This window comes from Crinia signifera, chromosome 1 (genome assembly GCF_055691185.1).
Source record: "Crinia signifera chromosome 1, ASM5569118v1, whole genome shotgun sequence".
Lineage (NCBI taxonomy): Eukaryota > Metazoa > Chordata > Amphibia > Anura > Myobatrachidae > Crinia > Crinia signifera.
Window position 1 is genome coordinate 387441535 of NC_139217.1, and position 256041 is coordinate 387697575.

The 256041-nt window shown below is 44.5% G+C and overlaps 2 protein-coding genes across 4 annotated transcripts; both read right to left on the reverse strand.

The window, feature by feature from the left end:
* Window positions 1-72080: 72080 nt before the first annotated feature.
* PRRC1 (proline rich coiled-coil 1) lies at window positions 72081-86638 on the reverse strand. 2 transcript variants are annotated; one of them, XM_083151559.1, is made up of 9 exons: window positions 86327-86636; window positions 84406-84530; window positions 82772-83173; window positions 79419-79558; window positions 78174-78276; window positions 77072-77235; window positions 76106-76209; window positions 74699-74801; window positions 72081-73237 (listed from the first exon to the last, which is right to left on the reverse strand). In XM_083151559.1, the coding sequence occupies exons 1-9, from the start codon at window positions 86539-86541 to the stop codon at window positions 73028-73030; spliced, it is 1566 nt and encodes a 521-aa protein (XP_083007685.1). In that variant the 5' UTR covers window positions 86542-86636; the 3' UTR covers window positions 72081-73027. The 2 variants fall into 2 exon arrangements, with proteins under 2 accessions (XP_083007685.1, XP_083007686.1); XM_083151560.1 differs by lacking the exon at window positions 82772-83173 and having other exon boundaries at window positions 86327-86638.
* A 24436-nt stretch (window positions 86639-111074) lies between these two features.
* On the reverse strand, window positions 111075-241961 carry MEGF10 (multiple EGF like domains 10). Of its 2 annotated transcripts, XM_083151563.1 has the most exons (25): window positions 241739-241961; window positions 209084-209203; window positions 205832-205933; window positions 203428-203528; window positions 200138-200230; window positions 176645-176891; window positions 174535-174655; window positions 173651-173787; window positions 172338-172550; window positions 158374-158548; window positions 155364-155484; window positions 154887-155050; window positions 153594-153696; window positions 148016-148162; window positions 147800-147934; window positions 138071-138199; window positions 136544-136672; window positions 135205-135333; window positions 134950-135078; window positions 128565-128801; window positions 127179-127306; window positions 126508-126631; window positions 124488-124694; window positions 121310-121338; window positions 115629-115754 (listed from the first exon to the last, which is right to left on the reverse strand). In XM_083151563.1, the coding sequence occupies exons 2-24, from the start codon at window positions 209194-209196 to the stop codon at window positions 121331-121333; spliced, it is 3192 nt and encodes a 1063-aa protein (XP_083007689.1). In that variant the 5' UTR covers window positions 209197-209203; window positions 241739-241961; the 3' UTR covers window positions 115629-115754; window positions 121310-121330. The 2 variants fall into 2 exon arrangements, with proteins under 2 accessions (XP_083007688.1, XP_083007689.1); XM_083151562.1 differs by lacking the exon at window positions 121310-121338 and having other exon boundaries at window positions 111075-115754.
* Window positions 241962-256041: the final 14080 nt, after the last annotated feature.

Consider the following 256041-nt stretch of genomic DNA (forward strand, 5'->3'; position numbering starts at 1 on the left):
AGGGCTATCCTAATTCCTTGATGCTATTATGCGCCATATGTGAATCATAATCCCCTTTAAGCAGCCCTTTAGACCCTTGACAACATGTTGGCCTGGAAACATATTCCATGTGCTGTCACCCACAATTTTTGTAAGTAAAAAAGAGCTGGGTACTTGTGTAGTATCACGGCGCCCATCGCATCGCAGACCATAAGGCATGCGATGGTATGCGATGCGATATCGCGCGATGTTCCCCAATGTCATACAATTTTAAAATTGTATGACATTGTATATGGCATACAATGCCATACAATGCAATGGGATGCAATTATAACTTGTATAAGCACCCTAATGGGTGCTTACAATGTTAAATGCACCCCCACGCCACCCCCAGTATAAATGTGAACCCGAAGCGTGGCGAGTGCAGCGAGCGGTACGCGTCCTCCGACCTTTTCATACCCCCACTATCCACGTCAGCGTGGAGTTGATATATATCCACCGCGCATAACTTCACAGGTATACGCGTCCCCTCGTGGGGCTCGCTGCGCTCGCCACGCTTCGGGAACGGTGGCTCGTTGCGCTCACCACACTTTATAAAATCAACTCCACGCCGACGTGGATAGTGGGGGTATAAAAAGGTTGGAGGACACATACCGCCACCCCTCGTGGGCTCGCTGCGCTCGCCACGCTTCGGGTTCAAGTTTATACTGGGGGGTGGCGTGGGGGTGCATTTAACATTGTAAGCACCCATTAGTGGGGGCCATTAACAATGTGGGGGCATTTTACATATTTATTACCCATCAGGGTGGGTATACAATTAAAAATCGGGTCTGGGGGTGCCATTTAACATGGGACTCAATGGCAAATCGCGTCGCATCGCATCGCATGCCATTGTAATGGCATGCAATGTGACCCGATTTTAAAATTGTATACTCAGACCGGGAAAAGGCTGAAATCGGGTCCATCGCATGCTATCGCAATTAGTGGTATGCGATGCGATGGGCGCCGTGATAATACACAAGTTCCGAAACTGTAAATAAATAAATAGCCCGATACTCACCATTAGGCTAATATTACAATATCAGCCCATTTTGCTGGCCGAAAAATGATGGAGGCTAATAGGATACCAGCCTAAGTACAGGTAAAATACACTACAGTAGAATTTCCAGTTTGAGATTAAGGGTGAGATTTAATAGGATGAGAGATTCAGAAAGTGAGAGATTTTGGAAGAAATCTCCAGGTTTTTTTAAAGCGGCAATCATTTACACTTCAATACCAGTTTGATTTTGAAATGTAAATGATTGCCGCTTTAAAAATAAATGGAGATTTCTTCTCAAATCTCTCACTTTCTAAATCTCTCCTCCTATTAAATCTCACCCTTAAGGTCTAAATTTAGGGAATATAATCTAAAAAATCGCTCCGACTTTATTGGCTGCTGAGTTCAATTGGGTAATTATTTTCAAAACAAAACTTACATTGAATGTATTTACCCTTTTAAATTCAGTGGTCAATGTGGCTGATGACGAGGCATGTTTGAAAAACAGAAATAAGTAGGATTGGATGGAACTGGTTCCATACCAACCTTAATCCCCAGCACTGTAACATCAACAATAATTTAGTATAGTACCTTATAAGGTTAGACAATTACTCAATTAAGCCCAGCTGCTGCTTATGTAACTGGGCCTGCCAAAGCCCAATAGTATACAAAAAAATCAAAATATCAAAACAAGCAAAATGCACTGTGCTGGTGGGTTTAATAATTGTTGCATCTCATGCAGTTTATATATACACAAAACACATTGTTTCAATATTAAAAATCTTTATATAGAAATAAACACATAACATTTACATAACAAAAGCCACACAAAAAATATAGAGGTACTTGTTTGCTAGCAGGGCGCCCAGATCTCCTATGTACGCTCAGTAGTTAATTTAGTTACAGTAATTTATACACTGCACCCTGAGTGACATCGCATCGCATGGCCCTTTTTTGTGGCATGAGATGTGAGATGAGATGAGATCTCAGTAGTTCATATGGTAAAACACCTAAAACAGCACCACTCTCCACGTCACCCCGAAGCGTGGCGAGCCCCGCAAGGGGCGGCGGAACGCATCCTCCGACCTTTTCATACCCCCACTATCCACGTCGGCGTGGAGCTGACTTTATATAGTGTGGCGAGCGCAGCGAGCCACCGAGCCCAAAGCGTGGCGAGCGCAGTGAGCCCCGCGAGGGGACATAGAATACATGTAAAGTAATCCGTGTGCCCTCGCTGCGCTCGCCACACTATATAATATCAACTCCACGCCGACGTCGATAGTGGGGGTATGGAAAGGTTATAGGATGCGTTCCGCTGCGCTCGCCACGCTTCGGGGTGACGTGGAGAGTAATGCTGTTTTAGGTGTTTTAGCATATGAAATACTGAGATCTCATCTGATCTCATCTCATCTTATCTGATCTCATCTCATCTTATCTGATCTCATCTGCGATGCGATTTCACTCAGGGTGCAGTAAATAAATTAACTAAATTAACTACTGAGATCATACTTAAGGTGCCCACACACGCACCGATCCTGGCGGTGCGATGCTATACGATTGGGTGCGCGCTCCCGTGGCACCCCATCGCACAGTACAAAAAGTATGTGCTGCACATACTTTTTGTACTAGCTTTTTCTAGCATAGCATCGCATCGCATGCACATCGTATGCACAAGGCATACGATGCGATGCTATGTGTGCTAGTTAAGCCCACAACGCACGCCGGGATCGGTGCGTGTGTGGGCACCTTTAGAAGCTTGTACCTGGCTGATCTCTGCAGGCTTCTGTCAAATAGGGCTTTTACAGACGTATTTTCGGGCCAATTACCGGCCATATGATCAAGGGCGTAACTGCAGGAGTGCAACTGCTATGGGGCCCAGAGTTGAAAGGGGCCCGTCTTTACTGTCTAAGTAATATTTTTTACATACATGTATCACCATCAGCTGCTAACTAGGGGGCCTTTAAAAACCTTTGCTATGGGGCCTGCGACTATCTAGTTACGCCCCTGCGTGTGATTCCTATTCGTATTCTCTCTATTTCATATGCATTAATATTCCTGAATATGAATATGCCTGTCACAAGAATACGAATGGCCGTGTATTGCCCTTTGTAAATTCGGAAATACTAATTTACAGGAAGTAATGGCTACGAATGGCTAGGAATACGTCTAATCGCAGCCATTCGGCTGTAAATAAATTTTCCCTACTATAGGGGTGCTCGGCATGCGGCTCTCCAGCTGTTGTGGAACTCCATGTCCAGGTATGTCCTGCCATAGTGGCAGGGTGTACTGGGATGTATACTTCCACAACAGACAGAAGGCCACATGTTGAGCACCACTGCAAAAGAGTTTTCCTGAAATTATGTCATATCTTGGTCTTTTATGTAATTAAAGAATAATTCATCACTCCAATTGTAATATGAAAGAGACTTTGATTGTACTGTGGCAAACATTTCCCTTATATTGTGTTTGATAATGTTGTCACAAGGGCTGTGTTGTTTTTGTTGTCTATTGTTAAGTTACCTTGTTAAAATGTAATTTCTAAATTATTAAACACTAGTAAGCCCACTCGAAGCAAATGCTTCGGAACCTAGTCTGCTACCTAGTGATTGTCTCTGTGTTTGTGAAGGAAAAGGGGTGTGCCGGCGCTGGCTGCTTCAATAAATATACTCAACGGTTTGAAAAAGTATAAATTTTTATTTTAACATAATATTCTAACAATACTTTTTAATACAAAACAACTGTGTATGCATACATCAATATTAAAATTTAAAGATAATAAAATAATTCACTTGGTGCTGTAGAATTACAGTGCTGTAGAATTTTGTTAAGAGCAAATTGCGCAATAAAAAGTCTAGGACTCCATAATAAGATGTAATATTACCATCCTTGTTTGTGTCACCTGGATAAGGGGCTGATCCAGGGAAGGTGACTCCAGATTGTCCTTGCCTTGAATTGAAAAGGCTCCCTATTTGGCGAATGTCCTCCTGTTTTTTGCTGGATTAGGAATATGGCGTGTATCCCAGAAGAAGGTCCAGTTTTGGAATGAGGCTCTTATCGTCGTCGGGAGTAAGGACTAGTCACTCTTAGGGTGAATGGGGTCTCCAGACACAAGAAATAAGCAGGCTCACAAACCCCCTCCCCCCCCCCCCCCCCCCCCCCTTATCGGCCTCCTTTATTATAAGTTGTTCGTCTTTTTGTAAATCCTTCAGAGCCTCTTTCTCCATTCTGGTTAGATTGGATGGTTTGAAGGATTTCTTTTGTATTTTCATGCAGGGTACTTTAAAGTCTTCTAATGTAATCTTATAAAAAGACTCTATGCTCGAGCTTTTTGCTGGAAAAAATTCCGATTTATTACTAAAATGTGTAGTGCGGGGTCCCTCTAAATTAAAAATTGGTTTTTCAGAGCTAAAGGAGTCAGTATGGTTTTGGGCCCATAATGTTTCCAAATCGGACAGAAGAATATCATCACTCTGGTCAAGAATAATAGGTATTGCGTCATCCCCCTTTTGGTTAAGATGTTTAGTGGCAAAATATCGTTTGCGGCACAGGGTTCGCACAAAGCGATTTAACTCAACAAAGAGGTCAAAAATGTTGGGCTCATTTGTAGGACTAAATTTGAGACCCTTCTGAAGTACAGAAAGGTGATTGTCATTTAGTTTTTTATCTGATAAATTGAATACACATGGAATTTTTGGGGATTTTATTGTACTCTTAGGTTTCTTTTTGAGGCATTTGCCTCCTCTGCTTCCCCGATGCTTCCTTCTCTTCTTCTCTTGGGGGAACCCACGTTGTTTTGTGAGTAATTCAAGTCCCATCTGGAGGTTTTGGGACGGGCCCCCAAAAAAGAAGAAGAGGAGGAGGAGGGGGGGGGGGGGAATATTGATCTCGTTGTTCAGGATTTATTTGTCTGTGGTCATAATGTCGACCCTGATCTATGTTATAAGAATTTTTCCTATGGTAGGAAGTATCCCTCTGTGTTGTTTTATCTGGATAAGATTTGGAGAAGTTAGATTTATTATGATGTGTATTACGAGGAGAATATTGGTTTCTGTCATTGGACCTAAACTGTTCTCTTCTATTGGTATGATGTTTAAATTCTGGCTCTTTGTTAGTGTTATCTACCCGATTTTTAAAAGATCTTACTCTATCGTTTTGGTAGTCATATAAGTCACGTTTGAATTTCTTTTGTTTTGTGAAAGCCAAGTCTTTCTCAAATTTTAGTACTCTGTCATTGATTGATCTATCTTTCTCAATAAAAGGCTCTTCCGCTTTAAATTTATCAAGGGATTTCTTTAGAGACTCAATGTCCTTTTCTAGTTGGTCAACTTTATTCATCCTATACTTGACTATTAGTTTCATGAGAGAAAAGGAGCATGAGTCCAAAATTTTGTCCCATTCTGCCTGGAGGTCCGAATCGTTTTGGAAGATGGAATTTTTAAAAATTCTAAGACCCCTAGGGATCATTTTTTCTCTAAATAGTGCTCTAAGTTAGTGGCATCTAGCCAATTTCTGGATTCAGCTTTAAGTAGATCCTCCATTTTATACAGGTCTTTGTGCCAATCATTTTTCTCAATCAGAGGGGTATTAGTATCACAATTAGACCACTGAGATATATATGTCTGCCTCCTATCTCTGCGATCTGAGTAGTTAGAGAAGCAGCTCATGATTGCTGCACCACTCTTGACTGATCAAAAAGAGGAAAGAGGATTTTGAGTGGTGCGCTATCACTAAGCAGCCGGCACTGGGTTGTCAAGCCCAACAAAAATCGTTATAGAAGGAAAAGGGGTGTGCCGGCGCTGGCTGCTTCAATAAATATACTCAGATCATCCTTGCCTTGAATTGAAAAGGCTCCCTATTTGGCGAATGTCCTCCTGTTTTTTGCTGGATTAGGAATATGGCGTGTATCCCAGAAGAAGGTCCAGTTTTGGAATGAGGCTCTTATCGTCGTCGGGAGTAAGGAATGGTCACTCTTAGGGTGGATGGGGGGTCCAGACACAAGAAATAAGCAGGCTCACAAACCCCCCCCCCCCCCCTTATCGGCCTCCTTTATTATAAGGCCGATAAGGGGGGGGGGTTGTGAGCCTGCTTATTTCTTGTGTCTGGACCCTCCATCCACCCTAAGAGTGACCAGTCCTTACTCCCGACGACGATAAGAGCCTCATTCCAAAACTGGACCTTCTTCTGGGATACACGCCATATTCCTAATCCAGCAAAAAACAGGAGGACATTCACCAAATAGGGAGCCTTTTCAATTCAAGGCAAGGACGATCTGGAGTCACCTTCCCTGGATCAGCCCCTTATCCAGGTGACACAAACAAGGATGGTAATATTACATCTTATTATGGAGTCCTAGACTTTTTATTGCGCAATTTGCCCTTAACAAAATTCTACAGCACTGTAATTCTACAGCACCAAGTGAATTATTTTATTATCTTTAAATTTTAATATTGATACATGCATACACAGTTGTTTTTTATTAAAAAGTATTGTTAGAATATTATGTTAAAATAAAAATGTATACTTTTTCAAACCGTTGAGTATATTTATTGAAGCAGCCAGCGCTGGCACACCCCTTTTCCTTCTATAACGATTTTTGTTGGGCTTGACAACCCAGTGCCGGCTGCTTAGTGATAGCGCACCACTCAAAATCCTCTTTCGTCTCTGTGTTTGTGCATGTGTGTGTGAGAGAGATGTAGTTCCAATCACTGCCAACAGATGGCAGTGTTTTGGAGACACACAAACGGACACTAGACATATATCTAGATGATACCATTTTTCTAGTGGTAAAACTTTAATAAAAAACACTTACACAAGATTATAGGGCATACTGTATTTATCAAAATAAATGTTACTGTAATAATGTGAAAAGGGGTGTTTCCACACTGTTTTCACATTATTTTAGCATCACATGAATGTAAAAAGGTACAAGAATTCACAAAATTCCCCTTCAAGCCCATTTTTCTAGTTCCCATACTTGTAAAGAGAAATGCGATCTCAACAAGGAAAAAATGTGTGACTGAAAATGTGTGCTTTAGCTGCCTCTAGGTACACTTCTGAAACAAATGTATCATCTTACACCACAATATACATTACCACCAAAGAAATCAGTGTGTTCCTGGGCGCTGGTCTAGTATGGAAGAAATCTGATTCATGGGAGTTTTCCCCATAGGACGTAAACAAAAAGAAAGAAAATACAGCACAATAGTGAAGTAATATTACAGCAATCTTAATAGAAAATAACTCTAGATTATTTCAGGGCGTGAGGACCCATACAATTAAAGGTGGTCAATTATTACTGTAGACCAGTGGTTCCCAACCTTTTTTGTACCCCTTGATTAGGCTTTTCATTTATGAGTACCCCCTCGTGAAATTGTTAGGGGGCGTGGCCTAAAAAGGGGTGTGGCTTAACAGGGGCAAGTCATACTGGCAATGACGAGAAAAAAAAAAAGTGCAACCACTTGACCACAATATAAGCTCAGCCCATTCTGCGGACAGCTTATAAAATAACAGAACCTTGTCAAATCTCTATTACTGAAGGAACAGACATTCCAACGGATCACGTTAGCCTTCCAATAGTGACAGATACACATATGCCCCCAAAAGTGCCAGATACACATATGCTCCAATGGTGCCAGGTATGCCCGCACAGTGCCAGAAACGGGAATGCCACCACGGTGCCAGGTATGACCCCATGGTACTGGGTATGTGCCCACAGTGCCAACAATGCCCCTACAGTGCCAGCAACAAGTATGCCCCCATAATGCCAGCAACAAGTATGCCCCACAGTGCCAGCAATGCCCCACTCTGCTTCAGGGAGACAGCAGGGCCGGCGCCACCACTAGGCAGCCTTAGGCATTTGCCTAGGGCGCCGGCCACTGGAGGGCGGCATTCTGGAGCAGCTCCCCCCACTTACCACTCCAGGTAAGCATCGCCTCAAAAGCCCCCCCTCCCCCGGGATTCGGCGGCCGCATCACCCCCTCCCCCCCGGGACCCGGCGGTGGCGGCTCCCCCGGGATGCAGTGGCCGCATTCCTCCGTCTCCCCCCCTGGACTCGGCGGAGACCGCAGTACCCCCGCAGACTCGGCGCATCACCCCCCCCCCCGGATTTGCCGGCAGCGCTAGCCACTTCAAGCACCCCACACACTCGGCGGTGGCCGCTTGACCTCCCAAGCCATCACTCACCCCCCGCATCACTCACCCCCCCCTCCGTGCGCAGGTGAGCGGGCGGGCAGGGGGGGGCGCGCGCATCCCCCCACGCCTGGGGCGCTGCTGTGCGTTGCACCGGCCCTGGGAGACAGACAGGGTTGGGGGGGAGCAGTGAGTTGGGGACGGCGTCGGGAACCGGGGATGAGGCGGCAGGGACCCGGGGAGAGTTGCGTTAGATGGGTATGCATGTGTGTCTCATGCGCGCCCATCCCCTTCTGACAGCTGGCGGTTGGCGATCCGACCGCCAGCCCCTGCAAGGATGGAGCGTGCTCCATCTGTACATCTATCTTGGTGATACCTTATCTATTGATAAACATGTATACTATACTATACATGCAACCTGTGCTTAGGGTAATTCCCCATCCACTTTTTCCCTTATATTGATTGGCTAGTGGTCATAAACCCAACCCACTTGATTTTCTACTCACTGCCTACTCAAGTCTGTGCAGCACGGCTTTTATCGTCTATAGATCAGAGACTCTCATTGCTCTCATAAAAGTCATTAACAATCTTCTGACAGGGATAAATTAAATTTCACCTACCCTTTCAGCTCTCTGTGACATCTGATACAGTTACTCATCTTCTTTCTTGGACACTCTATACGTTATTGCAGCACTGTTCTCTGCTTCTTCATCTAAAGCTGGAATCACATACACTAGATAAAGATTTCTGGTCTTTATTTTGTAGCAGGTACACAGCTTACCAGGTAATCAGCATAAGCAAGAATGGTTACAGCATTGCAGCATACAGATGTCACAGCATAGTACAAATCCTTCAGAAAGCTCCATGGTCCCTACTATAGCCCACACTCCAGCCTATCACTTGGGCAGCTATTCCACCATCAGGAGCAATTTATTATTTATTTATTTACAGTTTCTTATATAGCGCAGCAGATTCCATTGCACTTTACAATTGTAAAAGGCAATGAGCCTCTGCCCTGGACACCCTTATATCAGGAGAACACAGGTGCTGCTGATCAGTCCAATCCTGATCACATCAGTTAGGAAACATGGACTGGATCTAATTTTCCTGCTGCTGCTGATATAAAACCTGGTCTGGAAATATGCTGCATCTGCCACAATCCTCCTTACCTTAGCTTCAACCACCCTGGTGAAGCTACAAAATTTTCAGGTGAGCTCTCTGCCTCGCCCACCTCTAGTTGTATCATCCACCCAGGTACACAACCCCGCACCACTTTCAATAGTTCACCCACCTTACCCTCTTCTTGCTCCACTAGCTTCACCATAGGGTTGCTTGGAGGATTGGGCCTACAAACCTCCTGGAGAGGGCAACTGCATTGAGGTGCTGTCTCCCCGGATGATGCCACACCTCAACCTTAAATGGCTGGGAGGCCAAAAACCAACACCAGTTTGTGAAAGTAAGGTGCTTGCAAGGCAGGCTCTTTACATAAGCTCATCTTAAATCCTGCCAAGCAGTTTCCAATGGTCAAGACCACATTATCTAGTTGTGACTTACATTTGGGTTTAGTCCAACTGAGGACTGCTTTTACCTTACTTGGCTGAGGTTTAACCTCTATTCTGCCCACAATATACCCCAAATACTTGCCTTCCACCATCCTAATGGCACATTTCTCATGGTTGGCGGTAAACCCTTGTGCCAGTAGAGACTTTAAACAGGCCTCTACCTTTGGTAGGTGTGACTCCAGCTTAGAGCTGAAAATAACAATGTTGTCTAAATATGCCGCTGCATATTCCCTGTGGAGTAACTTATTCATAGCCCTCTGGAAGGTCACTACGGCACAATTAAAATCAAATGGCAACCCTTTGTGCTGAAATAAGCCCTCTGGAGGCTGTTTTTGCCGTAGCAAATTTTACACCAACTCATCAACTCGGGGAATAGGGTACGAATTAAATCAGAATCCTTCTGGGCTGTCTCCCATAGAGTAGCTCAAATTGACTAAACCCTGTAAAGGAATGGGAATCCTCTCTGACCGTGAACTTTAAATAAGGTAGGAGCATATCCCAGTCTCGTTTTACCTGAGACACTGCCCTCTTTATCATTTGTTTAATGGTTTGCCCCATAAATGGATAGTGGTCTGACAAGGAAGGAGTGTAGTCACACAATAGTAACTCCAATTAACATTATACCACATAATAGCACTATCATATACACATTACACCGCATGTAGTGCCCTTGGTTCATATTACATCACATAGTGGTACCCCTTATTCCCACAGTAGTGCCCCTTATACACATCATTTCCACAGTAATGCTACTTATACACATATCTGTCTCTGTCACTCGAGCAGCTCATGGTCCATGTCTCTCAGCAGTTACATGCCCTGTGTCCCTCCAGCAGCTTCCCCTCCTCTTTGTGTATCTCCATCCCTCTCTCACCCTACCTTCGGCTTGCACAGAGCCTGCTCCTTTTATTGGCCCTTCTTCACTTCAGCAGCGGTGACAGAAAAAGAAGCCACTGGGACAGACTTTTCTGTTGGAATTACTGTCCTTGACTGTGGTGGAGGTGGAACTCTGTTTCCCCTTCCATTACAGGTGGTGGAACTCAGTTCCACCCTGTTCCCCCCCACTTTAACCCATGAATAACATGTAACAAACTATAGTGTGCACCAAACTGCAGTTAATGTAATACAGCACTTCATATGTATGCAGGCCAATGATCAAGGTAATACACTCACCAGAGTGAGGAAAATTTACTAAGATGGGGGTTCTACTGAGGATGGGATGTTGCCCATAGCAACCATCAGATACTATCTATTTTATTCTAGATGGTGATAAATAAATAAGAAGTGGAATCTGATTGGTTGCCATGGGCAACTTCCCATTTTCTATAGAACTCCCATCTTAGTAAATGTGCCCCTGTGTCTGGTACAATGATTGGCACTTATATCTGCAGAAACACAGCAGACTTGTTGGATAATCTGCTGCCCCTGGGCATTGCAGAAGCTGATTTCTGCCCTTTATATTTCATGTAGTGGCTGCTGGTCAGTCTATGGCAAAGGGGTGCTTTCGGGTGACTGGACCATTAATCTTTGCAGTCTGATTGAGGAAGAGAACTGTGCTATTATCCTTCTATTTATTTGTATTGTGTACGTCAAAAACATATATCCTGTGTTGCTTTGTAAACTTATAGTGTGTACACATGGGTACAATCAGCATGACATTTTGTACACAGCATAAGAATTCCAAAAATACAATGTAGCTAAAAATAAATGGGAATATTATACATTTAAAGGAAGCTCTCTTATTGTACAACATAATGTAAGTATTTATTATAGTGCGCACTGTCATTAACGGTAAAAAGATCTCATGTCCAATGAAAAGCTGTCATTAAACTCGAGGGGATATAAATGTTGTTTATCCAGCAGATGAGTGGCAAAGGGAAGCTTTCCGCTGATGTCTCCTTCATTTCTAAGCGCTATTGTTGTTTCCCTCGCCTGGATTTACAGTAAGGTCAGGATAACCTTCAGACAATAAAGCAATCACTATTTATATAATATCATCAAAATAGCGCTTCATGTCAGAATCTATTACAATGTTGCTTAACCTCATATCAGTAGAGAAATAAGCCAATGCCCAAACATTCCGTCTCAAATATGAAGGAAATGAAATAAGACAAGAAATCAGTTTTACATCTACAAAACGTTTTCTCTCTAGAAATATTTAACCTAAATAATTACTAATCTGTAATAAACAGATGATGACAGGAAGGCTCATAGTGTTATGCCATTAACACTTCAACTCCTGGCTCCTAATGCATTGATTGTACTTCCAATGGCAAATCTATGCCCTCTCAGAGGGTGTGGATCATAAGGTCGACACTTAGCAGGTCGACATACATTAGATTGACCATTACAGGGCTTATGCCAACACATGAAATAGGTCAACATGTCTAAGGTCGACAGGGTCGAAAGGTCAACACAAACATTAGGTCGACAATGGGAAGGTGGACAGTCAAAAGGTCCAAATTTCCCAAATTTCAACATCAGTCGACAAAGGTCCCAAATTTCAACATCAGTCGACATGGACATTGTATCAGTGTGCTGCGTCCCCTGGCGCGGCTCGCTGCGCTCGCAATGCTTCGGGCACTCCTTCATGTCCTAGTGGATGCTAGGGTATAAAATACCACCTGTTTTGGAAAAACTTATGACCACTTTTTTGACTGACGACCTTCCCATTGTCTACCTAATACACCCACCCGCCGACCCTGTCAAATGTAGGCATGTTGACCCATTTCATGTGTCAACTTAAGCCCTGTCGACCTTCAGCGATCGACCTAATGTATGTCGACCATTCTAGTGTCGACCGAGCGACCATATCCCCTCTCAGAAATGATTGTATATTCTGCAGGGATCCACACAGCCTGCAGTGATAGGATCTACAGTATAAACAATATAGATCTCGGAGCACAGCAGGCCGCCATAGTGATACTCTTAGTAATGTTGTAGAAATTGCTTCTTACAATGCTAGAAATCAATCACACTTATTTTTCCTTCATGGGACCAGCCAAGAAGAGAGGCTCCTAAAGTCACTTGCTTTGCCATGTATTCCAGTTGAAATATGTGTGTAACTTGTGATGGGTTGGGATTGTTTGGTCTACAGCATGTTGGTTGACAGTCATTAGGTCGACACCATTAGGTCAACATGGGGAAATGTCGACATGGTTCTACGTCGACATGGGTCACGGTCGATGTGGGCCTAGGTCGACATGGGTTTAGGTCGACAGGACATAAGGTCGACACAAGCATTATGTTGACAGTGTCTAGGTCGACAGTCAAAATGTCGACATGGGGTTTTCACAGTTCTTTGACCCGAATGTTGACACAGTCGACATGGACACAGTTTAAAGGGTACTTAAATGCTAGTTACTTAGTTACTTATATACTGTAGTTACTACGCTCATACCCCCAATATTCATGTTGGCACGGAGTTGATATTATATAGTGTGGCGAGCGCAGCGAGCCACCGAGCCCAAAGCGTGGTGAGCGTAGAGAGTGCCGCAAGGGGACGCGGAAAACTAAGCAAATAGCTTAGTGGGCGCCCAACTAACATATAAGTACCGTTTAAAGTGCACTGCATCCCCTCGCATCACTTTCTTCACTCGCAATGCTTCGGGCACACTATTTTATTCTCCCACCACGCCCTAGTGAATGGTAGGGCATGAAATACCGCCTGTTGGCACATGTCGGCTCAAAAAACAGTGGAAAACCCCAAGTCGACCTTTTGACTGTCGACCTAATGCTTGTGTCGACCTAAAGCCATGTCGATCTTGACCCATGTCGACCTAGAACCATGTCGACCTATCCCCATCTCGACCTAATGGTGTCGACCCAATGCTTGTTGACCAACATACTTTAGACCAAATGACCGAATCCCCTTGTGAGACAGGCGCTGATATTTTACTAGTATTACACTGTGTACACCTTCTTGTCATCTTTTGGATAAGTTGTTTTATTATTAATAATCCATTTTAAGGTGCCCATACACTAGTAAGATTTATCTGCAGATCTGGCTGATTGGAACAAAAACATGGTTATGGATGAGTGACAGTTTGTCAGTTTTCCTGCATTTCCTAGCAAATGGTCAACTGTCATTTGCTCTCATCCATAACCAGGTTTTTGTTCCAACCAGACAGATCTGCAGATAAATCTGCGTGTGTATGGCCACCTTAACACTTTTTTCTTTAACTGAATTACTAATACATACATACTGTATATGTGTGCCTTTGTGGTGTTCTAGCGCTCATTTCTCCAAAAGAGGGCTCTGGAACATGGGGCAGGCAGTGCATGAACACATTTCTTACTTACTAACTTACTGTAGCTGGCTAATGGAAAGTGTGAATTTTATTGCATCTAGTATGAAGCTGATGTGGGTGAGGTTTATGTCTGAGTCCTTTTCCAATCTCTGTCTGACATTCGTACACCCATTTTCATGTCTGATGCTGGTGTATAGGGCCTTGATGTCACATGTTGCCAATATACATCCTTCTTTCCATTCCACTTCTTTCAGGATGTCCAGAACATGCGTTGTGTCCTTAATATAGCCTTTTTGTTTGGTCACGATTGGTTGGAGAAAGTAGTCTATATAGCCGGATAGGTTCGAGGTTAGTGAGACTATGCCGGCTATGATCGGGCGTCCCGGTGGATGTTCTGCACTCTTGTGCACCTTGGGGAGGTGGTAGTAGACTGGGATGACCGGGTTTTTTGGTTGTAGGTATGAAATCGGTATGTGTCTGGGTCATCTGTGTCTCTGTAGGGTCCTCGTTATTTTGGTCTTTGTCTTGTTTTTTCATTCTTCCAAAGTATTTCTTTAATGTGAGCTTCCTTATAAATTTCTGAAGGTCTATGTAGGTTTCAAATTTCTTAATGTTGTTGGTGGGGGCAAATTTCAATCCTTTTTGGAGGACCATTTTCTCTGTTTCTGTTAGCACGTGGTTACTCAGGTTGAAGATGCCTTCATCGTTCCTCTTTTCCCGTTCCCCTTTTTCCTGTTGTTGTTTTTCTTTTTTCTTGGCTTTTGTTCCTCCTCGCTTTCCTCGCTTGTACTCCTTTTTCTTCGTCTTCCTTTCTTGGGGATTGCTCCCTGTTTTGTGTGTTTGTATTGATCTCCTTTGGCCATAGCTAAAAAATGGTCCATATTGTCATCTGCTGAATCTTCATCTATTATCAGGATTGGGTGTTTTTGATCCAATCTTTTCAGAAGTGTGTGAGCTGAGGTGTTATATTCCTCTTCTTCCTGATCTTTTCTTCCTTGGTTGAAGCTGTTGATTAGGGTCTGTTCGCTTGGGTATACCTTGTGGTGCTCATGTGGTTCTATGTCATGTTCTGTTCTTCTTCTGTGGTATGTGTCATGGTGTCTTCCCTGCGTTTCCTCATTCCTTTGGTACTTGTTATACCGATTGTATCTCCCTTGTTCTCTCTGGTAGTTTTCTCTGTTATCTCTCTTTTCGGTACTTGTTTCCTAGCACGGCCACACCGATTTACATCGGGGTGGTCGTGTCGGAAAAATCGGGTCGATCGCATCGCATGCGATTTGGTCGCATGCGATGCGATCGTCGCGACCGACCGATTTTGGACCCGATTTTTTTTTTTTAATTAAATGTAAATCGGGTCCCTGGGACCCGATTTTACATTGGATTCATGTAAAATATTCCCAACCCCCCCAAATGTCACGGCGTACACCCCACCCCACGATAGACGCCAACCCGAAGCGTGGCGAGCGCAGCGAGCCCGCGAGGGGCGGCGGTGCGCGTCCTCCGACCTTTTCATTCCCCTACTATCCACGTCGGCGTGGAGTTGAGAATAGAATAGTGTGGCGAGCGCAGCGAGCCACAGAGCCCGAAGCGTGGCGAGCGCAGCGAGCCCCGCGAGGGGACGCAGATACCTTCACAGGTAAACGCGTCCCTTCGCGGACTTCACAGGTGTCCGCGTCGCCACGGACACCTGTGAAGCCCGCGAGGGGACGCGTATAACTGTGAAGGTATCCGCATCCCCTCGCGGGGCTCGCTGCGCTCGCCACGCTTCGGGCTCGGTGGCTCGCTGCGCTCGCCACACTATTCTATTCTCAACTCCACGCCGACGTGGATAGTAGGGGAATGAAAAGGTCGGAGGACGCGCACCGCCGTCGTGGGGTGACGACGGGGACATCTAAAATGTGAAATGGGTCATATTGGCCCATTTCACATTTTTCACAATTTTTTAAGGATTTCAATGTTAAAAAATCTTTTAACATTGAAGCCTATGTAAAAATCGGGGGCATCGCGTCGGGACCTATGTTAATGGTCCCGACCGACGCGATGCCCCCGATATTTTACCTTTCCCGACACGATTTCAATGTTAAAATATTTTTTAACATTGAAGCCTATGGGGAAATCGCGGGCATCGCGTCGGTCGCGTCGGGACCATTGTTAACGGTCCCGACCGACGCGATGCCCCCGATATTTTGTCCTAGCCGGCCAAATGGACCTGATTTCAAAGGAAATCGGGTCCATCTTATGGATCGTGTACCTTAACTAAAGGTACACGATCCATAAGATATGTGGCCGTGCTAGGAAACAAGTACCCTCTTTTCATAATGATAATTTCTGTTATAGTATTTATCTGATGGTTGTTGGTTTTCTCTATTGTTTCTGAATTCTTGTCGGTATGGTGGGTTGATTTTGTTCGGTGCGTTCCTTCTGTAGTATTGTCTCTGTGGGTTATTTTCATTTGCTCTATGTTCCTTTCTATTGGTCCACCAATTTCTGTAATCTAATTTGTAGTCCTCTATGTCCCGCGTGAACTTCTTCTTTTTTTGTTCTATGATTTCTGTTTCTATCCTTCTTAATTTATTATTCGTCAGTTCTTCCAGTCTTTTGAAATCTTCATGTCTTCTAAGGGGTTCTATCTTTTTATTGATACTTTCCATTTCTTTCGTGATGTCTCTGATGGATTCTTCTCTATCTTTTATGATCAATTTCATTAGTTTGTTCGAGCAGTCATATAGTGTGTTGTTCCATCTTTTCAGGAATTCATTGTTGTTCGAATGGAAGGTGAGTTTCTTAAGGATTCTTAGGCCTCTCGGTATCATTTTCTGTTCCAGGTAGCGACTCAATGTTGTGCTCTCCCACCATTGTTTTATCTCTATGGTTTCCAGTTTCTCCAATTTTAGGTAGAGAGAGCAGAAGTTGTCTTCTTGTGTTTGTGGTTCTTCTTGTATCTTTGGGTGTGTTGTACATGTGAACATTTCCAATTGTCGATATCTTTCCTCCCTGTTCAGGGTCATGTTCTTTTTTTGGGGGGTGAGTTCTTGGCCTTGGTTTAAGTGCCTCTGAGTAGTAGATTAAGCAGTAGGACAGAAGATGGGGTAGAGGTATGCGCTAAAACCCAATGTGTGTTGTTGCTGCTGAGTACAGGTATACTACCAATACCTTAGGGAAAGTTGTATGTCTGGTCAATGGGGTCTACTCTGCGACACAATACACATGTGCCAATAAATACAATGTACTACTTGATAATTTCAAAGTAAATCTGCTTTATTTGGTAAAAATAGTATGATTTAAAAATCTATAATGGGGGGGCATTTACAGTATGGTTAGTACGGTGTGCTCAATAAAAGACAATATGCTAATACCGGTATACACACTGGGGTGGGTTTAGACAAAACGAGACAAACAAACAGGGAACATAAATGTAAACAGTCCAAAGTTGCTCCTCCTTTATAGGTAGTGGGTGATAAAGTCTTTTTAAGGGATTGCTTTTCCCCTTTAAATGTCAGTAATAGCTGGTATTTCCTGTATTGTGATGGGAATTCACCCGAATGTTGGTAGCTTACCAGGGTGCTATGGGTGGCTTGAGGGTCTGCCGGCAGACTTCCCAGGTGGGCTGCGTGGTACTACACAGTTCCAGTGGGATCCAAACCTCTTCCAGGTCATCAACTAGTTTCACCTTGAGGCTTCTTCAGGATGCTGAATGGTCTGGTGCCTCTGCCACTTCTCTTTATATACGTGAATGCTGGGGCTTAGATTAGGGAAAGTTGTATGCCGGTATAAGCATATTGTCTTTTATTGAGCACACCGTACTAACCATACTGTAAATGCCCCCCATTATAGATTTTTAAATTATACTATTTTTACCAAATAAAGCAGATTTACTTTGAAATTATCAAGTAGTACATTGTATTTATTGGCACATGTGTATTGTGGCGCAGAGTACACCCCATTGACAGACATACAACTTTCCCTAAGGTATTGGTAATATACCTGTACTCAGCATCAACAACACACATTGGGTTTTAGCGCATGCCTCTACCCCATCTTCTGTCCTGTGTGCCATGTCACCCTGGGGTGCCTCGGGCAACTTGCAGGTGTAATCTGGGTTGGTGTGCAGGACCAATTCAAATTATTTATTGTCAATGGAATAGGCAAAACCAGTGGCTTACAAACAAAATAAATGTGTACACAAGTGAATAACTGAACCTAATGATGACATATTAAAACAATATACTTAATTTAATTTTTTTTTTGTAAAAATGTTTTCAAAATTTCTCAATCAGAAACTTTTGGCCTAGTAGTGCTGTGAAAAAAATTCTGATACTCTAGGGCACCGTGATTTCAAAAAGTTTGGGAACCACTGTTCTAGTCAGTCATTTGAAATACATGGAATAGTTTATCTCGTAATAAATGTATAGTAGATGGTTCCTTATGGATCCATAGATGTAAAATACATTTGCAAGCAACAGCATTTATTATTAACATTCATTTGTTTTACTACCCCCTAAGATTTTTAGGAATAATCATCTCTATACCTGAGACGATTGTTGTTAGAACTTCTTTAATTGAGAATAGTACAATTTATTTACCTCTATAAATGAGATGACCGCCTCTTAGAACCTCTGTATTAGTACAGGATTTGACAAGTCTCTACTTCCAATCAGTGATGTGAGAAGGGATGTGGAAACCAAGCATATACGTAAAATTCATATTTTTATTTAGTATATTTAGGCACCACTATGAAACATCTGTTCAAACTTGTGTAAGTGAGAACCTCTATCAGGGCCAGATGTACTTATCTTGAAAAGTGATCAAATGGAGAGTGATAAACAACCAGCTAATCAGCTCTTAACTGCTATGTCCCAGGATGTGTTTGAAAAATGACAGTTAGGAGCTGGTTGGTCTCACTCTCCGTTTTATCACTTTTCAAGTCTTAGTATATCTCGCCCTCAGTGAGACTAAACCTGTCTTCCCTTGAGATCCCACTAAACCAGTTTAAACTCACTTACAATTAAATTGTACAGATTACATGTACATTTCCTTCACAATTTTACTTATTTCTAATTTATCATTCCATTCCCTTACTTAAATCTCCTTTTAATTATTCTCACTCATTTATTTCCAAGTTTAATTACTTCTGCATATAGTTACACTCGGGCAGTGAAGCTATAAATGACTGAAATAATGCTAAAGCTGCCTTCATGCTCTCTGCACAATATGACACGGGCAGCCGGTGTACAGCACACTTGCTAAATATTACAGTTTACAGTTTATTAGTGTGAAGGGAGCCATGTTGACCACATAAAGCATTCAAAATCCTTCATTGAACCATGTCCTTTACCAAAGTTTTATATTGCTTTAAGCGCCACTGTTTTTCCTCAATCTGTTGAAAATGATTGCTTCCCATTAATTGTGATATTTACTAATTATATTTTTGTATTACCACAATGGGAAAAGGATTGTTGGACTTTAGTTATCCGACTAATTGCGATGTCTAATTGATATTTGGACATCATACAGTACCTCATCTTACAGGTCTTTGCTTAGTGTATGTCAGGAATAACTGATAGTGGTAATCGCACTGTCTGTGCACGTCATTTACCGGCCCGCTGGTGCACTCTGCGCTGAAGAATGTCCCCTGGCATTGTTTAGCATGATATTCCTGTGTCTTCTTCTCACGTAGTTACATGTCACCCAGCGTTGTTTATAAACATGACAGGACATGGGCGTTGCCATGACACCTGCTCACCTATCCAGCAATCCCAGTGACTCCAGGTGTGATCAAATGACACAGGTAGAAACTGGTAATCTCCCTTCCTGGTTCTGTCCTAATTGCTGCTATGACCAGCAGCCAATCAACAGACATCTTGGGGGATATAAGCAGGCCTCCCACAATCCTCCTGCACCTTGAACAATTTTCTTCATCCTGTGTTTGTTCCAGAGAAGTACTTCCAAGGCTCCAGGCTCTTCCAGTGTTACCAGCTATCTGGACTCTGCTGCTGCTTTGCTCCTGGTTATTTACCTGTTGCCAGAATGACTCCAACTATACTATCTACAGCTTCCATCTGCAAGTCTTTGTGCACAGTTGAGGATACCACAGTGCCATCCCGATTCCAGCCTGTACCATTGGTTCTCAGACCGACCATTGGTAACCAGTCTGATATCAACTTGTGACATTGGTACCCAGCTTGATTGCCACCCAGTACCATCAGTACCCAGCCCAATACCACCCAGTGTCACTGGTACCCAGCCCGATACCACCCAGTGCCATCAGTACCTAGCCCAATAACACCTTGTGCCATCGCTTCCCAGACCAACCATCGGTTCCCAGAGTACCATTGATATCAGTATACTGTATACCATTCCAAATACATCCTCTGTGCCCACAGCTTGAACAATGGAGACTCCGTCAGAAGGCCGTGGCGTGCCCATTGGGTTCAGCAAATTACTTGCGGGCCTTCCAGTGCCAGAGAAATCACCAATTCCCCGGTCATTTGTGCCCTCTGTGTATAAGTTCTCCATCCAGCATATGCACCACTATATCAAGACCCCACAGTTCCATTACCCATCTGCCTCTATTGATCCACTTTGGTCACAGCTGGAAACAAAGCGTACACCTTGAATTTATTGGATATATCTTTTGTAAGAAATACACTATACAGAATGACTTAGAAGGTATAGGGATGGGAAACATAATTAATTTAGTGAATTTATTGCTTTTATGTACAATGAAAATTATGTGCTAAATAACATAAATCACATATTCAATATGATATAGGCCCGCAGGCTGCACCATACTTGCCTACCCTCCCAATGGGCGGGAGGATCCCAAAAATCAGGTTGCCCTCTTGCGGCAAGGGGCGGGGCTAAAATTACTTGAATTGCATAATTTTTCTTCATTTTAGCCCCTCTCCAATCAGCGGACCCGCAAATTGCCACATTTGACTGCTAAGAGGGGGGCTAGGGGACATCTGACTCGTCCCGCCCCCCCCCTGACAAGTACTTTCTGGTCTCTCGGAGAGGAGAGAACAAAAGTAGGCAAGTATGGGCTACACTCAACGCTGATTTCTGTTCAAACCTGAGATAGGCAGCCAGTGGAGATCTAAGAATCAGGAAAACAGCATAATCAAACATTGGTCTAGGTCGGTGATGGCTAACCTTGACACTCGAGCTGTTGTTGAACAATACATCCCAGCATGACCTGCAACACTTTTAGCATGGCCATATAGTAAAACTGTAGCAGGGCATACTGGGATGTGTAGTTCAACAACAGCTGGAGTGTCAAGGTTAGCCATCACTGGTCTAGGTTCTGGTAAATTAATCACCTAAAATAAAAGTGTATATTTAATATAAAATTACTAAAGTGTTAATATTTTATAAACTAAAAAAAATGTATGCTTTAAATAAACTCACATTCACCCAGGGTTGCCAACCCTCTCGGAATGGCCGGGAGGATCCCTAAAATCAGGTCCCCCTCCCAGCCCCCGGAAAGGTGGGCAACCCTCCCGGATTCCAACGGTCCCCTGACACCGGGTTCTCCCAGAGAGGAGACTGTAAAAGTCGGCAACCCTGCATTTACCACATACTAAATATATAATTTAGTGCTACCAAACAAGAGTCTTGTTTTTATCCAGTATACCTGTAGTTTACATTCTCTTAGGAATTTTGTGTGTATTCTGTACTCTGTTCATTGCAATTACCATCATTTTATGTTTACTGTACATCAAAAACCTTCTATAGGATCAGACAACAAACCAACAAAGCAGCCAAGCTCATCTGTCCTTGCAACGGACTCCGGTGAACACTTTTGCCATACCTCTCAACATCTGGGTATCCCTAAACGAGACACTCATTCGACGGAGCTGTGACCGCCTCTGAAAAAGGGGTGCAGGCTATGGAATGGGGCGTGGCCTCATGGGATGCTGTGGCCTGTGACATTTTTCAAACACAGTCTGTGACATGGCAGTTAGGAGCTGAATGGCTGGCTGTTTATCACTCTCCATTTTATTGCTTTTGAAGCTTAGTGCATCTGGCCAAAAGCACGGTGACAGTGAAATGGTAGAAAAATACACGGTCTGTCCATTGGGAGAAGTCCAGGTACAGCAATCCCAATGTGTTTTGTATTTAACTGCAAGACTTCATCAGCTACAATAAACTCCATGTAAGTAGAATTGTTTTTACCTACTTAATAGTCAACAACAGTACCACACTGTTTATATATATATATTATTTTCTAATATGGCATGATGAATTGATGTATCCTTATGGAGAAAGGATCAATATATACCAACTTTAATATCATTTCATTTAGTTTTTTTCTGTAAGCAAATGCTTTTATTTGGACTTCTTCCATACTTTATATGCATTAGGTTTATTTATACCCCCAAATTGTTTCATCCTATGTTGTGTTATTTTCTTTTATATTTGTGTCAAATGCCTTTTGAAGAAGCATCTTCTAATGTGTACAGCACTCGACCAGCCTACAGATATTTTCGGGTTTTTTCCAACAAAACAAAATGAACCTACAGTACAATTAAGCGATCTCAGTGCTAATGACTAGAAAAATGTATCTTTCTTTTATCAATGGCATCTATTTGGCCTTTACCAGAATTAGGGCCTCATTAAGACCTGTATGCTCACAGCCTAGCAAACAGGTTTGCCTTTGATAAAGCCACCAGGAGTGGCGAAACGCGTCAGGGAGCTACTGGGGACCCCCCCTTTCATTGACCACACACATCTGGATTGAAGTCCGAACCAACGCCTGGATTTACAAATTTGTCCTTTCCATTAAGGACATCACCTACATGTGCCTCCGTTTCAAGGACAGCCCCTTGGTAACACACCATCTACAATTTACCCATTTGGGAGCATCCGAGCACTCGAGACAAAACCACTAACTGTCGATGATTTGAGCCAACCTTGGGCCAACCAGTGGACACTCGGAGGAGGACATCCATACCCTACTAAGGGTGGTAAATATTCTGTATCATCAGATTTGTCTAGGGGTAACATGGGAACGGACTCTCCAGTATCATTTTAACCCCATCTGGGGGCCCCCCCAATTATTTTATATGCCAATAATTGTGCTAATTCTTTTTAGCCCTATTATGTTTTTAATATCCATGCATGTACATTAATCGTATTTTTATACGTTGATTTTTCATTGTTTAATAAATTTTTATTCATCGATTCTCATCACATGTGCGCTGTTCATATTTGTTTTATCTTTTGTCCTTCCATACGGGACTAACTACCCCGTTTACCGAACAGCTGCTGGTTAAGCCACTCTTGACAAGTGCCCCCAAGTTCCGACCCTTAGGGGACAATCCTATTTCCATTTTAACAGGTCAGCAAAGCCCATCATTAGTATGCGAGGGCATGTGTTCCCTATCAAATCCGCTCGCAAGCAGCTGAATGGGAAAAAAACATTCCACAGTCGTAGACCATGGAATGATTTCTCTCCCCTTTGGGAATAAAAGTCAGTCTAAACTTTTATTCAGGCCAAAGATCGCCAAAATGGGGACGGGCACTGACATCTTGTGGCATCCGCCCCACACAGGCATCAGGGGGATGCCCATAAAACGCTGGGCATTTCCCTGCAGCTGCCCCCTATATTCTCCGAGACCTACCTGACAGGAGCGAATGGTTCGGCAACTGTAAAACTCGCCGAAGCCGTTCGCTCCCAGGTTTTGCACATGCGCATATTCATGTATGTACATTAGGGCGGAGTGAAAAAACTGAAATTGAGAAATTCAAAATCGGCTAGTGTGGAAAAGTTGTGACTTGACTTGAATAAGAAACGTGCAAAAGCTTTTTGATCTGAGTCAACATCTTCTGTTCTGGCAAGAGGCCTGAAGTTTCACTTTTTTGGTGAAAATGACGAAAACTATGAAGATGCTCCGATCTAGTTAAAATTATGTCAGGATGTCTTAGAGTGGTTCATTAATATACTTTAGCATAGTAAAAGAGAGTACGAGCTTGTCCTAGTGCAAAGTGAATGACTTTGGTGGGAGAAAAAATCCCTAATAATTGACCCATTTTCATGGTCACAATTGTGAATATTGTGTGTTTTCTCCTGAACGTGTTTATAATAGAAGAAGCACAAATACTCTAAATGGAATTTCGGTGACACTGTGTGAAATATAACACTGCATAATAGCCCTTAATCAGACCTGATCCCAGTACAAATTTGTTCTCAAAATGGGCAAAACAAATGCTGCATTGCAGGTGGGGCAGATGTAACGTGCTGAGAGAGTTAAATTTGGGTGGGGTGTGTTGAAACTGAAATCTAAATTACAGTGTAAAAATAATGCAGCCGGTATTTACCTTGCACAGAAACAAAATAACTCACACAAATCTAAAGGTGGCCATACATCTACAGATCGATTGTCAGATTGGGCCGGTTGGAACAAACAGCTGGTAATATCTGAATGACAGTTTTTCAGCATTTCAAAGCAAATGGTCAACTGTCATTTGCTCTCATCTTTTACCAGGATTTTGTTCCAACCAGACAGATCGGACAATAAATCTGTAGATGTATGGCCACCTTAAATCTCTCTGCACATGTTACATCTGCCCCACCTGCAGTCCAGCATTTTTTTGCCCATTTTGAGAACAAATTTGTACTGTGATCAGGTCTGATTAAGGGCCATTATGCAGTGTTATATTTCACACAGTGTCACTGAAATACATGAAATTGGATTTATGCTGCTCTCTTTGCAGTGCATATATAAAGATAGACAATCCTGTGTATATAAATAAGAAATAACTGTTGCAGTCTGTTATTGAAAAACAGTAACTGTTACAATAAGTATTACAAGTAAGTGTAAACTGGCTAATGTATCATTTTACATATCACTTCTGTTTATTGACAGAAAAACAGTGTTGCATCCCCTATACTGGGAACATGATTGGGCTGCATTACAGCATATAATTATGCCAAAGATAAGCCAATATATTAACTGTTAAATACATTGAAGTGTATTATGATGTAATAAATTGTAAGCTTGCAGCAGGGCCCTCTAACCCCCAAGTCTGTCTGTTACCCAGTTTGTTTTATCACTGTCTACTATTGTAAAGCGTAAAGGAATCTGCTGAGCTATATAAGACGGTGTAACGGAATCTGCTGCGCTATATAAGACACTGTAACGGAATCTGCTGCGCTATATAAGACACTGTAACGGAATCTGCTGCGCTATATAAGAAACTGTAAATAAATAAATAAACAAATACATCTAATGTTTAGGGGAAAAAAAACAAGAACATTGATTCAAAAAATAACAGGGAAATCATTCTATGAGTGGTGTCCAGCAGTACATATATGCCAATCACTGTGTTCATTTCTAGGCAGCAGGGCCGTCTTAACAGCAGTGTGGGCCCCTGGGCAAAGCAGTGCACTGGGGCCCTTACCTATTCTCCCCTCCTAGGGGTGGGGGGTGGTATCAGGAGCAGCTTTGATGTCCCACGGGTGGCAGGGGGTGCTCTATCCTACACTCAACATGTAGGACCTGGAGCAGTAACTTCTGCTAATTACTCCTTTACTGCACAGGTGGTGGGAGGGAGAACACTAACGTGTGGAAGGGGGCACTGAGCTGTATGAAGGGTCCCTTGTAAATGACTTCCAGGGAGGTAGGGGGTGTTTTATACGCAGGGGAGGGTTGGATAATGGAGTGGGCTTAATATTCGTCATTTTCCGGTGGAAGGGCAGCTTGTTTGACTGCAGATATCGCCATTATCTGGAAATAGATTTCTTAGCCTAGTACAGTAGTTCCCAAACTGTGTGCCATGGCACCCTGGGGTTCCTTGGGAGACTTACAGGGGTGCCTTGGGTTGGAGGTCCTGGACCAATTCAAGTCCTTTATGTCCAATATAATAGTCAAATTGTTGACAAACAGAAGTTCTGTCTATTACAACATAACTGATCCTAAGGATGAGATATAAAACACAATTTGTTTAACTTTAATATTTGTTTCTGACTTTCTTAATCATAAACCTTTAGCCTAGGGGTGCCGCGAAAAAAATTCTGGTGCTTCGGGGTGCCGTCATTCAAAAAGTTTGGGAACCCCTGGCCTAGTATAAAAACCTAGAGTCCCAACTTTCAGGAGGTGCTGGGAACTTGAGGATCAGAGATCAGGAGCCAGAGCAATCCATTGACAAAAATATAAAACTACACCAGACGTTTGGAGCTGGAGCAGGGACCGGCTGCTGGAAGGCTGATCTCTCTGGTTCTGGGCATGATAGAGACAAGCCGCTAGTGTCAGAGAGAACCTGAGAAATATGACTGGAAATTGTATTCAACAGGTCGAATGTGGACTGCTGCTTTGAAGTTAGATATCTGCAGTTCCCCAGGGCCGATTTTCAAAATTCTGGTATCACTGGAAAAAGGGGATCCTCAGCTATCAACATAGAGCCCTTATACGCCTGGGGCCCCTGGGCAAGTGCCCATTAAGCCCATACAAAAAGACAGCCCTGCTAGGCAGGATTGATCAGCAATACTTATTACAGCATAATGCACTTTAATGTATTTAACTGTTAATATATTGGCTTATCTTTGGCATAATTATATGCTGTAATGCAGCTGCAGGTGGGGCAGATGTAACATGTGCAGAGGGAGTTAATGTGGCCATACATCTACAGATTTATTGTCTGATCTGTCTGTTTGGAACAAAATACTGGTAATGGATGAGAGCACTTTGCTTTGAAATGCTGGAAAACTGCCAAAAACTGTCATTCAGATATTACCAGGTATTTGTTCCAACCAGCCAGATCTGACAATCGATCTGTAGATGTATGGCCACCTTTAGATTTGTGTTGAGTTATTTTGTTTCTGTGCAGGGTAAATACCTGCTGCATTATTTTTACACTGCAATTTAGATTTCAGTTTCAACACACCCCACCCAAATTTAACTCTCTCAGCACGTTACATCTGCCCCACCTGCAATGCAGCATTTGTTTTGCCCATTTTGAGAACAAATTTGTACTGCGATCAGGTCTGATTAAGTGTCAATGAAATTCCATTTAGAGTATTTGTGCTTCTTCTATTATAAACACGTTCAGGAGAAAACACACAATATTCACAATTGTGACCATGAAAATGGGTCAATTATTAGGGATTTTTTCTCCCACCAAAGTCATTCACTTTGCACTAGGACAAGCTCGTACTCTCTTTTACTATGCTAAAGTATATTAATGAACCACTCTAAGACATCCTGACATAATATAACTAGATTGGAGCATCTTCATAGGTTTCATCATTTTCACCTAAAAAGTGAAACTTCAGGCCTCTTGCCAGAACAGAAGATGTTGACTCAGATCAAAATGCTTTTGCACGTTTCTTATTCAGGTCAAGTCACAACTTTCCCACACTAGCCGATTTTGAATTTCTCAATTTCAGTTTTTTCACTCCGCCCTAATGTACATGGACAAACACCCCCCACCATTGGGCAAGGGGGATGAATTCGGACCCGGACGAACAGGTCTTAATCACCCCTTAATGCATTTCGCGTTGACCTTCATTGGTGAGTTGAAAGGATGCAAGGCATTGTATAAATCACTGGTGCAATGGTCCTGAGATAATATCTAATACAGCTGTAGTACCTGAACCAGGGTTTACAAATTTTAATAAAACCCTTAGATGAACCCTGTGGGATACTCGTTATGTCCTCTGTGGAGTGAATAACCAGATTTTTGCTATGATCTCTCCACTGGTAGGTACCACAGTTTTTTTGATGCTGAAACAATATAGCATCTGGCTGCCTGCATCATAATTATTTATACTGGTGATGATCAGCATGGAAGGAGAAGTGTTTGGGACTGAAGGAGAAAGTGTTTGGGATTGAAGGGAACAGGAATGCCTAGAATAGAGCTAGTGAGGGCAAACATCTCTATCCATAAAGGAATCCGTTTTGGGCAACTACACTATGGGCCTTATTCTGCTTGGTGCGGTCCGTTCCGAATTATTTCGGAGGGCGCTTTTTAGCCGTCTGCGCATGCGTTGGCAACGCAATGCGCATGTGCAACGTAGTGTCTCCGCACTCGTTCTCACCAATACCGTCCAGAAATGTGCACCGAAGTGGCTCGGGAAAAATGGGCGTAACATGGGCGTCATGTGGGCGTACACAAGGGCGCGGTTTAAAAATGGGCAAAAGTGGGCGTAAATCTGGGCGTACACGTGGGAGCGCACGAACTGTGGTAGGCGTGCATTCGGACAGGACACTGACTGCAAGCGAACCAACACGCCTGAAATATGCGGTGTCCATAAGCAAGTTTCAGTTTGCGGAGAGCACTTGTTCATGCGCTAGGCATTCAGTTCGCCAAATTAGTACGCCCGCGCCTGAAGCACTCTCAGCTGACCACAATACAATCCACTCCTCTACTCATTACTGATTAATTACACTCTTTTCAAAGGTTCAATTGGAAGCATTGCTGCCTAAATGGCCCTTTACAATATTTAACATGATGTAAGGGTTAATCTAAAGTGCAAGTAATGTGTTTAATTATCAATTAGGAATTAATTGATTACATTTAAAAATAATCAATTTGTTATGAGGTTGGCTAATTGCATAAGTGTGTCATGTTGCAGAAGCAGGAGTTCCGAATAGAGTAGTGAGGTTTGCGGAAATACACTAACTCGGTGCGTACTGCCAGCTTCCCATCCGTTCGGACGCTGTAAGACCGTGCAGAATCTTTGTGCTCCTACCGCACACGCACGTTTGGATGTAGTCCGAAGACTCTTCTTAGAGACTCCATCCGAAGGGATGCGGACGACCTGTGGGCGTGTGTTCTTATAATGTCCACACGGTGTGGCGTTCGGTCAGTTCTGAAAGAATTTGGAACGGACCGCAATAACCAGAATAAGGCCCTATATGTGTAGAAATGTTCTGGTATCTGTCCCATAATTCCAACATAGAGAGGAAATATTGGGCTGCTTTTTGCTTAATCTAGTGAGGACATACTGTAGTACCATCTGTAGAACAGTTTATAAGAATTTTCTTCCAAGTGAACACAGATAGAACCAGAGACCACATTAAGAGAATATGTCTTTGTTTTCCAAGGTTCCCCTAAATCAGACACATAAGCCCTCTCGTAAGAACTCTTTACTCAGAACATGGGGCAAGAGTACCGCATACAGCGTAAAGATAATCCCTCTGTTTGCCCCCCAAGTTAGATACTCCTCTGTACTGTAGTGAGAGATCTATTTTTAAGTTGAATTGTCATTGTGGAATGAAAATGCACAAAAGGATTTGTGAAGAATAGAGAATTTGGTCCGAATATCTGAGAATGTGGGGAAGGATGAATCTTGTATAATATCATTCAGCAAACTGATTCCGCTATGTTGCCAGCATGCAAAGGCAGCTACACTACAATCTGTTTGGCAAACAGGATTGAGGAACAATGGGATCAAGGGGCTGGGATCTGGAACAATGCTATATCTGCGATCAACAGTCACAGATGTCTAGTGTGGGAGACCATATGGATTGTGATGTATTGTAGGGAGATAACCGCATCGGTAGATTAAGAAATAAGTATAAAAGTCCTGGTAATAGGTTAATTTTGCTGGCATCATTTTGGTTGAAATATAGCAGCCTCCCCTGCTTTCAAGGTCTTTGTTATCGTGTGTTAGTAATTTTGGGATAGTTAGCGTGGCAGAGATGACAATAATTCCTGGTAATGGAGATTCCTAGATGTGCTTAGTATCATCTATTCTAGGTTTGTTTGTTTTTTAATACTTTTGTAACCAGAGAGTATGCCATATGCCTCTATTTCTTGAAAAAGATAGGGAAGTGAATGAGCTTGGTCAGAGAAGGTAAAGCACTATTTTATGTTCATCTGACCTAACCCTAATACCCTTTAAATAGGTGTAAGCATGTACCCTCATCACAAGTGGCTATATCTACCATCAGGGTAAATATAAGGAGGAACAAAGGATATCCCTCACATCCTATTGGAGATTGGAAGCAAGAGGAGGTAAACCCATTGGCCAACACAGATGCCATAGTGCTGCCATACAAAGCAGCCACACCTTGGTGGAACTAACCCTGAAGACCCAGCAAATGTAATTTCTAAACATAAAAGTCATTGTATCTAGTCGAGTGCTTTTTCTACATCCAACATCAAAACCATGGCCGGGCAATTTCTTATTGTGAATCAGGTGCTTCATGAATAGCTATGAAGCCAAGCTGATTGGTCTGAATCAAGGTGGGACGCAAAGGGCCCAATCAGTTTGCCAAGAGCTTTGCATATATTTTGATATCCACATTTAATACAGAAATTGCCCGATAATTGGCAACCACCTCCAAATCAGGGCATGGCTTTGGTATGATGAATATGTTGGCCAAGAAGCTCAATGAATCAAACAATGCACAATCTAGGACTCGGCGTAAATTAATTTCTGGAAACTGTGTAAGAACGGCAGCAAATTTCTTATAATATTGTGGAGTGAACCCATCTGGGCCCGGTGCAATAAATGATTTGAGTCCATTGATGACAACAAGAATCTCCTAACATAGTAACTTAGTAGTTTAGGTTGAAAGCAGATTTATGTCCATCAAGTTCAACCTTTTAGAGGAACCATTAGAGGGTGTTGTCTAGATGTTAAATCTCCTCTTCCATACCATACCCATTGTGCTCCAACAATTTTTGTGAAGTGATATGTGGGGGTAAATTGTCAAATAAAATACTGGTAAAGAAGAAAATCCTTGATGCATCTAAGTGGGTGAGAATGTGGACAGGGCGTAGAGGTCTTTTTATAGTAGTTAGAGGTTATCTTCTCAGGGTCATAAGTGATCTCCCCTGATTGGCATATCATTAGTTTATGAATAAAACCTGATGCCTTTTTGCTCACTACAACAGAGTCTGCTTTCATCAGCTTTATCATAGCACTTTTGCTGTAATTTCTTCAAAATATGAGCACATCTACACAAGAGTGTAGTATTAAGTATGCCCTTACAGTATGTTGAGAGAAAAAGCTGAGAATTATTTTTTTTTTTTTTTTCATTTTGGGCTTGTCTCCTAAGGTGCTGCTTTGCTAATGATCCTGCCCCTTATTGTGGCGTTATAGGTCTCCCAATTCACTCCCTGTTAGGTGTCTGTTAAATAATAATCACTATCAATGGACAATGTTGTTGTGCTCTAAAATGAATAGTACTTTTCCTTTAGAACTACTTTAGGATTTGATGAAGCTAGTATATTGTCAATCATATAGTTTTTTTCTATGCAAGCAGTACTTCAGAGCACCTTTATTACGCCAAGGCTAATTTATTCCTTATACCGTAGACTTAGTTGACTTATACTATGTGCTTTTTTGAAAGAACACGGACAATGTACTTATAATGAGAACTTAATAGGCAGGCTATTATAAGTCTATAAACATATGTCATGCTGTTTACAGTAAATGAAACAGCATAGTGTGTTCTACGTTTGACCTTTTAATGTTAAGGATAAATGCTGTATTAATACAACTATTAAAGTTATAAAGTATGTTATACATTAAACCATGCTCATTCTATGTATGCTCTATATTAATGGGGTTGTGTTTTTAAGGTCATAATTAGCTTCATATAATAATCAGTGTTTTGTATAGAAAGTCAATGTAACAGAAACATTTTTGTTGAGATTGTAAATTACTTGTTTAGCATCTTCTTAGCTGTGACTGTGGTGAATTCTTATACACAGCCCAGTGTGCAGCACCAATTCTGCTTACCAAGTTACTTATTTGGTGTCCTCATTCCAAGCTATATCAGCAGTATGTGTTAAATGGGTGCTGGTTATTTAGTGCATAAGGTCTATGAGTGAAGGAGGCTCTATCAGATGGACAAACTGTAAGGCTGGTGCAAGTGTCAATGGTGCAACTAAAGATTGTTGAAGATGGAAATGCAAGGACCCTGAATCAGGTTGGCTCAGTAAGCTGCAAACATTGCAGCAAAGCAAGCGTCTGAGAAGCTGGATTCAGGGGAGCCTAAACTACACACCCTGTACCCACTTAATGAATACCAGAGTTCGATGTAGATAGCAACAGCACAAATCACTGAGAACTTGGCGCAACAGCAGGAAACTTGCCAGTGAAATGCCTGCTGCACCATTTGTGTACATGTGGACACTGGGAGAGTGCTTATGCTCACAGTTCCAGTGCAATGCCAGTTAGAGAGGACAGGGCCCAAACAGAGGGGTCAGTCCAATTCCACGTAATGATCTCTTGGGTGTGACTCGGGGGGTTATTCTAGTTTTTAGAAACTGCCATGGACTTGCAATCTATTCGCTCCATTGTTAAATCATCGGTGACTAAAAAGTTTTAAAAGGTTTTCTTATCCTTTAAGTACAAATCTTCTAGGTAATTTAACCATGTCCCACACAATGTTAACACACAATACTGCTTCTTTGGTTCTATAAAATTCAAAGTTATAATAAAGATCTGCACAAGGATGCCAGCTTACCCATCCGTTCATAAGATCATTCAGAGATGGCAAGTGCAATTGAAGCCACTGTTCCTTAAAGTTTACCTTGGAACCATTAAGATTAGCACTTGTTCCCTGAATGGGAACACACAGACAGAACTATAAAATATTTTTACTTGCCCTTTCCTTAATAGCTTTGTGGAAGTTCACCTGATTCGAAATAAATATCCAGTAAGGTTCAGGATGTTTTGTTTCAATGAATTAAACTTGTATAATTTTAGAAAGTCATTGCTTAAGATGGATAATGTTACACATAATGATGTTAATGCAGCAGGTCCCTGGCACTCTGACAGGAAACATTTCAGAAGGATGAACTATTTTTTTACAAACTACATTATTGTTACTTTGGAGATTTTCCCAAAGCATCAAACTGTCATCTATGGGATATATATATATATACATATATATATATATATATATATATATATATATGTACCAAGTAGATTTAGTATGAAGTGCGCCAAGGTGTGTCGTACAGGTATTAGTAAAAAAGATTCAGTCCTATGCACGGCACTCCCCTAAATTTGTGGGGTGTCAGCTAAGTCCAGAAAACAGTGGTTGGCTGTTTGCAAGGTAGCTTTGTTGAGAGATGTGGTGTGGACTTGGATAGCGACTGGTGTGCATGAATTAGATTATCATGGAACAGTATTTGTAAATAATAAATTCACAATTTATTATACACAGTGGAAAGAAAACATAAAAAAGGAGTGTATATATACATACATAAGGGGGATGTACCAATAAAAGAGATATCAAAAAGAAAAAAAAAAGAGAAAGATATATATATATTTCAATACAGCCTTTTAAATTGCATGAAAACTGCGTGGAGTGCCTTCTTTTGGATTGAGTATATATATATATATATATATATATATATATATATATATATATATATATATATATATATATATATATATATATATATATATTTTAGAGCTGTGCAATGGTAACTTTTCGGATTCTGGTTGTGGATCTGGATCACCATTTGTGTTTTGGATCTGGATTGGTTTTGCCAAACCCACCCTTCTGGGTTTTGTATCTGTAGCGTGGGGGGAGCATAAAATTTAGAGATGAGCGGGTTTGGTGCCTAGAGAACCCCCTAACTTACCTGATCCGAGGCCCGCTCGACGAGGGTTCGATCTTCTTCGCCATTTTTCGGATACAGAATGATCTTACCGCTGTCTTAACTTCATTCCTGGAGTTGATTTCAGACAGCACAGATGTGTCTGTGCTCAGCGGCGTAGCTTTGTTTGGGGCGCCCCCCCGCCGTTAATGGGGGTGGGCGCCGCCCGTCCGGCCGCCCCCCCCCCCCCCCCCGTGCCCCCTCCCCCCATTGCAGCATGCTTACCTGTCCACGCATCCCGGCTCCCCTCCTGGCTTCAATAAATTCTATGCAGACGGACCACGATAAAATGGCCGCCCCCATACCGCAGACAGTTTTAGAGAACAGTCTGCTTTATGGGGCGGCCATTTTATCGTGGTCCGTCTCCATAGCATTGATTGAAGCCAGGAGGGGAGCCGGGACGCGCGGACAGGTAAGCATGCGGGGCATGAGGGGCGGGGGGATTACTATAGCACCGCAGCCCCCCCGGCACCCCCATATGCACAGCACACCCCCCCCCCCACGACCGCGGGGGCTGCGGTGCTATAGTTACGCCACTGTCTGTGCTGTCTGCTGAGAGGGGGCTGGTATATGGACACTACGAAGGGGGACACTATGAAGGGGGCATTACTAAGGGGCTACTACGATGGGGGCACTACTCAGCATTCTGGCATCACCCCTGGAATGTGCTGTATAATTCCAGGGGTGATGCCATGTGCCGTGTATAATTACAGGGGTCCTTCCATGTGTCATGTATAATTCCAGCGGTGTCCCAAGTGCTGTATCAGTCCAGGGGTGATGCCATGTGCCGTGTATAATTACAGGGGTCCTTCCATGTGTCATGTATAATTACAGGGGTGTCCCAAGTGCCATATCAGTCCAGGGGTGAACCATTTGTACCATATAAGCCCAGGGGTGCTGACATGTGTGCCATTCAAGGGGTGTCACTTTGTGTACCATATAATTCCAGGGGTGGCATCATGTGTGCTGTATAATTTCAGGGGTGCTCTATAATTCCAGGGGTCCTGCCATGTGTTATGTATAATTCCAGGGGTGCCCTATGTGTGCCGTACAATTCCAGGGGTGTTGTCATGTGTGTCGTATAATTCTAGCGGTGCTGCTATGTGTGCTGTATAATTCCAGGGGTGTCCCATGTGTGCCATATCAGTCCAGCGGTGCTGCCCAGTCTCCCGTATCAGAACAGGGGTGCAGTAATGTGTGCCATATCAGTCCAGGGGTGCTGACATGTGTGCTTTATAATTCTAGGGGTGCTGCCATGTGTCATGTAGAATTCCAGGGTTTTGCCATTTGTGCTGTATAATGTCAGGGGTACATCATGTGTGCCGAATCAGTTCAGGGCTGCTGCCATGTGTCATGTATAATTCCAGGGGTCCTGCCATGTGTCATGTACAATTCCAGAGGTACTGGCATGTGTCATGTATAATTCCAGAGGTGCTGCCATGTGTGCCGTATCAGTCCAGGGCTGCTTCAATGTATGCTTTATAATTCCAGGAGTGCTGCCATGTTTGCTGTATAATTCCGGGGGTGCTGTCATGTGTGCCATATAATTCCAGGAGCAGTGGCGTATCTACGTTTTGGGCGCCCCCCCGCCGTTAGGGGGGGGAGCGCCCCCCCCGTCGCCACCCGCCCCGCCAAGCACCCCTACCCCGCCACCCATGCAAACCCCCCCTCAATCCCCCACAGCCTTACCTATCGCGCTGGTCCCGGCGGCTCAGTTTTTCTGCTGAGGACCACCAGAAAATGGCCGCCCCCATACAGCAGACAGTTTCAGAGAACAGTGTGCTATATGGGGGCGGCCATATTGTGGTGGTCCTCAGCAGAAGAACGGAGCCGGCGGGACCAGCGCGATAGGTAAGTTCTGCGGGGGATTGAGGGGGGTTTAACTATAGCACCGCAGCCCCCGGTGCCCCCATATGCACAGCGCCCCCCCGCGGTGGCGGGGGCTGCGGTGCTATAGTTACGCCGCTGTCCAGGAGTGCTGTCAGGTCAGGCGTATCATTTTTGGAGGTGCCGTCATGTATGCCATATCAGTCGAGGGGTGCTGCCCTCATTTTTTTTCTTTTACTGCAAGGGTGCTTTTAAGTGTGCCATATCAGTCCAGGGGTGCTGCTAAGATGTTCAGTTATCCAGTTACCTCGGTGCAACCTTTTGGCCTAAATATTGTGAGGTGTTCAGAAAAGACTGAAAATTAGTGGAGATGAATGTAATTGAGGTTAATAATACTGTATGAATAAAAAATAGCTGTTTTTATGATTTAAAAAAAAATACAGATCCAAAACTAGGGATCAGCAAGTTCTGATTTGGGGAATTTGGACACCCCCAGACACCCCCAATCCAAATGAGCTCTCTGACCCTGTTCGGGATTTCCCGTCCAGGCTTGTACCATGGGCCTCGGGACCTCATGAGCTCTGGGTGTGCTGTGCTGTGCTGCTGTGTTGTGGCTTTGTGACTCGTCTAGTCCAGTGATACTGCTGCCGTTAATGTCCAGTCCAGTCCAGTGATCCTGCTGTATATAGGTGCACTCCACAGATACTTCCTTTAAAGTCCAGTGATACTGCTGCAATTCCAGTCAATTGATAGTGCTGTGTCCAGTCTAGTGATACTGCTGCAGTTCCAGTCTAGTAATAGTGCTATATATAAGTCCAGTCCAGAGATACTGCTGCCATTAATGTCCAGTCCAGTGATACTGCTGCATACGTCCAGTCCATTGGTACTGCCATTAAAGTCCAGTGATACTGCTGCATAAGCCCAGTACAGTGTGGGGTTCTGCACCCCCGATTCAAACTTAGTATTAGGGATCCACCAGAAATGAGGTCACCATGAAGCTGGTTGGTGGGCAAATATTTCTTGGCCAATTAATACAATAAGAACCTATACTATTGATTAATAATATGGAGTGTGCATCTGCACCATGTGTTTTTCTTTGCAGAACTACAAGCACCAGCATGAAAGCACCTCATGTATATAGTGTGTGCATTATAAGATCTCCCCCCCCCCCCCCCCCCACAGTCCAGTGATACTGCTGCATACGTCCAGTCCATTGGTACTACCATTAAAGTCCAGTGATACTGCCGTTAAAGTCCAGTGATACTGCGGCATAAGTCCAGTCCAGTGGTACTGCCTTTAAAGTCCAGTGATACTGCCATTAAAGTCCTGTCCAATGATACTCAGGGCTGGATTTGTCACTAGGCCCTTGTTATTTCCTCCTGATGAAACCGATGAATGCATTTATAACGGAGAAATGCGTTGAGGTTTGAGGTCTGCATATACTCCCTTACATGCAAAAATTATTTGATGGTACTTGCTTGACTACCTGGGCCCAGCTGAAATCTAATTTGCTGGATATTCTGCTAACGATCATCAGAGCTATTTGAGCGGCTTTTCCACCCACACCTATTGCCGGTTCCAGGCAAATACAAACGGACAACTTGGGTGAGTTTATCTACGATGCTCACAAGTCCAGCCCTTTCCGACAGTGCAGCGTGTTCCATCTGCGATGACGGCAAATCACAGCATCAGTCAAGACTTCCATTAAGATCTATTGATTACCCAGATACCCTATATCAATTTTTTAGGGAATGTATGTATGCATATGTTTATGTTTATTTTTATGTCTATTTTAAAAGATTTTTTTTAACATATGCATTATTGATATAGACTTATACTGTCTATGTGAATTTATTAATTCAATTTAATAAAGTAAATTTGATCACAATAATAACCTTCCCAATTGTGTGGCGCTGTCTGTGTTATATACAGAAGAGCCAACTTTTGTACATATTCTTTACCGTGAGGCATGGGCCTAGGGGCGGCACCTATTGCAGGCGGTAGGCAGTGGCGTAAATATAAAGGTTGCAGCCTCTTGTTTTCTTTGCACCTTTTTTATTTTTATATAGTGCTGCGCGGTCCCCTGCAACTTCAGCAGTATCAGGAGACCGGCAAGTGCAGGAGACCAGCAGCGGAGATGGGAGCCAGAGACCTGTGGCGTCAGGTGCAGGAGACTGGCCGTGGACACAGGAGTTGCTCTGCTACCCAGCTGAAGTGCACTGTCTGCAGCTGCTGATGTGATCTGTAGCTTCCGCTGCCTGTGCCTGTTACACTTACATTATCACTGGCAGGGGAGCGTCAGAAGCATGAGGAGCATGAATAGACACAACCCCGGGGCTGCCGATTTCCCTTAACCTTGTCAGCCACAACCCGGACCCCCTACCTTGATGTTGCGACCAGTAACAGCCGACCCCCTGTACTATGCCAAGGTAAGCAATCCTCAACCAACCTCCATACCCCCTCCACTGTAGTATTCTACCTTGCAGCCAGCCCCATACCCCCCTCCCCGTTGTGTGCTCCCATGTACCAGCTTCCACCCCTTCCCATAGTGTGCACCCCTGTATTCATGCCTCCCTACCCATTGTATGCTCCCCTGTAGTCAGCTTTCACCCCCTGTAGTATGCGCCCCTGTAATTATCCCCATACTCCCCTCCCCATAGTGAGCTCCCATATAGTCAGCCCCATATGGTGTGTACACATGGGTACAATCAGCATGAGATTTTGACTATATAGTCAAAATCACATGCAAATCGCATACAGATCGCATGCAGATCGGCAAGGTTTTTTACATTGTGATCCCGATGTGATCCCGATGCGCGCTCCCGTGGCAGCACAAATCAAAACTCGGTACTTATGAGTTATCTGGGCGCCCGATTTTTTGATTGTATGCCTTAAGTTAAGGCATACAATCAGATGCGATGCGATATCGCATCGCATCGCATCGCATGCGACCATCGGATGCGATGACCCGATTTTTTCATAGGAATCAATGTTAAAATTGACGGAGTCCATTTTAACATGGAATTCAATGGGAAAAAGGGGTCCTCTTCATACCCCTACTATCCAAGTGGGCATGGAGTTGGATATAAACCTGTGGCGAGCGTAGCGAGCCACCGCGCCCGAAGCGTGGCGAGCGAAGCGAGCCCCGCGAGGGGACGGTATTCTATGGCCCCTCGCGGGGCTCGCTACGCTCGCCACGCTTCGGGCTCGGTGGCTCGCTACGCTCGCCACAGGTTTATATCCAACTCCATGCCCACTTGGATAGTAGGGGTATGAAAAGGACCCCTTTTTCCCATTGAATTCCATGTTAAAATGGACTCAGTCCATTTTAACATTGATTCCTATGGAAAAATCGGGTCATCGCATCGCATCGCATCCGATGGTCGCATGCGATGCGATGTGCCCGATCCGACCCGATTTAGAAATCGGGCACCCGGATAACTTATAAGTACCCAAAACTCAGATAGACAGGGCAGCAATGACTATATAGTGCAAATCTGCACTATGGCCCTTATTCTGATCGGTGCGGATATTCCCGCATTCTTACGGAGCGGTCCGCACGCCACGGTGTTCTGCCGCGTGCGGCCATCGTCCGTAGAAACGCCCACGGGTCCTCCGCATTCGGACGGACTCACTCTTTAAGAACAGGGCGTGTTTACGGACGACATACAAACCATGCGTGTGCGGGGGAAACAGTCAAATTCTGCACGGTATAACAGAGTATTACAGAGTATGCTCGGGAATACCGCATCCGAACGGGAGCCAAGCGGTGCTACCGCACGTAAGCGGTGTATTTACGCCAAACAACCCACTATTATGTCAATTCTGCAATACATCACATGACCCACTTATTCAATTACCTCTCCTCATAAAAAAATGCTTATTTGGAATTGGAATCAATTAGATGCCAATATATCCTTACAAGCATGCCTAACACATGCATTGCACACATTAACCCTTACAGCAATTGAAGTGCAATGGTTTCAATTAAAGCACTGACAAGCGTCCTATTAGTGAGTAATGAGTAAAGGAGTCGATTTTATTGGGTTCAGGTGTTAATGCTTGTAGTCATTAGGCGGTCCGTTCGCCTCCCGCAGGAACGAGTGGTGTCCGCAAAGCAATAGTGGCCTTTTGGACACCGCACATTTCTTCCCTTTTTGTTCGCGTGCATTCGGAGTGCTATCCGAATGTACGCCCCCCAACATAAGTGTACTCCCCCGTGTCCGCCCATGTTTCCGCCCCGTTTTGCCCACTTTGAAACTACGCCCATGTGTCATTCCGCATGACGCCCATAATACGCCCATATTTCCCGAATGATTGCGGTGACCAGTTTTGTACGGGATTTGCCCGAACAGGTACGGAGTCAAGGCGTGGCACATGCGCGTAGCGTTCTCCACGCATGCGCAGACGCCGTAAAGACGCGATCCGAAAGTATGCGGAAAAGTACGCGTCAATCAGAATAAGGGCCTATATCGTCCAAATCGCATGCATGTCGGGTGGCTTGCTGTGCGATTCTATCCCCCTCCCCAATGTATTGTATTATGCACCACTACGCAGCACCTTTGGTTTGAATACACATTTAAAATTGTAAAAAACAAGCTGCTGATAAAAATTGTGATTGTATCTAAATGCAGATACTTTTTTGTGATTGTGACATTAATAGATACATTGTAGCATGATAGATTCCCTTAACTGTACTATTTAAGAATCTATTATTTGTACAGTATGTTTTCGCTTTGCTTGCTGCCTGTGGTTATATATTTATACTAGGTGATTCATCGCGCCCTACGGGCGCTCTTCACATCGTCGTAAGGGGCTGCGCCCCCTTAATTTGTGAACGTTTGTATATGAGAAATATGGTTAGAATTGTATGAAAGATGCCCTGTATTGCAACTTAGGAGTCCGCGAATCGCGGGAGGGGGGGTCGCGGAGGGTGCCGCGAACTGCAGGAGGGGGGGTCGCGGGGGGTGCCGCGAATTGCAGGAGGGGGGGTTGTGGGGGGGTGGATGCTGCGAATCGCGGGAGGGGAGGGATTGCAGAGAATCGCGGGAGGGGGGTCGCGGGGTGGGTTGCCGCAAATCGCGGGAGGGGGGTTACGGGGGCGGGGGTTGCGGCGAATCATGGTAGGGGGGGTCGCGGGGGGTGTGCCGTGAATCACGGGAGGGGGGGTCACGGGGTGGGGTGCCGAGAATCGCGGGGGTGTGTGTGTGTGCCGTGAATCGCGGGAGTGGGGGTTGCGGGGGGGTGGGAGGGGGTGACGCGAATCGCCACAAGAAAAAATCAACACAGAAAGGTCAACACATGTAAATGTTGACATAAGTGTGGCACTTCATTGGTGTCCATGTCGACACATGAGAATGAATATGAAAACATTCAAAAAATGAAAAAAAAAACTTCAAAAACTCATGTCAACCTTTTTCATTGTCGACCATAGCCATGTCAGTGTTTTCCATGTGCAATTTAATTCTGGAGCTGCCGCGAATCACGGGGGGGTGCCGCGAATTGCGGGAGGGGGGGTCGCGGGGGTGGGTGCCGCGAATCGCGGGAGGGGGGGTTACGGGGCGGGGGTTGCGGCGAATCATGGGAGGGGGGGTCGCGGGGGTGTGCTGTGAATCACGGGAGGGGGGGTCACGGGATGGGGTGCCGAAAATCGCGGGGGAGGTGTGTGTGTGTGTGCCGTGGATCGCGGTTGTGGGGGTTGTGGGGGGGGGGGTGGGGGGGGTGTGACGCAAATCGCCACAAGAAAAAATCAACACAGAAAGGTCAACACATGTAAATGTTGACATAAGTGTGGCACTTCATTGGTGTCCATGTCGACACATGAGAATGAATATGAAAATATTCAAAAAATGAAAAAAAACTTCAAAAACTCATGTCAACCTTTTTCATTGTCGACCATAGCCATGTCAGTGTTTTCCATGTGCAATTTAATTCTGGAGCTGCCGCGAATCAGGGGGGGTGCCGCGAATTGCGGGAGGGGGGGGTCGCGGGGTTGGGTGCCGCAAATCGCGGGAGGGCGGGGTTCACCGGGGTTCTGGTGGGGGGTTGCCGCGAATTGCGGGAGGTGGGGGGTCACGGGGGGTGCCGCGAATCGCGGGGGGGGGTTGCGGGGGGGTGTGACGCGAATCGCCACAAGAAAAAATCAACACAGAAAGGTCAACACATGTAAATGTTGACATAAGTGTGCCACTTCATTGGTGTCCATGTTGACACATGACAATGAATATGAAAACATTCAAAAAATGAAATAAATCTTCAAAAACTCATGTCAACCTTTTTCATTGTCGACCATAGCCGTGCCAGTGTTTTGCATGTGCCATTTAATACTGGGGCTGCCGCGAATCGCGGGGGGTGCCGCGATTTGCGGGAGGGGGGGTTGCGGGGGGTGGGTGCCGCGAATCGCGGGAGAGCGGGGTTCATGGGGGTTCCGGTGGGGGGTTGCCGCGAATTGCGGGAGGGGGGGGGGGTCGCAGGGGGGTGCCGCGAATCGCCGGAGGGGGGTTGCGGGGGGTGTGACGCGAATCGCCACAAGAAAAAAATCAACACAGAAAGGTCAACACATGTAAATGTTGACATAAGTGTGGCACTTCATTGGTGTCCATGTCGACACATGAGAATGAATATGAAAATTTTCAAAAAATGACAAAAAAACTTCAAAAACTCATGTCAACCTTTTTCATTGTCGACCATAGCCATGTCAGTGTTCTCCATGTGCAATTTAATTCTGGAGCTGCCGCGAATCACGGGGGGGTGCCGCGAATTGCGGGAGGGGGGGTCGCGGGGGTGGGTGCCGCGAATCGCGGGAGGGCGGGGTTCACAGGGGTTCCGGTGGGGGGTTGCCGCGAATTGCGGGAGGTGGGGGGTCACGGGGGGTGCCGCGAATCGCGGGAGGGGGGGTTGCGGGGGGGTGTGACGCGAATCGCCACAAGAAAAAATCAACACAGAAAGGTCAACACATGTAAATGTTGACATAAGTGTGCCACTTCATTGGTGTCCATGTCGACACATGACAATGAATATGAAAAAATTAAAAAAATTAAAAATAAATCTTCAAAAACTCATGTCAACCTTTTTCATTGTCGACCATAGCCATGTCAGTGTTTTGCATGTGCCATTTAATCCTGGGGCTGCTGCGAATTGCGGGGGGGGGGTGCCGCGAATCGCGGGAGGGGGGTCGCAGGGGGGGTGCCGCCAATCGTGCAAGGGGGGGTCGCGGGGGGGTTCTTTTTGCCGCGAATCGCGGGAGGGAGGTCGCGGGGGTGTGTGTTTTTTCCGCGAATCGGGGGGGGGGGGGGTGTGTGTCACGGGGGAGGGTTTGCCGCGATTCGCGGGAGGGGGGGGGCGCGGGGGGGTTCTTTTTGCAGCGAATCGCGGGAGGGGGGGTCGCAGGGGTGTTTTTGCTGCGAATCGCGGTAGGGGGGGTCGCGGGCGAGCGGGTGATTTTGCCGCGAATCGCGGGAGGGGGGGGCGCGCGGGGGGGGGAAGTTTTGCCGCAAATCGCGGGAGGGGGGCGCTCACCTGGTGGCTGTGGAGTAGCAGTGCTGGGCAACATGGGAAGGCAGTGGGTGTCTGGCACTGTCTGTGGGCTCACTGGGCTGGTTCTCTGTCACATACCTCCCAACATGACCCTCTCCAGGAGGGACACAATGCTCTGTTTCTAGACTTCCCCTTAATGTATGATTGCCATCACCTGTTTTAAACAGGTTGATTTCTCAGAAAGGTGTTCAGCACAGATGAAGGCAATCACACATTAAGAGGAAAGTCCAGGAACAGAGCGTTATAGACACAGACACCCACTTTGAGTGACAGATGTAGCCAAATATATAGGAGATTATAATACATATATAATAATGAATATGCCAAAATGGGGGATGGGGGGGGGAACAAAAATGTTGTGCCTAGGGGCGGCCTGATCCCTAAATTCGCCCCTGGTGATACTGCTGTATAATTCCAGTCCAGTGATACTATTGTATAATTCCAGTCCAAGCTGCCAATGACACAAAGTGCAAAGAAAGGCACCAGCATTTTACACCAGTGGACCCTTAACAGTGCACGTTTTCCAGGTCACCTGGCAGGTGCACTCATTATTCACTGACACATTTTAAAATATCATAGGTGGAGCTAATTAATTCACCTATGATTCTGTGTGCAGACCTGAAAAACGTGAACTGTTGGGGGTACTTGAGGACCAAGGTTGTGAACCACTGTTTTACACCATATTTTCCATGATCTCCAATGTCTGAATATCTAATGAAATTGGACAAGTGCCGTGAAACCTGTTCAGTTAACCTGTCAGCAGAGGAATTTATTTCTGCCATTTAGCTAAGGATACTTTGCATTGATGATCTTTTTTAAAGAATCTTGTATAATGTGTACAGTTTCTTGCGCAATGTTTCCTTCTTCAGATATTATCAATATTCATTTGCATAGCAATCTATGCAGACCTACACTGCTTTATAGATTTGTGGAAAAATGCATCTGCCTGCAAAGTCAATTTCAAAGTACACACCCACTTCCTGGTCCTTAGAACTGCGAAAGGAAAATTAGAATGCCTCCACTGTAGCAGTGCACCCAATCAAATTAGCAAAAATGTCACTTCAAAGCCCAAGTTGCTACCACTTTTGGACTACAATCTTCAATAACTTTAACTTTGCTAGTTTCTCAGAAGTCCCGTGTTTTGAAATCCCTTCTGTTGAAAGTTGAGTAGTGAAACGCGTTGACATCAGAACATTGGTGAGCATTGGTTCCGGACATTGACTACGACGGTCCCGAATTCACAAGATACCATGTTCTGTCTCGCCAGGGGCCACATTATCTAAGCTTCAAAAGAAAGTGATAAAATAGAGAGTGATAAACAGCCAGCCAATCAGCTCCTACCTGCTATGTCACAGACTGTGTTTAAAAAATATCAGACAGGAGCTGATTGGCTGGCTGTTTATCACTCTCCTTTGTATCACTTTTGAAGCTTAGAGAATCTGGCCCTACATTCCTTACTCTCTGAACTATTCCGTAAATCCACCATCAGAATTCTGAGATTCTCATTACGTGAAAGGACGTATAACCTCAAATACTAGATGTACTTTGTGTGTCATTGAAAAATCTGTCCAGTGAATTTTTATGTTTAACTATTCTTGTTTTATATTGTATTACATTTGAATATTTAATTATAAAAGTTTCTGAATATTAGAAACTTTATGGACTAGAGTGACGTCCAAATTTGTCTATATGTATTATTGGGACTTAACACTATCCCTTCATAGTTGAAGAAATCATTTTAATCAAATGCATCTGACACCCGGTTCCTTTTTCCTTTCCTCAATATTTTTTTTTCCTTTTTAAGACAGCATGTTTTATTGTTATAGCCTACTGTAATTTACAAGGTTACTTATCCAGGACACAGAGATGTCTCAGGGTATGAACGCTTTGCATGCTAATTTTGAGACTGAATAATGTTGAAATATCTTTTGCAATATACAGTAAAGATGTCCCAATGCGTTCTAGGTAAGCAATGACAGTGGTGTCATTTATATGGCCACAACCAGGGCATAAAGTGGTCATGCAGAGGGGGGGGAAATCATTTCTCTATGCCACCTAGTTACTCCCCCCCTCTCCCCCCATTAGGCAGAGACAGGGCCAGTCAGAGGGTTATTGGCATCCCCCTGTAAACTAGAATGCTTTTCTGTGAGAATTACTGTGCAGGGACAATGTGGAGGTTAAAATATTCCACCTCACCAATAGAGGTGGTGGAACTCAGTTCCACCCCGTTCCCCCTCACTTTAACCCCTGGCCACACCCATCATTAGAAAAACTTGTCTTCTATAGGTTCTTGTACCTGACATGCTCTCACATCCCAGTACACACACACATCTCTGCTTCTGTCATACTGGAGCATTCAGTATCAAGTACATTAGCAAAGAGTGTTAGAGATTCTAGCTGAGATTAAAAAATAAAAATATTATAAAACAGGTCAAGTAAAAGTAGTTGCAAACAGGATAATTGTACTCATTTAGGAGTTGTACATTTCCAGGTATATATTCAAATGTTCTTTCTACGTTGCACAGTAATGTCAAACATTTATGCTTAATAATGTCTAGCATAAGAGATTGCATATGCAAGACCTGGGCCCTTATTCAGATCTGTGCGGATATTCCCGCATTCTTACGGAGCGGTCCGCACGCCACGGTGTTTTGCCGCATGCGGCCATCGTCCGTAGAAACGCCCACGTGTCCTCCGCATTCGGACGGACTCACTCTTTAAGAACAGGGCGTGTTTACGGACGACATACAAACCATGCGTGTGCGGGAGAAACACTCCGATTCGGCACGGTATTACAGAGTATTACAGAGTATGCTCGGGAATACCGCATCCGAACGGGAGCCAAGCGGTGCTACCGCACGTAAGCGGAGGATTTACGCCAAACAACCCACTATGAAGTATCTTCTGCAAGACATCACATGACCCACTTATTCAATTACCTATCCTCATAAAAAACTGCTTATTTGGAATTGGAATCAATTAGATTCCAATATATCCTTACAAGCATGCCTAACACATGCATAGCACACATTAACCCTTACAGCAATTGAAGTGCAATGGTTTCAATTAAAGCACTGACAAGCGTCCTATTAGTGAGTAATGAGTAAAGGAGTAGATTGTATTGGGTTCAGGTGTTAATGGTTGTAGTCATTAGGCGTACGTTCGCCTACCGCATGAACGAGTGGTGTCCGCAAAGCAATAGTACACTTGTGGACACCGCACATTTCAGCCCTTTTTGCTCGCGTGCATTCGGAGTGGTTTCCGAATGTACGCCCCCCAACATAAGTGTACTCCCCCGTGTCCGCCCATGTTTCCGCCCCGTTTTGCCCACTTTGAAACTACGCCCATGTGTCATTCCGCATGACGCCCATAATACGCCCCTATTTCCCGACTGATTGCGGTGACCAGTTTTGGACGGGCTTTGTCCGAACTGGTACCGAGTCAAGGCGTGGCACATGCGCGTAGCGTTCTCCACGCATGCGCAGACGCCGTAAAGACGCGATCCGTAAGAACGCGGTAAAGTCCGCATCAATCAGAATAAGGGCCATGGACTGCACAAGGAAATATCATAAGACTATGAGCCAAGTCAGGAGTCTGTCCCTTTCTGTTCTCCAAGGGCATAACTATAGCTATAGCAAGACTACGTGACTTCTATGGGGCCGAATGGCAACAGTCATCATCCTGGAGGAAGAAAAGTGCCATAAACTATAAAATTTATATATATATATATATATATATATATATATATATATGGAAAAAGAGAATACCCTTTCAATGCGCTGTTTCAAGACGTGTTTGTTGGCTGCAACTCTGTTTGACCCCTCTGTTAGTAGGGGAAGAGTGGGAATGGATAGAAGCAAAAGGACAGAGTGCGCCAATATTTTAACTCTCCACCACCAATAAAAAACTGTAATGACACTTATCACAATTTTACACAATTTAATACATAATAAAAATTGAATATATTAAAACTTTGTTTGCAGTTTGTGTCATATTCGTATGGTACATTAAAAACTCATTTATGCTTAATAATGTCTAGCAAAAGAGATTGCATATGCAAGACATGGACTGCACAAGGAAATATCAGGAGTCAGGAGTCTGTCCCTTTCTGTTCTCCAAGGGCATAACTATAGCTATAGTAAGACTACGTGACTTCTATGGGGCCGAATGGCAACAGTCATCATCCTGGAGGAAGAAAAGTGCCATAAACTATAAAATTAATATATATAAAATGAATTTACTGCATTAGTTTTATGATATGTAAAATTGGATTTACTCGGTTCTCAATGCGAAACTATTGCAAGATCTGATTTATCCAGATGTTCCTTATTGGCTCTACAAAACAGGTGACCATCAGATACCCAATAAGTAAAATGTAGTAAATCAGAGAACTAAAAGGTCTGAGTATAAAAAGGCTTGGTGAGTATATATATATATATATAGATAGATAGATAGATAGATAGATAGATAGATAGATAGATAGATAGATAGATAGATAGATAGATATGTGTGTGTGCAAAAAAAGGCAATGGCACTCTGGAGTCTGAACAAATTGGCTTTAGTAACTCTTGCTCTAGCTGAGGAGGCGAAGCCTGGGATCGAGATTGGCAGGATCATGGAATTAAGGACCAAATTTGCCAGGATTTCAATCCCAAAATTGGAGCTTACAATCCCACAATTCCACATGCGCAATTTACTTATTTATATTGGGCAGCACTGAGCATCAGTAAATCCCAATTCCTCATCCTGTGATTGAGAAAATGGCACAGAATTGGCTTGCCTAGCTCCAGCCCCATTCTAGGTGCAAGAGTTTTTTCCTGAAGCAGGCTTACTCTCCCATATGCACATCTCAGATCACATGAAGCTTAAGCGATACATCCACAATACACCCATAACATACCAACAAGACTCCATGACACACCCACAACACTCCCTGACACGCCCACAACACTCCATGACATGCTAACAACACACACATGACACTCTCACAACACTTACATGACACGCTCTCAACACTCCATGACACGCCCACAACACTCCATGACACACCCACAACACTCCATGACACGCTCACAACACTCACATGACACGCTCACAACACTCCATGACACACCCACAACACTCAAATGACACGCTCACAATACTCCATGACAGGCCCACAACACTCCATGACACGCCCACAACACTCACATGACATGCTCACAACACTCCCATGACACACTCACAACACTCCCATGTCACGCTCAAAACACTCCATGACACGATCACAACACTCCATGACAGGCTCATAACACTCCATGACACACTCACAACACTCCCATGACATGCCCACAACACTCCATGACACGCTCACAACACTCACGTGACACGCTCACAACACTCACATGACACGCTCACAACACTGCATGACACGCCCACAACACTCCATGACACACTCACAACACTCCCATGACACACTCACAACACTCCCATGACACGTTAACAACACTCCATGACATGCTCACAACACTCCATGACACGCCCACAACAATCCATGACACTCTCACAACACTCCCATGACAAACTCACAACACTCCCATGACATGCCCACAATACGCAATGACACGCTCACAACACTCCATGACACGCCCACAACACTCCATGACACGCTCTCAACACCCCAAAATGCCCAATTTCATAATTGGGGATGCAGAAGAGGGGATGCTGTCAGGATCCTGGCAGTCGGGATATCAACAGTCAGAACAGCATCAAAGGGATCCCAGTGGTCGGAACCCTGATGGATCCCAAAGGTACAGTAAGTACAAAGATTAGGGTTAGGCACTAGGGAGCAGATTTGTTAAGCTCAGTGAAGTGATACAGTAGTTGGGAGTTTATCACCTGCCAATCGACCCCTAACTGTCAATTTACATGCTGGCTTTGAAAAATGAAAGTTAGGGGCTGATTGACTGTTGATAAAATACCAGCCACTTTATCACTCCTCTGGGTTTAATAAATCTGCCTCTATGCTATGACCTGGGAGGGTTAGGGTTCGGGAGGGGATGATTAGGGTTAGAATGTGGGAGGGGTGGGTCAGGGGTAGGATTAAAATACTAACCATCATCATTCGGGATTTTCCCCATCAAGATGCGATTGTCGGCATCCTGGCTCAGGATAGTGAGCGCCTGGGATTTTGTACTCAGCCCCAGAACAGGATAAAAACATATGCAAACATGTGTAACCCGGCATCTGTACATGAGCTGTATGCGAGCACTCACCATTTGTACCTGTGCACAGAGATCTGTCATTGGGACGACCTATATTAGGGCAACGTGCATTGGGTCAACCACTGAAGGTTGACATGGCTTAGGTCGACACATGAAATAGGTCAACATGGTTTGGAAGGTCGACACAAGCATTAAGTCAACAATGGGAAGGACGACAGTCAAAATGTTGACATAAGTTTTTCACTGTTTTTGTCCCGAATGTCGACATGGACACCGTCATAGTGTACCGGCACATGTTGGCTAAAAAACAGTAACAAAACTCATGTCGACCTTCCAACTATGTCAACCTCAGGCATGTTGACCTATTTCATGTGTCGTCCTAAGCCATGTTGACCTTCATTGGTCGACCCAATGCCAGTCGACCGAAAGAAGGTTGACCTAGTGACCATGTCCTAAGCAGAGCGAGTATATGATACGCGCAGCCTGAAACACTGGCGCAGAATTGTATATTTACCTTTGTTATTTTATGATTCAGTTTAAATGAAGCCCATATTGATTTACAGAGATTACAGGAATATGGTAGAATGGGGAGAGGGGGAAGCTAGGGGAGAACCCACGCACAAGTTACACCTTACAGTAATATAATTTATGTGGTATCAATTAATCAGTCAATATGTCAGTCCACAATACGAGAAGATTTATTTATTTAAATTGTTTGGTCACTCATGTGGAGGTGCACCCCTGAGAGTAAAAAATGTAGTATAGGAAAAAGGGGGAGAAAAAGTACTCTCCTTTGTTTGGGGGCACGCTTTTGTAGAAAAAGAAATTTCTTTTTTTTTTTGTATTAAACTTTTTTATTGGTTCAATGCATAAAATAAAATAACATGCAGCAACATTTACAATGATTCGGGCTGTTACATCGCATTTAAATAATATTATACAGTAATAGTAATATGGCTATGTTTGCACATACAGTTCGCAGCAAATTACAATGCAAGTGCGAGTGGAAGTTTGTTTACCTATGTTCCAAGTCCCCTAAGACCATTCTCTCAGAAAGGAAGTGTGCCATTTGCTACCATTTCGAGGTCATACCAGTTCGTTGACTCAAGACTACTTCTCAGATTGCTTTTTAAAATTGGGCTCACTGTAAGTATGTAAGGCAGCCATGTGTCAACAAATTTATTTGCAAGCTTATCTTTATTTGTTGACATCTCCGTCCAATCCATCGTGAATAGGTATTGGATTCTAGGATAAAATAGTGCGATTGGTATTGGCGTCTTTTCTATCCACTGTGAGAGGATGGTCTTTTTCCCCGCGGCTGCTATCTTATTAAGCAAACATCTCGTGTGTTTAGGTATCCTAGGTGTTTCCGTTCTAGGGTATATATTCCAGAAAACCCATTCTTTTGTTACCTGAAATTGGATATTTAGTTGTGTATTAATGTAGGTTTGTAGTGTCTCCCAAAAATTTGCTACAATCGAGCAGCCCCACAAGCAGTGGATTAAATCTGCATCTTGGGCTTGGCACTTGAAGCAGTTTGAGTCTTGCGATTCACCTATTATGTATTTCAATTTAGGAGTATAGTAGGATCTGTGAAGTATCTTTTGATGCATTTCTAAAAAGGTAGTAGCCACCAACTGTTTATTCATATTTACATGGGCTGATAGTATTGTTTCCATGGATATATGGGGAAAATCCGTTTGCCACTTTAAAAGACCCACCTGTGGGGAAGTTAGCTTAAGCAATCTTCGGGCTATCGAATAAATATGTGATGTTGTCATTGTTGCAGATATATTCCTGGTTGTGGAGTCAAGCACATTGTTTTTGCCAGTGGGTGTTAGTTCCCGTAGGAACTTAGTGATAAAACTATGTAATTGTACGTATTGAAAGTTTGGAAAATGCATACTTGGGAATTTCTCTTGTAGTTGTGTTCTGGTGAAAGGAATCCACTGGTTACAGTCTATGTATTGATATATATATCGAAGTCCTTGATTATACCAGTCATGAAAACACGGATGTGTTGAATGTGGTGTAAACTGAGGGTTGCTCCACAAGGGCATGAATATAGACGGGTATGTTTTAAGGCCTTGGCTGGATCGTATGGTCCGCCAAGCCACGCATGTGGTATTTATTAAGATATTGTCTCTTAGGTCCTTTTCAACCAGCTTTGGATGAGTGTGTAATATCATCATGAGGTCTTTCTTTGGACTGAATGCTTGTTCCCTAGATCGTCTGGTATATACATCTCCTCTCTTTATCCAGTCTATGGCTATTCTATAATTGGCCGCCATGGCATAACTTTTGATACATGGTAGGTTTATCCCTCCCAATTCTTTTTGTTGCTGAAGTTTAAAGAGGGAGATTCTAGGTTTCTTCCCTTCCCAGATGAATTGTGAGAGGGCCTTATTAAAAAGTTTTAAGTCCTGTTTTGTAGGCATCAATGGCAACATTTGAACTAAGTATAATATTCTAGGGAAAGTAATCATTTTATAAAGATGACATCGGCCTATGTATGACAGGGGTAATTTCTTCCATTTCTGGAAGTCTTGATATGATTTTTTGAACACTGGACCATAATTAAGTTCGTATAATTTCTTGATATCTGGGTGTATGTTAATGCCTAAATATTTCATTGAATTGGATACCCAAGTAAATGGGAAGTTGCCCCCCCAGCCCTGCCGGGCTCGGGGACCCAAAGCCATCGCCATCGTCTTGGAGTAGTTTAACTTAAAGCCTGTTGTGGCTTCCAGTCTTTCTAATGCCGTTACCAATTCAGGTATGGCCTGTTTTGGGTTGGAGACGTATAGAAGTAAGTCATCTGCAAATGCCGAAAACTTGAGCACCTCTCCACCAACATTGATGCCCCTCCAATCTGTGAGCAAGTCAAAATAGCGTAGCATGGGATCCAAGGCCAAGTCGAACAGGAGGGGGGAAAGAGGGCAACCCTGTCTTGTCCCTCTGTGTAGGGGGAAGCGTGGGGAGTTCCGGGAATTTATGGTAAGAGTCGCTTCTGGGTTTTTGTACAACATGTTGAAAATGTGTATAAATTTAGGCCCGAAATCTTGATGTGTGAATACCCGATTCAAGTGGGACCATGATATTCTATCAAATGCTTTGTCAGCATCACAGCTGAGAACCAAACTATCTTGGTCTTTTGTTAAGTGGGTGTGTGTTATAGCTGCAATAAGTGCTCTAATATTATGGACTGATTGCCTATTCTTAACAAAGCCTGTTTGTGCTGGGTGGAGTATGTCTGGGAGAATTAATTGTAGTCTTTGTGCTATTATTTTAGAGAATATTTTAAAATCTTGGTTTAATAATGAAATAGGCCTGTAGGAAGAGACCTCTGTGGGGTCTTTGTTAGGTTTGGGGATTAGGGTGATTCTAGCTTCATTGAAATGAGTCGGGGACATATTACCTTCTAGTATGGAGTTGAATAGAGTATGTAAGTGTGGTGTTAACTGTGTGGAAAACATTTTATAATACGCTGCTGTGTACCCATCTGGACCGGGAGATTTTCCGGTAGGTAGAGATGAGATGACCATATTAATAGCCGTTTCTGATATTGGGGCTGTTAGTTGTTCTCTGTCTGAGGGTATTAGTTTTTTAAGGCTAACCTGGTTCAATAATAATTCCCCATCTTGTGTATCTTCTGGTGGTTTTGTGTATAAGGATTTGAAATAGTCCAGGAATATCTGTTCAATTTCTTCAGGATCGGCTGTGCACGTACTATTTGGAGTTTTCACTGAGGTGATATGTTTAAAATCTTTGGCCGTTCTTGACATTGTTGCTAATAATTTGCCGGGTTTATTACCCCATCGGAAATATTTATTCTTTTGGAAATTAATGTCTGTCTGGGCCTTTTCTGTACATAAAATATCATAATGAGCTTTGGCTTCTTTGTATGAGTTCCTATTGTGATCACTGGGCATGTCGGTTAGTTTAGAGAATGCGGTTTTAACCTTTTCGCTGGCTATTGTAAGTTTCTCTAGGAACTTTTTTTTTCGGTGTGTGATATAGGATATGATATGACCTCTTATGACCGGTTTCGATGCCATCCATAATAAGTTGATGTCCTGGCTGTGCTCCTTGTTATCAGTGAAATAATTAATGATAGACTGGTTCATGTACCTTTTAAAATCAGCTGAGTTTATCATGTAGTCTGGGAACCTCCAGTTGTAGGATACCTGTTTGGGAGTGTGTATTTTAATGGTAAACCAAGTTGGGGCATGGTCTGAGACTAAGATGTCTCCGACTGCGGAAGAGGATACCCTGTGTAACAGTGATCTTGGAATAAGCCAGTAGTCCAGCCTAGAGGATGAATTATGGGGGTGGGAATAAAACGTATACTCCCTAGATGTAGGGTGGTGGAATCTCCACGGATCGATTAGCTGAAATGTGTCTGTGATTAATGTTAGACTAGGAGGGGTTCCCCTTGTACCGCCACCCGACCTTCCGCTTGTCGTGTCTAGTGCCGCGTCCATTGCTGTGTTAAGGTCACCGCCAATCAATACTGGCCCCTCTGCCCAGTCCTGTAATTTTGTGAATACGTCAGCAAAGAAAGAGTCGGCTGAGCTGTTGGGGGCGTATAAACATGCTAGGGTAAGCTTTTCACCTTCCAGGTTAACTTTGAGAAATAAAAATCTGCCCTCTGGGTCAGCCCATTCCTGATTAATCTCGTATGTGAGGTGTTTACTAAACAATATTATCACGCCCCTGGCTTTGGATTTAAAGGATGCATATTTAAACTCTTTAAGCCAGTTGTCCCTTAGGACATTGGGGTCCCCTGTTTTCCAGTGGGATTCCTGGAGGAACACCACATCTGGTTTGTACGTTCTGAGATGTCTTAAGACTTTCTTTCTTTTCAATGGTGTATTAAGACCTTCCACATTCCAAGATAGGAACTTAACACTCGTCTTAGATTTAAGTGTATTAACTGCGTTAAGAGTGGCAGCCATATTTATCCAATACCAGCTCTATTTGCCCTAACTCCTGCCAGGTTTATAAGACATGTGAAAAGTTCCCCCCTGTCCCAGCCATCAAGGGAGAAGCATGTGCTTTCCGTTACCGTGACATAAAATACTGTATAATGAGTTATTAACCATTCAAAAACATTGCATGCATATATGAAAAAGATAATTATCAAAATTTGCACTTCAACCAGATTTTTTGGTTTCTGTACCCGTATTGGAGCACCGAGAGGTACCTTTCTATTCTTATAACAATAATACCAATATACTTGGGAGTATAAGCACCGATATAGACAAAATATCATAACTGTAAAGGCTTCAAAAATCAACTCAAGCTCTAACTGTAGGGCAACTGACCACCACAACCGTAGAGGTGGTAGAACATAGTGGTAAGCAGTTGAAGTCACAACATTATAAATGAGTTCCAACTGCTTCCCCATTACCAACTATTAAAAAGGATAAAGTAGTTACGGCTTCCGCAAGTAGCATCATGCTTAACTCATCCTGTCTCCCGCGGCATTCGTTTCGGGTGATTTCAGTGATTGTAGAAAGTTTCTTGCCGGTTGGGTTTCATCAAAGTACACCGGTTTTTCATTGTGGATAACTCTCAATTTTGCCGGGTAGAGAAGGGCAAATTTTACCCCGCGGGCAAAGAGTTCCTTGCATATCGGCGTAAATTCCCTGCGCCTAGCCGAGACTTGGAAAGAGAAGTCTTGGAATAAGAGTAGTCTTGAATCCTCATATAGTAATTCTCTTTGCTTTCTATATGCTTCCAGGATTCTCAGCTTGTCTTGGTAATTTAGCAACTTGAATATAACAGGTCTTGGTCGTCTTTGCTGCTGCGTAGATCTGTTCTCTGGGCCTATTCTGTGGGCCCTTTCGACAATGATGGGATTCCCCTGTGTGCATATTTTAAGGGATTCGGGTAGCCAGACCGTCACGAAGCGTAGGAGATCTTTGGGTCTAACTGTCTCGGGGACCCCGATCAGTCGTAAGTTGTTGCGTCGATTTCTGTTCTCCATTTCCTCCAGTCTGTCTTGCATTGCCAGACCCGCTGAGATTTGATCGTCAAGAAGATTTTTATTTTCTCTTAATTCATCTTCCAGATTGGAGATTCTTTCCTCCGCCTCATCAAGTCTTGTAGCATGCTGCTTCAATTGATTCACTGCGGAGTTGATTGCCTCTGTTAGTGGAGCCAGTTTAGTATCCAATAAGGGTGAGATTATGTCTGAGATCTCTCTCGCTTTCTGGATGGATGTGGCACTATACGCTTGCGACGCTTCCAGATCTGCCAGCGGGTCAGGTGGGCTAGGGGAGTGAGGTGACGCTGGGGATTGCTTTTCTTTTGTTTTGCTTTGTTGTATGCCCCTCTGGCTTCTCTGTGACTTAGCCACATATTTCTCCATAATGGCACGTTAGCTGTGACCATACAGGAGTCCCAAGCGAAGTTGATATTCCTCTGTGGGTTTGTCGTTTATATAGGTAGTGGGTTGGTGGGGCGTGTAAGTCCCAAAGCAATGGCTCTGCAGGGAGCAAGAATGCACTTGTTTGCAGCGGGCCTGATATATATTGAAGCACCTCTTTTTTTTTTTTTTTTTTTTTACTTTATGTCCCTATTCAATCAGGTGGAGCAGGGGTAAATATCTGTGTGCCTCTGTCTGTTGGCCGTTGGTGGGGGCAGTGTGTCTGGGCTGTAGTTCCGTCTGCTATCAGCCGTGATGTGAGACGCTGTGGTAGTCAGTAGCAGTCGTTTACCTGTGTGTTGGAGTCTGCAGGGCCCCGCAGCGTATCTCCGCTGTCAGTCACTGCAGGTGCTGTGCTTCACCCGTGCTGCCGTCGTCTACTCCTTACCGACGCGTGCAGGCACCGTGCGATGGCGCCGGAGCTTGTATGTTTCACTCCTTTTCTCCCGCACCAAGATGGCGGCGGTGCTCCGTCGCGCTTAATCAAGCGCTGGACTCCGGGGTTATTGGGTTCGGTGAGAAGCCGGGACCCGCGTCCTCTTCCTCACCTGTATCTCCGGCACCTTCGGATGGGGTAAGTGTGTTTTTTCCCCCTCGATATCCCCTCCGGGAGTATCCTTTTTATATTGGGCACGGAGAGCTCTTCTAAAACGCGGCCATCTCTCAGGTCCGCCCACCGGAAGCCCCCGAAAAAGAAATTTCTGTGTAGTATGATAGAATTTAAAACATAACTTTTAATCTAGGTACTAATAAAAGATTGTTGAAAGACAAGGACACAGACAAACTACACAAAACATATATGATTGGTTGGTGTAACCAATAGTGACTCACTCGAGTCTCGTCAAAAATGTCTGACGTTAAGGCAATAGGTTACCAGGTTTGTATACTAAATATACTAATATAACAATTTAATCCCAGTGGATAAGTCTATTGTATACTGCTGGTATTTTTGTAGCGAAATGAAAAAGACGTATTATAGATATGGTCAACACCACTGATTGTATGGTGTGGTACCCACATGCAATTTTCAGATTTTACAATTTGATCAACACCAATAATTGTATGGTGTGTACCCACATACAATTTTCAAATTTTACAATTTATCTCAGAGTGCAGTAATTCTCTGGGTACAGTTTTTATCTGAAATTTAAGCATACAGGAAAGCGATGGTAGCCACAGAGTCTAGTGATTGTTGTATCAGCTTATGCCAAGGTATAATAAGGTAAATTTTTACCGTCACTGATGTTGTCCCGACCAATTAGTAATGGTTCTGGGTCGAGGCAATATTTCAGTGCTATGAAGCCAGAATTGTAGAGTTTAGAGAGTGAAAAAATGAACAAGCATCTGCTGTCTCTTGCCCCTGGATAAGGTGCCCTGTTGATAGTATATCAGAGCAGGGTCTAGCCGAAATCCTTTCGGTAGAGATGAGAGTGCTAATGATATGGAAATGTGACAAGAGTGCCCAGATAGGGTGTATAGAGACGACTTATATCAGGTAGATTGGTAGGCTGCTGCTTCCCATATGCTACAGCATTGGTGGGAAGTGAGCGGTACACACCACAAGATAGCGTTAAATAACAGAAAGGGATGTCTCCTTCCCTTCATGCAAATATATGGTGCCCTGTTGCGCAGTGGACAGTGCAGGGTCTTGCCAAATTTCACATGAGGTGGGTAGGGAATCTCTTGAATAAAAGATGTGGAGAAGGGAAAAATAAATAGGGAAAAATGCACTGATATACTAATAATAATTGTACTAATTATATAGTATTGCAAACAAAATTGTTTCAGTGCATAGAAAAGGTCTGGCGTTCGAGTGAAAGCATAAGTATTTATATTCTGCCCACAATCAAGATTGGTGTTGGGGGTTTGCGTCTACAAATAGAGAATAATTACCAACAATCAGCAGAAAAGGTGATCAAAGTGACCGTCAGGCGGCGGTAGATATAATTGTGCAGGTCGGTGTGGCTAACACCGCTTACCTGTTTGCGGGAGAGCTCCGTGTTATTCCTGAGCTCCCAGCATGTGTCCTGCCGGCGCTAGGTATCGGCGTTACTGTCAGCCGGCGCCGCAGGCGATGCGTGTGTGCAGACAGCTGTTTCGCTATGAGCTTCCTCAGTGCACTGAGGAAGCTCATAGCGAAACAGCTGTCTGCACACACGCATCGCCTGCGGCGCCGGCTGACAGTAACGCCGATACCTAGCGCCGGCAGGACACATGCTGGGAGCTCAGGAATAACACGGAGCTCTCCCGCAAACAGGTAAGCGGTGTTAGCCACACCGACCTGCACAATTATATCTACCGCCGCCTGACGGTCACTTTGATCACCTTTTCTGCTGATTGTTGGTAATTATTCTCTATTTGTAGACGCAAACCCCCAACACCAATCTTGATTGTGGGCAGTATATAAATACTTATGCTTTCACTCGAACGCCAGACCTTTTCTATGCACTGAAACAATTTTGTTTGCAATACTATATAATTAGTACAATTATTATTAGTATATCAGTGCATTTTTCCCTATTTATTTTTCCCTTCTCCACATCTTTTATTCAAGAGATTCCCTACCCACCTCATGTGAAATTTGGCAAGACCCTGCACTGTCCACTGCGCAACAGGGCACCATATATTTGCATGAAGGGAAGGAGACATCCCTTTCTGTTATTTAACGCTATCTTGTGGTGTGTACCGCTCACTTCCCACCAATGCTGTAGCATATGGGAAGCAGCAGCCTACCAATCTACCTGATATAAGTCGTCTCTATACACCCTATCTGGGCACTCTTGTCACATTTCCATATCATTAGCACTCTCATCTCTACCGAAAGGATTTCGGCTAGACCCTGCTCTGATATACTATCAACAGGGCACCTTATCCAGGGGCAAGAGACAGCAGATGCTTGTTCATTTTTTCACTCTCTAAACTCTACAATTCTGGCTTCATAGCACTGAAATATTGCCTCGACCCAGAACCATTACTAATTGGTCGGGACAACATCAGTGACGGTAAAAATTTACCTTATTATACCTTGGCATAAGCTGATACAACAATCACTAGACTCTGTGGCTACCATCGCTTTCCTGTATGCTTAAATTTCAGATAAAAACTGTACCCAGAGAATTACTGCACTCTGAGATAAATTGTAAAATTTGAAAATTGTATGTGGGTACACACCATACAATTATTGGTGTTGATCAAATTGTAAAATCTGAAAATTGCATGTGGGTACCACACCATACAATCAGTGGTGTTGACCATATCTATAATACGTCTTTTTCATTTCGCTACAAAAATACCAGCAGTATACAATAGTCTTATCCACTGGGATTAAATTGTTATATTAGTATATTTAGTATACAAACCTGGTAACCTATTGCCTTAACGTCAGACATTTTTGACGAGACTCGAGTGAGTCACTATTGGTTACACCAACCAATCATATATGTTTTGTGTAGTTTGTCTGTGTCCTTGTCTTTCAACAATCTTTTATTAGTACCTAGATTAAAAGTTATGTTTTAAATTCTATCATACTACACAGAAATTTCTTTTTCTACAAAAGCGTGCCCCCAAACAAAGGAGAGTACTTTTTCTCCCCCTTTTTCCTAGAGATTACAGGAAAACAGATGTATCTCCTATATATTTGGCTACATCTGTCACTCAAAGTGGGTGTCTGTGTCTATAACGCTCTGTTCCTGGACTTTCCTCTTAATGTGTGATTGCCTTCATCTGTGCTGAACACCTTTCTGAGAAATCAACCTGTTTAAAACAGGTGATGGCAATCATACATTAAGGGGAAGTCTAGAAACAGAGCATTGTGTCCCTCCTGGAGAGGGTCATGTTGGGAGGTATGTGACAGAGAACCAGCCCAGTGAGCCCACAGACAGTGCCAGACACCCACTGCCTTCCCATGTTGCCCAGCACTGCTACTCCACAGCCACCAGGTGAGCGCCCCCCTCCCGCGATTTGCGGCAAAACTTCCCCCCCCCGCGCGCCCCCCCCTCCCGCGATTCGCGGCAAAATCACCCGCTCGCCCGCGACCCCCCCTACCGCGATTCGCAGCAAAAACACCCCTGCGACCCCCCCTCCCGCGATTCGCTGCAAAAAGAACCCCCCCGCGCCCCCCCCCTCCCGCGAATCGCGGCAAACCCTCCCCCGTGACACACCCCCCCCCCCCCCGATTCGCGGAAAAAACACACACCCCCGCGACCTCCCTCCCGCGATTCGCGGCAAAAAGAACCCCCCCGCGACCCCCCCTTGCACGATTGGCGGCACCCCCCCTGCGACCCCCCTCCCGCGATTCGCGGCACCCCCCCCCCGCAATTCGCAGCAGCCCCAGGATTAAATGGCACATGCAAAACACTGACATGGCTATGGTCGACAATGAAAAAGGTTGACATGAGTTTTTGAAGATTTATTTTTAATTTTTTTAATTTTTTCATATTCATTGTCATGTGTCGACATGGACACCAATGAAGTGGCACACTTATGTCAACATTTACATGTGTTGACCTTTCTGTGTTGATTTTTTCTTGTGGCGATTCGCGTCACACCCCCCCCGCAACCCCCCCTCCCGCGATTCGCGGCACCCCCCGTGACCCCCCACCTCCCGCAATTCGCGGCAACCCCCCACCAGAACCCCTGTGAACCCCGCCCTCCCGCGATTCGCGGCACCCACCCCCGCGACCCCCCCTCCCGCAATTCGCGGCACCCCCCCGTGATTCGCGGCAGCTCCAGAATTAAATTGCACATGGAGAACACTGACATGGCTATGGTCGACAATGAAAAAGGTTGACATGAGTTTTTGAAGTTTTTTTGTCATTTTTTGAAAATTTTCATATTCATTCTCATGTGTCGACATGGACACCAATGAAGTGCCACACTTATGTCAACATTTACATGTGTTGACCTTTCTGTGTTGATTTTTTTCTTGTGGCGATTCGCGTCACACCCCCCGCAACCCCCCTCCGGCGATTCGCGGCACCCCCCTGCGACCCCCCCCCCCTCCCGCAATTCGCGGCAACCCCCCACCGGAACCCCCATGAACCCCGCTCTCCCGCGATTCGCGGCACCCACCCCCCGCAACCCCCCCTCCCGCAAATCGCGGCACCCCCCGCGATTCGCGGCAGCCCCAGTATTAAATGGCACATGCAAAACACTGGCACGGCTATGGTCGACAATGAAAAAGGTTGACATGAGTTTTTGAAGATTTATTTCATTTTTTGAATGTTTTCATATTCATTGTCATGTGTCAACATGGACACCAATGAAGTGGCACACTTATGTCAACATTTACATGTGTTGACCTTTCTGTGTTGATTTTTTCTTGTGGCGATTCGCGTCACACCCCCCCGCAACCCCCCCCCGCGATTCGCGGCACCCCCCGTGACCCCCCACCTCCCGCAATTCGCGGCAACCCCCCACCAGAACCCCGGTGAACCCCGCCCTCCCGCGATTTGCGGCACCCAACCCCGCGACCCCCCCCCTCCCGCAATTCGCGGCACCCCCCCTGATTCGCGGCAGCTCCAGAATTAAATTGCACATGGAAAACACTGACATGGCTATGGTCGACAATGAAAAAGGTTGACATGAGTTTTTGAAGTTTTTTTTCATTTTTTGAATATTTTCATATTCATTCTCATGTGTCGACATGGACACCAATGAAGTGCCACACTTATGTCAACATTTACATGTGTTGACCTTTCTGTGTTGATTTTTTCTTGTGGCGATTTGCGTCACACCCCCCCCACCCCCCCCCCACAACCCCCACAACCGCGATCCACGGCACACACACACACACACCTCCCCCGCGATTTTCGGCACCCCATCCCGTGACCCCCCCTCCCGTGATTCACAGCACACCCCCGCGACCCCCCCTCCCATGATTCGCCGCAACCCCCGCCCCGTAACCCCCCCTCCCGCGATTCGCGGCACCCACCCCCGCGACCCCCCCTCCCGCAATTCGCGGCACCCCCCCGTGATTCGCGGCAGCTCCAGAATTAAATTGCACATGGAAAACACTGACATGGCTATGGTCGACAATGAAAAAGGTTGACATGAGTTTTTGAAGTTTTTTTTTTCATTTTTTGAATGTTTTCATATTCATTCTCATGTGTCGACATGGACACCAATGAAGTGCCACACTTATGTCAACATTTACATGTGTTGACCTTTCTGTGTTGATTTTTTCTTGTGGCGATTCGCGTCACCCCCTCCCACCCCCCCGCAACCCCCACTCCCGCGATTCACGGCACACACACACACCCCCGCGATTCTCGGCACCCCACCCCGTGACCCCCCCTCCTGTGATTCACGGCACACCCCCCGCGACCCCCCCTACCATGATTCGCCGCAACCCCTGCCCCCGTAACCCCCCTCCCGCGATTTGCGGCAACCCACCCCGCGACCCCCCTCCCGCGATTCTCTGCAATCCCTCCCCTCCCGCGATTCGCAGCATCCACCCCCCCACAACCCCCCCTCCTGCAATTCGCGGCACCCCCCGCGACCCCCCCTCCTGCAGTTCGCGGCACCCTCCGCGACCCCCCCTCCCGCGATTCGCGGACTCCTAAGTTGCAATACAGGGCATCTTTCATACAATTCTAACCATATTTCTCATATACAAACGTTCACAAATTAAGGGGGCGCAGCCCCTTACGACGATGTGAAGAGCGCCCGTAGGGCGCGATGAATCACCTAGTTAATCTATAATCGGAAATACAATATCAGATTGTGGAAGAGCTAAATGTAACAGTAAATACAAGTGTCTGGTACATGAATAGCATGCGCAAATAAGAATATTAGGGCTTAGTCCTCCTAAACTGCTCTAATGGACAAAACCATATGCACTGCAGGTGGGGCTGATATAACATGTGCAGAGAGAGAGAAAAGGCCCCCATACATTAGGCCGACTTGCCGGGAGCTGAGCAGAGCGGGGCGGCTGCAAGCGCAGAGCCAGGCAGGGGACGCAGAGGCAGTTTACTCACTGGGTGGTGAGGGGACCAGATTGCCGGGTAGCGTAGGGGAAGCTGGGCAGCAGCGGGCGCACATAGAAAAAACACACAGAAATGAATGGCCAGCCAGTGATTGGCTGAGAGCTCTCTGAGTGAGAGAGCTCTCAGCCAATTACTGACTGTCCATTCATTTCTATGCATGCCCGCTGCTGTCCGGCTTCCCCCACGCTACAGGGTCTCTGGTACCCATCGCTGCATTCACCGCCCCGGACCACCGGCTCCCTGCTTGCGGCGATCACCGCAATTTGGGCCGATTTCACTGCCCGATCCATCCAAATCGGGTGAAATCGGGCCCAAATCGCACAGTGTCAATCTCAAATCTATATTGCAGTGTAAAAATAAAGCAGTGAGTATTAACCCTGCACAAAAACAATAAAACACCCAAATCTAACTCTCTCGACACATGTTACATCTGCCCCACCTGCAGTGCATATGGTTTTGTCTATTAGAGAGTGATTGTGCCTTTCTGAGTGAACCATAATAACCCCCATAGTGTATTGACAACGGCTAATCCTCAAGGAAAAGTCATATAAGGTGTAGCAAATAATGGATGAGTGTAATTACTATGATTTGATACTATGATCTAAAGATGGAGCACCTTTAATCTTTGCAGGGGCTGGCGGTCGGATAGCCAGCCGCCAGCACCCGCAAGGGGTTGCGCGCGCACAAAACGCACATGCATCCCCTTCAACCGGAGCTCCCCCCGGGTCCCCGATGCCAGTTCCCAACCCAGCCCCCAACGCCGGACCCCACCTCCCCACTCCCACCCTAACCCTACCCATCTCCCTGAACTCGGTCCTCGGGACCCCACACAGTTCACGTTTTCCAGGTCACCCGACAGGTGCACTCATTACTAACTGACACATTTTAAAAGATCCACGGGTAGAACTAATTAATAGCTCTTTGCTTATCTCAAAATATATCCCCACCCGACCTCTCTGCTCTGCACAAGATCTGCGTCTCTCATCCACACTCATTACTTGCTCCCACTTGCAGGATTTTTGTCGGGCAGCACCCACCTTATGGAATACCCTTCAACGCACACTAGGAGTCTCATCTAGCCTCCAAACTTTCAAGCGTTCCCTGAAAACTCACCTCTTCAGGCAAGGTTGTCTTATTCAGGACCCCCACACAACCTCCAGTAGCATTCTTATCTAATTGCTTCCCATCAGGACTGTCTGTAATCTGGTGGGACTGCCATGCTATGGAATTCTATCCTTATGTATCTCTCCTATTATCCCTATAGATTGTAAGCTTGCGAGCAGGGCCCTCCTACCTCTATGTCCGTTTGTTACTACCCAGTTTGTTTAATCACTGTTGTCTCCAATTGTCTGCTGCGCACGATCAGGTCTCCAGGAACATGACGCCTGAACCACATTCATAAGGACACCTCTATTATGCATGCACAAATCATCAGAAAATGACCACTGTGGCTATTTTCCCAGTGATTTGACACTGTGCTGCCGACGAAGGACTGAATGAGAGTATAATTAATGGGTGCAGATACGATTTTGGTCTGAGTTTGTGAAATAAGCAATTTTTACAAAAGCAGCTAATGTAATAGCGTCTCTATTCTTTAAAAATGATACAGTATGCTGTCGGCTCTGAATAAGAGCAGCCTGAGAAAAGTCGGATCCATATGTTTTGCCGAATGTTAAAGCTACAGCCCACTTAGTTTAACGCTCTCTGCACATGTTACATTTGCCCCACCTGCAGTGCAAAAGGGGGATTTATCAAAATTATCATAAGAAGGAAGGACCTAGACCTCCTGCTGTGTCCCACCCTTCCTGCTTCCAGACACTTGGCCTTGGGGGGAGGGGGCTGTCACTGGTAATGCACAGCTGCTGCACATTTTTCATAATGTATTATACAGTAAAAAGGATTCTTTAAATAATGTACAAATGGCCTTCCCAACACAAAACAAGCGGTTGGTGCGTTCAAATCTGCACACCAGGACGAGGTGGAGATGCTGGACAGTCCGTGTCCACTACATGCACTTCTGGGAGCACCTCTGAAGGAATCATCTGTTGCAACTCCTCCTAGAACTCTATGTAGTGGACCAGAGCAGCTTGTCCTCCTCCTGGCCTGAAACTCTCGCGGTGCTCTTTAGCTACCTTGGCCTTCAGGACATGTTTGATTCGCCTTTCCTTCTTCTTAACATTCCTGAGGTCTCAACAGCAGGAGCTAAGCGCATTTTCTGTATTCAGGACCATCGTCCACATGGCCTGCTTCCAGGAGGCAGTAGTATCCTCATCAGTATCCTCCACAATACTCTCTAGCACTTCCCTCCTCACATTCTTCTGGCTCTGTGTCAGACACAAGCTGCTGCTGGTAATAGGCCTGGTGACAGCAGGAGTCAAAGGGAACAGCTGTGGTGATCTGAGGGGCCCTAAATCCAGTCGCTCAGCCTCCACCCTAATGCACAGCTTACTCGCTTGGCAAATAATTTCCCAAGAGGGTGTAATAAAGGGGTAGGTACTCTCTATTTCCAATGGGCAGGGGTTGTAATGAAGAAGGTACTCCCATTAAAAATAAAAATTGTCTATACAGTAGTTGTCATTTCGGAGGTGAAGTCTCCTGTTCTGGAGGGTAGCCAATTGATAGTACTTCTTATGGGACTTCTTGCCAATAATATAGATAGACTGAGAGCACATCTTGCAGTAACCATTTCACCTTACAGCATGGCTCTAGCTTCCTCCACAACCACCTCTCTTCACTCCAATATGCCCTCAATGCTTCTGCCTGACTCTCTTCCTCTCCAAACATATTACATCTGCCATGTCTCTCTCACAAGCTCTACAATGGCTTTCAATTCCCTTCAAAATCGAATTATAGCTTCTCATACTTACACCTCTTTCACACCAGGCAAAATTCTTAGGTTGGCCCCGGAAACAACCCACGACTAGCAAGGTATGCAAGGTTCCCGGGCCAAATTCCTGGGAAAATTTGCCAATTTCAACCCTGCTAGCTAGCAGGGTTGCTCCCGTGGCCAGGGTTACTAGTTGGTGTGAAAGGTACTTACCTGGGTCCGGGCAGCAGGCAGTGGGGTCCGGGCAGTGGGTGGCGGTGTCCGGGCAGCGGGGTCCAGACTGCGGGATATTATATTCTTTAATATGGTGTTTTTAAAAAGCTAAGATACTGGAAAATGATGCATGCTTTTATTCATAATGATGACTTATGAAGCAGCAGTTATAAATCCTGCTCAGACAATAGACTGCATATCTACAGATGGAGCCGGGCTCCCTCTTGCTGGCGAATCGCCAGAACGTCACCGCAGCCCGGCGTCCATCTGACTGAGACGCGCGTGCATCTCACGCGCGCGTGCGTCTCAGTTTCCGGGCAGCGGGGCGACGGGAACCCTGTCCATCTCCGCTTCAGGGAGACAGACAGGGTTGGGGGGGGGTGCGGGGAGGCAGTGGGGACCCCGGGTAGCCGCCGACAAGCCGGCGGGGACCCAGGGGAACCGTGCGAAAGGGGACACGCACGCATCTCGTGCACGCGCGTCCCCTTTCGCAGATACAGATGGTGCGAGACCCGCTCCATCTGTATATAGTAGATGATCATATTAAACCAATTAAGAAATAGTACAATAGCTTTTTCATAGAGACTTTCAGTTTAATTGATACTGAAATAGCGGCATTTGTGTGATGACGCATAATATTGTTGAGTTCCTGTAGTCACGATGAATGGACCATATAGTCAGTTATATAACTCTTCATGTTGTATCAATGAGTACATTATTTTTGGATTATATACAAAGTTACCCTGTAAATGTAGTTTCTATTTAGTAATGAATGAGTCCATGTGGTGAATAGAAAATGGCTAATTGCAGTTTTTTGGGGTTAAGGGGGACAACTACTGCTGAGATATATGTGCCGACCACTAGAGGGAGTTGACTATGCAAATCACAGAAACAAATGAACACAGCCCCCGCAAATTTATTTCATTTAATATTTTTTTCTAAGTTTCTGAATAAGAAACTTTTGGCCTAGGGGTGCCTTGAAAAAAATTCTGATACTCTACGGTGCCGAGATTCAAAAAAGTTTGGGAACCACTGGCTTAGGGTGTTTAGAGGACTGCATTTGGGATGAGGTTTGGGTCCATGGGGAGAGTGACTGTAGAAATGGCACCTATATAGTGTAGACTGGGGTGCCAAGTTTAGTGCAAGCAGGTGATCGTAGACGTTGTCTAACATGGTCTGTCTGTGCTGCTTACTTATGCTATTTATGTTGATAAATACTAGTAATACCTGCCAAGTTACGGTAGCTGGTTCCTCCCCCAGGACTAGCCAGCAATGTGCTGTAACTTTGTCTGCCCATTCTGTGTTTTCATTGCTCCATTTCCCAATTTTCTGCATATCCTCTTTGACACCAAATGTAGCATGTGAAACTGGTCTCCTCCAAACATATAGGCCTGTATATAATAGCGTCCGAGTTCAGTGGTTTTGCAGGTTGCCAGACGAACTGTAGCATTTTTTTTATAGGAGCAATCATTTATAAGGCCCTTTAACAAATTGTCCAAGTTAAGCCGGCAAGCCACCCTGCTGCTGACTTCAGATCACCTATTATATCCAGCCCACAGAGTGTGGAAAATCTGTATAATTTGTTGTGAAAGCAAAGAGGTTTACACGTATCCCTTACCCTGGCCATGCCTATTGTTTCAGGACGGTCTTGCCATTGTGGGAGGGGGACTAAATTAAGCACTGACTTATCGGGGCTAATTTGTTTTGCCCCCAGGGATACAGTTACTGAAGATGGTGGGGGGGGGGGGTAACTATCTTAGGTAGGAGAAATAAAATCCCCAAAAGCAGACCCGCTTTTGTCTGAAAACAGGACTGTGGCCACGAAAATAAACAGGTTTCACTGAACCTTCATGTTTTCACCAAAATGGATACCCCTTTTAATGTCAAGATTCTGGCAATATTTTCCTTCAGCGTAAATAATTACAATGTCTGTGGTTTAGATTGATCATCAAGTGATTCTTTAAGATTCAAGCACCCCAAGTTCCATGGAGCCAGAATTACCATTCAAGCCAGTACATTTTCAATTTCTTAGTTGGAAGGAGGGTACTCTTTACCTAGAAGGGCGCCAGCGATTGAAATCGCGGGCGTCGGGGGTAAAAATCGCGGTCATCGCGGGTAAATCGGGATGCCCGCGATGACCGCGATTTTCCCATAGGGAACAATGTTAAAAAGGCTAATTGACCGCGATTTTACTGTTAAATGCCTCAATGGACCCGATTTGGCCCTAGGAATCAATGTTAAATGGGCCACAGAGCCCAAATAGGCACAATTAACCCTTAAATGTCCCCCCCAATTTTTAACGCCACCCCACGATCCACGCCAACCCGAAGCGTGGCGAGCGCAGCGAGCCCGCGAGGGGCGGCGGTACGCGTCCTCCGACCTTTTCATGCCCTACTATCCACTAAGGCGTGGAGTGAGAATAGAATAGTGTGGCGAGCGCAGCGAGCCACCGAGCCCGAAGCGTGGCGAGCGCAGCGAGCCCCGCGAGGGGACGCGGATACCTTCACAGGTAGACGCGTCCCCTCGCGGGCTTCACAGGTGTCGGCGTCGCCACGGACACCTGTGAAGCCCGCGAGGGGACGCGTATAACTGTGAAGGTATATGCGTGCGCTCGCCACGCTTCGGGCTCGGTGGCTCGCTGCGCTCGCCACACTATTATATTCTCACTCCACGCCCTAGTGGATAGTAGGGCATGAAAAGGTCGGAGGACGCGTACCGCCGCCGCTCGCCACGCTTCGGGTTGGCGTGGATCGTGGGGTGGCGTTAAAAATTTGGGGGGACATTTAAGGGTTAATGGGCTCTGTGGCCCATTTAACATTGATTCCTATGGCCAAATCGGGTCCATTGAGCCATTTAACAGTAAAATCGGGTCCATCGCGACTTTTAACATTGATTCCTATGGGAAATCGGGAGCATCGCGTCGCGGGCATCGCGGGTACATTTATGGCCGGCCGCGACGCGACTGACACGATTTCCATGTTTAACATGGGTTTCAATGGGAAATCGCGGGCATCGCGTCGGTCGCGTCGCGGCCAGACATAAATGTACCCGCGATGACCGCGACGGGCGCCCAACTAGGTAAAGAGTACTGGAAGGAGTCTCTTGATTGCTTTTGCCTTTCCAAGACTGGTGTCTGAATTAGCTGTCCAATCTTGAAGATGTTTGTTTATAAAGACAGCTGCCCTGCACACCAACCAATAGTGGTTTCCAAATTTCATCTAAACCTGCATATTGTAATCTGTTCTAGGATCAGATCAAGCTGCTGCTGCTGCATCATCTTTCTAATGAAAGAAAGTCTCCATGTCCTTTTGTGATGCATAGAAGAGGATGACTAGCAACAAAACACTAGCCACATGGGCTAACACAGGAAATTCAGCAAAGGATGTTCCAATTCTTGATCGCTGCAGCTCAGTCTACCAGACCTCTTTAGCAATGCAGTTTGGTACAAAAGTCGACCAGTTGTACTGGGCAACCAACAATTTCATACCAAGAATTACTGGTCTTGCAGGAATGTTGAAACTTGCTGAATCAATATATTAATATTTATTAATCAGAAATGAGTAATGAGGCATAATAAGTGGAGAGTGTACGATTAGAAAATATACTTTTTTTGCTACTAAATCTTTTTAAGAATTTAGGGCCTAATTTAAAAACAATGGGACTGATGTTTTGGCTCTGCGCATGCGTATATGCTAATATTCACAAGTGCCTTGTACCTTTGGTGTCTTGCACAGTTAGCGAGGCCTCTGCTCAGGGGTGGTGGGGGGTGGATACGGTCAGGGGTGGCGGCTGAAGTTACAGCCCCATCTTCCTCCAGGCGCATGCAAATAAAAGTTAGTCTTCAATGAATTCTATTTGCAAAGGCAGAAGAAATCATGATTTCTCCTGCTAGCGGAGGCATGCTCTCCTACACATCTCCTCGCTTGGTTTGGTGGCGGTGGGCACGGGTATTAAGCAGCGTCGTAGACGCTCGGTAAACCGCAATGCTGCTTACCGATCCAACCCGAGTGAAGACCATAGTTTAGAAGCAGATATGTAAAACAAAACACAACAAAACAACAAATGTACTTGTAAAACATTTATTGTATTCTGATCCATATAATCACTAACCGCAAATGTATTAGTAAAATGCTTCCAAATGGAGTATAAAAAGTCTGGAAATTTTTTTTTTTATAAAAATGTAAGCATCTAAGTATGAGATAAAGCAATGCGATGTAGTATTAAGGCAAAGTGGGGATGTGCATTAAAACAAATGTACATTTAAAAAAGAATATTTTCTGCACTAAAAATTGTCCATGATAAAAATAAATTAAAAAAGCAACGTACGCAAGTCTTCTAGACTTCATGGGCACAGTAAAGTAGTGTCTGAGTTCAGCGGCTGTGCAGGATGCCAGCCGAATTCGGAGCAATCATTTGCATGACATGATCTTGCCTTATAAATGATTGCCCCTTTCAAGAAACATTCGAGTTCAGCCGGCATACCTAACAGCTGCTGAACTCCGACGCTATTACATCCCAGCCCAGGTTGCAGAATTCATGAGCAGTTATTCCACCTGCCTTAGCAAATAACTAGCATTCTACATACAATATTTAATCATCTGTGCATATTGTTTTCTTAAGAAAACCCTTAGGCGGGTATCCAATTACAGGCCTTAACTTAGCACAAATGGTCAAATAGCCCCAATTTTATTGTGCAGTAAATAACCCTTATTTTGGATAAAAATTCCCAGACCCATGTGTTATCACACAATATGGGGTCTCCAAGGGCTGCTTAATGCAGATTATGCTTCGGATACTTGAGGCACCTGAAACATAATTCCCAATTAATGCTGTGTATAGGGGCATACCGGATATCCTCCGCCAAATCTATTGGCTGCAGTAAATTACAGCAAATAATTGGGTACCGGCATTAAAATCCTTACCATGAGCTCAAACATTCTCATTACTCTCAAAAAAGCATGTCTTGGCCTTTCTATTTAACCCCTTCAGTGGTGGGGGTTCAGTGATTGAACTCAGCAGCGCTGCCCAACTCTAAACAGTGGCAATCCCGAGGATTTTCCGGGCTTGCCAGACTGGGCACTGAGGCACAGCCCTAAAAATTCTCAGGATTGCCACTAAAGGGGTTAATCCTTTAAAACATACCATTGAAATATTTAAATTTGACATACTACACAAAAAGGACTGTAATCCATTGATTATATTCTGTCTATTCTTTAGTAAAAAGGAGTAAAAAAAGTATCGTTAAGTGGATAGGAGCTGCCCATTTTCTTTTGCAAGGACTACCAAAAAATTATGCAATTTTTTAAAATTTGCCAGCAGACATGACTTAAAGCTACATTTAAATGGTAAAGGACAGAGGTGTTAAAACACTTCCACTTTGGAGATACTCCTCTGATAGAAGGCGACATCCAAATCAGTGACTTCATACATATTCAGCCTTGACCAAACCAGAATCATTGTACACATATTAATGATTTGTTTATGTGCAATACTAATGCATCTTTTAGTTAACACAATTTCTATTTTTATTATATCAGTTATTGAGTTCGGGTAAGGGATCTATTATCCAGAATGCTTTGGTTTTAGGAATATATTTACTAAGCTGATGCTTTCAAAGCAGATGCTGGTTTGCAGTTTCCCAGCAGTGTTTTGCATTCGATGTTATTGCCCTTTTAAAATCCTGCAGCCAGGACTGCGGACATACATCAGACTTAAAAAGCTGACACTGAATAAATATACCCTTAGTGCTAGGTTTTTAGGTAACAATTGCTATGTGCATGCTTTGAAAGCAGCTGCACACATTTGTGTGGTTCTGGCTCTTAACGCCCAGTGGGATGGGGGTGGGCAATGGTAGCAACAGAAGCAGACTGGCACAGAGACCCATATATGCATGCCAAAGCCATATAAATTGTTAGTGAGTGAGAGCGGATGCAAATAAACAATGATGGTCACCATCATTGGGGAACTGCTTCCAATTGGCAAACTGAAAATGAACCACTGGTGCTGGTACACAAGATAGAGAGCGGTTACTTATGAATATGAGCCTTATGGAAGCCCAACAGAAAATTAATATTTCACCAGCAAACAAATTACTACAGATTTGTATAAATGTTATATATGCATGGAGTAAATCAGGTGCCTGGAGTAAACCAGGTACAATCAGTATATGCCTGGAGTAAATCTGGTGCATGTGTTTCTGGTGCTGACCTGCGTGTCATATATGATAGTTGCATCTCTGCATAAAGGCATGCAATTATGGATTACTTATTGAATGCATCTTATGGCAATTTGGCCCATGCTGTATAAATTGTGTTCAGTCTGCAGCACGTCCAGTGACTGTAGATAGAGGATTAGGCCTATTGCAGCAGTAACGTTACACTTTACCCTTCGGGTTTCCTTGGTACCCAGACAATGAGATCTCATCCCTGTACTCAGATATTTACATTCCCATACACGGTTTCTTTGCATTTCTGGGAGAGTGCCAAGCCAATGCTGAGCGCTATTCCAGTAGAAACCATATAGATGTAAATCTCGCTTCTCTAAGAGCAGAAGCTTTATTTCTGATAATGTAGTTTTAAGCGTCAGTCCTCAGATAATGCGTTTGTTTGGGAATATCTGAAATCCTTCAGTTTGAAAGGACAGATGATTGTGAGCTGCTAGACCGGTGTTCCACACGTGGCTGAGGTCCACTACAGACTGTAGAAACTGAAAGGATCAGTTAGCGAAAATGTATAAGTTTAAGTTATTAAATAAAAGGAGATAGAAGTGGAATGGCCTTATTTCCAGGTCAATAAAGAATAGTGGGGTAGATGTATGAAGTAGTGAAAAGGGAGGAGAAGTGACCCATGGCAACCAATCAGCACTGAAGTAACATCTATAATTTACATAATATAAAATTATACATAGCAGATGATTGGTTGCTATTGGCTCACTTCTCCCTGATCACCGCTCCTCCATACATCTACCCCAGTGTATCAAAGTCTACCAAAAAATAAACAATTAAGGTGCAATCATAATATATATTTCTGGTTGGAAGAATCTTTGTTATCTATGAAAAGTTATGGACATATTGTATCGTACATTGAAAAATACAGAAATTAAGGCTACTGCTACTGAATTTTCAGACATTTTCCACCCACTTCATCAGATTATCTATTTAAGAAAGCATCGGTATGGCAGTCTGCCCTCCTGTGATGTGGCTACCATTAATACAAATCCCCTTCTACAGCGGCTAGACATGCATTAGCATCACAGGTGGATGGGAAGGACATCTTCAAATATTTTGCATATATTTAAAAATTGATATAACCTCTGGATTATACAACAAAGGAGATATTTCCGTGGAAGGCATTTTTTTGCTGGGTTGCTTGTTGTTCTTTAATATTAGAAAACTACAGTTTCTTCCAGGTCAGTTGGTCTACTTCCTTTCAGATCTAACAAAGCACAATCAAAAAAGCGTAATGTTCTAGTAGCTGTTTTCAAAGGATTCTTGGTGGGAGTCTCTGCTTGTACATCCCTGCCAGAGCTTTGGCTGCACTGTAAATCATCTGCCTACGGGACATGCCTGTGAATGCGACATGCCAATCTGTCCTGCTGACATGTGCTAAGGTTCTCTCCAGTACTTCACCCACCGTCACTGACAGCCCAGACCACCGGAGATTGTAGTCTTGTGGGGTGAGGTTTTGAGCCTACAAACAAAACAATAAGTAAAGGTAAGCATATCAAGACTTCACAAGAGACTGGGTCATACACACAACTCCGTGTTATGTCTGAATTGTGCTTTGTACTTTATGGAAGGGGTGGGCAATATGAGCAAAGCAAGACTAGCTATTGACTGAGCTTACCCCAACTTCTATGTTTCTTAGATTTTTAAACCTGATTTTCATTCTGGTGTTGCTACAAAGGACACAGTGGTTTCATCAAGGCAATATGTACTAGGACTATTATTTATTAACCAATAAGCTTGAGCTGCCTCAGGCTAGTACAGGAAGCTGCGGAGCAGGAGGTCACTGTGTAGGAACATGTATGATCATGTGATAAGGGTCAAATGCACTAGATCCAGCACAATTTGTTACTTGCATCTATATGTTCTTTGGTTTTCTTTTTATTTTATAGAATTGAGGGGCAGATTTATTAAGCTTAGTGAAGTGATAAAGTGGCTGATAAAGTATCACCAGCCAATCAGCTCCTACCTGTCATTTTTCAAACCAAGCCTGTAACTACACAGTTGAGAGCTGATTGGCTGGTGATAAAGTACCAGCCACATTATCACTTCACCAAGCTTAATAAATCTGCCCCATAATGCCTTCTTGGGCCAAAAATACCAAAATGGTTTCACAGTTTTTCTTTTTTCACATACGGAAACCCAAAAGGGGTTTATTTACTAAGATGGGAGTTCTATTGAAGATGGGATGTTGCTATGGGCTACCAATGAGATTGTATTATCTTCGAGAAGGTGCTAAATAAATAAGTAGATTCTGACCCCCCACAACCAAGTGACCGCTATAATACCATAACTATTGTCATCCCTCTAAATCTTCCCATTAGAAACTGGGCCTTTGACCATTGAGAGATCAAAGGGGTCCAGATACCGGGGTCACTGTGTCCACTTCCCTTCTCAAGCCTCCCACTATTAGATAATATGGTGACACAAAACGGTTATTTGTCCCCCTCAGGCTCTGATCAGTAGATGTCAGTGGTCCCCAAACCCTTGCCTTGCTAAAGTTTTAATAAATATTCAATGAAGTCTATTGTGCTTACCCATCATCCTTTGGGTCAGTTAGGTGGTAGTGCACACTTGTGCTTCTAATTGTCCTTGTTTAATGAGTGGTAGCCACTAGCACTGACTAAATGACTTGGTCCTGTATTACCAACACCTTGCATCCCTGCAGAGCATTGCGACACACCACAGTGCCTAGGTACACAGTTTGGAAACCACTGGTATATGGTATTCACCAGAGTCCACAAATAGACAACCAAATGGTTTTTGATGGCCTAAAGCATCATTACAAGATAAAGGAATTCTGTACATATGAAAGCATTCTTTGCCCCTCGCAATTCCACATCTGAAGTGAGGGGATCTAAAAAAAAGAAACTGTACAAAAGCTGCAAGCTGTAAACTATCTGATGTAAAACAAATTCAGACTAACCTGTTGAACATATTCCAGAGGCACTGGGGTGGCTTGTGTGAAGTTTTCTAAACGAATTCCATGCATCGGGTCATCAATAATTACACAGCCAATGTCAAACCACCTAAAAAACAAGGTCATATGATTAGATGAACTGCACTCAACTGATTTACAAGACATCCTCCCCACATTGCCCACAGCTGGGAGTTTTGACCTTCCTAAGACTCAGTCGGTCCTGTAAAAGGAACAAAGCTGCATGTAACAGCTCCTGTATATCCACCTCCATGGAATAGATCAGTGGTTCCCAACCCTGGTCCTCAAGTACCCCCAACAGTGCATGTTTTCCAGGTCTCCACACAGAATCACAAGTAACATAATTAGCTCCACCTGTGGTTCTTTTAAAATGTGCCTGAATAATGAGTGGACCTGCTGGGTGACCTGGAAAACGTGCACTGTTGGGGGTACTTGAGGACCAGGGTTGGGAACCACTGGAATAGATGAAGTTGTAAGGGAGTCCAATTAGTAAAGTACAGTATAATTTACCCCAAAATGTAATTTTAGGAAGAATATCCAAAGTGAAAGCATATCCTCATAAATTGGGAAGCCAATCCCGGGACATTTTTTCAATCCCGGGATTCGGGATTGAAAAAATGCTCAATCCCGGGATTCCCGGGATCCCGGGATTGGCTTTGGTAATAAAAAAACTGCCCTGGATGTCCCTTATTTACTTACATTTGCAGTTGCAGGGTTGCCGGGTGCGCAGTCATCTTCATACTGCCGGGTTGCTGGGTGTGGGGACAGCACATTACCCTGGGTGGGCTGGCGAGCTGGCTAGTTGGGTGGGCGGCGCGGCTTCATACTGTCGGTGTGAGTGATCTCTGCCTGCGCAGCATGACCTCTGATCTAGTTACGCTGCACGCTGCGCAGCACTGCTCTGCCAGGTCCAGGAGAAGCTGGGCAGCGTCTGAGCGCGTGCTCAGACGCTGCCCGGCATTAGACTGTGCATGCTCAGTCTAATCCCAAAATCCCGGGAGTGGAAATTCCAATCCCGGGATTGAAATCCCGGCGTTTTGGGGGCCAAAACGGGATTGGCCACCCTACTCATAAGGTTACTTGCCAGAGGCTCATTGTCCAAGCACTGCAACATCACCAGCAGGAGACATAGTGGTTTCAGATATCTCCCGCCAACACAGACAAGAATCAGGAGGTACCCACGTGGCAAACACACATTCACTGATTTAAGGAAACTGGTCTTCAATCCGAATATTTCACCCAAATCTAAGTTTTCCATTTTATGTGTTTCTAGTGTTCCACCTGCTAACATGGCATTGTTTATTTATTTTTAAATTAGATTCGACAGAAGCACATAGCAGCAGGTTTCATTGCAGAATCACCTCTGCATGGTGCTGCAGTTATAGCAAACCTTACTTGTCAGGGAGAAGCTCAGCAATGAAGTTTTCCACTGATACAGCGGGCTGCTTCTCATGGATCGCACCACTCCGCCGTAAGCCATCTATTCTCTCTTGGGCTCCCTGTAAAAGAGTAAGCGAGACACTGGAGGTGAGGTTATATGCCTTTTTACACAATGCATGTGCTTATATTAACAGGAAGATACAATGATTAAGATCATATACAAATATATCAATTAGTTCTAAGGTGCCCACGCACGGTGCGATGGTTGGATACGTTTGAACTTTTAAAATCAAAACGCATCGCATGCAGTTCACATCGCACCAGGTTTCTTTTGGCTTGTGATGTGCATGCAGTACTTTTTGCACTAGTTTGCATCTAGTGCAAATCGCACACTTTTTTAGAGTACCGCATGCGAACAAAACATACTGTGAGTGGGCACCTTAGGTACTCACCACCTCCAGCGGACACTTAGAAAAACCCAGGCAACCAAGCTTTTTAAAATGAGTGTAAAGAGCCCAAGCTCCTGCATGCGCCGTCCCCTTACCCGGGCATATCCGCCGGTGGTATTGAAATGTTTCTGCCGATGGGCACGCAACATCATTTTAGCTCGCGAACCCCAGGGGTGTGCAAAGCCGCTAAACCCAACCAAACTAATGGGCGTGACGCGAAAAGTCCCATTTGCACACCCAAACCGGTGATATTTTGACTTTCAGATCGCCACCTCTGGGGCAGCAAGCTGAAACGATGGTGCCGGCAGCCATACACACCCGAACGGAGCTACATTTGAATAACATTGTTGGGCACCCTAGTGTGGATGCTGGTGCAAATTTTTTTTTTAAATCTGGCCCTTAGTGTTTTAAAACAGCAAAATAATTCTAGGCCTTGGCGCTGCATACAATTAAAGAATATATTGTGACCTAGCTTAGGATACATTTTATATAACTATGTCTATTGTGTTTATATAAAAATCAGAGTTATTACCTTTAGCCCAGCAGCGTATCCTACAGGTTGTGGAGCAATGTTAGATTGCCCATCTTCCCCAGTTACAAGGGCCATGCCAAAGACTTCCTGGAACGCATCTCGCACAGCTGCCACCTTCACCTCTTTATTAGATGTTACCACTATGTCAAGTTCGCCTCCGGATCCTATATAAATGAGATCATAATCAGAATAGAAAGAGTAAGTAAGATGTGTAGAAATATGAAAAAAATCTACATTAACACTACAATATTTTTGTTGATGCCAGAAGCCAATCATCTGGTAACGCAGCTAGGCACGCTAGCAAAATACCATCATCTTGTACAGCTCATATCACCAGAATATAATATCAGCCTGTGTTCCACACTGACATATAGTAGAATTATATTTTATGGTACTAAGGGACGGATTCAAATGTTGTATCGTGCCTGATCTCCCATCTAAAAGTGATAGGAGATCATGGGCGGTATTCAATTTATGATTTTTATCGCACACATTATGGTCGGATTTAGATGCGCAAGACGGCTAAACCCAAACCAAACGGGTGCAACGAGAAAAGCCTCGGTAGATTGCCCAAACAGGTGAGTTTTCTCAACTTTTAGCTCGCCTCCTACGGGTAGCAAGCTAAAATGATGTTTGCCCGCCCATCTGCAAAAACATTTCAATACTGCCGGCGGGCGCGCATTTTAATTCCCCCCTTTATGTTTCAGCCCCTATTCCAATGTATTGAGGGGAAACGGTTTTATATTAAGGATGGGTAGGTTCCTGGAAGTACAAAATTTCCCTGCTACCCTGCACATAAACTGAAAGAGGATAATCGGCTCAGCATTCCATCATCAGCACAAGCTGCTGTGTTACCTGAGCCTATAGGGTCCTTTTTTTTTTTTTATTTACCCCTTCTATCACCACGTGGCTTGCCAATCAGTTAATAAGTGTAGTGTAGTGTAGATTCACATTGGTGGTTTTGAACATTCTTTCTTGCGCCTAATAAACGCTGCACCAGAATAACAATTACACTTAACATTCAACAAGAAAATGGTTTCCTGTCACACAGGAGAGAAGAATTATGTAATGTATCAGAAAGTCATGGTATCAAGCTACTTACTGATATAGGGAGCCATGCCGGGGTCTAAGGTTGTGATCACACTCTCCACTGAGTGTTTGGTTTTGTCCAGCACAGATTTCACCATAGGATTTCCAGCAACTCCCTATAAAAAGTGCATTGTGATCATTTTGTGAATGTGTGATCAAATAAACAGAACTGCAAGACACAAATGTTTAAGCCAGAGGTTCCCAAAAGTCCTCAAGGCACCCCAATGGTCCAGGTTTAAGTGTATCTATTAGCACAGATGGTTAAATCAAATTTACTGAATACGAATTAAGTCATCTGAGGCCAAATATGGATGTACTTTAAACCTGGATCATTGGGATGCCTTAAGGACCACATTTGGAAACCTCTGGACTAAGCAAAACAAACCAAAATACATACAGATGTAGCCATGTTCATTGCAGTTGTGGCTTAATACCCTAGGCTTTTGACTAGCTTGCAGCACCAAGCTTTCCTATGGCAATGCGTGCAAGCATGCGCGTCATAGTCCGCTGGCACATTTGCCACGATTAGTGCAATCCAAAGCAAAGCTTTCAGATGTACGCAACTCAGCCATACCTCCACTTGTGCCTTAACGGGTACACCAGCCTGGTGGCGGGGTACTCACGTGCAGGTGATGTTAACTCATGGTGCGGTTTAAAGGGACATTTGCACCAAGGGCAGGACTGGTTCATGCTAGCAATGATGACAGTGATCATAGTAAACATATGGTCGCAGTATGAGATGATTGCAACTCTGCATAAATCTGAACACCCAATTTTTCTTTCTTTTTCCCATTTGGAGCTATTGCACCCACCTTGTGTTTAACTCTGTATTAGCCCCCAAGTGTTTATATGAAACAAGGTCTATTCAGTCAGCTGTATCTCAGTCTTTAAAATGAATGTAAATCTCAGCCGCATATAGGTAATGGCTTTGATTATAAACATTATAGTATCCATTTCCCTTCTGGCATTTTAACTCTAGATCACCATCTATAGAATAGAGGAATAGAGTCAGGTAGCATGTCTTTAGCTGTTTGGTAAAGTGGGTTAGTGAGCACATTGTTACACCTTACTTTAAGCAGAGCTGACATGTCATGTTTGGTATTTTACAGCAGTGCTTTATGTAGGAATAAGCAACTTTTGAGTAAAGTAGCTATTAAGTTATAGGTAATATGCTGATCCCCTATTTAGTACAGTAAGACAAATATAAGATGAATGCCATATACACACACCTTTTGCCTCTTACTCTGTGTGCACTCACCTTAAAGAAACCCCAGATTCCACTGGCAGATCCTTCTGGTTGCACCACGTGGTGAACCCTAGGGTCTTCAGGTTCCTCTGGAAAGGTTATAGAGGAACCGGCTGTACCAGAAGCATGTTGGACAACGGGATTGGGTAGCACTAGAAGAAAACATTACAACATTACCTTCAGGTCAAATGTCTATTTCCAAAGTTGAGCTAAAAGTGAAGATTAAATGTCTATACACAATAGCGGATATGCTCCATGAACAATATCGGCAGTGTTTTCCTTTGAACTCCAAGCAATATTGAGCGTACACACTGAACAATATCATTAACAATATTGTTCAGGGTCGCCACACGGTCCCCCGCTGCTAGCATGCCTCGCTTAAGATATAGTCAACATTGGCCATACAGCACAGGCGACCGGGGTTGGTAACGATGTGTAGTAGTGTGCATCATTAACGATACACTAAGTGATTTTTAAAAGATATCACAGAGTAGAGCCAAAGTGACATGTTTTAAAAAGTTGTCTAATATGTATGGTGCTTTAATCCCCATAACCCTAAAGGTCTCTACTATAAATTGCTCTTATTTGGGCAAAACTCTCCCTAAAGCTGGTTACACTTCTTCATGATCACAACTGATCAGGTCACACACACCCAATCAGCAGAGTAGTGTGAGCCCAGCTTGACCCCATACACACTAAGATAGATATAAAGCAGTATATATGACTTCTATGGTATCGGGAGGTCAGCGTCTGAAATATTAAAATTCACATAAGATGCAACCTCCCAAATCTGCAGGAGCATTTTAATTCTCCTACACACACACTTTGCTTGCAAACATGAAATCAGGACAATATTTGTAGGCTACATGCAAAAGCAGCAAGTAATTAGCCTGCACAGAAAAAATCTAACCAACCGAAATCTAAACCTCTCTGTACATTACATCTGGGCCACTTGTAGTACAACAATTTGCTTGGTAATTCCCTAAACATGATTTAGATCCCATGTCCTTTCAGGGTGTGGCCATGTTCCTAGTGGCACTCTAGGTGGTGTAACTCGCAGAGGCAACGGAAGCATGTGCCTCTGGTTGCCAGCAGCTGCAATACACCCCGATTATAGTCTGAGTTGCAAATTCCAATAGAGCTCCTATGTTGGAAGTACCCCAATCATGCAGCGCTTGCTTTGGAGGAGAGTTTGGGGGAAAAGTAATAAATATAACTAATGCTGTGTACACACGGGGGAGATATATTGCTCAGCCATATATTGCTGAGCAATATATTGCTCAGTTTCTCCTGTTCATCAGCGACCAGAGATGGTCGCTGATGAAAAAGAAACTGCCGGGGGAGCCGCAGAGGTAATCAGCTGGTCGCAGGAGCATGTTCCTGCGACCAGCGATCACCACAGGGGCAAAAACGGGAGCGCGCACCCGGCGATATATCGCCGGTGCACACTCCCATTGCGGGCAATATGGTCGCTCAGCGACCATATTTCCCGCGATTTTGGACAAAATCGCCCCCGTGTGTACGCACCTTAAGAGTCATCCTGTTCATACACTCCTGAGGTGCTTCCAGGGCTAGTTACAGCAGTAATTGCCTAGCCAAGGCTATTACACTCTGCCTGCCGAGTCTTAGCCATGGGCTTACCGACATAAATAAATGAGCAGCTCTGGGCAGCACACGGTAAATCATTGAGATAATTAAATCTGCTTTTAGATTAAATTGTGATTTTACCATTTCACGGTGATTGCTCATGGATATCTGCAAACATTGTAATGGAGAATTGTATATATTTCCATGGCCAGAATGCTGTTAAGGTTTCCTTTGTTCACATATATTGTTTGGTAAAACAATTTGTGCGAGAGATACGATCAGTATAAATTGATTTGTATTTTTCCTATGTTTTACAGTACGTTGGGTGTTGCTGATGTCTGACAGCACCTGATCCCCTGACATCTGGGAATAAGCCTATTATCAGACAGGTTACTCAATAACACCAAAGCACTTGTAGGAGAGATGGATACAAAACAACCAGATTACAGTATGTAAGCATTTCCCTTGTGCAGGTAATCCCGCAATATATGTGATCTGGGTACGTGGGGTAATACAATGGAAGACCTATCCATAAAGCAGTATTGGCAGTCTCACTCTATGGGATAATTCAGACCTGATCGCACAACCGCAAATTTGCAGAGGCCAGCGTTCAGTTAAGCCGCTGCCCCACTATAGTGAAATCCCAATTTGAGAATGAATGGCTCGCTGTACAAATGGATGTTTACGGCTACAAATCTATCCGCAGCCAAAGGAATATCCACAAAATCCATGGTAACAGGCTCACCATTGACTGATTTTCACACTGGGCACAAGTCATGGCAGGCTCAGAGTAGCCACAGACTTACTTAGAGTTGCAATGGAAAAAGGCATATCCGGCCTGGGGCTGACGTCACACACCCCACCACCTCTAAAACTCTCAGGCACGCCTTTCGTTTCCCAGGACACTGCCAGCGTTTTCCTAGGCGCACCTGCGTTTTTCTTAGCATTCCCATTAAACGGCCGGTTTCCACCTTTTGCCGCCTACTTCCTGTCATCACGTTGTGAAAGGCTTGCGAATCTAAAAAAGCAGCAGGATTTCCTCTCAGGACAGCCTTGCGCATGTACAGTGGATCCATAATCGTGTGATCAGGTCTGAATTACTGCATTAGATACAGTATTATTCTTCCATTTTATGATCCTACTTTTAAAAGCTTACATTAAGATTTAAATAAAACAAGAAAGTGTTCAGAGATTATAAAGAGATATAAAGCAACGAATGTTGAATTTTTTATAATCCCAGACAAAGGTAAGCGCATCACACAGAAGATAATGGCACACAAACTTAAGCTCCGTGAATAAAATGGAATAGTTCAATAAAAGGCTAAGGGGGAAAATTTACTAAGATGTGTATTCTACTTCACATGTGATGTTGCTATGGGTAACCAATCAGAATCTACTTCTTATTTATTTAGCACCCTCTAGAACAGGCATGTCCAACGTTGGCCCTCCAGATGTTGTGAAACTACACATCCCAGCATGCTTTGCAATAGTTTTAGCATTCTCTAATAGCAAAACTGTGGCAAAGCATGCTGGGATGTGTAGTTTCACAACATCTGGAGGGCCAACGTTGGACATGCCTGCTCTAGAAGATAGTAGACAGGATCTGATTGGTTGCCCATAGCAACATCACATGTGAAGTAGAATATACATCTTAGTAAATTTCCCCCTAAATGTGCTTGCAAATGTTGATCAAAGCATGTAATATGGGCCAACACTAAAAAAAGGTTATTAAAATGTGACTATAGAAACAAACTAAGTAAGAGACATATGAGTACAACCTGTAACAGGGGGTGCAGAAAATGACGGCATCAATGGTGTCTGTGGTGCTCGCCCAGCATGACCCTTTGTGATATCATAGGTGGAGGTTACGGAAAATCCAGTGACAGGAGGACCCATAGGTGGTGCCGAAATGACAGGACCAGGGGTGGAGCTAAAGGGAGGAGGACCAGGGGTAAAAGAAGCAGAAGAGAAGGATGGCAGTGGACTGCTGAAAGTTCCAGGTGCTGAGGTGTGGAGTGGAGGTAATATAACCCCTGAAGCAGGAGGTGGAGACGTGTATGGGAGAGGAGCAGAGGTTCTCATGGGAGGAACAGTAGAAGGTGGCAGAGGAGATGAGAAAGTAGGGGGAGGGAAAGACTGGACAGATGGGAAGGTTGGACCAGCCAGAGGACTTGATAAAACTGTAAAAGGAAAAAAACAAAGTACATGTTATATCAGAGATTGCAGTCTTCCAAATTAGTAGTAACTCATCATCCCTACACTGCTATGTGGTACCAAATAGAAAACGCAGCATTTAGTTTAGGTGCAGTACTATTTAAACATATTATTTGATTGTGATTAAATTTGTCACAAAAAAAGCAAAAATCTCATGCATTATAATGAGGTTTATACAGTACATCAGATTTTTATTTTCTGGTGCACCGGTGCCTGTGCTGCCGCTGGACAGTTAGGAGGGGAGAGGGGGGGAGCACCACTGCCTGTGCTGCTGTTGACTAGCCCACGACCATATTCTGCATCCTCCCTCCCTGCAAAAAAAATCTGGTCGCCGGGAAGCCGAATCTGGTCACCATGGTGACTTGGCACCCGGTATATGTCGAGCCCTGCATTACCACTTAAAAAACACATTCTTAAATTGCAATATGGCAAACTGAAATGACAAACAATATATGTGAACAGACATAATATTGCTGTAATAATGATCAACATGCTTATCAGAAGAGACTACACAGTGCAACTTGAGCCATCATTATCATTTGCACCGCCTAATGGAGGGCACACACCAGAATGATCATGAGCAGATCGTATGATGGTCGTACGATCTGTTGAAGTACACGATCCGATCACGATCTGTACCCAGTTGAAGGGATCTTTTACAAATCCTGACTGCAGCAGGTAGGATCTCCAAAACGACCAGCAGGGACGCGCATCGGATCTGAACTCAAACATGCCCAATTTACACACCATCGGTCGAGATTGCATCGAAATTGGGGGAATTGAGGCCAAATCGTTCTGGTGTGTACCCAGCATTAGCAGGAAATCTGCTACTCTAGTGCATCTTCAGGAAAACGATTTACCCATGTGTTCAAAATGATGCCCACACCTGTCCACGTCTCTAAAAGTACTGGGCTGTATATTGGCAAATCTAAATTACAAAAACATTTTTGGTGTGTACACACAACGTGTGTGGCCCACAAATTTACATATCTAAATCTAACATTATTGTAGTGTTTCTGTACTGAATGTATGCAGTGGGTTGGGTCTTAGTACATTCACATTACTATAAGCATGTCCACGTTATGGGAAATATACATATGCTCCACTAATGATTTAAGTGAATTCAGTAAATTGCACAGTATACAGTGCCTGAACATTGTGAACACATATTGAAACTATCTGGAGGATAAACATCTACCTGGTGGAATTGGTGTGGCAATAGCTGTAGCAGCTGCAGTTGATGTCCCCAAGGTGCTGGGAGGAGGGGTGCCAGGAGGAGTCGTCTCAATGCCACTCTCTTCCATCATTTTCTGCAATGGGTCACTGGAACGGAAACATTTCACTATTGTCACATACATATATATATCACATATACACAAACACATTTCTTCTCGATAAAAAGCAGCAACATTAAATAGAAACAAAAATATTCATTGTTAAAAATTATTTTATACATGCAACCTAAATGTAATTAAGTCAATCTCGCTCTTTTAATATTAAGAAAAGAATTGGTTTTATGAAAAAAGTTAATAGTCAATATAGTTAATATTATTTTTCAATGAATGCTTATTCGAGCGTACAGGCATTACTGGACTACTATTCCGTTAATAAAGTGCTACAGTACAAATGGTCTGTAATGGACCAATTATGCTAAAACATGGTGTAGATTACTTGTTTGGTATTGCTGTAGTATTTTGATTAGATTATTTATCTAAAAGTATTTACCCTTATGTCCTCATTAACCTAGCGTTAACGAGCACAACTTCGATGCTCCACCGGAGGTAGCGATTCCCATGCTATGTACCCTGCATCTTATCTGCATCATAGCCACATACCAAGTCGCTCACGGTATACTAGTCACATTAGATTAGTACTTTCGTACTGGTATAAAGTCAAATTAAGCAAAATGCAATATGGCACAAACACTTACATTACACCTCTGCCTTGAGTTTTTACACAAATTAGCGACTAAGGCAGTGGTTCCCAAACTGTGTGCCTAGGCTAAACTGTATGGACAATTAGAACCACAGCTATGTTCCTCACCACATAACTGAACCAGAGGGTGACAGTTAGGCACAATTTACTTTATGTATCCATAAGAAACATTTTGACTAGGGGTGCCTTGAACAACTGTTGATTTTCTAGGGCGCCCTGGCAGAGGCGGATTGGCCCACCGGGAAACCGGGCCACATTTCCCTATGTGGGGATGGATATATGCAAGCGGCCGCATGGCCCAAAACCAATATGGGCGCCGCATATATGCATATATTATATGCACATATGCAGCGGCCATATTTGTTTAGGGCTATGCTGCACTTTGTGACCAGGCTGCGGCCGCTGGTCGCTTTTGGATGAGGTCACCCGCGAGCAGTTGGAAGCGTGGTGGTGCGGCGGATGAACGAACCTGGAGCATGGCGAGCCTGCGTGGGGACAATGGTGAAAATCCTTACGTAGCTGGTAAGTTAGCAGCTAACGTAACTGGCGTAGCAGTGGCCGCAAAGATGAGGAGGTACCGTTAGGAGTTAATTGCCTGGCACTTTAACTCTCTCCAAGGTTTAGTACATAGACCCCTAAATCGCAATGTCATGGCACCATTTAAAGGGGTTGAATCATAAAGCAGAGGCAATACTAGGATGCCCTCTGCTCCTGGGCAACAGCCACTGTTACTGGCAGCTCTAGTTTTTATTGAGCTACAGCTTTCACTGTATCCTCTATTGTGTATGGGGCTTAACAGGCTGCTGTTATTATTAAGTTCCTGCTGACAATAATAAACAGAACTCAGACAGTAACAGGACTGGTGTGTAGCATGCAAACTGTACTCCATCCTCCCAGCATCACCATCCTAGCATCATGTCAGTGTGCAGGACTACATTTCCCAGGATACATTGCAATGTGAATGCACCCATACAACATGCCCGTAAGAAGCCAGCTGCCACGTCAGTCCCCGTCCCCACAATGGGAGACTCAGACTATACAGGACAGCTGAGTGCATAGTTCCCGGCGGCAGAGCCTGGGGGGCATTATTACCATCATTACACACAGTGTGACCGTCACCTGCTCTACAGGGTGCAATACCCACCACTGTGCACGCTGTGTCCCACATACCGCCCACCACTCACCCAGACACCGGTAGCGCAGAGTTGGGCAGCAGCTCGGACACCGGGCAGACGAGGCTGCTACAGGCAGCGGCTGGAAATCTCAGCGATTTGTTCCGTTGGGACTGTCGCCCGTGCCGGCATGTAATATGTCCGCCGCTGTGGTGCTGGTGACGGCAGCGCTGCCACGTAACCCGGACTGGGCGGAGGAAGGAGACGGACTGAGGGCGTGCCTGCATGCAGACACAGAGGCCGGGATCCCGGGGGGACCGGGCGGGGAGGAGAGTTGCCGGCCCGGGTGATGCTATGTGCTGCCGCCCTGCTGGCTTGTGCAGGGAGGGGAGCGGGACCCGTGGGTCCTGTAATGGCGCCGTGTTCGTGTTACTCGCAGGCCAGTGTGACTCCCCGTGATACCAGCATTGTGTTTCACAACCTTTGCTTTCCCTAGCTGACCGTAATTACAGTGAATAGTTCCATCAGTACTTTATGAAAGTAGGGTTTATGGGTACTTATGAGTTATCTGGGCGCCCGATTTCTAAATCGGGTCGGATCGGGCGCATCGCATCGCATGCGACCATCGGATGCGATGCGATGACCCGATTTTTCCATAGGAATCAATGTTAAAATGGACTGAGTCCATTTTAACATGGAATTCAATGGGAAAAAGGGGTCCTTTTCATACCCCTACTATCAAAGTGGGCATGGAGTTGGATATAAACCTGTGGCGAGCGTAGCGAGCCACCGAGCCCGAAGCGTGGCGAGCGTAGCGAGCCCCGCGAGGGGACACGGAATACCGTCCCCTCGCGGGGCTCGCTTCGCTCGCCACGCTTCGGGCTCGGTGGCTCGCTACGCTCGCCACAGGTTTATATCCAACTCCATGCCCACTTGGATAGTAGGGGTATGAAAAGGACCCCTTTTTCCCATTGAATTCCATGTTAAAATGGACTCAGTCCATTTTAACATTGATTCCTATGGAAAAATCGGGTCATCGCATCCGATGGTCGGATGCGATGCGATATCGCATCGCATCTGATTGTATGCCTTAACTTAAGGCATACAATCAAAAAATCGGCAGCCCAGATAACTCACAAGTACCGGTTTATGAGCTAGAACATTCCAGGCAATGCTAATGAAAAACTTGTCCTTAACATAACGTAATGTCTCTGTTGCCGCCTAACGAAACGCGGTGTAGGGGCCCCATTATCAACAATCCATAACACCTAGCACTCCCTGCGCATGTTACTGTTAGGGATGGCCATCGTTGCCTTTGCCATCGATGGCAAAAGTGCAACTGGCCATTGATGGTGCATAACTATGCAATGGATGACCATCCATTGATGATTTTACATTGTCTTTGACTGATTGGCCTGTGGGTCAATCAGAATATGGGGGTGGGGCTTCATGGGTGTCCTGGGCGGAGCTATGCTTGTGTGGCAAAACGAAACTATTCCTTTAAGCTTGACATCGATAGTGGGAAACCATCTGGTTCTCCCCATCAATGTCAAAACTATTGAACATCGGCCATAAACCATCAATGTTTTCTAAACATGGTCGATGGCCATCCCTAGTTACTGTATATCACCCTTTCAGTATTCGGTAAACAGCAGTTGACTATGTTTTGGGTATGGCCATCAGTGGCAGTAGTGCAAACGGTCCTCAATTGTTGCGTATCGTAGGGATGGCCAGGGCTGACTTTTCGCATGGGTTTAATGGGCACTTGCCCATGGGGCCCCATATAAGGGCCCTATGCTGTTAGCTGAGGATCCCCTTTTTCCAGGGATACCAGAATTTTGAAAATCGGCCGTGGGGAACTGGAGATATCCAACTTCAAAGCAGCAGTCCACATCTGACCTGTTAATTGCAATTCCCAGTCATATTTCTCAGGTTCCCTCTGTCTTAGAGTTTTTCTGAGAGTATATTCCAAAAGCTGTGACTCTCCCCTTTATGTCAACTATCATGCCCAGAACCAGAGATATCAGCCGGTCCCTGCTCCAGCTCCAAACATCTGGTGTACAGTTTTATATATTTGTCAATGGATTGCTCTGGCTCCTGATCTCTGATCCCCAAGTTCCCAGCACCTCCTGAAAGTTTGGACTCTATTGAAATCTATTTCCAGATAATGGCGATATCTGCAGTCAAACAAGCTGCACTTGCACCAGAAAATGACGAATATTAAGCCCACTCCATTATCCAACCGTCCCCTGCATATAAAACACCCCCTACCTCCCTGGAAGTCATTTACAAGGGACCCTTCATTCAGCTCAGTGCCCCCTTCCACACGTTAGTGTTCACCCTCCCACCACCTGTGCAGTAAAGGAGTAATTAGCAGAAGTTACTGCTCAAGGTCCTACATGTTGACTGTAAGATAGAGCACCCCCTGCCACCCGCGGGACATCAAAGCTGCTGCTGGTAGCACCCCCCACCCCTAGGAGGGGAGAATGGTAAGGGCCCCAGTGCATTGCTTTGCCCAGGGGCCCACACTGCTGTTAAGACGGCCCTGGGGATGGCCATGGAATATTTGAAATCATTGATGATATATGGACGATCTTTATAACGTTTGCCATCGATGGGGAGAACCTGATGGTTTTCCTCCATCGATGGCAGAGCAGATTATCATCTTTTTATTTATATATAACAAACCCCAAATCTCTGGTCGCTGATAACACTCAATCCGCTACTAGTGGGATCTTTAAACTCAAGCACCACCCCAATGTAACAATTGTTTGATAATTTCTGTCTTTCCACACCTTATATAAACATCAAATAATTTTGCATGTATAGAACATATATCAAAATCTGCCTTCAACAAATAAAAAGCATTTTTCTCATCAGTTCTTTGTTATAGGAGTTTATTTATTTATTTACAGTTTCTTATATAGTGCAGCATATTCCATAACGCTTTACAATTGGAAACAACAGTGATTAAACAAACTGGGTAGATACAAACCGACATGGAGGTAGAAGGGCGATGCTGGCAAGTTTACAATCTATAGGGATATTAGCAGGGATACATAAGGATAGAATTCCATAGCATGGCAATCCCATCAGATTACTAGACGGTCCTGATGGGATGCAATTACATATGAATGCTACTGGAGCTTGTGTGGGGGTCCTGAATATGATAGGCTTCACTGAAGAGGTGAGTTTTCAGGGAACGCTTGAAATTTTGCAGGCTAGAGGAGAGTCTTAGTGTGAGTGGAAGGGCATTCCATAAGGTGGGTTCTGCCCGACAAAAATCCTGCAAGTGTAAGTGGGAGCGAGTAATGAGTGTGGATGAGAGACGCAGATCTTGTGCAGAGCAGAGAGGTCGGGTGGGGATATATTTTGAGATAAGCAAAGAGATATATGTCAGTGTAGTCAGTGATGGCTTTGTATGTAAGTAGAAGTATTGGTACTTATGTAGTATCTGGGCGTCCGATTTTGTGATTGTATGCCTTACCTTAAGGCATACAATTCGATGCGATTCGATGCGATTTTGCATAGGATTCAATGTTAAGAAGGTCCTGTTCATTTCCCCACTATCCAAGTGGGCATAGAGTTGATTTTATATAGCGTGGCGAGCCACCGAGCCCGAAGCGTGGCGAGCGGACGCATATTTCTTAAAAAGTATTCTGTGTCCCCTCGCGGGGCTCGCTACGCTCGCCACGCTTCGGGCTCGGTGGCTCGCTACGCTCGCCATAGGTTTATATCCAACTCCATGCCCACTTGGATAGTGGGGAAAGGAAAAGGACCCCTTTTTCCCATTGAATTCTATGTTAAAATGGACTCAGACCATTTTAACATTGAATCCTATGGAAAAATCTTGACCATCGCATACGATTTGGTCGCATGCGATGCGATCCGATCCGATTTCTAAATCGGACGCCCAGATACTACATAAGTACCGAAGTATTTTATATTGAATGCAGTAATTTACAGGTAACCAATGGATGGACTGGCAGAGCGGATCAGCAGACAATGAATGTCTAGCCAGGAAGACCAGCCTCAGCTGCATTCAAAAGGGATTGTAGTGGTGAGAGTCTTTTCTTATGAAGACCGGTAAGGAAACCCACACCTGGTAATGCCATGGCCTTAGATAACCTAGCCAAAGGTGCATCTACTAAGGGAATCTTTTCCCATAATTTGACATGTTCCCCAGGCATAGGGTGCATATTTGCATATCTCTTTAACATAAGCAATTTCTTGTCAGGAGCCTTCCATCCTGCCCCAAGCAAGGATACCATGCCCCCATCCGAGGGAAAAGTCACAGAATCTCTGCAAACTTTCTTAAACACACAATGTGCAGGCACCCTGTCTTCCTCAGTAAGTATCAGATCCGCAATACCCGGGACAGAAGCATCCACTTTATCATTCTGGCCCCAGGGCACATCCTCTTCACACACACCCTCCTCCTCAGAATCCAAATTCAACAGGGGGGGGGGGGGGGGGGGGGGTAGAAAATAGGTGTCTAGGAGAAATGCTCCCAGATGATTTGAAAAACTGTTCTATAAAAACATTCAACTTATGAACACCCTGTGCAGTATCCTGCATGACCTACAATAATGCTGGATCCCCCTGGGATGGTGTAATGAAGCCCACCGAAGTCTGGGAGGATGAAAAATGGCCAGGAGACTTCACTAAGTCCTCTCTTTGCCTGTTCAAAGCCTTCACCAAGGCATCCATGGACCTCCCCAACGCAGCTTCCCACCCAGGTTCAGATTGCTCAGACCTCTGGGCTTGTGCATCGCTGACTCACATGAGGGGCACAAATCCCCTTTATCCATCTGTTCACATGTGAATTTAACCCCACAAAACCTGCAGTTAACTAACATGGCCGGCTCTCCCTCCCATAAGGCAGCAGCAGTACACCCTTCAGTCATAACAAAAGACACAGTGCACAATGTCAGGCAAATGTACAGAATCGTGTAACAGTGTACTAATCTGTCTGCATATGCTGCCAGAGATCCTCTGTGATATAGGTGGCAAACACAAGGACAGACACCAGTAATAGCATAGCAGTCCAAACAATTTTCAAGTCCAGAAGGAAAGCTATATCCATTTTCTTTCAGAAAAGAGTTGCTCTGTTACCTGAAGTTCAGACCTTTTTACAGGGCGTGACAAGACTTAAACCCCCTTATAGGCAGCCTGTGGCGCCTTGGGATTTGTCTTTGGTGTTGTCAGTTTTACAAAATCATCCTTTTGAACTATTAAGGTCGGCTGACCTTAAATTTGTTTCGTGGAAACTTGCTTTTTTGTTAGCCATTGCTTCGGCTAGGTGTGTTTCGGAGTTGGGAGCCTTGTCCTGTAGGTCTCTGTTTTTGATTTTTCATGAAGATAGGGCTGTGCTTTGAACAGTACCTAAGTTTCTACCCAAGGTAGTATCTTCTTTTCATTTGAACCAGGAGATTGTGTTCCCGGTGTTTTCCCCACCTGAAGGGGCTAATACAAATTTAAAAAATTGGACGTTGTTCGTGCCTTGCGGATATAGGTGGAAAGAGTAAAGGACATACGCAAAACTGATTTTCTTTTGGTGCTGTATGATGTCCATAAGATAGGGTGGCCTGCTTCAAGACCATTGCCAGATGGTTAAGGTTAGTGATTGCCCTTGCCTCCACCAAGGTAGGTAGACCTATTCCTTCACGGATCAATGCTCATACCACCAGATCAGTTGCTTCCTCTTGGGCTGTGCATCATGGGGCTACAGCAGAGCAGTTGTGTAGGGCTGCCACCTGGTCCTCTGTTCATACCTTTACCAAATTTTACAGATTTCATGAGTTTGCGTCGGAGGATGCCTCATTTGGGCAAGCAGTGATGAGAACTGTAAGCCTGAGTGTACCCTCCCAAAGGACTGGCTCGTGAACGTCCCAAGGTTAGCTGTCTCACCAGGATGGACGAAAGAGAAAAGGGGATTTTTGTAAGAACTTACCGTTCTAACCCCTTTCTCTGAGTCCATCCTGGTGACACAGCGATCCCTCCCTTACACTCAGTAACTATACCATTCATATACTGTCATGTTATGGTCATATTAATTGTGCATATAAGATGTTCAGGCATTGTACTGAGTTATGTATCCTAGTGTGCTTTTGAAAGTTGAACTGAAGTATCCTGGGATGCAGAGGGGAGGAGCCTGCTTCCAAAGAAGTCAGCATAGCTGCCTTTGCTCCTGCGGATCCTCCTACATCCCAAGGTTAGCTGTGTCACCAGGATGGACTCAGAGAAAGGGGTTCGAACGGTAAGTTCTTACAAAAATCCCCTTTTGATATATCACATTAAATCAAAGAATAATTTTATCCATTTTCCAGCGTTTGGGAGCAAATGATTGATTGTCATTTTCTGCAATCACCCAATAATGCTTATTGCTATAGCTGGGTCAATATCTGAGAGAAAGAGATGGCACATTGGGCAGGTCTTTGAAACTCCTGGATGTAAGATAATACTATTTTATAAAGTTAAAACTGAATGCCTGTTTAGAAGTTTTACACACTTCATAATTCTCCTGTACAGCCCAGTGTGAGGGGTACAGGTAAGACAGAGGTACCCTGACAGCTACTTGTGATCTGATGTGAAGGCGCATATATACTTATACGATATGGTTCTTTTTTACTGACCCTTCCATAACTCTGACCCTTCCATTACTCTGCAACAGAGACAGGCTGATCAAGGCCAGAGCTTTCACACACCTTCCCTTAAAATATTTGGGCATTCCTGCATTTTCCCGACACTCCGGACCAAAAAAACAGCCGGTTACCACCCCCAAACGATGGCTTCCTGTCAGTCGGATTGTGATCCGATCCATATTGGGTCATGCATACAGGGGAGCAAGACTGATGAAAAAGGAAGCAGGAGAGGATGAGCTTCCAGCCTGAACTGAACTGGGTGAGTAAAGTGTGAGCGTACTACTCTGTCAGCAACTGGTGCGGGCATACAGATGGTGTGTCCCTTGCCTGGCGCCCGCCAGAACGCCCCCTCTGATGAGCGCTGGCAGACAGGGACTCCATGAAACTGATATGCACATGCAGGTGCATCCCAGTTTCTCTCAGCGGCTGGGCACCGGGACCCTGCACGTCTCCACTTGAGGGAAACGGGCAGGGTTTGGGGGGGGATTAGCATTGGAACGGGGTGGCAGAGACCCGGGGGGAGCGCTACTATTGTCGGCAACTGATGTGGGCATATGTATAGGCAGCTCTACTGCTGTCAGTAACTGGTGCGGGCATGTGTATAGGCAGTGCTACTAATGTCAGCAACTGGTGTGGGCAAATGTATAGGCAGCTCTACTGCTGTCAGCAACTGGTGTGGGCATATGTATAGGCAGCGCTACTACTGTCGGCAACTGATGTGGGCATATGTATAGGCAGCTCTACTGCTGTCGGCAACTGGTGTGGGCATATGTATAGGCAGCGCTACTACTGTTGGCAACTGATGTGGGCATACTGTATGTATAGGCAGCTCTACTGCTGTCAGCAACTGGTGCGGGCATATATATAGGCAGTGCAACTAATGTCAGAAACTGGTGTGGGCATATGTATAGGCAGCTCTACTGCTGTTCGCAAGTGGTGTGGGCATATATATAGGCAGCGCTACTACTGTCGGCAACTGAGGTGGGCATATGTATAGGCAGCTCTACTGTTGTCAGCAACTGGTGCGGGCATATGTATAGGCAGCGCTACTGCTGTTGGCAACTGGTGTGGGCATATGTATAGGCAGCTCTACTACTGTCAGCAACTTGTGTGGGCATATGTATAGGCAGCTGTTGGCAACTGGTGTGGACATGTGTATAGGTAGCACTACTACTACTGTCCGCAACTGGTGTGGGCATATGTACAGGCAGCGCTTCTACTGTTGGCAACTGTGGGCATTATGAATAAGCAACGCTACAACTGTGGGTATATGCAGGTGTACTCGGGACATTACGTGTAGCATAATATGTGTCATAATGTCATATGGGCATTACGGTGTACGGCATATTGTGTAAGGGGCATTACAGTGTGGTATATAATGTTATGTTTTAAGTGTTCAACGCCAGATGCAGAGATTACCCACTGTCTTTGGTCCTGTGCAATTGTACAGCTTTTTTGGGATGAAGTGCAGTCGTATATTAACAATACTTTAAATATTTTGTTTAAGATTACTATGCCTTGGGCCTTGTGGAATTACTATCCCCCATCCCTCAACCCCAAACTAACGTCTGGGACGCGCCTCCTTTTAGCCAGGATAGCCACTGCGGCAAAGAAAACCATATTGTCAAAATGGATACAATCAGATCATTTATCAATAACACTGTTTATGCCCAGATTGATTTATATGTATCAGATGGATTGGGTAGAATGTGTTCTGGATGTGGAATCCCGGGCATCCAAGTTTTTTTATATCTGGTTGCCTTATGTACTTACGCTATCTGCCACAGAACGAGACATTATCAGAAAGATTGTATACTTGTCCACCTGGTACAATATGACTGTCTTGGAGACCGGGAAGCCTCCCTTTTAAACTCTAACGTCATTGAGAAATACTTTACATTCTATATTGTCTTCAGATCTCTGTCTGTAATCTTGTATTGTGGTCCGTGTAAACCCAAGTGCCCATGTTTTCTATGTGAAATGTACCCGTGATGAGAGGTTTATTGAACCTGTTATGCCATGGGTCCTCAAACTGCGGCCCTCCAGATGTTGTGAAACTACAAATCCCAGCATGCCTTGCCAGTTTTAACACTCCCTTATAGCAAAACTGTGGCAAGGCATGCTGGGATTTGTAGTTTCACAACATCTGGAGGGCCGCAGTTTGAGGACCCATGTGTTATGCAATGTCAACATTTTTGTGCTTCAATAAAAATTATATTTAAAATAATTAAAAATGTTCACAAGTTACAGGGATCATTATCCCAATAACTATTGCACTCCACAGCATATAGACTACAATGGTTACTGCCAATTTAACATGGCTTTTTTGTAGCTTCTGTGCACAAGTATTCTGAAGTGTGGCTTAGTTGCTATTTAAACAGCTCCCAAAACTTATGGGGGATGTTTTTGCAATTGAAAATGTGTTATTGTAGCAGGTATCTCAGATATAATATATACCCTTAATATTTGTGGGTACTCCCCCCCAAATTTTTTTGATAGCCTTCAAATATTTTTTTTAATTATGCCCCATTGTTCAGTTCCTACTGGTTGCTGATATCTGTTATGACCCTTGTGATTTTGTTTCTGTTATGACTTTGGTCCTGGATCTGTTTGATCCTTGTGGGGCTTCAGCTGTTTGCTAATCCTGTCCTACTCTGATGTCTTGTACCTTGTCTGCCTGGATGTCTGTTCTTTTTGCCAGGTCACTTGTCTTTATTTTGTCACCCTCTCTTGCCCTTGTGGTGTTTCTGGCAATTGTTTATTAACACTTGAGAGCATCTGGGAACTTAAGATCTCAACCCAAAGATAAAGGCTGCCAAAGAATCTAAAACATTTGAAACAGATATTTTTAGACCTTTTATCAGACATATATTTCTTTACAGTTCCTATGAGTCTTGCATTTGTTTTTGTTTTTCACTATGCTATTTAGTTGTTACCAGTGGTGGCTCTTACATCTGTGGAGAAGGGGGGCTGCCACGGTGCCCCCCTCTCCGCCGCTGCTGGTCCCTGCCACTGCTGACAGTGCCTGCTGGTCCCTGCTGACGTTCCCGACCCCCGGCACGGTCGCGGGACCGGCACATGTGCAGTATTGTCTTTGGTACTGCACATGCGCTGGCCCCCAGCCTCTGTGGGCTGCTTCAGCAGCAGTCCATAGAGCATATTCACGGTCCCGGGTCCGGCGCATGCACAGTATCATCCTCCGTACTGCACATGCACAGAACCCATTTTCTGGCCGTCTTGGAAACTGCCTTGGGTGACTGGCAGGTCATACTTCCAATAGGAAGTGAAGCCAGTGCAGTCTCATAGACTGCATCTGGCTTCACACAGTAGCGGGTTTTACCCGGGGGGCTGCAGCCCATAGGTAAAAACCACCACTGGTTCTTACCACTCTGGGGTATATTTATCATACAAAAAAAACCCCAGTTCTCTTAAAATGGCTGTTTTAAGTATCTGGGACATTTAATAAGTGGGTACTGCAGCTTTTACTGGATATATCTGCTACATTACCACTGTTCAGTATCACAAAATCAGTCAACTTAGTTGCCTATGGCAACTATGAAAAAGTTTCACTTTTGGATAGGGATCCAAAGCATATCCAGGGGCAGATTTAGGGGTCATTCTGTTCCTAGGCACAACGATCCCTATTTTCCCCTCTTGGACCTTTTGCCTGAGAGGGCTTAGGGGAGTTATGTGGCCCTTCTCCTTTGGGAGAGGGTCCACAAGTTCGTACCCATTTGCACAATTTAGTTCACTGCACTGGGTGTTTGGAGCACCACCTTAGGCTCCAAGAAAAGAGAACGAGAATACAAAATAAAAAAACATATCACCTGGTATATATTTCCAAGAAAATAAAATTGTCTATAAATGTTACTAGAACATAACTACCAATTAAACAGTGATCCCTGTGGCCAAGGGCGTAACTACCATAGGTGCAAGGGGTGCAGCTGCTATGGGGCCCAGAGCTGAAGGAGGCCCATCTTTGTTGACTAAGGAATATGTTTTACATGCAATAATCACCACCAGTTGCTAAATAGGGAGCCCTTATAAACTTTTGCTATAGGCAGTGGTGTAGTTTGGTTCCACGGTGCCCGGAGCAAGGGCATGTTTCGCGCGACCCCATTGCGCGGCAAAAAGGGGGACTGACCTTGCTCGTTGCCAAAGGGGACTGACCTTGCTCGTTGCTAAGAGGACTGACCTTGCTCGTTTATAATAATAACAGGACCCCACAGGCTGCTCCCCCTGTATAATCACAACATGACCCCACAGGCTGCTCCCCTGTATAATAACAGGACACCACAGGCTGCTCACCCTGTATAATAAAAGGACACCACAGGCTGCTCCCCCTGTATAATAAAATGACACCACAGGCTGCTCCCCCTGTATAATAGAAGGACACCACAGGCTGCTCCCCCTGTATAATAAAAGGACACCACAGGCTGCTCCCCTGTATAATAATAATAATAGGACCCCACAGCGCTCACCCCTTGACCCCTGGATAGGGTCTCCGGTGCCAGGGATGCGGCACCATTGTGTTGATGCCCGCTGTGCCCGGCATCAGTCAGTGGGGAAAGTTAAAACACGCAGAGCGCTCTCACATCGTGCATACGTCGGTTTGGGATGCCTGAGGCAGGGATGCGGCGCCATGACGTTGATGACCTTGTGACATCATGGCGCTGCATCTCTGCCTCCGGTGTCCCAAACCGGCGCATGTGCAGTGAGAGCACTCGCCAGGTTTTAACTGTCCCCAGTGCAGAGTGACTGATGCCGGGCACAGCGGACGAGCAGGGCGGGGGAGCCGGCGGCAGAGCTCCGGCGCCAGGTGACATGTCGGTGCCCGGAGCTGGTGCTCCGCCCTAGCTACACCTCTGGCTATGGGGCCTAAGAATATCTAGTTCCGCCTCACAATTTTGTATTTATTTATAGATGAAGAAGCAGGAAACACAACTCCTAGGTTTGTCTTGATTGCATCAATAGGAAGTATTTGCTCTTTCTTAAAATCGAACTTAAAGCAAGGTTGCCGACCCTCCCGGAATTTCCGGGAGTCTCCCGAAAATCGGGTCCCACTCCCGCCCCCCCGGAAGGGTGGCCAACCCTCCCGGATTCAGGGGGGACCCCCGCTGTCCCCCGGAGCGCGGCATTAAAATGCCGCAATCCTCGGGTCTCAGAGGGGGGCGGAGCTAAAATGACACAATCGCGTCATTTTAGCCCCGCCCCCTCCACAGAGATCCGTGAATTCGCTGGTTTACCACCATGGGGACGGGGCTTAGTGATGTCACGCTTAAGCCCCGCCCCCTGAGCGGCTGCTGAAACTCTCCTCTCTGGGCTTCTCCCGGAGAGGAGAATAATGAAGTCGGCAACCCTGACTTAAAGTCTTCTATGAAATTGAAAAAATAAAACCATCATACATTTTTGATGCAGGCAAAGTGAATTGTTTTAACAAATTTAAAGGCAGGGGATATGTCAAGAACCACTTACTTAGCAGAGGGGATGAATTTATAAACATATAACCATTTCGGACAGTTATTCCTCATATATTTCTCTGTCAACTCCACAGACCTCTCTTTGGGTACTGAAGTGAATTAATGTTCTCTGTATATGGTGTGTCTATTTAAAATAACTGATAACAAATAAAATCAATCGTTATTACACTAAAGGGCCCCATACATCAGCAATCACAATTTATGGATTTCCAGATACAGGTATTTTTTGGCCAGATAAATGGATTTTACAATCTATCTGACTTTGCCCACACATTACAGATTTATTTCAGTGATCTGCAGATTTTTCCATCTAAAGATTGCATCTTCATATCTGGAAATTGCCCAATCGATTGTCATTTCAGCTGTTCATAATGTAAATAGATGAAGAAGACGAATTGGGAATGCCCACACATATAAAAAAGATCTGCAGATAATACCAGATTATTAAACATGTTTAAAAACCTGATTAAGCAATCGATTGGCGATTTTGTTTGGGATTGCCAAAAGGGGGAGCCCACACATCTAAAATTAATTGTGGCAATCATCTCCATATCTGAAAATTGTCACAATTAATTGCTGATGTATGGGGCCCTTAAGAAAAACAAGTCTCTGATAGTGCTGTGCTATGCAGTTTTCTCTTTTGACCAGCAGAGGGCGCTAACTGCAAGTATTATAGGCAACCGTTCAACATTACAATATTACAACATATGCCATAAGTAGTAGGACCTACCTAATCATTATGTTAATCATATGAAATTTCTGCTGTGTATATTGCATGTTTATAAAATCAAGCTATTTAAGAAAGTTAGAATTATTTCGATATTATTTATCTGGAATTGTTTTAATAATTACAACTTTAAATAATTTCTTAGCCAAGATTTGACCCTCTTTGTTGCAAAATAAAATAAATATCTATTATTTACATTGAGGGTGATTCAGATCTGATCATAGCGGGTCGAATTTTGCCCCTTTCCTGATGTTTTGTGTTTGCGCATGTGCAAACCCCGGGAGCGAACGGCTTTGGCGAGTTTTACACTCGCCAAGCTGTTCACCCCTGAGGGAGCGGACACCGGGCCAGGGCACTGGAACACTGGGCCCACTGACATCAGCGCCCACCTACTTTTTGCCCATGTCCGGCTGAAATAAAAGTCCATTTCCACGACCTTTATTTCCAAAGGGGAGAGAAATCATTCGATGGTCGGCGAATGCGAGGGGAGGTGTTCTCGGGATGTCGCTTACCCGCTGGACAATCTACAATTTTGGGAACATTTATTAAAGGGATCCCGACAGTCATTTACCCAACGTCGGGGTCCTGACTGTGAAAACACCGACAGCTGGGTGCCTGACGGCCACCGGCTAGTCTCCCTCATGGGGGTCATTGACCCCCATAGAGGGAGAATAGAATAGGTGGCGAGTGCAGGGAGCCCGCAAGGGGCTTTGATGCGCTCACCATGCTGTCTGAGTCTGGCCAGTCGGGATCCCAACGTCAGGCTAATGACTGTTGGACCCCTATACCACACCCCAGAACGATAGCAGAGTGCAAGCCAGACAATGCAGAGGGTGTGATGGAGGCGGAGCAGAGTGGGAGCCAAAGACTAAGGGGTCCAATAACAGTTGGCCTTTCTTTCCATCCAATGCTACCACGCCAAGTTAACTATTTTGGAACACAAAAACAGCAACACATAATATAAATATTAAAACGCAATTTAATTAGCATTCATACTTTATGAAATTGTTAACCAGTAAATATACTTACAAGGAAAGTAGGGCTGCAGGCCTCATTCCAGTTCTGTCCATTGCAAATATGGTTATAGAAATATTACCCTTTGTTAAGCCATGTACACGGAGCAATTCAGCCAGGCGAATTTGACAAGATAATCAAAATTGCCTAGTAGGTTAGGCAGAATCGCCTGGCATGTACACTGTGTGTGATAGCGATGCGTGGCCCCACTGCCACGCTTATGCCAGCCCAAATAGACTGTGCAGGCAAGTCATTTTTGACTAGACGCCGCACAGTGAATCTGGCTGTACACATGGGCTGGGGATGACAGCCGGCTATCTTCGGCGACTACATCTTCATTTTGACTAAAGCCCCATACACACTAGGCGATATTATTCACAATATCACTCAGAAGGGGCTTTTTATCAATATTGTGAACAATATCGCCTAGTGTGTACGAGTTCGGTTCCTAGATAACTCAAACCCCCCAAATTTACCTGATCCAAGGAGGCTCACAAGTTGCTTCATCCTTGGTGCCATTTTCCTGATCCAAATCTAAGCCAAAGTCATTATCCCTCTGTCGGATTATTGCGACTCCTAAGGCTAGTTCAGGGAGGACAGAAACCACCTGTTCAGAGGAGAGAAGTCCTCGTTAATGACAGCCATGCTGCGGCTGCAGCATGACCATCGCGCCCCCACCGTCAGTTGCCCGACATTGGCAAGTGTGTGTGTATGCACTTGCTGATGACAGCCCCCCTGCCGGTTCGGGTAATGTGTACGGGGCTTAAGCCAGATCTCTTTCTTAAAATCTCTGAGCCCGTGTATACACCCCTTAGTTGACGCAAAGAAAATCGTCTGCACTTTGAATTTGGAATTAAATAAAATTACTTTTACTCCAGAGGCAACAATAACATGTAGAATGGGGGATAGAGGCATGTTTCTAGACTCGTATTCAGAGATTTTAGAATGTACTGCAGATTTTGACTGCAGCCATTTAGTTTGCAGATATTTGAAGTGGCTGTGTAGAAACCAGCATCTAATTATCTCTGACTGCATGTATATGATTAATGGGAGAAATAACGAGGACCTCTTCATTAACCAAATATACTTACTAGAATATGATCACATAGTGGTATAAAACTATACCACTGTGTGATCATATTCTAGCAAGTATATTTGTTCAATATTTTCAACTCTTATAGAACCAAAAATAAATACACTGCCAGGGGTGTAACTAGAACTTTGTGGGCCCCATAGCAAAAGAGGGGAGAAACAGGGTTACATATTCAGGGCTAGAATGGGGGTACGAAGTGTCACAAACACAAAGGGGTATGGGGGGATAGGGTGTCACACACACACAGGGGTACCAGTTGTGACACATGGGTAGGGGTGTACACTGTGTCACACATGGGGGGTACATGATGTCACATACACATAGTAGTAGAGAGGAACAGGGTGTCACACACACAGGGTGTCACAAAAAGGAATAGGACGGTATGGGGCTCTCCGGGCTACACCTCTCTGTGCTCCAATTGACTGCGGGTTAGTTGCAGAGTGTCAAAAAGGGATACCACAAACCCAGGTACAGGCCCGCATGGCTCTCCTCAACACCTGATGGCTGGTTTGACAAGAGCCACAGTGACTAAGGACACTCTCCTCACTGAAATATATGGCTCAGAATGTGGACCCCACTCACAGGACTTTTACCCTGGGGTCAGAAACTCCATCACCTCTAATTCCCCCTGGGAGTCCCATCCTGCAGCACACAACCTCCCCCCTTTTACCACACAAAACAGAAATAAAGTGACCTCTAATGTGATTTCTTACACAATTGCAGGGACGATCTCCTTTCCGAGTCCCTGTCGTGAATGAGTTTTTTTCCTGTGAATTTTAAAACTTATACCTGCTATGAAGTATTTTGGGATGGCAGGGAGGCAGTGGATGACAGGAGGAGGCAGGAAATGTTGATGGGAGAGAAGCAACAGGAAGCCTGCTGTGTACCCCCTATCGCAGGGCCGGATTTGTCGCTAGGCCTGTGTCAGCTCTGGGGTTTTTTGGGCTGAGACCATGGTGGACCAGTAGAGGACGCTGTGTAGCAGAATGCTACACAGAATGCAGAATGCTGGGGGCTTGATGTATGACATGCCTGAGGGGACAGGAGCACAGCGAACCAGAGTGTTGGCGGAGACCAGGAATAGGGGCGCGGAGTCTAACTTGCCAGTGGTGTTCACCACGGAGTCCCGCAAGGGACTTTGGACTTAGCTGCGTCTGACAAGCAGGTCACGGCCCCCTGCCCTGGTCCTCTGGACGCAGGCTGGGACTCGGGAGACTGGACCCTGGAACGGTCTTGAGAGACCAGGGTAACTGGTGGGCAGTCTGGGAACTGCGGGACTGACGACTTGGGATGTCGACGGAGATGTTGACGTGATATGCACTCAGGTATACTGGCTGGATAGGACTGAGATGTAATAGTCTCTATGTAGCACAATAACTGTGAGTCAACCCAGGTGTTGACGGGTACTGTCGACAGGATCACAACAAGGTGTTGAAAGTCACTGATAGTGGTAACTGGCTTAAGAGCCAGAGAGGTGCTCAGCGAGAACCCTGATACTCGGCTGCAGGGATGGTATCGCATGAGTCTTCTGGAGATGGAATGAACCAGGTAAGTAACAGCAGCTGGGAGAAACGTTGGAGACAGAGACACAGGTGAACCTGGATATCCCGGAGCCTTGGGAACTTCCTCTGAACACAGGAGAACTCTGGAACAGGTAAAGCAATTGTTCAAGGCAAGGATCTTGGGCCAGAGGCCTGAACTATATCCCCCTTGCTGGATCCTGATTGGCTGCCAGCCGCAGCACCAATCAACACTGGAGGAAGGCTGAACACACCTTGATTGTGGAGCAGGTGTGCGGGTCAGAGTTCACCCTAATGGTCAGTGGGATTGGACAGACTGGTCAGATGAGCAGAAATGTCATGGCGGCGCCCATGACGCCCGGCGCCGGCATGTCAGCGTGTCGGCGACAAGAGACAACACTGGTCACCAGCGGGCACACAGAGGACATCGCGCCGCCAAGCAGCAGCGCCGACCAGAGACCTTAACAGCAGTGCGGACCATCAGGAAGGTAGAGACCACGGTCTCAAACGGGGATGTTTGCTGAGGTTTGTGACAGTCTGTGAGGAATCAGCCTAGGGGTGGCACCTATTATGGGCAGAAGCTGTCAGTTTGTGCATGGCCGAGCGGGCAGTTGTGAGTGATGTGTGGTGCCACCGCCAATTCATTTAGCTTGTGGTGGCATTCATCACTTACCACTGCTCACTCAGCCATGCACATAATAAAAGAGTCATACGAATCATGGGCCCACATCCCAGAGGCTCACTGGCTCAGGCTGACCTGAGCCACTGCTGCCTGATCGATATATACACACATCCTATTGGGTGCTATGTATAGAATGGGCATGCAGGGGCAGGGACAGCTGAGCCAAACCTCCCACCCTACCTCCATCCGAGTCCTGTCCAGAGTAATGTGTGTGATGTCCTCACGACACATGCCTAATAGGGGGGCAGCCAAAAATGTTGTGCCTAGGGGTGGCCTGACCCCTAAATGGCTGCCGGACGGGATCCTGACAGTCATTAACCCGACGTCGGGATTCCGACTGTTAAAACACTGACGGTCAGGTTCCCGACGGCCGTCGGCTATTTTCCCTCGTGGGGGTCCACGACCCCCATAGAGGGAGAAAAGAATAGGTGGTGAGCGTAGCTCGCCACCGTGCCCGCAGCGTGGCGAGCGCAGCAAGCCCGCAAGGGGCTTTGTTGCGCTGGCCACGCTGTCTGAGACCAGGCAGTCGGGATCCCGACGTCGGGATAATGACTGTTGGGATCCAGACTGTCGGTGAATCATACCACACACCCCCTAAATCCGGCCATCTGCATGTAGATGAGGAAGCCAGGAATGCAGCCTGCTGGTGGCAGCAGCAGCAGAAGCCGCTGGGTGGAACACTAGAGCACTTGGGTGGAGGCACATCTGCCTGGTGTGACCATCTCAGCATGGGGTCGCGACTACATATTGCTGACTATCAGGCTGATGACTTTTCTGATCCCTCTCCTCGAGATGTGAGGAGTCTGAAGTAACATACAATTCAACTGATCTTTTAGACTCATTGGATCACTGACTGGGAAATCAGAAAATTCATCAGCCTGATGATCAGCAACATTAAGTCATGACCCCATGATGAGATGGTCACGACCCACTTTGGGGTCAGGACCCACAGTTTTAGAACTGCTGATCAGGAGGAAGGGTCTATAAACCCTTTATAAACAAAAGCGATTTTGGACCACCCATCGTCTATGAGTGCTGCATCACATGAGTAGTCACAAATCAGCTTTAAGTCCAAGGATTGTATAGATTGTATAAACAAATATTGTGCAAATGTAAAGTTTTCAAAATAGCCCTCCTTAAAATGTGATACAGAATCAGAATGCCAAGCAATTCTATTACGGACTGAAAAAGCCTTTTCCAGTAATGCTGCTATACTAAAGAAAAAAGTCATTGAGAAATCCACAGTCCACCTTTATGTTTCATAGTCCAATCACCTATTATGTGTTAGCCCGACCCTGTAAGAAGAGAATGGCAACATGTACTGGTATCAACATCCAGACAGCTGAAAGAAGTGTGCCTCAATGTCTTCACCAACCAACCCCCTCCCCCCATCAAAAATATAATAACACATTACAATCCATCTTCATTTTTTTTCATGGTGCTTTCAGCAAGATGTAAGCTGAATACACATTTAACATAAATCTTATTTTTAGGACTGAAATCCTTCTCTGCCCCCAGCATGTTAATGCCTGGCTTGACCTTTTGGCAGTAACTTTTTATATGGATCTGTGCCTTTTATTATTGTATTTAAGATATTCTATACCTTACAGAACAAATGTATAGCTAGAAACAAAACATTTGCCAGCAGGAATCTGTCAACAAATGTAGACAGACAAAGGAAGATAAAACTCTCATGTTTCAGCTGTAAAATTAGGCTACTATGATTCCCAATTACTTCACACAGTTATCGTTGGCTTAGAAGATTGTGTTACAAAAGTTAAATGTTTATTTGAAAATTCATGTAGCCATAGGAATCATTGCGCCTCATATACAATGGCTGGAAATTGTCCCATTTGAATGTTTATATCTCTGATTATCTTTTTTGTATGTAACAGCTACATAGTAGGGTTGCCAATCCCGGGATCGGGATCAGCAGGATCCCGGGATTTGGCCCCAACATTGCTGGAATTTCAATCCCAGGATTGAGGTTTCCAATCCCTGGATTTCGGATTTAGACTGTGCATGTGCAATCGAATGCCGGGCAGCGTCTGAGCACCTGCTCGTGGGCTGTCAATCACCAGCAGTTCCTGCAGCGGCTGTTCAGGCGATCAGCGGACGATGCACCGATATATCTTTAGCCGACGCAATATATCTGAATGATATATCGATGGTACACACTGGCTGATGGTCCATTGATATATTGGTGATTCCATCGAATAGCCAATACATTAACCAGTGTGTATGCACCTTCTACTGAAGTTGAGATGTTGCCCATAGCAACCAATGAGATTCTACTTCTTATTTATTTAGCACCCTTTGGAAGATTATAGATATAATCTGATTGGTTGCTATATCAGATCTTAGTAAAGATATGTAAGTAACTGTTGCATACTTGCCTACTTTCAGGGAGATTGGAAGTAGAAGTTTGCTCATCCGTGACGTTGATGCACCAAAAAGGCGTGTCTATATGTGCTTATATGTCCATATATGGGCGTATATGTCCTTAAATGATTGTTGCAAGATATTTCTTAATAACATTATTAACTAGGTTGAACAATTAGAGGCAAGCATACCAATTATGATGAAAAATAGAAAAATCTTTATAAGAAAAGTTCAATGCATGAGTCCAGCTTGCAGTCAAACCATCTATGAAGCATATTGTATGAAAAAGCGGAGATCCGTACTTAACAATAAACAAGAAACTGCAGGGATGCCATATTCATGCTCTAAACATTATTAACATTAGTAACTATATATTTTGATACATTTAGCAAGTATTGATAATAAAATTGCTGCCTGCAATATTGGATTTGATTGCAACTGTTTGCTATTTATTTCTCTTTTAACTCAGCATAATATACATGATAAAAAATGTAATGTCCGTGCAATAAATTCCAAATGCAATTTAACCATACTTGCCTACTTTTGAAAAAGCATTTCAGAGAGATTGTGAAGGTGGCACCTAGAAGTGCAGACATGTTCCGCTACATCTAAGAGGAGCATAATAAAATAACTTGCATCCAAATGTAGATGAGTTCCAACGCAGTTAGTAAGATCTCCTGTACTTGTTGGAGAAAGACACTGATATGTGTCAGGGCTGGCTCATGTATTGTGTTGTACAAGTGGTTCCATATAGTGGCCAGAACCCTTATTTAAAATGCATATAACCATGGGAATCATTGTCCTTTATAACCAATGCAGGAAATTGCACTGATGCATTTGACTGTATATATAACTCCGATTTCTTTTTTCCTTAAACAATGTAACAAATGCATAATGTGGGGGGTGTGGATCATATTGTCGACAGTCATTAGGTCGACACCGTTGGGTCGACAGGCAATAAGGTTGACAGGGTTCTAGGTCGACATGGGTGAAAGTCAACAGGTGTCTAGGTCGACATGGGACGAGGTCGACATGGGTTAGGTCGTGAGGTCGACATGGGTTTTGTCACTTTTTTTTCTTTTTACCCGAATGTCGACACAGTCGACATGGACACAATTGGAAGTCAACTGCAGCCCCTTGCATCGCTCGCTTCGCTCGCGATGCTTCGGGCACGGTGCCTCACTGCACTCAGCACACTATTTTATTCTCCCATCACGCCCTAGTGGATGGTAGGGCATGAAATACTGACTGTCAGCACATGTCGGCTCATAAAACAGTGACAAAACCCATGTCGACCTCGTGACCTGTCAACCTAACCCATGTCGACTTAACGCATTTGTCGACCTAAAACCATGTCGACCTTGTCCCATGTCGAACTACACACCTGTCCACCTTCATCCATGTCGACCTAGAACCCTTTCGACCTTGTTGCCTGTCAACCCAACGATGTCGACCTAATGACTGTCGACCTAAGTCGGGTCGACAATACGACCGTATCACAATGTGCTTCTATTTCTGGGAGTCCCCCTCAGAATGCAGGAGTTTAGGCAAATATGTACATAGTTGATGATGTTTTTCTGGTAAATTTGAGTTACCTTCCTGGTTATAAACTTCACCTTCTAGCAGTGTCTTCACATACTAGCAGTGTCGGACTGACCCACCTCAGTGGGTCTTGCTGTTGCTCTGAATCCCCTCAAGGCTGCGAATGGATGATTATCCATTCGCAGCCGTGCTGGGGAGTGAGGAGGGGGTGGGCAGCCATGCAGGCGCCGTCTGGGGGACTCGCAAGCACAAAGCTTGCGAAATTCGCATCCTTGTGAGTCAACCAGAATAAGGTCCATACTACATACATCATAACATGCATGTTCATAAGTTCTCAAGCCATCCCCTTCCCTTTGCACTATCTGGTCAGTACCAGTGACGGATCTCTTATGAAACTAATTAAGTTTAAGCACTAGGGCCCCCTAGGTGTAGGATGTGCTGGGCTCATGGGCCCCATAGTCCAGATTCTAGCACCCCACACACCCTGCACCCATTTAACCAGAAGCGTACCTAGATATTCGTAGGCCCCATAGCAAAAGTTTGTAAGGGCCCCCTATTTAGCAACTGATGATGATAAATCAGGGTTGCCGACCCTCCCGGAATTCCCGGGAGTCTCCCGAAAATCGGGTCCCCCTCCCGGCCCCCCGGAAGGGTGGGCAACCCTCCCGGAATCTGGGGGACCCCCCTGAACCCACCGAATCGCGGCATGTAAATGCCGCAATCCGCGGGTCTCAGAGGAGGGGGCGGAGCTAAAATGGCACAATTGCGTCATTTTAGCCCCGCCCCCTCCATGGATATCAGTAATTTCTTCTATTTCCCGTAGAGGGGGCGGGGCTTAATGACGTCACCGTCAAGCCCCGATCGGGTAAGCAAAGTCTCCTCTCCGGGCTTCTCCCGGAGAGGAGCATTAAAAAGTCGGCAACCCTGTGATAAATGTACGTAAAACATATTAGTTAGACAGCAAAGATGGGCCCCCTTCAGCTCTGGGCCCATAGCAGCTGCACCTCTTGTACCTATGGTAGTTACGTCCTTGCATTTAACTATACTCACATCTCCATTGGCCCAACTGTGGCAGCTCAGCTGCAAATATCACTGGGGAAATAGTTCTTGTGATCCCATTTGTATATTCAGCGATTGCATCCACCATTCTTTCTGTATGTTATTCAGTTCACTGATACACGGTTTATATTTGACAAAAAAATACCAGTTTCATATATATCCTTTTCATGTATTCAAGACTACTGCTTTCAGTTGTCTTAAAAAGACAAATAGGCAGTTCCACAGAGAATATACTCAATCACATTATATGTAAAATGAAAAAGGTCACTTAGCAAAATTCTCTGAAGAATGGCACTTTCTTACTGCTGCCTAATTTCCTCTAAGCATTGATTGATTGTGACGGCATGCATAATCTGTAATTATGTCTCTAATAGATTCATGCCTTCCTGTCTGGAAGTATTGTATCATTTATGATTTGTATTATGTTGTTTCCTACTTTGCTTCACTTTCACACATAGGACTACATTTATTAAAGTGGTATTTTTATTGCAGGGGAAACAAATAGTGAAATCTCTAAAACAGATTTTTTTTTATATCATTGAATATTTCACAGCAATTTTTAGGTATATCTTAAAAGTATTCAGATGATTCATTAAACTACACCAACTTGTTAAAAATTACAATCAAATATGTAATACATTCCGTAAACCAGTCTGAATTTAAAATTCAAAATACGGGATTATTCTTTAACACCTTATTTAAAGATGTGATTTCTATTGAAGATGGGATGTTGCCCATAGCAACCAATTAGAATGTACTTATTTATTTAGCACCTTCTAGAAGATAATAGATAAAATCTGATTGGTTGTCCATAGCAACATCCCATCTTTAATAGAAATCTCTTTTGTAGTAAATAAACCCCCCAGACTGAGGATATAGAATACATGTTCAAGACAGGTTTGCAATACTTACCCCGTTCATGACCCTTTACACTGAACCTGGGTTTTCCAGGGACCCAGCTCTTCCGTCTACCAATGGGTGCTTAGAGTTGATATAATTTCCAAGCACCCATGTTGGCCGCCATTGAACTCCTGTTAGGCATGCAATGGGTCATTCCTTTCACACACAATCTGAGGCACTTAACCAGTTGCAAGTCCTGGGAATAACCCTGGTTGATTGCTGGGTCAGGGACGTGAAACTGTAAACCTTGGTCTGACCCTTTCAGACATAAGCAGGGCCCGGGTTGACAATCAATGCCCCAGCAAAATCCTGGATTTTTGCTTATGAAAGGGGTACATTTTATCGTTATAAAATTTAATGCTATGTTTATAAAAATGTGTTTTTGTTTTTTTTAATTTTCAAATGGTTTGAGGTGTGTACACACGGCACGATTTTGGCTATAGATTTAGACTATCTGCACAAAACTCCATCCCATTTACCTGGAATGTATTATAACATGTTAAAATTCCCCCTCACTCCCACTGTATACTAGCCATTTATTAAAAAAAAAAAACCCTGTGTACAAATATCTCTCCTCCCCTACCTACCTCTATTTTTTATGTAAAATAATTATTTATTTACTTTTCCTTTAATTACCACGGGGTGGGCCAGGATGGCCAGATGCTGATCCCAGGCTGGGCTGCAGACGCTGCAGTTGCTGGGCTGCAGACGTTGATCCCCAGGCTCATGATAGAGAGGCAGTGTGGAGGGCTTCCTGTGGGGACATCTGGCTTCCTGGACCCTGCTGCACTGCCTGTATCAACATCACGCCGCGCTCTGGCCACGGGGCTCCATATGTGCGGTGAATGAGGGGGGATGGCGCCTGCCGCTGACCAGAAGACCCGCAGGCGTGGCAGCTGTGGCCTGCTGTGTAATAAAGTGAAGGGGGGTTGCTGGTGCTGGACGTGCAGGGATAGAGCTGCCCGGGCCATACCCTCTGTCAGAGCGGCCTAGCCCGGGATAATTGTCCCCATAGCACCCCCTGATGGTGGCCCTGATAAAATCTATCAGGCAGAGGTACGACACTCAAGGCTTGAAATGACTCATAACAATTTGCTTGCTTCCTCAAAATAAACTTAATTCAGGGGCATTGATATCAGAAAATTAAGTGAATGGAAAGCCACTTTAAAATACACCCATGAGGAAGTCAAATGCATTGGGTGGACAGGGCTACTGTGAGCCAAAGGTTCATGACTTAGGTGTCCATGAGCTCATAACCCCAATGGGTGGACAATAACAAGTCTGTAACATCCAACCTCAGAAGGCCACATATGCATTTATAGGCCAATTTATGGATTGTATTGAGGTTTTAAAACAATAAAATGTTTAAATTAATTATATAGTGATTGTGTAATTGGGTGAACTCTGGTATAAAGTTCACTGTAAAATCAAGAAGACAATCACAAATCTCCTCCATTGGGTATATTACCAAAAGGAATATTATAAAGAGGTATTATTGACAGCATAGGACCTATATAATGGTATTTGGCCCACCCAATAACCCCCTAGCATCTTGTGTATTGGTCCCTAGCTGTTAATGGACCATCTTTTTAGGGATGCAGTCAGTTGGAAAGAGAATTATTTGAACTATGCATTTTAAAACCAATTTAGTGTATTATAGGTAAGTATTTTAGGAGCGTCAAGAATGTATAATATATATTAACCAGAAATTACAAATGACATTATTATTTCCAATAACCAATGTTACATTATTAAAGCCACATTTATGGTTTAACAATATAGATTTTATTGTGGTAAAGAAATACAAAAATATCTTAATAAAGAGTTTAAAAAGTTTTTTTGTTTTTGACAAGAGCATCAAAAGAGCATACTGTATCACACTTCCTCAAACCGGCTGAAGCACAACAGTGTCCTCCATTTTGTAACATAATAAGTGTTGTATGTACACGCAATGAGCTACGCTAGGCTAACACAGAGAAACACTCATACAAAAAGTTTTTATTAACATTTACTGTACAACAAAATCACAGGTATGGCTTCACTGTAACGTAATAATGAAAGCAATCGGCTGTGTAAAGAATTATGCATATTGCTTAAGGCTAGAAGAGAAATGTTACATCCCGATTGCTGTGTAACAGACCACTGCCTCAATGTGTGCTTAGCACAGGACTAGCATGCGGCAAATAACCCATTATGGATAGTGTCATGTATTTATGGAACAAGAAACAAATTTGTTTGTCGTCTATTTTATCCTATATTCGTTTGAAATGGTTTTTTTTTATAACAAAACTGCTGATAAAAAAGTATACCAAATACAACTGTCAAATTACAGTACAACCAAACAGAACCATGGTGATAGGAAAGCAACATCATAGAGAAAAAGCAAATGAAATGTTATGATTAAAGTGCATTAGTTACCTACACTTTAAGCCTCATTTACAACACGCAAAAGGGTGCAGCACTGTACAGATGATTGAGTTTTACTAAAGCCTGTATTGGCGGAGCATTTGCAGAGGTGCAGAACTACTTTGCATTGCTGTATAGCATGGCCGTCTTAACAGCACTGGGGCATCTGCACACTCATTCACAGAAACCAATAAAACAAAAAAAAGTAATATGCCCCTCCTGCAGTCCCCGCCTTTTCTCCAAATGCTACAGCAAATGCCTGTCAGCACCCTGATTGGTGGATACCTCCAGTCATCCACCAATCAGCATGCTGACAACCATTCACTGTTTGAGTGCAGGCTGGAAGGCATGTATCAGATCCCTCCTTGAAGGCCCCTAGAATTGTGGGACCCTGGGCAGCTGCCTACTGTACCTATATGTTAAGATGGTCCTGACCTATAGGAGAAGAGTTAAAACAGGGAATTATTTGATAGAACATTGTATATGCACGGGTGCTTCTAATTTTGCAGATCAGTGTCAGAATGAGAGCTGGTGAGCAGCATTATTGTTGCCCAGAACCCCCCACTTACTGCAGGGGGGGCACACACTACCACAATGCCAGCATGGGGTGCACTGTGACATAATGTAAACAGGGGGTGCTTCGTGGCATAATATGAATAGCGGGATTACAGCGTGTGTAGCACATTTATACACTAAACTTACTAGCAACATTGTCATTGTATAATTTTGACAATTTCATTGGTAGAGACGTAACAAATAAGTTATCCTAGGGCCTTCGCAAACCTTACACCAGCCCTGCTGGAGCTTCACATAATTGGTCCACCGTTAAAGTGGGCATGGCTAATTCATCTTGGTGGCATGGCGGTGTCCCTGTTCACCTCTATATATTTTTATTTTGCAAGTCCTGAGAGCAGAAAGTAAGTTTGCAGTAAGAAGACTATCCAGACACCCTGAAGCAAACCGAGATTGTGCTAAGCTCCAATGCATGTTGTAAATAAGGTGCAGTGGAGGTGGCAGCCATTTTGTGGACTAAATCAGTATTTATTACAGTACTGATCATCAGTTCATTGGGAATCATTAAGTGGTTACTGTAGTAGTGAATTGGTTCCTTGTGAAATCACAGACTACTATAAGGAGCATATTGGTTCAGCCCACAAACTCATTGCCCCCAATCCGTGTAGGTTACTTGCACATTTACATCTAAATAATATACAGTGTAGTGACATGGAAATTACACTCATTCATCAGCACCTTTAAAATGTGGAACAGGCACAAGGTTTTCAAAAGCAGTTATAAATGTATTGTAATCACTTTCCTCCATTTTATATGTTTGTACATATTCTGCAGAACCACAACATAAACAGAATTACCGTTGTCCTTAGCAACTACTGTATTACCAAAGCTAGGTATCCACACTATACAATTATTGTCCCGATTTGGCAATACTTGTGTGACCGGCCTATTTTACTGTGTATACACATTGGACAAATTACGATAAAACTGTCAAAACAATGTCCAGAAACGCTTAGTTTTGATTATTCAATCCATCAGCCTTGACAGAAAATATCAGCCAATACTGTAGGTACCAATAGCATGCTGTGTGTGTGTGCGCATTCATGATAACCGTGCTATATTTCCTATTGTTTATCCTGACTGCCTCATCCTGTATATGCAGATTCTATATCATGTGACAGGAAATCTAAACTTACAAAAAATATTTTATATCCAGTAGCAGAAAATGGCATAGTGCGTACCTAGCTTAAAAAGTAAAACGTGTGCATATGCATAAACACACATTAGCCAGGCATTAGCTTTCACTGTTTAACATGAACAATCAAAGCTAAACTGACTGAGCAAACACATACAACATAATAAATGTAATATTCTTATCAAAGAAAATAGTTAAAAGTATAATAATATTTTAAAAGCTATGCAAAAGACCTGCTTAAGCATAAAGCATAAAGTCTCTAACTTCACTATAAAAGAAAATAACAAAACAAAAAGGTGCCTTTTTAGCATATATGCACAGAAATTATTCGGTTCCATAGTATAAAACATTGTCTACATAGGTGGCTTATATTTTGCCTATATTACAACATGTACGCTCACCTGGCTATGAAAAAAAAAACTCCTAATATTATTAACACTGGTAATTAACAGCACTCGTCAATTTCACTACACAACCACTGAAGAAATAGTGAAAAAAAAGAAAAAAAAAAACAATAACCAGAAATAGTTGCTGATATGCATCTTGCATAACACATAATACATCATTCAAACATATGCAGAGAAATTTGGCATTCAAAAAACAAAAACAAAATAAAAAAAAACTTTAAATAATACTGAAAGTTAAAAGAAACCCCCATTTTATTACAAGTGACTCCCTGTTTATTTAGGTCATATTATCAGTACCATAAAAATTGTTTGACTAATATTAATATTATGTAAAAAAAAAAAAGAAAATATGAATTTCCATCCACGCCAGAATGCCCCTTCTGTTCATTTTGGGGACGTGCTGCTTACTACTACAAAATGTTTATTGACAAAGCTGTGTGAACAATTGATATTGTCATCATTATATAGTACACTTTGTTTGCTGTAGTTCAATTTAGGAGGAAAGCCTTGGCTGATACTACAACAGTCCCCTCTACAATCTGACCATCTTATCTAGATAGATAAAGTTTATCTGTCATCTACTCACAGTAGTGCCAGCCATTTTGTGGCTGAACCATTATTAGAATGTATTGTGAAGCTAAATACGGGTTCAGTCAAAAAAATGACTGCCTCGTTGGCGAGTGTGTGTATGCAGGTATACCAGAAGTAGGAGTGAAGGTAAATGAACAAATGTGTATTTAAAACTACTTACAAATAATTCAATAGACACATACATGCCTTTTGAGAGGATGTGGCATGAACTCATCAATTTACAATAACACCTCATGGTAAATGTATCATCTTCCCTGTGAAAATGTAAAAGGCCTTGTAGCTTATATAAAGTGTATTAAAAAATAAAGCTGTAGAATTCATGCTTGTGTACAATGGTGTTTTAAGAAAGAGGTTATCACTGTAATTGTGTTAATCTGTCTACAACATGGCTACCCACATGCCAGCTCCAAGTTTGATGGGAAAGGACAACTATAATATAATTCTCTTAACAAGTGTAAATTTTTCTTCCGTTGCGAAAAGCTGTCTATCGTCCACCGTCAATATTACCAGAAAATAAAATACATCAAAATATTGGTGATGATTAACTGAAGTTACCACTGATGTGAAAACCCCAAACTAAAAATATGTAAAAAATAACCCATACTGGAAGTCCATTATTTAGAAATAATTCTGGTTTTAGAATTACACACACGCAGACACAGATCCACACGCAGTCTCAACACAGGTTAACACTTCACAGAATGCAGTGGTTTTCCAGTTTTCTTATTTAGTGGCCTTTCATCATTCCAACCCTTCTACATGCTGTCATATAAGCACTGACAGACCAGCTGGAGGACACATCGATGACCGTTTTTGGAAAAAGACATTTACATTTGTAGTCATAAAAACTGGACAAGAGCCCTTGGAATGAAAGATCTCCAGATTGCGTCTGTATATTACGGTTAGTGGTACAGTATATGTTTCTATGACTTGAAATAGTCTCCCTATTGTTTTACAGCAGAGAGGGGAGTTTAATTCTTGTTTGGCAGCTGCTCTTCTATCGCTACAGCATATAGTCTTCTTATTAAGTCCTTGTCTGTTGCTTGCCAAACAAAGTTTCCAGATTTGCTGGTAGAGTCATTTACTGCCGAGAACAGTAGTCACACTGGACATCAGTCTAGAGATTTGAAGCGTCCAATTCAGTAGGAGATATCCTCAGTATATTGCTGTTTGATTAATTGCTGCTGTCATTCACTGGTTCCCTCATTCTTGTCTGGTGTGCTCTCCCGAACAGGAAGCAGGTCATAATGGCATGGAATGTGACTGTTCTTCGGAAGGTCATAGAGATCTTGGCTGGATTTACAGTTGTTGTTGAATCCAACCTGGGCAATATTCATGGTGGGTTCTGTTAAAAAACAAAAATGCATTTCTGCAATTAAAATAAATGTAAAAATATTCACACTATGGCTGTCCTTACCATTTCTAAAAGTCACTTATCTACCCAATTTCCATGATTATTAAATATTTTTATCTTACTTAAACTTCTTTTAAAAAAACATGTTGCAGTTGCTAGCAGCATAGGTACTCAGGGCCATCACACAACTGTTTCCTGAAATGGTAATCATCATTGCCCCTTCCCCGCCCTCATACAGACGGCGCATGATTGGCATGAGTAAATACCCCATGCAAGTACATAAAACATTGGGTTTGGGTACTTCTCTAAATAAAGGTGCATACACACTGTACAATTTTTTTGACCAATTTCATTGAAAGACATTTCCCTTGAACCCAATGTCCTGAACAAGAGATGTTGACGAAAGATATTGACGACATACGAAGGATGAAAGATCTAGCTACAGTTTATAGACTCTTTTTGAAAGATATCCAAATTGAGCTGCACGCACAGTTGACGAACAATCTTGATGAACAACTGGCGGGTATGCGCATTATTATTCGTCTTTTGTCGCAAACAACTGAAAGATATTTTGACCAATTTCGTTCAGAATGGCTGAAATGAATGAACTTGGTCAAAAACGTTGGTCAATAAAATTGTACAGTGTGTATGCACCTTAAGGCCGGGAATGCTGTGAAACAAGAATTCTTAAGGTGCATACACACTGTACAATTTTTTTTTACCAATTTCGTTCATTTCGGCCATTCTGAACGAAATTGGTCAAAATATCTTTCAGTATGACTGTGACGAACACTGAATGATGATGCGCATACCCGCCAGTTGTTCATCAAGATTGTTCGTCAACTGTGCAGGCAGCTCAATTTGGATATCTATAAAAAATAGCCTATAAACTGTAGCTAGATCTTTCGTCTTTCGTCTGTCGTCGATATCTTTTATCAACATCTTTCCTCCAGGACACTGGGTTCAAGGGAAATGTCTTTCAACTAAATTGGTCAAAAAAATTGTATAGTGTGTATGCACCTTTAGACATTTCACTAGGATCCTGCTTGTGACTACTGTATTTAACTCTAGAAAGAATCATTCGCAGACCAGAGCACATCTAGAAGTTTTTCAGAAAACACTGTCCTTACATAACTCAGATACATAGAAGAAGATTTTGACTGGACCCTGACCTCATATCTTTAGTTCAGTAGGTGGGCAAATCAAAATCAGATTTCTCATAAAGCACGCACAGCACTGTGGCCCCTCATATGAGATGGCTTAAATAATGGATTCATACTTTGAAATTCTTCATTCCCACAATACAATTAAATACAATTAATGGAATCAAGCGGCGTCGCATGCAGCATTTAGATAAATGCCATTAGATTTCATATTTATGGTGGACAGGTATTAATGTTATTCAATATGCCAATCGATTACTTCTCATTGCCACCTTAAGCTTTAGGAAAGTTCTTAATGTAGAAATAAGCACGATTGCCTTTTTCACTGACAATGTTGGGTTACATTTACTAAAGAGCAATTTTCTAAAACAAAAAAAACAGTGAATTGTATATAAAACAAAATATTGATTATATATTAAAAAAATATTGATTTTACTTTTAGTTCCACAACAAGAGGACTTGCAAGGTTTCCAAATTAAATGTGCTCCATTAAAATCTGACTTTTCTCATGCGGCCTCCATATACAGAATTTATCACATTTTCACACATAACCACCTAAAATGAATGCATTTACACACAGATGGAGATGAGAATATATACACTATCCAGTGCAATTACTTCAGTAAGTATATAGGTGCACAAACAGCAACACACACAGCAGCTTATACTAACTCGCCTCTTCTCTGTGTATTGATAATCTACTTTCCTGTATACATTGGTTTTAGAATACTACAGTTACGTATGTGATGTTTGTTGCTTTGAAAGTTTATATTTGGGCACACCATGAGATGAGCATGTTTACCATTTAAAAACAGGAGGCCAGATGCACAAACCTTCAAAAGTGATAACATGGAGAGTGATAAACAGCCAGCCAATCAGCTCTTACCTGCCATGTCACAGACTGTGTTTGAAAAATGTCAGTCAGGAGCTGATTGGTTCATTGTTTATCACTCTCCATTGTATCACATTTGAAGTTTAGTGCATCTGGCCCATGGTGTGCTTAGCATAACAGTACATGGGAATAGCTAGCAGCAGTGAAGGCCATGCAGTATTTATGGGGTCCAGCAGAACTGGGAAGTCCTCAAACATGTAAGTCTTCTGCAGGAGCCCTCATTTTATGGCTGCTGTTGAGGAGTCTGGTAAGATTCTCAGTGATGGTTGAAATTTGGTAAAGAAGCTCAGTATAAGTATACCTTTCTGTCAGTCTACTGTTGTTTTCTCCATGGAGTGGTTAGTAAACGGTCACAATAAATTTATAAGCAAGGCCTGGTTCACACAAGTGCTGGCAAGAGAAAGGCTGGTGTCACACAGGCATTTTGGAGCATTCCATTATTCTGCATTATTCTGTTTGGCTGTAACAGGCCGTGTTGGCTGTTAGGCAGCTACATGCAGTGTTTTACCAGCTGAATCGCTCTGAAGCTCATATGCAACTCGAGCCATTGGTTTAGCAAGTGATTTGAACAGAGAAGTCTCTGTAAACCATAACTAGATAAGATTCAGCGCACCCAGAGTGTTTCTTCATACTGTAAAAAGGTAGTGTGACACCAGCCTAAATGCATTATCATACAAGTCCACATTAATCATACAAGTCCGTCTAAGCCTTTAATGAGGTAGCATAACATTGTACACCGGAGAGATCAGTCACTTGGACTACAAATGCTGTGAGTTATTTCTGTAATAACACTAGGCCTGATTCAGATGTGGTTGGAGGTACGCCCTAATGCGCAGTACCTACAGTATGCTCAGTACTTTGCCCATGAACAGGAACCGTTTCGTGTATGGGCGCTGTGACACAGGACTCAGGGAGAGCATTAGACTGTCACGTAAATTTCAAAATAGGGAAGGGGGTATTGGGACTGTTAACCTGTGCACTAGTACCACATATAGTTTAGAGTACAATATATGTAATGTATGTGATGATCCACGATTTTGATATATCACGTGCCTCTGCACTAATAAATGTTGTGGAGGTGCTCCCCTGAGAGTAATATATGATGCAAACAAGAGAAAAGAGAAAGTACTCTCTTTTTTGGGGGGCAGGCTTTGAATTTAAAACTTAACGTTTAATCATGTATTCATTAAAAAAGTTTTTTTCTCAATGACATAACAGGATGAACACACATAAAACATACCAAAAAATTTTTTTGTTGAAAACTTTTGAGAGTTCTGAAATTATTGTGAATTGGTCTTAATCAATACGGGGCTTATCAATCTGAGAAAGGTTCTGATTGGGAGCTGCCAATCACGCAAAAAAGGGGGGGGGGAGGTACCACAGTGTATGGAGTGGACCGTGAATATTTAATTATACTTATTTTACACCAATAATAATTATTTATCAAATGCTTATCAGGCCTAATCTCTTATCATTATCTTTGAAAAGATAAGAGCGGGGATCCCTTCTACAAAAGTAGGTTTCAAAAAGTAGAAAAGTAAATGCGTTTTTCTTGAGAGAGTGATTTCTATGTAAACAATATTTGGTATGTGAAACACAAAAATTTGGAGGAGAAAGGTAGAACAAACTCGTGTCAGTACACCCCTGCAGTTTGTTTGTTACCACGGTGACTGCTGCTGATTGCTCTCACCAGGCTGGCTCTACCAGTCCTTACAATTGAGCGGGTCTGTCTGTGTGACAGTTGCAGATTTGGGTGTGAAGAAAGTTAGGATATTCAATCTCTCAGTGTTAGAGTGGGTGACTCCCTGATTGGGTGACTCCTGTTATGTCATTGAGAAAAAAACTTTTTTAATGAATACATGATTAAACGTTAAGTTTTAAATTCAAAGCGTGCCCCCCAAAAAAGAGAGTACTTTCTCTTTTCTCTTGTTTGTGTCACGTAAATTTACCAAGACGGGAAGTAGATTCTGATTGGTTGCCCATAGCAACATCCCATGTGAAAGAGAACTCCCATCTTAGTAAATTTCCCCCTCAGTGACTGACAGTGTGATGCAATGTGGGAGTGGATGGCAATTGGCTCTGTTTGTGAAAATGTAGGTGTGTTGCTGCCATTTAGGGGTAGGGAAGAGCGCTGGGGTAAAATGTAATAGGATGAGAGATTCAGAAAGTGAGAGCTTTGGTAAGAAATCTCCAGGTTTTTTAAAGCGGCAATCATTTACACTGCAAAACCAGTTGGATTGTGAAGTGTAAATGATTGCCGCTTAAAAAAAACCTGGAGATATCGGTACTTGTGTATTATCATGGCGCCCCTGATATTGATAGCGCAATGTTTTCATCGCATCGCATGCCATACACCTGATGGCATGCATTGCGATGCGATTTTAGCCCCCTATTCAATAAAAAATCGTATAACCACCCAAATGGGTCCTTTTAAGCACCGTAATGGGTGCTTACAATGTTAAATGCACCCCCACGCCACCCCCCACTATAAACGTGAACCCAAAGCGTGGCGAGCGCAGCCAGCCCGCGAGGGGCGGCGGTACGCGTCCTACGACCTTTTCATACCCCCACTATCCACGTCGGCGTGGAGTTGATTTTATAAAGTGTGGCGAGCGCAGCGAGGCGAGCGTAGCGAGCCCCGCGAGGGGAAGCGGATACCTTCACAGGTATCCGCATCCCCTCGCGGGCTTCACAGGTATCCGCGTGCGCTCGCCACGCTTCGGGCTCGGTGGCTCGCTGCGCTCGCCACACTTTATAAAATCAACTCCACACCGACATGGATAGTGGGGGTATGAAAAGGTCATAGGACCTGCGCTCGCCATGCTTCGGGTTCACGTTTATAGTGGGGGGGGGGGGGTGGCGTGGGGGTGCATTTAAGATTGTAAGCACCCATTAGGGTGCATTTAAGATTGTAAGCTCCCATTAGGGTGCGTATACAATTTTTAATCGCATCGCATTGTATGGCATTGTATGCCATATACAATGTCATACAATTTAAAAATTGTATGACATTGTACAACATCGCGCGATATCGCATCGCATACCATCGCATGCCTTTTGGTATGCGATGCGATGGGTGCCGTGATAATACACAAGTACCGAGATATCTTACCATATCTCTCACTTTCTGAATCTCTCATCTTATTACATTTCACCCCAGGGATCTCTATGGTTGTACTGAGATTCCCTGGCTTCTGCGACAGGCGGCTTGCGGGTCTCCACGAGTGCTGCAAGCCATCCAGTAATGCTGGGGAAGATTCAGTACTGCAATTCACATTAGTGCATGAAGCCTCCAGTTGCATTACCATATTACTGCTATACCTGATGCCCCAACCACATCAGAATCAGGCCCACTTAGCAGATACATTGACCAGAGTCAAGCATGATCTGAAAAAAGCAGCCCAATACTCACATACGATACACACACACACACACACACACACACACACACACACACACACTAAAAGAAGTGTTATCTGAAATTGCCTTACCATTTGGGGAACACTTGAAATCTAACATGCTGCAACAAAAAGCAATAACAATGTAACTATCTAAAATAATCACTGTCCCTTATAACATGCATCTACTGTATAGAACAGAAAGATCTAGCTGAATAATCTAAAGATGCCATTTATTTGTTTATATATAAATCTAAAATGTGTATAATTCGCTGTAATATAAATAGCATGAGAACTTTGCCAAGGTATATAAAAATTCCATACACACTGGGACCATTATGCCCAGCATGTATGGACAGCGATGACCGCTGTCAGCAGGTGGGGGGGGGGGGGGTGAGCTGCGGCCGGCAACGATGATGCGGTAGCGCGCAGCAGAGCTCACTGCTCATGGCTGCCCTGGGTGGCTTAAATGCTGAAAGCTGCTCAGACGAGAAAACTGAGCATCTTTCACATGAAAGTCGCCCAGTGTGTACGAGCCTTTAGTTACTGCAAGTCCCAGCTTTGCTCTGGCACCTCAGTAATGGTCCAATCTCCTGCTATGGCAGATGGGACCATTTTATTGTGGTTCTGCCAAAAGTAGTGTGTTGGGAAAAAAGGGTACCAGATGTGGAACCCACACAGTTGTGAAACAAAAATATTCCATATATGAATAATACATGGCCAATTAGAGTAGTCCTTGGTACTTTTGTAGTTTCACAGCGCCACCGCGCGCACAGTCTGTAACAGAAACTTGGCAGCCTGCCAGAGGCTCTGTTTCACTGTGCGCGTGCCGCTCTAGCTCTGTCTGACTGAGCTTGTGCCGCTCTAGCTGTACGTAAACAGCGTAGCGACCGGCCAGGAGCAGCAGCAGCGCTGCCCAGGCGCTGACAGGTCAATGTCACTGTGGCACTTGTAGTTCCACAGTGAAATAGGCAGCGCCTGGGCACCACTGACAACGGGAGTATGTTAAAGTGGACACCCCGGCACAGCGATGCCGGGGCTTCTAAACTGTACGCAACTGCGTCTGAATCTCGAGTCACATAGATAGCCGCTAAGAAGCCGGAAAGCCTGGATTCAGACGCTAAAGCGTTAGAATACAGGCGCCTTGCAAGCCGCAAAGGTGTTGGGGCTTGTAAACCCAGACGCAAATGAGTCTGGATTTACTTAGGTGAAGGGGTACATCTAAATTTAGACGCAAAAGCATCTAAATTTAGGTGGCCCTAGGGAAACACTATTGAAACCCACCCTCAGTGCCACTAGTGGACGCCACAGCTGTGGACCGTGTAAATCCCGGTGGTACGCGTCCTACGACCTTTTCATACCCCCACTATCAACGTCGGCGTGGGTTTGAGAATAGAAAGTGTGGCGAGCGCAGCGAGCCACCGAGCCCGAAGCATGGCGAGCGCAGCGAGCCCCGCGAGGGGACGCGGATACCTTCACAGCTATCCGCGTCCCCTCGTGGGCTTCACAGGTGTCAGCATCCGCTCGCCATGCTTCGAACTGCATAGCTCTTTGACTGACTACGTAACGCTGTCCGCGCGCGTCTAAGCCGAAGTGCCGGGAGTGTGAATTGAGACGCTAAAAGCGTCTCAAACCGCAATATAAGTTAGCGTCTACATTCGGGACACCCCCTGTGGTAGTGGTGTGCCGGGGTGTGCGATTTATAAGCCCCGTTTAGCCCTGTTTGTCTCCTTTTTACACTTCATTACATTTCAACTAGAGTGGCACGCGCAGCGCTACGCTACGTTACACTATAACACTTTAGCTAGAGCGGCACGCGAGCCTCTGGCAGGCTGCCAAGTTTCTGTTACTTCCGGCGCCGTGAAACTACAGAAGTACCTAGTCCTTTTTATGGGAAAGCCCAATCTTTCAAAGCCTCATATTATCACACCAGTTCACAGCATTAAGAGTGAGGACTAGCCACCATGAGCTCACAGCATGATAAGCCACCATGAGCTCACAGCATGATAGGCCACCTTGAGCTCACTGCATGATAGGCCACCATGAGCTTACAGCATGATAGGCCACCATGAGCTCACTGCATGATAGGCCACCATGAGCTCACAGCATGATAGGCCACCATGAGCTCACAGCATGATAGGCCACCATGAGCTCACTGCATGATAGGCTCTTGGCTTTGCTTAGCAGTGGGAGTTTTCTAAATTAAATATCTCCTTTCATTTTACAGCTTAATAGTAATGGTATCAATGTGTTTTTAATGGATAGTTTTATTTTAAATGTAAGACAATATGGCATAAATCTGAAGGATATAATATATATCAGTACTTCAACCCATCCATGCAAACAACACGTTTTGTTTAAAAGGTACTAAGAAATAATCATTTGAATAATACAACTGATAGAAAGTGAAACCATTTGAACGGAAGTGTTTCGGTGTATTTCTAGCACATGTTCTATTTAGGTGCAAAAAGGAGAAAAAGGGAATTTTTGTGGTTTTGCAGAGGATATTTATGATAACACCTACTTATCACCTACTTATCAGTAACGGTTATCTGGAAACAACAATTATGCTTAATATGGATATAATCAGATATCATAGTCTCATGTGTTACGGTGCACCCAAAGTCAGTATAATGTAAACTACAATTGTGGAGGAGGAAAATTTGGTAATTTTTTCCTAGCACGGCGCCCATCGCATACCGTATTTAGTGGTGTGCGATGCGATCTTCCCGTTAAATTAACAGGAGTGCTTGTACAATGAAATATCACATAGCATCGCATGCTAGCAAATGGCATGCAATGCGATGCGATTTTTAAATGTACAAGCACCCTGATGGGTGCTTACAATGTTAAATGCACCCCCATTGTCAACGCCACCCCCACTATCAACACCAACCCGAACCCGACCTTTTCATACCCCCACTATCCACGTTGGCGTGGAGTTGATTTTAGATAGTGTAGCGAGCGGACGCGGAATACGAGCCCGAAGTGTGTCGACCTAGAACAATGTTGACCTAATGGTGTCGACCTAATGCTTGTCGATCAACATGCTGTAGACCAAATGATCCCAACTAGAACTCCCATCTTAGTAAGCTTAGAGATGCTGCAGAAGGTCTGTTATATAGCGCTACTATCATTTCTTGGGCTGTACGCAGCTGCACAACCCTTGGAATTGAATTGGCCCCTGATGTTCCTACTTTTTGGATCAAACATTGCTAATTCTTGCAAATGAATCAGACAGAATTATAGTATATAGGTAAGTAACACGTACCAACTTCATAAACATTCTTATTGGTCAGGCTGGAATTACTTATCTCTGCATAAGCAGAGTCCCTGCGCGCTGGAGACTTCATCTCCACGTATCCACATTCGGTGTGCTTTGGTAGGAGAACTGGCGGGTCCTTGATGGTTGCATAAGGGTTCTCCGAGCTGCTCAGGGAGCAGTTGCTTACGCTGAATGCAGAACTTTTCAGCAGACCTGAGAGAAACAGAAACAATTAGTCATAAACCTTGGGAGTCACTGCTAAGGCAGCCTGTGTAATAGATAATGTGTGATACTGTAAAAGTACCTTGTTATTCTAATAGATGGCTGCTCTGGAAATGGATTTCCTAAGTATACTATGTCACTAATATAAACTCATATTGCTACATTTTGGAAGCACAAAACCATGTTTCAGCAAAAATGATCAAGGGCCTTACAGGGCTAAAGAAACAGAACTTTTCCTGACAATAAGTACAATTGCTTTAATACTATATCACTTGTTCTTATTAAAACAGCTGTACTAACAGATGTGTCCTTATTCATCATTGCACGGTACAGACACACGGGATGCAGTTTAAATCCCGGCGGTCGGGATCCCGGCGTTCAGAATCCCGACCGCCGAAATCCCGACACTTTCTCCCTCCGTGGGTTTCCACGACACCCCTGGAGGGAGAATAAAGTAGCGTGCCGAGCGTAGCGAGGCACCGGGCCCGCTGCATGGCAAGCGCAGCGAGCCTGCAAAGGGGGGGGGGGGCGATCCACGTCCCCCCCTTGTCGGGATTTCAGCGGTCGGGATTTCATACTGAATCCCAGACACACAGGCACACATATCTTGGCAACAGTAACCTCCACTAGGCTGCATACACTCCTAGCCGTGGTCTTCCTATGCAAAGCGTATGGGTCACAGGCACGAGCATGTGCATGCTGCATAGAAAGAATGTCTGCCCCAATCTGTACGCATTGCTGTAAGGCTGAACAAGGACACGTGTATTTTCAAAGCAATTTTCACTTGTTTGTCCTGAATGTCAACACAGTCGCTATGGACACTAAAACAGTGCACTCGCCATGCTTTGGGAACAATTTTATTCTCCCACCACACCCTAGTGGGTGGTAGGGCATGAAATACCCTCTGTCGGCACATGTCGGCAAAAAAAAAAAAGGTGCAAACCCCATGTCAACCTTTTGTCTGTCGACCTTCCTTATGTTGACCTAATGACCCTGTCAACCTAATGACCCTGTCAACCTAACCCCATGTTGACCTTCAGTCATGCCAACCTTCGTACATGCCGACCTAGTTGTTGTAGACCTAGTGACCTTCCTTGCAGCAGTGCGATCTCATACAGACATGTATCAGGCCCATAGTGTACAGTGCATGTCCAGGGGGTCTTGCTCATTTTGTTTTCTTCCTAATACCATTGGATGTCTACTTGGAGTGAAGAGGAGGCCATACATGGCTTTGTTAAGTATTGTTTTGGTAGTTTTTTTTACAATAAAAAGTAAAATAAAATAATGAAACTTACAGTGTGTGAGTCTTGTGTTTATTTTAACATTTCTGTACAGACAGGCTACAGGTTCCAATGGGTATTTAAGAACCTGGCATGTGGCTCTTGTTGTTCCACAAGTGCTGCCATACCTGCGGAGGCATGCTGGGACCTGTAGTCCATTAGTAAAAAACAATAATAACTCCTTCAAAACGCACATCCACCTCCACCAGGGGTGCAAGGAACAGACCATGGCTGGTTGTACCTAGGGAGGGGGAACCTAATTTTATTTTTAGGGTCTCTCTTTTACAAGGAAATAAAGCCCTGGGCTGACTAGTTTGGGTCTCCTTGCTATAGCGTCAGTCCCCATCTGTTTCAGATGGGGATAAATGGATGATGGGGAGTTTATTTTTTTTTTACTAAAATATTTAAGAAATGTAAATGTTATTACATTTTTCAAAATTGGAATCATCGCTGAAGTGGTTAATGTACTGTAGTGGTTAAAAGTGTGTGCACGGTGCATAGAGTGCGTGTAGATCCGGCATTACCGTGCTCACTCAGATATCCTCCTTGCTTCCAGTCTGCTGGCAGAGTCCCTGTGTAATCAATGGTGTGCGATCTCTTTCCAGGATCCATGCTCTTCAGATTCACAAACATTTGGCTGCTTTTTGACTGAATAAAACAAAAAGCATATAGAGAAATAATGCAGACATGTTCCGTTCAGGCCTGCACTTACAATTATCCCCCCCAGGCTATGATTATGTGCTCCCCCTAGTGCGCCCACTATCTATCTGTTTTACCCTATACTGCACCACAGGTGAATAAGATAAATTAATGATTTCACGGTTAAATGTATGTAATAGATTACATGATAAAATGTAAGCCGTAATAATATACATTTAATTTAATAACTATATTAGCTCTTTATATCTAAGCAGTAATATACCAGCTGGCAGAGTGCTGCTGGTGTATGACTGTCCTTTGTGGTCCCTCCACAGATCCAGACCTGGGTGCAATGCTAATGGGTTAGTTTATTTATTTCCTGATCCTGACCATCATCCTGACCATGTTGGCTTCATTTACAATTTAATAGTATGGATGAATACAGGAGGAAGTAATAACTGCTTTAATGAATAATCTGCATATAACTGTTACACTGGCAGAAACCTCCTACCGGTAAGGATAAAGGTAAATTACTATGAGTAAGTGAAGGTCTCACCTTGGACACAAACATTCTGTCCATACTGTTTATGTGATTCCCGGTGGTGCACTGGCTCAGCGTGTGGTAACTTGGGTTAGAAAAGTACTGGCTGTTCGGATTTCCTCCACTGTTGTGTGGCAGGGTATCTGCAGGGAAGATGCAAGTGAAGAGGTTACAAATATCTACCCTGCATTGAAGATAAAACCAACCAAGGGGTTGCTATGATTGCATTTGTTCTGTTGCTGATTAAGGCTGAGCTGTGTCAACCCCTCTACCCCTATGGCCCAGATGCACTAAGCTTCAAAAGTGATAAAATGGACAGTGATAAACAACCAGCCAATCAGCTTCTGTCTAACATTTTTCAACCACAGTCTGTGACATGGCAGGTAGGAGCTGATTGGCTGGCTGTTTATCACTCTCCATTTTATCACCTTTGAAGCTTAGTGCATCTGGCCCTCTGTGTGTAGCACCTTGTACCCTTCTAACCCGTGTGTGTGTGTCAGACAGATAAGGTATAAATGGTAGACAATGTCTAGGTCAACCACTAATGGTTGACAGTGACTAGGTTAACACCTTTAAATGGTCGACATACCCAATGTCGACATTGACCAAACATAAACAAAAGCTTATGATCGACTTGGTCAACATGAATATGGTTGACATGAGTTTTTCTCATTTTTGTTGACTCTGTCGACATGGACACTGTATAAGTGTACCGCTGCACTCGCCATGCTATTATATTCCCAGTCTTTGCCCACTTGGATAGTATAGTATGGAAAAACCACCTGTTCTTGGGGGGGGGGGGAAACGTGAAAAACCCATGTCGGCATTTTTCATGTCGACCATAAGTCCGTGTCGACCTTGTGTAAATATGGTCCTTGGATATGTCGACCATTTTAAGGTGCCGACCTTGTCACTTTCAACCATATTAGTGGTCAACCTTGTGACTGTCGACATAGACATTGTCTACCCAGGGACCGCATACCGTGTGAGACACCTTGTACACCCCAAATTTGTAGCCCCTACCCTATCCCCTGTATGACACACTGTACACCCCCCACCCTCTGTGTGATGCCATACACTCCCCCATACACCTATGTGTGAGACACCCTGTAACTCCCTATTACTGTGAGTGTTTGTGACACCTCATACCCCCACTATACTCATGTGTGTGTATATAGCCCAGTACCCCCACTTTACCCCTGTGTGTGCCACCCTTTATCTCCCCTCTCTGTATAATGGGGTCCTTTCAAAAATTTTCTATGAGGTCCACAAAGTTATAGTTACGCGCATGGTTAGGAATGAATATAAATGTTACACAATATAACACACAGCCATGTCCTACATAAGTTCTGTTCTCCTTACAATCCTTCACATGTTCAGATTTTTAGAATAAGCCATTACCTGCAATGGTGTAGTCTGTGCCCAGGACACGGACAGTGGGGGTGTAGGATACAGATGGCATAGCTGTTTCTTTGCCCTTCTGTTTCTGTCTGTAGATGATAAAGAGTGCTAGCAGGAAGAGGACAACCAGGACGAGGATAATGATACCAGCAATGGCGCCAATCTGGTACGTATCAGCAGGGATTGCGGCACTCGTGCGGGTCAGGCTGTTCAAGTTCCCAGCAATTATCATAACAGCTAGAAGGGTGAAACATACAGAGATATGAGGCAATGAACTGTGGAAGAGATGATATTATATTGGATGAGTTATTCATGTATCATACTGACAGGAATAAATGGCTATGTCATAACATGGAGAGCTCACTGTACAGACAACATGCAATTACATTTTTCAATATACTATGTCCAGTGTGAATATGCCATTAATAACAAATGAACACAGTATTCTCCAGAAACATCCTGCTCTAATTCAATTAGCCTTATTCATTTAACAGGGGTGAAAAGGGGGGTTAGCCTTCAGCTTTAATGCCCAGGGCTATAAAATTACAGCCCCTTTTTCTAGATTGTTGAATTAATCTGTTGTAGGGCATTAATACATTGAATGTGGGATAAGTTTATGGAACAATGGGGACAATTCACACCTGTTCGCACAGGTCCGAATTTGGTCCTGTCTCGGATGTTTTGGGTCTGCATAAGCGCATTGTCGCCGATGTGCAAGTCCCAGCTGCAAGTGCCTTCAGCTAAGTTTCTTGCGGCCTGAGTGACAGGCAGGGGGCGTTACTGGAGGTCCACCCACCAAAAAATGGTGGGCGCGCCAATAGAAACACTGGGCAGATCCCTGCAAATGCAGATGGGCCCCTGTCTGCATGGGGCGTGCGGATAACGTCACATAACATCAGCGCCTGCCCAAGATTCAGAGAAGACCGGGCACCTTCATGTGATTCTGCTCTGTCATCTTATCATTTCCTTTATCTCATTTGTCACATTGGCCCTTATTCTGATCGGTGCGGCCGGATCCGAATATGCGGCCAGCACCGTGCGTCCTAAACCCCGCCTTCCATACGGATCGCCAACTCCGTCCGTACGCGGTAAGAAGCTGTCCGAACGGACCGCACGTGTATTTCTCATGAATACACCTCCTCCATCTAAGGGAACCTCCCCCATCATTCGATGGTCGCAGAGCATCGAATGCAGGGCCGAGTGGTCCGCCAGCTCCCGCAACCTCAGACCACACGGGCATTTCTCCATGCAAAAGCAGGGATCTGGGCGGGCAGCTGACATCCGGCAATGTCATATGTCCGCCCACTACACGTGCGTCATGGCTGCATTACCATACGTACGCCCAGCGTTTGCATGGGAACGCCCATGAAACGCGGGGCGTATGCATATGGTAATGAGCCCAAATAGCCCTTCACACCCCTTTCCACCCCCTGTTCGTAGTGTACACATTTCATGCGGAATGTGGCTGTGCATCCGGCTTGCACATGTGCAGAGACGCCTCTGCACATGCGCAGACACAAAACATCGGCGGCACGAACGCACGCAGATATTACCGCACCAACCAGAATAAGGGCCATTATTCCATCTGCCTCCCCATACCTTCTCCAATCCTCTTTCACTGTTTATTTTCTTCTTACACAACACCTTCACCCCTCATCTTCCTTTTCACACCTCTTTATGGCATTATGTCTTTTTGCTCTGGATGCTTTATGTGGAATCATGGCTGTTGACTTCTATCACAAGTGGTGTGGCCGGATGGAAACTAAAACATGCCCAACACTACACAGCTGAACCTAGTAAGCATGGCAGTTACGTACAATTTTTCTTTATTTAAGGGTTACTGGGTACATGTTTCCTAGCAGGGAGCCCAGTGGCGTAACTATATAATTTGCGCCCCCCCCCCCGCCGCACTTTTTTCAGCGCCCCCCTCCCCCTCTCCCTCCCCTCCCCTGCCCATACCTGACAGAGTGCCCGGCTGCATCTGCGGTCACTATCCCGTCCAGTCTCTCCCGGCGCCGGCTCCTGCTGATAATATAAAGTGACTCTTAGAAAATGGCTGCCAAAACTGTCTGCAATTTGGGGGCAGCCATTTTCTAAGTGTCAGTTTTTATTATCAGCAGGAGCCGGTACCGGGAGCGAGTGACGGGACAGTGACCGCAGATGCGGCCGGGCAGAGTAGACAGCAGCGCAGCAGGTAACTATAGCCCCGCAGCCCCCCCCCCCCCCCCCCCCCCGGCGCCCATAGTTACTCTGCACCTCCCCGCCACGGCGGGGGCTTTGGAGGCATAGTAATGCCACTGAGGGAGCCCACTAAGCAAATAGCTTAGCGGGCGATTCTGCGTAAAAAAATTGCTTCGTCTTTGCATGCGATGCGATCACATGCGATGCGACGCAATGCGATTTTCCTATGTAATGTATTCACTGCTAAATGGTAAACGGCATCGCACCCTATACAATCGCATGCTATCGCATGCGATTTTGCCGTGCAATCACACGGCCGGGGCGGGGATGACATAGGAAAATCGCATGCAAAAAACACACATGCAATGCGATTTCAATACGGTACCGTATGTAGTGAAACTGGGCGCCCTGCTAGGAAACAAGTACGGTTACTGATAGTGTTAATGCTGCTTTAGGCAACAGTAACTGCTACCAGTGGTTAGTATGGTGGAACCTATTAAACAAAGAGTACTTCTTTCACCATAATGTATGAAACTCTATTTTTTCTAAATGCTGTATTCGGTACTTGTGTATTATCTCGGCCCCCCATTGATTTCCATCGCAGGGCATTGTACAACCAAAAATCGAGTCGCATCGCATGCGATGCGATTGTACCTGATTTTTAATTGTACAGGCACCCAGATGCCTGATTCCTATGTTAAATGCCCCCTGACCCGATTTTAGATTGTACACCCACCCTGATGGGTAATGAGTATGTTAAATGCCCCCCCATTGTTAACGCCACCCCACTATCAATGCCAACCCGAAACGCGGCGAGCGCAGCGAGCCCGCGAGGGGCAGCGGTACGCGTCCTCCGACCTTTTCATACCCCCACTATCCACGTTGGTGTGGAGTTGATTTTAAATAGTGTGGCTGGCGCAGCGAGCCCCGCGAGGGGAAGCGTAATACTTGTGAAGTAATGCGCGTCCGCTCGCCACGCTTCGGGCATTATAATGGCATGCGATACGACGCGATATAAAAATTGTACACTCAGCCCAGGGAAAGGCTCAAATTGGGTCCCATCGCATGCCATCGCATACCTTAATTAGTGGGATGCGATGCGATGGGCGCCGTGATAATACACAAGTACCCTGTATTCTTTAAATCCCCTAGATTGCAAGCAGGGTCCTCCTACCATTTGACTGTCTGTAACTACCCAGTTTATCCCAACTTCTAATTGTACAGCACAACGGAACCTACTGCTCTGTATAACAAATGGTTAATTAATACATAATAAAAAATTATTGTTTTTAACATTTTCAAGTTTTTTAATTATTGTTTTTTTGTCGAACATTGGGGAGCTCTTGATAGCATGATAGCCCTTCAGTAATGGTAAGCATGACAGTATTCACCTTCTATGTGTACCCGAGATCCAGTGGCATAACTATAGCCCCGCAGACCCCGTGACGGCAGGGAGACGCTGACTAAGAACCCTTCAGTTCTTCATGCTGCCCAGGTATGGGGTACCACCTCGCCTCCCTCTGCATACATCTGTCACGGCCACAATTTTCCCGGCGGCGGGGGGGTGCATTATTTGTCGTTAGGCCACTGCCGAGATCCACACTACATCTGTAATGTATGCCCCACCGGTCTTGGAAGGAGGAGTGTTAGGGGTTTGAGGGGGGGGGGGGTGCCCACACGGTCACGGACTCTCTCTACCCCTCTATCCATCCTCCCTCCTCACCTTCCCTGCTGGAGCCCAGCCAGTCGTTTCCCTCTCCCCCTTCCGGAGTTATCCCTGCAGCCACCACCATTAAAAATAACAGTCCCGCCGCCTGCAACTTCCACCCTCCCTCCCCGGAGTTTATCCTGCCACCGCCCGCCCGCCAGTACTTTAGTCCCACCGGCTGCGCCTTCCACCATCCTTCCTTGGAGTTTTATCTACTATACCAAGGAGCAGGGATACATGAGCTGCCTGACCCATAATCCAGCACTAATCACATAGCAGGCAGTGTGCTGGTCTGTACTGCACAGCATTGTGCCTTGCCACACTGCCGAAAGTGCCCCACCACGCATATTCATCCTTCCGGATTCCCCTCGCCCTCATCCCACAGGTGGGGGGCAGGTTGTGAGGCACACAGGGATGGTGGTAAGGCTGTGAGACACACTGTGATGGGGAGGTGGGGCAGACAGATCTCACCCTGCACCACACCCCCCTCTCACCCTGCGTCCTCCACCACCCTGTACCACCCATCTTTAACCCTGCGTCCTTTCACCCTGCACCACTCACCTCTCACCCTACACCTTCTTTCACCCTGCACCACTCCCCGCTCACCCTATGTCTCCGTCTACCAATCATCATTCCTCTATTTCCCACTATTCCTTCTCCTCTCCCACTATAAATGTTTTTGCAATGATGGACTGATGTCCTAATTTTTGGGAATCTGGATATGTGGTGTGGTACACTGCACTTAGACATGCCCCTTTTTGAGTGACCTTATGGAGCGTGTGCACGCATGATTACTTTCTTTTTCCATACCCCCACTTTTAAATTTCCACTTCGAGCAATGTATATATACATATATATATATATAGACATTGGATGGGCTCTGCACACACTAAATTAACTGATAATAAATAGTGGAGATTTGGTTCATGAATTGATCAATGCATTTAAGCCTGCAGCCCCCGTCAAGGGACTCCACTGTTCTGCAGGTCCTACCACTATCGCTGAAAATGGCTGCAATACACATAGCTATCACATCAATGTTTGATACCAGGCATGCTATCAGGTCTGAAGCTCACAGCAGACTTTGCTTTTATAGGTGAGCAGCTACCAACACACCTGTCACTAATCATCTAGGGAAATGGCTAACACAAGCTATGGAATCTTAGTTAAAAACAGGGTGCATGAGAGAATGTGACCACAATAAGACTAATTAAAAAAATTAATCTAATAAACAATATATACACTTAACATCGGCACTCACCTTTCCTAGTTTTGGGGTGCCCTATGGCTTGTGACCCCTTAACGGGGGCTGCAGGCTTAAATGCATTGATCAATTCATGAACCAAATCTCCACTATTTATTATCAGTTAATTTAGTGTGTGCAGAGCCCATCCAATGTCTGTTTAAACAATGTGGTCACAAGCCATAGGGCACCCCAAAACTAGGAAAGGTGAGTGCCGATGTTAAGTGTATATATTGTTTATTAGATTAATTTTTTTAATTAGTCTTATTGTGGTCACATTCTCTCATGCACCCTGTTTTTAACTAAGATTCCATAGCTTGTGTTAGCCATTTCCCTAGATGATTAGTGACAGGTGTGTTGGTAGCTGCTCACCTATAAAAGCAAAGTCTGCTGTGAGCTTCAGACCTGATAGCATGCCTGGTATCAAACATTGATGTGATAGCTATGTGTATTGCAGCCATTTTCAGCGATAGTGGTAGGACCTGCAGAACAGTGGGGTCCCTTGACGGGGGCTGCAGGCTTAAATGCATTGATCAATTCATGAACCAATTCTCCACTATTTATTATCAGTTAATTTAGTGTGTGCAGAGCCCATCCAATGTCTGTTTAAACAATGTGGTCACAAGCCATAGGGCACCCCAAAACTAGGAAAGGTGAGTGCCGATGTTAAGTGTATATATTGTTTATTAGATTAATTTTTTTAATTAGTCTTATTGTGGTCACATTCTCTCATGCACCCTGTTTTTAACTAAGATTCCATAGCTTGTGTTAGCCATTTCCCTAGATGATTAGTGACAGGTGTGTTGGTAGCTGCTCACCTATAAAAGCAAAGTCTGCTGTGAGCTTCAGACCTGATAGCATGCCTGGTATCAAACATTGATGTGATAGCTATGTGTATTGCAGCCATTTTCAGCGATAGTGGTAGGACCTGCAGAACAGTGGGGTCCCTTGACGGGGGCTGCAGGCTTAAATGCATTGATCAATTCATGAACCAAATCTCCACTATTTATTATCAGTTAATTTAGTGTGTGCAGAGCCCATCCAATGTCTGTTTAAACAATGTGGTCACAAGCCATAGGGCACCCCAAAACTAGGAAAGGTGAGTGCCGATGTTAAGTGTATATATATATATATATATATATATATATATATATATATATATATATATATAGACAGAGAGAGAGAGAGAGAGCAAAAGTGAGTTACATATGCAAATAAATCTACATAAACACCAACACATTAGATAAACTTACCTTGGTCGCATCTTGTACCTTTCCAGCCTGGATTGCAGTAACAAGTCCCAGTAATGTGGTCACACGTGGAATTGTTAAGACAGTCACAAACCTGCCGGCATCCATATCCGTAAGACCCTGAAGGACATTCTGAGAACAAAGCATGGTATACGCTTTGTAAGAATATATGCAAATAGCCAAAATCCAAATATTCTATACAACTATATTAATATAAGTACTTTATAGAGATATACTAAGCTTGCTGTTAGTACTCACTCTGTTGACAGTATTTCCCCATGAATCCTGTACGGCAAGTACATTGGCCAGTTATATGGTCACAGTCCGCACCATTCTGACACTGGCACACCAAAGCACATTCCTTTCCAAAGTACCCTAACGGGCACCCTACAGACAGAGAACAAAAATGTGTTATCACCAAATGGATAAGGATTCTGAACCAGGGCCTCACATCATTGCTTGTGGCAACTCAGCAGCTATGGAACAGTTCTGTCCACACTACTGCTACCACTAATGTGTATCAAATTTAGACAGGGTAAAATTTGGGGGTCATTCAGGCCTGATAGCTGCTGGGACGCTTTGCAGAGCCCTGGGATTAGGTATACATCAACCAGACAGAGTTAAATCCTGCCCCGTGCAAGTCTGAAAATTGCTGAGAGCAGGTTGCGAAAATTGGCTGGATTGACATTTTGTTGCTAATCCATTCCCAAGCCGCTCACCATCTAATGATTTGTCCAGAGTGTGTGGTCTGTGCGTAGCCCAGGACTTTGCCGCCTGCAATAGAAGCAGTCAGATCGGGGCCATAGCTGAGACACGAATTAATGCCTGGGCACTCCTGCATTTTCCCTAACAATCGCAGAAAACGTCCAGTTACCACCCACAGGTGCGGGCTTCCTGTCAATCAACTTGCGTATGGCCAATGATCAAAAAAGTAGCAGGATTAAATCGCAGGATGAGTCATATGCATGCGCAGTCTATCGATAATCGCCCAACCTGCAAATTTGCAGCTGTGCAATCAGGTCTGAATATTATTTCACAACCCCCATCTTGCTCCTTGGTCCTATATTTCCCTTCCACTCTTGCACAAATTCTCCACGGGGTTGTTAAATCATGCGGCCAGTGCAAGATGCCCTGGGGTGAAACTTGCTACAATCTCACCTGTTTCCCCCCATCCTCATAGTGGGACTTCCCTTCCCTCCCAGTCCATCTCACTAATGCAGCAGCTTAATGCCATCAACCCTCCTCCCCTGTCCTCCTCCAGTGAATGTTGGGTGTGATGACATCACACCTGACATTATCAATTAGGTGCGCTGAGAGAGGTAAAGTAATGTATGTAGGGGCCCCACTGTGCTGCTTTGCCCAGGGGCCCATAATGCTGTTAAGATGGCCCTGCCTTTTTGTTCATATTTTTACAAAAAGGGGGACAGACTTTCCTCTTCCTTACCCAGGGCACCAAAATGTCAAGTTACGGTTCTGCCTCTCCATCATAATTGACACCTCACCTTCAGCCAAGCAGAGTTCAATAGCCACAAAGCCACGTACAAAGCCAGTTATTTATTAAGTACTATGTTACTATAGCCTGGAATATATGTCTTACTCTGCGTACAGTACAGTCCAGTCCAGCCAGGGGAACATTTACACTCTCCATCATATGTGCTGCAATAGGCTCCATTGTGGCAGTTACATGTGTGAATGCAGTTCGGGCCCCAGTGGCCAGGAGGACAAGCTAAAATAAAATAACATATACATAAATAAACAATTCTGATATAAAGCAAAGAGTAAGATAAAATTACAGGTATATCACCTTCAGAAAATATCAATTTATTGGTTTATCCTTACAAATTACTTTTTCTTTGCCTTTTGTTTCTCTGTTTCACAAATATGTTTAAATTATAATGTAATAATTAATAATGTAAGTTCTCATGAGCAGGGACCTCTTCACTCATGTACTTTATATGATCATTTACACCACATTTTTTCCAACGGTACCTAGCCATTGGTGTCTGCCACACTGCAGCCATTTTTATACACAAAAAACTCCGCTCAGTAATCAGCGGTGGCTCACTGCTTAGCGAGCGTGTAACGCTGCCTGCCGTCCAGCTGAACGTCCGACAATTGAATGATTTCTCCTGCCTTTGCAAATAAAAGTCAGTACAACTGACTTTTATTTACAAGCGCCTGAACGAAGACCCGCCCGCGTACCCATGGGAACACCCAGCATTTTCATGGGGATGCCCATAAAACGCTGGGCATTCCCACGGACGAGCGCGGGTTTCGATCTCGGCCCTCCCCGCAGCTAACGGCCCAGCGAGTGTGTATCCGTTCGCTGTCGGGGTTTGCACATGCACAGAAATCTGCATGCACAAACCCCCGACCATCGGGGCTTCAGGCCAATCCTGAATTGACCCCCAAGTGCAATGTGTTGTGCTGTTTTTTTGTTTTGCTCATTTGTTTATTTACTTTGTAGTCGCTGCAGAACCCCTGTAACACCATATAACTAAAGATTATTAATAATAATGATAATAATGATAATAATAAAATATATATCAGGGGCTTATTTTTTTTATGTGAGCCCCTAAACACAAAGACATCTGGAATGTTAGTTTTAAATTGTGAGTCGCGCCCTCTGATGTGGGTCAGGGCATGCATTATTTGAAACTGAAAGAAAGCCTTCTTTTCCACATGAATTGGATCATTTTACAGAGTTCTTGAATGGCTTTGTCTGCAGGACGCTCATTTCAGTTCCTGCTATTAAAAATGTGTCATAACTCTTTCAGCTCACATTGGCTTCCTTCCTTGTGGTTCCGTTAGCAGCTCCGAATTCCTATACAGTAAGTGTAAGATGAACAAAATGCCTTACCCTTATGTGCTCTAGTTTCCCCATTCCCTGCTAATTGCTCATAGTTCATTATTACATTTTGATGGCTGCTTCAGCTGTTTCCACATTATCTTGGGAATAACATTAGTTTAATGATGTTTCTTTTTGTAACCAAAGCAACTCGGTAAAACACTGTGTGCGATGATCTATACTTTCTTGGCAAAATACATTTACAGACATAAATATAACCAAACCACATGTAAAATAAACAGTGAACCATTAAAAGAGAAAACTAAAGTGACTTACACTGGGAGCAATCACTGCCAATCCACCCAGGGTAGCACTGGCACGATCCATCGATTGGGTTGCAGGTCCCATTGTTGGTACATGTGCATATGCCAGCACAATTCTTTCCAAAGCGGCCACTTGGACAAACTAATTGGAATAAGTGAAAGTGTACATGCTCTTAGCTGTATAAAAGGTTTAAGATGTTGTTTTGGTTTTAACTATATAAGTGTAATAGAGAAATGACTTTTTAATAAACTTCCTCACTCTATTCAACTTTCTGTTTGCAGAAAATATAGGCCCTTATTCTGATTGACGCGGACTTTACCGCATACTTTCGGATCGCGTCTTTACGGCGTCTGCGCATGCGTGGCGAACGCAACGCGCATGTGCCACGCATTGACTCGGTACCAGTTCGGCCAGATCCCGTCCAGAACTGTTCACCGCTATCATTCGGGAAATAGGGGCGTATTATGGGCGTCATGCGGAATGACACATGGGCGTAGTTTCAAAGTGGGCAAAACGGGGCGGAAACATGGGCGGACACGGGGGAGTACACTTATGTTGGGGGGCGTACATTCGGAAACCACTCCGAATGCACGCGATCAAAAAGGGCAGAAATGTGCGGTGTCCACAAGTGTACTATTGCTTTGCGGACACCACTCGTTCATGCGGTAGGCGAACGTACGCCTAATGACTACAACCATTAACACCTGAACCCAATAGAATCTACTCCTTTACTCATTACTCACTAATAGGCCGCTTGTCAGTGCTTTAATTGAAACCATTGCTGCTTCAAGGAAACCTTACTAGTCCCCCACATATGCTGTACTTGTCAGACACTTTCAAACTGCTAACAATGGACATGACAGAATATTAATACTAGCAATACACATGTGTATTTGACATGTACTCATGAAACCACACATTTTGGGTAAAGTAAACACATTTATTTATATTCATGTCACAGTCAATGCCAGTGTGATGCAATGACCATAAAATAATACATACAAACAATAAACAACATGGCAGGAATGCCGCAAAATAAATAATAATACAAAACAAATATAATTGCACACAGATGGACTCCAGCACCTCCTATGTGCCACTGCACATGCAGCCAGTGGGAAATGAGGAGGCTGCTGGCCCTTCTACAGCAGGGCAAGCTGCACCTGACCATTCAACAGCAGGGCACCCTACACCTGGCCCTTCTGCAGCAGGCCAACCTGCAGCTGGCTCATATGCACCATCAGCAGAATCATTTGGAACACAACCGGGGACTTCACAAGATAGTACCATGGCCATCACTTCAAGTACAGCTGACAGTAATGGCAGGCAAAAGAGGGCAACAGGGGAACCACAAAGGACATATGAAGCAAGGGCTCAGCTGGTTACCCTCAGCACGTGATTGGACACAAGAAGCTGACACACACAGCACAATGGAAGATTTGGGAACACATAACGGCGGAGATTAATGCAGCCACAAGTTCATTTCCGACCACGTTTGGCCTTGGTAGGCTCCTTGGCCTGTGCAGCAGCTCTTCGGGGACGGCCAGATGCTGGGGCAGGTGGAGCAGATGATGTGGAGGGGTTGGCTGGTCTACCCCTCCTGCCAGCAGGGAGTGTTGCCGGTGGTAATGCACCAGAAACGGATGCCATTAGGACCCTGTTGCTGGTAACCAGCTCCACCATAAGCTCATTATGGTGGAGGAGGAGATCATTTTGGCGGGTGGCTTGCTCGGCCAGCACCTGAGCACTTGCAGCCATGGCCTGCATGCTCGCAGCCATGGACTGCTGGGTGCTGACCAAGCTCGCCAGGATCTCCTCGGTCCTACGCACCCGTTCTGATGCCAAGTCTCCCTGCTGGTTGATGTCCCCAAGCACCTCGGCCAAGGCGGCCAAATCGGCTTGGGCCGATGCCTGCTGCTGCACAGGCCTACCTCTGGGGCCAGGTGGCACGGACTCCTCCACCTCCTGAACAGAGTCGTCACCAAGCGGTGGGGTGTCTGTGGGAAAAGATAAACACAATTAGGAGACATTCTACGATAATTACTTGCACAAGTTTATGGCATGACCAATATTTACCTTCCAGAAAAGACGCAAACACTTCAGCTGGGGCCTCGCTATCCATCGTGCTCACCCCCCTGATCTCCTCAACTGATATACAGCTCTCGGCCATCACCTCCAGGGGGGTGAGCTCTAGCCCTGATGGCATGGGGCCGGCCCCAGATGTCTGGCTGTGGTCCCACCGCTTGGTCATCTTCCTCTTCAGGTTGGTTTTGAAGTCCTGCCACCTGCAATGTAAGTTGACATATTAATACATGTCACTCCCAATGTTAGCTGTTGCAGCCATTGCTCTGTGCTACATATTACAACATGTGATTAATGTCCCATATATAATATTACATGCAACTATGATATCAACCGTTACAATACACATTCACAATCACCCTACTCGAACTCTCAACGAAATAACATGGCAATAATGTATGTGTATCGTAACAACCTCACGGCCCATTTGCTAAATGCATCTAAGCATCAATTCAATCATTACTTGGCTATTACTGCCCACATGTATCACAAAACAACTTGCCTCTTCTTCACATGGTCCGTCTCACGAACTTGTGGCGCTACTTCATTAATCTCTGCCGTTATCTGTTCCCAAATCTTCCATCTGCGTGTGTGTGTCAGCTTCTCGGATGGACACTCTATCCAATCACGTGCTCGGGGAACCAGGATGGCCAGCTCCTGTGCTTCATATGCCTTATTTCTTGTAGTTGGTTCCTCTGTTGCCCTTGCTCTCCCCTTGCCACGTCCTTGGCCACGCCCCCTGTCACGTGTCGCTGCACTTGAAGTGCTGGCCATGGAACTACCTTGTGAAGTCCCCGGTTGTGTTCCAATCAATTCTGCTGATGGTGCATATGAGCCAGCTGCAGGTTGGCCTGCTGCAGAAGGGCCAGGTGTAGGTTGCCCTGCTGTAGAATGGTCAGGTGCAGGTTCCCCTGCTGTAGAAGGGGCAGCAGCCTCCTCATTACCCACTGGCCGCATGTGCAGTGGCACATAGGTGGTGCTGGAGTCCATCTGGTCAAATAGTTGCTGCAGCACTGGGTCCACCTCTGGTTGGGATCCAGACATGTTAGCAACAACATTGTCACCTTCTAATACACCTTTATATACTGTTTGTGTAATCTGTTTGGCGGACATCAGTGGCAGCTGCGTTCCGTGCGTGAGCGTACGTCGCTGTATTTTCGCGCCGCATACGGTGGCGGAAATTACATTGTGTAAAACCTGGCGAAAGTTCTACATGAAATACTGGTCACCAATGCTAACATTGCATAGAATCTTCTGATACACCTGTGACTATTGCACAATACACATGCTATTTGCTAGCATGACATGACATTTCATTCATGACTACTGTGGTATTGTGGCGTTTTAGTGCAAGCTAAAAGTAGCCCAATCCCTTAGAGAATCCAGCCCACAAGTCATGCAATACTCATCTCTACTGTTATAGACCACACATGTGAGAGCCCTATAAATAGTGACTTCCTGCTAGAATCATTTGTCTCCAGATCTGGACTTGTCAGGGTCTAAGGTAAGCTCTTCCATGCTCCTTGTAGATATGATATCCATTAACAATGTAAGTGTATGAATGTATGCACCATTGCCTCACTGACTACAGATTGTTGGGCCAGCAAAGTGGTGTATCATTATTGCAACATGTCACATGTTCACTATTTCACTCACAGGTCTTCAACCTGTGTGGGTTCATCTATTGCAGGACAACATGTCCCAGCAATAGATGAAATGTGTCATAGTACATGATGTCGGCAAAAAATGCTGACACCTTTATCTGTGTGTTTTGGACGGTGTGTATTGAGTTCATATTATTGTGTCATCATTAGAGAGTCAAATGGATCTGCGGGATTTCACGGGGCGGCCATCTATTGTACGTATTGAAGGCTACAAATCTATTTGTAGTGGGATATGGCCATTATGTGCATAGGTGCATCAGTATTTATGTTCATTTCTTTATAGGTTGCTGAAGCTATTATGCGCTACATGGAGAGGAGGCTAAGGGCACTTGCGGCTCTCCCCACTCGTCGGCCAAGGAGGCCAGGACGTGCTAGAATCTATCGCACACGGGTGACTCTGTTTGCTATGCCCGATGATGAGGTACTTACTAGGTACCGGTTACCGCCACATGTAATTCTGGATCTGCTCACCTTAATTCAGAGCGATCTGGAACCTCTACACGGGATCACGACAGCAATTCCGCCTCACACACAGCTGCTGGCGGTGTTGCATTTCTGCGCCTCAGGATCATTCCAACAAGTAGTGGCAGTACTTGCTGGAATATCTCAGCCGGCCTTCTGCCGAATCCTGAGGCGTGTGACGTCGGCCATGTTCAGGCGCAAGGGGCACTTCATGGCCATGACATTTGCCACCGAGACCCTGCGCAGAAGCCAGCAGGCCTTCCATCAAATTGCTGGCTTCCCTAATGTGATAGGGGCTGTGGATGGCACCCATGTACCATTTGTGCCTCCATCTCGAAGTGAGAAGATATATAGGAACCGCAAATTGTTCCACTCACTGAACGTGATGGTGGTATGTGGCCCATCCATGGAGATTCTCGCCTTCAACTCGAAGTTTCCCGGAAGTGCCCATGACTCTCATGTCATCCGACAAACCGGGATATGGCAAAGACTCCAAGAGCTGGAAGGCCGTGATGCGTGGGTTCTGGGTGACTCCGGTTACCCATGTACGCCCTGGCTACTTACGCCGTACAGCTACCCAGCACCGGGCCCACAGGAGGCATTCAATCGGGCGCATGTTGCCACCAGGCAAGTGGTGGAGCGCTCAATTGGCCTTTTAAAAGGTCGATTTAGAGTGCTCCACCGCACTGGTGGTGACTTACAATATGCGCCTGAAATGGTGTCGAGGATCGTGGGCCTGTGTATATTTTTCCACAACATTGCTGTGCGGCGTGAGATACCCTTTGATGAGTGGGAGGTACCATCTGAGCCGCAAGATCCGCCCATGCGCCCATCCCGCGCCCCTGAATGCCGGAGGGGATACCAGCTGCGGGACTCTGTGGCGCAAAGATACTTCAGGTACATGTTATCGAGTTGACAGAACACACCAATTATTGTAAAAATCACCCCTTCAAATAAGTACAGTGTGTTAGTTGTCAGTGTTACAACACGAAAATTAGCCAGCCTGCCCTCCTAATGGCAAAGAAATAGGAGATATTTATCATATGTGCTTAGTTTTGGGGGAAGTTAAATATAGGTGCTAATTATTATACCTTGTTCAAGGGATCTTATGTGTTTGTTATATCTTCATTATTGTAGTTGATACTATCCCTGATGACTGGTGAGTACATTGATTTATTCTGTAATGTGTTTGGGATTTTTTCATGTGTTGATGTCTGATTTGTTTGCAGATATATATATATATATATATATATATATATATATATATATATATATGCTATTCGAATTTATTCACATGTTTCAACATTTCAAGGAGCAGGCAGCCAGGCAGGCAGGCAGGCAGCCAGGCAGGCAGGCAGGCAGGCAGGCAGGCAGGCAGGGCTGGTGTATAATGCTGGTCTCAGGATACCTGCAAGTGTGTGTATGTGTCTTTTACACATAAATGTACGCATACACATAGATGCATAGAGTAAATAATGCTAAGTACAGCTAGGCGTTGCTAAGCTATAGCACGCGTTGCTTGGCGGAGCGAGGCGTCATTGGATTTGCTAAGTGCATACACACTGTGTTTTATATATATCAGATTTGTTCATTGCCATACATCAACACTACTGTTTTGAAGGCATGCGAATTTGTCACCATTTGTGTTTGCGCAGACACGCTGTTCATGTAAAGATGAACAATAAAGTTATTAACACAAATAACTGTGATCAACCAATGCCACCACCTGATTGGTTGATAGATGCCATTGTCAACATGGCGGAGACACGAAGGGCAGAACCCTTCACACATGCGGAGCTGAGGGTTCTTGTCTCCGTCATGGAGACAAGGCTGGGCCGTGCAGGGCCCTTTATCACGAACCGGCATAAGCGGAGGGCCTATGCTGCGGCAGGGCGCCGAATTTACGCCCGCACTCGGGTGCGTAGGTCCCTCGGCCAGCTGGAGAGGCGGTGGTCGGACCTCCGCAGGCGCCAGCCCCAGCTGCTCCAGCAACTCAGGGGCGAAATTGCTGATTGTGAGTATTTTAGCTATGAAATTTCGCACTTACAACATAGCATATATAAACAATAAAATGTGTCTCATGATAAGTGGGTGTCCATGGGTTTAAAAGTCCATAGACTGTTATGTGTGCTTCTTCCTGGTTAACATGCAGTCATGTGGCTTTTATATGTAATGCCATAGCATTGAGGATTATGATGCATACAATGTGCCAGATCTAATATGTGTTACACATTGATAAATGCCTGGGTTGTAATGTGTGAACAAATTACTACCAATCACATACTAATTTAAATGTCACAATTTGGAATCCATTAACAGTAAGGAGCTACTTTCTTGCATCGTTTGCCATCATTATCACCCTTCCATGTATGTCTTGTTATGGATTAATACATGTGCCCCAATGACCCCACATTGACCATGATGTTTTTTTCTACCACACAGCACGAGCCCAAGCACGACAGGCCCGTGAAGAGGCGGAGGCAGCCCTGGGCCAGGAGGAGGCCCAAGACCCGGAGGAGGAGGTGGCGGCAAGGGTGGAGGAGGAGGAAGTGGAGGAGGAGGAGATGGTGGTGGAGGAGGAGGAAGTGGAGGAGGAGGAGATGGTGGTGGAGGAGGAGGAGGTGCGTGAGGAGGTGGTGGAGGAGGATGTGGAAGCGGAGTTGGTTGCGGAGGAGGAGGTGTTGGTGGCGGAGGAGGAGGTGGAGGAGGAGGTGGTGGTGGTGGTGGAGGAGGAGGAGGAGGAGGAGGAGGAGGAGGAGGTGGAGGAGGAGTTGGAGGAGGTTGTTGTGGCAGAGGAGCTGGCGGAGGAGGGGGCTGAGGAGGCCACGGTTGCCCCGGAGGAGTCGGATGACGATGGGGAGGAGGCGTGCCAGGCCCCGGAATACCAGCAGATCGGTATGTTAACATAATGCATCATTCATGAAGTAGTTGTACTGGTATTTGTTATGTTGCACTGGTGATAAAAAATTTTTGACCCATACTATTCATATAGACCCCAAAGTGGGTAGCTACAGATACAGGTACGGGTTAGATGGGGTGTCCAAGGCATCCCTTTCATCCAGGACACCTCTGAATTACACCGGTTTGTGGGATGGCTTGGAGCTCCATTTTGACTGCCACATAACCGTTGTAGTTAAACAGGATCCTGGAGTAAAGGGATGAGTGGATCATTTGTGGATTAAATTCACCTGCTGCAAGCGTTGATTATGACCCATCAAATAGTGGAATCTATATTGTTGGTGAATGTTATTTATAAACTATAGGATGTATGCTATAAATGGAGTATGGCCCGGCCTACCTTGGAATGGAGTCAGAAGTTGCCAGTGTCCCAGGAGCCTCCTCTACCTAAACACCCCCTGTAGTTCTGATTGTTTTTTTGCCCTCACAGAATTGTAGCTTGGTTTAGACAGAATTATGATTTTGAGGATGTGTACTGTGCATTCCTGACATTTGCATAACTCCCATGCCACGAACCATCACTGAACTTAAACTGAGCAGATTGTGACAAGTTCTTATTGACGGAGGCCATGACCTGGTTGTCATTGGTTAGTCATGGGTGGGTTGTGACTGAGAAGAAACAATATGACTGTTATGTCTTCTGCAGAGTAAAGGGTATAGGCCAAAAAATACAGTATGTAGTAAATAAGTTAGCATGTATGTATATATGTATGTGTCATATCTATTTATCTATGTGTGTCTCTATCTCTCTACATCATGGGTCCTCAAACTGCGGCCCTCCAGATGTTGTGAAACTACAAATCCCGCCATGCCTTGCCACAGTTTTAACACTTCCTTATAGCAAAACTGTGGCAAGGCATGCTGGGATTTGTAGTTTCACAACATCTGGAGGGCCGCAGTTTGAGGACCCATGCATAGATATATATATATATACACACATGTCACCTAGCATTTGTGCAATTTATGTCGCAGTATGTGAAATGTATGCAAGAATAACATGACTAATTTTTGCCCCTTTGACATGCCCACAGATGACACCACACCGGCAGATGAGGGGGTGCGTGGGGCCCTCCTGCGAGCGGAGCACCATCTGCGGCTCCTTCAAGCAGACCTGCAGGACCTCAAAGACCTGCTTATTTAATTTATAATTTTATATTTTTTTATTGATGTTAATTGTCTGGTTAAATAAATTCTTTATGCAAGTTCACAGTTGTTGGTTTTATTTGCACTTTAAATAGTATATGTGTAGATTGGTTATAATCTTTTACACAGGGTGTAATACAAACCATTGCACTTACATTGCTGTAAGGGTTAATGTGTGCAATGCATGTGTTAGGCATGCTTGTAAGGATATATTGGAATCTAATTGATTCCAATTCCAAATAAGCAGTTTTTTATGAGGATAGGTAATTGAATAAGTGGGTCATGTGATGTATTGCAGAAGATACTTCATAGTGGGTTGTTTGGCGTAAATACTCCGCTTACGTGCGGTAGCACCGCTTGGCTCCCGTTCGGATGCGGTATTCCCGAGCATACTCTGTAATACTCTGTAATACCGTGCAGAATCGGAGTGTTTCTCCCGCACACGCATGGTTTGTATGTCGTCCGTAAACACGCCCTGTTCTTAAAGAGTGAGTCCGTCCGAATGCGGAGGACACGTGGGCGTTTCTACGGACGATGGCCGCATGCGGCAAAACACCGTTGCGTGCTGACCGCTCCGTAAGAATGCGGGAATTTCCGCACAGATCAGAATAAGGGCCATATTATTGTATCATTTATTTGAGTACCACTCTGGCCTACAAGTCTACAGGTGGAGTTTGTATATTCTCCCCGTGCTTGAGTGGGTTTACTCAGGGCACTCCGGTTTCCTCACACAATCCAAAAATATACTGGTAGGTTAATTGGCTTCCAAAAAAATTAACCCTAGAATGAATGTTTGTGCGTGTCCATGTTGTAGGGAATATAGAGTGTAAGTTCCACTGGGGCAGGGACTGATGTGAATGTTCAAATATTCTTTGTACAGTGCTGCAGAATATGTGTACGTTATATAAGAAATTGGTAATAAATAATAAGGAGTTGAGTTATAAATTATATGGGATCTGGTCGTATACTGGTCAGAATCAGAATCCCAATGCCTGAATCCCTATACTGGTCAGAAGACTGCCGAGGATGGTTATGGTAGGCTGTTAATTGGAGGGGGTGTTAGGCACTAAGGGTTAGGCTGCAGGAAGGGAAGGAGGTGAGGAGCATAAGCATACTAGTATCTAAAATGTGAGGCAGGGTACTGACCATCTGGATGCCACTGTTGGTGTTCTGACCCCTGGCATCCCAAGCATTGGAATCTCGATACCATTCCAATTATATAATATCATTTTTAGTACAAACAGTGTGAAGTTGGGTGAGTCAATTAGGTACAGCTGGGTGTAGTGTAATGCTACATATTATATTAAATAAGTTGCAATTAATCAACAATAATTAAACAAAATACTTTAATCACCCGAAGGCACTGCTAAGTAATTTTGATATCCAGGCCTCTTGGTTCATCCCTTTCACTACAAAAGGTAAAAGTTCTTACCTTCATTGCAGAGTGAACCCATGAAGCCAGCTAAGCAGTCACACTGGCCTGTTACATGGTGGCATGGCCCATTGCTGTGGACACATTGTGGGCAAGCCTGGCTGCAACGATGTCCAAAAAACCCTGGAGAACAAACTAGAAAAATAAAAGAATATGAAGTGTCTCTATAACTAAAGTCAGGCTTTATACTAAATGCAGCCACATGCTAACACTCACTTCTTTGGCATGTGTTTCCTCTGTACCCAGGAGCACATTCACAGATGCCATCATCTGGGGAGCACGAAGCCCCGTTTTTGCAGTTACATGACAGTGAGCAGTTGGGTCCCCAGTGTCCTCCAGCACAGCCACTGTCACAGTGAATACCTGCAAAAAAATACATTAGAATCAATAGAACATAATAAACATGAACACCACAGTATAATTTGGTGATAATGACTGAGGTTTGAGTCTGTTGTACTGTAATCTGCAAGATGTGCAGAAGACATGGCAACATCAGAGAGAACTGCATTAGCATTTGTAGCATTTGCAGATTTATACAGATGTGACACCTGGCAGGGGTGTTTTAAGAGTGGAAGAGGCCAGTGGGCAATTTCTGTCTGGGTCCCCAATCTCTCTAGCCATCAGGTATTAGTTAGTGCAGTAATAGCGTCTACTGGACATGCACAGGATTCTGGGAAACTGGGGTCACAACATTTTACTGTCAATTTCCCTTCTACGAATGCGCAAAATGCCAGAAAAATGACCATTACACCATCTTCCCAGTGATTTTTTTTTTTAGAGCTTTGGGGAGGTGAGAGATATGAGTTCAGGGTGTGTGTGACCTAGGGGCCCATGTAAACTGCACATCCCAAACCCATTATAGATACACCAGTGCTCCGGCAACTTTAGAGGCAGGACAGGAGAAGGGGGGGTGTCTAACTTAGGCCTAGTACAGTAAGGGTGTCTTAGCGTAACTGCAAATAAAAACGGACCTGTGTAGAAAGTTGCATATGTCTGTAAGAGCCTGAGAGCTGCTTTTGGCCAGTAGAATTAGTAAGCCATTTCTGATTCAGCATTGAACCATAGGTACTTTCCTCTTTGTTCGTGCATCTATCATATTATTTTGGGAGTATATTTTAGCTCCATACCAAATACAATATGCATATTTTTCTATCAAAACAAATGTTTCAAATATTGCGTCTAAGTATACCTGATGTGTACATGCCACAAAGCTGGTTCATATGCTACTGGTGGTTTTTGCAACTTTACATAGGTACAGTTAGGGAGGCTAGCTGCAGGGCCAGCTCTAACATTAGGCAGCTGCCTAGGGTGCTGGTATCTGGGGGGGGGGGGGGGGGTGCCACCAAATCTGCCTATCACAAAGGGTGTCTATAAGGAACACATCCTTGGTGGATGTGAATCTCTAAAGCTGCCACCTCCACACTTACACTTGAGGGGCTGGAAAGTGGATATTGGTGGCAGCAGTAGATTGAAGATTTGCCCAGGATGCCAAGTGGCCTTACATCAGCCCTAGCTATATGTAGACTTATTGGAGACCTTAGCCTCAGCCTTCTTCATACCTCCCAACATACAGGTTTCAAATCTCAGGACTCACAGTGCTGGCGTCTGATAAGGGGTGTGGCCTTGGCAAATAGGCGTTACCCTCCGGAATGAGCCAAGTCTCCTGTTTGCCATCACTGTGAGGACATTCCCAGCACTCTGTAAGCTGCTGGCATGCACCCAGGCCCTCTGTCTCCAATACATAGACGCTGTGCACGTGCTAAGCAGAGAAGTGGATGACAGTGGGCCTCCCAACTGCCCCCCCCCCCCCCCCCCGCTGTGGGCATCAAGAACGGGGCTGTCCCGTGAAAATCATGGCAGATGGGAGATATGCATCGCAGATACCAATCACCTAATTGGGCAATAACAATATATATAAAATACCTTATAGAATATAATGCAATACAAAAGGACCAGCCCAATATGAAAAAATCAATATGTTTTTGAAAATCGGAATTGTACTCAGTCACTTGGAGCAAGGAGCAATTATCCTGGTAACTTCCCCATGTGTTTGTAAATTACTGTTAAAGCATTGAAAGTAATTGTTAAAATTACACAAAGAGGATCCTGTGTCCAACTAATATAACAAGGATGAATAGAAGACAGTTATGTAAACTTGTAAACTTAAAAAAAAAAAAAGTTAAACCTTTCTCCTGTGACATAGCCATGGGGTTAATTTCTAATTAGCTCTGAGCAGATTACTATTAATCCTATAACAAATGATGGAGGCCATGAAGGAAATCACGTAATTTGCCCGTTACAGGGCGATGCACTGCACAGCTCATTCATTGTCTGTTTTGTTCAAAACCCCCCTTAACCTCGTGTTATTAAACCACAAAGAAGGAAATCCCTGACCAGGACACTAATCTCCAGCCAAGAACAAACCTATAACGTGAACTCTAAACTATGACTGCTGCAGACCTGCTTCACAATGTTACAATGTTGCATTTTAGATGTAACACAGAACAATCAGAAACCTGGGGGTTTATAAAGAGTGGGAAAATATTCTACTATTCACACTTTGCCTGCACATTACATGCCAGCAAATGTCCCAAATCTAATTGTGTCTGCTCCGCATTAACAGTCATATCTGGCTGACAACTGAATAGGTCATTTGTTTCCACGAGAGAAGGAATAAAGACAAATATTCAGCTTCTATACGTTTTGGAGTCTTGGCAAACTCCCAAAGTGTGTAAAGTCTCTTATTTCACATACAAACTGATGTGTATAGTGTGTGCGACAGTCCATGTTTTGGCTGTTATCTACAATAAGTTACTTGTGGTGAAGCTTCTGGAGCAGGACACGTTTTCTGACAGATTTTGGTCTGTTTTGATGTCGAGAAGGAGATTTGTGAAGGAATGTTTTTTTGCCAGGGCTCTAGACAATGAGGCCTTTGATGGTCTGTACAAGTTGCTAGGCAATTACTGAAGGCTCATGATAAAACTTCACCCAGCCGCTCAGAAGTGCTCATGTCTTGTGCAATCCACATTCCCTCAAGCAGCGGTTCCAATCAACAACAGTTTGTCTCCTATAGATCCCTAAAGCAGTGTTTCCTAAACTCAAAGCATCATAACAGTCCAGGTTTTAAGGATATCCATGTTTGAATGCAGGTGACTTAGGAGGTTATTCTAGTTTGATCGCTCCCCTGCACATTCACACAGGGGAGCGATGTTTAGCGACTGCACACACACACACATAAACATTTAAGCGCATGTGCAGCCACATTGTACAAGTGGCCATGGCAAATTGATTATTTGCCGGCCTCTTGTAGACACCAGTGCGTGTGGGGGGGCGTGGTTGCGCCCATGGGAACACCCAGTGTTTCATGGGTGTTCCCATAAAAATGCTGGGCGCTAACATGGAAATTCGCCCGTGATTGTCCGATAGGCGGCCAATAGAATCATTTGGGGGAGAGGCTCTGAAGATGAAACTTCAGCAGCTCTCCAGTGCGATGGTTACGGGACTTGCGGTTTGATATTTTTCTGAAGAACCCTGGACTACGGCGGAACCAAGAGGACCCATCTCCGCCGGAGGACCTTGGTGAGTAGAATTTACTTCCACAGGTCCCCCAAAGGATTTCTACGGACCCCAGACCCAGGATCGCCGGAGCCCCGGACCCCCCGACTGATGGACGGGACCTACCTACGGGCTCAAGATAGGTAAGTATCAATATATATGGGCTTTGTATGTATTAAAGTTTTATTTTTCATGTGTCAGTGTGTTTATTTAACTATTTCTATTACTGTGGAACTACAAGTTCCAGTGGGCCCTTTAATACCCCACATGCTGGGACTTGCGGTTCTCCAAGTCCCAGCATGCAGGGGAGGCTTGCTGGGACTCATATTTCCACAGTATTAGACAATAGTTTTTCAATCTATTTTTTACCACTTTAATCAGCCAGGGGTACCGGGGACAGCACCAGGCTTCAGCCTGGGCAGGTAAGTTCTGGAGGGGGGGCCCACTCCCCCAGGACCCCTGCCCAGGCTGACTGGTCAGTAGGATTAATGTTTTGGCCGCGGGACCTTACATAATAAGTGTCCCCCGGCTGTGACATTACCCTGCTAGCTGGTTGTGTCTGGGGCTGGTTCTTAAAATATGGGGGGGCCCCTATTCATTTTGTCCCCCGTATTTTGGGAACCAGACTCGGCCCTGGAGCTTGTTTTAAAAAATCAGCAGAGCCCTACGCCAAATTTTCCCTGATTTTTTTAAACCAGCCCTGGCTCTTTGAGCCTGGTGCTGGTCACGCTGTTTTTTTAATGTATTTTTTTTTTTTTTACACTGAAGCCTGCACGGATCTGACTGATTGGTGCAGGCTAAAGCCAAATACGGCAGGAAAATTATGCGTATTTGGCCAGCCATTACGGACAATTTATGCTAATTAGCGGCCGTATTTTCAATACAGCCGCTTAGTAAATTAGGAATCACCATTCGTGATTCCTATTTGTATTGTCCGATGGCGTATACATTCGTATTTGTAAATACAAATACAAATGTGCCATAAATACGAATAACAATCTGTGTATTTTTGGCATTGTAAATGCCAAAAATACGAATACGCCTAAAAAAAAATCATATTTTACTATACAAATATGATTTTTTTTTTAGGCGTATTTGCCTTAGTAAATTTCCCCCTAACTGTGGTCATAAACATAAACTAACAAGTGGTCAGCTGTTTATTTACCAGCTGGAAATAAGCACTCCAACATTTAAAGCTCTCTAAGTGCCTGTTTTTTTTTATATCTTATTGTAAAATATCTGGAATACTGTAAGTACAGAAAGAAATTTAGTTTAATCCAATACTCTACTAGATCTACAGTATATATAAATCTGATGAACCCCAACCAGTATAAATGGGATGGAATGTAATAGCGCCTGTGTCCAGATGACCAAATTCTAAGGGTTTTTTAAAGGGTTAATCATTTAAAGACAAAATCCTGCTTTGTTAATGATTGCCCCTTTATAAAAGTCTGAATTCACCCAATATCCCACAAGGCTGCTGAACTCGGACACTATTACATCTCGCTCATGGAATTTGATTCTTCACCTTGGCAATATATATATATATATGTATATATATATATATATATATATATATATACAAGAGCAAAGAAAGAACGGGCGGCACTCACGGGTTTAAATCCAAAAAGCAAACTTTAGTGCAGGTGTCACATAGAACCGACGTTTCAAGGCTTCTATGCCTCTTTTTCAAGGTGTGAACGTTCACACCTTGAAAAAGAGGCATAGAAGCCTCGAAACGTCGGTTCTATGTGACACCTGCACTAAAGTTTGCTTTTTGGATTTAAACCCGTGAGTGCCGCCCGTTCTTTCTTTGCTCTTGTATACATCCTATACTGGGAAGGCAACACGGTCCCTCGCAGCCAGACAACCAGAGTGCCGACCGTCCTCCGCATCTATATATATATATATATATATATATGTATATATATATATATATATATATATATATATATATATACATATATATATATATATATATATATGTACTGTACTGTACTTCAAGCAAACTACTTTGCAGCCTAAAGCTCATGAATTACACAGGTTATGTGGCTGGCCGATGTCACCTCCGTTTGATCAGCTAGAGAACCAGTGCCTCAGTATAGGGGGATAGTATCGCAAGCCAAGTCATGCTGCCAGCACACAGTAGAAATATATGATCCAATTTGACACTGCTAAATTTGAAACAGAATTCTTGCAAAGTTGATACAGCATGTTCCTATGAGGATTTACAACCTACCTGCCCACCCTGCCAGGCAACGACAGTACCCAGTGACTGGGTGACAACCATCAGCATGGCTACAGTCACAGCGTTCAGTGCAATTCATGCCATAGGTGCCATCCTGCAAGTACATAAAAATGCATGGGACTATAATATACAACTCCTATTTTAGAGATTTTAGAATGTCAGGTCTTGTGAGCAGTTCCATAATTGTTAATTTTGTGGATTGTAGTTACATATCTGTTCAATTGTGTCTGTATTTACTGTATACTGTCTAGCCATGCATTCTTGTGCGTTATTTGCCCATGTAAGGAGCTACACAACTTTTGTGATGCCTTAAAAATAATAATAAAATAACAATGACATTATATTGAGATATTAAATATAATAGAAACAGAGGATATTTGAGAAATGCTTTATTCAATATGTAATATTTGGAAAAGTATTAAATCAGGGGTGTCCAAACGTTTTGTGAAGAGGGCCAGATTTGGTGAAGTGTAAATGTGTGGGGGCCGACCATTCAGCCTGACATTCTTTGAATCATTAATCACATCAGAATGGTCCCCCACTCTGCCCCCATTCACTGTATTTTCCCCAGCCTGCCCCTAATGTATGTCCCCCAGCCTGCCCCTCCTTCACTGTATGTCCCCCAGCCTGCCCCTCCTTCACTCTATGTCCCCCATTCACTGTATGTTCCCCACTCTGCACCCATTCACTTTGTCCTCCAGCCTGTCCCCCCTTCTCTTAATGTCCATCAGTGCCTCCATTCATTGTATGTCCCGAGCCTGACCCTGCTCCCCCTTCTCTGAATGGCCATCACTGCCTCCATTCACTGTATGTCCCCCAGCCTGACCCTCCTTCACTGTATGTCCCCCACTATGCCCCCTCCCTTCTCTGTATGTTTCCCAGCCCCTTGTGTGAGCCAGAGGAAGGAGAGGCAAAGCAGGTACTGCAAGGACAGGAGATGCTTGGGCTCCCGCTCCTGCCCTCCTCCGCTCTGCAGGTTACGGGAGCAAGCTTCCCCCCTCCCCACACACTGCTGTCACTGTGATTGTGGAGTAGGGCGATATACGATTGCAGCAGCAGGGGTAGGACACCAAACACATTTGACTGTGACAGCACGGGCCGCAATTATATCTTCAATAGAACTCCCATCTTAGTAAATTTACCCCTATAACTGAGTTTTGTTATTAGCTATGCTAGCAGTATGCATATTTTAACAGAAATTTTAATCACATATATAGTCTACTTAAATAGTGCAAGGTAAGCAATACAGTGAATTCAATGTATAGAAGACTCTAGGAGTTATACCTGGCATGGAAGCTCGCAGTTCACCGCTCTCCAGCCAGGCGGGCAGGTACAAGCTCCAGTCAGAACATTGCAGGCCCCTCCGTTCTGACACTGGCAGGTGAGATTACATCCCAGACCCCAGGAACCTCGAGGACAGTTTATGGAGCAGTCCACACCATGCCAACCTAATAATAAAATAGAATGAGTACACATATAAAAGTCATAGGCGATTCTTCTGTAACTGGATAACCAATATGAAGCTTTAAAGTCTACAAGTTCTAGGCCTTTCTGTATAAATACCAGTATCTTAGAATGTAAGGAGACATGAAACAATTGTCACTTTACATTTAGTGGTACTTATTTATTTAGTTTGCGTTTCTTATATAGCACAGCAGATACCATTGCGTTTTACAATTGTAAACAGAGATAAAACTCCCACAAACTGGGTAACAACAGACAGACATCATAATTCTATAAAAATGATGCCTGAAATCATACCTGCTTTGCATGTACAAGAGCCATCCACAGGGGAGCACACTGCATTGTTCTTGCATATACAGGTGGAGGAGCAGTTACTCCCATATGTACCAGATGGACAAGGTATTGAACAGTCGACACCCTAGAACATCAAGTTTTAATGAGTTTAGGGACAGTGATTTCTTGACACAGTGATGGTTGTTAATATATGTTAATGCTGATATAGAAGTATAAATCTGCTAAAGGCGAATCTGCTCATAAAGCAAGTTCATTGTCTGGTTATAAAATGTCATGCACCATTACTCATTACAGAAAAACAGCAGAGGGGCATTTCCTTTCCTTTAATACATTTTTTACGACATAAGTGAGAAATGCTGTGGTAGGAGGCACTTTTGTAGTAACATAGTAGTTGAGGTTGAAAAAAAAGGCATACGTTCATCAAGTTCAACCTTTTTGGGCCCTTCCTGTAACCTTTTAGCAAGAGCCTGATTCAGGCGCTGACCATGGAATGATTTCTCCAGCCTTTCGCAAATACAAATCCCACCTGCGTTCGCATGGGAACACCCAGCATTTTCCCGGGCGCAGCCACAGTTTTTGCACAGAACTGTGCATACAGTACATGTAATTATTCCTATTATGCACCATGAATAGGGCAAGAGCAAGTGTGTGGTGGTAAATGATGGCATCTGTGATATCATGATAGCGGCAATATGGCCACAGAAATCTATTCAACTCAGCGGATGAGCAAACAAACACATGCGGGTCAATTCAATTGCTGGAGATTTTTTTGCCCCGCAATTAGGGAGTTAGTCAGGGAGGATCTCAAAAGTAAAATATTTCTCAATGGGCAAAACCATTTGTTCTGCAGATGGGGCAAATGTAACATGCTCAGAGAGAACATGTTGGTTCCGCCTATATTTGGTGTTGCCCATGTGAGGCCACTTCTTAAAATTCTTCCAGGGTCACTTTTAGATCCCAAACCAGACCTGGGCCTCAGTAGGTCTATTTAAGTGAATGTCTCATTGCACTGCAGCTCATCTTCACACAAGCAGTAAATGTACCATTGAGAGAAATACATTGGCAAGAGTTGCGGCAGTGTTATGTGGTTTCAATAGGCCTACCGTGGAACAATTGCTCCTCGAGCAGAGTGTAAGCATTTATTAAATACATGAACAGACTATGGGCCTAACCCTAATCTGTTTGGTAAACTGCACAGTTTACCGAGCAGTTGTGGCGCCGCCTCGGCGAATCCCTGCCCCCCGCCACCATATTCCATCACAACCATGTGAAAGGGTGTATTATGAAAACACATCCCCTTGCATGTCTCGCAGCAGGAGAAATCATTCAATGGTTGGCAACCATTACCTGATTTCTCCTGGGTTCGCAAATATACAGTATATTTGCGGGCAGCTGGATGAAGACATGATGTCAGCAGCCCGCCTCTGACACACTTCATCCTGTCTGCATTGGCATGTGATCACTGGCCGTTCCCATGCCCCATTGCCCCCACTGCCCTGCCTTATCCCCCCCTTCCCCGCGTGAGCGCCATGCCGACTGTGCAGGTCAGTGGAGGTGCCCGACAGAAGCCCTGCACATGCGCATATGAGAATATGCACATGGGCAGAAGTTTACCATGGGTTCCCTATTCAAAAACCGATAGATCTAGAATCGGCCCTAAGCTGGTTACCCACAGGTGTGTAGAGGGGGCTACATAGAAAACTAGGTTAACCACAGGTAACAGTGTTGGGAATGAATATACAGAAGATAGTACCCTGCATTGGGTATTCTCTAGGTGCCCTTCCTGTATACAGTACATCCACCTATTTAAAGTTACCCTAGACTGCTGTAATGTGCTACAAGGAGAACCCCAGGAGCTGTATGACCACAATTCAATATAAAACTCCACTGATAAGTAAAATACACTTTTAAATCTTCAAGCTGTTTCTATGGATTCTGTTATTCTCTGAAACCGCAGATGCTGCCAGTTACATAAACCTGGGTACAGCTGCTGTTGTTCCGATATGCTGGGGCTAACAAAATATTTAGGGACTGTCAGAGCACGGAGAGGTTTTGGGGGTTCCGGCTAAACAATTCAGCTTGCATTAAGACACCTATATTCTGTGAGATCATACCCTTCATTTTTTAAGTAACTGAAGGGAAATAAATGGGTCTTAAAGGAAAAAAAGGTTCTCAATAAAATGTGTCTTAAGCTGGGTACATACACAAGGATGTATCTGTCCAATCTGTGTGTACATATCCAGATAAATCTGTAGATGGATTTGTCTGTCCAATCTGTCTGGTGGGAACAAAAATCTGGTGATATATATGGGATATATATATATAGACATGACAATCTACCACACAGTCCTTTTGGGAAAATAGATAAAAAAAATTTGGGGGGGTAAATTTGTTAAATCTAACAGATGTGACTAATTTGTGACTAATTTGTCTCAATGAACATTGTATGTTTTCCAGTTTTGGGAGCAAATGGTTGATTGTTATTTGCTCCCATACATAACCAGATGTTTGTTCCCGCCAGATAGATTGGGCAGATACATCTTTAGGTGTGTACCCAGCTTTATTCCACCAAGTCATTTGGTGTAAAAAACTGCAATCAACATCAAGCCAACTTGCAAATTAGGTGTATAAATGTAAAACTAAAGTGTAATAAACGTAGATATCACTACAGTCAGTTGTGACAGGCATCTGAGTAGATTGTGCTCATTAATGGTAATCAAAAATGGTTTATATGGGTCAGCTGGAAAGATCATTGCTATTGTCTGAGAATGTGTTACATTATAGTAACCATCACAGTTACAATTTACACATTTTTGTTTACTTTCTATATAATGCAGATAATATGCCGCATCGATGATGCACCCACTTTGAGAATACAAAACCTGTACAATATAGATGTTGGCGCCATCTTGCTTGTGGGAATTGACAACTACACCAATCATTAACTGCTATCAGAATTCAGTCTTCACCAGTGTAAAGTACAGGAAGTAGAAGAGATTAATTTGTGATTTACCGTAAAACCTGGAGCACAGATGCATTTTCCAGTCACGCTATCGCAGTCTGCACCATTTTGGCAGCTGCAGATCTGCTGACAGGATTCGCCATAGAAGCCGGGAGAACAAGTCTCATTGCAATAAAGGCCAGACCAGCCGGGCTTACAGGAACATTCTCCAGACATAGGATGACAGCTGAGAGGACAGGATGAAAGAGACAAGTGAACAAATGATTCAAACACTGAATATGACACCATGGGCAGACTTTATGCCAGTTTTCTCTCTTGACGTTACATTTGGACAAAAGTGCTCAAACCAAATGATTTTTAAGTGATCAAATATTATGCTAACGTTACAATGAACATATGGGATATGTACATTATTCAGGGTCAATAATTTAGAATAACAGAATATATTGCAATAAAAAAATAATAATAAAACCCAACTTTTCATGTTAACATTGTAATATACTTTAGTTTTAATCTTTATTTGTCAGCCATAATTTGACTTTCTTTTGTTATACTTGAAAAGAAACAAACTTCATTAAAGTAGATTTAAAAAAATCCTAAATGCTTGTGGGGCAGATTTAATAAACTTGGTGAAGTGATGAAGGGTTTTTATCACCAGCCAATCAGCTCCTAACTGTGCTGTTGGCTTTTTTATAGTTGACAACCTTTTAAAAATACCATCTGGGTAATAACGTAGGGAAGATGCAGGCTGGAGGTGCAGAGTCATTGAATGATGAATAATGTCGTTGTAGCCCTGCCCATTCATTGTGGCTCCACCCAATGCTAATCAAAGGCCATAATGATGCAATTCACTGCAAATAATCTCATCAAGATCAAGCCTGTGGACCACCCACCTCATCAGAAAAGTCAGCATAAGGATGGCCATCAATGTGGTACAGGGATGGCCATCAATGTAGTACAGGGATGACCATCGATGTAGTACAGGTATGGCCATCGATGTAGTACAGGGATGGCCATCGATGTAGTACAGGGATGGCCATCGATGTAGTACAGGTATGGCCATCGATGTAGTACAGGGATGGCCATCGATGTAGTACAGGGATGGCCATCGATGTAGTACAGGGATGGCCATCGATGTAGTACAGGGATGGCCATCGATGTAGTACAGGGATGGCCATCGATGTAGTACAGGGATGGCCATCGATGTAGTACAGGGATGGCCATCGATGTAGTACAGGGATGGCCATCGATGTAGTACAGGGATGGCCATCGATGTAGTACAGGGATGGCCATCGATGTAGTACAGGGATGGCCATCGATGTAGTACAGGGATGACCATCGATGTAGTACAGGGATGACCATCGATGTAGTACAGGGATGGCCATCGATGTAGTACAGGGATGGCCATCGATGTAGTACAGGGATGGCCATCGATGTAGTACAGGTATGGCCATCGATGTAGTACAGGTATGGCCATCGATGACTGGAGTCAGAGCAAGGCTGCTGCATTTTATCTGTTTTTAATCAGCCACAAAACCTGTGTAAATCATGGGGGTTCCAAATTAAATGGATATTATGGCAATCCTAGAATAGTTTAAATATGAACTAAACTAAAAGTAAACTATAAAGATAAATGTATTTTGCATGAAACATTTTCCTTTCTGCTTAGTATGTGGCAACAAAGACAATTTGTTTATGGCTCCTGCCGGGATGCGGTCATTTGGTCGAATGCATTATGGTCGAATGTCATTACATCGAATCCATTAGGTCGAATTGCTAAAAGGTCGACATGATTCTAGGTCGACATGAGAAAAGGTCGAAATGATTCTAGGTCGAAAGGTCATTAGTTCGACAGGTCATTAGGTCGACAAGGTCATTAGTTCGACATTGTCTAGGTCGACATTCACAAAGTCGACATGGGGTTTTTCACTGTTTTTTGAGCCGACATGTGCTGACAGGCGGTATTTCATGCCCTACCATCCACTAGGGCGTGGTGGGAGAATAAAATAGTGTGCCGAGCGTAGCGAGGCACCGTGCCCGACGCATAGCGAGCGCAGCGAGCGATGCGAGGGGATGCAGTGCACTTTAAACTGTGTCCATGTCGACTGTGTTGACATTCAGGTAAAAAAACAGTGAAAAACCCCATGTCGACTTTGTGAATGTCGACCTAGACAATGTCGAACTAATGACCTTGTCGACCTAATGACCTGTCAAACTAATGACCTTTCGACCTAGAATCATTTCGACCTTTTCCCATGTCGACCTAGAATCATGTCGACCTTTTAGCAATTCGACCTAATGGATTCGATGTAATGACATTCGACCATAATGCATTCGACCAAACGATCCCAACCCCTCCTGCCATACATCCGTTACCTTGCTAGAAGTCCATTTGTCTCTACCTGAAGCAGCAGCAGCCCCAGTCTGCAGTGAAAGGCAGCTGCTGCACATAACAAACTGACAAGGTCAGCTGTGCAAAGAAACTGGCGCAGCAGTACAATAGGACACTTGTACCACTTCCAATGGGAGAATCTTCCCTCTCACTTCAAGTACAGTTCTAAGAACTAAATCAAATGTCTTGTCACTGTAAAGACTGTTTTATGAGCGTGTTCTGTCTGTCAGAAAAACATAGTAGAACCTACATGAATTACTACAGGGAGCATAATCACCAATTTTTTCAGCCATGGTAATATGCAACATCGATATAACAAGACACTTTAGTATTGTTACAATGTAAAAATCTGGGTATTTATGCCACAGGTCAAAATGTTTAACTAAATCATGAAGATTAAATACTGTTCACTGAACATCTCCGCCACCCCTGGGCTGGCATACAGTAGCTGTCGGCGCCCCTGTTAATGCTCATTAAGGTGTGCAGCCTATGTTGTCATGGTGATATCTTAAGGCTATGGGTGCAAAGTACATGTTATTAGTTCCTAGTGATCATTGCATTGGCTGACCAACAAAATGGCTGCCTCTTCTGCATATCTCACGAGCAGGGCCCTCTCTCCTCATGTGCTTTTTTTTAGAATATATCTCTGCCACCCTGATAATTGCATCAGTGTCCTGTCCCCTGATGGAACTGTTTTTATTTACCGTGTAAATAATTGTTCATCATTTTTTTGTTTTTTGCTCATCTGTTTATTGTCAAGCGCTGCGGAACCCTTGTGGTGCCATATAAATAAACTATAATAATAATAATGTATGGAAGGTGTAATGGTTAGCATTACTGCCTCACAGCACTGAGGTCATGGGTTCGATTCACACCATGGCTCTAACTGAGTGGACTTTGTATATTCTCCCCGTGCTTGCGTGGGTTTGCACCGGGCACTCTGGTTTCCTCCCACAATCCAAAAATATACTGGTAGGTTATTTGGCTCCCAACAAAATTAACCCGAAAATGTCTGTGTGTGCGTGTACATGTGGTAGGGAATTTAGATTGTAACCTCCAATGGGGCACGGACTGGTGTGAATGTTCAAATATCCTCTGTAAAGCGCTGTGGAATATGTGTGCGCTATATAAGAAACTGTTAATAAATAATAAAAATAAATGGTACTTATGTAGTATCTGGGCGTCCGATTTAGAAATCGGATCGGATCGCATCGCATCGCATGCGACCAAATCGTATGCGATGCGATGGTCAAGATTTTTCCATAGGATTCAATGTTAAAATGGTCTGAGTCCATTTTAACATATAATTCAATGGGAAAAAGGGGTCCTTTTCCTTTCCCCACTATCCAAGTGGGCATGGAGTTGGATATAAACCTGTGGCGAGCGTAGCGAGCCACCGAGCCCGAAGCGTGGCGAGCGTAGCGATCCCCGCGAGGGGACACAGAATACTTTTTAAGAAATATGCGTCCCCTCGCGGGGCTCGCTTCGCTCGCCACGCTTCGCTCGCCACGCTTCGGGCTCGGTGGCTCGCTGCGCTCGCCACGCTATATAAAATCAACTCTATGCCCACTTGGATAGTGGGGAAATGAACAGGACCTTCTTAACATTGAATCCTATGCAAAATCGCTTTGAATCGCATCGCATCTGATTGTATGCCTTAAGGTAAGGCATACAATCACAAAATCGGCAGCCCAGATGCTACATAAGTACCAAATAAATAAATGTACATGACCGGCTAAAAATAGACTATTTAGAATAAGATTAACTAAATATGCATTATTGCTTGTTTAAATCAGAAAATCCCCTTATTATATTTAGACAGTATGGCTTTAGAGGATATGGTTGCAAAAAATATACGCTGGAAATGGATACTGTGGAAGCATTTTCATACCATGCCACCGCGTCTAAATACAATCCAACCCCAGGAAGACCAGGGAAGCAAGTTCAGACTTGTACAGTATGGTCTGCAAATTGCTCCTCAGTAGGAAAGGACTACTTATACAGTATGTATCATTTTTATTAACATATTAAGTTCCAGCTATTTGCGCACTGCAAAAAAAAAAGTAAAAAATTCCAGAATAAACTGAAGCAAAAAGTGTAGAATTCTCCTCCTCTAATGTCAATTTTACGCTTCAGATAACAGATGTGCCTAGCATATGGTTTCCTCAGCGACTTGCCCATATAGCATTTCTAAACTATTAAATATCTAACTGTCATTAAAAGCTTTAGGCGACCCTCAGATGAGTTGAGGTACAACCGGGGACTGAATAACAATTGGGCTGAAGTGATCAGCCTGGGATTGGATGTGAGGGTCATGTGATTAGTTTAGATTCTACCCTTGAATAACCTCAATGAAAGAGTAATGCTATCATGATAGCAGTATTTAGGCCCTTATTCTGATTGATGCGTACTTTTCCGCATACTTTCGGATAGCGTCTTTACGGCGTCTGCGCATGCGTGGAGAACGCAACGCGCATGTGCCACGCATTGACTCCGTACCTGTTCGGCCAAATCCCGTACAAAACTGTGCACCGCAATCAGTCTGGAAATATGGGCGTATTATGGGCGTCATGCGGAATGACACATGGGCGTAGTTTAAAAGTGGGCAAAACTGGGAGGAAACATGGGCGGACACGGGGGAGTACACTTATGTTGGGGGGCGTGCATTCGGATAGCACTCCGAATGCACGCGAACAAAACCGATAGAAATGTGCGGTGTCCATAAGTCAAGTATTGCTTTGCGGAAACCACTCGGTCTTGCGGTAGGCGAACAGAACGCCTAATGACTACAAGCATTAACACCTGAACCCAATACAATCGACTCCTTTACTCATTACTCACTAATAGGACGCTTGTCAGTGCTTTAATTGAAACCATTGCACTTCAATTGCTGTAAGGGTTAATGTGTGCAATGCATGTGTTAGGCATGGTTGTAAGCAATGTTCCCTCTAATTTTACGAAGGCTTTGTGCAGAAAAAGATATTGGCTGTGCAACTTTGGAAAGAAATGTACACTTTTGTGCGTCACATAACGTATACAGGCCTAGGTCTCGAGTTCTGTTGAGTTAATAAAGCAATTTGAATGTTTACAGACTTCACACACCACACATATAGACTATAGCAGTGATTTTCAACCTTATTAAACTCGTGGCACACTAAAACAAGATATTAACCTTTGTGCGCTCAGTTGTAATGTCTGTGCGCGGGCTCGGCGAGTTGTGTGCGCGCGCACACGCGCACAGCTTAGAGGGAACACTGGTTGTAAGGATATATTGGCATATAATTGATTCCAATTCCAAATAAAATTTTTTTATGAGGATAGGTAATTGAATAAGTGGGTCATGTGATGTATTGCAGAATAGACATAATAGTGGGTAGTTTTGCGTAAATACACCGCTTCCGTGCGGACGGACCGCTTGCCATCCGTTCGGATGCGGTATTCCCGTGCATACTCTGTAATACCGTGCAGAATCTGAGTGTTTCCCCCGCACACGCATGGTTTGTATGTCGTCCGTAAACACGCCCTGTTCTTAAAGAGTGAGTCCGTCCGAATGCGGAGGACACGTGGGCGTTTCTACGGACGATGGCCTCACGCGGCAGCACAGCGTGGCGTGCGGACCGCACCGTAAGAATTCGGGAATATCCGCATCAATCAGAATAAGGGCCATGATGATGTGTCTGGGCCACATGGTGATAAATGTTGTAAAGTAACTAAAGGGATCCAACCTCTTTAAAAACTATACAGATATTATGTCCCTACTCGTGGATGCTGAGGTTTCGATGACAGGGGCCTGGCTATGCAAAACTCTGACACCTGCAAAAGGGGTAATTTATACCTGACCTCCCCATCTTGTCAACCCTGACCATCTTTGCTTCCAAATTGTATATATAAGTATAGGGTTTGTTGACCAGGATAAAGGTATTCTATAATACATACATACAATAAATATGCTTGTAGGATTTGGACAGATAAAGGGCTTTCCCTAATGACTGCAGATTAAGTGCTTCAGGGCATCTACTTTTACAACCTTTTTATACCCACGTGCAAATGTACTTAATGAAAAAGCCATGAAGAAAACACTTTTAGGGTGACTTTCTGGACTTCCTGGAGGGGACACAGCCTCTTCCTACTTACACAAACCCCTCATCATACAGTATTCTTATATTGTGATGCATTGTGTGCCTTCCCAGTAACACTTTTAGAGAAATGAACACTACTAGGCATACTACAAGTTATATAATAAAAAAAAATGTACACACATGAGAGAAAAAAAATATATAATAAAAATAATCATGATATCATAAAAATTGAGCCCTGTTGACTGAACTGCATACACATTCACTATAACAATGTGTAATGTAATCATAATAATAAGCTATGGAAATTGTCAAAAAATAAAACAGCCATTTTATACCCAGATGTACAGTAAGCTGAGCGCAATTTGTGGTGGATAGTACAATAAACCACATGGCCACTTAGTCACCAGCCAACAGTACATTTTTGTATGAATGCCTTTTCACCAGGAAATAAAACCACATAGTGCTATATCCAAAATGAACACCAGATTTCCACAGAAGCTTAAAATAGAGAACAGCAATAACTGAATTTGAATTTGGTTGTATGACAGATTTCTTACTTCACAAAAGCAAAGATGTAATTAGTGGTTCATTCAACAATTCTACAATATCTAAATAACCAATTATGTGGGCTACTGTATTTATTAATATAGACAACTAGCGATCCACCCGGCTTCGCATGGGAATCACTAATTATCTATAGCCAGATGACTTCTGGTGGATGGATGGGGGCGGTCATGTGACGAAGTTTTAGCAGATATCTATAAGTACAGTGCCGATGGTCAATCTGGTTCCGTTGCACAACTTTGGTGCGTTTAAGTTATTTATTTATTTATAGTTTCTTATATAGCGCAGCAGATTCCGTTGTGCTTTACAATAGTAGATAGTGATAACACAAACTGGGTAATGACATACAGACTTTGAGGTTAGAGGGCCCTGCTGCAAGCTTATAATCGATGCGAATAAGCATCACCGGTGATCCAACCTTCAATATTAAAATTTGCGGTGGCATTCCGGGTGGTTCCAATTAATTAAAAAATTCAATTGGATAATTGACGGCTTGTACTTCATCCATTGCTGTGTCGATCGATTTGTATTTGACTGTTTTGCCGGGCAGTTTCAATTGAATTTGCTCATTGAGCTTGTTGACATCATCATTTTTGGTGCCAAAATTGCACGTTCACACAGCCAATCCGGATTTTTGTAGTTGGCTGTTAGATTTTGGAATACCTTGTAGACAAAGGCTTGAATATTCAGTTGCATTTGACAGAAGTTTGGCGGGAACGAAATCTCATTCGTGGCGCGATCAATTAATTGCCAAAACTTCCCCCAAAAAATTCTGTTTATCCGATCACTACAAAACTTAACAGGATCACCCGCTGGGCTAATCTGAACATTGTCTGAAAATGTCATCAAAATCGGTGAGGCCATTTTGGAGTCCATAGGGAACATACATACATACACACACATCGATTTTTATATATATATAGGTTTTCAGATCAATATTATAAAATCTTTTATCACAGCAATGTATCGAGACAATGGGGGAAATTTACTAAGATAGGAGTTCTATTTAATAGGCTTCACTTTTATAACAAAATCCCAGGTTCAGCCCAGGTCACTGAACACATGTTTCAAGCCATGTTACCCTGCAGACTGGTCTACTGCCAGAGCCCCAAGTGCGGGTGAGTTAGTTTTCCATATGATATTAATGGGACCTGGGTCAGATTACCCTGGTCACATATTCACACTAACCCTTCACACTACCCCAAACTCGGTTTGGATTTCCAGGTCACTGGACCCAGGGGATTTTTGGGGGGACTCTTTCACACGAGCCATGACCTGTGTCAACCCAAATTATTTGCTGCAGTGTGAAAAGGGTATTAGTTGGGAAGAAGCCCTATTGTTGAAAAACACAATAAGCAATAAGGCCTATTTCCTTATTAGTCACATAATATTTACTAAGTATTGTTATTTGGCCTTTATTTACTATGGTAGCTGCTAGATCCTAGTGGGCTAAAGGACCTCTGATTGCCAACCACATGATACGCAATAGTAGGAGGAGCAAGGTTGCTTGCATAGCACTGCCAGGGGTAAATTTAATGGGATGAGAGTTTCAGAAAGTGAGAGATTTAGTAAGACATCTCCAGTTTTTAAAGTGGCAATCATTTACACTGCAAAACCAGTTGGTACTCTTTACCTAGAACAGCGCCCATCGCGGGCATCGCATGTACATCGCATGTCATTATAATGGCATGCGATGCGACCGATGCGATGCCCGCGATTTTACATAGAAATGCGTGTAAAAATGTAAATCGCGTCGGTCGCATCGCATGCGGCCAAAAAATTGCATGCGATGCGACCAACGCGATTACCGCAATTTTACATAGGGAACAATGTTAAATGGCCCACAGACCCCAAATAGCCACCCTGGGCCCCCCCAATTGTTAACGCCACCCCACGAGTGTAGCGAGCCAGCGAGGGGCGGCGGTACGCGTCCTCCGACCTTTTCATACCCCCACTATCCACGTCCACGTGGAGTTGAGAATAGAAAGTGTGGCGAAGCGTGGAGAAGTGTGGCGAGCGGACGCGGATACCTTCACAGGTATCCGCGTTCCCTCGCAGGCTTCACAGGTATCCGCGTCCCCTCGCCACGCTTCCGGCTCGGTGGCGCGCTGCGCTCGCCACACTTTCTATTCTCAACTCCACGCTGACGTGGATAGTGGGGGTATGAAAAGGTCGGAGGACGCGTACAGCCGCCCCTCGCGGGCTCGCTGCGCTCGCCATGCTTCGGGTTCACGTTGATCGTGGGGTGGCGTTGACAATTGGGGGGGCCCCAGGGTGGCTATTTGGGGTCTGTGGGCCATATAACATTGTTCCCTATGTTTAATCGGGTCAATTGACCCATTTAACATTGTTCCCTATGTAAAATCACAGTAATCAGGAGTTGAGAATAGAAAGTGTGGCGAGCGCAGCGAGCCACCGAGCACGAAGCGTGGCGAGCGGACGCAGATACCTTCACAGGTATCCGCGTCCCCTCGCGGATACCTTCACAGGTATCCGCGTCCCCTCGCGGGCTTCACAGGTATCCGCGTCCCCTCGCGGGGCTCGCTGCGCTCACTGCGCTCGCCACACTTCGGGCTCGGTGGCTCGCTGCGCTCGCCACACTTTCTATTCTCAACTCCACGCCGACATGGATAGTGGGGGTATGAAAAGGTCGGAGGACGCGTACCGCCGCCCCTCGCGGGCTCGATGCGCTCGCCACGCTTTGGGTTCACGTTGCTCGTGGGGTGGCGTTAACAATTGGGGGGGCCCAGGGTGGCTATTTGGGGTCTGTGGGCCATTTAACATTGTTCCCTATGTAAAATCGGGTCAATTGACCCATTTAACATTGTTCCCTATGTAAAATCGCGGTAATCGCGTCGGTCGCATCGCATGCGATTTTTTGGCCGCATGCGATGCGACCGACGCGATTTTTTACCTTGCGATGCCTATGATCAAAATTGTGGGTGCCGTTCTAGGTAAAGAGTACCAACCAGTTTGATTTTGAAGTGTACAGTAAATAATTGCCGCTTTAAAAAAACCTAGAGATTTCTTACCAAATCTCTAATTTTCTGAATCTCTCCTCACAATCGATAGTCCTTAGTAACCAGAATTGCCCAAAACATGGCAAGTGAAGTAAATCTGCAAGGGTACTTTCAGACTCCCACGTTCGGACCTTGCTCCTCCTCCTGCAGTGCCGTGTCACATGTTTGTGATGTCAGGGGTCATTTAGTCAACTAGAATCTAGACTTGACCTATTTACTATGCAAGGTTGCATTTGAAGAAGGAAATTAATGGATGTTTTCACAATGTTGACAAAAAAAGTATTAACAATGAAATTGTAGGCACAGTTATATTGACATACAAAGGGGTAAACTTAATAAGATGGGAATTCTATTGAAAATGGGATGTTGCACATAGCAACCAATCAGAATCTATCTTTTATCTTCTAGAAGGTAGTAAATAAATAAAAGTAGAATCTGATTGGATGCTCTGGGCAACATCCCATCTTCAATAGAACTCCCATCTTAGTAAATTTACACTAAAGTGTCAACATAGTTGAAATGTTGACAGTATATGGACAGGTAAATGTTAACAGTCAACAGTTAAATGAGATGTTAGAATTTGCCACTAATATCTTATTAAGAATTAATATAAAATACAATGGAAGCTGTTGAAGCTGAATTCAATTTGTGTAAATTACTTTAAGACTTAGAAATGAAGTTATTATATAAATATAAAACTGCTTTTGTCTCTGTACTGTGCAATGTTTTAGGTTAGAAACTTGGAGCCTCAATCAATTAGCCGCAAGGTGGCTGCGAAATGCTTGAAGCAATTTTTACCTTATCTTAATGAGTGCAGTGCACTTTTTCCCTGCAATAATTATTTTCCATTGAAAATGCAATCATTCATAAAGCTACTGCTTTCAATTAGCCATGGGATTTAGTAAGCATTAACATGGCTCTTTATAGGCACCAGAGGAGGGACCGTGTTCAATATGAAAAGGTTATGACAACATTAGTTAACTGAAATCTATTTTAATAATATAAAATATATATTATTTTCTTTTTAGCTTTGTAAGAAGAAATTGTTGCTATCGCGTGCATACCATGTGTTAACTGCAAGGCATAAAGGGGTCACTATATCATTATTTAAAACATGTTGGTTGCTTTAACATTTGTTTTTATTTTACTTATCTAATTTGGTAGATGTAAATGGAATAATTATTTTGTGCTCCAGTAAAGAGATCAGCAAACCCACTATGTTGATTACTAGCTAATCAGTCCCTAACTGCCAACTTACGGACTTGGTTTGAAAAATGGCAGTTGTGAGCTGATTGGCTGCTGCTTTAACACCGACCACTTTATCACTTCACCATTTCCTAAAGCTTTGATTAAGAGGCTTTAGGAAATGAATGTTACAAACATGATGCAAAATGCAAGACTGGAAAAATCTACAAAAAAAGGCAATTTATTTTCCTTGAAACATCTAGTTCATCTTGTGATACTGCGGGGGAGAATACTTCAATATGAAAGATCAGCGAGACTTCCTTTGTGGTAAGCTTGCCATGCGGAATATGTGAGCGCAATGTTGTTTTCCTAACAATGGCTTTAGGGATGCTTTGGGGTATGTGTTTGAAATTATTAGTCAAAACCATTCATATGATCAAGCAAAGCAATAGCAATTGCCTTAACACTGATTAATCACAGCTCCTAAAGTCAATATACGGAATTGCTTTTGCAATTGAGGACTGTTGATTATGCTGTTTTCTTTCTGCAGTCCAGTAATGTCCAGGAAGTGCTGATTACACTGCATATTGCAGGACAAACATGGACCCAACGCAAAAAAACATTCTCCCTCCACTGTACACTTACCAAAATAACACTTTCATGGACGGTTAATCATTTTACTTAATGGGGAAAAGGCCCATGTAAGCTCACTTAGCAAAGCGAGTCACTTATTATTGTCAGTGATCCTGTTTCCTCTAACCTACTATTGCACATGAGGTCAGTGGTGGAACTTGTGAGTGGTGAGCCCAGGTGCAAAAATATCATTTGGTTCCCCCTCCTCCACCCCAACCCTAATTCACAATATCCAACAAGGCAGTGGGTGACAGGGAGAGGCAGAGGGTGACAGGGTGAGGCAAAGTGAGACAGGGAAAAATAGTGGGTGACAGGGGCAGCAATGGGTGCACTACACCTGCAGCAATGGTAGTTCCACCTCTGCATGGGGTGCAGTGCTTCACCAGACCTGACAGCCCAAACAGTTCCATTGCATATGTAGAGCAGATCGGATGCCTTGGAAGTGGATGCACTGGCATCACTGAGCCCTCCTAAAATCCAGGACCCCAAAGCCTCTGCACCCCCAGCTTTAGCTAAAATTCTGCCAGTGATGCACTGCATAGTAATATATGTTGATTAGAGAGAGTGTAACCCAATTGGAACACAGAATTTTGTGTCCCTGAGCACTAAGGGGACACTAAGTTTCATCTACTTGCCCTCATAAGTGTCCTGTCTGAACCAGGATGGGTGCTTACTGTATATCACAGATAAATGGGGAAAGTAAGCTAATTTAGTAAATAGGTATCCTGGGTGAGTTTGAGATTTCACAGGGCATTACTCTGCTATAAAATACCATGGCAAACTATCAATAAGATTACACTTTACACTGGCAGTACGCAGACACCAGCCAAAAGGCTGGCAGAACTGTCTCTGACTACTGTGTCCTTGCTGACAGTCTCCCTAGGGGCAATCTGTCTCCCACAGACTTCAATATTAATATTTTATATTTTATATTGAAATATCTCAGATTTGGTAAGACGGTAGAAACGTATACTGTCATGCAAAAAAATCTCATCTCAAGCAACATTTTATGAATAACGTTTTAATTGGTCCTTAGTTTTATTCATGATATAAAAGTGTTCTCATACACTATTGCTGCATTTGTGGCCAACATCCCTTTATTGACGCTCAGCACAAACATCCACTGGATTGTGCCAAACCACTCTTTTGCTCAAATTGGTGTCTGAGTCTGTACACAATGGGCCTGATTCTAATCTGTGCATGCGCATTTCTGCACATGTGCATACGCTGGGTGCAAGTGGGCACAGCGAACTGCAAGTTCACCGTCCTGTTTGCACCCACCAGTGCGAACGGTAGCGTGGGCCGGCAGCAAGGGGATGCTCACAAGGGAACGCATCCTCTCCAAGCGCCGGGAACGCCGATCGACGCGCCGGGCCCCGAACTGCCACTCTGGGGGCAAGCCCAGCACCAAGGTAAGCTGCTGGGCTGCCCCCAGGCACCATGGACTCCCCCAGCCCACGTCTGTGAGGTGAATGGATGCCGCACCCAGGCATCCGTTCACCTCCTCCCTGCCTCCGCTGCTGTCTGCAGTCCAACCTGCGGACGCTGCGGTCTGGAGGTTGGGCTTCCCTATTGATGTAAATGGGAGCCGGGTCGTATGGCCACGGGTTAACCCCTTTTACACCACTGCTGACCCGGGTCCAGGAGGGAAAAACACGGGTTTTTGCGGTGGTGTAAAAGGGGTATAATAAACTGCCATGATATAGGCTGGTTTTAAAAAAAATGGCAGCGAGGAGCTCATTGGCTAGTTGTTTATCACTCTCCACTATATCACTTTTTGAAGCACATTTTGCAAAGTCGGCCAATGAATGATCATCAGAGTTCATGAAATGTTGGATGTATTCTACTCAAAACAAGATCGCTCAGGAAAAAGTCAGATCCAGATGTTAAATATATAACTTGGCCGATGTAATGGAGTCCAATTTAGAAAATCTTACTCAAAACAGCTCTACAAAGTAGGACAAAATTAGACTGTTTTTGGGGGTTTCTAATATGGTCCAGCATCTTTAATCCAAATCCCAAACTCCAGTAGTTATTATCTGTTCTATAACTCAACCTGAAATTTGTAGTAAAGCAGGCTATCTATTGTACAATTCATTTTTTCATGTGTCTTTACACAAAAGAAAGCTAATTCCACAATACCTCTGTGTGTTCCTTGCATGGCATGGGCACTGTTTGTCGCACTTCATCCCGTAACGGCCTTCGGAGCACAATCTTGTTTCACAGTGTAGCCCTGTGTAGCCCGGCTCACAAAGGCATGCACCGCTGATGTGATAGCATTTTCCATTATTAACACACTTGCATGCCTCAGCGCAATTCATTCCATACAAGCCAAAAGGACACTCATCCTGGCATCTAAACAAAGAGAAGAGTAGAGGATGTTTGGTAGAAATATATACCTAACTGCAAGTGTACAAGCTGAAATATGCATAATATAGATCCTCCAATCACCTCCAGTCAGCCAGTGTTTAGCCAGTTTTATACGTGTTGTAGTTTAATTGAAAGAATAGCCCTAAACCTGTTCTCGAATGGAAAAATCCCTAATCATAAATCCGTGCCTCAATTTCATATTTGTTAACACGTGAATGGGGTATTCCAGGAGGTTCTGGATCTTGTGGGACGGGAAGGCGTAGGGTTGCATGAATTGTGACTTGCGGCATTGTGAATCACTGGGAGTTATTCACTGTGACTGGCACCAAGAACCTCCTGGATCGCTCATTGAATTAGGGAATTGGGTGGGATTGGGGTTGCTCTAATTCCTTAGATGTGGGGAAGAACTCTCTAAAATGTGGGAACAAGCATCCTGTACACCAGTGGTTCCCAACCTCGGTCCTCAAGTACCCCCAACAGTTCACGTTTCCCAGGTCCCCACACAGAATCGCATGTGAAATAATTAGCTCCACATGTGGATCTTTTAAAATGTGTCAGTGAATAATGAGAACACCTGTGCACCTACCAGGTGACCTGTAAAGCGTGAACTGTTAGGGGTACTTGTGGACCGAAGTTGGGAACCACTGCTCTACACAAAACTGGTTTATACTGAATAAATATTAAAGTCCTACAATTATATTTGTCCTATCATGCTATCTGTATTGTGAATAGAAATTTTGTGTAAAATCAAGTTTTCTGGCAGAACAATCCATTTTGCTTGCTAAAGTTCTGGCAATACAATCTCCAGGTTCCATTCTCTCTTATCCATCCCACAGAACACCATTTTCTCAGTATCTGTATTTGTTCAGCGTCAATTTGCTTCATTATTATTTGAGAAGGGATGACCACGATCACTAGCGGATTTGGAATCGAGCAGGAATTTCTGACGTTGAAGTGTGTAACATTTGGCAGCCAAATGTGGAACAAGGAGAATATTTGAAGAACATTGATTCAAATTTCTCTCATCTTTATTGCGGATATTACAGATTTTTAGCTTAGGTAATATATATATGTATTTTCCTCACCGTTCTCCATTGTATCCAGGACTGCAGTGACATTGACCTTTGGCAGTGTCACACGTCCCACCATTGTGACACTGGCATTCCTGAGTACAATTTCTGCCATAGCGACCCTCGGGGCAAGGCTGGCCACAGACTGTGCCCTAAATTAAAACAGAATGTTATCAAGCAGCTTGTAAATTGATGATTAAAGCACTGTGACTGCAGCTAATTAAAATAAACACCTGACCCCCATAAGTTTCTAGACCATTTTCCTGAGGCAAAACAATATGCTTATAAAGACATATTTTCTCCAAATAACAAAGAAGATCATAAAATAATTATATGTTGTCAGCATACAAATATTGGTGTACATTTGGTGATATGTATACAGTGTACCTGTCAAAATTATACAATAATAGATCTAATATAATTATCAACTGGGGTAACACTATATTTGTTGACAGTGGTTTATAGAGGTTTTGTTATAGCACATATTAATTATAAGAAGAGCCCTATATTTATAAGTGGAAGCATACATAAAGTATAGTAATTTGCATGTATAATTGGAAATGAGAACATGACTTTGTATAATAGTGTATTAATACCCAATACATAATTATCTCATAATTAATCTTGGTAGCAAATGATAGAAAACTTACTCCATGCTTTTAAATGTAATTACATTTCCCTCCATCATATTATAATGAACTCACACTCCATCAAGCACTGAAGAGATTAAGGAAGCACTCTGTTGCATTGTGTCATATAATGAATTACTATTTTACCAAAGGTCATTGAGCATGATAGAAAAGGGGTTATTGACTGAATTAGCTAATTATTTTTTCATTGATCACTTTGCATGTGCCAAGCTAGCCCAAACACAGGCCTAATGAGTTCATCTGACGCACCATCCATCCCGGCGGGCAGGAACATTCTCCGGTCACATGGTGGCAAACTCCCCCGTTCTGACACGGACATCTTTCTTCACACTGGGGACCATGTTTACCAGGTGGGCAAAGATCCTCACAACTAAAAGAACAATTAAAGGCAAAGCTATTAATGTACACTAGGGCCTATCATGGGCCTACATTGACTTTTTACTCCATAATTCACATATATTTTATCTTTAAAATGGTTTCCTGCTTTTACATGCTACTGGACTTACTACAAAATAATAAAGTTTAACACAACTAACCAAAAGAGGAAGAAATACAGTATAACATATACTATATGCAAAACAAACAACCCTGCATTAAACAGGCAACCCTGGAGGATACCTCTTTCACATCACAATGGGCCTTATTTTGGTTCATTCTTTCTGACAAAATCCTTCTTAGATGGACAAAACCATGTGCACTGCAGGGGGGGCAGATGTAACATGTGCAGAGAGAATTAGATTTGGGTGAGTAATTTTGTTTCTGTGCAGAGTAAATACTGGCTGCTTTATTTTTACACTGCAATATAGATCTCACTTTGAAGTAAAACCCCACCCAAATCTAATTCTCTCTGCACATGTTACATCTGCCCCACCTGCAGTGCACATGGTTTTGCCCATCTAAGAAGGATTTTGTCAGAAAGAATGAACCAAAATAAGGCCGTCGGGTCCGACCTGCACCGACCTGGATCTTGTGATTTCCAATTAAAACCGGGTCACCCATTATAAAGAGGGTGATCTGGGTTTAACCATTCTTATAACCTGGGTCCAATTGCCAGGTTGGTTGACCCGGGTTATAAGTTTTAGTGCTTTCGCACCGCACCTCAACCCAGGTTGACGTGTTACCAACCCAACAATTCCCTGGGTCCGAGGTGCAGTGTGAAAGGGTTAATGGACCTGAGATGGGTTGGGATCATTTGGTCTATTGCATTATGGTAGAAAGTCATTAGGTCGAATCCATTAGGTCGACATGCTAAAAGGTCGACATGATTCTAGGTCGACATGGGAAAAGGTCGACATGATTCTAGGTCGAAAGGTCATTAGTTCGACAAGGTCATTAGTTCGACATTGTCTATGTCGACATTCACAAGGTCGACATGGGGTTTTTCACTGTTTTTTTACCTGAATGTCAACACAGTCGACATGGACACAGTTTAAAGTGCACTGCATCCCCTCGCATCGCTCGCTGCGCTCGCTATGCGTCGGGCACGGTGCCTCGCTACGCTCGGCACACTATTTTATTCTCCCACAACGCCCTAGTGGATGGTAGGGCATGAAATACCGCCTGTCGGCACATGTTGGCTCAAAAAACAGTGAAAAACTCCATGTCGACCTTGTGAATGTCGACATAGACAATGTCGAACTAATGACCTTGTCGAACTAATGACCTGTCGAACTAATGACCTTTCGAACTAGAATCATGTCGACCTTTTCCCATGTCGACCTAGAGTCATGTCGACCTTTTAGCATGTCGACCTAATGGATTCGACCTAATGACTGTCGACCATAATGCAGTAGACCAAATGACCGCATCCCCCTGAGATACTGTAGCATAACATTGACAGTCCTTCCTTCCTGAGTTAAAGTGTTATAAATGCATTGTCAAAGTTGGAATCCTTTCCTATGCCATATAGGAGCTAATTTGTGTTGGCCACAAATACAACAGTACAGTACATGCAGTTATATCACAAACGTATGCTAATATTGTAGTGTGTGGTCTCACTATCAGTGGAGATCAGTCATCTTATCTCATGTGGCATACAGGGGAGCGGAATTAGGTGTTTTTTATAGTACAGATCCAACTACTCTAACACACAATGGATTATTGTGGGTCCAAAAAATGTAAGTCTGACTGTCACTGATATATCAGTTACAGCCAATAGGAAATTATGGTAAGCATAATAAAGGACTGTTCCCTGTCATATAAAAGTCTGGGAGTAAATATATTTCATGAACTAGAATGAAAATCTGACGCAAGTCTGCACTTGGGCTATCCATCTCCTAAAATGTCCATACAGTATTCACAAAGGTTGGATACATTCTTCCATTATTTGCACAGTTCAGGTTAAAATACAGATACTTACAAGGCACCCGTATAACCAGGAGGACATCTGCACTCTCCAGTAACATGATCACAAGTTGCCCCATTCTGACATTGACATTTTTGGTGGCAGTCATTTCCATATGTCCCTTGTCCACAGCGTTCCTCACAACGCCAACCCTTGAAGCCAGCAGCGCAGTGACATGCTCCAGTAATGGGGTTGCACAATGCTCCATTTTTGCACTGGCATCGACTACTGCAGTGTGGCCCCCAGTGGTCAACGTCACAAGCTGCCAAAAAAAAAGATGTTGAAATGATCAGAGGCTGACATAGTTCGTCATGGGACACTTTGCCACCTCCAGCTATTAACCAGGGAGCTTGTTTGTCAATAAAACTACTTTTGATAATAACTGATTACATAGCTGAAAAATGTGTCAAGAAAATTGATGGAAGAATTAGAAATACTAAGCTATAGAATGCATAGAAGTAAACACAACTGAAAGGATAACCATTGTTAAAAGAAATAACGTCATTAAATTCTGCATAAAGAAAATAAAAGTAGCTATAGAGAGCCGTATGGTTATTAAAATACGTGCATGTGATCTAAAAAGTGAAGTCACCAGGAAAGAAGATACAGTACAGTGGGAGAAATGAAATACATGTTATGGACACGAACAGTTGGAGAATGGAAAATACACAGCATGGTCACATGTTTTATTTCTTTCAACAAGGCAGACCAGAGGGTGGCACAAATCATCAGTCTATGAGTAGGGCCTGGGCCCAAATGTATTTTTATGGAGTAGGTTCACACCAACTTAGCACACACCACCCAATCAAGGAAAAGATTACTTTCATGTTCTGGAATGCCAACTTCAACTCCTAATTATTCCAGGATGTGGCAATACAAGTATGAGATCAGGAAGAAATGTTCAGGGCTCCGTTTTGTAATGCCTGTAACATATCAATATGCAGTACTCTCCTCTGGTACATTCTCTGCACACAAGAGAATTCAAATGTATTAATCTCATTATATGTCCTCATTGTAATACTATTATTACAGCAATTTTGATCTACTGTATATTTGAAAGTGGGAGGAAAGAGGGAAAGACCTGCATATAATACTGTATTTAAGTCATGTATTAGGAAACCCCTCCCCCCAACTCTTTATTTGACAGTGGCAGCAGCCTCTCTCCCCAGCATACACTGTGTGCTGTTCTGGGTGCAGGGAGGCTGCTATCACTGAGCAGCAGTCTCCTCTGCCTGCATGATGTACGAAGGGGGAGAATCACCCTATTCAATGACCAGATGGCGAATACATTTGAAGGTTTTTTTCGCCATGATTCACCGAGTAGCAATCGCTATCTTTTTATGGTGAAGTGGAATGTGAACTTTTAAAATAAAGTGTTTTGTTTTTTACATTTGGTGTAAAAAAATCAGGAATTTTATTCTGAGGAGGGGCATGCTATTTTTATTCATGTGCTGTAAGCACATAAATATATATTAAATTTTTTTTTTTTTTTACACAGCAGCCAGCAGGGGGCACCGGAGCCGAGCCGCTCATTAGATATTAATATATTCACTGCACCCAATCGTTACATATGCACGATCGGGTGTAGTGAATATACCCGGTCCCCTGCTGGCACTCCCGGGGGGCAGCCTGTGCTGCCTGGCACCCGGGGAGCCCACCTCCCCCCCACATACGCTCTGGGGCAGGCAGAGAGACTTCCATCTTCCTGCCTGCCACCGTCCTCAGGCTCCCTGCGGCGTTCGCCGCAGGAGCTCATATTCGCCGGTCAGGGGCCGCGAGCCCCTGACTCGTTGAATACCGGAGCCGGCGAGGCTCCGGAACGTGGTGAATGTGCAGCGAATCCTAAACAGGATTCGCTGCACCTCGCCGGTATTCACATTGAATACCGCCCATCGTATTTGGCCACTCCTCCACGATTAGGTCATGTCCCATACAGTACTCATGGATGACTAACTCATGCATTTTATTGCTGGTATGTTTTGGAAATATATATATTTAACCTTAACCTTGAAAACGGAATAAACCCCGAAACGTTGGTATCACACCCTGTGTGTTGGTCCTCATTTCTTCAAGTCCGAGTGTGTGCCTTGATTTCCCTCCTATATATATATATATATATATATATATATATATATATATATATATATATATATATATAATTTTTGTAAGGAGGGCACTCACCAATTCGCAGTTAAAACGGTACTCTTTACTTAGAAGGGCGCCCATCTCGGGCATCTCGGGGATTGAATGCACTAAAAAATCGGGTGCGATCAACCGACGAGATGCCCGAGATTTCCCATAGGGAACAATGTTAAATGTCTCAATTGACCCGATTTTCCTGTTCAATGCCTCAATTGACCCAATTTTTCCATAGGAAACAATGTTAAATGGGCCACAGAGGCCAAATAGGCACCCTGAAGTGAATAATGGCCACCCGAATTGTTAACGCCACCCCACGATCAACGTCAACCCGAAGCGTGGCGAGCGCAGTGAGCCCGCGAGGGGCGGCGGTACGCGTCCTACGACCTTTTCATACCCCCACTATCCACGTCGGCGTGGAGTTGAGAATAGAAAGTGTGGCGAGCGCAGCGAGCCACCGAGCCCGAAGCGTGGCGAGTGCAGCGAGCCCCGCGAGGGGACGCGGATACCTTCACAGGTATCCGCGTCCCCTCGCGGGCTTCACAGCTGTCCGCATACCCTCGCGGGGCTCGCTGCGCTCGCCACGCTTCGGGCTCGGTGGCTCGCTGCGCTCGCCACACTTTCTATTCTCAACTCCACGCCGACGTGGATAGTGGGGGTATGAAAAGGTCGTAGGACGCGTACCGCCGCCCCTCGCGGGCTCGCTGCGCTCGCCACGCATCGGGTTGACGTTGATCGTGGGGTGGCGTTAACAATTCGGGTGGCCATTATACACTTCAGGGTGCCTATTTGGCCTCTGTGGCCCATTTAACATTGTTTCCTATGGAAAAATCGGGTCAATTGAGGCATTGAACAGGAAAATTGGGTCAATTGAGACATTTAACATTGTTCCCTATGGGAAATCTCGGGCATCTCGTCGGTTGATCGCACCCGATTTTTTAGTGCATTCAATCCCCGAGATGCCCGAGATTTTTTACTAACGATGCCCACGATCAAAATCGTGGGCGCCCTTCTAAGTAAAGAGTACCGTTAAAACTTCATGTTTATTCAAACCATTAAAATATTGAACATCGGGTAGTTGTCAACGTTTCGGTCCGCATTTCAGACCTTCTTCAAGACAGACAAATGCAGCAAGAGATCTTACTCCAATAGAGACCTGAGGTCTCTATTGGAGTAAGATCTCTTGCTGCATTTGTCAGGTCTCTATTGGAGTAAGATCTCTTGCTGCATTTGTCTGTCTTGAAGAAGGTCTGAAATGCGGACCGAAACGTTGACAACTACCCGATGTTCAATATTTTAATGGGATTCAGTACTGAATCCCGGCGGTCGGGATCCCGGCGTTCAGAATCCTGACGCCGGAATCCCGACAGCCGAAATGCCGACAAGGGGGGGACGTGGATCGCCCCCCCTTGCGGGCTCGCTGCGCTCGCCACGCAGCGGGCCCGGTGCCTCGCTACGCTCGGCACACTAATTTATTCTCCCTCCAGGGGTGTCGTGGACACCCCTGGAGGGAGAATATGTCGGTATTTCGGCGGTCGGGATTCCGGCGTCGGGATTCTGAACGCCGGGATCCCGACCGCCGGGATATTAACTGCATCCCATTTTAATGGTTTGAATAAACATGAAGTTTTAACTGCGAATTGGTGAGTGCCCTCCTTACAAAAATTCTATTTCATGGTCTAGTGTCTTGGAGTGAGCACTGCCGGGATAAACTATTATATGGAGTGCGGATTTCTATGTATATATATATATATATATATATATATATATATATACACTTAACATCGGCACTCACCTTTCCTAGTTTTGGGGTGCCCTATGGCTTGTGATTCCATAGCTTATGTTAGCCATTTCCCTAGATGATTAGTGACAGGTGTGTTGGTAGCTGCTCACCTATAAAAGCAAAGTCTGCTGTGAGCTTCAGACCAGATAGCATGCCTGGTGTCAAACATTGATGTGATAGCTATGTGTATTGTAGCCATTTTCAGCGATAGTGGTAGGACCTGCAGAACAGTGGGGTCCCTTGACGGGGGCTGCAGGCTTAAATGCATTGATCAATTCATGAACCAAAACTCCACTATTTATTATCAGTTAATTTAGTGTGTGCAGAGCCCCTCCAATGTCTATATATATATATATATATATATATATATATATATATAGTTCGAGGGGAGACCGCACTCGCACTCACCCAATGCATCTTGGGGTGCCTTACAAGAGGTGCATTAGAGCATGCACCCAAATATAATCCAGAGTTCCCACACTGATCCATGTAGGATGTAAGGCACTCGCCGGAATAACGAGTATGCAAACTCTGTTATAAATTCATCAAGGTTTTGGTTTTTATTCCAGTCATAGGATTGTGCTGAGATAATCACTATCCATACGCTCCAACGTTTCGGTCCCTGCCTTGGACCTTTGTCAAGGAGCTTGGTATAGAAGAGTAGTCAGCGTAGTCAAATGGAGAAAGAACCTCTAGGATGAGGAATCAGCACATTTGTGCCTTACATCCTACACGGATCAGTTTGGGAACTCTGGACTATATTTATATATATATGTGTGTGTGTGTGTGTGTGTGTGTGTGTGTGTGTGTGTGTGTCAATATCAGCCCCACTGTGTATACTGCACCTTGGATGATTGACTGATTAATTGATTTAAATATGGCAAGGTATTGCCTGATGTCAGGTGTTCTTGAACTCTGGATAGTTGATAGTTGATTATTCACTATAATTAAAAATTACGATTTACTAGGGTTTATTAACAATAATAAAAGCCCATAAATGGGAATGGGTTTGGCATTTGGTCACATCTTTTTCACCCTGTCTGTTCTCTTTATGAACTTTCATGGCATGTCACACAATAGCTTTTTCTAAACAAAAGTCGGCTTCAACCTACTCCCCCCCCTCCCGTCCCCCCCCCAAAAAAATCAACCGTGGTTTCCCACTGAAGGCCCTCTGCACCCTCCCATTTGCCACCCTCAACAGAATACAAGGAGGAGGGGGCAGCAATGTAGGGAAGTATGTTTCAATGGAAAGTATGGAGGTGAAGTCTTATGGTGTGTACACACGTTAGATGTGCCTTAAGATCCTATCCACAATCTGACCAGATAGGATCGTGGATAGGATCTTAAGGCACATCCGATTTGCATCCTATCTTGACTATATAGTGCAGATCTGCACTATATAGACAAGGCAGCCAAGACTTTCTGGCTTCCGATACGTGAACGCGCATCGGGACCGGATCGGGATCGCAAGGGTTAAAACCCTTGCGATCTGCATCCGATGTTGATCCGATGCCGATCCGATGTTGACTATATCGTCAACATCGGAAAGGAAATCGGACCGTGTGTACACAGCATTAGAAGTTCCACAGTCGCCACCTGCATTAAGTACAACAAGGATCCTCATCCTTGATTTTTTGATTTGCAGACTTGGTGGCGCCTCCCCAGATCCCGGCGCCCTAGGCAGATGCCTAATGGTAGAGCCGGCCCTGTGTACCATATATCCAGAAAGTGAATACGTTATTTTTCCTTAACAGTTTACAGTAAAGTACAGAGACACTTCCGGAACTGTGTATAAAGCGCTGTGAAATGTGTATGAGGAAGACTTAGGAGTATTACTATGCCCTTCCCGGGCTAATTCATCCCAGATTAGTAACTATGCATGTGTGGAAGCCTTAATTATTCCATTTTAGAGCTCCATTGAGAATGTGGTATTCTGTGAATATTTTCATTGTTCTCCAGGCACAGTGTGAGTGAGATTGTTGTGCTCTCAAATATGTTACTTTTGTTTAATGCACATTTATTGGTAATCACTATTATTTTTTCCGTGCTCATTATTTTGCTTAAAAACACTGATGAAAAACAATGACGCATTTATCCCACAAAGATTTGATAGACTGCAAACAATCTGTTTAAGTAGACAAAAGGATCAATTATATTACTGCCTGCTAATTGTTTTGTGAAGCTTGTAAAACAGAATTGGTTTGTATGGACTTCGTGCAGTTAGATTAAGATAAGTATAAGGCAGATCAGCATTCCTGACAGACTTAAGGGGCCTACACATGTAGAGATTTGCTGAGCATTCCGTGCGATGCTAGATCACTCAGAATGCTCAGCAAATTTGCTGAGCACACAGTGATCTGTCAGCGCAGTGTGCTGAGCAATCTGTCAGGGCTGGGCCTGACGTTATTTGCATCTATAGCCTCGCTATATGGGGGGCCGGGAGGGGGACATGATTTTCAGGAGACTCCCGGGCCATTGCGGGAGGGCAGGCAACCCTGCCTATTTCTATAATACTGATCTGCTTTACATCTGACAAATTCTCATCAGCACATCAGCAAAACACAGTGACAGAATAAGACACAGGAAATAACTGACCAGCCTGCCAGGCCGGATAGCAAGTTTAACTGTTCCATATAAAACATCAAAACCACCAGTATATGGAAATATGACTCAGTGATGGCCAAGAGTATGAGATTTCTAAGTACTGTACCACATATTTGTTGGCACTGTAACCTACTTGCATCTTTCTGAAATTTTATAATCATTTTCCTGCTACAGGAGTTTGGATAATTTTTTTAGATGTATTTATCAGATTTAGCATAATATATTAGTTTCGTCCATTCACCCTGTCACTGTCAAGTTTATTTTCTTCCTTTATTCTTTTTTATGTTTTCTAATACATGTGAAGTAATCCGCGTCCGCTCGCCACGCTTCGGGCTCAGTGGCTCGCTGCGTTCGCCACACTATATAAAATCAACTCTACGCCGACGTGAATAGTGGGGGTATGAAAAGGTCGGAGGACGTGTATCGCCGCCACTTGCGGGCTCGCTGCATCGACACGCTTCGGGTTGGCCTTGATAGTGGGGGTGGCGTTAACAATTAAGGGGCATTTAACATAGTAATCACCCATCAGGGTGCCTGTACAATTAAAAATCGGGTCATATCGCATCGCATGGGATGCGATACGACCGATCGGATGCCCTACAATGGAAATCGTGGGCGCCGTGATAATACACAAGTACCATATAGTGTGCCAAGTGTAGCGAGGCACCGTGCCAGAAGCATCGCAAGCGCAGCGAGCAATGCGAGGGGATGTGGTACACATAAAATTGTGTTCATGTCGACTGTGTCGACATTCAGGTAAAAAAAGTCAAAAAACCCATGTCAACCTTTTGACTGTCGACCTAACCCATGTTGACCAAAAAAAACTGAAAGACTATTAATGAGTACAACCTTCATGCATAAGATTCATGCTGAAAATCTTATTTCCACAAATATGTCAAATGTATAATGAGAAGCAAGTAACATAAGAAGCACAGCTGCTTATCCAAGATGAAGATGTATTTGGGTTAGAAGCAGTCAGAGGGAATTATAGCTGATATGGAACCGTAAGGTCTGCTCTGTAACTTCAAGGTCAGACTTATACCAATTGTCTGTGTTACATGCGACCCTATTTTGTAGCTAAGAGCTCCATTATTGAAAGGTAAATTATCCTCTTGGTGATGTACTATCCCCAGAAGGAACCTTCTGTCGCCTGTCTACCACCCTGCCCTGAATAGTCTCATTCACAGACTTACTTTATTACACTTCTGTTTTCTTTGGCACTACAGAGAACCTTGCAAACTAGTCTACAATTATGATCGTTTAAGAAACACATATGCAATTTGCACGCGTCTGCTTATGTGTCTTTCTTCTGTATGTGGTGACTTTCTCTAAATTTCCAGCTACAGTATTTGTGTCCAAGTTCCTTCCATTTAACTCAATCATCTTAAACTCTGCTTCAGTTGACTGCGTTGGGCAGTGCTACCATTGCTGAGCTATATAATAAAATGGCTGTTTTACATATATAAATTGAGTAACATAAAATATATTTTACTGTTTTATTCTTGGACTACAGTTCATGTTCCTTCCATTGTAATTTCCAGTAATTCACAATTATGCTTTTTTTAAGAGACAAATTTTACTGTGTTGCGGGTCATTGTGTAAGGATTGAACTGCACATTAGGCAGCACAGAACCTGGGGGGCCAACCTATGGTACCATCAAACAGTGGAATATGACATACTGTTATAGGAATAGCTGATAATCTGCAATGCACTACTGTCCAGCTACCCATGTCTACACCAACGCTAGTCACTGTGCCGACATACAACTCAGAACTGCACAGACAAGTACAAAGGTAAACAAAAGCATCAAATCTAGGCTCATATACATACAGTATATCAGATGGCTTTCACATCCAGTCCAAGAGATGTTTCCACCAACAACAAGAAATATTATCTCTTTTATCCTACATACAAGAAATGGCTGCTTTGAAATGTGAAACAATAACAAAATGTGGGTTTCATTTTAAACCTTTTGTTTCTCCAAGATTCATTTAGTGCACTGTGGGTTTCTACCCCTATGGCAACTGTGCTCTCAGGCAGTGCCCTGTTTTCTAAGGAAGGATTTCTATTGAAGAAACTAGGCCATTTTGTCAATGCTTTCTGAGCCATGAAGAGCACAAACAATGGAAATGTGCAGTTTTGTTTCCAGTCTTTGAAGATTTGCAGTTATTTCTCTTTAGCGTGCTCTCCCAACCCTTCTACGTAAGGACACACACATTTCCTGAGGGGAGATTTTATTACTCACTTGTGCACACATTGTAGTACATTTCTACAATGCTACAGAATTTCTCTATTGTCGCTTTAAATAAAAAATAGAAAAATAAATATTTTGGGTGAGATGTACTAAGCCTTGGAGTGACAAAGGGCCTTATTCTAGTTCACTCTTTCTGACAAATCCTTCTTAGATGGACAAAACCATGTGCACTGCAGGTGGGGCAGATGTTACTTGTGTAGAGAGAATTAGATTTGGGTGGGGTTTTACTTCAAAGTGAGATCTATATTGCAGTGTAAAAATAAAGCAGCCAGTATTTACCCTGCACAGAAACAAAATAACTCACCCAAATCTAATTCTCTCTGCACAAGTAACATCTGCCCCCCCTGCAGTGCACATGGTTTTGTCCATCTAAGAAGGATTTTGTCAGAAAGAGTGAACTAGAATAAGGCCCAAAATACCAGTCATTTTTCAAATGCACCCTATAACATGGCAGTTACAAGCTGATTAGCTGGTAGTTTATCAATCTCCATTTATCACTTTTCAAGCTTAGTACATCTGATCTTTTGTCTTATTTTGTGATTAAAGAAGCAAATTATTGTATAGCTGGAGTACATAAGCAGGCTCAGACAGGCCTGGCGGGAAACTATGGGAATCCTCAGTAGGCCCCAGTGATTTATTACCCCATCCACTTTTTGGGGTGGGCAGGGCCTGTTAAAAACTTTTAATGTCGCCAAGCACTCATTAGCGGATGACAGATCCAGCAGCTGCAAGATGTTTTTTGATACCGCTGTGGGTCAGTCCATAGCTGATTACTGATTCCTGAGATAAGTTTAAACGAGGGCTGAATAAGCCCAAGTGCAGTTAAGAGCCTGTGAATTGGGCTGTGTAAATAAAGTTGAGTGAGAGAGACAGGGCATAGAAGGAGGGGTTAATCCAGGGCGGGAAGCCCCCACCAATGGGGGGCAAAGGGGGTTGCACCCCAGGTCAGGGGTATATAGGTTAGGGTAGCAAGGGTATGCGCCCTCTTTGATTCTTTGATCTGCAGGGATCAGCGTCACGGAGAAAAGATAAGTAAAGCTTGCAGCGTCTTACCTCAAGTGGAATTATGTCTAGCAGACCCAGAAGGAACGCCCCACCGCCGCGCTGGCTGGCGGACGCCGCGCGCCCGCTCAGCCATGTCCCTGGGCGTGGGGATGTGGGTGGCCGCCCGGTGGTGCTGGTAGCCGGAGGCGGTGGTTCGCGGCCTGTGTCACCCGCCGCTCACGGTAGTGGCGGGTCGGGCGCAAGGACTCCCCCTCCTGCTCCCTCCGCAGGTGAATTGCATCCCCAGGGACCTGGGGGCGTAATGGCGGCGGGTGGCGGGGATGCCGGCGCGTCCGAGATGGCGGCCGCGATCTGCAGAGAAGGAGAGCCGGGAGGCGCGTCAGCTGTCTCCTCGCGCTCACCCGGCTCTCTCATGCGCGCCGGAGACGGCGGCAGTCAGGCTTCCCCCTCGCGTCAAGCAGCAGGGAGGGAGGGGAGTGTCAGTGGGGACGGAGACCGCGCAGCTCCCTGCGCGGTCTCGGTGCCTCAGTCAGGAGACAGTGGGACAGCAGCTCCTCCTGCTGACTCCCCTGGAAATAACGGCAGCATAAGGGCAGAAGCTCCACCTGCTGGCCAGGCCGCAGAGGCGCAGGCACAAGAATGTGAACAGGCAGGAAGGGAGGCCAGGGATGCAGGGTCACAGGGTGCCAGCAACCAAGCTGGCTTGGTGGAAGTGGGGGAGGGTCGCCCGGGCAGGGGACCTAGCCCCATGATGGTCATCACAGGTGGCCCCACACCGGGGCAATACAATGAACCAAGGCCCAGGCTATGGCGTATGCAAGCCCCATTGGCGGGAGGACATTACGGGCAGGGTGCAACACACCCCCCGGCCGGGGAGATGTTTTATGAGGACCAGGGTCGGGGAACAGGCTTTCAGCCTCCCCAGGGAAATCTGGCTCCAGGTTTAAGGGGTTATGGGGCCCAAAATCAACACAACTATGCGTCAGGCCCACAATTTAACAGGGCCCAGGGAGGTCCAACCCATTTCTTACCTCAGCAATTCATGGGGCAACAGGGGCAGGGGCAATGGCCCATGCAGTACCAAACATTTGGGAGTTACGGCGGGCCTCAGTTCCCCTACTGGGGTTCTGGGCCCGGCCACTCTTTCAATGTAGGAATGCCAGCATACAACCCTTACATCCAGCAAGGGGGATATGGGTTCCCGGGATATCAAATGCAGCCGTACGGGGGCTGGGCGCCGCCGCCAAGGGGCCATTTCGCGGGGAACCTTGACAGTCACCTTAGGCAAGGGGAGGTTGTGGCAGATATGCATAGGTCTAGCGCTCGCGGGCCGGCATTGCAGGTAGACTTAGGGGCAGCGGAAGTTGTAGATCTGGCTGCGCCCCTTGACGCCCCTTCTATTTCAGCCTCTGAAACACGTCCAACTTCACCGGTGCCGTCCTTGGGGTCGAGGTCTCGTGAGGGGTCAACACGCACAGTAACTCCGCGGTCGACTCTGGGGGAGAAAACATCAGCTGTCAAGACAACCAAGAAAGCGGGAGAATCCTCGGCCGCAAAAGAAACACCGGCGAGCGAATCAGTGGTTGAAGTTGACGAGAACACGTCGCAAGAGGGAGATGGTGAAGAAGAAGGGTCGTCTTCGGGTGAGTCAGGGTCTTCAGCATCGTCAGGTGGTAGTGATGACTCAGGCGCTACTAAACGCCCGCGCAAGCTAGCAAAGCTAGTTGCTAAGCAGGTGGCAAAGGAGGTGCAGGGAAAAAAGCGTAAGAGGAAACGCAGCACACCAGCAGCGCCAGCGGATACTGGGACATCGCACTGCTCTAATACGGCGGTAGCTCGAGGGCTCAGGAAGGGAGTTAGGGAAAAAATTCGCAAAGGGAAGTTTATCGATTTCTTCACCATAACAACAGAAATGAAGAAGGAATTCGATAAAGCAAAGAAGGCCACGCCCAACGGCGAAGCGGCCTTTAAGGGTTTCCATAACTGGTTAAGGGGATTCCTGGCTTTCTCATCGTGTTACTTAACGCTCAGGCCCACCGAATACTTGAATGTGATTAGATACTTGCATCTCATAAATGAGACTTTTATGAGTTATAAGGGCCCGGCGTGGAGGGAATATGATGAGAAGTTCAGGTTATGTCACGAGGGCACCCCCATCATGCCCATGGGCTCTAAGCATGTTGAGATCTGGTGGGAGGTTATAGGGAAAAGCCAGCCCATGACAGAACCCGCCGGGAAGAAGTCCTTTCAGGGGGGAAAAGCATCGGGGAAATCCGGGGGGAAAGGGCGTTGTTTCGCTTACAACGACGGTAAATGTGACAGAGGGGCCAAGTGCCGTTTTAAGCACGAATGTAAGATCTGTGGAGCAGGCCTCCCTGCCAAATCCTGCAAAGGGGGTGGTAAGTCGGGGGACACCGGAGAGGGAGCGGCTAGCTCTAAATAAGGCGGAATCCCCTATAATTATAAAACAGTTGGCCCTTTACTTAAAAGAGTACCCCAAGAAGCTCGATGCAGAGTTTTTGTTGGAGGGTTTTGTTCATGGTTTTTCATTACCCATCCCAAAAAGTTTTTACACATCCACTAATAAGAATTTAAAGTCAGCCAGGTAATTGCCGGAGGTGGTTAGGGACAAGGTGCTAAATGAGGTCAAGCTGGGCAGGATGGAGGGACCATTTGAGGTACTCCCTATACCTGACCTGTGCATATCACCGCTGGGTGTGGTGCCCAAAAAGACGCCAGGCAAATTTCGCCTGATACAGCACCTGTCCCACCCACCCGGCAATTCTGTCAACGATGCCATCCCAGAGGAATTGGCAAGCGTTCGCTACCAGTTATTCGAGGAAGTTCTTAGTTTGGTTAAAAGTTTCGGCCCAGGGGCCCTTATGGCCAAGTTGGACATAGAATCTGCTTTTAGGCTGCTTCCACTACACCCAGAATCGTTCAGATTTATGGGTTTTAAGATGCAAGGGGCCTATTACATAGATAAATGTCTCCCCATGGGCTGCTCGATATCTTGCTCATATTTTGAAAAATTTAGTACTTTTCTTCAATGGTGCATCCAGAGGGAGGCTGGCTCCAGAGGGGTAGCCCACTATCTGGACGATTTCCTCATAGCAGGACCAGCAGGTCGAGCGGAATGTGGGGAGACATTGCAAGTAGCTTTAAGAGTTTTCAGTTCGTTAGGAGTTCCCATAGCCCACGACAAAACAGAGGGACCGGTAACTGTGCTGGCGTACCTTGGTATTGAAATAGACACCGGGGAGGGTTGCTGTAGGCTACCAGCGGACAAGGTCCACAAGCTGCGGGAGCTGATAGTCGACTGCGGGGCTAGAAAGAGGGTCCAGCTACGAACCGTCCAGTCCCTACTGGGTTCTTTAAATTTTGCCTGTAGGGTGATACCCATGGGCAGGGTTTTCTGCAGGAAATTGGAAAGGGCCACGGCGGGGGTCAGGGACCCACACCACACAATCCGCTTGGGAAAGGAAATCAAGGATGATTTGAGGACATGGTCCGAATTCTTGGTTGACTTTAACAGGCGCCTAATGTGGCAGTCTGAGGCGGCCTCAAACTGGGACCTGCAGCTCTTTACGGATGCTGCGGGATCTTCGGGTTTTGGTGCCTTCTTGCAAGGGGAGTGGTGCTGCGAAAAGTGGCCTCAATCCTGGATTGACAGAGGGTTTACAGTAAACATGTTATTACTGGAGCTCTTCCCCATTATAGTCGCAGTGGAGCTATGGGCTGGCCAGCTAGCAAACAGAAACATAATCTTCTGGTGCGATAATTTAGGGGTTGTTCACGCAGTAAACAATCAAAGGGCAACATCGCCGGAAGCATTGAGATTGCTGAGGCACCTTGTCCTTGTTTGTTTAAAGAACAATATCAATTTCAGGGCTGAGCACGTACCAGGGGTGGACAATGAAGTGGCAGACGCTTTATCAAGATTTCAGTTCACCAGATTCCGCGCCCTAGCTCCAACAGCAGCCGAGACCGGCCTAAGTTGTCCAAATTCTGTCTGGCAGGTGATAGAGCCGGCATGACAGAATTGGCATTTCGGTCATTGGCGCCAGCGACTCGTAGGGCATACGAAAAAGCCTGGGAGGATTGGTGTAGATACCAGCAGCGGCCGGAGGCCAGGGGTAAGTCTGTTGACGACTGCCTCCTGGCTTTCGTTTGGGGCAACTACAATAGTGGCAGGTCCAAGTCGGCTATGGCGGCGACATTGGCGGGAATAGCTTTTCATTGCCGTTTATTCAACATGCCAGACCCAACGAAGTCTTTTATTCTAAGTAAAGCGATGAAGGGTTGGTCTAGGGTACAGCCAGTTCAACCAGATAATAGACGCCCATTGGACGAGGCGAAGTTGGTAGAGCTATTACAGGGCTTGGCATCGGTGGCAGAAAATGCCTCGGAGCTGGCACTTTTTAGGGTGGCTTACGCCTGGGCTTTCCATGGCGCATTTAGGGTTAGTGAGCTAACTGCGCGCAATAAGAAAGTACACTCAGGCATACTGTGGGAGGATGTGGTGGTTGGCAAGGAACAGGTGCTATGCAAGCTGAAAAGGTCTAAGACAGACCAGCAAGGCAGGGGCACCTGGATCACGCTAAGACCACACCTAGTGAAAAGTATTTGCCCAGTTGCTCTAGCTGGGGAGTATGTGGCATTGAGACAGGGTGCAGCCGCACAATTCTTAGCGCATGCAGACGGATCGCCGCTAACGAAGTTTCAGTTCGCTGCAGTAATGAAAAAGGGCCTAGCGGCGATAGGGCTAAGACCTGAGGATTTCGGAACGCATTCGTTCAGGATTGGCGCAGCCACGTCAGCAGCAGTGGCGGGTTTGCCACAAAGCGCAATCAAGGCCGTGGGCAGGTGGAAATCCAATAGCTTTAAGAAATACGTTAGAGTTGAAATGCTTTAGTTATAAAATATATAGTTAAGTTAATTGTAAGTTAAGTATAGCAGTATAAGTTAATTACAAGTTAAGTATAGCATGCGCCTGTTGCGCGGGTCCAAAAACGTCTCGTTTACAAACGGTTGGGGAACGGCTAGCGTTCCGCAATCGTCGGTGTGGAGTGAATTTTTTATTTTTCCTCTAAGAGGTGCTTAATTCAATCTGGCCCCAAACTAAGAAGCCCTCTAGAGGTTTTTGAGTTTTTCACCTCCACTTGGACCTCAGTCTAAACCCGTTAATTGTTACTATAGAGCATAAGTATGGATACTAATCGTTAGGTTCTGCTTTCTTTTCAGCCCTTCCCCTTCCCATTGGCCCCACGGGGGTGATTTGGTTTGTAGGTCACTCATACGTCTTTTGGGCAGAAAGAAATAGCCTAGCCAGAACAGCGCCAGTGTTAGCAAAGGCAAAATCAGTGAGATGGCTGGGTGTTAGAGGCATGTTGTGGAAGGACTTGTTGGGGTTTTTGGAAAAGAAGAGTAGTGGTTTTGTCAAGCCCGATACCTTAATTATACATCTGGGAGGCAACGACTTGGCTAAAACCACAGGCATTGCTCTAAGGATAAAAATGGAGAAAGATCTGTTGGTTTTGTTGCGTAAGTGGAGCGGCTTGAAGCTGGTGTGGTCAGACATTGTACCACGTTTTTCATGGAGAGGCGCCAAAAACCCTGTGGCAATTGAGAAGGCTAGGAAAAAGCTGAATCACGCTTTGACTAGGTTTGTCTTAAGGCAAGGGGGAAGGGCAGTTAGGCACCCGAACATTGTGACGGAGAAATCAGGCATGTACAGGCCAGACGGAGTGCACCTCTCAGAGGAGGGCATGGCGATTTTTCTGGAAGATATTTTTAAACAGTTAATTTAGTGGGTGTCATTACTGTAGGGTATGGCGGGGCATTGGTACTAGGTGCACAGGGCAGTAGAGAAGTACCATTGCTGTGGCGGGACAGCACCCTCGACCAGGATTCTAGAAGGGCGTCAGGTGGTCCCTGCGTGGTATTACCCCTCTCCTTGCCAGGAGGGCGGACGGGCCTCGACTCAGCGCGGTGGGGCGACGAACATTTAGGCGGATATGTTCGCGTCAGGCCTTAGAGGCGGGGGGATGTCCACGCAGGGCGGGCTGTGCCTTTGGTAAGGGGTGTGTAGGAATTTGGGAACGACCTGGTCGTTGCCCGGGGCAACACCCCTGAACGGTCTCTGGTCTCAGGTGCCTGGTCTTTGCCATCCCCTTTATCGGGGGTCATACCAGTTCTTAAATAAATAAGTATGACAGTTTTAACCTAAGCTATTGGTGTCGCGTCTTTATTTTAGATAAGTGTCTACGTGTGAAGTTATTTCTAGGCCGTTATGTGGTTATAAGAGTACAAGCAACATATTCACTAGGCTACTTAGTTTAAACGAGGGCTGAATAAGCCCAAGTGCAGTTAAGAGCCTGTGAATTGGGCTGTGTAAATAAAGTTGAGTGAGAGAGACAGGGCATAGAAGGAGGGGTTAATCCAGGGCGGGAAGCCCCCACCAATGGGGGGCAAAGGGGGTTGCACCCCAGGTCAGGGGTATATAGGTTAGGGTAGCAAGGGTATGCGCCCTCTTTGATTCTTTGATCCCCACCCTCCCTTCCCTTTCTTCTAAAGGCTTTGCCTCACAAAAATTTGATTCAATTGGCTATTATAATTTTAAAATTGGCGGGACAGCACCCTCGACCAGGATTCTAGAAGGGCGTCAGGTGGTCCCTGCGTGGTATTACCCCTCTCCTTGCCAGGAGGGCGGACGGGCCTCGACTCAGCGCGGTGGGGCGACGAACATTTAGGCGGATATGTTCGCGTCAGGCCTTAGAGGCGGGGGGATGTCCACGCAGGGCGGGCTGTGCCTTTGGTAAGGGGTGTGTAGGAATTTGGGAACGACCTGGTCGTTGCCCGGGGCAACACCCCTGAACGGTCTCTGGTCTCAGGTGCCTGGTCTTTGCCATCCCCTTTATCGGGGGTCATACCAGTTCTTAAATAAATAAGTATGACAGTTTTAACCTAAGCTATTGGTGTCGCGTCTTTATTTTAGATAAGTGTCTACGTGTGAAGTTATTTCTAGGCCGTTATGTGGTTATAAGAGTACAAGCAACATATTCACTAGGCTACTTAATGTCTCCACAAAGCTTTTGTTAACACCGCCGGGCACGAAGGTAAGGATAGGAGCCCAGGACGGGCAGGCTTGTGTGCGGGCTGACATCATGACGTCCACTGCATCATGATGTCACACATCGGAACAGTATCATGACATCACACGTCTGCAACTGACGTCACCCGCTTGATCCTCACCCTCCCAGTCCGAAACTATATATTAGAGTGAATTGATGTTGAATAGTGCACATAAAAAATTCAGTAACAAAATCATTCATCCTGTATAATAAAAGGCTAATGCTGCTCCTCAACTCTATGGGGGGAATACGAGTGTATTGCATGCTGACAATCACTAGATTGCGCCCAACAGAGCAACTCAAGTGTTGCTCTGTTCAAGTGCACACAGCTGCCGGTGCTGACATTAATGTTATTTTTTTCCATTTTTTTGACGGTAACTAGTATTTCATAAAAAGTTATACCTGAGCCTGAGTTGGATGCAAGTTTAACCTTCCTAATTTTGTAATAGAATGTAAAAATGCAGTAGTTTGACCTATTGTGACATCAGTGGTCCTCCATCTGTATATGTGTCCCCCAATCCGACCATTGCAGTTCTGTAAAGCAAGGTTGCCAGGCTGTCAGTTACTGTACCTAATGGTACAATACAAAAAAAAATCACACCGGTGGCACTGCACTCCAAATGCTGCAGAGATCATCACAAAAATAAGTCACCAACTTATATCAATATAAAGTGGAGAATGATGTCACTTGCGCTGTAAATTGTTCCAGCAAAAAAAAAAAACGCTACTCTTTACCTAGAACGGCATGCGATGCGATGCGACAGATGCGATGCCCGCGATTTCACATAGAAATGCATGTTAAAATGTAAATCGCTTCGGTCGCATCGCATGCGACCAAAAATCGCATGCGATGCGACCGACGCGATTACCGCGATTTTACATAGGGAACAATGTTAAATGGCCCAATTGACCCGATTTTACATAGGGAACAATGTTAAATGGCCCACAAAGCCCAAATAGCCACCCTCAAGTGTGAAATGGCACCCCCAATTGTTAACGCCACCCCACGATCAATGTCAACCCAAAGCGTGGCGAGCGCAGCGAGCCCACGAGGGGCGGCGGTACGCGTCCTCCGACCTTTTCATACCCCCACTATCCACGTCGGCGTGGAGTTGAGAATAGAAAGTGTGGCGAGCGCAGCGAGCCAACGAGCCCGAAGCGTGGCGAGCGGACGCAGATACCTGTGGAGCCTGCGAGGGGACGCGGATACCTGTGAAGGTATCCGCGTCCCCTCGCCACGCTTCGGGCTCGGTGGCTCGCTGCGCTCGCCACACTTTCTATTCTCAACTCCACGCCGACGTGGATAGTGGGGGTATGAAAAGGTCGGAGGACGCGTACCGCCGCCCCTCGCAGGCTCGCTGCGCTCGCCACGCTTCGGGTTGACGTTGATCGTGGGGTGGCGTTAACAATTGGGGGGGCCATTTAACATTGTTCCCTATGTAAAATCGGGTCAATTGGGCCATTTAACATTGTTCCCTATGTAAAATCGCTGTAATCGCGTCGGTCGCATCGCATGCTATTTTTTTTGGTCGCATGCAATGCGACCGACGCAATTTTTTACCTTGCGATGCCCAAGATCCAAATCTTGGGCGCCGTTCTAGGTAAAGAGTACCAAAAAAACACATAATATTGTAATAATGATGGATATTTCCACCCCACGTGTAGGTTATTTAGGTACAGAGGTGAGATGTCCCATCCGGAGAGCGTATTGCCTGAATTCCTTCCCATACTGTAGCACCAAGAATTCACACTGTGGAGACTCTTACATGTATGCTTACTTGAAAAAAGTTGGTTACTGACACATAAAGGTTTCTTTTTCCAGATGTGTCCCTGCTCAGCCTGCAAAGCGTAGGCATGTCCCTGCTTATGCCGCAATGCATACGCATGGAGCAGCAATTATATGAGGCTTGCATATGTTTACATATATTTGGGGGGGAGCAGGGATGAAGTTGCACGGACTAATCAATTAGAAAAATATATAGAGGGTATATTGTGTTTAAGAACCAACATGAGTACTACTTATCATTATATAGTGTAGTATTGGGTTGGTGGTACGCCTAGCATTCAGTATAAGTAAACGAAAAGCATGAAGGGGGGGGGGGGGATTTGTTTGTCCTAATTACCAAACTGTCTAACGTGATCCCGTACGGCTTGTGGTAACCCTAAACCCATTCAATATGTATAACAGCCGCAGAGCAAAATGCATGCAATATATAGTATAGTGTTGCAGATGAGTATAGTATACTAGTGCAATGTATGTAGGTCCAATAACTAACTGTGTTCCATTAAATATGTACATTGAGAGATGTTTAATCTTCTGTCTGAAATAGGTTCCAAAGGGAATTGTGTGCCAAGACCTGGCTTTGTGTCACCGCATTCGGTCCAACAGATTCTGATAATTCATCTGCTCTCTGACTAAACAAAAAGAACAAATCAATGTCAAAGCCCTGAAAGTTCATGAATAGTATTTTCTACGTGATCCTGATCATGTCTGATGGATGGGTTGATAGAGTAGCTCCAAGGCATGAGTTCAACACGTCTACTATGTGGCCAGATCTCATCGACGACTGCATTGTGTTTGCTCAATAAATCTTTATTAGACTAATTTAGTGCACATGGATGTCAGCGTGCATATTGCAATGTCGCATACTCTGCTGAAAACATTATTTAACCAGGATTCATTAGCACCATCAAGTGCTCTATTTAAAGATAGTGGTCATTTAGCATTTCAGATGATTATGTCGGATATGATGATGTTAACATTGGTCAGCTATTGAAAAGAAAGTGTTGTTCATTGGATGTACTGTATATTGTACATTGTTGTCTTGTTCTCTAAAGTTAATTAATATCTCCAATTTCTCTGAGATTGGAGCTGAACAAAGCTGTGTTTTTGTTCAAGCATTACAATATTTTGTAATGCAGATCCTAGTTTAATTGAAAACTACAATCTGGGCCAAGGTAACCTATTTGCTTTTGTCCAATACAATTACAGAATGGATCCAATAATTAATTAAACAGTGACTGCTCTACAGCACATCTTGGTAACAACAGTAACGATATATATAGTACAGTAACTATACCCTCTCATCTCAAACATAGTTGCTCACAGCAGTGCACCTTGGTGTGAACTTTAGTTACAACCCAGTTACACCTAGTTTCAGCCGAAGGTGCAGGACGGTGTAGCTGATTGCATACAACCCTGCCAATCATACTCCAATGGTTATATGGGGATATTTACAGTACATGGATAACTTGTAACAGATATTTCCTGACCCAGTTGACTTCCATTTATGCTCATTGACTGTACAAACATTAAAACCTAGGCAGTCAGTGATTTTATAGAAATATTATATGTCGTTGACATTGCATTGTATTGCTTGAGTTTTATCACTGTAATATAACACATACTTGCATTAGACATTCCAGACATGGCCACAGAAGTTAAGCATTAACACTTTAAATCCGAACTGGGAGTCTCCATTGTCTAGTTGCTAGTCATGTTACTTCTGGATAACATGAAGAGATTTAGAACAACACAGTCAGTGAAACCAGATCCTATTTTGTGTGTCTATGTGACCACTGGAATCTGTCCAAACCAATGTCCTAAACCCTGATTCAGCACCCAGTGAGCAGTTTGCTCACTTCTCCATAATCCTCTTCTGAATGACAAGATGTCAGTGTAAGACGTACAGTCTGGAATGCAGACATTGTGGAGGGACCACAGAATCCCCATGGCTCTAGATAGACATTTTTTTTAGGCTGCATTGAATATATTGTCACCCAGAAATATATCATGCTCATGTGGAGTTGGATTCTAAGCTTGCGAACAGGACCCTTCTACCTTTTTGGCTATCTATAAATACTAATAGTGTGTTGTATCAGTGTCTCCAGTTGTAAAGTGCCACGGAATATGCTGCGCTACAGTATATAAAATACTGTTGATAAATAAAGTAAATACTATAAATAATTGTTATTAAGAAAGTAGATTTAAAGGCATATGTTCAGGATGCATCCCATTGTACATTAACATAACATTGGCAAGCTTTACCTCAGTGTTGTACATTTAGGCAAACAGTGTCGTTAAAGTGTAGGAATAACATGGGCCTAGTAAAGAGATTACAAGACTGGTAGTAGCACAGTAATTGCTAAAGTTGCATTAACCTATTAGTACACAATGGGCCTTATTCTGGTTGGAGCGGCCGGGCCGTACGCGTACGTCCCGGGGTTTTTCATGATCTGCGCATGCGTAAATTCGCTAATGCGCAGGCGCGACCACTCCACAACGCTTACGGACGGGTCTCTACGTGCGAAAAAACCTGTACGCGAGTGTACGGGCATTGGGGGCGGCATAGGGGCGTGAAAAGGGGAGCGGCCGAAATAATGAGGGAAAATGGGCGTAAATATGGGCGTACACGGGGGTGTGCACCAAAAATGAGCGGTGCTACTACCGCACGATCGACTAAGGCACCGTTCATTTCGGACACAAAACAGGCGGCTGCCAACCGCCATCTCAAACCACCCCTACAGATACCGCATGCCAGCGTGCGCCTGAGTTTGCTAATTAACGCTGATTCCTTCTCAAACACATACACCTGAATGTAATAAGCAATGCTGCAGTCTATTAAGTCCAAACCATGATTTCACTACCTGCAAGCCACACACAGCACTCAAACACATTGGAAGCTTATCTTTCTATACTTCTCGACATTTAAAGGTTTGTTTAATTTAAGGTAAGAATCTTTTGAAGACCTGCTTATATATGCTAAGGTAGGTATTTGCTAAACAGTTATACACATTAACTACGTGCTTTCATAGACTTTACACAGTAGCACACTCAATCTACGCAAGTCGACATGTGTCAACGTGTTCACTCTAATACAAACATAGGTTTTGTATTTAGGATACAATAACATAAACCACATCTAACACCTACAAAGGATGTTTCAGCAATGTTTTAAGCCCATGACCACTATTTTGCACATTAATTAATTCAATCAATTAATTAATTTTCATAATTATAGTTGAAAGGCAAGATTTGCAGGTCCATATATATGAAGGGTATGTCAGCGTACACGGACGTACGCTCACTCTCACGAGCGGTGACATAAGCTGACTTTTCTATTGAAAACAATAGGGACCCGTCCGTGCAAGCTGGCGTACGCTCAGATCTCAGCAAGAAGGCGGTGGGAAGACGGGCGAGAGACGTCCGTAAACGGCGGCGTACGCTCAGTTGTACGCCAGTTGTCGGAGTGTAAGGGCTGGCCCGTCCGTGTACGTTGGCGTACGCTCATTTGTACGCCACTCCCCTTCTACGTTGTTTATGCCCGTACGTATGCGGCAGAGTTGTGGGTGGACTTAACCCCAACGGCCGCGTGCGGCTAGCGTACGTTAATAGCGAACGTACGCACGTTTGGCCGCTCCGATCAGAACAAGGCCCAATATGTACTAAAATGTAATAAAGTGGTATCTGCACAATAGATAAATGCATCTGTACCATTATTACGAAATGCAAACCTCTGTTGTTTTCTGCTTTAAAAATAAAATATTTTTCCTTTCCTGCAGTGCAAGGGGAAATGCCATTTAAGTAATGTGAATAATATATACATCAATTTATTATTATTTATGTATTATTATTTAAGATTTAATATAATATATTATAGTTTTTATATAATATACTTGCACAGTAATGAATGAAGTAATATGATTGGGAGGGATCAAGATGTAATCAGCCTATCAGAAGCATCTACTGTAGCTAGTGCTACTGGTCATTAGATTCATTATCATTTATTATCATTCTACATGTGAAAAGATTGGCATGCGTTTTTCAATGTCGACACCCTCCTTGACCCCCAATGTAGAAGTGGCATAACTATAAATTTAGCTCCCCCTGTCAAAAATTTGTAGCTACCTGCTATAAAAATGGAATATGGCCAATGATGTGTATAAAAAAAATGTTAACTAATCCTGTGCTTTTACACTGAGCAATTTTATTAATTTGATTTTGTCTTTTAAAGTAACAGGCCACTGTTAACTCTTTATGGAGTTTCATAAATCAAAGGCAGTGAGGGCAATTTCATTTTCTGTGTGAAAGGGGTATGAAAGACATACCTTTTACTATAACCTTGTAATCAGAATCAGAAGCAACTTTATTGGCCATGTGTGCTTGCGCACACTAGGAATTGTTTGTGGATTTACAGTGCAGCATCAAGCAGGGGTGAGGGGGGGGGGGGGGAGACATTACATACATTACAATAAGACATTACATGCGGAGTGGCACATGCCCGCCGAGCTGCGCTGCGCCTAGGCACCCATCAGCGGCACCACTGGTCGTTGCAGCAGACAGGTGGGTAACAATATAAGCAGGGACAGTAGTTATCACACGTTAACACATACCCGCCATGGTAAAACAATGGTAAACAATAATGGTACAACAAAGTGTATGGGTCTTTTTTATGAACTGGACAAGCATAATAGAAAAATAATGCTAATAGTAACTGTGTTGTATATATAATATCTCCATTCATTCCCAGACAGTAAGGACAGAAGAGCAGAAGCATTTGGAGACAGGCAGCAGCAGCTGGACACTTACCGCTGGAGCAGTTGGGTCCTCCCCATCCTGGCTCGCACTGACAGGTGTTGGGGGCTATGCAGCGGCCGTGGACACATTTATCAGCGCAGTGAGCTGTCACACATCAAAAGAAAGAGCTGGGTAAACAAAACATTGCCAAATGTCCTGACTGGCTGATCAGTACTTTATTCATTAGACGGCTCTTGTCTGCATTAACAGAACTTTCTGCCTGTAGTTTACTGAATATACAGTAATAACTTAGTATCCTGGCAGCTGCATAATCATTACAATTATAATGTCTTAATCAGCGTTCAAAGGAATGCAAAGAAAACATCATTTTAAGTTCAATACAAATAGAATTGTAATTGTTCAATTTCTGTAAATACTGTATGTCTGAAACACAAACGCATGAAATTATATGTCCACAAATACATTTAACTAATTCTTGACCTTCTCACACCTAGTAGAATCATCTGTTATGCATTGAATTAGTGTATCATTCTTACCTGAAAACAAAATATATTGTCTAATGTAACATAATGTAGTTACAATCCGTGGAGTGTATATAATGGGTGCAGGGTGTATGGTGCACAAAGGTCCCTGTGTCCAGAGGGGTCCATACCACCAGGGCTGGACGGACTGGCCATCTGGTCCTTCTGGCAAATGCCGTAAACGTGTGCTCTGTCACTCCTGTCAACTGTGCTGCAAATTCTGAGCAACTACTTCATTCCAAGGGCCAGATGTATCAAGCTTCAAAAAGTGATACAATGGAGAGTGATTAACAACCAGCCAATCAACTCCTACCTGTCATTTTTTCAAACCTGTCCTGCAACATGACAGTTAGGAGCTGATTGGCTGGCTGTTTTTCACTTTCCATTGTATCCCTTTTTGAAGCTTGATACATCTGGTCCTAAGTCACAACAAAGTAACCAACCAGTGATTTGAGATGTGAGGGGAACATTCACAGAAATACTGCAATGTGCGGCTATTCACCTTAACAATCCCAAAAATTTCTTTGGGACTGATTCAGTGTCTCAGTTTGCTGCGTCTGCTTTGGCGTCTTTTAATGTAGATGCGTCTGGGACTTTAATGCTAATGTTATTGTCAGCCCTTCCCCTGGTGCATGCATATGCATGTGCAAGGACTGGGACACGTCTTGCACATGTTTTGCAGCTTTTCATGCTACCATTGTACACCCCATTAAATCTAGAACTAGTCCCATGTTAGGTGCAGAATCTCTGCCAGAGAATTGCTTCCAATGTCAGTGATTAAGGATCAGAGTTCCCACTTCCGCAACATGTCTGTCACCCTCTTGGCTAATACATTTTCAATGCATTTCTGAGGCCCAGTGTCTCAATGAGTAGTGCATCTCTGTGTGTACAAATTGTGGGATGTGGAGGGCGACATTTTAGCAAATGAGGTGTCTATGTTTAAAGCCTTGGAGGGAAATAAAGTGGAGAGAGAAAAAGTCCTGGCCAACCAGCTTCTAATAGCCATGTTACAGGCTGTGGGGCAGATGTACTAAGATTTATAGGGGAAAATGTATTAAGCCTGGAGAAAAGAAAAAGTGGAATGTGATAAAGCACCAGCCAATTGGCTCCTAACTGTCAAGTTACAGACTTGGTTTGAAAAATTACAGATACTGTATATACTGATTGACTGTTGGGTTATCACCGTCCATTTTATCACTTCTCCGGGCTTAATACATCTGCCCCAAATAAGAAATAAACGTGAGGGTGATAAACATCCAGTCAATCAGCTCCTAACTGTCATGTTATATGCTGTGTTTGAAAAAAATACAGTTGTGAGCTGATTGGCTTGGCATTTGTCACTCTTTACCACCCTTACATCTGCCCCACAGTGTGAAACATGACAGTTAGGAGCATGTTGGTACTTTATCTTCATCCACTTAATCTCTCGCCAAACCTTAGTACATTGACCCTTTAAGGTGCATACACACTGAGCAATTTTCACCGGGCCCAGCTATTTTCACAGGGGTGATCCACTTTCCACAGTAGGAGACTGTGGAAAGTGGTTCACTCGGCTGGTGAAACAGCCCGACTGATGGCAGCCGCGGGTAATGATGTGGGAGCATGCATCAACGCTCATCGCCCACCCATACACACTGAGGGATTCGGAGCTCAAAGTAGCACAAATCCTGAAAACTGAGCTACTTTGAGCACAAAATCCCCATGTGTATGTAGGGGCCTTTAGATTTCACTCGGAATCAGGTTCGACTTCAAATACTATATTAAAGTAAATGGATCCACCTAGTATAGCTATTACCTAATATACAACGCAAGATTTACACCCTGGACACACACAGCTAAAAGGGAACAGACTGTAATATTAGCCAACAGAATGAGCTATAAAATATAGGACATATGGGATTGAGAAGCCGCTGATAGAGTAGTGGAACTCCAAGTAGTGTAATACTGTTCCATCATGGGGCCAGTGGGAGTGAAGATTCTGCACAAATGTTTTGCTACATCACAGATAATATGCGGATATAGTAAGTATTAATATGCTTATAGTTCATTCTTACTGTAATATGTCAAACACACCATTTTTTTAGTCTATGTCTCTGAAGTTACCGTAAAAGTGAAAAGAATAAACATTTTGTTACTCTCCCTCCCTACACCAGCTTAGTGATTATGGACATAATAAAGCGTGAAGCGTTGTGTTTGAACAGCTGCTTATACAATATTAACAATGCTAGATTCAAATGGGGGAAACATTTACTAAGAATTTGCTCTGAAATTGGAGCCCCCCCAAAAAAGCAATCCTCATATTAACCAGTGGAGGAGTCAATTGCCCCCATCTAGCACTTAAGGGTTAATCCTGAACCTGTCACGTCTGACAAAACAACAGCTTGCTTTAGTATAGGTCCGGAGCTGGGTGACTGGCACACCGCCATAAGTGTTTCTAGCACAAGGGAGTACTTAGACGCAGCAGCTGGGAGGAGACTGGTGACCAGGGATTAAGTGTATTCTTGCTGACATAGCAAACTAATCAGTGCCCATTATATTATCTGTTAAGAGGCTATGGGGCACATGTCATTGGAGGCAGTTTAGACTGACTTTTATTTCTGAAGGCAGGAGAAATCATTTGGTGAGAGAACACGTCCCCTTGCATGGTAGCGAAGGGATTCGGGCACCGGGGAGCGGCCATTCGGCAGGGTGGCTTTAAGGTGCTCGATAGGCAGCAAATATATAAGCTTCATAGCCAGCCAACCTGAATCAGACCCTAAATTCTTATACAGTCACACCTAACTTTACAATATAGAATGTATTTAAAGACAATGTACTTACGAACACACATGTCTTTGCTTTCATAAAATCCAGGACAGCATTGAGATTTGCGTCGGTACATCGTTTTCTCTCCACGTCTGTATGCAGTGCGGTAACTAATTCTGTGCCGAGTAAGAAGAGACATTACAAACAGCACAATACAGATCACAAACAATGCGCGGTTCACACATAATATACAACTGCCGGTGCCTGATGGAACGCCTTCAGCCTATGACCATACCTAAAACTGGTGCGTGAATTGAAAGGACTAGTAATATATGTGTTAATAAAATGCTGTGATACATTAATTGTGACCCTTTTATTTACACCACACAGCATACGGTTTCATGATATACATAGATATTAATATTTAATACTACTACCCGTCTGGTGCACAAAGTCGCACCCACGACTCAGGATGCAGAGGCGCCATGTAACCACAATGAGCGTGGCTACATCTGTTTCTCCACTTTGCATGATGATGAATTAAAAAGTCTACAGTTATATTTTTTACTATGCTCAGCTATATCTTAAGGTGCATACACTATGGCCGATATATAGCAGCCGTTCGATTGAACGGCCGATATATCAATGGACCATCGGCCAGTATGTACCATTGATATATCTGTGAACCACTTTGTTCAGATATATTGCGTCATCTTTACAATACAGCCGATGCCCAATATATTAGCTATCTAGTGTCCATTTGTGTGCCTCCAAAACACTGCCATCTTTTGGCAGCGAGTGAAACTACATCTTTCTCTCTCACACAAGCACAAACACAGAGGCAATCACAAGGTAGCAGACTAGCTTTTGAAGCATTTGCTTCGAGCGGGCTTACTAGTCTAAAGATATATATCGAAACATCGTTCTGTGTGTATGGGAGCACCGCCGACCACCCTTACAGCCGCTGCTAGAGCCCCTGGTGACTGACAGCTCAATGCACCCTCCCAGTTTTGATGTTAATCACGAAGGATTGGACAGTGTGTATAGAGAAGACGATGCCCAATCTGTCTGTAGATATATCTGCAGATCTATTGTTCTGCCTGCAGATAAATCTTCTATTGTGCAACCAGCAAGAGCAAGTCTCAGTAGTTACTCTGCGAAAATACAATTATTACCTGCAGAATAGATTGGCAGGGACAATGCAGGTGACCTGTGCAAATAGGAAGTACTAGAAAAGGAAAGAAGGTCATGTTGTGGTGCACTGTATAGTGTTTCTGATCAGTGGTAGCACACCCCATTTTTAAGTGTATTAAATGATATATGTATGAATGATATTCCTCATTACCATTACCTCTGCAATTGACAACCTTAAGTCTGTCTAGACATCTGAAAATAGGTAACTGGTCCATAGGATAATATTATGCAATTAACAGTTCAGGAGTATACTGAACATGATATGGTGCTTGGTACGTGTGTATGTATCAGGCCTGGCTAATCTTTTGAAATTTGTTTGTGCTTGATCTCTATGTCAATGCATCCACTCCTCTACTCAGTTCCAGATATGTCACGAAGACAACAAATATGTCCTACTGAGGTTGTTGAAGACCAAGTAAAAGAGTATGGTGACATCCTACAGCTTTGAACGATCCGTTCCACAAGCAGTGAATTGCCCTGCAATAGCTGCAACATGGAGCTAGTGATAAAGCTATAGAACTATACAGTGTAAAACTTTGTTTTAGGAAAGCTTTGCAAGAGCATTTTCTTCTATTGTGTATGTTTTGGAATAAAGCTTGAGAATGGCTTTCTCCAGTTCTCCAGTTTATGATTGTCCCCTATTTTGCAGAACAGGATCAATGAGATTCCTGCCAGCAAAACGCTCTTCTTGTAGTTATCTGGAAAAGGAACGTGATGTGAACACTTGGCCTGAACACACGTATAAACATATTGGGCTAAATGTAAGTGTCTGAGAATCAGAAAGTGAGAAATTTTGGGAGAGTTTTTCCATTTTTTTTAAAGCGGCAATCATTTACACTGAAAAAAACAGGCTGATTTGGCCATGTAATTGATTGGCACTTTAAAAAAAAAGGGGATGCAGTTTAAATCCCGGCGGTCGGGATCCCGACAGTTTCTCCCTCCGTGGGTGTCCACGACACCCCTGGAGGGAGAATAATTTAGCGTGCCGAGCGTAGCGAGGCACCGGGCCCGCTGCGTGGCGAGCGCAGCGAGCCCACAAGGGGGGCGATCCACGTCCCCCCTTGTTGGGATTTCGGCGGTCGGGATTCCGGCGTCTGAATTTTGAACGCCGGGATCCCGACCGCCCGGATTTCATACGGAATCCAAAACAAGGAATACTCTCCAAAAACTCTCACTTTCTATTTCTCACACGGTCACACACATTTAGCCCATTGTTTTGTTCAAACATTTCTGCCACAAAATATTGATGAATGATCTGAAAGTGCAGCAAACACTATTAGCGTACCTGTGTCTAGTGCATTTAAACCAGTTCAGTATATCTGTACAGCTGGTGTAATAGATTTGGTCATACGGATGTGCATAGGATTCCTGAACTGTAACAGAATAGCTGTGGAATAAAGAAATACATTCATTATACTTACAAGACTTTAGTGTAATAATTCTGAAAAACCACCCGGCTACAACAACTGTGTCTAGATACGTTTCATAACATCCTCCACTAAGAGTACAACTGAAGAGTAACGTAATGCCAGCACTGGACATGGAGTGAATTAAACATCCCCATCTGCGTGTCACACTGGGATGCATGTGACTCGGGGATCCAATAAGAGCATAGGCCTGGCTGGGTTGACTGAGTTTAATATTGCAGGAAGGGGAGGAGACTTCCTCTTCTTCCTGCTGAATTCCCCGCCCTCCCTCCCCTTTTGTTTTAATGAGGGTGGTGGGTTTTAATCGCGTTAGCTAATAGGCGGGAAAGAACGGCAGATTTAATCAATTAGCTCACACTACGTGTTGAAGTTGATGTTTTATTGGCCTGTTTTCAGTGCACTCACCTCTCATTGGCTTAAGCCTTCGCTGGATCACCCGTTCGGGGACAGCGACCCCACCTGGCTCGGTGGGTAGTCAATGCTGTTAGGTGGAGTTAGATACCGCTTGTTTTGAGTTAGGCCAATTACGTTAGAGTTGGGGTGGAGTTATAGTCAGGGCTATTTTTCAGCAGGTTCCAGCAGGAACTGAGGCCCTTATTCTAGTTCACTCATTCTGACAAAATATTTCTTAAGGTGCGTACACACGGGGGGGGGGGGGATATATTGCTAGAGATGGTCGCTGATGAAAAGGAACCTCTGCTGGTGGAGCCGCAGAGGTAATTAGCTGGTCGCAGGAGCAAGCTCCTGCGACCAGCGATTACAATGGGGTAGAAAACGGGAGCGCGCACCTGGCGATTTATCGCTGGGGCACACTTCCATCACTGGCAATATGGTTGCCTGCAACCATATTCCCAGCGATTATAGCCCATATCGCCCCCGTGTGTACACAGCATTAGATGGACAAAACCATGTGCACTGCAGGTGAGGCAGGTGTTACTTGTGCAGAGATAATTAGATTTGCATGGGGTTTTACTTCAAAGTGAGATCTATATTGCAGTGTAAAAATAAAGCAGCCAGTATTTACCCTGCACAGAAACAAAATGACTCACCCAAATCTAATTCTCTCTGTACATTTTAAATCTGCCCCCCTGCAGTGCACATGGTTTTGTCCATCTAAGAAAGAATTTGTCAGAAAGAGTGAACTAGAATAAGGGCCTCAGTTCCTGCTGGAGCCTATTGAAAAATAGCCCTGGATATAGTAGTAGCCGTTCTTTCTTGGCCACCATTAATTAATTAATCTAAATTAAATAATCAGTCTAGCTTAAAAATTGCTACAAATAAATCAGTTAACAATTTCTGCCAAACCCATGCCTCCGAGTCTTTATTTCAGGTTTATTTATATAAGTTAAGAATGTATAAATATGACATGCAAAAGGTACACATGAGATGTTGGGATGTTTGATGTCATATATTTGTACCACCTTAGGTCTGACAGGAATTGTAGGATGCAGCTAGATTTTCAGATGAGCCACTGCATTTGTGTTTCACATAAAACTGTTACCTATTTGTGAGTTTCCAACAGTGAAAGATCACTCAGAGCCCTGGATAAGGGAACCAAGCAGAGTGAGAGTATGGGAACTTGTAGCTCCAGTCTGACCTTTCTTCTCCACATGCTTTTATTTACTGACATCTTCCGGGGAATCAGCCCATGGGAAATAGAAAAGCAGATGGAGAGGCAGGCCTCCTAATAATAACATATTCTGTATACCTTTCAGTGGGTTATAAACAGTGGCGGTTTTTACATATGCGCATTGGCAATACCGTCGCTGACATTGCGCAGGTGCAAGTCCAGGTGGCTGTCATCTGCACTGTACAGACGCAGAGAAGAACGGGAGCAGTGGCAGCGGCGTAGGGGGGGGGGGTGTTTGCTGACAGCTCAGCCATCAGCTGCGCCAGCACACCTCCTTCAATGAGACAGGTGTCACCACTGATTATAGTTGTAGAAATATATATATATATATATATATACAGAATACAGAATGAGCATTCAACGGTGGGTGCCATATTGTCCTGGGCTCCTAGGACAAAGCTGATTAACTCCACAAGCTGATTAACTCCGCAGAGGGTCCTCCATTGGAAGAATAGTGGTCACACTTGGATCCCTGTGAATCCCACAGGTGCTGCTGTACTTTCAGGTTCCATTTCGGGGCTTGGAGCCCAGAGGCTGGCATCTCCATACCTCTGGAAGTTACACCCATTGCATTGAAGTGAACTTACAGTATAAACAGAAATGTTTTACTCTGGGATATACACAAAACATTCTTGTTAGACAGCAAATCCTCCTTTACAGAATATCAACGTATCTATTTACATACACTTCATTGACATTGCAAAATCATATTGGAGTCTCAGCTCTAACAATTTTAGTTTATTAAGGTCTTGTTAAGGTCTTGAATATCTGTGATATAGCCCTGGGTTGCCTACCCTTCCAGAATGTCCGGGAGGGTCCCGGATATGGGCGGACCCCTGCATTTCCCTGTGAGATTTAAATTGCCGCGATTTATGGCTTTTCGGCGGAGGTGGTGGGGCTAAATATGCAAATAGCATTTATTTAGCCCTTCCCCCTCCTCGGAGACCCACGAATTGCAGGATTTGTATTACTGGGGGCAGGGACTAATGATGTCTCCATCAGTCCTGCCCCCAGAAGTGCTGCTGACAGTCCCCTCTCCAGGGTTCTCCCAGAGAGCAGACTGTAAAAGTTGGCAACCCTGATATAGCCTGACCCGCTTAAAAGTTTAAAGTCTAATGGGGCCTACACACAGGGCGATTTCATCCCATTTTATAAGCAATCTGACTAGATCGCTTAGAAAATTACCCTACATCGTTCTGTGTGTAGGGGCCAAAGTGATAGCAATGTGCAGCCCCGCGCGTCGCTATCGCTGGGCAATTAAGATCCTGCATGCAGGCTAAATCTAGCCAGATCACCGGTTAGGGCCAGTGTTCTCACACTGGCCCTGACAGATCGCTCAGCACACATTGCTGTTCAGCGCTGTGTGCTGAGCGGTCTAGCATCGCTCAGATCGCTCAGCACATTCGCCCCGTGTGTAGGCCCCATAACATCAACCATTTGAGACACTGCAGACACATCAGCACACAGTCCACAAACTCACCTTTCCCAGTGACTGCAAACATTTGGGTCCTCAAGATTCAGTGATAATGACATTCCAAGCCATTGATAGAAAACTAATGCAAAGAGTCCATAGCAACAAGATAATGGAAGCATCTTCTTGCTGAAAAAGACAAGTCAACATTATAACATACATGACAGTGATGACTTCAAACAATGATTATACTACAGTGGCTTATGTTACGTAATGTTATTTACTGACTCCTGCAAACAATCACCTTTGAAGATCTGAGGGATAATATGAAACAGATCATCATGTGGTAACAATAAGAAGGTACTGTATGAAAAGGCCCAGGCAGCTGCCACACAATAATGAGTCTGAATGTGCTCAGCTATGGACTCATTCAGACTAGAACCCATAAAGAATGGGATATTGAATAACGAAATTACAAAGAACACACTGTGTATAATAGCAAGAGAAAAATAATTACAATATCTTCCAAATCCCTTTGGATAATCGGGATTGGTACGCTCGGCACACTAATTTATTCTCCCTCTATGGGTGTCGTGGACACCCATAGAGGGAGAAAGTGTCGGGATTTTGGCGGTCGGGATTCCGGCATCGGGATTTTGACCACCGGGTTTCTACCTGCATCCCGGATAATCATGTAGCACCCGCCGTTGTGAATACCTTATACTGAATGGGTACAATTGTGTTTCCTACCTTTCCTACCCGTAGTATGCAATGCATTAAGTAGTCAGTGGCAGAAGGATAGTCACCTGTGCCCACGGTGCTAGCGATCACTTATTCAGGGTCTGCATCAATTTTCCTGACCTATTTACACAGCTATACATTCATAATAACAATGCAACAGGGTGGACCAATCACTGTTCTTTCAGGAACTCTTTTCTATTGCTGGGCTGTGGGCATACACTTCTCCCCTCGGAGAAGTCGTCCACAATCCCCCATTGAGCCGCCTGGGACCTTCCCGGGCGGCAGGATCGCGTGCAATATAACTATTACAATATTTCACACGTGATCCTGGGCACAATTTAACAGATTGCTTCTGCAGCCGATGAGAATCACAGTCTCCGGTGCAAAGCGCACTGGACCGAGCATTGCATCAGATCTGCTGTCAATCACATGCAATTTGGACACTCTTCATGTGTTTGATCGTCGCAATTGCATGAAAAAAGCCCAAATTGCATGCAAATCATCCTAGTGTATGGGGGCCTTAAGACATTTATTGCCAACAGCAAACTCCAAATACCTCTTCAAAGCAGATATATACAGTATGTCATACACATTTATATCTCTGATTACTGGGATTAATTAAACTATCGGTTCAGGAACAATCCCGAAGTGAGATGTCTGTTATTATGTTACCACTAAAACTAAATTACAGATCACTGTGCTGCCATGTTGCCATTATACTACAAACAAGTCAAATTAGAAACATTATAGAGCTTGCTTTTGGCCTGTTCACAGCAGTAGCTAAAATGTTATAAAACATCTGTTTATTATAATGTAGAGCTGTTTTATTTGATTCAATCTTGGAATGTCAACACACAGCGTAATGTATAACTTACTGTTATGGGCAGTAACAACTCCTCCGTTTCTCATAACATTGCTATACAAAGTTATAGAGAATTATTATATGTGATCTACATCAGCCAGAGTGGTCAACGACCTTACAGGTGGGTAAATACAACATATTTCCCATTTTACAGCTTGTTGCTCAAAAACACACAGGATACGGGATAATTGTATGGATCCTTGTGTTGGACTGGCCCAGAGGGGAATAGGGGAAATCCCCGGTGGGCCCCACTGTCTGGGGGCCTACCTCTTCCTCAAGGGATCAGACTATGCACCTCAATTACACATTAAATATATGTCACTTTTTATTTTTCTGGTACATTATTGTGCATGCACTAGCAGTATTTACTATAATTTACCATACTTACCATTAGAGAAATGGTTAGCCAGACCTCTGTGAAAGCTGGCCACACTCCCTCTGAAGACTAGCCACACCCCCTACACATGGGCCCCAATCACTGCATTCCCTGGTGGGCCCTTCACACCCCAGCCCGACACTGTTTTTCACCATTGCAGCAGCAGCAAAAATGTGTACTGCCAGGTATCGGGACAATTGAATGACCCCCATGGGATCAATTAGCCATGGTGATTTACTGAAGCCAATTGAATTCCCCCTTCGCCTTTTGAAAACTAAGAGGGCCTTCTCAGACAGCTTGTTTTGGGTCAGCAAAATACAGGGAATTAGGTTACGAATCTTGTTTGTTGGTCATAGCTGGTCTCACTGCTGCCCCTGTCACCCATTGTTTTTACCTGTCAAAGGCTGCCTCTCTCTGTTTCACAAAAGAAAAAGTTTCTCAGCAAATTCCTGGTTAAAAAGCTTTTACCCAGTAATTTGCGGGTGGTGTGAATTGGGGTCAGACTGCACCCGGCAAAATGACCCGGCATTCAAATATGCTGGGTAATTTCTGGGTGGGTGTGAAAGGGGTATAATACCATTCTGTACACTAACCTCACAAGTCATTATCAAAACCCACACTGGTTTTGATATGTTCCAATAGCCAAATAATCACAGCTCCCAATGGTAAATTTCAATAAAATGATGACCTATTCAAGGCAATTTATGTGGATACATCCATTTCCTGCTTCTTGTATAATGGTCAAGCTGCTCCTAAAGTTCTTTTGCTGACTCTTCAGCTCTACTGTCTATCACCTCCTCCACCAATAAGTTGTGTGCTCTGAGCTATGTAATAGAAATCAGAGAAGTGATCTCAGGTGTCTTTTTTCATTTGTTTGACCTCAAATAACATACCTGGAGGTTAGGGGATACCACTGTGCTAGGCTGAGCAATGTCACAATTCAGCACATGGGAGACACGAATAAGCACAATCATCACTGTTTGACTCACTATAATAAAAGTAATACACTTAGCTAATGTGAAAGGCCTATGAGTTTCATTTCTTCTGCTTAGTAAGGCTGATCTTTCAGTTGTGCTATTCAGCATGTGCACTGACTTTCACACCTTCCTATAGGTTAGCTGTACAGGATAATGGAACACATCCTGTACAGGATAATGGAAAGCATCTTCAGGCTTGGAATGCATGTGTGTCAGGAGTCAGCATTGTATTGGCATACCTATGTCTTGCAGAAAGGTTCTACTACATACAGCAGTCCAGAAGAACAAAGGATATCACAGTTTGTAGAAGTACAAAATTAATTAAATTTATATGACAAATGTGAGTGATGCTGGCATTTTTTATGGACATTTTAAACATCTCACACCTTGGCACTCAACGGGATAATTTTGACTACAGTATATCGCCAACAAGTCATGCTGTCAAGCTCTGTACACACTAAACAATAGGCTTTACCACCAATATATAATTAATGGGGGCGGGTGACATCACAGACAATATCAGTTACTGATATTGTTCAGTGTGAACGATACACACTGGGTAGGCCTGCTTTGTCCGGACTGCTCCCGCAAAATGCTGCATCGCCACCCCCGCAATGATCTGTAACCACCGCCATTGCTACTTAAACTGCAGGCACGTGCTTACATGCCAAGAGCTCCAGAAATTGCCCAGCAGCAAGTTTCAGAGATCAGCAATAGGGTCTGAATCAGGCCCAATATCGGTCACCCAGGCTTCTGAGCCCGTCGTGTAGAGTGTACACAGCATTTTGTATCAAGAGACTGATTAGAGGAAACAATATGGTCATTAGGTCGACAGTGTCTAGGTCGACAGTCAAAGGTTTGACCACTATTGGTCAACAGTCAAAAGGTTGACACATCAAAAGAGGTCAACATGCATTAGGTCATCACAGTCAAAAGGTCGTCCTGGGAAAAGGTTGACATGAGTTTGTGCAGGTTTTTTTGGTGACTATGTTGAAATAGGTCAACATGGACACCGTATAAGTGTCCATGTTGACCTATTTCACGCTTGGCACATTATTGTATTGTCCCTACATGCCCACTAGGATGGCATAGTATCAACAAGTCAGGTTAAAAAAAAAATCAACAAAAACACATCAACCTTTTTCCAAATCGACCTAATGCACATCCATCCTTTTTCATGCATCGACCTTCTGACTGTTGACCAATAATGGCTGACCTTTTGACCATTGACCTAGACACTGACACGTACCGTTTTCAGCACTGGGGGACAAGGAGGGAAACACATTTTCAGGAAGATGGCACCACACAGTCATCCTCAAGCAGGATGGAAGCCACTACTAATTTGTATACTTCTGTATGAAGAGTACATAATAAGCATCAAACAAAAACGTCAAACATATTATTGTGCCTGTGCCTGCCTATTATGTTTTACTTTATGAAAGCTCAACAAAACTACAAGCGCCCAGTGTCATGGGAAGACCAAAAATACTGGGACTGTCCAAACTTTCAAATCTGTTGAACACTCCTTGGCCCAAACCCCAGTTGCACAGTGCTGAGCAGGGGACTCAGCTTAAGCGCAGTGTCGGGCCAGTACCTACATTTCTGTTGGGGTCTCAGGCCCTCATGCTCGGTTGCTCTGTAAGCTGCGAGGATCCGAATGGCCGCCATTGTCAATTCCCCTCGTTAACATTTCAGGATGTGTAACAAAACCACATTCTTGCATGTCTCCACAGCAGGAGAAATAATTTGATGACCACCGACCATCGAATGATTTCTCCCATCTTTGGGCAGGCAGTGTGTCCTGAAGACACGGTGGGTAGCTGATGTCCTGAGACCTGTCCACATAGCCATGGAAACACCCAGCATTTTCATGGGGACACCCATAAAACGCTAGCCGTTACCATGGGTGGCCACCATCCCCACCGTCGTCCACCTTGGGCCTGCCCCGGGCCCGCCCTGTTCCTTGAAAACAGCTCGGCAACTATACAAGTCGCCGAAGCCATTCGCAAAGGGGAGCTGCACATGCGCATAATAGGCCATGTGCAATCTCCAAAACACTGGGACGGGGCCGAACTCGCAGTAATGTGAGAAGATCAGAATGACCCCCTCAGTGTGGTGCTGTTCTATGCCTGGACAGAAAAACACCACACAGCTATTAAGAAAAACTTGCTGGGGCCACCATCTATTTCAAAGGAGCAACTGCTCATTAGCACTAGTGGTGACTGATTTCAGTGTATGTCAGACCTCACAAAAGACCTTCTGTGAGACATCATAACACACTGACTGATGGGACATATGCCCTTACTGTAACAGGTTTATTGATGGACGTTCTGAATAACTTTATAGCTCTTAACTGACCAGAAGATGAGATTGCTGTACAGTATCCATCTCTGCAGAGTGTATGTACAGTATTTGGGCAGAAGGAGAAAGCATTAGGTTTATAGTTGTGATAAAATTCACACCCACACTCTCATAGCAGAGGCCACTTGCAGTCTTTCCCAGCAGAGTCGCTGCACTCTACAAACAAGCTGCCCTGTTCAGACACTGCCAAAGAATAGTACAGTGCCGTACGTGTCACGGGAAAGTTACTTTCGGCAGACCTCATTTTTTTACTGTTTTCATTGTTACTGCAGAAATGGCAATTAAGTCACCACAATTACACAGACTCACACAATGCTGAAGTTGATTAGTTGCTGTACACAGATTTATATTCTGACTTTTACTTGTAGCCACTGCTACATACTGTACACAACTACAGGAAGCCTCCCCAGAGAAACTTCACTGTATATCAAAGTGGTTCTTAAACTGGTTCATCAAATAATTTCCTTAGCTGAAACATTTGTAATCAATTCTTAAACTATAGATAGACTAAAGGCCCATACACACTACGCGACTTTGAGCTGAAATTTGCTCAAAACAGCATGTTTGAGCAGCTTTCACCTCAAACCCGCCCAGTGTGTATGGTCCGGCGGTGAGTGCTGCTGTGCGCTCCCGCATCATCGCCAGGAAAGCCGCTCATCTGCTGGTATTAGCTTTGAGGACGGCCTTGCATAGCTCTGCTCTATGCGAAACTGTCCGCCCCCCACCTTCGGCGCCAGGCAGGGGGAAAGCCGCTCAGTGTGTATGCATGCTGTCATCGCTGTCCATACACATTGGGCATAGTCGCCCAGTGTGTATGAACCATTAGGTTTACCCATGTTTGAGCTTAATGATTACACGTTAGGTGAATTAATGTCCCAGCAAATAGTAAACTCGATCTTTGCCCAGTGTGTATGGATAGTGATGATGCCAATCATCGCTGCGGGGAAAGCCGCTCAGTGCATAAACACTGAGTGACTTTCCCCCTGCCCGGCGCCGACGGAGGGGGGAGGACGGCGTTGCATAGCGGAGCGCTATTCAAAGCTGCCCTGAAAGCCGCTCATCTGCTGGTATAACCAGCAGATGAACGTCTTTTCCGGCGATGATGCGGGAGCACACAGCAGCACTCACCGCTCATCGCCGGGGCATACACACTGGGCAGCTTTGAGCTGAAAGCCGCTCAAACTAGGTGTTTTGAGCGTCTTTCAGCTCAAACTCGCTCAGTGTGTATGGGCCTTAAAACCCAGTATTATTTACTGATTTAATTTTTTTCAAAATACTAAAATGTAACAAGTTAGACAAAATTTAAATCTATACTTTTAGCTACAATCTTAATTGCTCGAACTGCAAACTTAGGAGATGATTCAGAGGTGGTTAGTTATCAGCATTGGTAGCAGCAGCTCAATAACCTGCAAATGCTAGTCTGAGCCTTCCTTTTGTGCTGCACTCTGGAATAGAGTATAAAAGCGCTAAGACGCCAATTTACAGGCTACGTCGCTTGTCTGTGCAACGTAGATTTTAAACACTCCAATATCAACAAAATTACAGTCGCACATCATCATTTGCTGTAGCTTAGGTTATACTGTACACTAGCTCAAATCCATCTAGGCACACTCCCATGCATCATTAACAACGTCTGTGCTACATGCACAATGTTGGCCATATGATCAACAAGGCATGCAGCAGCCGAGAGGCAGGAAAAGTCACAATATGTTTATCGATATTGTTCAGTGTGTATGCTCATTATCATTTGCCTGGGCTTACCTCCGATATCATTAATCATCTCTGAGGTAGAGCCCATTGGCTAGTGTGTATGGGGCTTAAAGCTGCCCATACTGTACATCAGCAATAGACTGGGGCAATTTAATGATTTTGTGATGATTGCCCTAAACCATCGCTGATGTATGGACTTCCCCATTGTGATCAAAAATTTATAACAATCGCCATCACAGCTTGTCCAACATGTTAAACAATCTGCGATTGATCGGATTTGCGATTGCTAATGTATGGTGGTGATTGGTCTTTTGTGACCATTTTGACAAACATATTTACTTCCACTGCTGTAAATCACTGTTATACAGATTACAATTAGTGGGTTAAAGCTCGCCATACATCTACAGATAGGGCTTTCAGATAGGGCTGGTTGGAACAAAAACCTGGTAGTATCTGAATGGCAGTTTGGCAGTTTTCCAGCATTTCAAAGCAAATGTTCAACTGTCATTTGCTCTCATCCATTACCAGGATTTTGTTCCAACCAGCCCAATCTGACAATTGATCTGTAGATGTATGGCTGGCTTAAAGGTATTTTTAGATTTGAAGATACAATGTGAAGAGCAAAAAAATTGGCAAATCATTCTGCAAATTGGGTATTTGTGGAACAAACCGCAAAATCATAAAATCTTGGATTTCAGATGGCTGATGGGGAGATAACAGAGCAAGTGATATCCAGGCTGCAGCATAGATTGTTAAATCAAAATAACAGAGGAGCTAATGAAGTCATCTTTGCTCAACCATGGATATCACTAAAACCTGGCCTGTGAGTGTGTCCTGGGGACCAGGGTTGGGAATGCCTGCTCTATACTGTTATATAACTGATGTTATATACAGTTTTTGGTTCTTGACAATGGCTTTCGGAGAAGTTATTGTCATTCTTGAATATTGCACCCCACTGCTTAACTGCAGCTGTCTAGTCAATGGCTTTCTCCTTTGGTTCTAAATCTAGGCTACTTGATTAATTAATACCCCTTTCACACCAGCCTAAAGTCACTGGTTGGGCTCTGGAACAACATATGACTAGCGCTGGTGTGAAAGGTTCCTGGGCCAAAATCCTGGGAAAATTTGCCGGGATTTCAACCGTGCTAGCTAGCAGGGTTGCTCCGGGGTGCAATCCTGGGTCCTGGCTGATGTGAAAGGGGTAGTGGTACTCACCCAGGTTGACGGTTCTCGGTGCAGGTGGTCAGGTCGGGGATCCACACAGGCGGCGGGCGCAGATGACAGGACAAGCAGCGGATGAAGATGACACAGCTCTCCGGCACCCTAACTGCAGCCGGAGAGCTGCATCATCTGCGCTCGCCATCTGACCTGTCATCTGCGCCCACTGCCTGTGTGGATCCCCGACCTGCACCGAGGACCGGCAACCCGGGGTGAGTACTGTCCACTGCCTCCGCCGCAATCCCACCTCCTGCCCGCCTCCTGAGGCCTGCCCGCCTCCTTCCAACACCAGAAAATTCAGGGACTTTTCTGGTGTGAAAGGGGCCAACCCAGGAATGCCCTGGCATGATTCCTGGCCATATTCCCGGTGGGTCCCTGCATTTTCTGGTGTGAAAGGGGTGTCTTCATTCCCCTTCACTACCTGGAATGTTGTAAAATACAACAGTTACTATTTTTAATCATTAAGTAGAGATGTGCAACAATGTATGAGGCAAGCAACATGATGAATATATTGTTATAACAATGTAGCATGCAGTTCCTAAATGGGAATTGGAGAAAGATTAATAAGAACAATGTTGAATAAGATGAACAGTGATATTTTGTAAAGACTCAAAATGTACATGTTCTGAAACATTAAAGTTAAATGCTTTCAATGTTTTCAATAAGAAGGAGAAGATCTAAGGCCTGGAACACCTGGACATTTTGTTATACAACTCTAACCAACATCAAACACAGGCGACACTCTTTTCTGAGTACTCTGCACAGGTGGAGATCTGAACGAGAGAAACACAGGACTTGTATTGTAAGATGTCTACAGAAATGTAATTCTCACAGAATCCAGTAAATATCTTGAGCAAATATGCTGGGGAGTGGTGGGTAGTGTACCACAAATGCTAATTTGACTGAGTGTTTATGCCACACCCTTTGAGGGCACCAGTGTTGTGACATGTGATCCGCAAGAGGACGCCTATGTGATTATGAACATCAGTAAACTCGAACCAGGTCTACGTGATAATTAAATGTATGTCTCCTAAAAGGTAAATCTTAAAATTGCATGTTAGTGAAAGTTGAACGTAATGGAAAAGATTTTAATCGGGAACAAATGGGTTCTACACAATGTTCAATTGGCATAGTTATACACCAACATAAAAAAAACAAAAGTAATTCATCATAATCTGAGCAAAACTGTTTTGTATATACTGTACTGTCCTGTTTGAACATGTGATTTGAGCTTTCACAATACTACAGCATGCATTCATGTTCTTCACGGAACATGTGCAGTAATAGCATCCAGAAGAAAGAAGAATCCAATATGGCAGGGCCAGCTTAGCACTGGGCAGGAGAGGCGCTCCCCCTCTGCATAGCCCTCTGCATCCCCAGCCATTTAAGGGGTTTTTTTTTTTTTCATTCTCCTGCCCCCGTCTGCAGCTTCCCGAGAGATACATGCATTAAATTGCATGCAATTTATCACAAGTAAAAATGCCACATCAAGTACCCAATCATAAGTGAGCCCTCCCAGGGAGCTGCCGGCATAGGTGCCGATTTATGTTTTTGCTGGTGGGTGCTAAAGCCAAAAATATAGAGGAGTGGCTTCATGGGGAAGGGGTGTGGCCACAAAATAATACCAAAATTCAAAATACGGCAACAGAGTTCCACATCCATAAATGCCCCCACAGTGCAGGTACATAAATGCCCCCACAGTGCAGGTACATAAATGCCCCCACAGTGCAGGTACATAAATGCCTCCACAGTGCAGGTACTCCGTGGACAGAATACACTCTTCCCGGCATACTGTTTCCCAGGTGGCGGGTCCAGCAATGTGGGTGGTGCAGCCGCAAATTAGCAAGTTAGTATGGCAGCCTAGCAGCGGGACTCGGGCCCGTGGGTGTTCATCAATTTCCGTGGGTGTTCGGGCCCGTGAGTACCCACAGAATCAGCACCTATGGCTGCCGGGGGTGTTCAAGGGGAATTGGGTCCAACTTGTAATTAGGACAGTGTATGGGGGCCTTTTTAGTCTTATTTACGTATTGTATAAATGACAAGAGCAGGGGCTATTCCAGATATTAATAATATGTATAAATATCTGTAAATACTGCTTTGCATATATATATATATATGTATCAATATACTAATAATTGTGCCTGTGTCATGTTGTATATATGAGTCTATTATTGTATATAACTAAGGGAGGTGACCCAGCAGTCTGGTGTTTGTTTTGTGTCTATTGATCTTTTACAGTATGTCTGTTTTTTCTTCATTACTGAAATGTGTACAATCACTTAAAAGCCTAATTCACAGATGGCTTAAGATATTTAGAATGTTGTTCTAACTCAATGAAAATCTAAAGACCATTGAATGGTTGCAGGCATCATTAAAGAGAGATACATCACAGCCAATACAATCAGAACCACTTCAAATGAAAAGTGCTCTTTCTTTGGTTCGTGTGTGTCTCCATTTATAGCAGGGTATCTTATGGCATATGCATGCTGGCTCCACTTTGGAATCACATTCCAAACATTAATAAGAAAATACAGATGTGTGGCCTCAAGAAAAACGTACCTAAAATTTAATAAATATTGAGGGGGAGATACATCAAAGCCTGATGAGATATAAACAACCAAACAATCATCTTCTGCAATTTGTCAAACGCGGCCTCTAACATGACAGATTGGAGCTAGTTGGTTGGTACTTTGGGGGCTAGTTACTAAGCCTTGGGCCAACCAATCAATGGCCATGTTACAAGCTGGGTATAACAGTTATGAGTAGACTGGTTGGTACTTTGGAGCTGATTCGGACATGCTCGGTATGCTGCGCTCATGCACGAGTCATCCACCTAAAAGCAGAGAGCGAAGGTTATCCTTCACTCGCTGCTCGAAGGGGGATTGACAACCTGTGGGTGCTTGGTGGCGTGCTGTCAGTGTTTTCTGGGCATTCGCCAGAAAGTGCAGGCATTCCTTGGGCATTGGGAGGGAGGGCCGCTGAGGTTATCAGCAGCTTCCTTCTACCCACGGCCTTTGCAGCACCCAAATACTCACTGTGCTCGCAGTGAGTTTTTGTTCACTGCGAGCACAGGAAAACAATTCAATGGTGAATGGTTTCCCCCATGTGTGCACAGCTGCAAATGCATTTGCAGCTGTGCATAGGGGCAGGGAAGTACAGGGGGCATGCATTCAGCAGGCCGGCGGCTACCTGTTCGCTGGGCTCCGAACACTCGCAGCCCAGCAAACAGATCTGAATCAGGCCGTTTATCTCTGTCCAAGTACATCTCCTTCTTTATCTCCGACCACTTTATTTCTCTCCAAAGCATAGTACAAAATGGCTAATTCAGTAATCCACGCAGAAGTGCAAATATTTGATACAGACATATGCAAATGCGCAGCACCCACAGCACACATGCACAAGACATCATAATGCAATTAGATCTCAGCCAGCTCTGCAGTTCCGACAGTCCCCCGTGATGGCGTCCCTGTGCGGGGGTACTGAGAAGGAGGTGGGTTGGTGGATGTCTGGGCATAACCATGTACCAGATGCTTGCCAATGCTCCCTAGTGCCAGCGTCTGACAGAGAACTTAAAGGAGCTGAGTACAGTGCCAGTGGCTTACATCTCCCATCCACAACCTGTGTGAGTCTATTATTGAGTGGTAGATAAACCCTTTAATATGTCATTAGTCTTTTCAACGGCTAATTCATTAAATTAAAGCAATAGCTTTTAACTGCTGCCTTTTCTGCTGAGCAGCCATCCTGTCATCAATGCTACATTCCTGATTGAATGGTGTATTTATGGTGTACAACTCTGATCAATGTAAACCATGATTAGTTACTGTACATTGGGCCTAATTCAGACTGGATCGCAGAGCACATTTTATCTCTAATGGACAAAAACATGCTGCAGTGCAGGTGGGGCAGATGTAACGTGCAGAGTGAGTAATGGTGTCTACACACAGTCTGTCCATATTTAACTACTATACTCAGGGCTATTTTTCTGCAGGCTCCAGCAGGAACTGTGGCCCTTATTCTAGTTCACTCTTTCTGACAAAATATTTCTTAGATGGACAAAACCATGTGCACTGCAGGTGAGGCAGGTGTTACTTGTGCAGAGATAATTATATTTGGGTGGGGTTTTACATCTGCCTCACCTGCAGTGCACATGGTTTTGTCCATCTAAGAAATATTTTGTCAGAAAGAGTGAACTAGAATAAGGGCCTCAGTTCCTGCTGGAGCCTGCAGAAAAATAGCCCTGACTATACTGTATGTTAGAATTGTTTTCTTTCAATAGAAGGAACATACTGTAATAAGTACACAATGTTTGCTTGAATGATGGAAAATCTACTTAAATATGTATATCACAGTAGACGGCAACAGTTGCCATTTGCCATCTCTGTCTGAGAAAACAGAAAAAGATTAAATGATCAGATTTCTCTTTATTTCCTAACAAGCCGTACAACAGCTGCCCCTACTGGGTTTTAGCAACTGTTCCTTATGTGCACAACAAACTTTCTGTTTTCTGAGAGGGATTGCATCGGTCATGTGCATGTGGTGTGGATTAGTCCAGTAGCAAAGGCCTATTGTTTACCAAGACTCATTAATAGTTTTGCTTACACTATTTACAGTGACACTTGCTATTACACGTACCCAACAACACATGGTTTTCTCATCTGAAGATAGTTCAAAAAGCTGTTTATATAAAGGTATTTAGAAATATTCTTACATTTTCTGATGAAATGTGTTTTACTGACTTTTAAGAGATATTCCATCTTTCAATTTGGTTTGCATTGCTGTGACCAGTTTCAAAAATGTACCAAAAAATTCAAATCAAAACATTTTTTTGTTGTTGTCCCTACAGTATTATTAACCACAATAACATTAATTTTGACCACCTGAAAGCTCACAATACTGTTTTCATCCAGTTTAGGCCAAAGACTAATGTTTGCTGGTTGGTTACTAAGCAATAGTTTATAGCACATCCACTGTATGAAATCTTGCCACACAGCAGTGAAAGGCTCTCCCACTGGGATACAGTTGTATTGCCGACCTGACTAAGGTCGACAGTCATTAGGTCGACACCGTTGGGTCAACAAGCAACAAGGTTGACAGGGTTATAGGTCGACATGGATGAAGGTCGACAGGTGTTTAGTTCGACATGGGACAAGGTCTACATGGTTTTAGGTCGAAAAATGTGTTAGGTCGACATGGGTTAGGTTGACAGGTCACGAGGTCGACATGTTTTTTTTCACATTTTTTTGAGTCAACATGTGCCAACAGGCGGTATTTCATGCCCTACCATCCTCTAGGGCGTGGTGGGAGAATAAAATAGTGTGCCCGAAGCATAGCGAGCGAAGCAAGGGGCTGCAGTTGACTTCCAACTGTGTCTATGTCGACTGTGTTGACATTCGGGTAAAAAAAAAACTGAAAAAACCCATGTCGATCTAACGCATTTGTCGACCTAAACCCATGTCGACCTTTTCCCATGTCGACACAGACACGTGTCGACTTTTACCCATGATGACCTAGAACACCGTCGACCTAGTTGCCTGTCGACCCAACGATGTCGACCTAATGACTGTTGACCTAAGTCAGGTCGACAATACGATCCACACCCCTCCCACCCACCTGTATGTAGGATATTAAAAGGACATGCACAGTTTAATAAACCAAGTACTTCAATGACAGGGACTGCCACTTTTGTTGCTGAAGTGCTTGGTTTGGGCCCCCTAAAACAATTTTTGGAAGGACTATTTCCAATAATTAATGAGACGGTCAATAATGATTGTGTTAATTACATTATAATCTTGTAAAATAAACTGACTGAACTCTCTGCAAGTAACTGTTACATGAAAGTGCCTAGATGGCTATCATTATTTCCTCTATTAATGTGGCCTCAAAAATTAAGCAAATGCCTTTACACATATTGTCAGGATTTGGGGGAAATATTTATTCACCCAAGAGGTGGCTTATTTGGTCGTATGCCCAGGCATCACAATGGCTTTCTATTATATGATAGGGAAGAACTGCAGCCACTAGTGGCTGATTTACACAAACAATATAATCCCCTTCCTCAATGTCAGATAGTAGAAGTATACACATATCCCCCTCATCCTGTTCCACTTCCACATAAGCATTCCCAATGTCTATTATGTCCACATCACCATTTTTACTTGTACTGCTCTCCACGTCTGCTGATGGTACAGAAATGTTAGAAGGCTGGAAATGAGGCTTGTCTTTGACAGTGCACAGTGTGAGAAATGTCATGCTCACATATGGCTAACGTGGACACCCTTAGACTCAACTCAGGGATTTGTGAAAGTTCTAAACACACAGTTTGTTCTACTACCTTAGTGGTTTCCTTGGTACTTATATACTATCACGGCTCCCATCGCATGCCATCGCATGCCATATGTAGTGGCATGCGATGGCATGCAATGCGATGCGATTTTGCCGGGTTTTTTACGCATTTGATGTAAAAATCGCATGCCATCGCATCGCATGCCATGCGATGCCATGCGATGCAAAGCTATGCGATGGCATGCGATTTTGATCACAAATGCATCCAAATGCATTTAAATTATTAGCAAACATGTTAAATGCACCCCAAATGTCTTTTTTCACACTGTACCACCCCCACTATGAACGCCAACCTGAAGCGTGGCGAGCACAGCGAGCCCGCGTCCTACGACCTTTTCATACCCCCACTATCCACGTCGGCGTGGAGTTGAGAATAGAAAGTGTGGCGAGCGCAGCGAGCCACCGAGCCCGAAGCGTGGCGAGCGCAGCGAGCCCCGCGAGGGGACGCGGATACCTTCGCAGGTATCCGTGTCCCCTCGCGGGATTCACAGCTATCCGGCTCCCCTCGCCACACTTTCTATTCTCAACTCCACGCCGACGTGGATAGTGGGGGTATGAAAAGGTCGTAGGACGCGTACCGCTGCGCTCGCCACGCTTCGGGTTGGCGTTCATAGTGGGGGTGGTACAGTAACAAATGCCCTTTGGGGTGCATTTCACATGATTTTAACACGTCAATGATTTCTTTGAAAAATGGCATCGCATCACATGAGATGGCATGCGATACGATGCGATTTTTTCCTATATGATGCCCATCGTGGGAGCTGTGATACTACACACCATTTTACGCCACTTATAGACTCTTAACGAAGGTCTTGATTGTCGTGAGGGGCAGAATTAGATGCATCACGGACAGCCTTTCTTTGCCAATTTGTGTGGTGAATGCCATGTTGGTAATTTTATGTTTTTCTGCACCAAACTTTCCCACAATTAGACATGTCTTTTTTCTCTTTTTTATTTTAAATTGATCAGACATCAGTGATCATTTGCCCCGCACTGACAGAGGTGGAGAAAGCAGTTGCATTATGCATTAATCCTAGAGGCGTTAGCGGTAACCCCCTGAAGACAGCACACAGTCAGTGACCAGACACAGAAGGATATGTCAGTGATCAGACACAGAAGGACACGACTCCTGACTGCACACTACTTTTCCGCTACTTCTTAATATAAGCACACACAAAAGGATATGTATACCGCTCACTTCCACTCCACTTGTAAGTACTGTGGATATTTCAAATTGAGCGGGGGGTACTCATAAATGAAAAGCCAAATCAAGTGGTATGGGAGATAAAAAAGGGTGTCAACCGCTGTTCTAGAAGGTGATAACAAAACAAAAAAACAAAAAAGTAGAATCTGATTGGTTGTTATATGCAACATCCTATCATCCATAGAACTTGATTCAACACAGCCACTTTATACTATACAAACAGAGAATTTGACTGCAGATAAGAACCACTTAGCCCATCTAGTCTGCACTTGTATTACTACATTATTACCAAAATCCTGATCATACACAGGATTTTTGCCCCGTGATTTTGGCAGTGGACACCGTTTCCACTGAAAGGAAAAAACCTAGGAAAGCAGAGCAGCGGATGGGGACCAGTGGTGGGGGCAGCATGTGGGGACTGGAGGGCGGGCAGTGGGTGGTGACCAGCAGGTAGGTTGCGGGAACAGGTGGGCAGCCAGGGGGTGCCAATGTAGAGTATGCAAACCAATGTGCAGTGTTCAGGGACTGGTGGGCAACCAGGCAGCAGGAGTTGCCTGCGCAATGGCCAGCTGCCCCTGTTCTGCCCAGGAAAGAGCGGTTTCCACTGATAATTACCCAGAAATACCCAATGAATACCCACCTTGCTTGTGTGAAGGGTAAAAATCATGGTTCACTATACCAGGAATTTTTAACTTGACACCATTTCCACTGACAGATCCCCTACCAGACGAGGAACCAGAATTCAAATAAAACTCCAACAAGGAAGAAAATGACACTGGGTGAGCATTGCACTATAAATGCTCACCCAGATGAGATTACTGGACCAACTACAAAGAACTGCATAGAGTAAAATGCCTGAATTAGGTGTGTCCCATACCATGCTATGTAAATACACACACACACACACACACACACACACACACACACACATACCTAGATGTTGTCAAACTGTCCAAATGTTATACATTGTATTCTGGTATTAGTAAGAAAGTTATTGTTTATCTTTAAGGAAATATAAACTATGCATTCAGATATTCTTAATTTCACTAACTTCATGATATCTGCTACCATTATTACTATAGAATAAACATACATCACCACTTTCTGGTACCACTGGGTACCTATATTATAAATATATTACCGTATAAATAATAGCCTTTTTTGCTACTAGTATTACTATAGAATAAGCAAATATCACTCTCCTGTGAAACCATTGTGCATTGATATTTCACTGCATGATTAGTGTATTGCCAGGCACATAGCCTTTTCTGCACGGATGCGCTGGAAGACCCATGTCCTAACAATTAACAATGCATGTTGCATCTTTTTATTTAAGTTATTCTATATTGATGTCCACATCACAAAGTATTGTTTTATGTTACCTTATTATTTTATGCTTTGTTTTTAGATATTCTTTTGAACACAGCTTTTAGATTTTATTAATTTGTTATAGTTGTTACCTATAACACTGAATTAATTATTGCTTACTTATTTCTCTTTTCAGGGGATATTACACCTTTTTCTCTTGTTACCTGCTGTTAAAATCAGTTGTATGTGTCTGAAAAAATAGTGTATATATGTATATATATATATATATATATATATATATATATATATATATATATATATATATATTATGTATATGCTGTGTACAGTATATGATTGTAAGGGCCCCAATACACTTGTCTGACTTGTCCAAGCTACAAGTCGGACACAATTTCCCCTTGAACTTTCCCGGCAGCTCCCCGGGAGTCCTTACATCCGATTTGGCACTTGATGTGCCATTTTTTACATGGAAATAAATTGCATGCACAGGACTACACATTCAGTCGATTCGGTTGTCAGACACATGCGAATGAGGCCTGAATTTACCCAATTTCCTAGCCCGATCCATCGAAACCAGGTGAAGGCAGGCCATTTTGCTCTAGTGTATGGTGGCCTTAAGTCCCGTGTCTACAACCAATGCTTGAGGAAATATGTACCGGTAAATTACATTTATCTTACAAAAATAGTTCATTCAGAACAAAAAAGGATCACAGAATTTTTTTTAATTAATGAGATTGACATCATTAGTCATTAAACGGTCCTTAGCATATCTGCCTCAATAGTGGGTGCTGGATGACCTCCCGATAGTCAGGATTCTGATCAGGAAACCAACATTGGAATTCCTTACTTTTAAATGCCTAACAGTCAGGATCCCGATTGACAGGGGCTATTCTACCTTGAGGGGGTCCATGACCCCCATAGAGGGAGAATTTAACCTGTGGTGAGGGCAGCAAGCCCGCAAGGGGCTTCAAAGCACTCGCCCTCTGTTAGATTACCGGCAGTCAGGATTCCAATGTCGGTATACTGACCGTCGGAATCCCGACTGTCAGCCCGCCATACCAAACCACTCAATAGTAGCTCATCAGTGCTACTAGAATGTCCAAAACTAATTCAATGCATTGTACAGGCATGTAGCATTTGGAAATGGTTTTATCAAAGACAATCTTACTAGCAGCTTGCACGTTAATTTTCACTTTTTATAACGAGCCTTATTGCATACAGCAACAATATAGGGGGTTATTCCGATTCACTCGGAAAGGCACAATCACTCTCTAATGGACAACACCATATGCACTGCAGGTGCAGAGAGAGTTAGATCTGGGGGTACTCGTTTCCTAGCAGGGCACCCAGATTTCCTACCTACGCTCAGTAGTGAATTTAGTTAATTTATTCACTGCACCCTGAGTGAAATCGCATCACATGGCCCTTTTTTGTGGCGTGAGATGTGAGATATGCGATCTCAGTAGTTCATATGGTAAAACACCTAAAACACCACCACTCTCCACGTCACCCCGAAGCGCTGTGAGCGCAGCGAGCCCGCGAGGGGCGGCGGTACGCGTCCTCCGACCTTTTCATACCCCCACTATCCAGGGCGGCGTGGAGTTGATTTTATATAGTGTGGCGAGCGCAGCGAGCCACCGAGCCCGAAGCGTGGCGAGCGCAGTGAGCCCCGTGAGGGGACATGGAATACTTGTAAAGTAATCCACGTACGCTCGCCACGCTTCAGGCTCGGTGGCTCGCTGCGCTCGCCACACTATATAGAATCAACTCAATGGTGACGTGGATAGTGGGGGAATGAAAAGGTCGGAGGATGCGTTCCGCCGCCGCTCGCCATGCTTCGGGTTAACGTGGAGAGTGGTGCTGTTTTAGGTGTTTTACCATATGAACTACTGAGATCGCATCTCACATCTCATGCGATGCGATGTGCGATGCGATTTCACTCAGGGTGCAGTGAATAAATTAACTAAATTAACTACTGAGATCGCATCGCACATCGCAAGGCACAAAAAGCCATGCGATGCGACGTGCGATGCGATTTCACTACGAAGAATAGCCCACTAAGCAAGTAGCTTAGTGGGCTCCCTGCTAGGAAACAAGTACAGATTTGGGTGTTTTATTTTTTCTGTGCAGGGTAAATACTGGCTGCTTTATTTTTACACTGCAATATAGATATCAGTTTGAAGTACACCCCCCCACCCAAATCTAACTCTCTCTCTGCACAAGTTACATCAGCCCCACCTGCAGTGCACATGGTTTTGTCCAATAGAGAGTGATTGTGCCTTTCCGAGAGAATCAGAATAACCCCCCTAGTACCAGCAAATTTCATATTATAATGAAATACTTTTACAATGGTTTTCTAGTTATGAAAATCATATCAGTGTATATAGTTTTATACAAAAGAATCGAAGCAGACACCGGACCATAATGATATGGGTAATCAAAATCCACTTCAGGAAATGATTGCACCCAGCGGCCTCAAATTCCTCTACTGTGGAGATCCTCCAAGATCATTTGCATCATGGCATGAATAGATGACAACGGCCACCACAGTCCGGCACAGCACGGTGACAAGCTCTTTTTAAGAAACGAACAAGAAAAGAAGCTCTTAGCTTGCAGTAAGCAGAGGTTCAAAACTTGTTATTCTTCTGACATAATCCGCTCAGCTGTGTACAGCAGAACACTACCATACACAAAGGCCTGAGCTCCATCTGTGATGTATCAGTGTCTACGCCTTGTTCTTTATGTCATCCACGTCAGCAAATACCAGGGCTCGGTGGAATGCATGGAAATGATCAGCATGGTCAACGCTGGGAAAATGAAGCAAGGATGAAGATGACAAAAAAAATTACAATAATTTTCGTTAAAGTATCGGAAATTGTCAGAATACCAAGGCGTGAACTGGAAAGCATCAGATTACTAGTGCTGCTACCATTACAGTGCTTTGTGGGCCCAAAATGCATATCCTACTGTATATAATAGGCTAACGCTGCTCCTCATTAGGCACATGAAACAAATGCTTAGGGCAGTGGTTCCCAAACTGTGCGCCTAGGCTCCTTGGGGTGCCTCCGGACTCTTGCACGGGTGCCTCAGGTTGGTCGTCCAGGACCAATTCAAATTATTTATGATCAATTATTTCTGGACAAAACCAGTGCTGGTGGCTGCCAATCATAAAATGTGTACAATCAGAACCAAATCCTGCCCTTTACCACATAACTGAACCTAAGAAGCACATACAAACACAATCTACTTAATTTGAGATATATTTTTTGGGGCCTAGGGGTGCCATGGAAAAATTATGATACTTTAGGGTGCCGTGATTAGAAAAAGATTGGGAACCCCTGGCTTAGAGACAGCAGTTTCTGGGTGGAGGCACTTGGATGCTTGTGGTGGTACTGGTATTTCCAATGTACTGTATTATATGTAATCGTAAATGGAATGTAAATTTGAAGAACATGCATATACTGCCCCTGTAAACTGTTGAGGATAGATTGATAGATAGATAGATAGATAGATAGATAGATAGATAGATAGATAGATAGATAGATAGCAAAACACAAACCTGCACTCTCACCCAGAAGGAGCCAGATGCTGGGGTGCCAGAAGCAGTGGTATGTGCCAATGCTACAATAGGACAGTGTAGTTATCCCCAAATGGGGAAAGAATAGCACTCAAATTAAAGTGATTTAATCTATAAGTTGCTGCTGCTGCCGACGTTTCGGTCCAACATGGACCTTTCTCAAGGCTTGCAGCAGTATGATCCAAAAGAAGTTATCAGGAACAGGAGCACGGTTTTTCCTTGTAAATTATTGCCGCTTTAAATAAAATGTGAAAACTCTCCAAAAAGCACTCCCTTTCTGATTCTCACACCCTGTTACATTTGGCCCATATAAATGAGTATATGGGAAGTTGTATATAGTATGATGAGGAGATTGCCCTGCCGTGATTGGCTGAGAGGCTAAAGTCTGTCAGTTGTATAAAAGCTGTTGCACCATGGTCCACACTCCCTCTAATCATCCCAGAAGATACAGCAAAGTTATACAGAAGATTACAGTGAATAAATTACATTACTGCTTCTACAGAAGGGCATTCTTATTATATCCAACAAGAAAAGACTTCAACTAAAGAGCAAAGTCCTACAAGGGCACTTTCTTGCTTAGAGAAACACTGTCGGCTTTCAGAAAAAATAAAATAAATTGCTAACTTGTGCTCTGCTTGTCATAATTTTTATTACTGAACTTTCATAGTTTTAATTCTAGTTTTACAGAGGTATGTGATGTAAAAACAAATGGCAGGACAAATGAGCTGCAATATGTAAAAGCTAAGGAACCATTGTAATAATTAGCACTCTCTCTCCACAAAGAAAAAGAAAAGAAAAAGAGAGCTACATCAGCCATCTTCCAATATATCTTCTGCTATGACCTATAAATGCAGCTACTACAGCTACACATTTGGGGATATCAAGGAGGCCTGTTTCCCCATTTATGGTTTTTCTTATGTACAACTGTCACATGAATAACATTACACATCTATTGCTGGCCAAAGAGCAGATTGCAGTAAATGCTCTAAGTCAGTGGTTCCCAAACTGTGTGCCTAGGCACCCTGGGGTGCCTCAAGACACTTGCAGGGGTGCCTTGGATTGGGTGGTCTAGGACAAATTCAATAGGCAAAACCAGAACCCCAACCCCCCTTCTGGAGAGAGTGAGCGCCGGGCCATGGAGGTGAGCAGCAACTCTCCTCCCCCTCACCTGACACCCCCCCTCCATCCCCACTGTGCAGCGATGAGACGGCGATGGCCGTGCCGCATCACCCGACACAAGGCACCATCCCCCGTGGAGCGAATCCCCCCCCTGGAGCAACGCAGTGGGTGAGCACCGGGCCACCACCGCCTCATTACCCCCCCTGGAGCGAGGAGGCGGCGGCTGCATCCCCCCTTCACCAGCCCTGGATATCATTCTGTATGATCAATAGAGACTGTCCCGACTAAGCTGGTCAATGATTTCATCACTGAGAAATGTAAAGACCATTACTTATGAAAAAAACAATGAACCTGCTGCATTTGACATTTTGGTCCCTCTGTACTCATACACACATTCCCATGATTCCCTTCATATGCCTGGGCACGCCTGCATTTTCTCTGACACTCCTTGAAAATGGCTGGTTACCACCCCCAAACGGCGGCTTCCTATCAATCAACTTACGTACGGGCAGCGATAAGTAGCAGGATCTTATTGCAGGATGGCCTCACGCATGCGCAGTCTATCAATAATCGCCCAGCGTGTGTATTCACAGCCGTGTGATCAAGTCTGAATTAGGCCCTTTGCCCTGAAGCACAGAGACCAATCAGATACAATGAAATCAAATAGTTGATTGTGGACTATGGTGTAGTTAAATTTTTAATGCACTTTTAAGGCCCCCATACACTACTGCGGACCAAATCGCATGTGTTTGACGTCCCATCCAACCCAATGCGCAGTCCCATGCGCATCGGGCTGGACCCTAGATATTGAACCTCCTGCACATACCATCTATCGGACCGGACCTATCAGCGGTACATTTTAGCACCTGCTATGTATTAGGTCCGATTCCATAGGTGTGTTCCAGCGGTGAAGCACCACTGGCACACACCTATCTGCAGGTCCAAGCGGGGAGCGGGCGGCAACTGCCGAAGTCCGGGCAGCGGGGTGGGCACAGCTGCTGAGATCCGGGTGGCCAGGCGTGCAGCAGATGGCAGCCAGTGAGCGGTGGGGCGGGCAGCAGAATTTAAAAACAAACCTGTGAAAATACTGGCCGGCTGCTAATTGGCTGGGAGAGCTCAGTGGCTGGCGAGTCTTTTGACAGTTTTTTTTTTCAATTCTCCTGCCCCCTGCCGCTGCTGCACCTCCCTGGGAGTCTTTACATGCGATAAATCGCATGCAATTTATCGCATGTAAAAATGGCACATCAATGCCAAATTGTAAGTGAGCCCTCCCGGGGAGCCGCCAAGGGAGCTCAAGGGAAATTGGATCGACAAGTCGGCCTAATGTATAGGGGCCTTTAGGGAGTGCTAATGTCCCACATCTGTAAACACAATTTACATTGTGTCTGTGTCTGTAGATACCACCTGTTCAGTATACAGTATAATAATCCCAAAAGGTGCTTAATCATTTCTATATGTCCCTTCATCTCACAATATGTCTCCAAAGCAAAAAGCTCTGTGCAGAATTTATTGTCACACTTTTTTAAGTGGTAACAATGGGACGTTTTGCTAGTACTTATCAGGATTCCCGTTTGGTAGAAAACCTGATTTAACAGGTATCTTTTTCAAAGTGACTGCTTACAAAGCAACTTTAAGCTCACTTTAAACAGTCATTCACGCATGGCTTCTTTTATATGTCATGCTCACATAGGTTTAAATGTACTAAGCAGTGAGTACAGAATCTCCTTAGAAATCATGACTAATGTACTTGTAAAATGATCTGGATGGGGAAGCATGATAGACTTTCCAATTATGAGATTCCATTTATTTTCAAGAGTGAAAAATGACATTCTTTTACAATTACATGCTAAGTAAATCAAGTGATTTTGCTACTGCCATTTCCATGTACTTCCCAACTGTGTGAAATCAAGAATGAGTACCATTCATTTAAAGTGAAACTAACCTTCTCATACAAGCAATACATGCGTTGGCAGATATACAGTAGGTTTATCTGCTGCTAAGAAAAATATGTGGGAACACATTAGACAATGGTCATCATGATTTTCCTGGAACTCCCCAGCAAATAATATAGGCCCTTATTCTGATCTGTGCGGAAATTCCCGCATTCTTACGGAGCGGTCCGCACGCCACGGTGTTTTGCCGCATGCGGCCATCGTCCGTAGAAACGCCCACGTGTCCTCCGCATTCGGACGGACTCACTCTTTAAGAACAGGGCGTGTTTACGGACGACATAGAAATCATGCGTGTGCGGGAGAAACACTCCGATTCGGCACGGTATTACAGAGTATTACAGAGTATGCTCGGGAATACCGCATCCGACCGGGAGCCAAGCGGTGCTACCGCACGTAAGCGGAGGATTTACGCCAAACAACCCACTATGAAGTATCTTCTGCAAGACATCACATGAGCCACTTATTCAATTACCTATCCTCATAAAAAACTGCTTATTTGGAATTGGAATCAATTAGATTCCAATATATCCTTACAAGCATGCCTAACACATGCATTGCACACATTAACCCTTACAGCAATTGAAGCAGCAATGGTTTCAATTAAAGCACTGACAAGCGTCCTATTAGTGAGTAATGAGTAAAGGAGTAGATTCTATTGGGTTCAGGTGTTAATGGTTGTAGTCATTAGGCGTACGTTCGCCAACCGCATGAACGAGTGGTGTCCGCAAAGCAATAGTACACTTGTGGACACCGCACATTTCTGCCCTTTTTTCATCGCGTGCATTCGGAGTGGTTTCCGAATGTACGCCCCCCAACATAAGTGTACTCCCCCGTGTCCGCCCATGTTTCCGCCCCGTTTTGCCCACTTTGAAACTACGCCCATGTGTCATTCCGCATGACGCCCATAATACGCCCCTATTTCCCGACTGATAGCGGTGAACAGTTTTGGACGGGATTTGGCCGAACTGGTACCGAGTCAAGGCGTGGCACATGCGCGTAGCGTTCTCCACGCATGCGCAGACGTCAGAAAGACGCGATCCGTAAGTACGCGGTAAAGTCCGCATCAATCAGAATAAGGGCCAAAGTGCGTACACAATGTGCACTCCTAGAAATGACAGAATGATATATCGTTTGGTAGTTTGGACGTTAACAATATATCAGGAATATATGTAGGTAGTGCGTACAATCTGCACAATTTGCTGAAAATCATTGATGACATCATCTGATTGACATACATGTTAGACCGATCTAAAGATGAGACGAATGACTCACAGAAGCATGCGAGCACACTGGATGATGTAAATGGTTTGTCGTACTGAACCGTCAGAAAACGACCTATCATTCAAGTAATCACCTAGTTTGTTCCCAGCTTAATTCCTTGAAGTCTTTATATTCTAATCACTAAGAGCAAATTGCATATGCCCAACAGACTGAAATGGTTCCAGGGGCTGTGGCCCTCATTCTGGTTGACTCGGTAAACTGCGAAGCCCGCAGCTTACCGAGTCCCAGAGAGGCCGCCCTGACGAATACACAACCAGAGTCTACTGGGGGCATGTGCTAGTGACAGAGGGCACACACAGAGACTGCACAGGGGCTCATCTTTCTTGAACTGCCCCTGAGTACATCCCTTAGGGTTGCAATTACATGTTTAATGTACATCCGAAAGAAAAACACAAACAAAAATATTGTGTTTATCTCCTACACTGTATCTCACATGCACCATTTACCTTCCCCTGATCTCCCTGGTATACTAAGAGTTTCCTTCAAAATGTCCCACTCTCTACAAGTGGCTCCCACACAACAGAGCAGCTGTCCTGGCTGGCGTTCTGCCTACATGGAAGCAAAATATAATAATAAGTTCTTAGAGCCCATGTAAGCGGCTACTTCAGCTGAAATAACTGTCTATCAATACGGGGCGCACAAGAAAAGAGGGATAAATGCTATACACCTATTGGTTGTTTTATCGATTTTTGTATGTTATAAGCCTGGTGAAGAGATGAAGTGGAGATACAGTAGAAGGTCATAACGCACAAGCCAATCAGCAATGTTTGAAAAATGACAGAGCCGATTGATTGGTGCGTCATCAACTTCCACTTTATCTCGACTTTATGTCTCCACCGGGCTTAATACATCTGCCCCATTATTAGAAGCTGTAACAGTGCACTTATTAGTTATATTACTACATTTATTTGCATTGTTTGACTTTGGTGTCAGATGTGTAGATATTAGATAACTTAGTATGACAGCTGAACAATTCATGTGCAAGTGTTGATGATTTCTTTTTATCTTAATATCGTCATCTAAAGTAATACCCACTAACAAAAGTCCAATAAATATGCAGGGCTTTTCAGGTTGGCATGGGCCAGTTGTATCAGATTAATGTTAAGGATAACTAATGCTACAGTAAATGTCGGTTATTTTTTAAAAGATTTAAAGCACACACCCTACAAGACAAGACAATGAAATGCAGTTTGATGCCGATAGTCCAAAATATGAGTTACGGCAATGGATTAGTAGACACACACTTTCTAACAATTGCTTGCTCTACTTTCCTTCTTCTTTGGTGTTGCCTTAAATATTCAAAATGATTACTAATGCATACAGTACCTCCCAGCTCTTGTAGGCTAGAGTACCCAGACCATAAGAAAGATGTGCATAAGAACTGGGCATGTCCACGCATAACAGGATGTGTCCAGCACCTCCCAGACACTGGACTGCATAACCATCCTATCTCCCCACCCCCCTAACTATGCAGCCTTCTGTGTTTTCAGTGAAGTAAGGGGTGCATCCAACATGCCACGGTGTTTGTGACCATTCCACTTGGTATGGACCCTCCTCCTATACCCCATTTCCAGTGACAGAGTGAGTTAAATTGCTGGTGAGGCAGTGTGGCTAGTATTATTGCCAGTTGTACACACAATATATGAGCCCGATGGTTCATGTTGACATTGACCACACGTCAACTGTGCCTAACTTTACATTTTTCAATGTGAGGATAAATTAAATAAACTACATATACCCCAATAGTAATTTTTTAAGCAAAGCACAAAATAAGTGACACTCTATACAGAATGTAATTCACTTCAAAACAGAAATAAACTTGAAAAAAGAGTGAAGCAGAAAGCCCAATGAGTCAGTTCCCATAGATCAACATAAGCAAATCCAGCCACAAGGCACCCCTCCCTGACAATAGCAAATTACTTACAGCAGTTCAAACAGAAGCCATCAAACGCATAGATCCCCATGGAAAATAAGATTATTGTAATACTGATTTGCAGCAGTTACATCATTTCACATCTTGACAGCATTTATAGTAAAGAACAATTTACAGCACAATCCGTTATGACCAGTGCCGGCTCAAGGGCCGTTCAACCGGTGTGGCAAAATAGGGGTACCAGTGCCACACAGCCAGGAGTCCTACACAGTCTCCGGGGATCACCATAGCAGAAGCAGAAGTTTGAACACAGAGGTCATGGGTCTTGCAAGACTCTGGCTACTGCTGTTGCCCTAACAGTATAGAGTCCAGGGATAGAAGGCTTATACTGCTCAGGCTCTATAACAGACGTGCCTTGCAGCATTCTCAGCTGGGACTGGCTTGTCTACAGATGGGCAGATTTATTAACATTATTTTGACTAAAATAAATGTGAAAATGTGTTTTTTCACACTCTTTTCACATTATTTTAGCTTCACTTTTATATATATTAAACCAGGCATGTCCAAACTAAGGCCCTCCAGCTGTTGTGAAACTACAAATCCTATCATGCCTTACCACAGTTTTGCTATTAGGGAATGCTAAGACTCTGGCAAGGCATGCTGGGGTGTGTAGTTTCACAACATCTGGAGGGCCACATTTTGGACATGTCTGTATTAAACGGTTTGAACTGTTTTTGCAAAAAAAAACAAAAAAAACTTTTAATTCACTTTCTTTTAGTATTTAGATCACATTTCCCATAATTGTAATGGGAAATGCAATCTGGCTGAATTGACTGAAAAGAAATGTGAAAAAAAAAATCACATGTGATAAGCCCTGTGATAACAACACCATTCTGAGATAGCATGACTCACAGGTTGCCTTATGTAACTGTGACGGGCTTGAGAGTAGTGGGTGAGCCCCGGTGATCAGCCATTTGTGTCTAATAAGACCATAGACTAATCACTGTGTTTTTGTTTGTTTTTTGCTTAGAACTCTCCCCTGTGTCATTATCTCCCCATCATCCTCCCTCTCCTGTCACCATCTCCCTCACCAAGGCATCACATAACCTACTCCCTATTAAATAAATACTACATTCCCTTTGAGGCCACACTCCTTTTTTGAAAGGCCACACCTTTTGTTGGAAAGGCCATGCCCCCCTCCTCCTCTGTCATGGTGCCCCCTCCCGTGTCAAAAAGTTCTGGATCTGCCAATGCATCCATAGACACATATTGGTGGGGCTCCATAAATTCTACCACATTGTGCTAGTAAACCAAAAGACAGCCCTGTTTATGACAACAGTGGTGCAGAAAATACAGTGACTATTTACTTTGGACTGACTCTGTCAGTAACCATGGCACTGTCTGATGGGACATTAAGAATTTGAGGGAATGATATTGGGATATATAACGGTTAATTTGGGAGTTAGCTGGGAACATTCAAAGCAGTAAAAAGCATTCTAACACCATTTATGGTGGCTTAAATAGGTGTGGTACAAAAAATGTGCCATTTAGAGCATGAAAAATGCTTGCTAATAAAGTTTAATGGTTCAAACATTTAGCATGCTAACTGAGAATTGTAACATATTTGTATGTAATGAGACCTGCATTAATTGGGTTGCTTGAATTTTTTTTCAATATTATAATTTTATATATAATTATAAATAAAAATGTATACAGGGAAGAAGTAGACAATGTAGACAGTGGTGTAACCGTAGAGGGTGCAGGGGATGCAGCTGCTATAGAGCCCGGCTGTTGGGGGGGGGGGGGGGGGGGGGGGGGGGGTTTGAAGGCAATCCCACTGCATTTTTATTATGCTGTTGCATGCCAGATTTTGGGCCCACAGTATACTTACTAGGAGGGAGGCAGTAGGTCTCAATGTGCTATGTGTTTGTGTGTGATTGTGCTACATTCGTCAGCCGCAAAGCAACACTACATTGTTAACGATGTGCGGGAGCGCGCATTGTTAATGATATTGAGTATACACACTACCAGTTTTTTGTTAAGTTATTGTGTAGAAGGGCACTTCTGAACTATAGCTTTTTAAAAATTAGGTAATATGTATAGGGCTGTGGTCAGTAAATAATGACACATTAAGCCTGGTGGTGGACTGAGTCTTGGTGCTTTGATCTGAGGAACTCTCTCCCTGACACTGTCTCTCTCTCCCTCTCACTGATACCCTCTCCCTGACACTGTCTCTTTCTCTCTCTCTCCCTGACACTGGGCAGTATTCAATGAGAAAAATTTGCCATGTTTTATGGCGAGTTTGTGCTTTTCTCGCGTTGGACGGAGACTTTTGCTCTCAAAAAGCAAGCAACCCTATTCAATGTGCACTTCTCGCCGTCTTTCTGAGTGATTTTCGCTGTGTCTCTCCGTGTAGCAATTCTCCATCTTTTCATGGAGAAGTGGAATGTGAACTTTTTAAATGAAAGGTTTTTTTGTTTTAATTTTGGTGTCAAAAAATCAGGAATTTTATTCTGTGAAGGGGCATGCTATTTTTATTTATGTGCTTATAGCACATGAATATATATTTAAATATATAAAAAATATATATATCTTTTTTTGTACACAGAGCAGCCAGCAGGGGGCCGGGAGCCGAGCCGCTCATTAGATATTCATATATTCACTGCACCCAATCATTACATATGCATGATCGGGAGCAGTGAATATACCCGGTCCCCTGCTGGCTCTGGGGGGGGGGGGGCAGCTTGTGCTGCCTGGGTCCCGGGGAGCCCACCTCCCCCCCCACCTACGTTCTGGGGCAGGCAGGGAGACTTCAATCTCCCTGCATGCCACCTTCCCATGGCTCCCTGCCGCGGACGCTCGTCCGCTGCAGGGGTTAAGATTCGCCGCGAGGGGCTACTCGCCCCTCCGACATTGAATACGGAGAGAGCGAGTGGCAGCCATCCCTCTGGAACGCAGCGAGTGTGCAGCGAATCCTAAACAGGATTCGCTGCACACGGCGATATTTCTCATTGAATACTGCCCACTGTCTCCATTTCTCTCCTTCCTTCTCTCACCCTCCCCCATCACAGTCTCTTTCCCCGACACTGACACTATTTCTCTCCTTCTGTCTCTCCTCTCATCACTGACAACCCCTATTCATCTTTCTACCCTTGAGACTCTCTCACTCTCTTGCTCCACTTATCTTTCTTTTTTTCTCCTTCCTGCTCACACCTTTCCCTCTAGATCTCTTGCTCCCCCTGTTTTTGACCCTCTATCCTTTCTCACCCCTTTCTCACTCTTTTAACCTAACCACCCTCTCTCTCTTTCTCTCATTCCTTTTTTTTCCATGAAACTCTCTCTCTCTTCTCCCCCCCCCCCCCCCCCCCATACACCCTATTTCTCTCTCACCCCCACCTCTCTCCTGCCCCTAAGAGGCATTGCAGTGACAAAGCCTGCGGGGATGTCCCTTTCAAGATTTTGCTATGGGGCCCACAAAGTTCTAGTTATGTCCCTGCAGAAACATATTGTATCAGCTACAACTTTTCTGGCTCCTATGGCCCCTTTACAGACAATGTTAATGTGGCGCTCAAAGTAGATAATTACCTACAACAGACACACTGTAGTTTTTAAATATATAGGCAGATACATATTTTCTTAAATAATGACAAAACACTATACTACAGTATCACTATGAAATCACTATAAATCACTATTTATGCACATGAAAAACTCTGAAAAAGGATCACAGCAAAACCAGAGCCAGGTTACACTTGTGCATATGCCTCAACACTGGCCAGTGTGCCAGAGGGTCTTGGCCAGGGATGTTTGGCAGTGTTTGGGATGACAGTTGATGTGGGTCCCTAATTTGTATTTTGTACTGTCACGTGACTCCACCAATGCAGCTGCCACTGGTCCTGTGCATGCGCAGGTCAGCAAATGTCAGCCATGTAAAATCCCCCTCTTGCAAGCTTATAAATCTGGCTTATTTTCTTTTTATTAATCCAGATGTTAAAGATTATTTATAAACGGTAAAGGTGCAAAGTCTAGTTACTTCTATTTGTGCCACTATATACAGAGCATCCCCACAGCATGTATTCATTCTAGATTTTGGAACAAACCATACAAAAACATTTTATATGTATAAATGTGTACATTAGTGCAATAATAGTGGTCATTGGAAATGACAAAATGCCATTAGCTGTTTGGTTCAGTTCTTCACTTCCGTAAATGACCCTTATTTGGTTGTATTCCTGAAATATTCAACTTTTACTCCCAGTACTGAACAGTATTACTGTAATTACAGAGCCTAAGGAGGGTTAATGTCTTTTACACCTGCTTCCCACACAGCGGGTGGATTAATTCACTTTCCATGTCTTGCTCAAGACATCTCCTGTTTTTGCCAATAAAAAGAGTGTTTTTGCAGCATACTGGCCAGGCAGTGGGCTGCTGCTGCTGCTGCTTCTGGGGCACTGGGTTTCAGTGACGAAATCTACACAGCTGTTGGCCAGCAGGTGTAAACACAAACAAACAAAGCTGAGTTACCACATGCCCCATGTACAGTATGATTATCAGTGTCGCTATTCTCCCTTCAAACAGAATATTCAAAAATGGGAAACATTATTATATAGGGATATTCAGTATACATTCAGCTCACATAAACTGTGCAGCAGACGCCCAAAGATGCAGTCACTGTACAACAGCTTGTGTACAACAGATTACAAAGTAACACTGCTCTTACTTGGTACCCCAAAAAACCTAGACTAGGGGTCAGCTAAATTGTGGGTGGTACTCCAAATCCCCACATGTTCACCCCGAGTACCATAAGTGCAGCATATACCATAGGCAAACTAGATATCAAACTATTTGTTTAATCTAACTAAAAGTTATCTATCAGGATAGAACAATTCCAAGCCTATATAAATGCTACTGTATGTTAAAATAGGAGATTGAATAGTCAATGAGTAGTGTACATACATACATACATACATACATACATACATACATACATACATACATACATACATACATACATTGCTTACTGCCTTTGAAGAAAATAAGAAACTATTCTCTTAATCCACTAGTTGTGCAAACTTTCATTACCAAATGCAAATTTCACACCACAAATGCTTATAGTTTTCAATTTATTGTGCCTTTATTTATTTTTAAAGTGAAATACACAAAAAAGCACGCCTGCCATTATACGCACCGATTTACTATTTTAAGTTTCATTTACCTACAATACAGAAATCAACTGCAGTTAATACACAAATCTCATTGGCTGGCCTGTGTTCTAGTCAGATTCTATAAGACGGGCCTCTACCATTTACACTGTGCTGACCCTTATATAGATCTGGAAGAAGAATTGCAGTAGGAAATAATGGTCATCTATCATTTTAACAGCTATCAATACATCACATTAGCAGAGGATATGTCAGCGGACTAGCAATAAATAATACCTCTGAGAAATAAATGACCCATCCAAATGCCTGCAACAGTATTTACAACTAACACTCAGCAATGCAAACAACAGAAGGATTATGGCAAATCAGAAGGTTTGTTATATCCAAAAAAGTGAATTTATGCAGAACATAAACTTTTTCCTAAGCAATTCAAATCCAAATAGAATTGCAATAAAAATGAGACGTTTGGGGACACTTCAGTGCATCAGTGACCCTCCAGGCTGGCTGGTGCATCAGTGACCCTCCAGGCTGGCTGGTGCATCAGTGACCCTCCAGGCTGGCTGGTGCATTAGTGTCCCTAATAGGCTGTCTGTGGGAACATTTGTACTTTTAAAACACTTTCTTTAAGTTGAATGCTTCTTACCTCACGAGTGACTTTGCAGGGAGTCTTCACAGGTCTGGATCATAGGGATCCCACTTAGCTTGCTGAGTTTTCATTAACTCTTAACCATAAGAAGTTGCACATACAATGTGCTCACAGCTCCTGTGTGTGGATAGTACTGTATGCTCCCCGCTGCTTTCTGTGCTGGAGTTGTCCCCAGACCTCTAGCTCACTCAGGCAGCAGCAGTGTTTTCTCAGAGCTCAGAGCCTGCAGTCACTGTTCCTCATAGACCCTTTCAGATGCTCTCAGGCTGAGGAGGGGGCGGTAACCACAGCCATCATTCACTGGCTGCCTCATTTGGCTCTATTGTTAAATCTGGTGAGAAAAGGACCAAAGGGTTTTGCCTTGGAGTTTCATTCCCTTGTATTTTCAAAATCAGGTCTGCGATAAATGCTGCAGTGAGAGTAATTTAAAGTCTGTTTCCAGATCTAATGACCAGAAATTCACCCTTACTGTAATAAGTAGAGACATGATTATATGCAACATAAAAAGCTTGAGATATGCATGCAAATATGCATAAAAAAAATACTTAAAATATGCATGAAAAGTGTTAAAATATGCTACATTAAATAATAAAAAAATAAATTTTTTACTTATTTATTTAAAAATCAGCATACAACTAGTTTCAAATAAACCTCAAAAATAGGCCCACAGCATCTGCAGATGTCTAGCGCTATACACAGGATTTTTTTTCTTCCTGGCTGCTACAGTATACTGCAGCGTCCAAAGCTCTTCTTGCATCAACTACACGGACCCTCATCTCCAGCGCCAATGGATCAAATGTCAGCGTAGCGTTTGAGGGCGGCGCAGAGGAAGGCTTCCTCCAAGCGCCGCATACTCACTGTGACACAGCATTTCCTCCGCGCCACGTCATATAACAACCCTTCCGCCCGCCTCCTCTGCTGCAGAAGTCTGTCTATTGGTGTAAAGTCCCAGGCCAGGGGCAGGCAAAGATTCAGAAGCTTTGTAATGGCATCCGCCCCAACTGACTTTTATCAACATGGATTGGCAGTCTAGAGCAGTGTCAGACATAGCATACATCCAAGGTTCCCCACACTGCACACATATTGCCCCAGCCTGCGCACTCTACCACTACCTGGCCAGCAGCAGCAGTGCAAAGCAGTGCTGTGACTCGCAGGTGGGACAAGGGCGGGGTCTAAAATATGCACCATCACTAGATTTTAGGTAAAATATGCAATAACCAGTGAGAATGGGCAAAATATGCAAATGCATATGCAAATATGTATAATCCTGTCTCTAGTAATAAGACATCTTGTCTAACCAGAATAAGCAACCGGTGGTTATATACCTGTTGGGGAACAAAAAATCACAGCATCACCAGACTTGGATTTATAGTTTGCCAATATCTTACTTCTTGCACATAGCATACACATTTGATATTTAATACCACATGGTAAAGTGCCTATTTACATGCAACATTAATGAGCCCTATATACAGGGCCAGATTAACAATGTGGTGGATGGAGCTGCAGCCCAGGCCTTATATAAAAATAGGCCCATCATCATGACAGCATGATGATGACCAGCTGATCAGTATTAAACTTGCATTTCTATATTCCACACAAAATGATGCAATGTTTTTACATGTATATATTTGGGGAGACATTGGGGTGCATAGTGTATGGATTCTACATGTCTGCATGTTATTTCCCTCATCTCCTCCACTTCTCATAATAGGTTCTGGAATATTGTCAGCTCCAGGCCCAGGAGGCCATTAATCCGGCACCGCACTTTGGCCCTGATTCAGAAACATTTGGAACAAGGCAAATTTGTCCTCTTTCTGATGTTTGGGGTCTGCGCATGGGCGTATTTGCGCATGTACAGCCCCCGACAACGAACGGCTTCAGTGAGTAACACACTTGCCCGGCCATTCGTTGCGGGGAAGGACGGGGCAGTGATGGCGCTGGATCGTGGAAACGCCCAGCGTTATATGGGCATCCACATGAAAGTGCTGGGTGTTCCCATGGGTGCGCGAGCGGGCATGCAAATAAAAGTCACTTTTCACTGACTTCTTTTTGCAACGGCAGGAGAAACCATTCGATGATCGGCAACCATCAAATGATTTCTCCTGCTAGTGGAGGCATGTGAGGGGGGGGGGGGGGGGTTCTCGTACACATTCCCACACATGGTACCGACGGGATTCGGCGGGGTGGCATATCTGGCCCTTGGTAAGCTTCGATGTGTGCAGCTTACTGAGCCAACCTGAATGAGGGCCTTTACCCTATGCTATTACTGCCAGTTTAATACTAGATTTCTATAAGCTTTCTTACACAAGCACTCTATTCTGATTCTGGAGAAGATTCCTTTATTTTATCAACATTTAAAGTGCAGGATGAAGGCTTTTAGGGGGCCCCTCCATTGAAATGGCCCCTTAACTTGCACCCATCTCTTCCACCCCACAGCCCTTACTGTGCCATGCTTCTCCCTCTATGTTCTGCACGCCAGGCTGCATACATCACAGAGTGGCTCCCAAGTCCCTTCAACAGTGGACGAGTTATGGGGAGCCGCTCTGTGCTGTATGCAGTATGTGCGTGCTGGGCCAAGGCAGCATCCCCCTCCCCAAATCTGTCCCTGAAGGTCAGAGAATGAAAATGAATATGTCATAGCCAACCAGCAGTGATGTCACAGAGGTTATAATATGCAACTAGCAATGATAAAATAATACATCCAATCGGCAGTGAGTGTCAGAGAGGTGATACTGTAATATGGAAATAGCAATAAAAATAATACAATCAGTGAAATTAATAACAGGGAGCTGCAGCAGGGGACACAAGCCGACACCCAGCCCAAAACGCAGCTGCCACAAAAATGGGGCCAGAATGGGGTTATTGAGGTGTGGGAGGGGGGCATACTTGCCTACCCTCCCGGATCAGAGCTGGTACTAATTACCCAGGCCCAGGCTTGCTGGAGGAGCCTGGCGGGGGCCCTGGTCTAACCCCTCCTTCCCCCTCCATTTCTCCTGGGCAGTAGCACACACCTACAGCATGTGCTGTGCTGACAGCAGGCTCAGCATGAGCATCTCGCTGACAGCGTGAGAGGTCATGCTGAGCCTGCTGTCAGCAAAGCACATGCTGCAGGTGTGTGCTGCTGCTGCTGCTGCTGAGGGAGGGACAATAACACCCCCCCCCCTCGACTTTTTTACACACACACACACTAAACATTGTGGGGGTGGGGCCTAATCCCGGAAGGTGGTCACGCCTCACGCTATTAGGCCACACCCACAACATTTGTATAATATGTAATAGGCAATAAGGTGTGTGGTATAATGCGGCTATGACCCTTTTGTCATGTAGCCACTCCCCTAGTGTCATGAGACCCAGGACCTTATTCTGGTTGACACACAGCTGTGCAAAGTTCATGTATTTTTAATCCCGCCCACTGCTAAATTTGCCGTCCACCCCCCTTGCCGTCCGCAGGGTGAATTCGCCCACACTGCTGCAAATGGATGTTTTGCATAACCATCCATTTGCAGCCTAGGGGGAGAGACCCACATCATTCGATGTGGTGAGTAAACACAAAACTAAGGTGTCTTAGTTGCAGAAATGCACATGTGCCGGTGAAAAACATTGCGCTTCTGTGCAAATTTGCATGGGAGCGCATCAATCAGAATCACCCCCCATGCTCCCTCCCGGTGCAAGCCCTGTCAGCGCCCCAGGCAAAATATCCCCCACCCGCTCCCCTCCCACTCTAACCTGTTTCAGGAAGGGGGGGTGGTGGATGTGGCTGCCGCCGACCTGCTCCATGTCACGCGGCGGGGTGCGGGTGCCGTTTACCGCAATCCACGGGGGGACAGATACTCCCGACACCTTCCCTCCTCCCTGCAGTGGTGGCGGACAGCCCTTCTCCCCCCGGCGGCACTGGGCAGCTTCACCCGAGTCCTGACACCCCCCCCCCCCCATCCTCCCCGCAGCACAAACATCTTAATTCATCCACAAACCCTGGAGGGGGAGGGGGGGACGTGGGTTCAGGCAACGCTTACCTGCCCAGCTCAGGGCCGGCGCCACCACTAGGCAAATCTAGGCATTTGCCTAGGGCGCCGGCCACTGGAGGGCGGCATTTTGTGCCGCCCGGTTACCTGTCCTACGGCGCTGTGTATTTAAATCTGGCGGCGGAGGCAGCGGGGGTCCCTGCAGTCCATTAGAAATCACGAGCGCTATCCGCCGGGCTATGCGGAAGCGCTTCTAGTGTGAAAACTCTGGCAGCACGGCGCACACTGATCTCAGCCAATCAGCATGCTGCCAGTGTCTTCACACTAGAAGCGCTTCCGCATAGCCCGGCGGATAGCGCTCGTGATTTCTAATGGACTGCAGGGACCCCCGCTGCCTCCGCCGCCGGATTTAAATACACAGCGCCGCAGGACAGGTACCCCCCCCCCCCGGCACCGGGGCGCCCCCACCCCGACTCGCCTGGGGCGCTCCGGTGCCTTGCACCGGCCCTGGCCCAGCTCCACGAGGGCTGCAGGCTACAGCAGCTGCTGCTTCCAGGCTGCAAAGTGCCGCCCTCCAGTGGCTGGCACCCTAGGCAAATGCCTAAAGCTGCCTAGTGGTGGCGCCGGCCCTGCTCATGACACCTGACCATGCCCAATAAGAAAAAAAGGTACTTGTGTATTATCACGGCGCCTATCGGGTCCCATCGTATACCACTAATGGCATGCGATGCGACGCGATCAGAACCGATTTTACATTGTACAGCCACCCTGATGGGTGATTACTATGTTAAATGCACCCCCAGACCCGATTTTTAATTGTACAGCCACCCTGATGGGTGATTACTGTGTTAAATGCACCCCCACTATCAACGCCAACCCGAAGCGTGGCAAGCAGACGCGGATTACTTCACATGTTTTTCGCGTCCCCACGAGGGGCTCGCTGTCCTCGGTATGCTTCGGGCTCGGTGGATCGCTGCGCTCGCACACTATCTACAATCAACTCCACGCCGACGTGGATAGTAGGGGTATGAAAAGGTCGGAGGACGCGTACCGCCGCCACTCACCACGCTTCAGGTTTGCGTTGATAGTGGGGCATGGCGTTAACAATGGGGGTGCATTTAGCATAGTAATCACCCATCAGGGTGCCTGTACCATTAAAAATCGGGTCGTATCGCATCGCATGTGATCGTATTGCATGCGATGCGATGCGATACGACCGATACAATGCCCTACGATGGAAATCATGGGCGCCGTGATAATACACAAGTACCGAAAAAAATTCTACTTGCACCACTGGGCACTACTACTATGGGCATTATACACTATTTTTTTTCAGTGTCCACCTTCTGCACGTACTGTTTTCTTGTAAGGTAACGTAGGGTGCAAATTTATAGTATGTAGGGGGTGCAATGAACACCCTAGCACTGGCCCTGCCTCTATGGCATTGGCCTCACCTCCTCCACTGGACATTTTCAGCTCCAGGCCTATGCGGCTCACAATCCTTACAATGTGGGGGTTATTCTGGTTGATATGCACATCCTTGCGAGTCAACTTAACCCTGCCTTGTGAATGGTGATACGCCGGCCCACCATTCGCAAGGTGCGTTCCTTTGCACTTGCTGCAAATGGATGTTTTACATAAACATCCATTTGCAGTTTGCAGGGGAACATCCACTTCATTCGATGGTCGGCGACCATCGAATGATGTGGAATGTGCACACACATGTAAGGGTGGTCTGAGGCATGTGTGTGCATATTCAGAAGGAAGTGGGCGGGCAGCTGACATTCGGTGATGTCAGCTGCACGCCTCCGTCGGTCACATCATGGACTCATTAGCATGAGAACGCCCATAAAATGCTGGACATTCACAAATGCTAACGGGGCGCCCGCCGCCCCATGCCCCTCTCCGCCCCACATACGCTGTCCTGGGTGTGTGCACTCAGCAATCCGAGTATTCGCAGTGGGTGCAGAAATGCGCATGCGCAGTAACAAAACATCGGTCCCTGTGAGAACGAACACCCTTAGCGAATGGACCAGAATGTACCAAGCCTTGGAGAGAGATAAAGTGGACAGAGATATAATAGCATTCTTAATTGCTCCAGCTTGTGTTATGATTATATGTAACCCTACTGTTCTGTACAGGTCTATGTGACCCCAAACCTCATTATTTGTATAATGAGTAGTTAGTATTAGTACTAGAGATGTGCGGCGGCCACTTTTTCGGGTTTTGGTTTTGGTTTTGGATCTGGATCTCCCTTCGTGTTTTGGATCTGGATTGGTTTTGGCAAAACCACCCTTGTGGGTTTTGGTTTTGGATCTGGATTTTTATGAAAAAATGCTAAAAATGGCTAAAATAACAGAATTTGGGCCTGTTTTTGCCCCTAAAGTATTATTAACCTCAATAACATTAGTTTCCACTCATTTCTAGTCAATTTTGATCACTTCACAGCTTACAAAATAGTTTTCATTTACTGTAGTTGGGCCAAAAGGGTATACCGAGGTAGCTGGAGGACTAAGCTAAGCGACAGCAGTCGGCATCACATTCATGTGGACCTTACACTTCCAACCTGGCAGAGCGGCACTGCAGGGGCAGACAGGGTGGCAGTTTAATAAACTATCCCAAAAAAAGAGAAATGCTCCAAAGAGCAAATACAAAGAGGTATCGGCCTTGTCATGACTGGTGGTAGAAGCTTCAGCACTTCTATCAGGTTGCTGATCTCCCACTATTTCCTCCTCCATCATCCTCCAAAAATGTGTTTTTATTTTATTTATTACTTTTATTTGTTTTTCTTAATTTACACTGGACACAGCCTGTCACACTGGACACAGCCCCTTGGACACTGGACACTGCCCCTGGACACAGCCCCTGGACACTGCCCCTGGACACTGGACACAGCCCGTCACCCTGGACACAGCCCCTGGACAATGGACACAGCCTCTGGATACAGCTCTTGTACACTGGACACAGCCTGTCACCCTGGACACAGCCCCTGGACAATGGACACAGCCTCTGGACACAGCTCTTGTACACTGGACACAGCCGTCATACTGGACATAGCCCCTGGACAATGGACACAGCCGTCACACTGGACACAGCCTCAGGACACAGCTCCTGTACACTGGACATAGCCTTCACACTGGACACTGCCCCTGGACACTGGACACAGCCCGTCACCCTGGACACAGCCCCTGGACAATGGACACAGCCCGTTACCCTGGACACAGCCCCTGGACACGGCCCCTGGACAATGGACACAGCATCTGGACACCGCCCCGGGACACAGCTCCTGTACACTGGACACAGCCATCACACTGGACACTGCCCCTGGACACAGCCCCTGGACACTGGACACAGCTCCTGTACACAGCTCCTGTAAACTGGACACAACCCCTGTACACTGGACACAACCCCTGTACACAACCCCTGTACACAGCCCCTGTACACTGGACACAGCCCCTGTCACACTGGACACTGGATATATGTAGTCACACTGGACAATGTATATATGTCACACTGGACACTGGATATATGTCGTCACACTGGACAATGGATATATGTCGTCACACTGGACACAGGATATATGTTGTCACACTGGACACTGGATATATGTCGTCACACTGGACACAGGATATATGTCGTCACACTGGACAATGGATATATGTCACGCTGGACACAGGATATATGTCGTCACACTGGACACAGGATATATGTCGTCACACTGTACACAGGATATATGTCGTCACACTGGACACAGGATATGTCGTCAGTCGTCACACAGGACTTGAAACACTGGACAAAGGATAAGATATAGGCCGTCACACTGGACACAGGATATATGTCGTCACACTGGACACTGGATATATGTCGTCACACTGGACACAGGATATATGTCGTCACACTGGACAATGGATATATGTCACGCTGGACACAGGATATATGTCGTCACACTGGACACAGGATATATGTCGTCACACTGGACACAGGATATATGTCGTCACACTGGACACAGGATATATGTCGTCACACTGGACACAGGATATGTCGTCAGTCGTCACACAGGACAGGACACAGGATATATGTCGTGAGTGACTTGTGACACTGGACAATGGATAAGATATAGGCCGTCACACTGGACACAGCCCCTTGTATTAATGCTGCCCCTGTACACAGTGTACTACTCAGCAGCACTGCAGCCCCTGTGTGTGAGCACTGCAGCACTGAGTTAGTTAAATCACAAAAAAAAACACAGGGTTCAGGGCTAAATAAAATAAATCACAACACAGGGCTTAGGGCTAAATAAATCACATCAGGGCACGGGCCACAGGACAGCCCCTGGACAGTGGACACTGCAGCCCCTGCGTGTGAGCACTGCAGCACCTAGTTAGTTAAATCACACTACAGGGCTCAGGCCACAAGTCTACAACACAGGGCACAGCACAGCACGGAGCACATGGCACGGAGCACAGCACAGGGCAGTGAGGGCAGGTCACGGAGCACAGCACGGAGCACATGGCACGGAGCACAGCACAGGGCAGTGAGGGCACAGGTCAGGTCACGGAGCACATGGCACAGAGCACAGCACGGAGCACACGGAGCTTCCCAACCACCCTCTTCCCTCTCCAAGATTGGAGTGAAGATGGCGGGCGCGCGTGCGTCTTTTATAAGATCCCGCTCCCGCGAGAATCCGACAGCGCGATGATGACGTTCGGCCTCGTTATTGGTCCGGAATTTAGGCGGGAACACCCGAGCCGGCTCGGATCTGGCCCGGATCCCCGATATTCGGATCTGTCGGATCTCGGGGATCCGGACCCGCTCATCTCTAATTAGTACTAATGTACTATTCGGGTCAATATGACCTGATATGAATAATATATTAGTGAGTGACCATAAATGTTTTGATACACATTACTTCAACAATAAGAATTATGAAAATGATGAATACAGTGTCAGTTCTTGGGTTTACATTTGGATTATATCATCTTGTCACGTTTTCACACACTTATTCACATAAAGACAAAAAAGTAAGTGATAGACCAGACAAGAAACCAAACATAAATTTTGACTATAACACAACAAAAGGTGCAATGGAAACCTTAGATTAGGCATGGCCAAACTATGGCCCTCCAGCTGTTGTGAAACTACAAGTCCCATCATGCCTTGCCACAATTTTGCCATTAGGGAATGCTAAAACGTTTGAGGCATACTGGGATGTGTAGTTTTACAACAGCTGGAGGGCCACAGTTTAGACATGCCTGCCCTAGATTAACTTGTGAACACGTACACTTGCAAATGGAAAACAAATCGATGGCCACTGATAAAATGATATAATATCAGTCATGTAACATTGGGCCTTATTCTGGTTGCTTTTTTTATGGAAAGATAGGGAATAGCTTGGCGCATATTCACAAATAAAATGTGAGTTGTTTAGATTATAAAACAACAATTTATTATAAGATAAAATACAAACATATTCCACCAGGACACTTGTATAACACTGGGAAATAAAAACAGATATTTGACCTCACCCTGAATGGTGTTTGCGGAGGGCTTTTTCTTAAAGCAATAAGATCTGCGGCACCACCGCAGGAGGCTTGAGGGTAAGGGTCCCAGGTGAAAGTGCAGAGTGCGTCCTTTCTGAAAGTGTCCAAGTGGCAAATAAAAGTGCGGGTGCACTGGCGGTTGAAACAGCTTATTCTGGTTGCGGCGGCCAAACGTACGTACGTTCCGTATCAGTGTACGTTTACCGTACGCGGACGTTGAGCGAAAGTCCACCCACAAAACATCCGCATACGGACGGCCACAAACACCGACAAAGGGGAGTGGCGTATACTTGAGCGTATGCCACCGTACACGGACGGATCACCGTTTATACACCGACAACTGGCATACAACAGAGCGTACGCCACCGTTTACGGACGATACTCTTCCGTTTTCACACCGACATCTTACGGCTATCTGAGCGTTCGCCCCCTTGTACGGACGGGTCTAGCCTGTTTTTAATGGAAAACTCAGCGTATGTCACCGATCGTGAGAGTTAGCGTATGTCCGTGCACGCTGGCATACCCTTCACATATATGGCCCTCATAATCTAGCCTTGTTATTCAATTATTGTTTTATGTATTTTTATCAAAATGAAAAAAAATTGTTTGTATTCGAGTGAAAACGTTGACATATGTCGACTTGTGTAGAATGAGTGTGCTGCTGTTTAAAGTATATGAAAACACTTTCTGAATGTGTGTAAATGGTTACCAAATAACTACCTTGGCATATATAAGCAGGTCTTAAAAAGAATCTTAACTAAAATGAAACCCACCTTTAGAACCTTTTAGTATAGAAAGATAAGCTTCCAATGTGTTTGAGTGCTGTGTGTGGCTTGCAGGTAGTGAAATAATGGTTTGGACTTCATAGGCTGCAGCATTGCTTATTACATTCAGGTGTATGTGTTTCAGTAGTAATCAGTGTTAATTAGCAGACCCAGGCGTCCGCTCTCATGCGGTATCTGTAGGGGTGGTCTGGAGGTGGCGGTGGCGGCCGCCTGTTTTGTGTCCGAAATGCACGTTGCTTTCGCTGATCGAGCGGTTGTAGCAGCATACATTTTTTGTGGACACCCCTGTGTACGCCCATGTTTACGCTCAGTTTTCCTCATTATTTCGGCCGCTCCCCTCAACACGCCCCTATGCCGCCCACAATGACCGTACTGCGTTTTTTCGTACGGAAACAACCGTCCGTGAGCGTTGTGGAGTCGTTGCGCCTGTGCATTGCGGAAGGTACGCATGCGCAGATAAAAAAAAAAACGGAACGTATGCTTATGGCCCAGCCGCCTGAACCAGAATAAACCCCATTGTGAGGAACATATAATCAACTACTTATGATCCTCAACCAATAACTTCTGTGGGAAATATTAGAGCGATCAAAACAAATTTTGTCCATAGAAAAATGGTAATAAAAAATGATATGAATTATGAATTAACTGCAGTAAACATGTTTGTAAATCCCATGTACTATATTATTGCCCAAAGCCGAAAAATACCTATGTAAGATAACTTTACAAAAATATTTGTCATTTTTGTTTGTTTCTGTTTGTTCATCTTAATGTTTGTTTACTGTAATAAAAGTTTGGAGAATATCCCTTGTTTGAATTTGAATGAAAACGCTACACTTTACATTTTATGATATGGGTCATATTGAACTGAACAGTACATGAATATATTAGACCCGAGTAGAACAGCAGGGTTAATCATTTTAACAAATTACATTACATGGATACATTTTATTCCTTCCTACTGTAATTGCAAATTTGTATTTTTCCAGGGAAACAAATGCTTAAAAACATAGGTATAAGTATATGGGGCGTTATTCTAGGCACATCTTGCATATACAGCTACTGTATTTTGTGCTCTTTTTTGGGGGGAAATTTACTAAGATGCGTATGTACTTCATATGTGATGTTGCTATGGGCAACCAATCAGATCCTGTCTACTATCTTAGAGGGTGCTAAATAAATAAGTAGATTCTGATTGGTTGTTCATAGTTACATCACATGTGAAGTAGAATACACATCTTCGTAAATTCCCCCCTTTGTGTGTCATTTACATTCAGTTGCAGACAGTTCTGCCTCAGACCTAATGAGCCCAGTTGTTCATTTTACATGTTTTAATTATTTTTAAACAAGTTTCCTTTTCTCTGTCTTCTTCATGTGATGTCAGTTTAAATTTCCAAGTATATAGCTCCCCCTGGTGTTCACAGTGTCTATTTCTGATCAACGTGTGAGGGCCCCTGTATTACAGAGGTCAGAACTCTGTGTGTATTTCTGCAGTGCCTTTTCTGGTATATGCTGATTCAATGAGATTCAGGGTTCTATTCAAGGCCAGAGCAGCAATGGGGCAGAGGGAGCTGCAGCTCCAGGCCTTCATATAGGCCCATCATGATGACAGCACGACGATCACCAGCTGGTCACATGGTTGGCAATTGCAGTTCTATTTTACACATGTATGCAATTGTTGTACTGTTATATATTTAGGTAGACATTGGGGCTTATAGTGTATGGGTTCCAGTAGCGCACGCAGGGGGGGTTTCTGAGTACCCAGAAACCCCCCAGGAGTCTAGACTGAAAGCTGAGAGTCCCCTCTTTCCATGGGTACAAGAATTTTAAAAATCGGCCCTTGGGAACCGGAGATATCTGACTTCAAAGCAGTGGTCCCCATCCAAGCCTATTAATTGCTCTTCCCAGTCAGATATTTCAGGTTCTGTCTGATTCAGAGCTTTTCAGAGGGTATATTCCAAAAGCTGGGACTCTCCCCCTTTGATGGACACTAGTAACTTGTCTCTACTGTTCCCAGAACCAGAGATATCAGCCTTCCAACCGCTGGTTACTGCTCCAGCTCCACACACCTTGTATGTAGTTTTATATACTCGTTGGCAGATTGCTCTGCCTCCTGAACTCTGATCCCCTAGTCCCCAATACCATTTGGTAGGTGGGATTCTCTAGTTTTTAATTCCATTACAATCTAAGAAATCTATTTATGGGAACAGGAGATATCTGCAGTCAAGCAAGCTGTCCTCCCACCAGAAAATTATGAATAATAAGCCCACTCCACTATACACCCCTCCTCTGCGTATTAAACATCCTCTACCACCCTGGAAGTTATGTATCAGGGCCCCTTCATTCAGCCCAGTGCCCCCCTTCTCCCACCTCATCTCCCACCATCTGTGCAGTAAAGTGGTACTTAGTGGAAATTACTGATCCAGGCCCTTCATGCTGAGCGGTTGATATATTACCCCCTACCACCTGCGGGACATCAAAGCCTCCCCCACCCCTACCGCAAAAACTGACCTGTATATACTGGGTCACCTAAGTGTCCATCTCCGTGCTTTGCTCCCCCCCTCTGGAAACCCCCTTCTGAAAATCCTGCGTTTGCCCCTGGGTTCTACCTGCCTACATGGCAGTTACCTCACCTCCTCTACTGCTCATAAAAGGTCTTAGAACATTTTCTGCCCCAGGCCCATGAGGCCCTTAATTCGGAACTGTATGTACCAAGCCTTGGAGAGAGATAAAGTGGACAGAGTTAAAGTACCAGTCAATCAGTTCCTGCCATATTATAGGCTGTGTTTGAAAAATAATGGTTAGTAGCTGGTTGGCTGGTCCTTTATCTCTATCCACTTTATCTCTCTAAGCACAAAGGTGTTGATGCAGAGTACATACTCTATTATTTATCAAACATTGGAGAGAGATAAAGTGGAGAGACATAAAGTACCAACCAATCAGCTTCTAACATTTTACAGGCTGTGTTTGAAAAATGACAGAAGCGGAGTAGTTGCTACTTTATCTCTCTTGACTATATCTCTCTCCAAGTATTCACTCTGCATCCACACCTTTGTGCTTTTGCTGTCTAAAGTCTGGAGAGCGAGGTTTGATACATCTCCTTTCAGGATGCAGACCAGGCAAATACCAGATAATGGGCCTGATTCAGACCTGATCGCTCATCTGCGTATGATTACGAGTAGTCACCTCGTAATCATACGCAGATGAGCGATCAGGTCTGAAAAAATAACCCGCCCTGTGGAAATCTGCTAATTAATTGCAAAAATATCGCTATTCGCTGTACAGTCACACAACCACATGTAATTATTGAACCATCAAATTAATTTTTCCATTTCTGTGCAAATGTGAGTAATTCTGGCCACACATCAGACCAACTTTGCTCCAACCATCCAACTAGTTGGTTGGATGGAATAAAAACCTGGTACTGGATAGGAGCAAATGTAATTTGTAATTAAGTAATTTGTTTCCCAAATCGGAAAATGAGAACAACTGTCACTCAGACAAGGTACTGTAGTTGGACCTATTTGATTTAAACAATTTCACTGAATGTTTTTGTCCATTCTCCTGAGTTTGTGAGCAAATTGCTTATTGGCATTTGCCCCCATACAGTACCAGATTTTCAGTCCAACCAACCAACTAGTTGGATGGTTGGAGGAAAGTTGGTCTGATGTGTGGCCAGCATAACCTGTCATCTGTAACAGAGACAGGCTGATCGGGGCTGGCACTGACATTACAGACCCTTCCTGAAATGCCTGGGCAAGCCTGCATTTTTTTTTTCATACTCCGAGAAAACACCTGGTTTCCGCCCCCAAACACCGGCTGCCTGCCAGCCAAATTGTGAAGGGATTGCAATGATGATCCATACATTATTTCTGTTGCTGTTTGGGCTCACGCATGCAGGCTGAGATCCGTACGCATGCGCAGTCAATGGACAATCGGTCAATCTGCAATCTGCATATCAATAATCAACCCAATGGGCCCGAATCATCGTGAGTTGTAAATGTAGCAAAATG

Excerpts from the sequence above, each read along its gene's own strand:
- PRRC1 (XM_083151559.1), bottom strand. The coding sequence starts at position 86,541 with ATGCAGGCACGCCCTCAGTCCGTCTCCTTCCTCCGCCCAGTCCGGGTT. Across the intron at positions 78,277-79,418 it reads GAATCTGGGGTTTCTTTAAG|GGAGTTGCTGGAAATCCTAT; the intron begins GTGAGTGCACAC and ends CACTTTTTATAG. Across the intron at positions 77,236-78,173 it reads CGGCATGGCTCCCTATATCA|GATCCGGAGGCGAACTTGAC; the intron begins GTAAGTAGCTTG and ends TCATTTATATAG.
- MEGF10 (XM_083151562.1), bottom strand. The coding sequence starts at position 209,196 with ATGCTTCCATTATCTTGTTGCTATGGACTCTTTGCATTAGTTTTCTAT. Across the intron at positions 136,673-138,070 it reads TGGCAGTGATTGCTCCCAGT|CTTGTCCTCCTGGCCACTGG; the intron begins GTAAGTCACTTT and ends ATTTTATTTTAG. Across the intron at positions 126,632-127,178 it reads ACAGAATGTTTGTGTCCAAG|TCAAAAAGCAGCCAAATGTT; the intron begins GTGAGACCTTCA and ends TGTTTTATTCAG.